Here is a 280214-nt window from a genome sequence, read left to right on the forward strand (position 1 = left end):
ACTTGTTGTAACATTGTCTTTCACATTATTCAAACAAATTGGGTTAACTTTGTGTTTTTTTTTTTTTTTTTAAATCATTAAAGTGTATTTTTTTCCAAAACAAATTGCGTTTGAAAGACCCCTACACAAATACAGTGTGACATAAAATAATGGAACGACCGCTATTTTATTCTCTAGGGTCTCTGCTAAAGAAAAAAAAATTATATATATATATATATATATATATATATATATATATATATATATATATATATATATACAGTATCTCACAAAAGTGAGTACACCCCTCCCATTTTTGTAAATATTTTCATGTGACAACACTGAAGAAATGACACTTGTCTACAATGTAAAGTAAGTGAGTGTACAGCTTGTATAAGACCCCTCTCACATTGAGGCACTTTACAGGCCGCTGGCGGGACGTCACAAAAGTCATGCAAGCCTCTTCTTTGAGGCGCTTTAGGAGCGGTGTATACACAGCGCCCCTGCCCAACAGACAGCGCCACCAGCGCTTTGCTGGCACTTTAACCCTTTTTTGGCCGCTAGCGGGGAGCTTTTAACCGAAAAGCGCTGCTAAAATGATTCTAAAGCGGCACTAAAACTACAGTGCGTTGTGAGTGTGAAAGGGCCCTCAAAATAACTCAACACACAGCCATTAATGTCTAAACCGCTGGCAACAAAAGTGAGTACACCCCTAAGTGAAAATGTCCAAATTGGGCCCAAAGTGTCAATATTTTGTGTGGCCACCATTATTTTCCATCGCTGCCTTAATCCTCTTGGGCATGGAGTCCACCAGAGCTTCACAAGTTGCCTTCACTAGTCCAACACATTTGGTGGAGGAGGGATTATGGTGTGGAGATGTATTTCAAGGGTTGGGCTTGGCCCGTTAGTTCCAGTAAAGGGAACTCTTAACCACTTAAGCCCCGGACCAATTTGCAGCCAAAGGACCAGGTCCCTTTTTTGCGATTCGGCACTGCATCGCTTTAACTGACAATTGCGTGGTCGTGCGACGTGGCTCCCAAACAAAATTGGCGTCCTCTGTGGTTTTTATTTTTTACGCTATAAACAAAAATAAAGCGACAATTTTGAAAAAAATGCAATATTTTTTACTTTTTGCTATAATAAATATCCCCCAAAAATATATAAAAAAATTTTTTTTCCTCAGTTTAGGCCAATACGTATTCTTCTACATATTTTTGGTGAAAAAAAATCACAATTAGCGATTATTGATTGGTTTGCACAAAAGTTATAGCGTTTACAAAATAGGGGATCGTTTTATAGCATTTTTATTAATATTTTTTTTTTACTAGTAATGGCGGCCATCAGCGATTTTTATTGTGACTGCGACATTATGGCGGACACATCGGACATTTTTGACAAATTTTTGGGACCACTGTCATTTATACAGCAATCAGTGCTATTTAAATGCACTGATTCCTGTGTAAATTACACTGGCAGTGAAGGAGTTAACCACTAGGGGGCAGTGTAGGGGTTATGTGTGACGTTATGTTTTTTTTTTTATTGTAGGGGGCGTGGCCTGGCATGTGATGTCACTGATCGTCTTTCCCTATAAAATGGAACAGAGACGATAGGTGACAGCCACACTAGGTAGCACGGGGAGAGGTTTGTTTACACAGACCTCTCCTCATTCTTCAGCTTTGTGACCCTTTTGCGGGACACCAGCAGCGATCGGGTCCGCTGGTCCCACCGCCACGGTCACGGAGCTAAGGACCAGGTCGGGAGCGCGCCGCCGCCCCACGGCTGGGCACTTAAAGAGCCACGTACAGGTACGTGATTGTGCCCAGCCATGCCATTCTGCCGACCTATATCGGTGTGAGGTGGTCCTTAAGTGGTTAAGGCATCAGCATACTAAGACATTTTGGAGAATTTAATGCTCCCAAATTTGTGGGAACGGTTTGGGGGTGGCCTCTTCCTGTTCCAACATGACTGCACACCAGTGCGCAAAGCAAGGTCCATAAAGACATGGATGAGCGAGTTTGAGGTGGAAGAACTTGACTGGCCTCCACAGAGTCCCGACCTCAACCCGATAGAACACCTTTGGGATGAATTTGAGCGGAGACTACAAGCCAGGCCTTCTCGTCCAACATTAGTGCCTGACCTTATCAATGCGCTTCTGGAAGCATGGTCAAACATTCCCATAGACACATCTCCTAAACCTTGTGGACGGCCTTCCCAGAAGAGTTGAAGCTGTTATAGCTGCAAAGGGAGGGCCAACTCAATATTGAACCCAACGGACTAAGACTGGGATGCCATTAATGTTCATGTGTGGGTAAAGGCAGACGCCCCAATACTTTTGATAATATAGTGTATTTTCACATATGGGAGGTTCTCAGGTGCAGCTGAGTTACATTGAGACAAAATGAAGGATGTCACCAGAGAATAACTGGTTAGACATGTGCAAAAGGAAAAAATGTGTTTAGTTTTGTTTCGTTTTAATTCGTTAATCACTTGCCGCCCGCCCTATAGCAAATAGACGGCGGCAAAGTGGTTGCATAATCCTGACTGGACGTCATATGACGTGATCAGGATTATGAGCCGCTGCGTGCCCCCGGGGCGCGCATCGCGGCGATCGTTGTTGCGGGGTGTCAGTCTGACACCCGGCAACTACGATCTCGGTAAAGAGTCTCCGACGGACACTCTTTACCATGTGATCAGCCGTGTCCAATCACGGCTGATCACAGTGTAAATAGAAAAAGCCGGTGATCGGCTTTTCCTCACTCACGTCTGTCAGACGCGAGTAGAGGAGAGCCGATCGGCTGCTCCTCTGACAGGGGGGGTCTGTGCTGATCGATTATCAGCACAGCCCCCCCGAGGATGCCCACACTGGACCACCAGGGACGCCACCAGACCACCAGGGATGCCAAGGACAAGGTATGCCACCCTAGACCACCAGGGATTCCAATTAGTGCCACAATGGATGCCAATCAGTGCCCACAATGGGCATCACTGATTGGCATGCATTATTGATTGGCACTGATTGGCATCCATTAGTACAATATATTATAATGCCGCCTATCAGTTCCCATCTGTGCCGCCTATCAGTGCCTACCCATGCCCACCTGTGCTGCCTACCCATGCCCACCTGTGCCGCCTACCCATGCCCACCTGTGACACCTACCCATGCCCACCTGTGCCGCCTACCCATGCCCACCTGTGCCGCCTACCCATGCCCACCTGTGCCGCCTACCCATGCCCACCTGTGCCACCTATCCATGCCCATCCATGCCAATCCGTGCCAATTTGTGCCACCTATCAGTGCCCATCCGTGTCGCCCATCAGTGCCACCCATCAGTGCCGCCTATCAGTGCCACATATCGGTGTCCATCAATGCCGCCTCATCAGTGCCACTTCATTGGTGCCACCTCATCGGTGCCCATCAGTGCCGCCTTATCATTGCCCATCAGTGTAACCCCATCAGTGCCCATCAGTGAAGGAGAAAACGTACTTATTTGCAAAGTTTTGAAACTGAAACAAAAAAAAAATTTTGCTTTGTTTTTATTTGTTTAGCAAAAAATAAAAACCGTAGAGGTGATCAAATACCACCAAAAGAAAGCTCTATTTGTGGGAAAAAAAAGAAAAAAAATTTCATTTGGGTACAGTGTAGCATGACCGTGCAATTATCATTCAAAGTGCGACAGCGCTGAAAGCTCAAAATTGGTCTGGGCAGGAAGGTGTTTAAGTGCCCCCCGGTATTGAAGTGGTTAAATCATTAATTTCGTTTAGTTACATTCGTTAACTTCCTTAAATTCGTTTTCGGATTTCGTTTAGTTTTCTTCCGAATTCGAAAAATCGGCCACATTTGAAAATATTTCAACCGCATTCGAAATGATTTCAACATGATTCGAAATTATTTCAATGGCGCTGCCTAACGTGCTTCGAATGGATTCGTAAATTCATTACTTTTTTTTTTGTTCGTTGATTTGTAATGTTACGTATTCTCTTACAATGGCGCTGCCTTACCTAACGTGCTTCGAATGGATTGGTAAATTCATAACTTTTTTTTGTTTGTTGATTTGTAATTTTACGTGTCTCTCACACAATGGCGGCGCTGTCTAATGTGCTTCGAATGGATTCGTACATTCGTAAACTTTTCTGTTTGTTGACGTTGAATCGTAAATTTACACGTCTGACAGTGGCGCTGCGGCACTGCGGTGCTTCGAATCGATTCGTACTTTTCTAATACATCGCGGTTATTCGTAACTATTCGAAATCTCAATTTTTTTACTTTCGTTTTTGACATGTGGCTATAGTCTCCACCCCTGTATGCCATTTTGAGAGGTTGTATAGTGGTGTGGTGAGGGAGGAGCAGAGAGCAGAGCAGAGAGCAGAGCAGAGAGTTTTCTTGTTAGATTTGTGTTTGTTTTTGTGTGGTTTGGTGCTTTTGGTGAAATTAGAATGTCTGGGAGTGAGAATGGACGTGTGAGACTTGTGAGTGAGAATGTTGGTGATGGTATGAGAGTTGTTGGTGTGAGTGAGAGTGGAGGGGAGCGGAAGAGTGGAGGAGGGGACTCAGGGGAGAGGAGGAGTGTAGCAGAGGAGAGGCATGGAGGGGAGAGGAGGAGTGTAGGGGAGGGGGGGGGGTGTGGAGGGGAGTGGAGGAGTGGAGGGGACTCAGGGGAGAGGAGGAGTGTAGCAGAGGAGAGGCATGGAGGGGAGAGGAGGAGTGTAGGGGAGGGGGGGGTGTGGAGGGGAGTGGAGGAGTGGAGGGGACTCAGGGGAGAGGAGGAGTGTAGCAGAGGAGAGGCATGGAGGGGAGAGGAGGAGTGTAGGGGAGGGGGGGGGGTGTGGAGGGGAGTGGAGGAGTGGAGGGGACTCAGGGGAGAGGAGGAGTGTAGCAGAGGAGAGGCATGGAGGGGAGAGGAGGAGTGTAGGGGAGGGGGGGGGTGTGGAGGGGAGTGGAGGAGTGGAGGGGACTCAGGGGAGAGGAGGAGTGTAGCGGAGGAGAGGCATGGAGGGGAGAGGAGGAGTGTAGGGGAGGGGGGGCGTGGAGGGGATTGGAGGAGTGGAGGGGACTCAGGGGAGAGGAGGAGTGTAGTGGAGGAGAGTCATGGAAGGGAGAGGAGGAGTGTAGGGGAGGGGGGGGGTGTGGAGGGGAGTGGAGGAGTGGAGGGGACTCAGGGGAGAAGAGGAGTTTAGCGGAGGAGAGGCATGGAGGGGAGAGGAGGAGTGTAGGGGAGGAGAGGCATGGAGGGGGGAGGAGGAGTGTAGGGGAGGGGGGGCGTGGAGGGGAGTGGAGGAGTGGAGGGGACTCAGGGGAGAGGAGGAGTGTAGCGGGGGAGAGGCATGGAGGGGAGAGGAGGAGTGTAGGGGAGGAGGGGCATGGAGGGGAGCGGAGGCGTGGAGGGGAGAGGAGTGGAGGTGAGAGGAGGATCAGTGGGGGGTTGAGTAGAGAAGAGGAGGCGTGGAGGGAAGAGGAGAGGAGAGGAGGTGTGGAGGGGAGAGTAGAGAAAAGGAAGCATAGAGGGGAGAGAAGGCAGGGAGGGGGAGAGGAGGATTGGAGGAGAGGAGAGGCGTGAAGGGGAGAGGAAGAGTGGAGGTGAACGGAGGCGTGGAGTGGAGCCAAGGCATAGAAGAGAGCATGCCCATGGAGGTAGAGTGGAGCGGGTGTATGTCCAAAAAAAGAGGCAAGTGTCCCCCCCTACATCAGAAGAGATTTCTGACGCCGACCTGCAGCATCACCAGCGAACCAAGAGACAGGGAAGATCAAGGGGGCCCGTATTTACTCTAGAGGAGAATTCTGCATTAGTTGCTGCAGTGAACAGAGACAAACTGAGACTCTTCAACCTAAATGTCTCAACGTCGGCGAAGAGAGCAGCCTGGGAACGAGTCCGGGACTCAGTGAATGCAGTCTCCAAGGTTCGCAGGGCCACCTCTGGTGTCAGGCACAGGTAATAATTCAAATATTATATCACTCTTAGAACACACCACATATATGTGAAAAAATACACAATATAGTCAATAAACTGATTTGAACGTAACACAAATATTTATTGAAAAAATAAAACAAATTCCCCCACCAACGGGGTTTTTAGGCAGCAATAAACAATGAGCGTAGCATAATATAAAAAGATTATTTTATTGTATGGTAAAAATATGAGCTTCACCTAGGTATTTAAAACAAAAAATAGAGCCAGGCTCTTATATACAAAAAATACAATGATATCAATGGGCATACACTAAGCAGACCTAACTATAAATATACTGTATAAAATTAGTAACAGCAAAAAATAGTTCTAACGCGTTTCAACCACTAGGGTCTTCTTCAGAGATAGTCTGTGAGAGACAAGATAAAACTTAAATAAATCTATCGAGTAATATTTATGTTAAAAATATTCTACGTTTATTAATATAGTTTACCCAATGTAGTATTGCCGAAAGGTTCACGTAAATTATAATGCTTAATGGTGGAGTTTACCCAGGTTCATGCTTCAGTGTCCCTCACATATTAAAGAAGGTACGTGGTCCATACGTCTCGCCACAGAATCCAGCAGAGGGGCTGGGATCGGAGGCCCAAAAGCGCGGCTCACGAGCGGTCACACGAAAGCCCTATGCCCCACAGAAATTGTAGGAAATAGGTGCAAATATAGGCAGCCTGCCCGTATGGTAAGCCACGCCTGTGACAAAAATCCCAACATAAACAAAATTAGACATATATGTTTCATATATAAGCCCACATATGTGGTATGAAAATATCATACACATGGTTTATATGTATATAAAGGGAATATCCCCAGATATCTTCATCTACATCAGGAAAAAAAAAAAAAAGGAGGGGACAAAACTCAAAAGCCACCACACACCGAAAACATAAAAAACCCAAAACAAACAAAACCACAACTCAAGTAAAAAGGAAAAGGCGTGAAATGACATGTAGTTGAAATGGTGTATATAATAGCATCCAAATAATGGGTGACTGGAGTGAATGGGTGAGTGAATGGTGTACATAGGAGGTAAGATATGAAGGTAAAAGGTGTAAGTGTATGTGTAGTCAAAGGAATTTGAAAGGTGATGGCTAAGATATGGGGGTAACGGTAAGATAAGTACATTGATATGCTGGTGACGAGTAAAGATGGAAGTACATAAGGTGGTAATAAGGGACTAGTGAAAAGTGACATAAAGGATGAAAAAAGGGGGGAAGGGAAGGAAAAAAAAATAATAGTGCCCCGGGATTGCATCACAGGTGATGGCCGCCCATCCATTGGCCGGTACTGCCTATTATTGCCTGGTCGCCTAAACAGGTCGACCACGTGTGGCCGCCCCGGCGTCCCGGAAGGTCGTAAAGCGACCCCGAAACGACGTCACTTCCGACGCAAATGCACGACGCGAATGCGTCACGTTCGTCCGCACGAAGGGTCAGGCGAACGTGAGGCACGTCCGGAAGTGTCCAGGGACACTTCAAATAAGTGGGAGATACAAATATGAAGTTAACGAATTTATAGTGGACGGACTTGATTACATTTTACATCACAACTTTTTCCTATTCAATGACTCCCACTACCTCCAGGTGCAGGGCGTGGCCATGGGCACTTGTTGTGCCCCGGCCTACGCCAACCTGTACCTGGGGGAGTGGGAGAAATCCCTCCTGGCTGACGGGGACCCCCTTGAATACACGCGCCACATCGCTATGTGGTGGCGGTATATCGATGATGTCCTCGTCATCTGGGAGGGATCAGAGGCTGCCCTATTGAAATTTATGTCCTGTATCAACACAAACACATATAATCTCAAGTTCACTGTGACATATGACACCCAGAGCATTACGTTCTTGGATGTCACAATAGGACGCACCCCAGATAATTCAATTTTCACCTCTCTATACCGTAAAAGCACTGCGGGCAATACGGTATTGCATGCAGATAGCTTTCACCCTATGGCCTGAAAACGCTCTATACCTTACGGCCAATACCTCCGCCTCCGTAGAAACTGTTCAAATGACAGTCTCTTTAAAGAAGAGGCACAGAAACTTCAGACCAGATTCCTTGCACGAGGGTATAGTCGCTCTTGCCTCCGCAGGGCCTACAACAAAGTTGCAGTGTTACCCCGTAGGGACCTCCTGTTTTCTAAAAAGGAACGCAGTGACCCCACTGTGGATCCACTGAGGATTATCATGCGTTTCCCCAAACAACATAATATCATTTTGGATATTATCCAAAAACATTGGTCGATCTTAAAAGACGATCCCAAGATCGGCTGTTTGGTGTCAACACGTCCTTCTATTTCTTTCAAAAGGGCCTCTTCGTTATATGATAAACTGGTGCAGAGCGAATATAGGAATGAGAACAAAAGGTCCAAACACTGCTCAGTTCTTGGCTCCTTCCCTTGCAATCACTGCTCGTGTTGCAAATACATTAGACGTGATAAGATCTTCCGTCTACCAAACGGTGTCAACTTTCGACCTACCCACTTCGTAAATTGCCAGACACGAGGCATGGTTTACTTTTTGGAATGCGAGTGTGGGGCGTATTATGTGGGCAAAACAAAACAAGAATTCCATCGCCGCATGTCTAAACATGTGTATAGTATGGAAATAGGTAACTATTACTTGCCGATTGGACGCCATGTCGTGCAAGTACACAACTATAGAATGCCTACATTTACATTTACTGCCCTAGACCGTATACACATACCCGCCCGGGGGGGCGACTGGAATAAGACCTTATTACAACGTGAACAGAGGTGGATACACAAATTGGATGCCACCTCTTTCCCAGGTCTTAACGAATCGGTCTCCTTTGCTCCCTTCCTAAAGGGGTTTTCCTCAGGAAGGACACAGTAGAGACCGGGTGTACCTGCCCCATTATTCTGTGAGCTCACTCTCCTCTATGTTCTTTTCTCTAACTCCCTAGTAAGTGTCTAGGAACATTCCCTGACCATGCCCCCCTTATAAATTGTTGATAGTCCTTAATTACTGTGATTACAACTAAACAGGGCACCATGGCACAGTACCCGCAATAGAACACCATATTTCTGTGTGATCGATTGTATAATTATGTTACTACTTTATATTTGCTTGTCTCTACATATTCATTGTAGTTATATACTTACTTTGTCTGTCCTTGAATAAAGACATGCGTTTGCATGTCGGGACATGCATGTCATATTTGTATATGCATTAATATGAAAAAGATTTAATTTTATTTTTTTCTTTGGTTAAACAAACAGCTTTCTTAGCTAGTGGTGTGCTGGGATCTGTCGCCTGTCCTCTCCCCCTCCCCCCCCCCTTTTTTTTTTTTTGGCTCCCCCCCTGTTTTTCACCCATACACCCCTACCCTATTTTTGTTCTGGGGGTTTGGGGAGGTATCGGACAGTAGCGGCATTTCTCCGCATTGATTTAACCTGGGTTCATGTTCATCCCCCAATATTATGGTCCCTCTGCATATTGCCTCCAATGCCCCCCCCCCCCATTTTTACGTGGAGGAGGTGGGGGGGTTGGTTGGCTTTTGGCGCAACTCCCCGACAAGGGTAGGAGGGACCTCTGTTTGTGCACACGCAGGGCTCTCTCCATAGATGTCCCCCTGTATGACTGGTGCGGGCTGGCTCCGCCCAGCTACGGGGGACACGTATCTCCTTGTCGGCGGCATCCCTGGACACTTCCGGACGTGCCTCACGTTCGCCTGACCCTTCGTGCGGACGAACGTGACGCATTCGCGTCGTGCATTTGCGTCGGAAGTGACGTCGTTTCGGGGTCGCTTTACGACCTTCCGGGACGCCGGGGCGGCCACACGTGGTCGACCTGTTTAGGCGACCAGGCAATAATAGGCAGTACCGGCCAATGGATGGGCGGCCATCACCTGTGATGCAATCCCGGGGCACTATATAACACAGCACACTTGGCAGTAAGTGTTAGCTCCAATTCACAAACAAGGACTCTGTTATCTTTGAATCCCTGGTTGGTAAGTTTGACTATTTCCTGGCTTGGCAAGCATGTCCCCATTGTACTTAAATAATTTTCTTAAACTAGCTTTCTTAACAGCAAGCTCGTTTTACTGCTCTACCTATTTTTAGATGGGGTGACTTTATGGATTAGGAGTTAATGACCGTGTCTGGTACTCTTCCCGGGATAGTTTTCCAGCAACAGTCCCTCCTTTCTCCATTTTGGGAATCTCCTGCCCAGCCCAGCAATCCAGGTAATAGCCATTACTCCTAGTATAAACATGGTTCACTACATCTGGACAGTTTAGTAGTTGTTTTTTTTTTTTTTTCCTTCCCTTCCCCCCTTTTTTCATCCTTTATGTCACTTTTCACTAGTCCCTTATTACCACCTTATGTACTTCCATCTTTACTCGTCACCAGCATATCAATGTACTTATCTTACCGTTACCCCCATATCTTAGCCATCACCTTTCAAATTCCTTTGACTACACATACACTTACACCTTTTACCTTCATATCTTACCTCCTATGTACACCATTCACTCACCCATTCACTCCAGTCACCCATTATTTGGATGCTATTATATACACCATTTCAACTACATGTCATTTCACGCCTTTTCCTTTTTACTTGAGTTGTGGTTTTGTTTGTTTTGGGTTTTTTATGTTTTCGGTGTGTGGTGGCTTTTGAGTTTTGTCCCCTCCTTTTTTTTTTTTTTTTTCCTGATGTAGATGAAGATATCTGGGGATATTCCCTTTATATACATATAAACCATGTGTATGATATTTTCATACCACATATGTGGGCTTATATATGAAACATATATGTCTAATTTTGTTTATGTTGGGATTTTTGTCACAGGCGTGGCTTACCATACGGGCAGGCTGCCTATATTTGCACCTATTTCCTACAATTTCTGTGGGGCATAGGGCTTTCGTGTGACCGCTCGTGAGCCGCGCTTTTGGGCCTCCGATCCCAGCCCCTCTGCTGGATTCTGTGGCGAGACGTATGGACCACGTACCTTCTTTAATATGTGAGGGACACTGAAGCATGAACCTGGGTAAACTCCACCATTAAGCATTATAATTTACGTGAACCTTTCGGCAATACTACATTGGGTAAACTATATTAATAAACGTAGAATATTTTTAACATAAATATTACTCGATAGATTTATTTAAGTTTTATCTTGTCTCTCACAGACTATCTCTGAAGAAGACCCTAGTGGTTGAAACGCGTTAGAACTATTTTTTGCTGTTACTAATTTTATACAGTATATTTATAGTTAGGTCTGCTTAGTGTATGCCCATTGATATCATTGTATTTTTTGTATATAAGAGCCTGGCTCTATTTTTTGTTTTAAATACCTAGGTGAAGCTCATATTTTTACCATACAATAAAATAATCTTTTTATATTATGCTACGCTCATTGTTTATTGCTGCCTAAAAACCCCGTTGGTGGGGGAATTTGTTTTATTTTTTCGATTTATAGGGGTGAGCAGCACCCTCCCCGCTCTTGCCAGCAGTGTGTTCTTCCCAATATCACAAATATTTATTTGGCACAGACACAGAAAAGTAACATGTAAAATAAAAATAATATTGTTGTAACGTGTATTAACTATACTATATCTTATGTTTTTTCATTTGCAGGTTTTATGATTGTCGGGCGTCAGTTAATAAAAAGATGGAGAAGCATCTTCTGGCCCAGTCTACTGGAGGAAAGGCTGTGGTCTTCAGACAGTGGGAGGCAGAGCTGAGAGATGGCCTGCTTGCAGACGAGGATGTCCCTGGAGTCAGCAGAAAGAGTCCAGCCGAGCATCAGAGAGCTGGTGAGTAAAATAAAATATATCATTATATATTGCTGTTATATGTTGTTTCCAGCTCACTATATATATTTTTTTTTTATGACTACGCATGTAAGACTTAGGGCCGGTTCACACAGGGGGCGATGCAAGGCGACACCGACTTGCCTCGCCGCGACCTGCCGCGACCTCAGCGGCGACTTGCAAATGACTTCTGTATAGAAGTCAATGCAAGTCGCCCCGAGGTCGCCCAAAAGTAGTACAGGAACCTTTTTTCTGAGTCGGAGCGACTCGAGTTGCTCCTCTCAGAACGGTTCCATTGTACAGAACGGGGGCGACTTGTCAGGTCGCGGCACGGCAAGTCGTGTCGCCCCCTGTGTGAACCGGCCCTTACGTTTTACTTTACATTCATGTTTTGCAGATCGAGCAACGTCATCTGTGGAAGGATCAGCTCCAAGTTCCTGCCCTCAATATTCTGGCAGTGGTGAGTACCTAACATAAACACAAAGCAAACATAATAATAAATAAACATAAAAACAAACATCTATTTAATATTTAAAGCAGACATCTCTAAATGGCAGACTGTGGGCTAAATGCATACCGAGACACTGTGCCATCCAGACCGCCACAGTCCAGCCATTTATGTGCCGTTCTGCACACTGAGCCAGAGACACAGCGGGAGACAAGGCAGCTCTGAATATTGGGCAAGAGCGGAGCTTTTGAAGATAACTTTCCAAGTTAACCAGCAGGTGATTGGTTGCTAGGCAGGCCTAGCAACCAATCCCCTGCTGGTTAACTTCAGCACCTCCCGCTCCTACCCACTATTCAGTGCTGCTGTGTCTCCCACTGTGTCTCCAACTCTGTGAGACCAAATAAGGTAGCAAGGGGCAAAGCTGTGGAGGCTGTATTCTGACAGGGGCAGAGCTGGGAGGTTAAGATGGGAAACTGGCAGAGATGCAGGGTGCTGTGTAATGTGAAGGGGCCCAGAGATGCAGGGTGCTGTGTAATGTGAAGGGGCCCAGAGATGCAGGGTGCTGTGTAATGTGAAGAGGCCCAGAGATCCAGGGTGCTGTGTAATGTGAAGGGGCCCAGAGATGCAGGGTGCTGTGTAATGTGAAGGGGCCCAGAGATGCAGGGTGCTGTGTAATGTGAAGGGGCCCAGAGATGCAGGGGGCTGTGATGTGAAGGAGGGCAATGGACAAAGCTGTGGGGAGGTGCTATGAAGGTGGCGGAGAAGATTAAGATACCATTGTGAATGTAGGTTCAGAACACTACTGTAAACTGTGATGTGAAGGGGGATTGTGATATGCCAGGGGACTGAGGAAACTGATGTAAGAATGGGATTGAGAAATAAAATTTAGCAATGATTTGTCCTCTTATCTGGGACTTGCAAGGATCCTTTTTTGTTATGAAGTCAGATTTATGACATCTGGCTTCTGCTGTGCTGCCGAAGCCGGGTGACAATCCTTTGCCGTCCATTCTCTGGCTGAGAGATTAGCTGATTGTTCTCAGCCAATAAATGGCACACTGTGCAAGGGAATAAAAAAAATAAATAAAGCTCAAATAAGTCCTGTAGCATACCACTTCACGCAAAATAATGTATCTGTACAGCGCTTTGAGGAAGTGGTTGTACCGGGGTGATAAGCAGCTGCAGCCGTCACCCCGGTACCTCCTTTTTAGATCTGGTGGTTGGCTTTGCTATGATAACAACCGATGCGGCTCCGAAGCTGCTCAGCTGTCATCATAAGGAGTGGGAGAGGATACGACAAGCCCCCCCCGCCTGCCGCTTTCCGCCACTTCGCCCCGGGTCTCCAGTCTGGAGCGACCAGCCGGCACGTCCGCCGGCATGCCAGAGTTGCAAACAAAGCCAGAATCGGCTTCAATCGAGTCTCCAATGTAGTAACTCAGAAGTTACGTACTTGTTTACATAGCTGCCAATGGCACCGATATGAAAAATCCACAGTATTCAAATATGCAGATTTTTGCTTTTTGAATACTTGTACATGCAAAGGAGGGATTTGGGGAATGGGATTTTTTTTTTAAAGTAAAACTGGAAAAACAAAACAAATAAGAACAAAATAAATTATTTGAAAGTGCCCATAATGGTGTTCAAATCACACATGTGAGGTATCACCGCGATCCCCACACTGAGAGAAATAATTATAGCAAAAGATCTCTTCTGTAACGCTAAACTGGTAATCGTAAAACAAAAATCCCATGCTCATCTATAGTGATTTTCTAAGTACCGTAGTTTCTTGCCATTCCAAGAGTGTTTGCAATTTTAAACCATAACATGTTCGATATATATTTACTTTGAGTAACATCGTCTATCACAATATTCCCAAAAAAATTGGGCTAAGTAAATTTACTGTAAATTTTTTTTTTTTTTAATTCTGTAAATTTTTCCCCAAAAATTGCTTTTGAAAGGCCGCTGTGCAAATACACATATATATACATATATATATATATATATATATATATATATATATATATATATAGATATAGATATATATAGATATATATAGATATATATAGCTATATAGATATATATGATGTTTGTGGTTCTCAGTAATTTTCTAGGAAAAAATAATGATTTTAAATTGTAAACAATAACTGACAGAAATAGGCTTGGTCCAGAAGTGGTTACCTTAACTCTTTTATTCTACCTTTAACAGAAAGCGCGAGCCATATCCCAGACCCTCCAGCGTCAGCTTCTGTCAGCAGCGGCACATTACTCCCCAACGTGAGTAGAATACGCAAGCTGCCAATATAAAGAAACAGGAGAGGAGGCACCATCATCATCCACACTTTACAAACAAGCATTATAAAACACATAAAAAGCTATTTAAAGCGGTAGTCCGCCGGGACTCCGCGTTTTTTTTTTTTTTTTTTAAAGCCAGCAGCTACAAATACTGCAGCTGCTGACTTTTAAAATAGTGACACTTACCTGTCCAGCGCGCCCGCGATGTCGGCACCCGAAGCCGATCTCTAGATCGTCTCTCGGGTGCTGCCGTCGCCATCTTGGGTATGGGAATCAGGAAGTGGAGCCTTTCGGTTTCATTTCCCAGTTCCCTACTGCGCATGCGCGAGTCGCGCTGCGCAATAATGACGGTCCCCGCTGCCTCTGGGATCTGTGTGTTTCCCAGCAGGCAGTGGGGCACTTGCGGAAAGGGGCGGGCACTTGCGGAAAGGGGCGTAATCTACGCCCCTTTCCGCAGAGAGCTATCCCGGAAGTGGGTGCAGATACCTGTACTGTACAGGTACCTGCACCCCCCTCCCCCCTGAAAGGTGCCAATTATGGCGCCGGAGGGGGGGAGGGTTCTGATGAGCGGAAGTTCCACTTTAGGGTGGACCTCCGCTTTAACAACCATCCATTTTTAAGTTCATACACACACACCTCAAACTAGGGGTCGACCGATTATTGGTGGCCACTTTTTTTAATAATCGTTATCGTTGACATACTTACCAATATAGTGCTTCAAAGTGTTGTACTGGGGTGATGCCTTGCAGCGGCAGACATCACCCGGTACCGTTTTTTAAAAACCGATATGGCTAAGCAGCCGCTTGTCTGTTATTACAAACAGCCGGAGGGGATGTCCTCCCCAGAAGTGCAGTCGCTGTAAATCTGAGGAGAAACTCTGAAATGAGGTGGAGCTCTGCTGATTTTATCATCCAATCGTGTACAAGCAAACATTCTGTTTTTTTATGTTCCTTGCATGTCCCCCTCAGATCTACAGTGCACTTGTAGTGGAAAGTGTATTTTCCTTTAGTAAATAGACCCCACTGTTTGTATTGTAACCTATAATTGTTTATTCTATTACCACAATATTTGGAAATGCATCTGATCTTAGTATCCGACCGCCACTACAATCGGCCACCAGTAACTAGGGTGGAACTTAAAAAAGAGTAGCAAAAAAAAAATATTTGCTATATAATGAAAAGAAAAAACAAACATATGTTTCTTTAAAGCATTTGTTAACCTACAAAAAACAAACCTGTTCCTCTTTCAGATAAAAGTGGTCACTGCGGCGGACTTGCCGCAAGTTCACTTTTATCAGGGGCATGAGAGGCTCACCACGCTCCAGTCGCCTCTGCCGCTTACCAGTAGCAGTGGAGACGATCAGGTCCACTTCTGCCCTCCTGTCTTAAAGGGGCTTTTTTTTGGGGGGGGTGGGGGGGAACATGACAATTCTTTTTATATACATTTATTATTGCATTTTAGTGTAATTAGGAGATCTGAGGTCTTTTTGACCCCAGATTTCACATTAAAGAGGACCTGTCATTCTTTTTTTCTATTACATGGGATGTTTACATTCCTTGTAATAGGAATATATGTGACACAAAATGTATTTGTTTTTTAAAGGACAGGGTCAAAAAAAAAAAAAAAAGTAAAATAATTATTTTTATTCTAATGTCTAGAAATCTATTTCTTTGAATGCTATCATCAACATTGGCTATCTCGTCTATTTCAGATCAACAAGACCAGTCAGAGGGGAGAGCGCAATGCAGCCTGCCTTGCTCACCTGTCCTTATTTGCGAGGACATTGAGCTCCAGAATGAGCCAGAGCTGACCCCCGTGATTCCCCAGACTCCTGTCTTCTCCCCATGGCCAGAGGAGGCCACGGGCCATGTTTCCCGCATCCTGCCACCATCTGATGCTGCCCCTGGTGTGCCTCTACAGGAGCAGCCACAGCTGTTGCCCCTCGTACCCAGATGGCACTGCCATCTACTGCTGTACCACCTGGACCAGCAACTGTCCCCGATGCAGTGCATCAGAGGCTCCTCAGAGGACTTCAGAGTCTGGCAAGTGACAATAGAAGGATGTCACGGGACATCAGGAGGTTAACCCGGAGCATTCAACTTGCAGCCAGGCAACAGACTGACCATATGGAGATTATGTTGGCCCAAGTAAACCAACAGCAGAACCAGGCAATGGAGCATTTGAGACTCTCTTTGATGGAAGCAATTTCCAGGCACAATGCTCCATTGCCTGGGAGCTCGTCTGCTAGTACTCAGAGCAGCAGAGAACCCTCTCCTTCGGAAATCTGAGGGCTAGTTCTTCCTCTGTTCCAGGACCCAAGGCAGCTCAGCTCACCTTTTTGTTAATAGTTGCATATATGTATACGTGTTAATATTTTTTATTTTTTTTCTACGTTTGTTTATTTTTGGGTTATTTTTTATTAAATAAATTATTTTTCTTCAAAAAAAGTGCGCTTGTAAGTCCGCTGTGCAAATACGGTGTGACAGACAGTATTTCAACGACCACCATTTTACTCTCTAGGGTGTTAGAATAAATTTAAAAAAAAAATGATATAGATATATATATATTTTGTTTAGGGGTTCTAAGTAAAGGGGTAAAGGGAAGGAGAAAGACTGGCAGGCAATCCCATTAGCATTGTTGGTTGCAATTCCAACGGCCACCACAAGAGGGCGCCAGATTCCAGAAGGAACCATAGGATCACAGAAGGCCTCAAAGCCGGGGGCTCAATTACCGGCCGCCTGCGGCATGGCGCGGCCCGACGTGATCGCGCCGGGGGGTCCACGGAGACAGGATACCCCCAGCTATGCTGCCCCAGGCGCCCGGGTTTTGTCGAGCACTGCACTACGCTGTCTATTGCCCGAAACAAAACAGAGGCTGCTTTGGTGGACTGAGTAGTGGTTGCACTATTGCTATGGCTACTGGACAGAGACGCAGAGTCATCTTCCTCCAGCTCTGCTTCTTCATCCTCTTCCTCACGTTGAAGCCTTGAGTTTTTTTGATGTTTCTCTCTGACCCTCTCTACCAATTTATCTCGCCAGAAGGTCAGGGAATTGGATCCCAGGGCAAGCTTGCCCTTCATCCAAGGATCACAAAGAGTGGCCAACATTACTTCAGGGCATGAGTCTGTGAGCTCTTTCAGCCGCCTACTTATTTCAACCTTACACCTCCTGAGCAGGGCCATTACTTCTGGTATATGTCCCCCAGGCAACACCTCCTTATATGAAAGAAAGGCATCTATGTTACTAACCAGATATGACATGAGTGGTACTACTTCCGATATGCTGGCACTTTCTTGGCTCATTTGTTCGGTGACAGCCTTGAAAGGCTTGAGTACTGCCACAAGCTGAGCAATCATTGCCCAATCCTCCCTAGCAAGCGGTCTGCTAATTCCAATGTAATGGTCGCTTGACATGGCATGAAGGGCCTTCTGCTGTTCTAGTACGCGTTCCAACATATCCAAAGTTGAATTCCATCTCGTGACAACATCAATTTTGAGGCGGTGCTCATTCAGCCCTTGTTTTTTTTGCTCCTTTCTGAGGATATGGCTATCTTTGACACTACGATGAAAGTGTGCCGCAATCTTGCGACACGAGTCAAGTAGTGCGGCCAGCTTTCCAGATGTGTTGTCCTCAGAAAGGGCATCTTTCACAACAAGATTTAGCAAATGGGCTGAGCAGCGCACACTCACATATTTCCCATCCCGTACAGCTTTGAGCATATTTGACCCCCCCATCTGTAACAATAAAGCCCATCTCTGCCCGAGTACCTGCCTGCTCTCCCAACCACTGTGCCACCATCCTCTTCAGAGATTGAAGAATGTTGTGGGAAGTGTGTTGCTCATTCATGACCTCAGCATGGAGAAGGAAGGAATGGTATCCTTGCTTGGCTAAGGTGGTTGAGCCTCTTGCCCCGGAACATAACATGTCTTGCGGCACCTTAGCTTGGCACCAATGTGCTGTCAGGGACAAAAAAGGCATGCTGGCCACTTGGAGCACTCCATAAATCTGTGGTGAAGTGCACCGACTGCCCAGGAGCCTTTGCCAGCTCCTCCTTCAACACTCCAACACATGAGCTGTAAAGGGATGGCACTATAGTACGGCTAAATGTTGTACGAGAAGGTACTTTGTAGCCGGGGGCCAGAGTTTCCAAAAGTTGTTTAAAGGGCTCCCCTTCAACCATATTAAAAGGAGCTCCTCCAACTGCTATGAGCTGTGCTATTAATCTTGTAACTTTACGCGACTGCTGGCGGGACATGACTTTTGCATGAAAGGCACCAACTTGTTCAAGGGCCGCCTGTGTGTATGTGGAATGGCGGGTATGTGACATTTGACTCGATGATGCTGTGGCAGAAGTGGCATGATAAATATGTGACTTCTAATAGCAACAGTCAAACCTGAATTTACACTAGTTGTGCATGGAGGAGAAGCCCCACCATGTTCCTCCCTTAGTAGCACAGCTTGGTGGTGAGAGCGCATGTGTTGATTCATGCCTGCATTTGTAAGATGTCCTATCTTTTGCCCACGGCTCACCTCCCGACAGCATAGTTTACATTTGGCTATGCGTCCATCACCATTTGCTGTAAAGTACTTCCATATCTGGGAACGGCGACTGGAAGAGCCACAGGATGCAGGTGCTGAAGATTGCTCTGCTGAGGTTTCAGCAGCCTGCTGTGCTGGAACAACTGGTTGCTTGGCTGTGGTCTGTGACTTGACCACATGGGGGCATAAAGATAGCGGGAATGGTGGCAATGTCTGGCTTTGGAGGCCTAGCCTGAATGGTGGCACCGGTGGCAGAACTTTTAGATACAAGGGCAGGAGACTCTAATATTGAAATTGGAGAAGATGGAGAGTTCATTAGAGGTGACATTTGTGGTGAAGGTGATGAATATAGAAGGGGTTATTTACTGGTGTCATCTGCAAATGGACGTCTACTACACTCACGTCCATAGTCAGGCTGCTGAATGTCTATTTCCCCTGATATTAAGGGCACATGCAGAGTTCCCTCATTATCAAATCTACCCTCAGCAAATGTTGTGTCGGTGGCAATAGAAGCAGTACTGTTGCTTGCTGTGTGGATTTAAAGCCCATAAACCCTGTGCCGTAATTGCACGGCCTTTGCTGTAGAACTTAGATGTTGTTACAGCAGTTATGTTTGAAGTAGTTGGAACACTGGTGGTTGTGTTAGTGGGTATGGGGTTGCTAAACAACCGGCGCTGCTTGTGCTGGTACCATGAGCACTTTTGCTGGATGTGTGAGCAGTCTGACTCTGAGAAGGCTCCATCATAAAAACACAGTCAGAGCCTGTCCTCCTCAATCAAACAACTATGACACGGCCTGCCCTGAAACAGTTACTTCACTGACTTCACAGTCACACAGCTATCTGATCACCTGACTACCTAGCCCCACCCTGATACCATTATGACTGCAATAAGTGTAAAAAAATTAATTAATCGTCCTAATATCTCAATCCCACTATCTCCCTCTAAAACATCAATAACAATAATAATTGTTGACAACTACTAGAGTAGATTTTAAGACAGTCTTTTCAAGGCAATTAGAAAAAGGCACACCTCTTCAAAGACAAACCACAAGAAGACACTCACACTCTCAGTCTCTCTATCTGTGCTGTGGTAAACCCTGCCAGTAGTATTCGTTTTATATAGATTCATTCATAGCCCCACCCACAATAAGAAATGAAAGTAGCTGATCGGACAATTCTGATTGGACATTGTTCTAATATTTTTCGTTTCAAATTCGATTCGATTCGATTCGATTCGATTCGAAGAAGCTCTGTCTATATATATATATATATATATATATATATATATATATATATATATATATATAAAATATTTTTTGACATTTGAATTTCGTATAGAATGAATTCGAATTTGAATAGAAAAGATTTCAATAGAATAAGAAAAGAATAGACTAGAAAAAAAAAATAGAACAGAATAGAAAATAGAACAGAATAGAATAAAATATAATATATTCTATTCTGTTCTATTGTTTTTCTAGTCTATTCTCTATTTCCATTCTAATCTTTTCTATTCAAATTCGAATTCATTCTATACGAAAATTCGAATGTCTGAAAGAAATATATATGTATTAGAAAACCACCATCTTCCGAAATTCCAATTTAGTATATAAATATAATGATTTCACCAAATCACCAAATTTTGGGTTTCTAGCACCAAGTGACCCCGAGATACATGGCCCTAAAGTTGGGTCACAAAATATTTTCAAATGCGGTTGAAATAATTTCGAATCATGTTGAAACCATTTCGAATGCGTTGAAATAATGTCGAATAATGTCGGAAAGAAATATATATGTATTAGAAAACCACCATCTTCCGAAATTCGAATTTAGTATATAAATATAATGATTTCACCAAATCACCAAATTTTGGGTTTCTAGCACCAAGTGACCCCCGAGATACATGGCCCTAAAGTTGGGTCACAAAATATTTTCGAATGCAGTTGAAATAATTTTGAATCATGTTGAAACCATTTCGAATGCGTTGAAATAATGTCGAATAATGTTGAAATCATTTCGAATGCGGTTGAAATAATGTTGAATCATGTTGAAATCATTTCGAATGTGGTTGAAATAATTTCGAATCATGTTCAAATCATTTCGAATCCGGTATTGAGTCGAATTTCGGCCGAATTCTGTTGAATTCGTTAGCACTGTAATTCGGTAATTCGGATGCATCCGAATGTCCGAATAATGAAAATTCGTCTGAATTTCGTTTCGTAACGAAACGAAATGCACATGTCTTTAACTGGTTCAAGAATAGGAATGTACCAACCAGACGTATGGAGAAAACATCATTGATCGCCTGGCCTTGGGTGGTTGGACTTTAAGGAACCCCCTAGCATATCAAGAACCTCATCTTGCATGTCAATACTGTCCATCATTTTAGAAAAATATAAAGAATAGAAGGTTTTTGGGTAGAGAATATACTGTAACCATATCAACATGGGGAGGATGTTTCCGTGGAGGCCCAAATTGAGATGGGGTAAAGGAGGGCTTAAGGGAAGAAGAGGAGGTTAGGGGGCTAATAGATAGGAGACAGAAAGGGGGTAACAGGCAAAGTGATAAAAGGACGATACAATAGACAAACAAGTTATTTGGGGGGCACACCCTAAAAAAATGCATAAAGATGGTGCTGCCAGTTGTAGGGTCTTATGACAGCACCATCTTTATGCCTTTTTTTTAGGGTGTGCCCCCCAAATATCTTGTTTGTCTATTAGAGCTTTCTTTTGGTGGTATTTGATCACCTCTGCGGTTTTTATTTTTTGCGCTATAAACAAAAAAAGAGCAACAATTTTGAAAAAAACGCATTATTTTTTTACTTTTTTCTAAACTGTTGCACCATTGTCTCCAGTGTGAAAGCCAGAGGGCTTTCACACCGGAGCAGTGCGCTGGCAGGACGTCAGGAAAAGTCCTGCCAGCAGCTTCTTTGGAGCGGTGAAGGAGCAATGTGTTTACCGCTCCTCCACCGCTGCTCCCCATTGAAATCAATGGGGCAGCACTGTATTACCGCTGGCAAAACGCCGCCATTGCGGCATATTGCGGGCGGTTTTAAACCTTTCTCGGCTGCTAGCGGGGGGTAAAAGCGCCCCGTTAGCGGCTGAAATGCGCTGCAAATCCGACGGTAAAACGCAGCTAAAAATAGCGGCATTTTACCACCAACACTATGAGTGCAGCAGTGTGAAAGGGGTCTAAATGACACTGGCAATGAAGGGGTTAATCAGGAGGTGGCAGTGTAGGGGTTAAGTGTGTCCTAGGGGCGTATTTCTAACTGTGGGGTGCGTGGCCGTGATTTACAGATCACTGATCTCTGCTCCAATCACAGGGAGCAGAGATCAGTGTCACTTGTTGCTAGGCAGAACGGGGAGATGCTGTTTATGTCGGCATCTCCCTGTTCTCCCTCCCCGTGAGACGATCGCAGGTATCCCCGTGGCAATCGAGTCCACGGGACCCGCGGTCGGACTCACGGGGGTCCCAATCGGCGCGCACAGGATGGCACGGTGGCAATTTTAAATGGACGTGCCAATTTGCCTGTCCCTGCCATTCTGCCGACGTACATCGACGCGTGCCGGTCGGGAAGCGGTTAAAAAAGTGTGATTTAACTGTACTTCTGTCTTGGCCTGATTTTATGGTTTCTGACACCTTGTCTGGTAGGAAGTATTTATTTATCTACAACTTTCCATTAGAAGAATGCCCGTTCTGTTTTGAATGTGCTACACAGCCTGTTCATTGTTTGTTTTGCCACATCATTTGTCACGAGGATTTATTATCAGTTATCTGATTGGACACATGTTAATTGTAGTTCATAAATACTTCTCTTTTTTGGTGTTTAGACACATTTATGTTATTGTTTGGACACAATTTTTTTGCTTTTTTGCCTTCACGGGACATTCAATCATTGCATTCATTTATATGTTAAAAGGTTTATACTTTGGTGTATAGCACATGTTTTGATTTCGCAATTTTGTATTATATGTTTGGTCCACCAGCCAAGTGTTTGGCGCTACACTTTTGTTTATTATATCAATCTAACCAATCAAGAGCCGAGAACCCCAGGCAGAGAGGGAGAGCAAGTCTCCTCCGAGTGAAATACTGGCCTCATATAAGTATAACGGGGGCGGGGGGCTGGGGGGGCTGGTCACTGGCAGAAGTTTTTTCACCTTAATGCATAGGATGCATTAAGGTGAAAAAAAACACAAGGGTTTACAACCCCTTTAACCACATCAATACTGGGCACTTTCGCCCCCTTCCTTCCCTTCCTTCTAGTGATATCAAGAATAATATTATTATTATTTATTTATTTGTGCAATTTACCACAACCCCATTATCCCATCGTTTTTAAGATCAAAAGATACAACTATATTGGTGTCCCTTGTCAATTTTACATTGTATTTTTTTAAATGTAACTGCCTACTCCCGTACTGTCATTTGAAGTTAAACACATAGCCAAGTATTATTCTACACAATTTTTTTATTGTGCATTAAAAAAAGAAAACAAATAGTATTAGACATTCTATCTGCCAATAGAACTTAACCAAGAAGTGCATTCTATGCATGCAAAAACATAGAAAATATACCAAATCAAATCATTATTATTCAACTAAAAACATAACGTCAAAGCAATAACTCCAAGGCCAATAATAAATAACACGTTATCTCCTCCGATATCGCAACATGGCTGGTTGACGAACGGCCGCTGAGAAACGAACTGAAAAGTGCAAAATGAAAAAAAACAACACTCACCAAACTTCGACTAACACGACATTAGCAGAAGGAGCCCAAAGGGTGGTGCAAAAGAGCTGAAAAACCAAGTAGTACCTCTAGTAAGTCACTACGTAATTGTTGGTCAACAATTGTGTGACCGTGTGCATGCAAGACAAGTTTGAGCCAACGCCCTTCGGACAAAACTCCACGGTTTTGTGGGACAACAATCGTGTGAACAACACATAAGTCCCTGTTGGGTCTGTGTTGATGGAGCTGCTTTTCTGAACCACCCAGAGCTCCATCCGCAGCAGTCAGCCGAAAGGTCCACAACCTTAGCGTTATCTCCTCCAATTCCGCAACATGTCTGGTTGACGAACGGCTGTTGAGAAACGAACTGAAAGCGCAAAATCAAAAGCGCGAATCAACACTCTCCAAACTTCTACTAACACAAAATTAGCAGAAGGAGCCCAAAGGGTGGCGCAAGAGAGCTGAAAAACCAAGTAGTACGTCTAGTACGTCACTACGTAATTGTTGGCCAACAATTGTGTGACCGTGTGCATGCAAGACAAGTTTGGGCCAACGCCCTTCGGACAAAACTCCACGATTTTGTGGGCCAACAATGGTGTGAACAAGGCATAAGTCCTTGTTGGGTCTGTGTTGGTGGAGCTGCTTTTCTGAACCACCCAGAGCTCCATCCGCAGCAGTCAACCAAAAGGTCCACAACCTTAGCGTTATCTCCTCCGATTCCCGAAACATGTCTGGTTGACGAATGGCTGTTGAGAAACGAACTGAAAGCGCAAAATGAAAAGCACGAATCAACACTCTCCAAACTTCTACTAACACAAAATTAGCAGAAGGAGCCCAAAGGGTGGCGCAAGAGAGCTGAAAAACCAAGTAGTACGTCTAGTACGTCACTATGTAATTGTTGGTCAACAATTGTGTGACCGTGTGCATGCAAGATAAGTTTAGGCCCACGCCCTTCGGACAAAACTCCACGGTTTTGTGGGCCAACAATCGTGTGAACAAGGCATAAGTCCCTGTTGGGTCTGTGTTGGTGGAGCTGCTTTTCTGAACCACCCAGAGCTCCATCCGCAGCAGTCAGCCGAAAGGTCCACAACCTTAGCGTTATCTCCTCCGATTCAGCAATATGTCTGGTTGACGAACGGCTGTTGGGAAACGAACTGAAAGCGCAAAATGAAAAGCCCAAAATCAAAAGCACAAATCATCACTCACCAAACTTCTACTAACACAAAATTAGCAGAAGGAGCCCAAAGGGTGGCGCAAAAGAGCTGAAAAAACAAGTAGTACGTCTAGTACGTCACTACGTAATTGTTGGTCAACAATTGTATGAACGTGTGCATACAAGACAAGTTTGGGCCAACGCCCTTCGGACAAAACTCTGCGGTTTTGTGGGCCAACAATCGTGTGAACAAGGCATAAGTCCCTGTTGGGTCTGTGTTGATGGAGCTGCTTTTCTGAACCACCCAGAGCTCCATCCGCAGCAGTCAGCCGAAAGGTCCACAACCTTAGTGTTATCTCCTCCGATTCCGCAACATGTCTGGTTGACGAACGGCCATTGAGAAACGAACTGAAAAGCGCGAAATGAAAAGCACAAAATCAAAAGCGCAAAATCAAAAGCACGAATCAACACTCTCCAAACTTCTACTAACACAAAATTAGCAGAAGGAGCCCAAAGGGTGGCGCAAGAGAGCTGAAAAACCAAGTAGTTCGTCTAGTACGTCACTACGTAATTGTTGGTCAACAATTGTGTGACCGTGTGCATGCAAGATAAGTTTAGGCCCACGCCCTTCAGCCAAAACTCCACGGTTTTGTGGGCCAACAATCGTGTGAACAAGGCATAAGTCCCTGTTGGGTCTGTGTTGGTGGAGCTGCTTTTCTGAACCACCCAGAGCTCCATCCGCAGCAGTCAGCCGAAAGGTCCACAACCTTAGCATTTTCTCTCCGATTCAGCAACATGTCTGGTTGACGAACGGCTGTTGGGAAACGAACTGAAAGCGCAAAATGAAAAGCCCAAAATCAAAAGCACAAATCATCACTCACCAAACTTCTACTAACACAAAATTAGCAGAAGGAGCCCAAAGGGTGGCGCAAAAGAGCTGAAAAAACAAGTAGTACGTCTAGTACGTCACTACGTAATTGTTGGTCAACAATTGTGTGACCGTATGCATGCAAGACAAGTTTGGGCCAACGCCCTTCGGACAAAATTCCACGGTTTTGTGGGCCAACAATCGTGTGAACAAGGCATAAGTCCCTGTTGGGTCTGTGTTGGTGGAGCTGCTTTTCTGAACCACCCAGAGCTCCATCCGCAGCAGTCAGCCGAAAGGTCCACAACCTTAGCGGTGCGCTCCTAACCCCAGCGGTGTGTATCCATCAACTGGCCTCGGGTGACCTGACACACGGGCTGTCAGTTCTACTGAAAAATGTTCTCTACACGGTGTCGGGACTATGGGGTCTTCCCACGTTGGGCTGTCTTCCCACGGGTTTGTGGTGAACCATCTTTGAGTTACTTCAATACAAGTTCTTTCATTGCACTGGAACTGTTTGTGTTATTGCCACTGCACCACCCTGCACCCCATGGTACAGGACACTTTTCCTTTATACCAGCTTATACCAAAAAATTAAATAAAATACAATTTTAAAATTTTGGGAAAAAAAAAGGTTTGGTGCTGTACAAAACGTTTGATAAAAAAAAAAGGAACAACTAAGGAGGAAAGCAAAACAGAAGAGAGTTTTGATTCCAAAACAAGTTGTTTGTATAACTAGTAATAGCCACAGAACTGGATACACTTCCCCTTTTTTGTGGTCATTTTTAAAATAAATCGAATGCGCACTTCTTCACGGGTTGAGAACAGAAGACCGGAGCAGTCCCAGAGCACGGAGAATGCAGAGCAACGGGAATCCCGTTCATCCTCAGCGTAATACAAGGAAAAGAAGAAGATCTGAAGGCGGAGTCGGGTAAGATTTAAATTTAAATTTTAAATTTAATTTTTTTTCTTATTTAAATTTTGATGGGGCTGAGACGGGAAATGCGTCTTTAGTGTGTTTTAGTAGTTTGGTGACATTAAGTCGAATTTTTTTAGCATGACTCACTCCCACTTGGAGGTGTATCTACAAACATTTCTTTTGAATGAATGAAATACTTGTATAGCGCACAATGCGAACTGAATCGCCTCTAGGCGCTGAACCACTTCAGCTCCAGGAGATTTGACCCCCTTCCTGACCAGGCCATTTCTTTGCTATTCAGCACTGCGCTACTTTAACTGGTAATTGCACGGTCATGCAACACTGCACCCAAATAACATTTATATCATTTTTTTTTTTCACACAAATAGAGCTTTCTTTTGGTGGAATTTGATCACCGTTGGGATTTTTATTTTATTGCGATATAAATATAAATAACCGACAATTAAAAAAAAAAAAAAACGTTTCTGCTATAAAACATACATACAAAAAAAATTGAAAAAAAAAATGTCTTCAGAAATTTTGTGCAAAATGTGTTCTGCTACATGTCTTTGGTAAAATAAAATAAAAAGCAAAGTCCAAAAAGGTGAATATTGATTGTTTTCTGTGAAAGTTATAGCATCGACAAACTCTGGTATACTGGATTTTTTTTTTTTGGTTTATACTACTACTGGCAGCGATCAGCGACTTATAATGGGACTGTGATAGTATGGTGGACAATCTGACACTAATTGACACTGAGGGGGGACCAGGCATGTACTGGCCATTGGGACTACCGGGAGTTTCCCGGTGGGCCGATGGCTCAGTGGGCCGCTTTGAGTGACAGCCTGTCAAAGTAATGGCTCCAACAGGATCACAGGAAGCCCCATGATACTCTCCTTTTCCCCCACCGTGTCCCCCTCTGTCCTCCACCCCCCACGCTGTCCCCCTCTGTCCTCCACCCTCACTGTGTCCTCGACCCCTCACTGTATCCTCCACCCACACTGTGTCCTCCACCCCCCACTGTGTCCCCCTATGTCCTCCACCCCCACTATGTCCTCCACCCCCCACGGTGTTCAACTGTGTCCTCCACTCCCTTCACAGTGTCCCCCTGTGTCCTCCACCACCCACGCTGTCCCTCTGTGTCCTCCACACCACTCTCCAACAGTATATATATATATATATATATATATATATATATATATATATATATATATATATATATATATAAATTAATATAATATAATATAATATATATATATATTATACTGTTTTGTGCGTGTTCGCAAAATTTAAGTGGCCCGGTCTGGATGAAGTCCAGGGCCAAATTTTTGTCCCAATCCAGCCCTGGAGGGCAATCCCGAACCAAAACTGTAAAAAAAAATTGCTTGGGGGTCCCCCCAAAATCCACACCAGGCCCTTCAGGTCTGGTATGGATATTAAGGGGAACCCTGCACCAAAATGTAAAAAAAAATGGCATAGGGGTCCCCCCAAATTCATGCGTCACATGGCGTCAGAAGAATGCCGGGTCACCCATTTACATCACTGAGTGGCCCCGCTCTCAGCTATATAACAACTGTCACCGAGAAGAAGCATCACTCAGCGGGAGCCTCACATGGAGGCGGAGCTGTTCCCTTTTTTTTTTCCGGTCAGTCGGGCGGCGTGAGATGGATCTACATCGTGGGACATTTTTATTGTTAAAATGTTTTAATTAAGGACTTATCCCAAAGTGTCGCTTGTCTTTTTTTTACTATTTTGACACTTTATTTTGTGAAATGGTAGGCATACAATGTATCTGTAAAAAGACCTAAAGGGCCTGGTATGGATTTTGGGACCCCATGCAATTTTTTTTTTTTGTTTCAGGGTTCCCCTTAATATTCATACCAGACCCAAAGGGCCTGGTAATGGACTGGGGGGATCCAATGCCGTTTTTTTCAATGATTTTTATCTATATTGCCAAGACCCAACAATACATCATAGCCGCGATTAGTTTTTAACCACTTCCCACCCGGCCAATGTACATATACGGCCGGGTGGGAGCTCTCTATTTCTGATTGGATGTTCGGGAATGTCCCTCAGAAGGAGGGGGATCGCGGCGCGATCCCGATGTGCTCGTGTCACCCGGACACGGCGCATCTCGGATCGGCAGGAGGGCTCTGTGATTGGCCCTCCTGATCACATTACAGCCATGTCCAATCACGGCCGTCATGTGATGTAAACAAACAGCCGGTTGCTAGGCAAACGGCTCTCCTCTCCTCACACGGAAGTCGTCACTGAGGAGAGGAGAGCGGATCGCTGCAGCCGGCTGATGATCAGTGAGTATGAGCTGTTTTTTACAGCTTTTTACTAACTGATCACCAGTCTAGTATAAACCTACAGTGTAAACACACATTTCACCACAATACACATGTCATCACACATGTCCCCAAAACACACATGTCCCCAAATAATAAAAAGACAGGTCCCCAAATAAAAAAACACATGTCCCCCACATATGTCCCACTAAAATCACATGTTCCAATGATTATCTGCACACATATGTACGTGATCACCTGCACACATATGTACATGATCATTTGCGCACGTATGTCCGTGATCACACAAACCAATTATTATACACTTAATGGAATTTTTTTTACCAAAAACATGTAGCAGAATACATTTTGGTTTAAATTTATGACAAAATTAGATTTTATTGGATTTCTTTTAAAATAGAAAAAATAAAATATTGTTTTTTTTCCAAATGTGATAAAAATGTCATTTGGGTACAGTGTAGCATGACCGCGCAATTGTCACTGAAAGTGCAAGAGCGATGAAAGCTGAAAATTGGGCTTTGAAGGAAAGTGTTTAAGTGCCCTGTATTGAAGTGGTTAATGACTTTTTTCCTTTAGAAATTTCATTTTGCTGTGGTATTGTTCTAAACACTGGAAACATGCGCCCCTTTACAGGCATATAATAGCCACCCCCCAGGTACGAAAATTTAAAGGAATATTTTATTTTTATTGTTTCACTTTAACCACCTGAATACAGGGCACTTACACCCCCTTCCTGACAGACCAATTTTCAGCTTTCAGCGCTCTCACAGTTTGAATGATAATTACTCAGTCATGCAACACTGTACCCATATGAAATGTGTGTCCTTTTTTCCACACAAATAGAGCTTTCTTTTAGTGGTATTTAATCACTAGTGTTTTTTTTTTTGTGCTATAAATAAAATAAAACGAAAATTTTGTGAAAAAAATGCATTTTTCTTTGTTTCTGTCATAAATTTTTGCTAATTAGTAATTTTTCTTCATAAATTTTGGCCATAATTTATAGTGCTACATATCTTTGGTAAAAATAACCCACATTAGTGTATATTATTTGGTCTTTGTGAAAGTTATAGAGTCTACAAACTATGGTGCCAATCACTGAAAATTGATCACATCTGATCAGGCCTTCAGTACATCAGGTGTATCTAATTTTTTGAGACATTAAGGCCGGGTTCACACCGCTGCGATGCGGGAACGCCGCGAATCCGCAGCGTTTTCCCACATCGCATTACTCCCGCCGGCAGTTCACACTGCCCTATGTGGACGGCTGGGAGTGTCAATGATATGTTAATGACACCCCCAGATCCGTCCGCATATCGCAGTGCGATCTGCCGACTCGCACAGGAATCGGATCGCATGGTGTGAACCCCCATGCGATCCGATTCTGTTGCGGACCAAAAAAAGGGTCCCGTGCGAGTTTGCTGCGGGAGCGATGCGAATTCAGCCATACTATCTGTATGGCTGAACTCGCATCGCTACGGAGATCGGATGTGATTTGCGGTGCGAATCACATCCGGATCTCCCCCCGCAGCAGTGTGAACCCAGCCTAACAAGTCAGGAAAGTACAAATACCCCCCAAATGACCCCTTTTTACAAAGTAGACATGCCAAGGTATTAAGTAAGTAGCATGGTGAGTTTTTTTAAGTTGTAATTTTTTTCCACAATTCTTTACAAAATGCAGATTTTTTTTTTTGTTATTTTTTTTTTTTTTTTACAAAATTGTCATATTATCAGGTTATTTCTCACAAACAGCATATGCATACAACAAATTACACCCCAAAATACATTCCGCTACTCTTCCCGAGTTTGGCGATACCACATGTGTGAGACTTTTACACAGCCTGGCCACATACAGAGCACCAACATTGAAGTAGTACCTTCAGACGTTCTACGAGCAAAAATGACGCATCTCATTTCTCAACCACCTATTACACTATTGAAGGCCCTGGAGTACCAGGACAATGGATGGATTTCCCATAAAATGACCCCATTTTGGAAAGCAAACACCCCAACGTATAATCTGTGAGGCATAATGAGTCTTTTGAATGGTTAATTTTTTCCAGAAGTTTTTGGAAAATGTGGAAAAAAATGAAAACACATTTTTTTTTACACAAAGTTGTCAATTTATAAGATATTTCTAACACGTAGTATGTATGTAGCAAAAATTACACCCCAAAACACATTCTGCTACTCCTCCCGAGTATGGCGATACCACATGTGTAGGACTTTTACACAGCCTGGTCACATAGAGAGGCCGAATATTGAAGTAGTACCTTCAGGCGTTCTAGGAGCATAAATGACACATCTCATTTCATTCCTACCCATTACATTTTTGACGGTCCTGGAGCACCAGGACAATGGAATTACCCACAAAATGACTCCATTTTGGAAAGAAAACACCCCAACGTATATTCTATGAGGCATGGGCTGCAAATAGGTACTCGGGTACTCTGATGGGCTGCAGATAGGTACTCTGGTACTGTCAGGAACCATGAAACAGACAGAGACAGAAGTACAATCAAATCACACTTGTTTATTAATAAAAATAAAAAGGTAAATAGGAAAAAGGGTAGTCAAGCAAGCCAGAGTCCAGTAGCCAGATCGGGTAGTCAGCCACTCCAAAGTTCATAAACCAGATCGGGTAATCAGCCAGTCCAGACGTCAGGGATCCAAGGTGAGCAACTGCAAGCAGGATGGAAGCCAGGAGGGATGTCAGCAAGCCAGTCTTGAAACAACAGCAGGAGATGGTTCCTAGTGATGTGACCAAACATGAAGGCAATGGAGAAATGAGCTGGAGACTTTAAATAGGCTGGCCAGACGAGCATCATCGGAAACAGCTGGTAACAGTGGAGAGAGAAGAGGGTTGGCAATTAGCCGACAGCTGAGCGGCCATATCAGAGGAGGAAGGGCTAAGCCAGCCCTAACAGTACCCCCCCATGACCCCTCTCCCTCGGAGGGCCACCGGGCTTGAGGGGAAACCGTCTATGGAACTCGCGGAGGAGAACAGGGGCATGTACGTCCGAGGATGAAACCCAGGAGCATTCCTCCGGACCGTACCCCTTCCATTGCACCAGGTACTGTATGCGCCCACGGAACCTACGGGAGTCAACAATGGATTGTACCTCATACTACTCATGGTTCTCAACCAGAATAGGGTGAGGACGTGGCACCAAGGTGGTAAATCAGTTATAGACCAACGGTTTCAATAAGGAGACATGAAACACATTTGAGATGCGCATACTAGGAGGAAGTTCAAACGCGTCAGATACTGGGTTAATCCTGCGAAGGATACGGAAAGGCCCAATAAACCGAGGTGCAAACTTCAGTGAGGGAACACAAAGTCGGAGGTTGCGAGGTGACAGCCAGACCCTGTCCCCAACCTGGTAGGAAGGTGCAGGCAGGCGTCTGCGGTCAGCATGTAGTCTGTACCTATCATTAACATGATGCAAAGCCTCCTGGACTTGTACCCAAGTGGAACGAAGACCACGGAGATGCTCCTCTAATGCAGGAATACTCTGCGGAACAAATGAGTCAGGCAACATGGAAGGTTGGAAACCATAATTCTCCATAAATGGAGACAATCGGGAGGCAGAATTCAAGGCACTGTTGTGAGCAAACTCCGCCCAAGGTAATAGGTCAGACCAGTTGTTATGATGGTCAGAAATATAGCAATGTAGGAATTGCTCCAAGGACTGATTGGCATGTTCTGTGGCCTCATTAGACTGCGGGTAATATGCAGAAGAGAACTGTGCACAAAAGGCTCGCCAGAACCGGGAGACAAACTGACTGCCCCTACCCGAGGGAGTTTGACTAAGTAAGAGTTAGCTAGGAGGCTTTTTTTCTGTTATACAATGATGGTGGATCCCCCTGCAAGGGAAGACTCCCTGTGAAGTTTGTTTCATTTAAATAAAATTGGGCTGCCACGGCCTTAAAAATACAGTCTGGACTGACCGGTGTTCCTGAAAACACATACACCACTTGAGCATGATCACCCTTGATCATTATAGTACATGCTGGGAGATGGGTGAGCTCCATGATGATACCAGAATTTCTGTTGGTACACACTGGGAGATGGGTGGGTTCCACGGTGGTACAAGCATTTCTGTTGGTACACGCTGGGAAATGGGTGGGTTCCATGGTAGTACCATAATTTCTGTTGATATGTGCTGGGAGATTTCTGGGCTCTGTGGTAGTACCAGAATTTCTGTTGGTATACACTGGGAGATGGGTGGGTTCCATGGTGGTACCATCATTTCTGTTGGTATGTGCTGGGAGATGGGTGGGTTCTGTGGTGATACCAGATTTTCTGTTGGTATGCATTGGGAGATGTATAGGCTCTGTGGTGATACCGAAATTTCTGTTTGTACACACTGGGAGATGGGTGGGTTCTGTAGTGGTACCAGAATTTCTGTTGGTACACACAGGGAGATGGGTGGGTTCCATGGGGGTGCCAGAATTTCTGTTGGTATGTGCTGGGAGACGAGTGGGCTCCCAGATGATACCACAATTTCTGTTGGTATGTGCTGGGAGATGGGTGGGCTCTGTGGTGGTAGCAGATTTTCTGTTGGTATGTGCTGGGAGATCGGTGGGTTCCATGGTGGTACCAGAATTTCTGTTGGTATGCACTGGTAGATGAGTGGGTTCCATGGTGGTACAAGAATTTCTGTTGGTACGCACTGGGAGATGGGTGGGCTGCATGGTGGTACCAGAATTTCTGTTGGTACAAGCTGGGAGATAGATGGGCTCCATGGTAGTACCAACATTTCTGTTGGTATGCACTGGGAGATGTGTGGGGTCTGTGGTGGTACCAGAATTTCTGTTGGTTCAAACTGGGAGATGGGTGGGTTTTGTGGTGGTAGCAGAATTTCTGTCTGTATGTGCTGGTAGATGGATGGGCTTTGTGGTGATACCAGAATTTCTGTTGGTACATGCTAATGGAGATGGATGTGTTCTGTGGTGATACCAGAATTTCTTGTAATGACAGGATGCCAGGTTGTGTGATGCAAAGGCAACAAGCTAGGAAGTAGTGGGGGTCTTTTTTTGTATACACCCGTACCCATGGACTGAAGCTCTCTTTTTAATAGAAAAATATAGCCTTGTGTTTCTGTATTTGGACCAACTGGCTGGCATATTATTCTGCTACTGGCCAATTTTTACTCCTATAATTGAGGGCCGACAATCTAATTTTTATACTCTTCATTTGCACCTCTTGTGTATCTTATAGTATTGGCTGCTTACCCTCTATTAACCACTTGACCACTGGGCACTTAAACCCCCTTCCTAACCAGACCATTTTTCAGCTTTCAGTGCTCTCACATTTTGAATGACAATTACTCAGTCATACAACACTGTCCACATATGAAATTTTTGTCCCTTTTTTCACACAACTAGAGCTTTCTTTTGGTGGTATTTAATCACCGCCGGGTTTTTTATTTTTTGTGCTATAAAAGAAAAAAGACCAAAAATTCTGTAAAAAAATTAATTTTTCTTTGTTTCTGTTATGAAATGTAGCAAATTAGTAATTTTTCTTCATAAATTTTGGGCAAAATGTATACTACTACATACCTTTGGTAAAAATAAGTACAAATCGGTGTATACTATTTGGTTTTTGTGAAAGTTATAGAGTCCACAAGCTATGGTGCCAATATCTTAAAATTGATCACACCTGAAGTACTGACGGCCTATCTCATTTCTTGAGACCCTAATATGGCAGAAAAGTTAAAATACCCCCCAAATGACCTCTTTTTGGAAAGAAGACATTCCAAGGTATTTAGAAAGATGCATGATGAGTTTTTTGAAGTATATTTCTTTTTCACAAAATTGTCATATTATCAGGTTATTTCTCACACACAGCATATGCTTACCCCAAAACACATTCTTCTATTACTCCCGAGTAGGGATGAGCCGAACACCCCCCTGTTCGGTTCGCACCAGAACCTGTGAACAGACCTAAACTTCGTGTGAACTTTAGAACCCTATTAAAGTCTATGGGACTCGAACGTTCACAATCTAAAGTGCTAATTTTAAAGGCTAATATGCAAGTTACTGTCCTAAAAAGTGTTTGGGGACCCGGGTCCTGCCCCAGGGGACATGGATCAATGCAAAAAAAGTTTTAAAAACGGCAGTTTTTTCAGGAGCAGTGATTTTAATAATGATTAAAGTGAAACAATAAAAGTGTAATATTCCTTTAAATGTCGTACCTGGGGGGTGTCTATAGTATGCCTGTGAAGGGTTTCCCATGCTTAGAAATGTCCCTGTACAAAGTGTCATTTGTGCAGGAAAAAAATTCTTTTAAAATCACTTGCGGCTATATTGTCGGCTCCTGTAATACAGAGAACACTCAATGAGTGTTCTCTGTATTAGCCGACAATTCATTCATTCATTGATTAAAAAAAAAAAAAGCGTGGGGGTTCCCCTAAATTCAATTACCAGGCCCTTCAGGTCTGGTATGGATATTAAGGGGAACCCCGTGTCAAATTAAAAAAAAAAAAATTGACGTGGGGGTCCCCCTAAATATCCATACCAGACCCTTTATCCGAGCACGCAACCTGGCAGGCCGCAGGAAAAGAGGGGGGACGAGAGAGCGCCCCCCTCCTGAACCGTACCAGGCCACATGCCCTCAACATTGGGAGGATGCTTTGGGGGTCTGTGACCCCTCAAAGCACCATGTCCCCATGTTGATGTGGAGAAGGGCCTCATCCTCACAACCCTGAGCGGTGGTTGTGGGGGTCTGCGGGCGGGGGGCTTATCAGAATCTGGAAGCCCCCTTTAACAAGGGTACCCCCAGATCCCGCCCCCCCCTGTTTGAAATGGTAAGGGGGTACAAAAGTACCCCTACCATTTCACAAAGAAAGTGTAAAAATGGTTAAATAAGACACACACTTTTGAAAAATTCCTTTATTAAAAATAAATTTTTTTTTAAAAAGATTCCAGCGGTGCTAATCCACTCTTGCTATCCAGCGACGGATCTCCGGGGTCCAGTGATGGATGATCATATCCAGCGACGGGGGATATCTCTGTCCAGCGCTGTCCATGCATCCGTCTTCTGTCTCCACTGCGGAGACACTGCGGGGATCCCAGCACTGACGTTTCTTATATTAGGAGGGCGGGGCCACCCGTCACCTGACCCCACCCCCTCTGACGCTGGTGAGGGGATCCAGGGATTCCTTAATGACGTATGGGTGACCCCTCCCCCTCTGATGTAACCAGACCTGAAGGGTCTGGTATGGATATTTAGGGGGGCCCCCACGTCAATTTTTTTTTTAATTTGACACGGGGGTTCCCCTTAATATCCATACCAGACCTAAAGGGCCTGGTAATTGAATTTAGGGGAACCCCCACGCTTTTTTTTTTTTTTTTTTTTAATCAATGAATGAATGAATTGTCGGCTAATACAGAGAACACTCATTGAGTGTTCTCTGTATTACGGGAGCCGACAATTTAGCCGCAAGTGATTTTAAAAGACTTTTTTTCCAACACAAATGACACTTTGTGCAGGGACAGTTCTAAGCACGAGAAACATGCGCCCCTTCACAGGCATACTATAGACACCCCCCAGGTACAACGTTTAAAGGAATATTACACTTTTATTGTTTCACTTTAATCATTATTAAAATCACTGCTCCTGAAAAAACTGCAGTTTTTAAAACTTTTTTTTGCATTGATCCATGTCCCCTGGGGCAGGACCCAGGTCCCCAAACACTTTTTAGGACAGTAACTTGCATATTAGCCTTTAAAATTAGCACTTTAGACTTCTCCCATAGACTTGTATAGGGTGTTCCGGCTTTTCGAATTTGCCGCGAACAGCCCAAATTTTTCACTGTTCGCTGAACAGGCGAACAGGCAATGTTCGAGTCGAACATGACTTCGACTCGAAGCTCATCCCTACTCCCGAGTATGGCGATACCACATGTGTGAGACTTTTACACAGCTTGGCCACATACAGAGGCCCAACATGCAGGGAGCACCTTCCAACGTTCTGGAGCACCCAGGCCAATTCTGACATTTATCTCCTACATGTAAAAATCATCATTTATTTGCTATAAAATTACATAGAACCCCAAAACATTATATATGTTTTTTTAGCAAAGACCCTAGAAAATACAATGGCGTGCATTACAACTTTTTATCTTGCATTGTATTTGCGCAGCAATTTTTAGAACGCGTTATTGGGAAAAAAAAACAGTTTTGTGCTTTAAAAAAACAAAACTGTAAAGTTAGCCCACATTTTTTGCTGGTTACATGTTTTGAGTTACAGAGAAGGTCTAGGGCCAAAATACCTCACATGTGTAGTTTGAATACTGTTTTCATAAGTGGGTGGGACTTATGTATGCGTTCGCTTCTGCATTTTATTCCTATTACAAGGAATGTAAACATCCCTTGTAATAGGAATATGGCATGACAGCTCCTCTTTACAGTGATATATGGGGGTCAATAAGACCCCACATCTCACCTCTAGACTGGAAAGACTGAAATAAAAAAAAAAAACGATCCTTGCTATGATCGTAGCAGTGAGTCGGTAGAAGCACCAGAGGGCGGCGGGAGGGGGGGATGTCCCCTCTCGCCTCCTGTAAGAATAATCAAGCAGTGGAACAGCCGCTATAATCATTCTTATGGTATAGGGAATCGCCGGCTGAAAAAGCTGATATCTGAATGATGCCTGTAGCTACACCCATCATTGAGATATCCCCGCACAAATTCAAGGACGTCATATGACGTGGGAAGTGGTTAAAATGCATTTTTTTTAACACAAAGTTGTCCATTTATACAATATTTATAACACATAGCATGTACATACCAAAAATGACTCCCCAAAATAGATTCTCCTACTCCTCCTGAGTACAGCGATAACACATGTGTGAGACTTCTACAGCCTGGCCACATACAGAGGCCCAGTATGGCTGAGTAAAGCCGAGTATGGCTGAGCATGGCTGAGGATGGGCGAGCATGGCTGAGGATGGGCGAGCATGGCTGAGTATGCCTGAGCATGGCTGGGTATGGCTAAGTATGGCTGTGTACGGCTGGGTATCGCGAGTATGACTGGGTATGGATGGGTATCACTGAGTATTGCAGAGTATGGCCGAGTATTGCAGAGTATGGCTGGGTATTGCAGACTATGGCTGGGTATGGCTGAGTATTGCAGAGTATGGCTGAGTATTGCAGAGTATGGCTGGGTATTGCAGAGTATGGCTGAGTATTGCAGAGTATGGCTGGGTATTGCAGACTATGGCTGGGTATGGCTGAGTATTGCAGAGTATGGCTGAGTATTGCAGAGTATGGCTGGGTATTGCAGAGTATGGCTGAGTATTGCAGAGTATGGCTGAGTATTGCAGAGTATGGCTGAGTATTGCAGAGTATGGCTGGGTATTGCAGAGTATGGCTGGGTATTGCAGAGTATGGCTGGGTATGGCTGAGTATTGCAGAGTATGGCTGGGTATTGCAGAGTATGGCTGGGTATTGCAGACTATGGCTGGGTATGGCTGGGTATGGCTGGGTATTGCAGACTATGGCTGGGTATGGCTGGGTATGGCTGAGTATTGCAGAGTATGGCTGAGTATTGCAGAGTATGGCTGGGTATTGCAGAGTATGGCTGGGTATTGCAGACTATGGCTGGGTATGGCTGGGTATGGCTGAGTATTGCAGAGTATGGCTGAGTATTGCAGACTATGGCTGGGTATGGCTGGGTATTTCAGAGTATGGCAGGGTATAGCACAGTATTGCAGAGTATGACAGAGTATGGCTGGGTATTGCAGACTATGGCTGGGTATGGCTGGGTATTGCAGAGTATGGCTGGGTATTGCAGACTATGGCTGGGTATGGCTGGGTATGGCTGAGTATTGCAGAGTATGGCTGAGTAATGCAGAGTATGGCTGGGTATTGCAGACTATGGCTGGGTATGGCTGGGTATTTCAGAGTATGGCAGGGCATGGCAGGGTATAGCACAGTATTGCAGAGTATGACAGAGTATGCAGGGTATTGCAGAGTATGGCAGGGTATGGCAGAGTATTGCATAGTATTGCAGAGTATTGCAGAGTATGGTAGGGTATGGCAGGGTATGGCAGAGTATCGCAGGGTATGGCAGAGTATGGCAGAGTATGGCAGGGTATGGCAGGGTATTGCAGAGTATGGTAGGGTATGGCAGGGTATGGCAGAGTATCGCAGGGTATGGCAGAGTATGGCAGAGTATGGCAGGGTATGGCAGGGTATTGCAGGGTATTGCAGAGTATTGCACAGTATTGCAGAGTATTGCAGAGCATTGCAGGGTATTCTCTCTCCGCTCACACTGGAAGGAGAGGGGAAAGAGAAACCGGATTTCACACCAACATCATTTGAGGGGGCGATCATGTGGTAAACGCCTGCTTCGTCACTTTACGCCCTCCCAGAGTTATGCAACCGTCCTGTAGCCGTCATTCAGCTATGGGCCGGTTGGCAAGCGGTTAAAGACAGATAAACAAACCAAGACTTATTTTTATCTGGCCACTTTATCTTGTTTTTTTTTCACCACCGGATATTTCCTTAAAACGTTCTTATCTTACACGTTTACTACCTCTTTTTATTTTAAGTGCTCACATTTTCTTTCTCTCTCTCTCTCACACTCTCTCTGTAGATATATACAGTTGTGCTCAAAAGTTTCCATGCCCTGGCAGAAATGGTGAAATTGTGTGATTCATGTTGAAAATATGCCTGATCATGTAAAAAGAAAATGTCTTCACCTTTTCCACATTTTACAGCCTTTTTTCCGATGAACCAAACACGACGCAAGGGCAGCTATTGGCTATTGTCTATTGAACTTCCTTTTCTCGTCCCATCGTACGCCATCACGTTCAAAAACTAACAGACTTTGGTCCATTCGTGTGTGGGCAAGTCCGTTCATTCAAAACTCCATTGGGAAGACCGTTGGACCTTTTCTAGCAGAAAGTCCGGTCTTGTGTACGCGGTAAAAGAGTTCAATCTTTGTTTTCCTAAGTCCATAGAATTTTGTTTCTCATGGTCTGAGAGTCCTTCGGGTGCCTTCAGGAGGGCTGTTGTATGCCTTTTACTGGGGAGTGGCTTCACAGGAGTGATTGGTGGTGTGCTGCAGAGATGGTTGTTTATCTGGAAGGTTCTCCTCTCTCCACAGAGAAATGCTGGAGCTCTGTCAGTGACCATCGTGTTCTTGGCCACCTCCATGACCAAGGCCCTTCTTCCTTTATCATTTAGTTTGGCCAGGAATCCTTCTCTAGGAAGAGTCCTGGTGGTTCCAAACTTCTTCCATTAACGGATGATGGAGGCCACTGTGCTTATTGGGACCTTCAATGCTGCAGAAATGTTTCTGTACCCTTCCCCAGATCTGTGCCTCCATACAAACCTGTCTTGAAGGTCTACGGACAGTTCCTTGGACTTCATGGCTTGGTTGGTGCTCTGACATGCCCTGTTAGCTGTGCGACCTTCGATGGACAGGTGTGTGCCTTTCCAAATCATGTCCAATCAACTGAATTTACCACAGGTGGATTCAAATCAAGTTGTAGAAATATCTCAAGGATGATCAGTGGAAACAGGATGTACCTAAACTCAATTTTGAATGTCATGGCAAAGGCTGTGATACTTCTGTACATGTGATTTTTTTGTTTTTTATTTTTAATAAATTTGCAAAGATTTCAATCAAACCTTTTTCACATTGTAATTATGGGGGATTGTTTGTAGAATTTTTAAAGAAATTAATGAGTTTAATCCATTTTGGAATAAGGCTGTAACATAACAAAATGTGGAAAAAGTGAAGCACTGTAAATACTTTCTGGATGCACTGTATTTAAAGGGGAAGTCCGCTCTAACACTAAAATCTCCACATTTATAGGCATCTACAATGTAAGACTAACCTATCTAGCCCTGTAAAGAAGAAATCACTATGCATACCTTTTTTTAAGCTGCTCCGGTCCGGTCTCCAACAGGGGAAGCTCTGAAGAGGAGACAGCCGACAACGTCTGGGAACGAATGGGGAGTGACGCCACCCATAGACTTACTATGGGGCTTCCAATGTCGGCTACCTTTTCTGCACCCGTCTCCACAGTGAAGCCACAGCTTACAACTTAGTGTGGGATCGGGTTGGCTCCAGAAAAGGCATGCATAGCGATTTCTTCTTTACAGGGTTAGCAAGGTTAGTCATAGATCGTGGATGCCCTTAGATGTAGAGATTTTAGTGTCAGAGCAGACGTCCCCTTTGAGGATAGTGATCATATGAAGCTGTTTATTAGGGATGAGCCAAACACCCCCCCCCCCCCCCCCCCGGTTCGGTTCGCACCAGAACTTTCGAACGGACCGAAAATTCGTACGAACTTTAGAACCCCATTGAAGTCTATGGGACTCGAACGTTCGAAATAAAAAGTTCTAATTTTAACGGCTAATATGCAAGATACTGTCCTAAAAAGGTTTTGGGGACCTGGCTCCTGCCCCAGGGGACATGGGTCAATGCCTAAAATGTTTTTAAAATTGGCCGTTTTGGCGGGAGCACTGATTTTAATGACGATTAAAGTGAAAGAAAAAAAAGTGAAATATTCCTTTAAATATCGTGCCTGGGGGGTGTCTATAGTATAGTAGTAGTAGTATAATAGTATAGTGCCATGTGTTTCCCGTGTTTAGAACAGTCCCTGCACAAAATGACATTTAACGGAAATAACGTAATTTAAAACTGCTTGCGGTTTTAATGTTATATCTGGTTCCGGTAATATGGATGAAAATCATTGAGAAAAATGGCATGGGTAGCCCCCCCCCCCCTGCCCATTACCAGCCCCTTTGGGTCTTGTACGGATATTAAGGGGAACCCCGTACCCAGGCCCCATATACTCAGAACAGCAGTATACAGGCGGTGCAAACAAGACAGGGACTGTGTAGGTTTGTTGTGCTAAGTAAAATCTGTTTGTAATTTTCAACTGGTACATTTTTAAAGTGTAGCTCCAGTCAAAAAAACTATTTTTAAGCTTTTTGGAAAACATAGGGAAGGGTTATCACCCCTGTATAATTTGTTTTGTCGTCCGTCTTTTATCATCTCACTTACTGTTGTCTCCTTCCATTTGCAAGTAGGAGACGTTTGTAAGTTAGATGTTTGAAAGTAGGGGCCTTCCCTATATGCTCTGCAGAAATGGCGGAAAAAGGTGTTGGTGCTGCCACAACATTGTAAGCCCTCAAAGTGACTCTTGGTGGGCGCTGGAGCACCCTGCTGTGAACGATTATATCAAGAATTGTAATTACATGCCATTGTTGAACAGTGGTAGAAAAATTGACCTTTGGTGGATGTGTTGCTGGTGCCACAACACTATAAGTCCTCACAGTTACTCTGGGTGGGCACAGGAAGGGGCCCTCCTGTGAAATATTATATCAAGAATTGTAATTACATGCCCCTGTTAAACAGGGGCTGAAAAATTGGGCCTTAGGCACTGGTGCTGGTGCCACGACACTGTAACCTCTCCCATATACTCTAGTTGTGGTGCAGGAATGAGCCCTGCTGCAAAGCATTGCATCAAAAATCGTAATTAAACGCCCCTGTTAAATAGGGCCAGAAAAATTGGGCCTTAGGCACTGGTGCTGGTGCCACGACACTGCAACCTCTCCCATATACTCTAGTTGTGGTGCAGGAATGAGCCCTGCTGCAAAGCATTGCGTCAAAAATTGTAATTAAACACCCCTGTTAAACAAAGGCAGAAAAATTGGGCCTTAGGCACTGGTGCTGGTGCCACGACACTGCAACCTCTCCCATATACTCTAGTTGTGGTGCAGGAATGAGCCCTGCTGCAAGCATTGCATCAAAAATTGTAATTATACGCCCCTGTTAAACAGGGGCTGAAAAATTGGGCTGGTGGCATCACCCAGAACCAAAAATGTTCTTCCAACATATCAGCGGAGGAGGAAGAGGATAGACAATCAACATAACAGGACAGTCACTCAGCTTCAGCATAGGCAGTCTTGAAGGGATGTGATATTTAAAAAAAAATTATTCGGTTACATCAGCTTCAGGTGCTTGGTAGCTGTGGGTGATCCAAGACTGATTCATCTTGATAAAGGTCAGTCGATCAACTGAGTCGGTGGACAGGCGCACTCTGTGATCGTTAACAAAGCCACCAGCAGCACTGAAGTTGCGTTCCAAAAGAACGCTGGATGCAGGACAGGCCAGTAGCTCAGTTGCATACTGTGCAAGCTCTGGCCAGTGATCCATCCTCAAGACCCAGTAAGCCAGAGGATTTTCGGTGGGAAAGGTGTCCAAGTCTGACCTTGCCCCTAGGTATTCCTGCACCATGTAAATCAGATGCTGGCGATGGTTGCTGCAACCGATCATACCTTGGGGCTGCACACTAAAAAATTGCCTGAACGCATTGGTCAGACGGCCACCTTCTCCACCGTTCCTTCTGACCAATGCCTCAGCAACACGTAGTCCATGACCAGGAGTTTGTATCCTCCCAGTCTCTGGGAATGCATTGCACAGACCTTTTGCAAGGCCTTCCAGAGATGTCTCATCCTCTGCTCCCTCTGCGACGGCAAGATAAGGTCGGCAACCTTACCCTTGTACCATGGATCAAGGAGAGTGGCCAGCCAGTAATGGTCCCTCTCCTTGATCCGAAGAATACGAGGATCCTTCCGCAGGCTTTGTAGGATCAGGGAGGCCATGCAGCGTAGGTTAGCTGAGGCGTTCGGTCCAGAGTCCTCTTGGTCACTAAGGACAACATGATCCGCAGCTACCTCCCCCCAGCCAAGTACAAGTCCACGGGTTTCTTGGGACTGTAAATCATCCCTACAAGACTGCTGCTGCTGCTGATGTTGAGTGCCAGCCTCCACCTCCATGCTGACACAATCATCCTCCTCCTCCTCCTCCTCATCCTCTTCCTGTGTGATGGATGGCACAGTAGGAACACTGTCTGGATAAAGGGGGCCTTGAGAGGCAAGGAAGTTCTCCTCTTCCTGCCTCTGTTCTGCCTCAAGTGCCCTGTTTATTATTCCACGCAGCGTATGCTCCAAGAGGTGGACAAGAGGTACAGTGTCACTGATGCATGCACTGTCACTGCTCACCATCCTTGTGGCCTCCTCAAACGGTGACAGGACAGTGCATGCATTCCTGATCATGCCCCACTGGCATGGTGAGAAAAAACCGAGCTCCCCTGACCCTGTCCTGGTGCCGTAGTCGCACAGGTACTCATTGATGGCCCTCTGCTGCGTGTGCAGCCGCTGCAGCATGGCCAACGTTGAGTTCCACCTGGTGTGCATGTCACATATAAGGCGGTTCTTGGGCAGGTTCAACTCCTTTTGGAGCTCAGCCAGCCGAGCACAGGCATTAATTGATTGGCGGAAATGCACACAGACTTTCCTGGCCTGCTTCAGGACATCCTGTAAGCCCGGGTACCTGCCCAAGAACCGCTGCACCACCAGGTTAAGGACGCGTTAAGGAGGGTTAGTTGTCCCTGTCAGAGGGCAGAGAGGAGGATGGTGCCATTGTTGCAAACCACCATTCCTGGCTTAAGCTGGCGTGGTGTCAACCATCTCTCGGCCTGCCCCCGCAGAGCTGACAAAACATCTGCCCCAGTGGGGCTCCTGTCCCCCAAACAAACCTGCACGAGCACGGCATGGCATCGTTTTGCCTGCATACTTGCTTAGCCCCTGGAACACCTACGGAGCACCGCTGGTTCTGAGGACAGAGCACTGGAAGAGGCCATGGAGGAAGAAGAAGCGGAGGGGGTGGAGGAGAGAGATGTGTCACAACCAATAGTAGCATTTTGGAGGCGTGGTGGCGGAACAACCTCCAACACTACTGCACCTTGTCCTGCATCCTTCCCAGCTGCCAGAAGAGTGACCCAATGGGCCGTGAAAGACAGGTAACGTCCCTGTCCATGCCTGCTGGACCATGAGTCAGTGGTAATATGCACCTTACAGCTGACCGCCCTGTCCAGCGAGGCAAAGACATTGCCTTCCACATGCCGGTAGAGAGCCGGAATTGCCTTCTGTGAGAAAAAGTGGCGTTTGGGGACCTGCCACTGAGGAACCGCACATTGTACAAACTCACGGAAGGGGGCCGAGTCTACCAACTGAAAAGGCAGCAGTTGAAGTGCTAGCAATTTAGCCAAGCTAGCATTCAACCGCTGGGCATGTGGATGGCTGGGAGTGAACTTCTTTCGGCGGTCCAGCAGCTGGGGAAGGGACATTTGCCTGCTATAATCAGACGTGGGTGTACTGTTAGCAGAGTGCCCGGAAGCACTTGGCTGTGACACACCTAATTCTACACCTTCATTCCTCTCAGAGCAGGTTTCAGAGAGGACTGAAGGTCTAGTGGGGTTGGAGATCCCAGCTGTTGAGGAGCAAGGAGAGGTCCACTTTGTTCTCTGGTGTGGGTCTTTGAGGTACGCTTGCCAACAAGCTGCATGGCAGGTCAACATATGTCTGGTCAAGCATGTGGTGCCCAAGCGGCTGATGTTTTGGCCACGCGAGATACGCTTGAGACATATGTTGCAAATAGCAGCGGTGCGATCTGATGCACTCGTCTCAAAAAAGGCCCACACCAAAGAACTTTTAGAATAACGCGCAGAGGCAGCGCCCTGCACAGGCGGAGCTCTGCGGTGTGATTCAGTCGGTGAGCTGCCCCTAAGCTGGCCCCCGGAGGGCATCCTGCCTCATTGGACATGTGCCTCCTCCTCCTCTCTCCTACCAGGCACCCATGTGGAGTCACTGCCCTTATCATCCCCTACCTCTTCATTGCTGGAGCAAACCTGTCAGTATGCTGCAGCTTGTGGAACATGACTGCCATATTGCTGTCCTTCTTGAGCATCCCCTCTCTCTGCGCTCACGCTACTGCCTTCCTCTAGCTGAGTATCATCATCAGAGCCTACAAAACACTGGGCATCCTCCTGGAGCATGTACCCAACACTGTGCTCAAAGAGTTCAGGAGACTCCTCAGGAGGACGTGGTGGGTCTAGGGAAGGAGTCACTGATGATGACATTGAGAGGAGGGAAGACGATGCGTTGGCAGCTGCTTTGCTAGTACCCTGAGCCTGGGTGAAAGAGGATGAGGAGGATGAAGAGGGCTTGGTCATCCACTCTACCAAGTCGTTGGCATGTTGCGGCTCAACATGTCCAACTGCCGAAAAGAAGGACAAGCGTGTCCCATGGCCACGTGCTGGTGGTGATGATGCACCGCCTCCATGACCAGCACTGTTGTCTCTAGACACAGAGCCTGCTTGCCCTCTTTTATCGGCTCGCGCCTGTCTGCCTCTCCTTGCTGGCCTTCCAGACATGGTAATGGCCTGAAGGGAGATGGGAAAACCAGCAAGTGGGTAGTGTATATTGTGCTGGAGGCACGCACAACACCCACTAACTCCTGCAGATGGCTGATGGCTCAATTAGAGAAGAGCTATGTAGGTGGATATAACGGTGTATACTGTGGTCAGGGCACGCAGACAGCACGCACAATCTCCTACAACTGACTGCAAGCTCTATTTAAAAAGAGCAAGATAGCTAGCTATATAGGTGGATATAGTGGTGTATACTGCGGTCAGAGCAAGCAGACAGCACGCACAATCTCCTACAACTGACTGCAAGCTCTATTTAAAAAGAGCAAGATAGCTAGCTATATAGGTTGATATAACGGTGTATACTGTGGTCAGGGCATGCAGACAGCACGCACAATCTCCTAACGCTGACTGCAAGCTCTATTTAAAAAGAGCAAGATAGTTAGCTATATAGGTGGATATAGCGGTGTATACTGCGGTCAGGGCACGCAGACAGCACGCACAATCTCCTACAACTGACTGCAAGCTCTATTTAAAAAGAGCAAGATAGTTAGCTATATAGGTGGATATAGCGGTGTATACTGCGGTCAGGGCACGCAGACAGCACGCACAATCTCCTACAACTGACTGCAAGCTCTATTTAAAAAGAGCAAGATAGTTAGCTATATAGGTGGATATTTTTTTAATGATTATCTGCTACCAATCATACAAATTTTCATTACAAATCAAATATCAGTTAACATTCACTTTACAAATTAACAAACAATAAACTATACAATCAAAGGGAAAACAACTTTACATGTCATCTTCCCCATCTACTTCTTCAGAGGAAAAATCTATAAGTAGGGCATCACTTCTACTACTAGGCCCTGGCAATGGCCTAGGTTCCAGCTCAGGTGGTGGAGCCCTCTTTTTCTTTTTCTTTCCCTGTTTCTTCCTGATTGTGACCCACGCCACCTCACCCTCCTCATCAGACACCTCTTTTGGGCGTTTCCGAGCCCCTTTTATTGAGATTTCCATCTCCTCTTCCCCAGACCTATCCTCACTGGCCGAGGAATCGGACAAAGAGGCAGCGACCAGACGCCTACCTGGCCGACATCTCCGAGGAAAAGGAGTAGGAACAGAAACTTGGGAATGGGAACCCTGAGCTTTCTCACCCGAAGGAGGAGGCCCAACTACCTCAGCTTGCCCAACATTTTGTTCAGACATTTGGACTTCAATAACAGGGGCCTGGGCAGCTTCAGCAGGCCGTACTCCTTTCTCTTTTTGAGGAACCCTACTTGCCCTTTGGGCTCGAGACTCCCCTTGCAACTCAGGAACACCCTCCTGACTCTCCCCCCTTGAATTCTGCCCAGTAGGGGGCGGAGCACTATCCCTCCCTGGCCTACCACCTGCTGCTGCTTCACCCCTGTAAGCCCTGGGGCACCTACTAAAGGGATGCCCCATCTGGCCACAAAGGTTGCAGCAGATTAAACCGCAGGTGTCACCTGAGTGCCCAAACTTGTTGCACTTGGTGCAGCGCATAACTGTGCAGTCTGCACTCAAATGAGTTGGACACCCACACCTAAAACATCGGCGGGGCTGGCCCGGGTAGAACACCAGGATTCTGTCCCTACCCAGGAACGCACTCCCTGGGACATGTGCAACTGTGTTGCCAGATCTTCTTAAGCGAATCCTGGTGTTCCATGCCCCATTCCATACCCCACGTTCGTCCAGGCATTTATTCAAAGGGCACAGCAACTGACCGTGTCTACCCAGTTGCTATGTCCTCCGGAGGCAGACTCTCATTTCTTACTAACACTGTAAGACTTTTAATATCTTCCTGTCTGCTCAATGGGATCAGGCGGAATCCCTTCCAAGGATCAGTCCCCCTGACTAGCCCAAAAGCAGTAATGAATCGCTCCATGGTCACTGCGTTAGTAAAGCTGACATCGAAGTCCGGGGAACCCGATGGGTGAATTACAGCAAATAATTCCCCCACCTTGAACCCTAACGCCAGGACCATGTCCACGACTTGCCCTCTCGTGGGGCACTGACCAGTACTCTCCCACCTTAGTTGAACTACGTTTCTACGCTTGCGCTCTGGACCACCTGTTCCCCTAGACCAAGAATTGGCCCCAGAGGTCTGATCAGCCGGAGGCACTCTAAAATTACTGGCCCCGAACTGATGGTACAGGTGGTCCAGAGGCACACTGGACCCAACCACATTGGCGTAGGAGCGTTTTTCGCCAAGAGCTGTCAGCAATCTTACCTCCGGCGTACCCCTTAATACGGGTCCCAGAGGGGGAGCTTCTGTTACCAATACTGGGGGAACGGCTTGGGAAGAGGTTTTTCCCTTCCCAGCACAATAACTCACATTCCCCCCACCATTTGCACCATTCTGATCCTCCAGGGAAACTTCCTCTTCGGAACTATCAAATAGAGCGTTCCAATCTTCCTGCCATTCTACCTCCATGTGGGCCCCACAGGAATCCACCAACACCTGGCCCTGTTCCTGCAGGGATCCCTCTAAGCCACGAATATATGCCATTGCGGGATTCTCCCCATCTAACTCACCCATTGGGCAGTCACCCCAGGCAGTAACTTGCCCTGGCTCTATATTATTTGACATTTCAATACAAATGTTTTCATTAGAATTACCCTGACCGGAAGGAGGGCCCGAAACCATAGTAGTCGGCTGGATGCATCCCTCGCGGCCTACTTCCGGTTCCGCCAGTGTCACTTCCGGTCGCTGGCTAACCCCGCCGGAAGCCAACCCGCGCACCGGAAGTGCGTCATCCCCCTCTATTACACTACCATTGGCCTCTCGACCAGAAGCACCGCCCCTCCTCCCGCGGGAAGACGGCGTTTTTTTGCTCACGGCCGCCATTGCCGAGTTAACAGACGCCATGCCGCCGGCTGATACTGTACCGCTCCCCACAGCGGCAGCCAAGCTGGCCAGACTCTTCCCATCCTCCACACACACCCCGGCTCCCTTACCCTGAGACCCGCTTGCGGCAGCGGCGGCCGACAACGCAACTGACGGCGTGCCCTGCTTGCAACTACCGGCTGGGATCATTGGGGACTGTATTGGTAAGTCCATTTTCTCTAGTCTAGCCAGCTGAACCACCGGAATCTTCTTCTCCTTGGTATCCTTCTTCTCTTTATTGTCTCTTTGTTGCCTCCTTCCTACATCATTGGGGTCTAACCTGCCTTCATGGGACACAGCCTCGGTCATAGGCTGGCAACCCTTAGGCTTACCTGACCCCTCTGTAAGATTACTGGAGTCAGCAGTTTTGTCTTTAGGGACATTTTTCACTTTTCCAGGTTTCTCTGCACCTTTACTCACTGGGACTGTCTCTTTGCAGGTCAATGGCTTTCCCTCACCCACAGTCTTTCTCATTGGTTTCTCACCATCCATCTTTCCTTCCACCACTCTTTCTGTCTATTCACGGGTGGCCACCTCAGAGGGACCCGCCATTTCCTCCTCTTGCGTTGTGTTCGGGGCTGGATGCTGTCTACGGCGTCTCCCTGCCTGGGTCCCCTCGTCACATGCAATTCTCATCGCTTTGTCCACATTAGATAGAAAGTCTTTCTCACCAGAAGCACTGTCAATCAGGTTGGATAACAGCTCACCAATCATGTTGCACTGCTTCTTCAATCCGTCTATCACCGTCTTATACTCCTGTCTCTTTACAACGCCCGATCTGTCTCTCCGGTTCCTTAGCTCCGCCAGGACCTTCATTTTCTCGCAGTACCTGTGGGAAGCCTTCACAATTAAGCTTTTAGCTTTCTTCCTTCTGTCTGCAGATTTCTCTGCATCCTCTCCTGGCTGTCTCAGAGACCAATCTGCAAGATCCAGTTGGTTCTCCAAGAACAACCTCTCCTCCTTGACGAACTCCAGGAGCTTAGGGGCTCCACGTCCTTCATTAGGCTAAGAAACAGGCCCCTGGCCTGGGCTGACTGACGCCATCAGCTCCCTCTCCTCCTCCACCACTCTGGAAGTCCTCAGAGATCAGAGCACGCAGACAGCACGCACAATCTCTTACCACTGACTGCAAGCTCTATTTAAAAAGAGTAAGATAGCTAGCTATATAGGTGGATATAGCGGTGTATACTGCGGTCAGGGCACGCAGACAGCACGCACAATCTACTACAACTGACTGTAAGCTCTATTTAAAAAGAGTAAGATAGCTAGCTATATAGGTGGATATAGCGGTGTATACTGCGGTCAGGGCATGCAGACAGCACGCACAATCTCCTACAACTGACTGCAAGCTCTATTAAAAAAGAGAAATATAGCTAGCTATATAGGTGGATATAATGGTGTATACTGCAGCCAGGGCACGCAGACAACAACCACTACAGAAGAGCAAGAACGCAAAATCAGCCGATAACGAACAATGTATACTGTGTTGAAGGTACACAGAACACCCACTAACTCCTACAGATGCCAATGCACTACACAAGGCCTCCGTGCTGGCGGCCTTATATAGTGTGGGGCGTGTATTACACAGCCTGAGCGATGATTGGCCACAGGCATCCTGCCTGTGGCCAATCATGGCTCTCCTCGCTGCCGGCGCTGTGATTGGCCAAGCATGCGGGGTCACAGTGCAAGCTTGGCCAATCATGAGCCAGCAATGCACTGCGATGTTGCAGTGCATTGTGGGCCGTGAGCCCCACACGAATTTGGCGCGAACGGACCATAACGTTCGGTATTCGCCGAACAGGCAAACAGCCGATGTTCGAGTCGAACGTACGTTCGACTCGAACACGAAGCTCATCCCTACTGTTTATTATGACATTCTTGTTTGGCTCATTTTTAAAACATAATGATAACAGAAATCACCCAAATGGCCTTGATGAAAAGTTTTCCTTGGGGTGCATTCTCAGCATACAAAAATAAAGTATAACAACTAAAATCATATTTTTTTAACAAAAAAGCTAATTAGAAATTATGGATGAAAACCCCCAGCCCAATGGGGTTGTTGCAACTGCCAATGTCCAGCATGTGGGTGGGGCTGCTGTGGTGGGGCATCCAAATCATAGATCTGGGTTCTTGATAAAAATTTCTCCCCTCCTCCCCTTGTTGAGGAGCTGGAGGACTAGTTCCTTGCACAAACTCCTTTGGTCCACATCCATCTCCCTCAATTTATTTGCTGCCAGCCAAATGCCTCAGCTGCATCTGGGGCCATAGTGATAGCAGTTGTTGCGTGGCTCAGGAAGGCAGCTGTGGCCTCGTCAAGGTTTTTGCTTTTCCTGGCCCTTTTAGAAGGAGGGCGTAGGGGAGGGATCTGGGACTCCGTGTGGCTGCTGGCCACAGGCTCCTCCTGACTGACACTTTCCTGTGTATGAAAATGTGACATAATTATTATTTTTGTAAAAATGTTGGTCATCAATCACACACAATTTTTTTTTTTTTTTTTTTATATTTTTTATTGAGTTTGCACAATTTACAAGTTATACAGTTACAGTGAAGTAAACGCGTATATTGCAAGTATCGTAAACCAAACTACATGTGTGGCTAAACTCACTGTCATGGTTATGCAATAGTTTGTCTACTTACCTGTTTCCATGTGTTCATCTAGAGACCAGCCGACCCTCACCTGACTGCTTTTGTAATCCATCCTCTGGCATGGCTCCACCCTAGCTCCTATCAGGGAGCTCTATATTAACCTGTGCACTGCAGGCCAACCCTGCTGATAAACCTTTGTGTGTTAGCTTCCTGTTACCTGCCGTGTGCTCTTCTGTTGTTCCGCTACCGACTTTGGCGTGTCCTTGACTATCCCTGTTTGCCTGTGATCCTGACCTTTTGGCGTGTCCCTAACTATTCCTGTCTGCTTGTGGCCCCAACCTTGGCTTTGTCCCTCACTATCCCTATCCTCCTGTTGCCTACTGTGGGTGTGAGCTGGGGGACCCTGGGGGTCGCGACCTGGAGCCAGTTGCAGCCAAGTCCATCCTCAACACTAGAGGCTCTGGTGAACACCTGCTGGTTCTTAGACTCCGCACCCCAGGGAATCTTAGGCTCTAACCCCAGTGGGATCTGTCTCCTGTCCGCAGCAGTCAGCCGTAGGGTCCACAACCTTGCGGTGCACTCCTGATCCCTACGGTGTGCATCTGTCACCTCGCCTCAAGGTGACCTGACACTTACAATCTGTAATCTCGATTATGAGTAACAACTTCCAAAAGGAACAACAGTTTGAGGGAATCTCGTTGGCGGAGGATGATTAATGAATAGGGTTGAGAGGGTAGGTAGGAGAAGGGAGGAGGGGAGGTAGGAGGGTAGGGAAAAAAAAAAGGAGAGAGCAGCAAGATCATCAGAGAGTTAAACATTCTAATCATCAATGTTTGCATTTTTCATTGTACCAGGTGGACCAAGGAATCCAAAGTTGTCTAGTTGAGGAGTGTTTGGTTGTCTTACTTGTGAGGGTAGTTTCATATACAAAGTGTGTTTGGACTAGGTTGATAACTTCCACTCTAAGTGGGATGGTGCTTGTTTTCCAGTTCCTTGTGAGCAGGAGTTTCGTGGCTAATAGGACATGTTTGACTACTTGTCTATGAGCTGGAAGTAGGTCATCAATAGTTAGGTTGAGAACGGCTAACTGTGGGGATAGAATTATAGGAAAATTTAGAATTTCCTGCAGCAGGGTTTGAATGTCGTTCCAGAGGTTTTGTATCAGGAGACAGGACCATAGGATGTGTAGTAGGGTGCCAGAGTGTCCACAATTTCTCCAGCAATCAGGCAAGGTAGGTTTGTGGAATTTGGCTATTCTATGGAGGGGCCAGATACCATCGCATGAGTGTTTTTTGTGTGAGTTCCCACAGTGCGGTGCATGTGGTAAATGTATATGGAGTTGAGTGCAGTAAGCCATTGTTGGTCTGAGAATTGGAGTTGTAAGTCCAATTCCAAATCTAGGAGGGGTTTGAATTTGTGAAACGCGTGTTTTTCCTGCAGTGTGGAATAAATGATGGCCACTCCCTTAGTAGTGGGGTTAGTGGAGAAAAAATATTCCCATAGTATCATGGGAAGGGTGCCTTCTATCGAGGGGTGGGCTAAGAGGCATGTTTGTATTCTTATGGTATGTCAAGAAGTCTTTGGGGGGGCTCCGTGTTTCGAACGGATTTGATGGAGGGACTTGTTATTTATCATGGTGAGAAGTTCATGAGTGGAGGATATCTTAGTTGCAATCCATTGTGGAATAGTTAGGTCCGGTGTAAGGTGCTTCAGAGCTTTGAGAGGGATGTGAATTTGTTTGGTCTGAAGTTGTGACCATGTAGTGTGATGTAGTGTTCTCCATGCTTTGATAGAGGCTTGTACAGGTGGGGAGTAGTGTCGTAAGAAGGTGGTAGAAGAAGTTGTGTTAAGCAGCCAGTCTCGGAGGTTCGGGCCTGGTGTTTCTGCATTCTCAATAGATCCCCAGAGTGTGGTGGGTGTGGGTAGCAACCAATCTTTCATCTGAGATAGAATCGTAGCTGAGTAGTAATCTCTTATGTCAGTGAACCCCACCCCTCCTCTAGATCTTTGTTTGATAACTTTAGCATGGTTACATCTAGATTTTTTTCCTTGCCATACATATTGGTTCAGGACAGACTGCAGGGACGTAAGGTATGAAGCTGAGAGTGGGATGGGCAGTACCCTAAAAATGTAGAGGAGCCTTGGTAAGATCATCATTTTAAAGGCCGCTAGGTGGCCGGCCCATGAGAATTCATGTTTAGCAAGCTTGGATGATTCAGTGAGTAGCAATTGTTTTGCTTCTATATAGTTAAGCGAGAAAAAACATTTAGTGGATTTGGATAACGTGATCCCTAAGTACGGGGTACCATTATCAACCCAAGGGTATGTGTACATGTTGCGTAAAATATTGCTCGTGATAGCATCCATGCCCAGGTTCAGTATGTATGACATGTGTTCATTGACCTTGTAGTATGAGATAATGCCTAAACCTTTGTAAAAGGAGTTGTATCGAAGCCAGTGAGGAATGGGGGTTCGTGACCATCAATATCACGTCATCCGCAAATAGATTTATCTTATGTTCTAAGTCACCAATTTTGAAACCAGAAATGGAATGAGCTTGACGCACATGTTCCGCCAAGGGTTCCATAGCTAAATTAACCACTTGCTTACTGGGCACTTAAACCCCCCTCCTGCCCAGACCAATTTTCAGCTTTCAGCGCTGATGCACTTTGAATGACAATTGCGCGGGCATACAACACTGTACCCAAATGAAATTTTTATAATTTTTTTCCCACAAATAGAGCTTTCTTTTGGTGGTATTTAATTACAGCTGGGAGTTTTATTTTTTGCTAAACAAACAAAAAAAGATGCAAAAAAAAAAAATCATGTTTAATAGTTTGTTATAAAATTTTGCAAACAGGTCATTTTTCTCCTTCATTGAAGTGTGCTGATGAGGCGGCACTGATAGGCTGCATTGGTGGGCACTGATAGGCTGCATTGGTGGGCACTGATAGGCTGCATTGGTGGGCACTGATAGGCTGCATTGGTGGGCACTGATAGGCATAGATAAGGCGGCACTAATAGGCACAGATAAGGTGGCACCGATGGGCACAGATAAGGCGGCACTGATGGGCAAAGATGGGCACGGATGGGTGACACAGATGGGTGGCACGGATGGGTGGCACTAAGGGGCACTGATAGGTACCACTGATAGATGGGACTGATGGGCACTGATAGGTGGCACTGATAGGTGGCTCTGATAGGTGGCACTGCTGGGCACTGATGGGTGGCACTGCTGGGCACTGATGGGCACTGGTAGATGACACTGATGGGCACGGATATGTGGCACTGGGGTGCAGCACCTTTTTTGAGGCAGATTGTGGGCACTGCTGAGTGGCACTGTGGGCACTGCTGGGTGGCACTGCTGGGTGGCACTGTGGGCACTGCTGGGTGGCACTGACTGGGGGCACTTATTTTTTAACCACTTGCCGCCCGCCCTATTACAAAAAGACGGCGGCAAAGTGGTTTGATAATCCTGACCGGACGTCATATGACGTCCTCAGGATTATGAGCTGCTGCGCGCCCTCGGGGGCGCGCATCGCGGCGATCGTTGTTGCGGGGTGTCAGTCTGACACCCGGCAACTACGATCTCGGTAAAGAGTCTCCGACGGAGACTCTTTACCACGTGATCAGCCGTGTCCAATCACGGCTGATCACAGTGTAAATGAGACGAGCCGGTGTCTGACGCGAGTAGAGGAGAGCTGATCGGCTGCTCCTCTGACAGGGGGGGTCTGTGCTGATCGATTATCAGCACAGCCCCCCCGAGGATGCCCACACTGGACCACCAGGGACGCCACCAGACCACCAGGGAAAAGGTAATCCTCCCTAGACCACCAGGGATGCCAATGGTCAGCACAATGGATGCCAATCAGTGCCCATAATGGATGCCAATCAGTGCCCACAATGGGCATCACTGATTGGCATGCATTATTGTTTGGCACTGATTGGCATCCGTTAGTACAGTATAACACCAATGCCTCCTATCAGTGCCCACCTGTGCCGCCTATCAGTGCCCACCTGTTATGAGTGCCCACCTGTGCCGCCTATGAGTACCCACCTGTGCCGCCTATCAGTGCCCACCTGTGCCGCCTATCAGTGCCCACCCATGCCCATCTGTGCCGCCTATCCATGCCCATCTGTGCCGCCTATCCATGCCCATCTGTGCCGCCTATCCATGCCCATCTCTGCTGCCCATCCATGCCAATCCGTGCCAGCTATCAGTGCCAATTTGTGCCACCTATCAGTGTCCATCCATGTCGCCCATCCATGTCGCCCATCCGTGCTGCCTATCAGTGCCGCCTATCAGTGTCCATCAATGCCATCCAAAGCGTGTGCTTTGGATGGTAACTGGAAGGCGAGTTGTTCCCCTTCTGGAGCTTGAAGCCGGAGAGTAGCAGGATAGGCCAAGGTGAAGCGTATGTTGCGTTTGAACAGTTTCGTGCAAATTGGCTGGAACTCCTTTCATTTACGCGAGACCTCCACCGAGCAGTCGGTAAACAACAGCAGCTTGTGCCCCTCCACCACCAGGGTGCGTGCTTTGCGGAAGCATTGGAGAATGTCCAGGCGGTCAATGTTTAGATATTTGGCACTTACCTGCCGCGGATGTTTGTGATCGGAGGATGGGGCCCCGATGCGATGAGCCCTTTCCACTGTGCAATGTCTATTAAGGCCGAGGACTGTCGGTATGGTCATGGTACACAGGGTTAACAGCGAGTCTGACTTGAAGGATTCCAGTAAACAGATAACTCGCAAGTTGTTCCTCCTCGAGCGATTCTCGAGATCCTGCATACGATCGTGTAGGTGTTGTTGATCCTGCACAAATTTTTCAATCGCTGCATTCATAGAATATTGATTGTGCTCCGGAGAGGAGATGCACTGTTCCACTCTGTTAATATATTTGGTTTGCTCCCCCAGCTGTTTTACGCAGCTGTATGCAGGAGCACCAGTGTGGGACACCATAACAACCTTGTTATGGTGTCCCACGCAGGTGCTCCAGTGGATACTGGGCGTGTCTCCATGTGTGAAACTTGCACAAAACAGATAAGTATTCCTGCTTTGTAAAGGGAAAAAATCATGTATTCAGCTTGGAACTCTGCCAAAACAGACAATTGAAAGACACTTCCAAACAATGTTTTCATATTACTATTTCTAGCCTAACATATCTGTCTGCTAAGTATACCTTTTTTGGATTCACATAGGGGAGAAAAGAAGAGGGACATCTGAGCTGTGTAACCAGCACCTCCTGAAGATACAGAAAGCCACACACCCTGAAGAAGATGTTGATGCTGATGTGCAGGAAGTACTGTGTGAAGTTCTAGAAACTGTGTTGACCACAGGTCAGTGTCTGAGACCACAGATGAATGCCTGCATATTTCTAATACATGGTGTTTTTTTTTTTTTTTAGGTGATGTGGATGTTGTGGAAGACCAAACTCACTTCAGCAGTGCAAGTTCACCAATACTTATAAATGAGCTCTTGGTTTGCAATAGGGAATTGGACAAATTGAAAGAAAACATGCATGATCTCCGAAAAACAGAGTTATCAACATCATCAATATTTTAGCTAAAATTTAAAAACCAAACATATATTTTTTTTTTGTTATGTTGTACGTGTGTTTGTACAGTTTTATATTGATTAACCTTTGCACATTTTTTTAATAGTTGCAACTGTTATATTTGAATGTATGATTTCCGTTTAGCAAAAGATTGACATATGAACCTGCAACTCCATGACTTGTCATGATCTTTTTTGTTGCCTACATCATGTTAAACAGGATCAAACCGATGCATTTCAGCAGCCTTTCACAGATGAGTAATTATGCTTTAGATAAAACACATCAGCTTGATTCCTATTTACATTTTTGGTGAGAAAAAGAGGAATCATCGAGTTGCCAGCTCCTATTTTAACTTTTCCCACTTCTCAGGGTGGCTTGCTCCCCCAGCTACAGCACCAAATTGGACATCGCACAATTTTGAATATTGTGGGGTAGCTTGTCCAAACGTATTGTCATGTACAAAAAGCTTGAAGGTGTGCTTTCACACATTGTACAAATATCCGTGTTTTGTATATCACTATTTCACCCAAAAACTTGAATACCTTCACCAGTTTTTTTAGTTACACGTTTATCTGTAATTTTTGTAAGTCACTTTTATAAGAAATGTGGCTGTTAGCCAAGTTACATCTAAAAAAGTAGGAACCAACTTTGTGTCTGTCCTTGCTTCTTTAGGAATGTTGTATTTTGTTTTCAGGAAAGTACAAATACGTACTTTTGTTCATTTAAGGATGCAAATCGGTTTGCAAAAATAAATGGAAGTTCTGGTTCATATTGATGCTACTTTGAAATCGCCCTACTTCACTTGAAGTTGCGTGATTTCTAAGTAGCAAGGTCAGCGCAATTTCAGGTGCTACTTGATAGACATTTGTGTGGCTTCATGCCCAGATGTCTATTGAAGTTGCACCTGAAACCACCAAATTAGTGCAGGAACTACTTTTGCAAATTGGTGCGGCACCGCAAATTCTGTGTCGCACCGATTGGAACAGTGCCATTGCCTCCAATAGGATGTGACTTGTCATGTGATTGTATCTCTCAAATCGCAAGACAAATTGCTCCAATGTGAACCTAGGCTTTAGTGTCCGAGGTCAGTGTTTCTCCACTCCACTTCTCTAAGTGCACCACCAGGTTCTGTTTTCTGTAGAAACACTGCCCTAAGTAATGTTAGTTGTAATCTTTATGTGTTTTGTCTGTTTTCTGTATTTTCCTCAGTAAAAAAAAACAAAAAAAAAACGACTGTGTGAATTACTAAAACCTTTAAAACTACATCATCATCTGTGTCAAAAGCAAAAAATATAGATAACATGACCTGGGGATGCATCGGGGGAAGGGGAGTTGGGAAACACTGCCCTAAGTAATGTTAGTTGTAATCTTTATGTGTTTTTAAGAATTGCAAAGCCAAAACTTGAAGATGCTCACAAATGGTGCCAAAATATTCTTATTTCTCTCATGATCCCATGCCTAAAATGTGTATCTTTCCCTACAACTAGTTTGCTAAAGCTGTATCAATGGACGCGTTTTGTGGGTGCAACTCCTTCCTCTTACCTACTTTAGTTATGAGGAAGGGGTTGCACCCCCAAAATGTGGGCAGTTATACCTTATGATGGGAGATAGCACATGTTCACACACTGTGTGTTTTAGGGCTTTAGAAACGAACCTGTTTGTACCTACACACATTTTAGGCAGGGGGTCCTAAATAAGGGACATTTAACAGTTATGCCCCTACATGTACATGGCTTCAATTTTTGGATTTTAGAGGGGTGAGATCAACCCATCTGAGGAAGGCAACATCAACACAGTCTTGGGATACTAATGTCTAACATGACCTTAACTTTAACAAACTCAAACGTTTTAAGTTCCTGAATGAATGAGTGACTTGTATAGCTCTACCTATGCGAACTGAATTGCCTCAGGGCGCTTTCTTGCCACCAGAATCCATCTGCAGATTTTTGCGTGCTCCTTTACCCCGTAAGGTCCTGACACGCTTACAATCACATACAACATTGACATACACATATTAAGGCCAATTTTTTTAGACAAGGTCTAATTAACCTAACAGCATGTCTTTGGAGTGTGGGAGGAAACCGGAGTACCCGGAGGAAACCCACACAGGCACAGGGAAAACATGTAAACTCCAGGCAGATTGTGTCGTGGTCAGGATTTGAACCAACGACCCTATTGCTGCTAGGTGAAAGTGCTAACCACTACAGCACTGTGCTGAGCTGGAGATTTATATCTTATGCTTTCAAACATGCCTGTTTAGCCCCAAAAAAGGCAAAATAATGGCAAACATACAGACAAACATACACCAAGATGTTGGTTTGTTCTAAAACACACATGTGAATGTGCTTTGAGTAAAATGTTTTTCACTAAAGAATGTGTGGCTTATTATTTCAATGCTCAATACCAGTGTATTTGTTAAAGCAAAGTTCCACCCAAAAGGAGAACTTCCGCTCATTTGTTTCCTCCCCCTCTCCGATGCCACAATTGGCACCTTTCTGGGGGAGGGGGGACAGGATGCCTGTCTTAAACAGGTATCCTGTTCCCACTTCCGGGAGTCCAGGCTGCGGTCATGTGACATCACCACGGGCTCCCTCCACCTCTCCCTGTGGCCGGGCCAGTAGGAGAGAGGAGTGGGGCCTCATTCATGTGTAGTAGGTTCCCGGCGTGAAGCCGTAAGGCTAAACTGCCGGGTACCCTTACCTGCAATGGAAACATCAGCTACGGTGTCGACATCATGGGACTCCAGGACAAGTAAGTGCCCTATTTTTAAAAGCCAGCAGCTGCAGTATGTATAGCTGCTGGCTTTTAATTTTTATTTTTTTGACAGAACACTGCTTTAAGTTGGTATAGTTACAGTGACATCTGCACCGTGATAGAGTGACCTGACACCAGCACCGTGATAGAGAGCACTGACATCAGCAGCGTGACATAAAGCACTGACACCAGCACCGTGATATACAGCACTGACACCAGCACCATGATATACAGCACTGACACCTGCACCGTAAGCAGCCCCAGGAGGAAGTCAGCATAGCACAAGGATGGTGGGAGCCCCTCTTAATGAGCATAGCACAGGGATGGTGGGAGCCCCTCATAATATGCACAGCAGAGGTACAGCCCCAGGAGGAAGTCAGCACAGCACAGGGATGGTGGGAGCCCCTCATAATAAGCAGCCCCAGGAGGATGTCAGCATAGCACAGGGATGGTGGGAGCCCCTCATAATAAGCAGCCCTAGGAGGAAGTCAGCACAGCACTGGGATGGTGGGAGCCCCTCATAATGAGCATAGCACAGGAATGGTGGGAGCCCCTCATAATATGCACAGCAGAGGTACAGCCCCAGGAGGAAGTCAGCACAGTACAGGGATGGTGGGAGCCCCTCATAATAAGCAGCCCCAGGAGGAAGTCAGCACAGCACAGGGATGGTGGGACTTATGCTTTTTATACGGGGGTCCCTATAAAAAAACTGGAGCATGAAGGCCCACATTTGCATTAAACTGGAAGCGATGTGGTGGCCTGGCTCCTGCTCATCATCCAGGATAATGTCGTCCTCTTCATTCTCCTCTCCCCATCCACGCACAACAACAGGGATCCCAGAAAGGTTTAAAGCATGCTCTTCTTGCTCCTCCTCATCCGCCCCGGCACCATCCTCCTATGACTCCTCTTCAGACTCCTGTTGTTCACTTGTCTCAGATAGAGTAGCCCCCCCTGGGAATTCATCCAGCATTGCGACTTCCTCATCTTCCCGCTCCTGCTCCTCCACAGCTTGATCAATGACATGATGCAATGCACGCTCCATAAAGAAGGCATAAGGTACCATGTCACTGATGGCGCCATGGCTGTGACTGACCAGTTTGGTGATCTCCTCAAATGATAAGACGTCTGACCAGCAGATTGTGTTGCCGATGAATGTCAGCAAGGCGAGCCATGGCCGTGTAAGATCTTCTGAAATGGCCCGAGATTTTCCTTTCCTGCCGCAAGATGTCCTGGACCCCAGGGTATTTGACAACGATTCGCTGCACGACCAAGTTTAAGACGTGTGCCATGCATGGCACGTACGTCATTTTGCCCTGTTTCAATGCGCTAAGCAGATTGGCACCGTTGTCACACACCACTTTACCAACTGTCAAATTGAGCGGTGCTAGCCACTGATCTGCCTGTGAATGCAAAGCTGAAAGGAGTGCTGGGCCAGTGTGGCTCTTGGCTTCCAGCCACAACAGACGCAGCACGGCATGGCAACGTCTCACCTGGCATGTCGAATAGGTTCTGGGGAGCTTGGGCAGTGCAGCGGAAGAGACGCTAGCAGCGGAAAAGGAGGAGTCAGCCGAGGAGGAGAGGGAGGAGGATGGAGTAGGAGGAGGAGGAGAAGAAGAGCCAGACCTGCATGCAATCCGTGGCGGTAAAACCAAATCTACATGGGTGCCATGGGTTACATGCTTGACGGCCGTCAGAAGGTTCATACAGTGGGCAGTAAAAGTGATATACCTTCCCTGCCCGTGTTTGCTAGACCACGTGTCTGTGGTCAGATGTATCTTGCCAGAGATACATTCACTTGCCGCTGAACATGGCCATAAAGCTCTGGGATGCCCTTCTCTGAGAAATACTTCCTTCCTGGGACCTTCCATTGTGGTGTTCCAATGGGCACAAATTTTCGAAAGGCCTCAGAGTCCACCAGTTTATATGGCAGTAGTTGGCGGGCTATGAGTTCTGACAAGCCAGCCGTCAACCGTTGGGCAAGAGGGTTATCTGGCGTCATCATTTTTTTACGCTCGAACATTAGGCCCACGGAAGCCTGCCTTTTTGCAGAAAAACGTGAGCTTGGCGTGATGGAAGGTGGAGTGGAGGACAATTGTGAGGAGAGAGGAGAAGTAGAAGACAAGGATGGATGGTGAGAGCCTGAGTGTGGCTTTGTGTGTTCCGTTGCTCCCACTGGGCTCGGTGATGGCTGCTCATGTGCCTTCTTAAGGCGGTCGTCCCTAGGTGAGTGTTGGGTTTACCGCGACTAATGCGTTTACTGCAAAGATTGCAGATTGCAACACTATTGTCAGCAGCGGACACGTTAAAAAAAGCCCACACTGCGGAGCCATGTGCCGGCGTCCTGGGAGCGCCAGATGTGACCGTACATGGTCGATGACTCGCTCCTGATACATTAGCAGTTTGCTTTGTCCCTCCAGTGCAATGTAAGTTATTCCTGCTTCTCCTCCCTATCTGCTGGTCCATATCTCCCTCTGAACTCCCTTCCTCTTCCTCTATTGTGGGCACCCATGTGACATCACTAGACATGTCATCCTTGACGTCACCTTCCCCACCGCTATAAGTAGAGATCTCAGAGTAGGCAGCAACACCGGGGACCAACCTCCTCCTTGGGCTGATCTGGGTACTGTCATCAGACTGCTGAGTGGCGGTTCTTGCTACCTCCTCTTCCTGATCCAATGCCAAGAGTGGCTGCGCATCAGAAATGTCTTGATATGGATCGGAAAATAATTCCTCTGACTCAAGCGGAAGGTATGTGGTGGTGATGGTGGTGGTGTTGGTGGTGGTGTTGGTGGTAGTGTCTTTGAGGGTGCACATAGCAGAGAGTGAAGAAGAGGGTGCAGATCGAGGGGATGAGGAGGGTGCAGAAGAGTAAGGCTGAGTGAGCCACTCAACCAAGTCTGGTGCGTCCTTTAAAGTAATTGAACGCACCTTCTGCAACTTAACACTATGGCTCAAGCCTGTTGCTCCTGCCCTACCCCTACCACCACTGCGGAAGGGCCTGCCTCTTCCTCTGCCTGTCATTTTTTAAATGACCCTGTGACAAAACTCTCAGTCCATATAATGATAAAGGACTGCTGCAGAATAGGGCAGCAGTAAGCAGTTTTGCACCTCAACCCTATATATTGTGGTCCTATACCAGTCCTTAAGGAATAGCAGACTGTACCTCACTCAACCCTATGTACTGTAGTAGGCTATACCTTACCAGTCCTTATAAGGACCTTTGTGAAACTAGTAGGTTGTGATTAGCAGACTGTACCTCAGTCCATATACTGATAAAGGACTGCTGCAGAATAGGGCAGCAGTCAGCAGTAGTGCACCTCAACCCTATATGTTGTGGACCTATACCAGTCCTTAAGGAATAGCAGACTGTACCTCACTCAACCCTATGTACTGTAGTACGCTATACCTTACCAGTCCTTAGAAGGACCTTTGTGGAACTAGTAGGTTGTGAATGATTAGCAGACTGTACCTCAGTCCCTATACTGATAAAGGACTGCTGCAGTATAGGGCAGCAGTCAGCAGTAGTGCACCTCAACCCCATATATTTTGGACCTATACCAGTCCTTAAGGAATAGCAGACTGCACCTCACTCAACCCTATGTACTGTAGTAGGCTATACCTTACCAGTCCTTATAAGGACCTTTGTGAAACTAGTAGGTTGTGATTAGCAGACTGTACCTCAGTCCATATACTGATAAAGGACTGCTGCAGAATAGGGCAGCAGTCAGCAGTAGTGCACCTCAACCCTATATGTTGTGGACCTATACCAGTCCTTAAGGAATAGCAGACTGTACCTCACTCAACCCTATGTACTGTAGTACGCTATACCTTACCAGTCCTTATAAGGACCTTTGTGGAACTAGTAGGTTGTGATTAGCAGACTGTACCTCAGTCCCTATACTGATAAAGGACTGCTGCAGAATAGGGCAGCAGTCAGCAGTAGTGCACCTCAACCCTATATATTGTGGACCTATACCAGTCCTTAAGGAATAGCAGACTGTACCTCACTCAACCCTATGTACTGTAGTACGCTATACCTTACCAGTCCTTAGAAGGACCTTTGTGGAACTAGTAGGTTGTGAATGATTAGCAGACTGTACCTCAGTCCCTATACTGATAAAGGACTGCTGCAGTATAGGGCAGCAGTCAGCAGTAGTGCACCTCAACCCCATATATTTTGGACCTATACCAGTCCTTAAGGAATAGCAGACTGCACCTCACTCAACCCTATGTACTGTAGTACACTATACCTTACCAGTCCTTAGAAGGACCTTTGTGGAACTAGTAGGTTGTGATTAGCAGACTGTACCTCAGTCCCTATACTGATAAAGGACTGCTGCAGAATAGGGCAGCAGTCAGCAGTAGTGCACCTCAACCCTATATATTGTGGACATATACCAGTCCTTAAGGAATAGCAGACTGTACCTCACTCAACCCTATGTACTGTAGTACGCTATACCTTACCAGTCCTTATAAGGACCTTTGTGGAACTAGTAGGTTGTGATTAGCAGACTGTACCTCAGTCCCTATACTGATAAAGGACTGCTGCAGAATAGGGCAGCGGTCAGCAGTAGTGCACCTCAACCCTATGTATTGTGGACCTATACCAGTCCTTAAGGAATAGCAGACTGTACCTCTCTCTACACTGACAAAAGACAGGCTGCTGATGACTTGAATAGCAGTGCCTCAAACCTATATCCTGAACTACACCTAACACCTATACCATACCAGTCCTTAAAAGAACTTTTGTGGACCTAATAGTTAGTGATTTGGGTCACTGCAGTCTCTCCCTGCTCCACACAGCAACCTCTCCCTATAGTGACAGTAGAAAGAATGTAAAATGGCCACCGGATCGGGTATATTTTTAAGTTAGGGGGAATGTCCAAGTGTCCATGTGCTGTAATGTCTCAATTGGCTGTCCTGTACCACATGATGGATGTGTCATCATAGGTCAAAGTTCTTTTACACAGTAAACACGGAAGTCCGCCGGGCGAACAGCGACAATAGTCCGCCGATCGGGCGGACCGCGAACAGCCGAAATTCCCCCCCGAAACGACCGCCGGGCGAACCGTTCGGCCATCCCTATTCTTTAACATTTGGTTCCCATTTACTTCAATGGGGTTCAGATTAAACACATGAACTTTAGTCATGTTCGGTGAGCCTATCACAAATTAAACTCAGGTATGTTGAGCTCATCAGTTATTATGCCGGATCTTATCATCCCTGCACCAAATTTCCAGGTCTGAGTACTTGCTGTTCCCATCCTGAGGGACTTCCACCATATCTGCACTGAGTTCCAAGGTCTGCACACTTGTTGTGTTTATTATGTATGGTCCTCACTATCCCTGCAACGAGTTCTCGGAGGATTGATGTATGAGGAGGAGAACCTGATTGGAGGTGTTCAATCACTCGGTTCTCAGTGCAGTGGCGCCAAGGTGACCAATGCAGAATCCACCTAAGTATAAATGGAGAAAAAAATTCTTTACTTCTCTTTTAAGTATGCTCTTTATGCCAAAACATGTAAGCATTTTATCTACTCCTGTGCAAGAAATAAAGATATTCATATGGGTGCTGGAGTTGTCGGCTACTACTTTTGCTTTATGCTCATTACCTCCATCTAGTGGCCATAATGTGGTATGTGGCCATAATCGCCCCAAGTGCATTAATGTAACCGCGCCGGATGCCACCGTGTCAGTAGCGACAGGACAGGTTGTGTTTTCTCCCCCGATGCTGTGTTGATGGAGAGTAAGCTGAGCTCCAGTGCCTGCTCTCTCTCTCTGCTACCTCTGCACAGAAGACAAAGAGAGAGACATGTGTGTCTGTAGTCCAGAGGGGTAGGGGTGCCTCGAAAACATATGGAGCTGCAGACTAATGGCCACTATTTTCTTGCCCCAAGGAGGAGGGGATACAGAACTTTTTGTGGGGATTTCAAGAGATACTAGGGGCAGAATCACCATTGAAGTATAATGGTACCCAAACACATGCGGCACATTGTGCTGTGATTGCCATGTGATTTGGAATTGCAGACAGAATCACTAATTCTGCCCACAATTCCCAATTGAAAATTGTGAATGGAGCCTAAGGTTGGAGGCAGCGAATAAGGACCAGTTACAAGGGGTTAAGAAGCTGAAATGCATGAACGTTTCATGTGTGTGTGTGTGGACCTGGAGCAGTGCATACCCAATGCTGTTACCGTGTGGCCCTACTTCCAGGAACAGATCATGAGGACCAAGCATTCCAGAACCTGCTGACTGCCAGGCCACTGGGACCAAATTAGTCTCCTGCCAGGACTGGTGAGCTTAACTACATATCTTAACCTCTCACCACTAGAGTTGGGCCGAACAACCCCTGATTCGGTTCACACCAGAACTTGCAAGTATCTAAAAAGAGCTGCTACCTCTATTAAAGTCTATGTGACCCGAACTTGAATAATCAAAAGTCCCCATTTTGAATGCTTATATGTAAGTTATTGCTCATAAAAAGGGTATGAGGGCCCGGGTACTGCCCTGGCATCAATGCAAACATTTATTTTTAAAAAATCGTTTTTAAAGGAGCAGTGACATGCCACTGTAGAAGACCGATTAGTCGAAACGCGTAGGGATTGGCGTTAACTCTCTTTCCTCATTGCCTTGTTTTTAATTATTTATCAGTGATGCCTTCATTTGTAATATCGGTTTTTAGAAATAAATCTCCATTTTGATCTATACCATGTGGAAGCCCTTTTTATTTTTTCCACATATCCGCATGTTAATGTGTGTGGTGTTCATCCTGGAACTTACCATCGAGTCCCAGTTGTGACGGATACCTTTTGAGGCCAACCTGGAGATCTTCCACATTCTCCTTGGACCCTGCTTCAGGAACCGGGACCACCATGAGCACCTGTCATTCGTGAGACATTGCCACTAGACTCTGTGTCGCTGACATTGGAGTCCATCTGTTCCAGTAAGATAATTCATATTTCCTGTGCGCAATAGATGATTGATGATCCGGATGGGTTTCCTGAAAAGGATAGAGTCTTTCTGTTCATCCATCTGAGAAGTGCCATCTTCTGGTGTTTGATGCCATGCTTTTTGCCATATATTGCCATTGTTGGGAGATTATTTTGCACATTGTTTGTCCACAATGCATTATAGATGGACTTTTGGAGCTGTTTATATTTTATTAGCATTGATACTATTTTCAAATATCACAATAGTGTTATATTGTGTTTTAGTGCTGCATTTTCTCTATTTATGATCATGCTTAAAGTGAAACAATAAAAAGAAAAAATCCTTAAAATATAGTGCCTGCTGGATCCCCTTAGTCTGCCTGTAAAGTAGCACATCTGTACCATGTATAGAACCTGCTGCAGTAAGACTGACATTTCTAAAGAAGAAAAAATGACATTTAAATTGCTGGCAATACAATACCATTTCTGGAAATACAAAAATGGTAAACAGAATAGCATGGGGGCCCCCCCAATTCACACCAGGCCCCTGCCAAAAAAAAAAAAAACAGGGCACAGGGTCTCCCCAGAATCCATACCAAACCCTTATCCAAGCATGCAAGAGCATGCAAGCGCCCCCCCCCCCCCCCCACTCAGCCCCAAAGCACATTGTCCTAATGTTGATGGGGACAAGGGCCTTTTTCCCGACAACCCTGGGCTGTGGTTGTGGGAGTTTGTGGGCGGGGGCGTAACTATAGGGGATGCAGCAGTTGCGACTGCAACCGGGCCCTGTGATGCAGGGGGCCCATGCAGCCTCCTCTACATATGGCCAGCACCAGCATAGGCAGCTAGTGGTACCAGTGCACCATGCACACGGTTGGCTGAGGGTGACTAGCAGAGCTTCATGCTCGACTATCGCACTGGCTGCTCTTCAGTTGTGCATTCCCCGCATGACCTGTTTTCTCAGCCGGCTCCTCAGAGTACCCCTCTCCTGCTCCATGCATTGCCGCTCAGTCCGAGTCTGTTTTCCCCAGCCAGAGTCCCCCCCCCCCTGAGTCCGGCCTGCACTACATACTTCTCCCGGATAAACAAACTTTAAGCACACAGATGCAGTTCAGCCCTATGAGAGCCAGCTGATCGCCCGTCCAGCACACTGGATGGAGCCCAGGCCAACATGGATGAGTGCGCGGCCTACAGCTTGGTCATGGTGAGTGAGAGGACCCCATCCCCCACACACCATTCCATACCCCCTCCATCTCCCCCTGGGGACAGGGACCCCTTCTCACGTGGGGACAGGGACCCCCACCCCCCCTGGGGACAGGGACCCCTTCTCACCTGGGGGCAGTAACTTCATCTGCCCTGGAGAAAAGGACCTCATCTCTTCTGGGGACGGGGACCCCATCCTGCCTAGGGACAGTCCCCCAATGGGGCACCTAAAAATAAAATGAAATAAAATTTAAAAAAACTACTGATACCAGTGGTGTAACTACAGGGCTCACAAAGGTCATACCTGTGACCACGCCCTGGAGTTCCACCGCCGGACTCGGAGGGAAGGGCCCTGGCTCGGGTTCAGGGGGGCCCTTCATGGTTTCTTGCATCGGAGCCCTGAAGGTTCTAGTTACGCCACTGGCAGGGGGCTTATCCATCTGCCTGCTCCGCTATCTGACAGCTCTTAAATAGGTAAGGGATGGGGCCAGCAGTGTCACCTGGTGGCACCGCCCCACTTGTGGCATCACCCACCGGTTATAATCAACACCACAGAGACAGCTTTATTGTAAGAGTGTGTGTATGTGTATGTGTATATAGTTGTAGAACTGTATACACTTCCCCTTTTTTGTGGTCACTTTTAAAATGAATTTGAGCTCCTCGTTACGCTTTTAGAACAGAAGACCAGAGCAGTCACAGAAGACGGAGAATGCCGTGCAAGGGGAAGCCTGTTCATCCTCAGCGTAAAACCAAGAAAAGTGAAGGTCTGGAGATGGCGTTGGGTAGGATTTAAATATTTAACTTTAACATACTTTATGAGATGGGAAATGTGTCAGTGTGTTTTGTAGTTAGTAACATTCAGGTGTATCGAAAATAATTTTTTTTATCCGTTTTATGGGGAATATGGGATGAAATTTAATATTGCCCAATGATAATTTTGCAGAAAATTTCCAGAATTTAACACGCAAGATTTAGGTGCACTCCCACCCGTAATACCCTTTGCCAGCAAACTCACAACAGCCAATAAAGGGGAAGGGGGTTAGGAAGATGACAGCCATCTCACCATGGGTCCAGGACCAGGACTTATTGGTCTTTCCTGGGTGTCCTGGACATCTATGGCAGGTGTCAGCAAAGGAGATGCTGAATATTCACTGATCATCCTTCTGAAGAATGAACCCAGATGCACTCATTACTGATCACTTCCAGGTTTGGAACTCTCAACCTCCGTCCCTCCTGATCACTTCAGGGTTCAGAACTATCAATCTCCGTCCCTCCTGATCACTTCAGGGTTCAGAACTGTCAATCTCCGTCCCTCCTGATCACTTCAGGGTGCAGAACTGTCAATCTCCGTCCCTCCTGATCACTTCAGGGTTCAGAACTGTCAATCTCCGTCCCTCCTGATCACTTCAGGGTTCAGAACTGTCAATCTCCAGCCATCCTGATCACGCTTGTTCAGCTTTATAGGAGGGCAAAAGTGATGATCAGTGAAAGGATGTTTCTCCTTTCCTGACACCTGCCATAGAGGTCCAGCGCACCTCATCCAGGAACTCATCCAGGTCTCAGCCTCCTCATACATGTACATGACACTTTATACCAGCTTATACCAACAAAAACAAAACAAAAAAAAAGGAGTTTTTTTGTTTCACAAGGTTTTTATTGAGAGAATATAAAAGCACAATACAATGTCTTATTGGTATAAAGGCGTAAAAAAAATTACATATAATAAATGAGTTTTACTACTGTTCAAAATACAGAAAAGTGTCAAAATGGTTATATATCTTGTTTGAATTTGGGTTTTAGGCATATATTATTCAATACACAGATTAACATTTACAGAATCGAAGAATTTTTGATATGATTGTCACATATTGAAGGTAAGTAAGGGAGGGAAAAAAAAGAGGCAGGGGAAAGAGTGGGGTATACAATAAGGGGAAGTACCGTCATCGAGTTTTTTTTCTCAGATATTTCTAAGAGGTTACTTCCTAGTATATGGGTACTGTGATTAGGTAAGGGTAGCTTTATAAGCCTGAGAGTTTTTGAATTCTATCCAATTGTACCAAATAGAAATAAAATTTGGCTTCTTTCTCATGAGAAATACTTAGGAGTTCTATTTTTTTATATTGTTAATTCTCCTGAACCATTCTTTTTTGGAAGGGACTGTTCGAACGCCAGTGACATGGTATACAATGTATTGCTGCGTTTATCATGAACATGGATAAAGATTTCAGATATTGTTTTTTGGGGATAGAATTATGGTGTAGTAGATATTGTGCTGGGGTGAAACTTATGTTTTCTGAGGTGATTGAAAGTATATTTTCGTGAACTATTTTACAGAACTATTGGGATTAAGGGGCAAGACCACCAAATGTGTATCATCGATCCCTCTTCATCTTTGCACCTCCAACATCTGTCCGAGATCTGGGGATAAAATTTATGTAGAAGAGTGGGGGTTCTATTCCACCTTGTGATCAGGGCTGGACTGGGACAGAAATGTGGCCCTGGACTTCATCCAGACCGGGCCAACTTACATTTTGAGTGTCCCATCAGCACCCACTTACATCAGAGTGTCCCATTACCAGCCCCCTTACATCAGAGTGTTCCATCACCAGCCCCCTTACATCAGATTGTCCCATTACCAGCCCCCTTACATCAGAGTATCCCATTACCAGCCCCCTTACATCAGAGTGTCCCATTACCAGCCCCCTTACATCAGAGTGTCCCATCACCAGCCCCCTTACGAGTGTCCTATTACCAGCCCCCTTACTTCAAAGTGTCCCATTACCAGCCCCCTTACATCAGAGTGTCCCATTACCAGCCCCCTTACATCAGAGTATCCCATTACCAGCCCCCTTACATCAGAGTGTCCCATTACCAGTCCCCTTACATCAGAGTGTCCCATCAGCACTCCCTTACATCAGAGTGTCCCATCAGCACTCCCTTACATCAGAGTGTCCCATCAGCACTCCCTTACATCAGAGTGTCCCATCAGCAGCCCCCTTACATCAGAGTGTCCCATCACCAGCCCCCTTACATCAGAGTGTCCCATCACCAGCCCCCTTACATCAGAGTGTCCCATCACCAGCCCCCTTACATCAGAGTGTCCCATCACCAGCCCCCTTACATCAGAGTGTCCCATCAGCACCCCCTTACATCAGAGTGTCCCATCACCAGCCCCCTTACATCAAAGTGTCCCATTACCAGCCCCCTTACATCAGAGTATCCCATTACCAGCCCCCTTACATCAGAGTGTCCCATCAGCACTCCCTTACATAAGAGTGTCCCATCAGCACTCCCTTACATCAGAGTGTCCCATCAGCAGCCCCCTTACATCAAAGTGTCCCATTACCAGCCCCCTTACATCAGAGTGTCCCATCACCAGCCCCCTTACATCAGAATGTCCCATCAGCAGCCCCCTTACATCAGAGTGGCCCTTCAGCAGCCCCCTTACATCAGAGTGGCCCACTGAGCCATCGGCCCACCGGGAAACTCCCGGAAGTCCCGACTGGGGGTTAGATGTGAGGTGGGAAATCAGAGGTAGGATTAGACCAACTAGTCTATCCTATTTTAAAGGTCTGGTATGGTCAAAGAGCAAGGAAGTTGCTCTTTGTGTGCAAACGAGGTCTAAGTAGGACCAGATGGAGTCTCAATAAATTGATCACTGTCTCCTTTTTGGATCTAAGGAGCAAAAAGGAACAGGTCTGATTTTTTACTCTTACTCCGCTCCTTTTAGTTTTGTGCTATTGAGCTCCACGGGGCAGCTAGCTAAGTGTAATGTTTTATTAGTTCAGGTTAAACATTAAAGTGTGGTTAAGATGAAAAAGCGTCAAAAGAAACTAGTTGGAGCAGCCAGTATCGTATGAGGTTTTTGAGTTAGGGACTGCTTCGGATTTATGTGTACAAGTTGTAGTGTATTTAACTTAGTATATGCTGTAATATGCCATGGTTCCAACAATATGAGGTTAAACAGATGTGGGCAGGGGTGGACTGACAACTCATGGGGCCCCCGGGCAATAGGAGATTATGGGGCCCCCAGTCAATCAGAGATTATGGGGCCACACAGTATACACAAAACACACACAGTACTGGAGAGGTGGGGCAGCTATAATCTCGGGATTTTTAGACCAAAAGGATAAGGGACATTTCAGAGACAGATGTAAAAGGAAAACACAATTTTTTACATACCTACTCTGGTTTTACTTAGACTGGCAACCCTGATGGGGCCCCCTAGTGGCATGGGTCCCTCGGGCAGTGCACAAGTGGCCCAAAGGTCAGTCCGCACCTGGGTGTGGGTTTAATAGAGAATCCTGTGCATATTTATGATTTGGCCACAAGATGGGCCCGTTGTATTGGAGAGTTGATATTTCTAGCCAATTAGTAGGATGTGTGAAATATCTTGTGGTAATAATTAAAGTTAAGTGAACCATAACTGATTAATAAAAGAACTGTTTGAACTAATACTCAATGCTAACAGAATAGCATGGGGGTCCCCCCCAATTCACACCAGGCCCCTGCCAAAAAAAAAACAGAGCACGGGGTTCCCCCAGATTCCATACCAAACCCTTATCCAAGCATGCAAAAGCTTGCACTCCCCCGCCCCACTCAGCCCCAAAGCACATTGTCCTAATGTTGATGGGGACAAGGGCCTTTTCCCCGAGAACCCTGGGCTGTGGTTATGGGAGTCTGTGGGCGGGGGGCTTATCCATCTGCCTGCTCCGCTATCTGACAGCTCTTAAATAATAAATATATAAGGGATGGGGCCAGCAGTGTCACCTGGTGGCACCGCCCCACTTGTGGCATCACCGACCAGTGATAATCAACACCACAGAGGCAGCTTTATTGTAAGAGTGTGTGTATATGTATATAGTTGTAGACACTGGGAGATGGGTGGGCTCCGTGGCGGTACCAGAATTTCTGTTGTTACGTGTAAGGAGATGGGTGGGCTCCATGGTGGTACCAGAATTTCTGTTGGTGCGTGTAGGGAGATGGGTGGGCTCCGTGGTGGTACCAGAATCTCTGTTGGTACACACTGGGAGATGGTGGGTTCTGTGGCAGAATTTCTTGTAATTGCAGAATGCCAGCTTGTGTGATGCAGAGTCAACAAGTTAGGAGGTAGTGGGGGTCTTAGAAATTCTGGAAGGCCTGGCAGGGATATTGGGAGTAAAGGAGGTCCAGGCTGGAAAGAAGTGAATCAGATCTTTCCCACCACTGGTCAATTTTTTTTTATACATCTGTATCTGTGGACTGAAGCTCTGTTGTACTTGCTGCCATATTGATCTGCTACTGGCTAATTTTTACATAATTGAGGGCTGACACTCAAATTTTTATACTCTTCATTTGCACCTCTTGTGTATCTTATAGTATTGGCTGTGCAGTGCTCTCATTATCTTACCCTCAAAGGACAGATAAACAAACCAAGACTTGTTTTTATCTGACCATTTGATCTTGTTTTTTTTTTCACCACAAATATATTTCCTTAAAACTTTGTCATCTTTTTTTACTACCTCATTTTTTATTTAATGTGCTTGCATTTTTCTCTTCCTCTTCGTTTCTCTCTCTGTGACTCTCTCTGTAGATATATAAAGGTTATAAAGGAATTGTGAAATGTTGGCATTGAGGTTGAAAATCTGACTGATCATGGCAAAAAACTGTCTTTTTCTTTAAAGAGGAAGTAAAGCCTCTGAAAAAAAATACACCCTGCAAGACAAAGGCATAATGAGCTAGTATGCATAGAAAACTAGCTCATTATGAATTACTTACCTGAGACGAAAGCCCCCGCAACGGCCCTCATTCGCCTCCTCCGGCACCACCATCTATCCTGGATTGACTTCCGGGTATTGTGGCTCTGGCGGTGTGACTGGCCGGAGCTGAAGATATCGGTGACTCTATTTCTGCAAATATCTCCTAAACCTTTTAGGTTTGGGAGATATTTCTTGCACCTACAGGTAAGCATTAATCTAGGCTTACCTGTAGGTTAAAGTGGTTGGAATGGGTTTACAACCACTTTAAGGATAGTGATGATATGAAGCCATTTATTATCACATAGTTGTTTGGCTCCTTTTTAAATCATAATGATAACAGAAATCCCCCAAATGGCCCTAATGGAGAGTTTGCATACCCTGGAATGTTTGGCCTTGGTATAGACACACAAGGTGATACACACAGGTTATGGCAATTCAAGTTTAATTTCCCAAATCTGTGGATTTTTAAATTACAATCTGTGTCTGTGTATAAATAGTCAATGGAGTTTATTTACTAAAACCAGAGAGTGCAAAATCTGGTGCAGCTGGGCATGGTAGCCAATCAGCTTCTAACTTCTAGCTTTTTAAATTAAGCTTTGACAATTAAACCTGGAAGCCAACTGTTTTCTGTGAAGAGCTGCACCAGATTTTGCACGCTCCAGTTTTAGTAAATGAACCTCACTGTGTTTGTTAGCTCTCACATGGGTACACTGAGCAGGCTAGGTACTGAGCCATGTAGAGGAGAAAAGAACTGTCAGGAGACCTGCATAACAAGGTAATGGAACTTTATAAAGATGAAAAAGGATATAAAAAGATATTGAAAGTCTTGCATATACCAATCAGTACTGTTCAATCACTTATTAAGAAGTGGAAAATGGGGGTGTGACCAGATGCTCTAGAGTGCGCACGTACGTGACCTAGCTTAGCCGCAGCTCCGGAAGAGATCCTGCAAGCTGGAGATGATGCAGTGGCATGAGGTTGGCTTACCCCTGACCTAACTGCTCCACCTAGGGGAACCTGGTCTTTATTGAGGGGTCAGGGGATCAGAGAGGAGAGCCGCTGGTGCACCTGCACTACACCCTGCCACCCTCTCCTGGATACCCATGTTGCGCAAATGGTCTGATGCTGAATAGTGGGAAAGTTCACACAGCCTGTCCCCTGCTCGTTGAGGGGAGAGACCTAAAACAAATGAGTGGATCCAGCATTTGTAATATACCTACCAGAGGAGACTAGGTTTCTTCTTTAGTGACACCCGGTGGACATTCAGTTCTCTGCATGTGGCAAAAGAAATCAAGGGGTTCCCCCTTGGACTATTTCAGTGCCATTTTTCAATCTCATTATTCTGTCTCCCCTTTTCCTCCCTCTTTCTTGGGTGTAAGTGCCATCCTGCCCCGAATTGGGAAGATAGTGCTGGGTTATTATAACACATTGCCATGACCTGGAAGGGGGGGGGAGACCCAGCGTGACAGGACAGGGCCCTCTCCATTGCCCTCAACAAAATGTGAAGGGGAACCAGGCAGCAGCCAAATTAGAGAGACTCGCCCATACCCCCGGATCACACACCCACAAAAGGAGGCCAACAGAACCTGCAAGCGCAATCTAAGGAGCGTGGTGGAGCCACAGCTGTGAGGAAAAGCTAAGGTCAAGGGCAAGCCATAGCAGCACCAGCATTGAAAGAGGTCCTGCAAGCAATTAACTCCTCCTGTAAGACTTCATTAAGCCGCGTACACACGGGCGGACTGTATGGCCTACTTAGTCCGTCGAAACACATTTCAGCGGACAGTCCGCTCGTGTGTGGGCTTCAGCGGACTTTTTCAGCGTGCAGTCTGGCGTACTAAGTATTTCGGAATTTTCGAAATTCTGTCCGTCATACTTTGGTTTCAGCGGACAATCCGGGCATTGCTGTGTATTGGACTTCTTATTTCTAGTCCCGTCGTACGTGCTGTACACGTCATCACGCAAGCTTTCGACGGACTGTTTGTGCATCCGTGTGTGGTCAAGTCCGTTCATTCGAAAGTAGGATGGACTGTCCGTCGGATTGTATGATGGACTAAGTAGGCCATACAGTCCGCCCGTGTGTACGCGGCTTTAGGTGAACTGTCTGGCCAGCTTAAAACTATCAGGGAAGCGCTATCCTTTGTCATGCATGACCTACAAAAAAATGCGAGAAAGGACCACCGCCCTTGAGGGCACAGTTAATTTTAATGGAGGACGATCTGAACCCACTCAAGCGAGAGATAAGAACTGTAAGGCCGCGTACACACGCGGGGACTGTTCGCCCAACTTTGTCCACTGAACAGTGTTTCGGCGGACAGTCCGCTCGTGTGTGGGCTTTCAGTGGACAGTTTCAGCGAACAGTCTGCTGAACAAGGTTTTTCGGAAATTTCGAAAAACTGTCCGCTGAAACCTTGTTTCAGCGGACAGTCCCCGCGTGTGTAGGCTTGTTCGCCGTACTAAGTTGCATGCATGCTCAGAAAGGATTTACATGCCGAAGTTTGCATTGCAGTGTATAGGACGTCGAATTTTTCGTCCCGTCGTACGTGCCGTTCACGTCATCGCGCACGGTTTCAGCGGACTGTTCGTTCGTCGTGTGTGGGCAAGTTCCTTCATGCTAAGTTTGAGCGGACTGTTCGCTGAAACTGTTTGACGGACAAAGTTGGGCGAACAGTCCCCGCGTGTGTATGCGGCCTTAGAGAACAAATGGCTCACTATGAGATAAAAATGGATGACATGGAATACAGAATGTGAAGGAAAAATGGAAGGATTGTGGGGCTCCCTGAAAAAAGTTCATGAAAAATGGTTGAAGGAACTAATTAGAAAGGATACTTTTTCACCCTTTTTTGCAATGGGGAGAGCTCATAGGGTGCCCTCCAGACATCCTGCACTAGGGGGCCACCCAAGATCTCGCCTGGTAAAAATGCTCTTCTACAAGGACAGAGTAACCATATGACAGAAGGCCAGAAAAAAGGGTAATATCCTCTATGAAGATGTTAGGGTATCTATATACCCAGTTTTTTCACCGGAACTGCAAAAGCGGAGGGCTACGTTTTATAAAATCAGACGTAAATGACAACAACTCAAAGTATCTTATGCCCTGTTATATCCAGCAAGACTGCTGGTGACCACCCTGGGGGAGACTCTATTTTTGTTGATACCCCAGGGGGGTGGCGGGGTTGTTGGCATCTCATAAGGGGAAATTATAGAAGAACCAGAAAATGTAATTCCAAAGATAGAAGTACAATAACTGCATGGGTTTAAGAACACAGCTGATCACTTATTTAGCACTTTAAGGAGTTGGGGCGGAGGGTTACATTTAGGTTAGAGAGAGTAATGTATATACTGTTCCCTTTCACAGAGGGATCTGGGGGATTTTTTTTTTATTACTTGCATGTGCTTTTTCAATATTTTTTGGGGAGGGAGGGAGGGGGAAAGGGTTATACACAAGAGCAATAATATTTGTAAATTTGAACATTATTATTATTATTATTATTATTATTATTATACAGGTTTTATATAGCGCCAACAGTTTGCTCAGTGCTTTACAACATGAGGGCAGACATTACAGTTACATTACAATTTGGTACAAGAGGAATCAGAGGGCCCTGCTCGTTAGAGCTTACAATCTAAAAAGGAAGGGGCAATTGATACAAAAGGTAATAGCTGTGGGGGATGAGCTGATGGAGGAAGTAAAACAGTGTTAGTTAGAAGCAGGATAGGCTTCTTTGAAGAGAAGGGTTTTCAGGGATTGTCTAAAGATGGATAGATTAGGGGACAGTTGGACAGATTGGGGTAGGGAGTTCCAAAGGATGGGAGAAGCTCTGGAGAAATCCTGGAGGCGAGCATGGGAGGAGGTGACAAGGGAGCTAGAGAGCAGGAGGTCTTGGGATGACCGAAGAGGGCGGCTTGGTTGGTATTTTTGGACTAGGTTAGTGATGTAACTAGGGCCAGAGTTATAGATGGCTTTGTAAATTATTGTTAGTACTTTGAATTTTATTAGTTGGGTGAGTGGAAGCCAGTGCAGGGATTGGCAGAGAGGGGTGAGGGACACTGAATGGTTGGTAAGGTGGATGAGTCTGGCAGCGGCATTCATTATGGACTGGAGGGGGGATAGTCTATGTAAAGGTAATCCAACCAGGAAGGAGTTGCAGTAGTCGAGGCGAGAGGTGACCAGGGAGTGAATTAGAAGCTTGGTGGTGTCATTAGTTAAAAAGGGGCATATTCTGGAAATGTTGCGGAGGCTAAGACGGCATGATTTCGACAGGGCTTGTATGTGGGCCTGAAAGGCAATTCGGAGTCTAAGGTTACCCCTAGCACCCTGGCATGTTGGGATGGACTGATAGATGTGCCATTGATCTTGACAGAGAAGTTAGGCGAAGGGGCACATGGGGGAGGAAATATTAAGAGCTTGGTTTTAGATAGATTAAGTTTGAGGAAGTGGTGTGACATCTAGGCTGATATGTCTGTTAGTAGATCAGTGATGCCTGAGGAGATTGATGGGGTGAGCTGAGGGGTAGAGAGATAGATTTGGGTGTCATCAGCATATAAATGGTAGTGAAATCGAGAATAGTAGAGGACCAAGGACAGAACCTTGGGGGACCCCAATGAAAAGGGGAGTTGGAGAAGAGGAAGTGGAGTTGTAAGTGACACTGAAGGTGCGATGAGATAGGTAAGATTCAAACCAACGGATAGTGCAGCCATGGAGACCAAGCAAATTGAGTTTTTTGAGGAGGAGGGGGTGGTCAACTGTAGTGATGGACGAACTTCCGACGGGACGTTTCGCGAACGCGAAACGCGAACGGACACAAACGTTCGCGAAAACGACCGTTCGCCGCGGGCTCCATTGACTTCAATGGGAGGCGAATTTCGCAAACCTTTAGGTCGAATTTGCGGCCACGGGGTAATTATTAGGGGGTAGCACGTAGTCCCACCACCTGGACAATAGCATAATACATGTATGAGGTGAATTTGGGATCGATAACTACAAGCATTTTTTTTTTATTTGGGAAATTGTTCTGACAATTCAGGACTATGGAGCTAATGAAGGCAATGGAGGAGAGGGAAGGTCAGGGACCAGGGTAGGCAAACAAGAGGGTGCAGGAGATACAGAGCACTGACAGCAGCACCGTAATACAGAGCACTGACATCAGCACCGTGACATACAGCGCTGACAGCAGCTCCGTGACATACAGCGCTGACAGCAGCTCCGTGACATACAGCGCTGACAGCAGCTCCGTGACATACAGCGCTGACAGCAGCTCCGTGACATACAGCGCTGACAGCAGCTCCGTGACATACAGCGCTGACAGCAGCACCGTGACATACAGCGCTGACAGCAGCTCCGTGACATACAGCGCTGACAGCAGCTCCGTGACATACAGCGCTGACAGCAGCTCCGTGACATACAGCACTGACAGCAGCTCCGTGACATACAGCGCTGACAGCAGCTCCGTGACATACAGCGCTGACAGCAGCACCGTGACATACAGCGCTGACAGCAGCTCCGTGACATACAGCGCTGACAGCAGCTCCGTGACATACAGCGCTGACAGCAGCTCCGTGACATACAGCGCTGACAGCAGCTCCGTGACATACAGCGCTGACAGCAGCTCCGTGACATACAGCGCTGACAGCAGCTCCGTGACATACAGCGCTGACAGCAGCTCCGTGACATACAGCGCTGACAGCAGCTCCGTGACATACAGCGCTGACAGCAGCTCCGTGACATACAGCGCTGACAGCAGCTCCGTGACATACAGCGCTGACAGCAGCACCGTAAGCAGCCCCAGGAGGAAGTCAGCACAGCACAGGGATGGTGTGATCCCCTCATAATAAGAACCCCCAGGAGGAAGTCAGCACAGCACAGGGATGGTGGGAGCCCCTCATAATAAGAACACCCAGGAGGAAGTCAGCACAGCACAGGGATGGTGGGAACCCCTCATAATAAGCAGCCCCAGTAGAAATATGACACCGCTCAACCTCTTCAAAGAGGAGGGTAGGGGCATATAGTACGGTGTGCTTTTTTGGGTCAGGGAAGTGAGCCAAATGAATTAAGAAGGTCTGTGTGCTTGATTCCAAAAATTGTTTATAGACATATACATGGTCTACTGATCACATGTGTTGAATTCCTCCGAGATCCATGCCTCATTCATTTTTAGAAATGTGAGGTAGTTAACACTGTGGTGAGCTAGGCGAGTACGCTTATCGGTCACAATCCCCCCTGCTGCGCTGAACGTCCTTTCGGACAGGACACTGGATGAGGGGCAAGCCAACAGTTCGATTGCAAATTGGGCAAGCTCTGGCCAGAGGTCAAGCCTGCCCACCCAGTAGTCTAGGGGTTCATCACTCCTCAGAGCGTCCACATCGGCCGTTAACCCAATGTAGTCGGACACCTGACGGTCTAGGCGTTCCCTGATGCTGGATCCGGATGACACCTGTCGATGGGTCGGCTGAAAGAATGACCTCATATCCGAAGTCACCAACACATCTTCAAACCGGCCTCTTCTTGCAGGCGCTGTTGGATTGGTACCCGCAAATCCTTCTCTGGGAGTGGGAATTGCTCCTCTGCCAGCGCACGCAAAAGCAGAATGCAGCATTTCTCGAAGCAAGGCCTGGAAGTGCTGCATTCTGACAGCCCTCTGCGACGGCGGTAACATTTCCGCCATTTTGTGTTTGTACCGGGGGTCTAAGTACGTTGCCACCCAGTACTGGTCCTTGACCCTCATGCTTTTTATACGGGGGTCCCTATTAAAACACTGGAGCATGAAGGCCCCCATTTGCACTAAAGTGGAAGCGGTGTGGTGGCCTGGCTCCTGCTCATCATCCAGGATAATGTCGTCCTCTTCATTCTCCTCTCCCCATCCTCGCACAACAGGGATCCCAGAAAGGTTTAAAGCATGCTCTTCTTGCTCCTGCTCATCCGCCCCGGCACCATCCTCCTCTGACTCCTCATCAGACTCCTGTTGTTGACTTGTCTCAGATAGAGTAGCCCCCCCTGGGAATTCATCCAGCATTGCGACTTCCTCATCTTCCCGCTCCTGCTCCTCCACAGCCTGATCAATGACACGACGCAATGCACGCTCCAGAAAGAAGGCATAAGGTACCATGTCACTGATGGCGCCATGGCTGCGACTGACCAGTTTGGTGATCTCCTCAAATGGCCGCAGAAGTCTGCATGTGTCGCGCATGAGCAGCCACTGGCGCGGTGAAAAAAAACCCAGCTCCCCAGAACCGTTTCTTTCGCAGAGTTCATACAGGTAGACGTTAACTGCACGTTTCTGCTGGAGCAGCCTATCAAGCATATAGAAGGTTGAGTTCCATCGCGTCGGGCAATCGCAAATAAGACGTCTGACCGGCAGATGGTGTCGCCGCTGAATGTCAGCAAGGCGAGCCATGGCCGTGTAAGATCTTCTGAAATGGGCCGAGATTTTCCTTGCCTGCCGCAAGATGTCCTGGACCCCAGGGTATTTGACAAGGAATCGCTGCACGACCAAGTTTAAGACGTGTGCCATGCACGGCACGTGCGTGATTTTGCCCTGTTTCAATGCGCTAAGCAGATTGGCACCGTTGTCACACACCACTTTACCAACTGTCAAATTGAGCGGTGTTAGCCACTCATCTGCCTGTGAACGCAAAGCTGAAAGGAGTGCCGGGCCAGTGTGGCTCTTTGCTTCCAGGCACAACAGACGCAGCACGGCATGGCAACGTCTCACCTGGCATGTGGAATAGGTTCTGGGGAGCTTGGGCGGTGCAGTGGAAGAGACGCTAGCAGCGGAAAAGGAGGAGGCAGCTGAGGAGGAGAGGGAGGAGGATGGAGTAGGAGGAGGAGAAGAAGAGTCAGGCCTGCATGCAATCCGTGGCGGTAAAACCAAATCTACACGGGTGCCACGGGTTACATGCTTGACGGCCGTCAGAAGGTTCACCCAGTGGGCAGTAAAACTGATATACCTTCCCTGCCCGTGTTTGCTAGACCACGTGTCTGTGGTCAGATGTATCTTGGCACCGACACTGTGTGCCAGAGATACATTCACTTGCCGCTGAACATGGCCATATAGCTCTGGGATGCCCTTCTCTGAGAAATACTTCCTTCCTGGGACCTTCCATTGTGGTGTTCCAATGGCCACAAATTTGCGAAAGGCCTCCGAGTCCACCAGTTTATATGGCAGTAGTTGGCGGGCTATGAGTTCTGACAAGCCAGCCGCCAACCGTTGGGCAAGAGGGTTATCCGGCGTCATCATTTTTTTACGCTCAAACATTAGGCCCACGGAAGCCTGCCTTTTTGCAGAAAAATGTGAGCTTGGCGTGATGGAAGGTGGAGTGGAGGACAATTGTGAGGAGAGAGGAGAAGGAGAAGTAGAAGACGAGGCTGGACGGTGAGAGCCTGCAGTGTGGCTTTGTGTGTTCCGTTGCTCCCACTGGGCTCGGTGATGGCTGCTCATGTGCCTTCTTAAGGCGGTCGTCCCTAGGTGAGTATTGGGCTTACCGCGACTAACGCGTTGACTGCAAAGATTGCAGATGGCAACGCTATTGTCAGCAGCGGACACGTTAAAAAAAGCCCACACTGCGGAGCCATGTGCCGGTGTCCTGGGAGCGCCAGATGTGACCGTACATGGTCGATGACTCGCTCCTGATACATTTGCAGTCTGCTTTGTCCCTGCTGTGCAATGTAAGTCATTGCTGCTTCTCCTCCCTATCTGCTGGTCCATATCTCCCTCTGAACTCCCCTCCTCTTCCTCTCTTGTGGGCACCCACGTGACATCACTAGACACGTCATCATCAACGTCACCTTCCCCACCGCTATAAGTAGAGTAGGCAGCAACACCGGGGACCAACCTCCTCCTTGGGCTGATCTGGGTACTGGCGTCAGACTGCTGAGTAGCGCTTGTTGCTACCTCCTCTTCCTGATCCAATACCAAGAGTGGCTGCGCATCAGAAATGTCCTCTTGATATGGATCGGAAAATAATTCCAGTGACTCAAGCGGAAGGTATGTGGTGGTGGTGGTGGTGGTCGTGTTGTTGGTGGTAGTGTCTTTGGGGGTGCACATAGCAGAGAGTGAAGAAGAGGGTGCAGATCGAGAGGATGAGGAGGGTGCAGAAGAGTAAGGCTGAGCGAGCCACTCAACCAAGTCTGGTGCATCCTTTAAAGTAATTGAACGCACCTTCTGCAACTTCCCACTTTGGCTCAAGCCTGTTGCTCCTGCCCTACCCCTACCACCCCTGCGGAAGGGCCTGCCTCTTCCTCTGCATGTCATTTTTTAAATGACCCTGTGACAAAACTCTTAGTCCCTATACCGCTGAAGGACTGCTGCAGTATAGGTGAGCGGTCAGCAGTGGTGCACGTCAACCCTATCTATTGTGGACCTATAGCGGTCCTTACAGAACAGCAGACTGTACCGCACTCAAGCCTATGTACCGTAGCACCCTATACCAAGTTACCAGTCCTTATAAGAACTTTTGTGGACCAAGCAGGTTGTGTATTAGTGTTTAGCAGACTGTACGTCAGTCCCTATACCGCTGAAGGACTGCTGCAGTATAGGGCAGCGGTCAGCAGTGGTGCACGTCAACCCTATCTATTGTGGACCGATAGCGGTCCTTACAGAACAGCAGACTGTACCGCACTCAAGCCTATGTACCGTAGCACCCTATACCAAGTTACCAGTCCTTATAAGAACTTTTGTGGACCAAGCAGGTTGTGTGTTAGTGTTTAGCAGACTGTGCGTCAGTCCCTATACCGCTGAAGGACTGCTGCAGTATAGGGCAGCGGTCAGCAGTAGTGCACGGCAACCCTATGTATTGTGGACCGATAGCGGTCCTTACAGAACAGCAGACTGTAACGCACTCAGGCCTATGTACCGTAGCACCCTATACCAAGTTACCAGTCCTTATAAGAACTTTTGTGGACCAAGCAGGTTGTGTGTTAGTGATTAGCAGACTGTACGTCAGTCCCTATACCAATGAAGGACTGCTGCAGTATAGGGCAGCGGTCAGCAGTAGTGCACGGCAACCCTATGTATTGTGGACCGATAGCGGTCCTTACAGAACAGCAGACTGTAACGCACTCAGGCCTATGTACCGTAGCACCCTATACCAAGTTACCAGTCCTTATAAAAACTTTTGTGGACCAAGCAGGTTGTGTGTTAGTGTTTAGCAGACTGTGCGTCAGTCCCTATACCGCTGAAGGACTGCTGCAGTATAGGGCAGCGGTCAGCAGTGGTGCACGTCAACCCTATCTATTGTGGACCGATAGCGGTCCTTACAGAACAGCAGACTGTACCGCACTCAAGCCTATGTACCGTAGCACCCTATACCAAGTTACCAGTCCTTATAAGAACTTTTGTGGACCAAGCAGGTTGTGTATTAGTGTTTAGCAGACTGTACGTCAGTCCCTATACCGCTGAAGGACTGCTGCAGTATAGGGCAGCGGTCAGCAGTGGTGCACGTCAACCCTATCTATTGTGGACCGATAGCGGTCCTTACAGAACAGCAGACTGTACCGCACTCAAGCCTATGTACCGTAGCACCCTATACCAAGTTACCAGTCCTTATAAGAACTTTTGTGGACCAAGCAGGTTGTGTATTAGTGTTTAGCAGACTGTACGTCAGTCCCTATACCGCTGAAGGACTGCTGCAGTATAGGGCAGCGGTCAGCAGTGGTGCACGTCAACCCTATCTATTGTGGACCGATAGCGGTCCTTACAGAACAGCAGACTGTACTGCACTCAGGCCTATGTACCGTAGCACCCTATACCAAGTTACCAGTCCTTATAAAAACTTTTGTGGACCAAGCAGGTTGTGTGTTAGTGTTTAGCAGACTGTGCGTCAGTCCCTATACCGCTGAAGGACTGCTGCAGTATAGGGCAGCGGTCAGCAGTAGTGCACGGCAACCCTATGTATTGTGGACCGATAGCGGTCCTTACAGAACAGCAGACTGTAACGCACTCAGGCCTATGTACCGTAGCACCCTATACCAAGTTACCAGTCCTTATAAGAACTTTTGTGGACCAAGCAGGTTGTGTGTTAGTGATTAGCAGACTGTACGTCAGTCCCTATACCAATGAAGGACTGCTGCAGTATAGGGCAGCGGTCAGCAGTAGTGCACGGCAACCCTATGTATTGTGGACCGATAGCGGTCCTTACAGAACAGCAGACTGTACCGCACCCAAGCCTATGTACCGTAGCACCCTAGACAGACCAAGTTACCAGTCCTGATAAAGAGCTTTGTGGAACAAGTGAGTTGTGAATGATTAGCAGACTGCAGCAGAAGGGCAGCAGTCAAGTATAATATTCTTTCTATATTTGGAAGAAAGAATATTATACGTGTACAAGCCTATTACCGTACCACTGATACCAGTCCTGAAAAGAACCTTTGTGGAACTAATAGTAACAGCAAGTCTTTAAAATTATCCTCACTGCCTGACACACTGCTTCCTGCCTGTCCCTATACAAATTGGCAAAAAAGAGTAGGCTGGAACGATTAGCTGGAACAGCTCTTTTGTGGACCTGATAGTAACAGCTAATGATGATGATGATGATGATGATGAAGAAAGACTAATCTGGCTGAGCTGTCCCTAAAATAGCAGCATACAGCGCTCTGTCCCTTTATCTAAACTGACAAAAGAAACTCAGGCTGCTGACCTAACACCTATACCAGTCCTGAAAAGAACTTTTGTGTACCAAATAGCTAGCGTTTTCTCTGTCCCTACTCCACACAGGATCCTTTCCCTACAGTGACAGAAGAAAGAATGTAAAATGGCCACCGGATCGGGTGTATTTATAGGTTAGGGGGAATGTCCAAGTGTCCATGAGCTGTCATGTCTCAATTGGTTGTCCTGTAACACATGATAAACGTGTCACGAAAGGTTAAAGTTCTTGTATACATTAAACACGTAAGTCCGCCGGGGCGAACGACGGAAAAAGGCGTTCGAACCCGCGGACGGCGAAAGTCGGAAATTCGCCGCGAAACGACCGCCGGGCGAACCGTTCGGCCATCACTAGTCAACTGTATCAAAGGCAGCAGAAAGGTCCAAGAGTAAGAGTATGGAATAATGACCGTTGGTTTTGGCTGTTAGTAAGTTGTTAGTGAGTTTTAGGAGGGCAGTTTCTGTGGAGTGCTGTGGGTGAAATCCAGACTGAAGAGGATCTGAAGAGGATCGAGAAGGTTATTTTCAATGAGGTGGTTGCTCAGTCGGTTGTAGACTTGAACATGCGGGAAGGTCACTTTGGAAGCCCCCAGAAAGGACCCAAAGGGGAGGTGAGTGAATTGGGAATGAGACACGGATGATGTGACTGGTATGAAAGGTGTATGAGGGGATGTATGAAGAATAAATGCACTTTATATAGGCAATATTTTGTCACAAAATTCTCACAGAGGAAGTGTAACATGAAGAATAGGTATTGGTCAATAAAGAAGGACCACACAAAGTATATGGAAATTACACAATTAGGTTTGGGTATATTGAATTATATGCATTTTTTGTACATTAAACTGTTAAATGGTTAGTTGTACGCAGGTGAAAAAGTTAAATATATGTTCTTGAAACATCCGGTGCTCAGGCAATACTGTAAAAAAAAAAAACTGCAGTTCTTTCAGTAGCAAAAACATATGGGGTGGGATTACTCTGCCTTTAGGAAACTCACCTTACCAGCATCTCTATACCACAGCTAGGTTGGGGAGATTTCTGAAACCCAGTAACATTCAGTTCATACCGCCTATTCTAGGGGGGTGAGCATTCTGATTAGATCTGGGGTATTGTTCACCTGTAGGCAGATTAAGATTGATGAACTTGGGCGCTATATCTTTTTATATTGTATAATAGAGAATAGAAACTACGTGCTGGCTAATTTATATATCCCTTCACCTTTTAATACTTTAATTTTGTATAAGTTAATGGAGTTTGTTCTGGACAAACTGGGTGTGCCAGTTATTATTATGGGTGATTTTAACATGGCCATGGACCAGAAGGCAGATAGGTTCCCCCACCAGACACAGATAGGTGCTATAATTGATGACCGATTGTCCCTATTTTTGGGAGAGGCCAGACTAATGGACATATGGAAGTTACGGTACTGGTGTTTTTCCAGAACACATTCCTCCCTCTCTATAATTGATTTGGTATTGGGGATGAGGAGGTACTACAGGTGATAAGAAATGTAAGTTACATGCCAAGAGGTCTTTCAGACAACTGCCTGGTGATATTGCCAGTAGAAATAAGGGAGAATTATCGTCCTGGGAAGTGGAAAATAAGTCCTTTTTGGAAGAAACTGAAGGGTGAGACAGATGAGGTGCTAACAGCCCTAAGCCCTTGTACACACGGTCGGAGAATCCGTTGGAATGTGTCCTATTGGACCGTGTTGTCAGATAATCCGACTGTGTGTGGTATGCATCAGACTGATTCCGTCAGAATATCCGTCGGACCCAATTTTCCAACTTGTTGGAAATATTTCCCGACCAACTGGGCCGATCGGACATACTCCGATCATGTGTAGCGAATTGTGATCGGACCAAGTGCCACGCATGCTCAGATCAAATTCCTACATCAAAGCTATTGGCTACTAGCCTGAATGTAGTCCCATCGCAACGAAATTACGTCATCACGTTCTGAAAGATCGGATTTTTCGACAACTTTGTCCGACCGTGTGTATGCAACAGTTTTGGACAAGATCCGACGGACAAAATCAGACGGATAAAATATGACGGATTTGGTTGTCGAAATCTCCGACCGTGTGTACAGGGGCTTAGAGAATTTGTTAATTTGAATAGAGCTTCTCATCTCTGAGTCTGCTGGGACTCTGTCCAAGTGGAAATGGTCCAATTGATGAGTTAAAAATCAGAGTTTAAAACAGGAGGTTATAAAAGGGGACGTAGTACCTGTGTAGTGTGAGTACCTGAGTTTTGTCTAAATAGTGTGTGGATCGTTAGTACTTGTGTATTGTGTACTGTGTATTGTGAGTGCACGTAGGTCTGCGAGTGCACATAGGTCTACGAGTACCTGTGTATTGTCTTGTTGAGTATTAGTGTATTGTCTTGTTGAGTGTTATGCAGCGTACACACAACCGGACTTTTAGACAGACTAGGTCCGATGGAACGAATCCGTTGGACAATTCGATCGTATGTGGGTTCCATCGGATCCTTGCTGCCCAAAAATCTGACGGACTTTAGAAATAGAACACGTTTCAAATTTTTCCGACGGACTCGAGTCCGGTCGAAAAATCAGTTTATGTGTATGCTAGTCCTACGGACAAAAACTGACGCTAGGGCAGCTATTGACTACTGGCTATGAACTTCCTTATGCTAGTCCAGTCATATGTCATCACCTTCAAATCCGTCCGTCGAAAAGTCTGCTCGTGTGTATGTGGCATTAGTGTCAGGAATCTAGTTCCTAGGTAATTTGGACAGGGTATAATCCCCAATCCTCATTAAATTTAATAGGTACGATGCCTGGCGGGCGCAGCGAGGTGACTCATTGTACATCTTGTGGCATGTATGCATTCCTTGATCATCCGATCGAGGGTGAATACTGCTGTGCAAAAGTGCAGGAAGTCCAGCTTCTGAATCTGGAGAAGCAACTGTCAGTAATGAGAAGTCCCTCCATACTAAAGGATAGCCAGGAATGTACATGGCAGGGGCCAGCGCAGAGGCTGGTGGAGACAAAGAGATGCAGGCACTAGGAAAGAGTAGATGGGTGACAGTCAGGAAGGGTAGAGGGGGAAGTGCCAAGGAGGCCTATCCAGGGCTGGTGCATCCCAATAAGTACGCTCCATTGAGTGACATTGGTGAAACCAGTCAGGGACCAGCACTGCTGGAGCTGAGGGACTCTCCTAGCTGCCGGGGGGAAGAACTCCTCCAGTGAGAGTGGGTGGGAAGCAAAAGGAAAAGAAAGACAGTTTCTAGTGCTATGGGACTCAATTCTTAGAAGGACAGAGAGGCCAATCTGTAACAAAGACCTGAAGCGCCAAACAGTATGTTGTCTACCGGGTGCTTGGGTTCGGCACATCACGGATCTGGTGGACAGATTACTGGAAGGGGCTGGGGAAGACCCAGCTGTCATGGTGCACGTTGGCACCAATGACAAAGTCAGGGGCAGATGGAGTGTTCTAAAGAATGATTTTAGGGACTTAGGAGCTAAATTGAGGAAAAGGACCTCCAATTCTCAGGAATACTACCGGTAACGCAGGTTTCCGTTACATCAGAGGGGGGCGGGGTCACCCATACGTCATTGGGAAACCCCTGGCTTCCCTCACTAGCGTCAGAGGGGCGGGGTCAGGTGACAGGTGGCCCCGCCCTCCTAATATAAGAAACATCAGCGATGGGATCCCCGCAGTGTCTCCTCAGTGGAGACAGAAGATGGATGGATGGACTGCACTGGACTTAAAATCACCCGTCGCTGGATCAGATGAGCCATCGCTAGACCCCGGAGAGATGATCATCCATCGCTGGATAGCAAGAGTGGATTAGCACCACTGGAATCTTTTTTTAATTTTTTCAAAAGTGTGTTTGTCTTATTTAACCATTTTTTACACTTTCTTTGTGAAATGGTAGTTGTACTTTTGTACCCCCTTACCATTTCAAACAGTGGGGGGCCAGGATCTGGGGGTCCCCTTGATAAAGGGGCTTCCAGATTCTGATAAGCCCCCCGCCTGCAGACCCCCACAACCACCGGCCAGGGTTGTGGGGATAAGGGCCCTTGTCCCCATCAACATGGGGACATGGTGCTTTGAGGGGTCACAGACCCCCAAAGCATCATCCCAATGTTGAGGGCATGTGGCCTGGTACAGTTCAGGAGGGGGGGGGGCGCTCTCTCGCCCCCCCCTTTTACTGCAGCCTGCCAGGTTCCGGGCTCGGATAAAGGGTCTGGTATGGATTTTTAGGGGGACCCCCACGTCAATTTTTTTTTTAATTTGACGCGGGGTTTCCCTTACTATCCAAACCAGACCTGAAGGGTCTGGTTATGGATATTTAGGGGGAACCCCACGTCAAATTTTTTCTTAAATTTGAGGCAGGGTTCCCCTTAATATCCATACCAGACCTGAAGGGCCTGGTAATTGAATTTAGGGGAACCCCATGCTTTTTTATTTATTTATTTTTTATCAATGAATGAATTGTTGGCTCCGTAATACAGAGAACACTCATTGAGTGTTCTCTGTATTACGGGAGCCGACAATTCAAAGTGATTTTAAAATACTTTTTTTCCTTGCGAAATGACACTTTGTGCAGGGACAGTTCTAAGCACGGGAAACATGCGCCCCTTCACAGGCATACTATAGACACCCCCGGGTACGAAATTTAAAGGAATATTACACTTTATTGTTTCACATTAATCATTATTAAAATCACTGCTCCTGAAAAAACGTCAGTTTTTAAAACTTTTTTTGCATTGATCCATGTCCCCTGGGGCAGGACCCGGGTCCCCAAACACTTTTTAGGACAGTAACTTGCATATTAGGCTTTAAATTTAGCACTTTAGATTTCTCCCATAGACTTGTACAGGATGTTCCGGATTTTCGAATTTGCCGCGAACAGCCCAAATTGTTTACTATTCGCTGAACAGGCGAACAGGCAATGTTCGAGTCGAACATGAGTTAGACTCGAACTCGAAGCTCATCTCTACTCATGACACATCATAGGAAGCACCTCCATGGATAACAGAGGACAGAATTAAAATTAGACTTGGGAAACTTAACATTAATAAATCTATATATATATATATATATATATATATATATATATATATATATATATATACACATATATATATATATATATATATATATATATATATATATATATATATATATATATATAGTGCCTTGCGAAAGTATTCGGTCCCCTTGAACTTTTCAACCTTTTGCCACATTTCAGGCTTCAAACATAAAGATATAAAATTTTAATTTTTTGTGAAGAATCACCAACAAGTGGGACACAATTGTGAAGTGGAACGAAATCTATTGGATTTTTTAAACTTTTTTTAGCAAATTAAAAACTGAAAAGTGGTGCGTGCAAAATTATTCGGTCCCTTTACTTTCAGTGAAGCAAACTCACTCCAGAAGTTCAGCGAGGATCTCTGAATGATCCAATGTTGTCCTAAATGACTGATGATGATAAATAGAATCCACCTGTGTGTAATCAAGTCTCTGTATAAATGCACCTGCTCTGTGATAGTCTCAGGGTTCTGTTGAAAGCGCAGAGAGCATCATGAAGACCAAGGAACACATCAGGCAGGTCCGTAATACTGTTGTGGAGAAGTTTAAAGCCGGATTTGGATACAAAAAGATTTCCCAAACTTTAAACATCCCAAGGAGCACTGTGCAAGCGATCATTTTGAAATGGAAGGAGTATCAGACCACTGCAAATCTACCAAGACCTGGCCGTCCCTCTAAACTTTCAGCTCAGACAAGGAGAAGACTGATCAGAGATGCAGCCAAGAGGCCCATGATCACTCTGGATGAACTGCAGAGAACTACAGCTGAGGTGGGAGAGTCTGTCCATAGGACAACAATCAGTCGTACACTGCACAAATCTGGCCTTTATGGAAGAGTGGCAAGAAGAAAGCCATTTCTCAAAGATATCCATAAAATGTCTTGTCTAAAGTTTGCCACAAGCCACCTGGGAGACACACCAAACATGTGGAAGAAGGTGCTCTGGTCAGATGAAACCAAAATCCAACTTTTTGCCCACAATGCAAAACGATATGTTTTGGGGTAAAAGCAACACAGCTCATCACCCTCAACACACCATCCCCACTGTGAAACATGGTGGTGGCAGCATCATGGTTTGGGCCTGCTTTTCTTCAGCAGGGACAGGGAAGATGGTTAAAATTGAGGGGAAGATGGATGCAGCCAAATACAGGACCATTCTGGATGAAAACCTGTTGGAGTCTGCAAAAGACCTGAAACTGGGACGGAGAGTTATCTTCCAACAAGACAATGATCCCAAACATACAGCAAAATCTACAAAGGAATGGTTCACAAATAAACGTATCCAGGTGTTAGAATGGCCAAGTCAAAGTCCAGACCTGAATCCAATCGAGAATCTGTGGAAAGAGCTGAAAACTGCTGTTCACAAATGCTCTCCATCCAACCTCACTGAGCTCGAGCTGTTTTGCAAGGAAGAATGGGCAAGAATTTCAGTCTCTCGATGTGCAAAACTGATAGAGACATACCCCAAGCGACTTGCAGCTGTAATCGCTGAAAAAGGTGGCTCTACAAAGTATTAACGCAAGGGGGCCGAATGATTTTGCACGCCCCACTTTTCATTTTTTTATTAGTTAAAAAAGTTTCAAAAATCCAATAGATTTCGTTCCACTTCACAATTGTGTCCCACTTGTTGGTGATTCTTCACAAAAAATAAACATTTTATATCTTTATGTTTGAAGCCTGAAATGTAGCCGTATACTTTCGCAAGGCACTGTATATATATATATATATTTTTTTTTTTTCTTTTTGTTAAAGAGGAAGAGCAAGAAAACATGTGCATTTACAAGGAAAAGAGATAGTAAGCCAGAAAGATCAAGAAAATACCAGATAATAAAAACAAGATGAGATAGATATGAAGAATTCTCAGAATTAGAAATATAGCCAACACTATTTGATAAGTAAGCAGTGCAAATCAAGAGTAGGGATGAGCTTGGTGATCGAGTCGAACGCATGTTCAACTTGAACACCGGCTGTTCGCCCGTTCGGCGAAGCCAGAACTCTGTGGGGCGTTCGTGCCAAATTTGTGTGGCGCTCCGGCCCACAATGCACTGCACCATCGCAGTGTATTGCTGGCTCATGATTGGCCAAGCACAGGGCCGGTGCTACCACTAGGCGGACTAGGCAACCGCCTAGGGCGCACTGCCGCCTAGGGCGCAGCGAGGACCGCTGGTTTCTCTACTTTGCGCTGGGAGCTTCTCAGTGCCTCGTTCTCCATAGTCCAGCATGCACAGGGCGCAAACAATGACAGCACACTAGCACGGCCGGCCGCGTCAGCTCCACTCACACACACAGAGCGGCATGTTTGTGGGCGCTCCACTCCCCCTCCTGTCTGCCTTCACTTCGGGCCATTTCTCATTGTTTACTGAATGGGAGGAGCGAGAGAAGTGTGGGAATCCCATCCAAATAACGGGGGAGGCCGTCCTGTACCGCCCCGGGGCAGGAACACTTAACAGGTGACAATACATTCACCGCCACCCTCCTGCCTCTACTCGACGCTGACATGAGCCCTGGGACAGAAAAGCACACTGGTAGCTATTGGCCACGCCCACCTCCACACGGAAAGCCCGCCCCTGCTATCGATTGGTCATGGATCCACAAGCATACGACTCCATGATTGGCTGCTCTGCGCTGTTTATTGCTGAGCTAGGATTCCATGCAAACGTGACTGCCTCTTGAAAAGCTGACATTAACAGCCAACACAGTGAGTGAAGTTCTTGTACATGTCACACTTGTCCCCCACCATCACCTGTCACACTGCCCTCCCCCCACCATCACCTGTCACACTGCCCTCCCCCCACCATCACCTGTCACACTGCCCTCCCCCCACCATCACCTGTCACACTGCCCTGCCCCCACCGTCACCTGTCACACTGCCCTCCCCCCACCATCACCTGTCACACTGCCCTCCCCCCACCATCGCCTGTCACACTGCCCTCCCCCCACCATCACCTGTCACACTGCCCTGCCCCCACTGTCACCTGTCACACTGCCCTCCCCCCACTGTCACCTGTCAGACTGCCCCCCCCCCCACTGTCACCTGTCAGACTGCCCCCCACCGTCACCTGTCACACTGGCCCCCCACCATCACCTGTCACACTGGTCCCCCTCACCACCTGTCACACTGCCCTCCCCCCACCGTCACCTGTCACACTGGCCCCCCACCATCACCTGTCACACTGGTCCCCCCCACCACCTGTCACACTGCCCTCCCCCCACCATCACCTGTCACACTGCCCCCCCCACCATCACCTGTCACACTGCCCCCCACCATTACCTAACACACTGCCCCCCACCGTCACCTGTCACACTGCCCCCCACCATCACCTGTCACACTGCCCCCCACCATCACCTGTCACACTGGCCCCCCACCATCACCTGTCACACTGGCCCCCCACCATCACCTGTCACACTGGCCCCCCACCATCACCTGTCACACTGCCCCCCACCTGTCACACTGGCCCCCCCACCATTACCTGTCACACTGGCCCCCCACCATCACCTGTCACACTGGTCCCCCCCACCACCTGTCACACTGCCCTCCCCCCACCATCACCTGTCACACTGCCCCCCCACCACCTGTCACACTGCCCTCCCCCCACCATCACCTGTCATACTGGGCCCCCACCATTACCTGTCACACTGCCCCCCCACCATTACCTGTCACATTGCCCCCCCCACCACCTGTCACACTGCCCCCCACCATTACCTGTCACACTGGCCCCCCCACCAACACCCGTCACACTGGCCCCCCCCACCACCACCCGTCACACTGGCCCCCCCACTGTCACCTGTCCCACTGGCCCCCCCACCGTCACCTGTCACACTGCCCCCCCCACCGTCACCTGTCACACTGGCCCCCCCCACTGTCACCTGTCACACTGGCCCCCCCCACCGTCACCTGTCACACTGGCCCCCCCACCGTCACCTGTCACACTGCCCCCCCCCCCACCGTCACCTGTCACACTGCCCCCCCCCACTGTCACCTGTCACACTGCCCCTTACCATCACCTGTCACACTGGCCCCCCCCCCCCACCATCACCTGTCACACTGCCCCCCACCATCACCTGTCACACTGCCCCCCACCATCACCTGTCACACTGCGCCCCCCACCACCACCTGTCACACTACCCTCCACCTGTCTCTTTGGATTGGGCTGTCTTTTTTATACGGTGATGTCTCTTTGCTGGATTTTGATTTCTCTTTGGATAGGGCTGTCTCTTTGCTGGATTTGACCGTCTTTGTTATATGGGGATGTATCTTTGCTGGATTTAGCTGTCTCTTTGCTTGATTGGGCTGTTATCTTCTTTTTTTTTTTTTTTTGCTGGATTGGGCTGAAAGAAATGTAGCAGTTTTATATTTAGATGTTTAAATATTTTCTACTGTTTTTTAAAATGGTAGTTTTTTTTTTTTTTTGAAGTGGGGGGGGGGGGGGGGGCAAGTAGCTGGTCTTGCCTAGGGTGCAAAATAGTCCAGCACCGGCCCTGGCCAAGCATGTACTGTGACCCAGCATGCTTGGCAAAATCACAGTGCCGGCAGTGAGGAGAGCCATGATTGGCCACAGGCAGGATGCCTGTGGCCAATCATAGCTCAGACTGTGTAGTACATGCCCCACACTAGGGATGCACCGAAATTTCGGCCGCCGAAACATATCGGCCGAAAATGGCCCTTTCGGCAAATTGCCGAAAGGAAAAAACGGCCGATAATTGAGCCGAAAATGGGGCGTGGCCTGGGCGGGGCATAGCTCCGCCCCCGCCCCTGGTGCTGCCCATCACGGGAGGTGTATAGCGCAGGTATGCCGCCTCCGCCGTCTGGATCAATAGAGCGCCTGGAACATCACAGCTTTAATTTTAATAGCTGTGTGTTCCCCCGTCGCGCACCGTTGCATACAGCCCCCCCCCCTCGTTCGGGGAACTGTGATAGACAGATCCCCCGTCCAGATTGGACGGGGGATCTGTCTATCACAGTTCCCCGGACAAGGGGGAGGGGCTATGTGCGACGGCGCGCAACGGGGGAACACACAGCTATTGAAATTAAAGCTGTGATGTTCCCGGCGCTCTATTGATCCAGACGGCGGAGGCGGCTCTCCTCTCTCTCTGCATCACTGGCTGCACGAGGGGACACAAGCACTGGCTGCACGAAGGGGGACACAAGCACTGGCTGCACGAGGGGGGACACAAACACTGGCTGCACGAGGGGGGACACAAACACTGGCTGCACGAGGGGGGACACAAACACTGGCTGCACGAGGGGGGACACAAACACTGGCTGCACGAGGGGGGACACAAACACTTATCTCTTTTTATCATGTCGCCAGTCTCTGGCCACCTCCTGTACCATGTCGCCAGTCTCTGGCCACCTCCTGTACCATGTCGCCAGTCTCTGGCCACCTCCTGTACCATGTCGCCAGTCTCTGGCCACCTCCTGTACCATGTCGCCAGTCTCTGGCCACCTCCTGTACCATGTCGCCAGTCTCTGGTCACCTCCTGTACCATGTCGCCAGTCTCTGGCCACCTCCTGTACCATGTCGCCAGTCTCTGGCCACCTCCTGTACCATGTCGCCAGTCTCTGGCCACCTCCCTTACCATGTCGCCAGTCTCTGGCCACCTCCTGTACCATGTCGCCAGTCTCTGGCCACCTCCTGTACCATGTCGCCAGTCTCTGGCCACCTCCCTTACCATGTCGCCAGTCTCTGGTCACCTCCTGTACCATGTCGCCAGTCTCTGGCCACCTCCTGTACCATGTCGCCAGTCTCTGGCCACCTCCTGTACCATGTCGCCAGTCTCTGGCCACCTCCCTTACCATGTCGCCAGTCTCTGGCCACCTCCTGTACCATGTCGCCAGTCTCTGGCCACCTCCTGTACCATGTCGCCAGTCTCTGGCCACCTCCTGTACCATGTCGCCAGTCTCTGGCCACCTCCTGTACCATGTCGCCAGTCTCTGGCCACCTCCTGTACCATGTCGCCAGTCTCTGGCCACCTCCTGAACCATGTCGCCAGTCTCTGGCCACCTCCTGTACCATGTCGCCAGTCTCTGGCCACCTCCTGTACCATGTCCCCAGTCTCTGAACCATGTCCCCAGTCTCTGACCACCTCCTGAACCATGTCCCCAGTCTCTGACCACCTCCTGTACCATGTCCCCAGTCTCTGACCACCTCCTGTACCATGTCCCCAGTCTCTGACCACCTCCTGTACCATGTCCCCAGTCTCTGACCACCTCCTGTATAAAAATATTTTTTAAAAACAGTCATTTTCGGTATCGGTGCTGTTTCGGTATCGGTTTCGGTTTTCGGCCTAGTGTATTTTTCATTTTCGGTATCGGTTTCGGCACCAAAAAACCCATTCGGTGCATCCCTACCCCACACTATATAAGGCCGCCAGCACGGCGGCCTTGTGTAGTGTGTTGGCGTCTGCAGGAGTTAGTGGGTGTTCTCTGTGTACCTTCAACGCAGTATACACTGTCCATTATCCACCTATTTAGCTATATTGCTCTTCTGTAATTGAGCTATCAGCCATCTGTTGAAGTTTCTCTGTGTTTTCTGTGTGCCCTGAGTGCAGTATACACCAGTATCCACCTATATAGCTAATTATATTACTCTTCTGTAATTGAGCTTTCAGCCATCTGCAGAAGTTTCTGGGTGTTGTCTGTGTGCCCTGAGTGCAGTATACACCAGTATCCACCTATATAGCTAATTATATTACTCTTCTGTAATTGAGCTTTCAGCCATCTGCAGAAGTTTCTGGGTGTTGTCTGTGTGCCCTGAGTGCAGTATACACCAGTATCCACCTATATAGCTAATTATATTACTCTTCTGTAATTCAGCTATCACCCATCTGCTTGAGTTTCTGGGTGTTGTCTGTGTGCCCTGAGTGCAGTATACACCATTATCCACCTATATAGCTATATTGCTCTTCTGTAATTGAGCTATCAGCCATCTGCAGGAGTTTCTGGGTGTTGTCTGTGTGCCCTGAGTGCAGTATACACCAGTATCCACCTATATAGCTAATTATATTGCTCTTCTGTAATTGAGCTATCACCCATCTGCTTGAGTTTCTGGGTGTTGTCTGTGTGCCCTGAGTGCAGTATACACCATTATCCACCTATATAGCTATATTGCTCTTCTGTAATTGAGCTATCAGCCATCTGCAGGAGTTTCTGGGTGTTGTCTGTGTGCCCTGAGTGCAGTATACACCATTATCCACCTATATAGCTAATTATATTGCTCTTCTGTAATTGAGCTTTCAGCCATCTGCAGGAGTTCCTGGGTGTTGTCTATGTGCCCTGAGTGCAGTATACACCATTATCCACCTATATAGTTATATTGCTCTTCTGTAATTGAGCTATCAGCCATCTGCAGGAGTTTCTGGGTGCTGTCTGTGTGCCCTGAGCACAGTATACACCTTTATCCACCTATTTTGCTCTTGTTGTATGCCTCCAGCACAGCACAGTATACACTGGTATCTACCCTTTAATTCCTGTTGTTCTATAATAAAGGCATCTGCAGGAGTTAATGGGTGTTGTGTGCCTCCAGCACATTATACACTACCCAGTTGCTGGTTTTCCCATCTCCCTTTAGGCCATTACCATGTCTGGAAGGCCAACAAGGAGAGGCAGACAGGCACGAGCTGATAAAAGAGGGCAAGCAGGCTCTGTGTCTAGACACAACAGTGCTGGTCGTGGACGCGGTGCATCGTCATCAGCACGTGGCCATGGGACACACTTGTCCTTATTTTCGGCAGCTGGACGTGTTAAGCCGCATCATACCGAAGACCTGTTAGAGTGGATGACCAAGTCCTCTTCATCCTCCTGAACTCTTTGAGCACAGTGTTGGGTACATGCTCCAGGAGGATGCCCAGTGTTTTGTAGGCTCTGATGATGATACTCAGCTAGAGGAAGGCAGTAGCGTGAATGCAGAGAGAGGGGATGCTCAAGAAGGACAGCAATCTGGCAGTCATGTTCCACAAGCTACAGCATGCTGCCAGGTTTGCTCCAGCGATGAATAGGGAGGGGGTGATGAGGGCACTGACTCCACGTGGCTGCCTGGTAGGAGAGAGGAGGAGGAGGCACATGTCCAATGAGGCAGGATGCCCTCCGGGGGCCAGCTTAGGGGCAGAACATCAAATGAATCACAACACAGAGCTCTGCCTGTGCAGGGCGCTGCCTCTGTGCATTATTCTAAAAGTTCTTTGGTGTGAGCCTTTTTTGAGATGAGTGCATCAGATCGCACCGCTGCTATTTGCAACATATGTCTCAAGCATATCTCGCGTGGCCAAAACATCAGCCGCTTGGGCACCACATGCTTGACCAGACATATGTTGACCTGCCATGCAGCTCGTTGGCAAGCGTACCTCAAAGACCCACACCAAAGAACAAAGCGGACCTCTCCTTGCCGGGAACAAGATATTACATTAAAACCGCAAGCAGTTTTAAATGATTTTTTTCCGTTAAATGTCATTTTGCGCAGGGACTGTTCTAAACATGGGAAACACGTGGCACTTCACAGGCATACTATAGACACCCCCCAAGCACGATATTTAAAGGAATATTTCACTTTTTTTTCACTTTAATCGTCATTAACCACTTACAGACCGGACCATTTTGCTGGTCAAAGACCAGACCACTTTTTGCGATTTGGCACTGCGTCGATTTAACTGAAAATTGCGTAGTCGTGCAACGTGGCTCCCAAACAAAATCAACGTCCATTTTTTTCCCACAAATAGAGCTTTCTTTTCGTGGTATTTGATCATCCCTGCGGTTTTTATTTTTTGCGCTATAAACAAAAATAGATCGACAATTTTGAAAAATACGCATTATTTTTTACTTTTTGTTATAATAAATATCCCCCAAAAATATATAAAAAAAATGTTTTCCCTCAGTTTAGGCCGATATGTATTCTTCTAAATATTTTTGGTAAAAAAATTGCAATAAGCGATTATTGATTGGTTTGCGCAAAAGTTATAGCGTTTACAAAATAGGGATAGTTTATGGCATTTTTATTAATATTTTTTTTTACTAGTAATGGCGGTGATCAGCGATTTATATTGTGACTGCGACATTATGGCGGATACATCGGACATTTTTGACACATTTTTGGGACCATTGTCATTTATACAGCAATCACTGCTATATAAATGCAGTGATTCCTGTGTAAATGACAGTGGCAGTGAAGGGGTTAACCAGTGGGGGGCAGTGTAGGGGTTAAGTGTTCCTAGGGGCGTGTTACTATATGTGGGGGGCTGGGCTTTCATTTAGTGAACACTGATCTCTGCTCCAATCACATGGAGCAGAGATCAGCGTCACTAGTTGCTAGGCAGAATGGGGAAATGCTGTTAACAACGGCATTTCTCCATTCAGCCACCCCGTGAGATGATCGCGGGTATGCCCGTGGCAATCGAATCCGCGGGACCCGCGACCGGACTCACGGGGGTCCCGACTGGCACGATGGCAGGGCAGCATTAAAGATTGGATGTACCTGTACGCCAATATGCCTGCCCATGCACTGGTCGGAAACCGGTTAAAATCAGTGCTCCCGAAAAAACGGCTGTTTTTCAAAACATTTTAGGCATTGACCCATGTCCCCTGGGGCAGGAGCCAGGTCCCCAAACCCTTTTTAGGACAACATCTTGCATATTAGCCATTAAAATTAGCACTTTTTATTTTGAACGTTCGAGTCCCATAGACTTCAATGGGGTTCTAAAGTTTGCACAAATTTGCGGTCAGTTCGAAAGTTCTGGTGCGAACCGAGGGGTGTTCGGCACATCCCTAATCAAGAGTATAAAAATGAAGTAACATATGAGCATTCCTAAAGAAAGAGTAGTACAAGTTATGTTTTTTATTCAGTGTAGAAATAGAGAAATAGCTCAGATAAAGGTGACTCCAGAGGACACCTTCGAGCAAGAAGGGAAATGGACTATTGCGGTACCAGTATATAATAAACCAAATTGGAATATATTAAAATACAAATTAATATTTATTAAAGAAATAGTAACAATGACATAGATTTAAAGAAAACAATTAAAAAAGTCCACATAGTAGAAACACAACATGTTAAATACATAAAGTTCAGGGTTTACAATATTATCAGATACCCCTCAAGTAAATCAGGGGCCGTTGGATAGAGGGCTTTAGACGTGTTCCTCCCCAATTTTTCTGCCCCTGTTTAACAGGGGCATTTAATTACAATTTTTGATGCAATGCTTTGCAGCGGGGCTCATTCCTGCACTACAACTAGAGTATATGGGAGAAGTTGCAGTGCCTAAGGCCCAATTTTTCAGCCCCTGTTTAACAGGGGCATGTAATTACAATTCTTGATATAATATTTCACAGCAGGGCCCATTCCTGTGCCTCCCGAGAGTAACTGTGAGGACTTATAGTGTTGTGGCACCAGCACCACCACCACAACCACCAAAGGCCCAATTTTTCTACCACTGTTCAACAATGGCATGTAATTACAATTCTTGATATAATTGTTCACAGCAGGGCGCTCCAGCGCCCACCAAGAGTCACTTTGAGGGCTTACAATGTTGTGGCAACACCTTGTTCCGCCATTTCTGCATAGCATATAGGGCAGGCCCCTACTTTCAAACATATAACTTACAAACGTCTCCTACTTGCAAACGGAAGGAGACAACAGGAAGTGAGATAAAAAAAGACGTATGGCAAAAAAAATTATACAGGGGTGATAACCCTTCCCTATGTTTTCCAAAATGCTTAAAAATAGATTTTTTGACTGGAGCTACACTTTAAAAATGTACCAGTTCAAAATTACAAACATTTTTCTCAATGATTTTTATCCATATTGCCGGTAACCAGATATTACATTAAAACCGCAAGCAGTTTTAAATGACTTTTTTTCCGTTAAATGTCATTTTGCGCTGGGACTGTTCTAAACACGGGAAACCCCTGTCACTTCACAGGCAGAGACGGCAGAAGTCGACTGAAAGTAAAATGTACAGACATCTAAAATCAGTTTCAGATCTTAACCACACTCAAGAAAGGAAAGAAGGAAGGAGAAAAGAAGGGAAATTTGAGATTAACCCAGATCCAGACATCACCGTCCAGTTAAAGTGGTTGTAAACCCTTACAAACCACTTTGACCTACAGGTAAGCCTAGATTAAGGCTTACCTGTAGGTCCAAGAAATATCTCCTAACTTATACGGTTTAGGAGATATTTGCCCGAAGACAGGCACCGCTGTGTACGGCGCATGCGCCGTAGATAGCAGCGCGCAGGCGCACTGAGCGCGGCATTTCCAATAATGGAGCTGCCGCGCGTGTCGGCTCCCGTGCGCATGTGCGGGAGTGTCGTCATCGCGGCTCCGCCGAATGACAGCGGCGGAGCTGCGAGACCCCACCGAGAAGATGGATGTGCTGGACTACAGGGGACAGCGGCGACTTCGCTGGCTCCTGTGTCAGGTAAGTGACACATAATGGGCTACTATGCGATGCATAGTAGTCCATTATGCTTTGCCTTTGCAGGGAATGAAAGAGGAAGTAAACCCATAAGGGTTTACTTCCTCTTTAAGAGCACCAGTGTGATATAGGACAGATGTAGTTGTGACTAGACCAATGGTCAGTGTAGGCATTCACATACCCCGCAGGTTTCAGAAAACAGCTCTCAGCCGGGATGAAACAAATCCTCAAGGGCCGGATATTTCAGGGTCTCAAAAAGATTCAAGATATCCACACTATATCTAAGATAGAATCCATGGGAATGAAATTAACCAATGGCCTAAAAGTAAAGATTTGTTAAAGGAAAAAAGTATATATAAAATGTTTCCAAGGCTGGTGGTATAAACACAGCCTATTCATTGCAAATAGAGCACCATTCAGGGCCAGAAAGAATCAATAGGATCAGATTATAAAGATATAAGCCAAAGAGTGGGTCATAATAAGAAGTAACCGTACCTGTTGTGGGGTGTGTAAAGACATAATCCCAGCTGTTGCCGCGCCATCATAGCGCCGAGTACGGCGCCATATAAACCCCCAACCCGGAAGTCAGGGAGCGTCATCATTGTGCCCACTGATCGCCGCGTCATGACGCACGTGCGCATGAGCAGGATAACAAACTGCGCGCCCAGAGAACCTCCGACGAGAGCCGACAACGTCAGCTCGCATCGGGGAGGGGAGGAGACCAGGTGGAGCGGCGTCTCCATTGCGGAAATGCCTATCCGCTTATCCTCAAGACAGGACGCAACAACACCAGGTCTGATTGCCGTTTTTGCACGCGCGCACCCTGTCAGGGCTGCGAGCGCACATTATCTGCACTAAGGCCCAATTATGGGTCAAAGCAGAAAAGGACCACAGGCTCATTACCCATAGATCATGGGACGAGACAGGGGTCCCAAGGTCATCACATGTCCGCCCCATGGGGGGAGCATAATCTCCTCAAGCCTTCTCTGCCGGGATACCTAACAGTGAGGGAGTCAAAAGATGTGCTATACAAAGTAATAATGATTTACAAACATATACAATAAATATGAAAGCACCTGGGGGCCAACAGTGGGTAGAATCTTTATGAATGTGATTTGAATGTGATTTGCACCACAGTCCATATTTTTCTGGTACTTATTTCCCACGAGATAGTTCAGTATTGTCACATTGAAGAGCGCTTTCTGAAAATATATGCTGTTTTAAGCAGGCTCAGTACCTCAGTAAACACAAAGTGTCACTGCTAAAACAAATCCTTATATGAATAAAAAGTAAAGGCTGGCAGGGATGCTGCTGCTGTCTGTAATGCCCCGTACACGCGATCGGACTATACGGCGGACCAGAGTCCACCAGACAATCCGCCGGTGTTTGGGCTCCAGTGGACTCCAGTGAAATATTGTGTGTTTGGCTTCCTGTGTGCTTCTTGCCATGCGCTCTATGTCTGATTCTGTTTACTGACCTTGTTTTGTTCTTGACTATCCTTGTCTGCTTCATAACCTTACCTTTGGCTTATCTTCTGACTATCCCTTTATTGTCCCAATCTGCTACTTCCTCTCTATCCTCCAGTAGCATACTGTGGGAGACCCCCCTGTGGGAGACCCTGGGGGCTGGGACCTGGAGCCTGTTGCAGCAAAGTCCATCCCCATCATCAGGGGTCCTGGTGAACACCTGCTGGCTCTTAGATTCCACGCCCTGGGGAATCTCATGCTCTAGATACAGTGTGATCCTTGTTGGTGCTCAAGAGGACCTACTTTCCTGTACCACCCAGCGCTCCATCTGCAGCAGTCAGCCGTAGGGTCCACTACCTTAGCGTTGCACTCCTGATCCCAACAGGGTGCATCTGTCACCTGGCTTCAGGTGACCTGACAGTAGGTTATAGTAGTAATAAGAAATATACAGCTAAATTTAAAAAACATATATATTTTTTTGTTTTGGAACAGTTTTCCTTTGATAATAAAAAAATAAATAAGGCAATGTCCATTACCGTTTACCACCAAATGAAAGCCCAATTTGTACTGAAATAAACATGGTATAATCTATCTGGATGCACAAAGTAGTTGTGATATGTATGGTTTTACAAACACATGTCAAAGTTGCAAAATTGCGCTTAGGCATTTAGATTTGTTTTACCCTTAGGCGCAAAAGGGGTTTATGAATTACTCAATGGTTTGCAAGTCTTATGCCGCGTACACGCGACCGGACTTTTCGATGGAATAGGTCAATCGTGTGTGGGCTCCATCGGACCTTTGCTGTCCAAAAATCTGACGGACTTTAGAAATAGAACATGTTTCAAATTTTTCCGACGGACTCGAATCCGGTCGAAAAATCAGTTTGTGTGTATGCTAGCCCGACGGACAAAAACCAACGCTAGGGCAGCTATTGGCTACTGGCGATGAACTTCCTTATTCTAGTCCGGTCATACATACATCACGTTAGAATCCGTAGGACTTTGGTGTGATTGTGTGTGGCCAAGTCCGTTCATTTAGAAAGTCAGACGGAACTCCACCGAAAGTCCGTTGGGAAGACCGTCGGACCTAGTCCGTCGAAAAGTCCAGTCGTGTGTATGCGGCATAAGGTTTTCATATCTCAGTGGTTTTTGGTGGAGTTTTACAAAAATACTGGTAGACCTCTTTTATCTTATTTTTTTATACTATGCATTGAAACACATTGCTTTAAGTCATTACAGTGTGAACCATACTGATTGCACACATTGTCATGAGTTGCTCTTTCACATCTATATTCACCCCCAGGGGAAGAGGACGAGCAAGATACGTACGTCAATTTGTCTGATCTTAATCTACAGAGACAGGAGAAAGGTGCAAAATCCAAAGGTAAGCTTTTAGAACAAAAGGGTACAACCTTCTGTACTACTTCATTTCTTACTCCATTGGAGGACACACACCACAACTTATAGGATATTTACCTTTTACTATCACCAGTATTTTGTAGTCTTGGCTCTATAAATCGTTCAACTATTGAGAAGTGCTGTATGTGTTTGGAGCACATAAGCCAATGAAAGACAGCTTCTTATTGGTCCAATTATTGGTGTATGAAGACCAATACCTAAATTTTTTCCTATTTTTACCGCTGGTGACATCCCATCCCAAAGTTACCCTCTACCTTAAGGAGAGGGATATTGTAGGACTTGCCAAAAGACCCAAAGAGTTCAGGAAGACCCCACAAGCCCTATATGATCCATCTTGTCATAAGGCAGGGGGATCTACAAAATTTGGTGAATGTACATCCATACTTAACTGTCACTGTATGATTCATGTAGGAGGATTTCCTTTTCGTTGGAGTATTTAAAAGACTTTGTTTATCACATTTTGGATCAATTTTGGATATTTTATGTTCACATATGTTATAAGGACTATGGAGCGAGAGTCATGCTTGGTGATATTTGAACCAGTGTAGTGTTAGGCACAGAGTTCATCGCCATCTGGTTTGGCAGCCAAGCCACTAACAGTGCTTTCTCAACTTAGTCCTTATACATTGTTGTGCTATTGTTAAGCCCTGATGAAGGGGGCAAATATGGGCATCGAAAATGAGGTGGCTTCCTCATTTGATCTTCTATCTGGCCTTACATTGGAATAAAATCATATCTGGGCTATTAGCTTGTAGTGAGGCCCCTCTATATCATATTCATTGTTTTACATAGCAAATCATGGAAATTGTGGTGTGTAGAAGCTTCCAGCCTAGTAACAAGATAACTTGTACAAGCACCACCGCACTACTATTGGATGGCAATGGCAATAAGACAACCGTAGGGTCCAGTTCTATCTATACACTGCCCCAGGTACAAAAACTTTCTGATCATGTTTAATAATTTTACAAGTAATACATTTATATTTCCTGCAATGAGAAACACCTTTTCTATTGTTTATAAAGAGGTTTATTTGTGTTTTTACTTTTTTATGATTATCTTACTATTCTGTTCCTAATACCAAGGGCCCTTATAAATATTGTCTAACTCTTGGTTTACTTGGTAAAGCAGACCCTAATTGTGGGTCTTGGAGTAAAATAATCCTTTTTAATGGCGTAATTAATGGATATGTTAAAGTCTTGGGTTTCCATATATCTTTGGCCACTGTTTTTTTGGTGGATTATTTAAAAAAAATACTGGTAGATCACTTCTGACTTATCTTTTCTATATTGTGCATGGAAAAACAATGTTTTAAGACCTTACAGTGATTGCACACAATGGCGGGAGTTGCTCTTTCACATCAAGTAGTCTCTGTGTAAGCGCTTAGAACTTGTGTTGTGCCCCCACACTGTTGATACAATTAGTTCAGAAGATATGCAGTGCACAATTGGGGTAAAAGAACCAGTTCACTGGAGTCCCAATACAGTAAAACACACATTTATTGATCAAACATTGGAGTCACATTTAAATTAGACAACGCTGGTCTCTGTTGCAAATTCCATATTGTATAAAAACACTCCTGACTGGGTGGTTCTGCAGTAGTAAATCATATACCATAGACAGCTGTTGCTCCAGGTCCCATCAAAAGATAGTAATGTGGAGGCTACTTGCCCGCTGATGAGGGTGGTATACCGAAGCCTTCGGCTATTGGAATCACCGCTGTGAGTGGGATCACTGGGAAGTATGCCTGGAATACCTAGGTCAGTCAGATCCATGGATATAGAATCCCACTTTCATCCGAGGACTGGGATTTTCCAATGCTGTAAAAAGGGGTTTCCTAACTTGCCTATTTATCTCTCATGGTAGCTCCTATTTTTCCCAACAAGGATGGCAAGACCTTTACCATCAAACAGTTCATAGCGTGCTCATCTGAATACATGTGTACATTCTATGCTGTCCATGCAATCTTATAGTTAGTATGGTTGAATAAAGACACCAGTCCATCCAGTTCAACCTGAGTGAGTGTCTACAATTGTCCCTATCCCTGTACATTGCACACTCTCATTGGTCCCTACCCTCAAGGAGCCACAATCCAAGGTCCCCATTCATATACTAGGGCCAATTTTGGACAGAAGCCAATTAACCTACCTGCATGTCTTTGGATTGTGGGAGGAAACCGGAGTACCCAGAGGAAACCCACGCAGGCACAGGGAGAACATGCAAACTCCAGGCAGGTAGTGTCCTGGTTGAGATTTGAACCAGCGACCCTTCTTACTGCTAAGTGAGAGTGCTAACCACTACACCACTGTGCCGCCCCATGTATCTTACAATACAGTATGCAAGAGGGAAACCTTTTGAATTTTTAAGCTTAATACGTTATCGCCCAATGGTCTTAATGAAGAATTGGAGAAACATAGTTTAATATGATGACCCAAGGTCCATCCCGTAATGTAACCCAAGGATGGCTTCTATTAATTTAACATTATCATTATTAGTCTTTGTATAGTCGGTGCATTATTATGAGTCTATATATGTATTTGAAAATATATTTAGCAATGCCATCAGAAAATATTTTTCTACTTGAATTGACAGTCTCTGTAGATAATATATTTCATAATTTTTTATACTTTTTTTTTTTTTTTTTACTTTTTTCCACACACATTTATTGATCAAGCATTGGAGTCACATTTAAAATTAGACCACACTGACCTCTGTTAGAAATTCCATATTGTATAAAAACACTCCTGACTGGGTGGTTCTGCAGTAGTAAATCATAAAACATAGACAGCTGTTGCCCCAGGTCCCATCACAAGATAGTAATATGGAGGCTACTTGCCCGCTGATGGGGGTGGTATATCGAAGCCTTCGGCTATTGAAATTACCACTGTGAGTGGGATCACTGGGAAGTATGCCTGGAATACCTAGGTCAGTCAGATCCATGGATATCCATTTCTGCTTTGATCAAAGGACTGGGATTTTCCAATGCTGTAAAAGGGGTTTCCTAACATACCTATTTATCTCTCATGGTAGTTCTTATTTTTCCCAAGAAGGATCGCAAGACCTTTACCATCAAACAGTTCATAGCGTGCTTATCTGAATATGTGGTGTACATTTTATGCTGTCTGCACAATCATACAGTACAGTATGCAAGAGGGGAAACCTTTTGAATTTTTAAGCTTAATACATTATCGCCCAATGGTCCTAATGAAGAATTGGAGAAACATAGTGTAATATGATGACCCAAGGTTCATCCCATAATGTAATCCAAGGCCGACTTCTATTAATTTACCATTATCAGTCTTTGTATAGTCGGTGTATTAATATGGGTCTATATATGTATTTAAAAATATATTTAGCAATGCCATCAGAAAATATTTTTCTATATGAATTGACAGTCTCTGTAGATAATATATTTCATAATTTTTTATACTTTTTTTTACTTATATCTTTATTTTTACTTGTATTATTTAATTTACATTTTATTTATGTTTGTGTGCATATATGCAATTTCACTGGCAATCACTAAAAAAGTTTTAATAATATTTTGTAATCCTTCATAGAAGAAGTTTAAATGGTTTTCATATAAGAATATGAATACGTAGAGTATCAATGTTGTGGATGTGTTCAATAAAGGTCGCAATAGGAAGAGGGTGGTGCCTATAAGCCTGAGGCTTTTTGTTAGAGTTATACACTGCTCCTCCTCTCCATTTCAGTTTTTTTGCCTTTTTAATCTGAGCCCATGTAGAGTGTCATTTGACTTTAGAAAAAGCACATACGTGCAAAACGCGTTGTCATGGTGACACTCTGGTGTGCGTTCCATCCCAAACCACCCATAGCAGCCTCTCTCCGGCTCTACCCAACCTCTGGCATGGCTCTGTGAAATATATTACATCTACAGACACTGTGAATTCATATAGAAAAATATTATCTGATGAAATTGCTAAATATATTTTCAATACATGTATAGACTCATATTAATACACCAACTATACAAAGAGTAATAATGATAATGTTAAATTAACAGAAGCCAGCCTTGGATTACATTATGGGACAGATGGACCTCGGGTTATTATATTACACTATGTTTCTCCAATTCTTCATTGAGACCATTCAAGATTAAAAATCCAAAAGGTTTCCCCCCTTGCATAACAGGGAATACCTTTCATTATCAGTTAGGGTACTATCTGAAATGCACTCAGTGGAAAAGTCCTATAGACCAGTGGTCGTCAACCCTGTCCTCAGGGCCCACTAACAGGTTTTATGTATTACCTTGGGGAGATGCAAACTAGAATACTGCAACCACTGAGCTGCAAAAGATATCACCTGTGATGTATTTCAGTTATCTTGCAAACCTGGCCTGTTAGTGGGCCCTGAGGACAGGGTCGATGGCCACTGCTATAGACATCTGTAACCTTTGTTGTGACACAAAAGAAAATGCTAAGGCACCCTGTGCTTATCACACCCCCCTTAATAAACCTCCAATGTTCTCAAACCTGTTTTTGCAGTGTATGTATAGTGTGACCTATGTACAAAAGATTGCAAAGACAGCCCTGAATGTACACCACATATTTAGATGAACACGTTATGAACTGCTTGCTGGTAAAGGCTTTGCCAAGCCTTGTTGGAAAAAATGGAACTACCCTGAGATAAATTGGCAGGTTAGGCAACCCCTTGTATGGCATTGGAAAATCCCAGTCCTCTGATCAAAGTAGTATTTGATATCCATGGATCTGACTGACTTAGATATTCCAGGCATACTTCCCAGCGCACCCCCCCTCCCCCCCCCCCCCCCGGCTATGAGTCCAATAGCTGAAGTCTTCGGTATTCCACTTTCATAAGTGGGCATGTAGCCTCCACATTGCTATCTTGTGATGGGACCTGGGGCAACAGCTGTCTATGATATATGATTTACTACTGCAGAACCAACCAATCAGGAGTGTTTTTATACAATATAGAATTTCCAACAGAGGCCAGTGTGTTCTAATTTTAGATGTGACTCCAGTGCTTCATCAATGAATTTGTGTTTACAGTATTGGGACTCCTATGAACTGAATATTTTACCCCAACTGTGCACTGCATATCTTCTGAACTAATTGTATCAACAGTGTGGGGGCATAGCACAAGTTCTAAGCACTTACACAGAGACTACTTGATGTTTTTATTCTTTCTACCCCCTCCAAGGGTTTTTCTCTAGCACAGGGGTAGGGAACCTCGGCACAGCTACAAATCCCATCATGCCTCGGCCTCTAGGAGTCATTACTGTGATTGTTAGGGTCTTGCAATGTCTCATGGGACTTGTAGTTTCAAAACAGCTGAAGACCCGAGGTTCCCTACCCCTGCTCTAGCAGCTATGGACTTTTTTGGTGAAGAAATTCCTTGGCCCTTGTTTTTCCATTTTGGCGCCTGATCCCTTTGTTGTGTCTTTCACATCTATGTTTGTCCTCAGGGAACTGTGATGAAGAAGGTGCATATAGCAATTTGTGTGATCTTGATGTATTGAGAAAGGAGAATGCCAAAGCCAATGGTGAGCTGTTACTATAACAAGGTACAACCTTCTGTCCTATTCAAGGTCCTACTCCATCGGAGGACACAAACCTCCATTTAGGACATTTACTTTTTACTAACCAAATATTTTGTAGTCTTGGTTCTATAAATCTTGCAACTATTAAGAAGTGCTGTATTTGTCTGAAGCACATAAGCCAATGAAAGAGAGCTTCTTATTGGTTCAAATATTGGTATATGAAGACCAATACCTAAATGTAATATTTATTTGATGAAGGTTATGGAGGAATATGTACAACTCAGCAGCACCTGACATGAATGTCACATTATCTCAGCACAATTGGCTAGAGATACAACATGGCATAGAGAATAGCCAACCACATTGTTTAGAATTGTGCTGGATAGTGATGGACGAACTTCCGACGGGACGTTTCGCGAACGCGAAATGCGAACGGACCCAAACGTTCGCGAAACAGAACGTTCGCCGCGGGCCCCATTGACTTCAATGGGAGGCGAACTTTGCAAACCTTCATGTCGAATTTGCGGCCACGTGGTAATTATTAGGGGGTAAAACGTAGTCCCACCATCTGGACAATGACATAATACATGTATGAGGTGAATTTGGGATCGATAACTACAAGCATTTTTATTTTATTTGGGAAATTGTTCTAACAATTCAGGACTATGGAGCTAATGAAGGCAATGGAGGAGAGGGAAGGTCAGGGACCAGGGTAGGCAAAGAAGAGGGTGCAGGAGATGATCACCAGCAGCGTGACATACCGGAATGACACATGCACCGTGATAGAGGCATCTGACAGCAGCACCGTAATACAGAGCACTGACAGCAGCACCGTGACATACAGCGCTGACAGCAGCACCGTGACATACAGCGCTGACAGCAGCACCGTGACATACAGCGCTGACAGCAGCACCGTGACATACAGCGCTGACAGCAGCACCGTGACATACAGCGCTGACAGCAGCACCGTGACATACAGCGCTGACAGCAGCACCGTGACATACAGCGCTGACAGCAGCACCGTGACATACAGCGCTGACAGCAGCACCGTAAGCAGCCCCAGGAGGAAGTCAGCACAGCACAGGGATGGTGTGATCCCCTCATAATAAGAACCCCCAGGAGGAAGTCAGCACAGCACAGGGATAGTGTGATCCCTTCATAATAAGAACCCCCAGGAGGAAGTCAGCACAGCACAGGGATATCATAAGCAGCCCCAGTAGAAATATGACACCGCTCAACCTCTTCAAAGAGGAGGGTAGGGGCATATAGTACGGTGTGCTTTTTTGGGTCAAGGAAGTGAGCCAAATGAATTAAGAAGGTCTGTGTGCTTGATTAAAAAAATAGTTTATAGACATATACATGGTCTACTGGTCACATGTGTTGAATTCCTCCGAGATCCATGCCTCATTCATTTTTAGAAATGTGAGGTAGTTAACACTGTGGTGAGCTAGGCGAGTACGCTTATCGGTCACAATCCCCCCTGCTGCGCTGAACGTCCTTTCGGACAGGACACTGGATGAGGGGCAAGCCAACAGTTCGATTGCAAATTGGGCAAGCTCTGGCCAGAGGTCAAGCCTGCCCACCCAGTAGTCTAGGGGTTCATCACTCCTCAGAGCGTCCACATCGGCCGTTAACCCAATGTAGTCGGACACCTGACGGTCTAGGCGTTCCCTGATGCTGGATCCGGATGACACCTGTCGATGGGTCGGCTGAAAGAATGACCTCATATCCGAAGTCACCAACACATCTTCAAACCGGCCTCTTCTTGCAGGCGCTGTTGGATTGGTACCCGCAAATCCTTCTCTGGGAGTGGGAATTGCTCCTCTGCCAGCGCACGCAAAAGCAGAATGCAGCATTTCTCGAAGCAAGGCCTGGAAGTGCTGCATTCTGACAGCCCTCTGCGACGGCGGTAACATTTCCGCCATTTTGTGTTTGTACCGGGGGTCTAAGTACGTTGCCACCCAGTACTGGTCCTTGACCCTCATGCTTTTTATACGGGGGTCCCTATTAAAACACTGGAGCATGAAGGCCCCCATTTGCACTAAAGTGGAAGCGGTGTGGTGGCCTGGCTCCTGCTCATCATCCAGGATAATGTCGTCCTCTTCATTCTCCTCTCCCCATCCACGCACAACAGGGATCCCAGAAAGGTTTAAAGCATGCTCTTCTTGCTCCTGCTCATCCGCCCCGGCACCATCCTCCTCTGACTCCTCATCAGACTCCTGTTGTTGACTTGTCTCAGATAGAGTAGCCCCCCCTGGGAATTCATCCAGCATTGCGACTTCCTCATCTTCCCGCTCCTGCTCCTCCACAGCCTGATCAATGACACGACGCAATGCACGCTCCAGAAAGAAGGCATAAGGTACCATGTCACTGATGGCGCCATGGCTGCGACTGACCAGTTTGGTGATCTCCTCAAATGGCCGCAGAAGTCTGCATGTGTCGCGCATGAGCAGCCACTGGCGCGGTGAAAAAAAACCCAGCTCCCCAGAACCGTTTCTTTCGCAGAGTTCATACAGGTAGACGTTAACTGCACGTTTCTGCTGGAGCAGCCTATCAAGCATATAGAAGGTTGAGTTCCATCGCGTCGGGCAATCGCAAATAAGACGTCTGACCGGCAGATGGTGTCGCCGCTGAATGTCAGCAAGGCGAGCCATGGCCGTGTAAGATCTTCTGAAATGGGCCGAGATTTTCCTTGCCTGCCGCAAGATGTCCTGGACCCCAGGGTATTTGACAAGGAATCGCTGCACGACCAAGTTTAAGACGTGTGCCATGCACGGCACGTGCGTGATTTTGCCCTGTTTCAATGCGCTAAGCAGATTGGCACCGTTGTCACACACCACTTTACCAACTGTCAAATTGAGCGGTGTTAGCCACTCATCTGCCTGTGAACGCAAAGCTGAAAGGAGTGCCGGGCCAGTGTGGCTCTTTGCTTCCAGGCACAACAGACGCAGCACGGCATGGCAACGTCTCACCTGGCATGTGGAATAGGTTCTGGGGAGCTTGGGCGGTGCAGTGGAAGAGACGCTAGCAGCGGAAAAGGAGGAGGCAGCTGAGGAGGAGAGGGAGGAGGATGGAGTAGGAGGAGGAGAAGAAGAGTCAGGCCTGCATGCAATCCGTGGCGGTAAAACCAAATCTACACGGGTGCCACGGGTTACATGCTTGACGGCCGTCAGAAGGTTCACCCAGTGGGCAGTAAAACTGATATACCTTCCCTGCCCGTGTTTGCTAGACCACGTGTCTGTGGTCAGATGTATCTTGGCACCGACACTGTGTGCCAGAGATACATTCACTTGCCGCTGAACATGGCCATATAGCTCTGGGATGCCCTTCTCTGAGAAATACTTCCTTCCTGGGACCTTCCATTGTGGTGTTCCAATGGCCACAAATTTGCGAAAGGCCTCCGAGTCCACCAGTTTATATGGCAGTAGTTGGCGGGCTATGAGTTCTGACAAGCCAGCCGCCAACCGTTGGGCAAGAGGGTTATCCGGCATCATCATTTTTTTACGCTCAAACATTAGGCCCACGGAAGCCTGCCTTTTTGCAGAAAAATGTGAGCTTGGCGTGATGGAAGGTGGAGTGGAGGACAATTGTGAGGAGAGAGGAGAAGGAGAAGTAGAAGACGAGGCTGGACGGTGAGAGCCTGCAGTGTGGCTTTGTGTGTTCCGTTGCTCCCACTGGGCTCGGTGATGGCTGCTCATGTGCCTTCTTAAGGCGGTCGTCCCTAGGTGAGTATTGGGCTTACCGCGACTAACGCGTTGACTGCAAAGATTGCAGATGGCAACGCTATTGTCAGCAGCGGACACGTTAAAAAAAGCCCACACTGCGGAGCCATGTGCCGGTGTCCTGGGAGCGCCAGATGTGACCGTACATGGTCGATGACTCGCTCCTGATACATTTGCAGTCTGCTTTGTCCCTGCTGTGCAATGTAAGTCATTGCTGCTTCTCCTCCCTATCTGCTGGTCCATATCTCCCTCTGAACTCCCCTCCTCTTCCTCTCTTGTGGGCACCCACGTGACATCACTAGACACGTCATCATCAACGTCACCTTCCCCACCGCTATAAGTAGAGATCTCGGAGTAGGCAGCAACACCGGGGACCAACCTCCTCCTTGGGCTGATCTGGGTACTGGCGTCAGACTGCTGAGTAGCGCTTGTTGCTACCTCCTCTTCCTGATCCAATACCAAGAGTGGCTGCGCATCAGAAATGTCCTCTTGATATGGATCGGAAAATAATTCCAGTGACTCAAGCGGAAGGTATGTGGTGGTGGTGGTGGTGGTGGTGTTGTTGGTGGTAGTGTCTTTGGGGGTGCACATAGCAGAGAGTGAAGAAGAGGGTGCAGATCGAGAGGATGAGGAGGGTGCAGAAGAGTAAGGCTGAGCGAGCCACTCAACCAAGTCTGGTGCATCCTTTAAAGTAATTGAACGCACCTTCTGCAACTTCCCACTTTGGCTCAAGCCTGTTGCTCCTGCCCTACCCCTACCACCCCTGCGGAAGGGCCTGCCTCTTCCTCTGCATGTCATTTTTTAAATGACCCTGTGACAAAACTCTTAGTCCCTATACCGCTGAAGGACTGCTGCAGTATAGGTGAGCGGTCAGCAGTGGTGCACGTCAACCCTATCTATTGTGGACCTATAGCGGTCCTTACAGAACAGCAGACTGTACCGCACTCAAGCCTATGTACCGTAGCACCCTATACCAAGTTACCAGTCCTTATAAGAACTTTTGTGGAACAAGCAGGTTGTGTGTTAGTGATTAGCAGACTGTACGTCAGTCCCTATACCGCTGAAGGACTGCTGCAGTATAGGGCAGCGGTCAGCAGTGGTGCACGTCAACCCTATCTATTGTGGACCGATAGCGGTCCTTACAGAACAGCAGACTGTACCGCACTCAAGCCTATGTACCGTAGCACCCTATACCAAGTTACCAGTCCTTATAAGAACTTTTGTGGAACAAGCAGGTTGTGTGTTAGTGATTAGCAGACTGTACGTCAGTCCCTATACCGCTGAAGGACTGCTGCAGTATAGGTGAGCGGTCAGCAGTGGTGCACGTCAACCCTATCTATTGTGGACCGATAGCGGTCCTTACAGAACAGCAGACTGTACCGCACTCAAGCCTATGTACCGTAGCACCCTATACCAAGTTACCAGTCCTTATAAGAACTTTTGTGGACCAAGCAGGTTGTGTATTAGTGTTTAGCAGACTGTACGTCAGTCCCTATACCGCTGAAGGACTGCTGCAGTATAGGGCAGCGGTCAGCAGTGGTGCACGTCAACCCTATCTATTGTGGACCGATAGCGGTCCTTACAGAACAGCAGACTGTACCGCACTCAAGCCTATGTACCGTAGCACCCTATACCAAGTTACCAGTCCTTATAAGAACTTTTGTGGAACAAGCAGGTTGTGTGTTAGTGATTAGCAGACTGTACGTCAGTCCCTATACCGCTGAAGGACTGCTGCAGTATAGGTGAGCGGTCAGCAGTGGTGCACGTCAACCCTATCTATTGTGGACCTATAGCGGTCCTTACAGAACAGCAGACTGTACCGCACTCAAGCCTATGTACCGTAGCACCCTATACCAAGTTACCAGTCCTTATAAGAACTTTTGTGGACCAAGCAGGTTGTGTATTAGTGTTTAGCAGACTGTACGTCAGTCCCTATACCGCTGAAGGACTGCTGCAGTATAGGGCAGCGGTCAGCAGTGGTGCACGTCAACCCTATCTATTGTGGACCGATAGCGGTCCTTACAGAACAGCAGACTGTACCGCACTCAAGCCTATGTACCGTAGCACCCTATACCAAGTTACCAGTCCTTATAAGAACTTTTGTGGAACAAGCAGGTTGTGTGTTAGTGATTAGCAGACTGTACGTCAGTCCCTATACCGCTGAAGGACTGCTGCAGTATAGGGCAGCGGTCAGCAGTGGTGCACGTCAACCCTATCTATTGTGGACCGATAGCGGTCCTTACAGAACAGCAGACTGTACCGCACTCAAGCCTATGTACCGTAGCACCCTATACCAAGTTACCAGTCCTTATAAGAACTTTTGTGGAACAAGCAGGTTGTGTGTTAGTGATTAGCAGACTGTACGTCAGTCCCTATACCGCTGAAGGACTGCTGCAGTATAGGTGAGCGGTCAGCAGTGGTGCACGTCAACCCTATCTATTGTGGACCTATAGCGGTCCTTACAGAACAGCAGACTGTACCGCACTCAAGCCTATGTACCGTAGCACCCTATACCAAGTTACCAGTCCTTATAAGAACTTTTGTGGACCAAGCAGGTTGTGTATTAGTGTTTAGCAGACTGTACGTCAGTCCCTATACCGCTGAAGGACTGCTGCAGTATAGGGCAGCGGTCAGCAGTGGTGCACGTCAACCCTATCTATTGTGGACCGATAGCGGTCCTTACAGAACAGCAGACTGTACCGCACTCAAGCCTATGTACCGTAGCACCCTATACCAAGTTACCAGTCCTTATAAGAACTTTTGTGGAACAAGCAGGTTGTGTGTTAGTGATTAGCAGACTGTACGTCAGTCCCTATACCGCTGAAGGACTGCTGCAGTATAGGGCAGCGGTCAGCAGTGGTGCACGTCAACCCTATCTATTGTGGACCGATAGCGGTCCTTACAGAACAGCAGACTGTACCGCACTCAAGCCTATGTACCGTAGCACCCTATACCAAGTTACCAGTCCTTATAAGAACTTTTGTGGAACAAGCAGGTTGTGTGTTAGTGATTAGCAGACTGTACGTCAGTCCCTATACCGCTGAAGGACTGCTGCAGTATAGGTGAGCGGTCAGCAGTGGTGCACGTCAACCCTATCTATTGTGGACCTATAGCGGTCCTTACAGAACAGCAGACTGTACCGCACTCAAGCCTATGTACCGTAGCACCCTATACCAAGTTACCAGTCCTTATAAGAACTTTTGTGGACCAAGCAGGTTGTGTATTAGTGTTTAGCAGACTGTACGTCAGTCCCTATACCGCTGAAGGACTGCTGCAGTATAGGGCAGCGGTCAGCAGTGGTGCACGTCAACCCTATCTATTGTGGACCGATAGCGGTCCTTACAGAACAGCAGACTGTACCGCACTCAAGCCTATGTACCGTAGCACCCTATACCAAGTTACCAGTCCTTATAAGAACTTTTGTGGAACAAGCAGGTTGTGTGTTAGTGATTAGCAGACTGTACGTCAGTCCCTATACCGCTGAAGGACTGCTGCAGTATAGGGCAGCGGTCAGCAGTGGTGCACGTCAACCCTATCTATTGTGGACCGATAGCGGTCCTTACAGAACAGCAGACTGTACCGCACTCAAGCCTATGTACCGTAGCACCCTATACCAAGTTACCAGTCCTTATAAGAACTTTTGTGGACCAAGCAGGTTGTGTATTAGTGTTTAGCAGACTGTACGTCAGTCCCTATACCGCTGAAGGACTGCTGCAGTATAGGGCAGCGGTCAGCAGTGGTGCACGTCAACCCTATCTATTGTGGACCTATAGCGGTCCTTACAGAACAGCAGACTGTACCGCACTCAAGCCTATGTACCGTAGCACCCTATACCAAGTTACCAGTCCTTATAAGAACTTTTGTGGACCAAGCAGGTTGTGTATTAGTGTTTAGCAGACTGTACGTCAGTCCCTATACCGCTGAAGGACTGCTGCAGTATAGGGCAGCGGTCAGCAGTGGTGCACGTCAACCCTATCTATTGTGGACCGATAGCGGTCCTTACAGAACAGCAGACTGTACCGCACTCAAGCCTATGTACCGTAGCACCCTATACCAAGTTACCAGTCCTTATAAGAACTTTTGTGGAACAAGCAGGTTGTGTGTTAGTGATTAGCAGACTGTACGTCAGTCCCTATACCGCTGAAGGACTGCTGCAGTATAGGGCAGCGGTCAGCAGTGGTGCACGTCAACCCTATCTATTGTGGACCGATAGCGGTCCTTACAGAACAGCAGACTGTACCGCACTCAAGCCTATGTACCGTAGCACCCTATACCAAGTTACCAGTCCTTATAAGAACTTTTGTGGAACAAGTGAGTTGTGAATGTTTAGCAGACTGCAGCAGAAGGGCAGCAGTCAAGTATAATATCCTTTCTATATTTGGAAGAAAGAATATTATACATGTACAAGCCTATTACTGTACCACTGATACCAGTCCTGAAAAGAACCTTTGTGGAACTAATAATAACAGCAAGTCTTTAAAATTACCCTCACTGCCTGACAACACTGCTTCCTTCCTGTCCCTATACAAATTGGCAAAAAAAGAGAACGATTAGTGGTTACTGGAACAGCTCTTTTGTGGACCTTGATAGTAACAGCTAATGATGATGATGATGATGATGATGATGAAAGACTAATCTGGCTGTCCCTGTAGCATACACCGTCCTTTCCCTTTCTCTAAACTAACAAAAGACACTCAGGCTGCTGCAAGAATCAGCAGCACAGCAAACCTATCAACACCTAACACCTATACCAGTCCTGAAAAGAACTTTTGTGTACCAAATAGCTAGTGGTTTATCTCTCCCTACTCCACACAGGAACCTGTCCCTATCGTAACAGAAGAAAGAATGTAAAATGGCCACCGGATCGGGTGTATTTATAGGTTAGGGGGAATGTACAAGTGTCCATGTGCTGTCATGTCTCAATTGGCTGTCCTGTATCACATGATAAACGTGTCACCAAAGGTTAAAGTTCTTGTATACATTAAACACGTAAGTCCGCCGCGGCGAACGACGGAAAAAGGCGTTCGAACGTGCGGACCGCGAATGTCGGAAATTCGCCGCGAAACGACCGCCGGGCGAACCGTTCGGCCATCACTAGTGCTGGAATGGCATTGTGTATGGATGGGGAGTTTCTATACACAGTTGATGGCTACAGGCTTGTTCACAATTGTCTGTCTATAATTATTTCAGCTGCCAAGAATACAAAAATCCGGCTTATGCTGATCCTCATGGCCTTTCTTATCTTCCTGTTCCTTGTTCAAGTTGTCTTCATAAGTATCTTGTTCACCTTCTGTGAGTATTACAGCTACAGTCTTAAACTTTACTAATAAAGACAATTGAGAATGGTTTACTATTAGAATTTTTCATTTGCAGCCCCTTTTGACCTCAGGTTGGCATAGCATGAGCTTACAATACATGGCCAACAGTCTCTGGGCTCCTGATCATCACACCTATATGAGCTTGTTGGACATCCCATCCCAAAATCATGACTGCTAAAAAGGAGTTGTCCCACTTTGCAAGAGATTCCACTCTTCTAGGAAGGCTTTCCACAAGATTTTGGAGGATGTCTGTGGGAATTTGTTGCCATTTATGAGGTCAGGTCCTGATGATGGATGGGAAGACCTGGCTCCCAGTTTCAACTCATCCCAAAGGTGTTCAGTAGGGTTGAGGTTAGACATGTGCAAAGGGAAAAAATTTGTTTAGTTTTGTTTCGTTTTAATTCGTTAATTCATTAATTTCATTTAGTTATATTCGTTAACTTCCTTAAATTCGTTTTCGGATTTCGTTTAGTTTTCTACCGAATTCGAAAAATCGGCCACATTCGAAAATATTTCAACCAAATTCAAAAATATTTCTACCGGATTTGAAATGAATTCAACATGATTCAAAATGATTTCAACCGCATTCGAAATGATTTCAACCGCATTCGAAATTATTTCAACATGATTCGATATTATTTCAATCGCATTCGAAATGATTTCAACGTGATTCGATATTATTTCAACCGCATTCGAAATTATTTCAACCGCATTCGAAATGATTTCAACATGATTTGTTATTATTTCAACCGCATTCAAAATGATTTCATCACGATTCGATATTATTTCAATCGCGTTCGAAATGATTTCAACATGATTTGATATTATTTCAACTGCATTCGAAATGATTTCATCATGATTCGAAATGATTTCAACATGATTCGACATTATTTCAACCGCATTCGAAATGATTTCAACCGCATTCGAAATGATTTCATCCGCATTCTAAAATATTTTGTGACCCGACTTTAGGGCCATGTATCTCGGGGTCACTTGGTGCTAGAAACTCCAAATTTGGATATGTTGTAGTGCTAGTACTATTGTGTTTGTATACCAAATTTGGGTTTCTAGCTATAAGTGACCCTGAGATATGTGGCCCCAAAATCGGGTCGCAAAATATCATTCTCTGCTGCAGAAAAGTACTTGACATATTGCCTATATCTATTGGACTATAAGATTTACTTTGAGCTGACCTTTTGTTTCATTAGATCTTTAAAGAACTACCGAATTCATTCAAATTCATTCGTTATATTTCTTTTGTATTCGTTGTTATTCGTTATTATTTTATTCGGATATTCGGATGCATCCGAATGTCCGAAAGATGCAAAATCCGGCCGAATTTCGATTCGTTACGAAGCGAATTGCACAAGCCTAGTTGAGGTCAGAGAACTGTAAATGACGCTCAAGTTCCTCTACACCCAACTGGTCAACTCATGTCTTTATGGAGCTGATTTTAAACACAGAGATGCAGTATTGCTGGAACCATAAAGGTCCTTCACCAAACTGTTACCACAGTCTATGTTCACTGTAGCTTTTTGAACCTTTCACTGGAAAAACTTGAATTCCATAATTTAGTATTGAACTAGATGGCGCATATGGATCAGTGCAAATTCTCTGACCACAAATGTAATTGGGAATTAGAAATGGTCTTAAATTGAAGAAATTTGAACATTGGAAATATATTTATTATTTATAAGTTTAATTTCACCTGAATCCAAATTTTAGAGGTGACAAGACATGTTTGCTTATGTACATTCTCTGTCATTGGATAACATTTCCTATATTTGTTTTATCCTGCCCAGATAAGAACATGGCCGAGGAGCAGTCACATCTGAAGGAAATTGGTAGGGGAAGAAGAAGCTTGTATTGCTGTCTGCCAACCAGGGCCAGGACAAGGGGTGGGCAGGAGGGATGGCTGTCCTAGGCACTGTGGTATCATGTGAGGTGTAGGGGCAGCACAAGGAGATTGAGATGAGGGGATTTGTGTTGGGAGGGGGAATTTGGGGGTCCGCAGAAGGTAAGAGTTGTTCTAGGAGGGAAAATTTGAGGAGGTGGGCATGGGCGTCCGCAGAACTTTTTTTAGGGGGGGGCACCATTTTAGGGTCACTCAAGCACAGCCCCTTTTCAACAATGTCATTATCACATTATCATGGTCAGAGTCTGCAGACAGAGTACAGTCCTTAGGATAAATAATGGATAATGGCTAACAGGCCCTCTTACCAGACCCAGTGAGACTACAGCAGTGATCCCTCCGGCTGGATGATAGCTCACTCTTGGTTCCCCCCGGGGCGACTCTGGTCAGTAGTTTAGTATGTCATTACCCTGGTAGTGGCTCAGCCTTTCTCTCCCTGGTGGCGCTGGGCAGTGTGGCTCTCTCTCTGGTGGCGCTGGGCAGTGTGGCTCTCTCTATGGCTTCCACCCAGCAGACTCCTCATTCTTTGTCCTGTAGCACTCTCTCCCTCAGTTATTTTTCCAGGCTGCAGTCTCTCAATCTCTCTCTTGATAGAGCTGTAGCCTCCTCCCTGTGGGAAATGGGGCCGCCAATCTTTAGGACTACATGTCTCATGATGCTCTCCTCTCCTAGTCTCCTTCGATTGGCCGTCAGTTATGGCCAATAGGGAAGGAGCGGGCAGCAAGCTGAGCGGGGAACCTGGTGAGAGTCGCCATGTCTTCTCCTGGACAGGAGAAAGGAGGGAAGAGTGGAGGAAACCTCTGACGGCCTGCAGCTCGCCTGTCAAAACTCCGCAGAGTTCTCGTCTGCACTGAGCAGGGAAAAGAGCCAAAGTCCTACAACACTGATGGGGGGGCTTGACAGCACCTTGATGGTGTCACACCTATGGCAGGTGGCACCCAGGTGAGGACTGCCTGCACCCCGATAGCGACTCAACTGTGCTGAATTTAAGTTTCGATCCCCGATTCCAGGGGGGGGGCACTTGACCCCCCTTGCCCCTACCTACGGACACCCATGGAGGTGGGCTGGGAGTGGTGATTTGGCGGGCAGTTGTGCTAGAAAATGTAATATGGTAGGAGGTAGGGAATTTGTGCTAGGAGTGCAAAAATAAATTTGGATTTTGTGCTAGGATGGATGATTGGGGAGGGGATTTTGTGCTGGAGGGGGGATTTGGAGTGGGGGGGTATTTGTGGTTGGAGGGGAAATTTGAGAGGTACAGGATTTGTGTGAGGAAAGGGGAATGGAAGGGGGATTTTCGGGGGGGGGGGGGGGGCATCAGGGTGTGTGGTTTGGTGGAGACATGTAGGCTGAGGCCGTGTTTTATTTTTTATCCACCTGGGCTGGTTGGGAGTAGCTGTAATCCTTTTCTCTTTATATTTACTAACCCCCTGGATTGGTATTGGGACATGCCTGCCCCCCATGTTCTGGGACACAGGGACATGCCCTTACCTCTACTTTGAGCATCACCAAAAAACAATCAAATGGGTCACACCAAGCAAGTCAAGATTTAAAATTTCGATCACCCATGAAATGGCGCCAAACTACGGAACCTAAAAATTCCTATGGGTGACAGATTAAAAGCCTAAAGGTTTAGAGTTAAACATGAGCTCTGGTGCTAGAATTATTGCTCACACTCCAAAGTTTGCAGCGATACTGCACATGTACAGAGTAATCACTGTTTACATGTGCGTGCGGGACCTACACTATATTACCAAAAGTATTGGGACACCTGCCTTTATACGCACATGAACTTTTATGGTATCCCAGTCTTAGTCTGTAGGGATCAATATTGGGTTGGCCCACCCTTTGCAGCTATAACAGCTTCAACTCTTCTGGGAAGGCTGTCCACAAGGTTTAGGAGTGTGTCTATGGTAATGTTTGACCATCCTTCCAGAAGTGCCTTCGTGAGGTCAGGCACTAATGTTGGACGTTGGTACCCTGTTTCCCCCGAAAATAAGACCTAGCGTGATTGTTGGTGATTGCTGCAATATAAGCCCTACCCCCCAAATATGCCCTATCCTGTTTCCCCAAAAAAAATCCCTACCCTGAAAATAAGACCTACAAGGACTTTAACCTCCCTGGCGGTATGATTCAGTCTGGTTTTAGGTGCTAAAAGCGGTACAATTATTTTGCATTTAGCATGGAAATTTGGCTTTTTACATTGTAGTCCTGTAATTCTTAGGAATAACTCTCTTAAATCTGTTCAAACCAGAGTCTAGCACACATCCTGGGTATGATAAAGTTTATAATATAATAAATAATAATAAAAATTATTCAATAATGTAATCAAATCCTAAAACACAGAAAAAGGGACACTTTTTGGTTGCTATGGACAATCTCCAAATTCCATGCAGAAAAAACAGTATTTATAATATAAAAGTGCATGCAGGGCATTGCACAGACCACTAGGGACAAAGGGGGTGTGTAATTTTTTTATACAGTACTGTGTGTGTTTTGTGTCTTTTTACTTTTTTGAATTTGCCGCCGTTCTCCGCTCCCGTGCGCCATAACGTCAATAGGGAACGGAGCTTGCCGACATTCGGCACTGTGAATCGAGTGGAGGACGGCTCGATCCCACAGCGTGGAGGACATCGCTGGATCCAGGGGACAAGGTAAGTAACTCTCCCTGTGTCCTCCCTGCATCCAACGATGAGATCCAGAGTCTGGCTCGGGGTTACCACTCCTGTTAGTAGAATCCCAACCCGAGCCAGACTCGGGATTACCGCTAGGGGGGTTAACTAGGGTTTATTTGAGGGGTAGGTCTTATATTCCAGCCATCACCGACAATCACGCTAGGTCTTATTCTCCGGGGAAACAGGGTACCTGTTATAGCTGCAAAGGGTGGGTATATTTACAATACTTTTGACAATAAACAGTGAGGGAAAAAGTATTTGAGTCACAGCTGATTTTATGTATGTTTTTCCCACTGACAAAGAAATGATCCGTCTATAATTTTAATGGTCGGTTCATTTTAACAGCGAGAGACAGAATAACAACAAAAATATCCTGAAAAACGCATTTCAAAAAAAGTTATAAATAGATTTTTATTTTAATGAGTGAAATAATTATTTGATCCCCCTATCATTTAGAAAGATTTCTGGCTCTCAGGTAACGAGATGAGATTAGGAGCACTGTCTTAAAGGGTGACAACGGTTGGTGCGATTATTTGCAAATTGAAGAAGAACAAAATAACTGTCAATCTCCCTCTGTCTGGGGCTCCATGCAAGATCTCACCTCGTGGAATTTCAATGATCATCAGAACGGTGAGGAATCAGTTCATAACTACACGGGAGAATCTTGTCAATGATCTTGGCAGCTGGGACCATAGTCACCAAGAAAACAATTGGTAACACACTACACCGCGAAGGACTGACATTCTGCAGCCCCCACAAGATCCCCCTGCTCAAGAAAGCACATGTACAGGCCCGTCTGAAGTTTGCTATCAAACATCTAAATGATTCAAAGGACAACAGGATGAAAGTGAGGCCCGGAACGCGGAAAAGACAGAAAAGAAAAAGTATTGCAGGGCCGGGCATGACAGTGTGTTTAAGGGAGACAATGCATGGGTTAATATGAAGAGATAAGAGGGGAGGGGACAGTGAGTAAAGTCCAAGGGGGAGTGGTACTTAATAAGGAGGAGGTGGGACTGGGCTGGGGAACAGAAAGTTGTGGAGAAAGAAAGGAGGAGGCAGTTTTTCCTACCAGCCCTCCCTATATGTTTTCTGTTTTAGTTGGTTTATGTGTTTTCTTTCTTTCAGGAGCATGGCAGATGGTCGTCATGGCAGCTGTGGATTGGCGGTGTTTTGTTGGTCTTTGACGGTGGCAGTAAACATATGTGATGGAAAGGGGTGGGGGGCTCATCGGTAGTATGTGCCCCTACGGTGTATTCCAGCGAAAGGTTAGCTGGAATACTGTAATGGTTGCACTGCGGGAAGGGGGTTGTCTCCGAGCTGATTATCCACTGGAGGCCTATCATGTGGAAAAAAGTCCCACAGTGTATTGGTGGAATATGTGTTGGAGTGCCATCAAAGACCAACAGACTGGAGTTAAACAAGATGTTACGGAGGTGATATTTTGGTATATATTTGATATTGGGGTTATTTATATGGTGTGAATAATAAATAGGCTGCTATTTATACTCCAAAATTAAGGTGTGGTCTCATCATTTTAGATGGGTAAGAAATGGGGATGTTGGAGTACAAGTGGTATAGCAGTAAGAGGCAGATTGGGTACCTTTGAACTACACTGGTCAAGTGTTGTGGTCAGATGAGGCCAAAATCGAGCTCTTTGGTATCAGCTCAACTCGCCATGTTTGGAGGAGGAGGAATGCTGCCTATGACCCCAAGAACACTATCCCCACCATCAAACATGGAGGTGGAAACATTATGCTTTGGAGGTGTTTTTATGCTAAGGGCACAGCATCAAAAGGACAATGGACGGGGCCATGTACCGTCAAATCTTGGGTGAGAACCTCCTTCCCTCAGCCAGGATATTGAAAATAAGTCGTGGATGGGTATTCCAGCATGACAATGACCCAAAACACACGGCCAAGGCAACAAAGGAGTGGCTCAGGAAGAAGCACTTTAAGGTCCTGGAGTGGCCTAGACAGTCTACAGACACTTATCCCATAGAAAATATGTGGAGGGAGCTGAAGGTTCGAGTTACCAAACATCAGCCTCAAAACCTTAATGACTCAGAGAGGATTTGCAAAGAGGAGTGGGACAAAATCCCTCCTGAGATATGTGCATACTTGATGGCCAACTACAAGAAATGTCTGACCTCTGTGGTTGCCAACAAGGGTTTTGCCACCAGGTACTAAGTCTTTGTTATTATTCTGTCTCTCACTGGTAAAATAAACCTACCATTAAAATTATAGACTGATCATTTCTTTGTTAGTAGGCAAACGTACAAAAACATCAGGTAATCAAATCCTTTTTTCCCTCACTGTAGTGTATATTGCATTAGGATTGGAGTTGAAATTGACTGAATGCAAATCTCAGAGGAAAGATGGGTTTGCTGGTGTGTGTTCTCTGTCATTGGATACCATTTCCTATTCTTGTTTTATCCTGTCCAGGAGAGAACATGGCCAAGGAGCAGTCACGTCTGAGAGAAACTAGTAGGTGAAGCTTGTATTATTATCTGGCAACTTCTATAAATGATAATCCAAATATTCTAAGTATAGATGCACACTAGTATGGGAATATTATTAGCTTTGTATAAGAATTATATTAATAACAGTACATACATCCAATGAACAAACAGGTATTATTAACAATGCAAAAGTCCTGGTGGAATTGTGCACATATACCTGGGTATCTATAGTTATTAATAGAGATATCTCCAGATTAAGGATGAGCTCGGTGTTTGAGTCGAGCAGTTACAGTGGGTGTTGTGTGCCTCCTGCACAGTATACACCAGAAGCTACCCCTTATTGCTGGTGTTGTTCTGTTTCTACACCACAGGCAGCTGCAGCAGTAATTACAGTCAGTGTACTGTGTCATCTGCTCAGTGTGCACCTAAAACTACCCCAATTGATGGTTTTCCTATCTCCCTGCAGGCCATTAGTATGTCTGGAAGGCCAACAAGGAGAGGCATACAGTCACGAGCCAATAAAAGAGGGCAAGCAGGCTCTGTGTCTAGAGACAACAGTGCTGGTCATGGACGCAGTGCATCGTCATCATCACATGGCCATGGGACACGATTTTCCTTATTTTCGGCAGCTGGACGTGTTGAGCAGCATCATGCCGAAGACTTGGTAGAGCGGATGACCAAGCCCTCTTCATCCTCCTTATCCTCTCTCACCCAGGCTCAGGGTACTAGCAAAGAATCTGCCAACGCATCGTCTTCCCTCCTCTCAATGTCATCATCAGTCACTCCTTCCCTAGACCCACCATGTCCTCCTGAGGAGTCCCCCAAACAGTTTGAGCACAGTGTTGGGTACATGCTCCAGGAGGATACCCAGCGTTTTGAAGGCTCTGGTGATGATACCCAGCTAGAGGAAAGCAGTAGTGTGAGCGCAGAGAGAGGGGATGCTCAAGAAGGGCCGCAATCTGGCAGTCATGTTCCACAAGCTGCAGCATACTGCCAGGTTTGCTCCAGTGATGAAGAGGGAGGGGATGATGAGGGCACTGACTCCACGTGGGTGCCTGATAGGAGAGAGGAGGAGGAGGCACATCTCCAACGAGGCAGGATGCCCTCCAGGGGCCAGCTTAAGGGCAGCTCACCGACTGAATCATACCGCAGAGCTTTGCCTGTGCAGGGCGCTGCCTCTGCGCGTTATTCCAAAAGTTCTTTGGTGTGGGCATTTTTTGAGACGAGTGCATCAGATCGCACCGCTGCTATTTGCAACATATGTCTCAAGCGTATCTCGAGTGGCCAAAACATCAACCACTTGGGCACCACATGCTTGACCAGACATATGTTGACCTCCCATGCAGCTTGTTGGCAAGAGTACCTTAAAAACCCACACCAAAGAACAAAGCGGATCTCTCCTTGCTCCTCATCATCTGGGATCTCCAACCCCACTATACCTTCAGTCCTCTCTGAAACCTGCACTGAGAGGAATGAAGGTGTAGAATTAGGTGTGTCACAGCCAAGTACTTGCAGGCATGCTGCTAGCAGTACACCAACGTCCAATTGTAGCAGGAAAATTTCCCTGCCCCAGCTGCTGGACCATCTAAAGAAGTTCACTCCCAGCCATCCACATGCCCAGCGGTTAAATGCTAGCTTGGCTAAATTGCTAGCACTTCAACTGCTGCATTTTCAGTTGGTAGACTCGGCCCCCTTCCGTGAGTTTGTGCAATGTGCGGTTCCTCAGTGGCAGGTTCCCAAATGCCACTTTATCTCACGGAAAGGCGATTCCGGCTCTCTACCGGCATGTGGAAGGCAATGTCCATGCCTCATTGGACAGGGTGGCCAGTGGTAAGGTGCATATTACCACTGACTCATGGTCCAGCAGGCATGGACAGGGACGTTACCTGTCTTTCACGGCACATTGAGTCACTCTTCTGGCATCTGGGAAGGATGCAGGACAAAGTGCAGTAGTGTTGGAGGTTGTTTCGCCATCACGCCTCCAAAATGCTACTACTGGTTGTGACATACCTCTCTCCTCCATCCCCTCCTCTTCTTCTTCCTCCATGGCCTCTTCCTGTGCTTTGTCTTCGGAACCAGCGGTGCTCCGTAGGCCTTCAAGGGGCTACGCAAGTACGCAGGCAAAAAGATGCCATGCTGCGCTTGCGCTGGTGTGTTTGGGGGACAAGAGTCACACTGTGGCAGATATTTTGTCAGCTCTGCGGGGGCAGGCAGAGAGGTGGTTGACACCATGCCAGCTTAAGCCAGGAACGAAAATGGCACCAACCTCCTCTCCGCCCTCCGACAGTGGGGGCATGATCAGGGATGCATGCACTGGCCTGTCATCATTTGAGGAGGCCAGGAGGATGGTGAGCAGTGACAGTGCATGCATCAGTGACACTGTACCTCTTGTCCACCTGTTGGAGCATTCGCTGCATGGAATAATGGACTGGGCACTTGAGGCAGAACAGAGGCAGGAAGAGGAGGACTTCCTTGTCTCCCAAGGCTCCCTTTATCCAGACAGTGTTACTGCTGTCACACCCATCACACAGGAAGAGGACGAGGAGGAGGTTTGCGTCAGCATGGAGGTGGAGCCTGGCACTCAGCATCAGCACTCTTTTAGGGATGATTTACAGTCTCAAGAAACCCACGGACTTGTACGTGGCTGGGAGGAGGTGGCTGCGGATCATGTCGTCCTTAGTGACCCAGAGGACTCCGGACCAAATGCCTCAGCTAACCTACGCTGCATGACCTCCCTGATCCTGCAAAGCCTGCGAAAGGATCTTCGTATTCTTCGGATCAAGGAGAGGGACCATTACTGGCTGGCAACTCTCCTTGATCCACAGTACAAAGTAAGGTTGTGGACCTTATCTTGCCGTCGCAAAGGGAGCAGAGGATGAGACATCTCCGGGAGGCCTTGCAGAAAGGTCTGTGCAATGCATTCCCAGAGACTGGGAGGTTACAAACTCCTGATCCTGGGCAACGTGTTGCTGAGACTGCAGTCAGTCACAGAAGGAGCGGTGGAAAAGGTGGCCGTCTGACCGATGCGTTCAGACAATTTTTTAGTCCGCAGCCCCAAGGTATGATCGGTTCCAGCAACCATCGCCATCGTCGGATTTACATGGTGCAGGAATACCTAGGGGCAAGGTCAGACTTGGACAACTTTCCCACCGAAAATCCTCTGGCTTACTGGGTCTTGAGAATGGATCACTGGCCAGAGCTTGCACAGTATGAAGTTGAGCTACTGTCCTGCATCCATCGTTCTTTCGGAATGCACATTCAGTGCTGCTGGAGGCTTTGTAATCGTTCACAGGGTGCGCCTATCCACCGACTCGGTTGATCTATCGACCTTCATAAAACTGAATCAGTCTTGGATCACCACCAGCTACCAAGCACCTGAAGCTGATGTAAACGAATAATTTTTTTGAAATGTCACATCCCTTCAAGACTGCCTATGCTGATACTGAGTGACTGTCATGTTATGTTGACTGACTATCCTCTTCCTCCTCAATGATCCTGTTGATAGCTTGGAAGAACATTTTTGGTTCTGGGTGCTGCCACCAGTGGCTAAGGCCCAATTGTTCAGCCCCTGTTTAACAGGGGCATGTAATTACAATTTTTGATGCAATACTTTGCATCAGGGCTCATTCCTGCACTTGAACTAGAGTATCTGGGAGAGTTTGCAGTGTCGTGGCACCAGCACCAGTGCCTAAGGCCCAATTTTTCAGGACCTGCTTAACAGGGGCATGTAATTAAAATTTTTGATGCAATACTTTGCAGCAGGGCTCATTCCTGCACTCCAACTAGAGTATTTGGGTGAGATTGCAGTGTTGTGGCACCAGCACCAGTGCCTAAGGCCCAATTTTTCAGCCCCTGTTTAACAGGGGCATGTAATTACAATTTTTGATGCAATGCTTTGCAGCAGTGCTCATTCCTGCACTCCAACTAGAGTTTGGCTCATCCCTACTCCAGATGAATGTTGCAGCAAAGTCCAGGATGATCATAATGCAGAGTTTGTCTTGGTGTCAGAGACCTGAAGAGAAGATCTGTGGTGATTAAGAGACCCCCCAGCCATTGTCCAACCACCTTGGAATGCAGCTTCTCACCAGCAGAGACTGTGGTGTGACACTGGAACTCAGAGTCAGCCTATCTACTCTGCATCTTAGTCTCTAGTAGCATCTAATCTGTCATGAAACCAGACCTCTAACTACCAGAAGTGGCCACCGGGTGCCTACCCTGGCTCTAGACTATGCTGGTTATTGAGCCCTGAGCTAAAACATTAGAACCCCCAGACCAGAGGGGGCAGAGTTACCTAAACTCTAAAATAACAGGAACTGCATATAACCTCTATTGCAATAAACAGGTTCATCCACTAACATACAGCAAGGTATGTAACCATTACACAATCTACAGACTGAACTATCTGGTATAGTGCACATATTTGACAGCAAATTAATAGATCTCCCTCCCCAGTGTTATGTGACTCGTTAGTGTTACAAGGTCTCAGGTGTGAATGAGGAGCAGTGTTAAATTTGGTGTCACTCTCTCATACTGGTCACCGGAAGTTCAACATGGCACCTCGTGGCAAAGTACTCTCTGGGGATCTGAAAAAAAATATTGTTTCTCTACATAAAGATGGTCTAGGCTATAAGAAGATCGCCAAGACCCTTAAACTGAGTTGCAGCACGCTGGCCAAGACCATACAGCGGTTTAACTGGACAGGTTCCACTCAGAACAGGCCTCGCCATGGTTGACCAAAGAAGTTGAGTGCACATACGCAGCGTCATATCAAGGGGTTGTCTTTGAGAAATAGACTTATGAGTGCTGCCAGCATTGCTGCAGAGGTTGAAAGGGTGGGGGGTCAGCCTGTCAGTGCTCCAACCATATGCCGTCAAATTGGTCTGCATGGCTGTCATCCCAGAAGGAAGCCTCTTCTAAAGATGATACACAAGTAAACCTTCAAAACAGTTTGCTGAAGACAAGCAAACTAAGGATATAGATTACTGTAACCATGTCCTGTGGTCTGATGAGACCAAGAGAAACTTATTTGGTTCAGATATTGTCAAGCATGTGTGGCGGCAACCAGGTGAGAAGTGCAAACACAAGTGTGTCTTGCCTACAGTCAAGCATGATGGTGAGCGTGTCATGGTCTGGGCTGCATGTTTGCTGCCGGAACTGGGGATCTACAGTTCATTGAGGGAACCATGAATGCCAACATGTACTGTGACATACTGAAGCAGAGCATGATCCCCTCCCTTTAGAGACTGGGCCGCAGGGCAGTTTTGCAACATGATAACGACCCCAAACACACCTCCAAGATGACCACTGCTTTGCTAAAGAAGCTGAGGGTAAAGGTTATGGACTGGCCAAGCATGTCGCCAAGCCTAAACCCTATTGAGCATCTGTGGGATATCCTCAAACTAAAGGTGGACGAGCGCAAAGACTCTAACATCAAACAGCTCCGTGATGTTGTCATGGAGGAGTGGAAGAGGACTCCAGTGGCAACCTGTGAAGCTCTAGTTAACTCCATGCCCAAGCGGGTTAAGGCAGTGCTGGAAAATAATGGTGGTCACACAAAATATTGACACTTTTGGCAGAATTTGGACATTTTCACCTAGGGGTGTACTCACTTTTGTTGCCCGCGTTTTAGACGTTAATGGCTGTGTGTTGAGTTATTTTGAGGGGACAGCAAATTTACACTGTTATACAAGCTGTACACTCACTACTTGTAGCAAAGTGTAATTTCTTCAGTGTTGTCACATAAAAAGATATAAGAAACTATTTTAAAAAATGTGAGGGGTGTACTCAGTTTTGTGAGATACTGTACTGTACTGCTATGTGCAACAATAGTAAACAATATTAAAATAAGAACGCTTGCCTAATATTCTCTACTTCTGGTCTGGTATCGCAACAGTTCTTCCATGGAGACACGTGGTCTCAACTCTTCTCCCTCTCTCTCCACTTACTCCTTTTGGGGTTTCCAAGCCAGCCTCCCAGAGACAGGAAGTGATGATGCATAGTGATTTTATACAGAGCACTGTGAAAGCTAGGTTATTCACAAATACAGACAGTAGAGGGCATCATATCCCTACAGACATTTTACTGAAAAAAAATAGATGGTAGATATGGGTCGGGGCAAATTTTCTGACCACAGATGTGATTTGGAATTTGAAATGGGTTGAAATTGAAGAAATTTGAACATAAGAAATTGTATTCTAGTTTTAAAATCCAGATTGAGAATGAAGTTGAATTTGATCTGAATTTCATTAAATCGTGCATTCTCTGTCATTAGATAACATGTCCTATTATTTTGTTTTATCCCCTCCAGAAAAGAACATCACAGAGGGGCAGTCACGTCTGAAGGAAACTGGTAGGTAAAGAAGGAGCTTGTATTGATGTCTGGTAACTGCTATCAATTATTTCAATCACCTGTTGTGTGCTGGAGGGGGGCAGGGCATTTTGTGTTGTTGGCATAGACCAGTGATGGCGAACCTTGGCACCCCAGATGTTTTGGAACTACATTTCCCATGATGCTCCACTAGTGGAGCATCATGGGAAATGTAGTTCCAAAACATCTGGAGTGCCAAGGTTCGCCATCACTGGCATAGACTATAGACATGTGCAGAGTAAAATATTTTGTTTTGGAATTTCGTTTTCGTCTGAAAACTTAATTTATTTAGTTACTCCCGAAATTCGTTTTTATTTATTTTGTTTTTCGTTCAAAAATTGCATTCGTCCGAAAATCCACATGAATTACGGTCGAATCTGTCTTGGAAGGCTTATGGTGTCTGTCGAATGTATAAAGAAGATTCGACGGAGCTAACTATATAGCATACTTTAGAACCCTATTAAAGTCTATGGGACTCCAACGTTCAAAATCTAAAGTGCTAATTTTAAAGGCTAATTTGCAAGTTACTGTCCTAAAAAGTGTTTGGGGACCCGGGTCCTGCCCCAGGGGACATGTATCAATGCAAAAAAAAGTTTTAAAAACGGCCGTTTTTTCGGGAGCAGTGATTTTAATAATGATTAAAGTGAAACAATAAAAGTGTAATATTCCTTTAAATTTCGTAGGGGGGGGGTTGTCTATAGTATGCCTGTGAAGGGGCGCATGTTTCCCGTGCTTAGAATTGTCCCTGCACAAAGTGTCATTTATGCAGGAAAAAAAGTCCTTTAAAATCACTCGCAGCTATAATGAATTGTCGGCTCCCGTAATACAGAGAACACTCATTGAAAGTCATTGATAAATAAATAAATAAATAAATAAATAAAAAAAAAAGCGTGGGGGTCCCCCAAATTCAATTACCAGGCCCTTCAGCTCTGGTATGGATATTAAGGAGAACCCTGCCTCAAATTTAAGAAAAAATTTGACGTGGGGTTCCCCCTAAATATCCATAACCAGACCCTTCAGGTCTGGTATGGATATTAAGGGGAACCCCGCATCAAATTAAAAAAAAATTGACGTGGGGTTCCCCCTAAAAATCCATACCAGACCCTTTATCCGAGCACGCAACCTGGCAGGCCGCAGGAAAAGAGGGGGGGACGAGAGAGCGGCCCCCCTCCCTCCTGAACCGTACCAGGCCACATGCCCTCAACATTGGGAGGATGCTTTGGGGGTCCGTGACCCCTCAAAGCACCTTGTCCCCATGTTGATGAGGACAAGGGCCTCATCCCCACAACCCTGGCCGGTGGTTGTGGAGGTCTGCGGGCGGGGGGCTTATCAGAATCTGGAAGCCCCCTTTAACAAGGGGACCCCCAGATCCCGGCCCCCCCCCCCCGTTTGAAATGGTAAGGGGGTACAAAAGTACCCCTACCATTTCACAAAGAAAGTGTAAAAAATGTTTAAATAAAACAAACACACTTTTTAAAAATTCCTTTATTAAAAATAAAAAAAAGATTCCAGCGGCGGTAATCCACTCTTGCTATCCAGCGACGGACGGTCATCTCTCCAGCGATGTCTAATGTCATCCAGCGCAGCGCAGCATCCTTCTTCTGTCTCCTCCACGGAGACATTGCAGGCATTCCGGCGGCTGACGTTTCTTATATACGGAGGGCGGGGCCACCCGTCACCTGACCCCGCCCCCCTCTGACGCAAGGGGAAACCCGGGGTTCCCCGTGACATATGGGTGACCCCGCCCCCCTCTGATGTAACGGAAACCTGCCTGTGTTACATCAGAGGGGTGCGGGTCACCCCTACGTCACAGGGAACCCCGGGTTTCCCCTTGCGTCAGTATATAAGAAACGTCAGCCACCGGAATCCTTGCAGTGTCTCCTCCATGGAGACAGAAGAAGGACGGAGGATTCGCTGCGCTGGATGACATGAGACATCGCTGGAGAGGTGATCGTCCGTCGCTGGATAGCAAGAGTGGATTACCGCCACTGGAATCTTTTTTTTATTTTTTTATTTTTAATAAAGGAATTTTTCAAAAGTGTGTTTGTTTTATTTAACCATTTTTTACACTTTCTTTGTGAAATGGTAGGGGTACTTTTGTACCCCCTTACCATTTCAAACAGGGGGGGGCCGGGATCTGGGGGTCCCCTTGTTAAAGGGGGCTTCCAGATTCTGATAAGCCCCCCGCCCGCAGACCTCCACAACCACCGGCCAGGGTTGTGGGGATGAGGCCCTTGTCCTCATCAACATGGGGACAAGGTGCTTTGAGGGGTCACGGACCCCCAAAGCATCCTCCCAATGTTGAGGGCATGTGGCCTGGTACGGTTCAGGAGGGAGGGGGGCCGCTCTCTCGTCCCCCCCTCTTTTCCTGCGGCCTGCCAGGTTGCGTGCTCGGATAAAGGGTCTGGTATGGATTTTTAGGGGGAACCCCACGTCAAATTTTTTTTAAATTTGATGCAGGGTTCCCCTTAATATCCATACCAGACCTGAAGGGTCTGGTTATGGATATTTAGGGGGAACCCCACGTCTAATTTTTTCTTAAATTTGAGGCAGGGTTCCCCTTAATATCCATACCAGACCTGAAGGGCCTGGTAATTGAATTTGGGGGACCCCCACGCTTTTTTTTTTTTTTATTTATTTATTTTTTTATCAATGACTTTCAATGAGTGTTCTCTGTATTACGGGAGCCGACAATTCATAATAGCTGCGAGTGATTTTAAAGGACTTTTTTTCCTGCATAAATGACACTTTGTGCAGAGACAATTCTAAGCACGGGAAACATGCGCCCCTTCACAGGCATACTATAGACAACCCCCCCCCTACGAAATTTAAAGGAATATTACACTTTTATTGTTTCACTTTAATCATTATTAAAATCACTGCTCCCGAAAAAACGGCCGTTTTTAAAACTTTTTTTTGCATTGATACATGTCCCCTGGGGCAGGACCCGGGTCCCCAAACACTTTTTAGGACAGTAACTTGCAGAATCTTTTCTCTCTGTCAAATCTTTTTTCTCTGTCGAATATTTTCTCTATATAATCTTGGACTAATAGAGGTAAGGTTAGGCACATTCGAACACAGGTTCTATAGACACAGATTGTTGTCAGAGTCATGTCGAATCTCCTATTCTATATCGAACTGTTGTAACAATGAAAACGAAAATAAAGCATTTATTTATGTCGGATCTTTCGTTTTGCGGATTTTGTGCTTTCGTTATCGTTTGTCAAAACGAAAATGAAAATAGCTGAAATTCGGACGAAAATGCATTCGGACGAAAACGAATGCACATGTCTAATAGACTATCAGAAGTGACTGCTGCAGATAGCAGAGGGAGGAGACAGTAGATAGGAACCCGACTCTGTGTCTTGGATTGAGGCAAGTATGCAAAAATGCTTTGTTCATTTTTCATTTCAGAGGTTTACAACCACTTTAAACAACAATATGATCTCTGATAGTCACATTCTTCTGGCATTTCTTGACTACATTCGCTTTATTTATGATAGAATGAATGTGCCCCAGTTGAAGGTAGACAACCATAAAATGTCTGTCAGGACCTGGATCACCTGCTTGTGGCACTGTGCTTCCCAGAACAGGCAGGATCTGGCTTCTCCTTGGGACCCGTTTGTCTAGGTGTCAGAGATCCATGAAATCAGACTAGACAGACATTTTACTGGAAAAAAAATGAATTCCTTCATTTAATAGATGGTAGATATGGGTCCGACCACAGATGTGATTTGGAATTTGAAATGAGTTGAAATTGAAGAAATTTGAACATAAGAAATTGTATTCTAGTTTTGAAATCCAGATTGAGAATTAAGTTGAATTTGGCCTGAATCTGAATTTCATTAACCACTTACAGACCGGACCATTTTGCTGGTCAAAGACCAGACCACTTTTTGCGATTCGGCACTGCGTCGCTTTAACTGACAATTGCGCGGTTGTGCGATGCGGCTCCCAAACATAATTGACGTCTTTTTTTTCCCACAAATAGAGCTTTCTTTTGGTGGTTTTTGATCACCCCTGCGGTTTTTATTTTTTGCGCTATAAACAAAAATAGAGCGACAATTTTGAAAAAAACGCATTATTTTTTACTTTTTGTCATAATAAATATCCCCCAAAAATATATAAAAAAAATTTTTTCCCTCAGTTTAGGCCGATTCGTATTCTTCTACATATTTTTGGTATAAAAAAATCGCAATAAGGGATTATTGATTGGTTTGCGCAAAAAAGTTATAGCGTCTACAAAATAGGGATAGTTTTATGGCATTTTTATTAATAATTTTTTATTATTATTTTTTTTACTAGTAATGGCGGCGATCAGCAATTTTTATTGTGACTGCGACATTGCGGTGGACACATCGGACATTTTTGGGACCATTGTCAGTTATACAGCAATCACTGCTATATAGATGCAGTGATTCCTGTGTAAATGACACTGGCAGTAAAGGGGTTAACCAGTGGGTGGCAGTGTAGGGGTTAAGTGTTCCTAGGGGTGTGTTACTAACTGTGTGGGGGCTGGGCTTTCATTTAGTGAACACTGATCTCTGCACCAATCACATGGAGCAGAGATCAGTGTCACTAGTTGCTAGGCAGAATGGGGAAATGCTGTTTACACAGCATTTCCTCCATTCAGCCGTCCCGTGAGACGATCGCGGGTATGCCCGCGGCGATCGAGTCCCCGGGACCTGCGACCGGTCTCACAGGGGTCCCGACCGGCACGTGAGCATGCCGCCGGCGGCGCGCTCGCGATGGCAGGGTGGCATTGAAGATTGGATGTACCTGTACGCCAATATGCCTGCCCGTGCCATTCTGCCGACGTACATCGGCGTGCGCCGGTTGGGAACTGGTTAAATCGGTGCATTCTCTGTCATTAGATAACATGTCCTATTATTGTGTTTTATCCCCTCCAGATAAGAACATCACTGAGGGGCAGTCATGTCTGAAGGAAACTGGTAGGTAAAGAAGGAGCTTGTATTGATGTCTGGTAACTGCTATCAATTATTTCAATCACCTGTTGTGTGCTGGAGGGGGGCAGGACATTTTGTGTTGTGGCATAGACCAGGGATATGCAATTAGCGGACCTCCAGCTGTGGCAGAACTACAAGTCCCATGAGGCATAGTAAAACTCTGACAGCCACAATCATGGCACCCAGAGGCAGAGGCGTGCTGGGACTTGTAGTTTTGCAACAGCTGGAGGTCCGCTAATTGCATATTCCTGGCATAGACTATCAGAAGTGACTGCTGCAGATAGCAGAGGGAGGAGACAGTAGATAGGAACCCGACTCTGTGTCTTGGATTGGAGCAAGTATGCCAGAATGCTTTGTTCATTTTCCATTTCAGAGGTTTACAACCACGTTAAACAACAATATGATCTCTGATTCTCAGTCACATTCTCCTGGCATTTCTTGACTACATTCACCTTATTTATGATAGATTGAATGTGCACCAGTTGAAGGTAGACAACCATCAAATGCCTCTCAGGACCTGGATCACCTGCTTGTGGCACTGTGCTTCCCAGAACCCGTTTTTGATACCCGTTTGTCTAGGTGCCAGAAACCATGAAATCAGACCTGACAGAAGTACAGTAAAATCACACTTGTTTAATAATAAAAATAAATAGAACAAACATAGTCAAAACATAGCCAGAGTTCAGGAACTGGAACGGATAGTCAGACAAGCCAATTGTCAGGGATCCGGAGATGAGCGTAGTAAAACAGCAAGCAGGATCTGGAGCCAGAAGGGAAGTCTTAACAGGAATGCAGGAGAGCGTCTCTGTGATGTTGACTAAGGCTAAGGCAGAGATCATCTGGGCTGGACGGCTTAAGTAAGGCAAGGACTGACGAGCAGGATATCATCAACAGCTGAGTACCTGTGGAGAGATAGGAGCTGGCAATTAGCCGACAGCTGAGCAGTCAGCTCAGAGAAGAAATGGTATGGGGGGCGGACTTCTCTGCGTGGGGGGCGGAGCTATGACGTAGGAGTCAGGCGTCCGTCCGAGCGCCCGCCCGAACCTCCCGAGGACCCTGCTCTACCTCCCGCCGCCACGTACCTCCCCATGACCCCATAGCCTGAGGCCGCGCGCTCCCGAGACACCGCTCTGATACGGGCTGATTCGGCCATTGCGGCTTCGAGGACCAGGAACCGGCCCTGCCAAACTTAGCTGCAGCCAGCGGAACCCACGCCAGCGGAAAGGCTGCCCTGGAACACAGCGGTGGAGCTTTTTAAGACGCTGATATACGGCGTGACGGGACCTGGGCTGCATACCCTGAACGGAGGCGAGGATCCCTGCTGGAATCCACCGGAGCACAAGAAGAGGCTGACACAAGGTGCTACACATACGGCAGAGCGGTAAGGCAAGCAGTTGGATGGGGATGCTGGGGGAGCTTCTGCTGGATTGGTGAGAGGTGAGAGGCATGGACATGGACGCTATGCTAGATAAGGGGAGATACCCCTAGGTAAATTGGAGCCTACCCTACCCTACTTCTTTTTTGCCCCTAAGGAAGAAACTTATTTGACAGAATTATATATGGAATGATTGCTAGAACTGGCTCTACATTTTTGCTGCTACCAGGGGAGAAAAAAGGAAAAAGATATTGTTAACTATAGGGAGTTTTCCCGGAAATCCCCTCCCCCCTGGCTACAAGGGACAGCTTCTTTTGCATACAATCACCCATTCAAAAACTGCATGAGGAAATTTGTTATATTATTAACAACAGTCGCTGGAGGAGTCTAAATGCTGTTGTAAGAGCCCTTGCTGTTGACAAGCTGATTTACACTCTCCTGAGTAGTGATGGACGAACTTCCGACGGGACGTTTCGCGAACGCGAAACGCGAACGGACACAAACGTTCGCGAAAACGACCGTTCGCCGCGGGCTCCATTGACTTCAATGGGAGGCGAATTTCGCAAACCTTTAGGTCGAATTTGCGGCCACGGGGTAATTATTAGGGGGTAGCACGTAGTCCCACCACCTGGACAATAGCATAATACATGTATGAGGTGAATTTGGGATCGATAACTACAAGCATTTTTTTTTTATTTGGGAAATTGTTCTGACAATTCAGGACTATGGAGCTAATGAAGGCAATGGAGGAGAGGGAAGGTCAGGGACCAGGGTAGGCAAACAAGAGGGTGCAGGAGATACAGAGCACTGACAGCAGCACCGTAATACAGAGCACTGACATCAGCACCGTGACATACAGCGCTGACAGCAGCTCCGTGACATACAGCGCTGACAGCAGCTCCGTGACATACAGCGCTGACAGCAGCTCCGTGACATACAGCGCTGACAGCAGCTCCGTGACATACAGCGCTGACAGCAGCTCCGTGACATACAGCGCTGACAGCAGCTCCGTGACATACAGCGCTGACAGCAGCACCGTAAGCAGCCCCAGGAGGAAGTCAGCACAGCACAGGGATGGTGTGATCCCCTCATAATAAGAACCCCCAGGAGGAAGTCAGCACAGCACAGGGATGGTGGGAGCCCCTCATAATAAGAACCCCCAGGAGGAAGTCAGCACAGCACAGGGATGGTGGGAGCCCCTCATAATAAGAACACCCAGGAGGAAGTCAGCACAGCACAGGGATGGTGGGAACCCCTCATAATAAGCAGCCCCAGTAGAAATATGACACCGCTCAACCTCTTCAAAGAGGAGGGTAGGGGCATATAGTACGGTGTGCTTTTTTGGGTCAGGGAAGTGAGCCAAATGAATTAAGAAGGTCTGTGTGCTTGATTCCAAAAATTGTTTATAGACATATACATGGTCTACTGATCACATGTGTTGAATTCCTCCGAGATCCATGCCTCATTCATTTTTAGAAATGTGAGGTAGTTAACACTGTCGTGAGCTAGGCGAGTACGCTTATCGGTCACAATCCCCCCTGCTGCGCTGAACGTCCTTTCGGACAGGACACTGGATGAGGGGCAAGCCAACAGTTCGATTGCAAATTGGGCAAGCTCTGGCCAGAGGTCAAGCCTGCCCACCCAGTAGTCTAGGGGTTCATCACTCCTCAGAGCGTCCACATCGGCCGTTAACCCAATGTAGTCGGACACCTGACGGTCTAGGCGTTCCCTGATGCTGGATCCGGATGACACCTGTCGATGGGTCGGCTGAAAGAATGACCTCATATCCGAAGTCACCAACACATCTTCAAACCGGCCTCTTCTTGCAGGCGCTGTTGGATTGGTACCCGCAAATCCTTCTCTGGGAGTGGGAATTGCTCCTCTGCCAGCGCACGCAAAAGCAGAATGCAGCATTTCTCGAAGCAAGGCCTGGAAGTGCTGCATTCTGACAGCCCTCTGCGACGGCGGTAACATTTCCGCCATTTTGTGTTTGTACCGGGGATCTAAGTACGTTGCCACCCAGTACTGGTCCTTGACCCTCATGCTTTTTATACGGGGGTCCCTATTAAAACACTGGAGCATGAAGGCCCCCATTTGCACTCAAGCGGAAGGTATGTGGTGGTGGTGGTGTTGTTGGTGGTAGTGTCTTTGGGGGTGCACATAGCAGAGAGTGAAGAAGAGGGTGCAGATCGAGAGGATGAGGAGGGTGCAGAAGAATAAGGCTGAGTGAGCCACTCAACCAAGTCTGGTGCGTCCTTTAAAGTAATTGAACGCACCTTCTGCAACTTCCCACTTTGGCTCAAGGCTGTTGCTCCTGCCCTACCCCTACCACCCCTGCGGAAGGGCCTGCCTCTTCCTCTGCCTGTCATTTTTTAAATCACCCTGTGACAAAACTCTTAGTCCCTATACCGCTGAAGGACTGCTGCAGTATAGGGCAGCGGTCAGCAGTAGTGCACGTCAACCCTATGTATTGTGGACCGATAGCGGTCCTTACAGAACAGCAGACTGTACTGCACTCAGGCCTATGTACCGTAGCACCCTATACCAAGTTACCAGTCCTTATAAAAACTTTTGTGGACCAAGCAGGTTGTGTGTTAGTGATTAGCAGACTGTACGTCAGTCCCTATACCAATGAAGGACTGCTGCAGTATAGGGCAGCGGTCAGCAGTAGTGCACGGCAACCCTATGTATTGTGGACCGATAGCGGTCCTTACAGAACAGCAGACTGTACTGCACTCAGGCCTATGTACCGTAGCACCCTATACCAAGTTACCAGTCCTTATAAGAACTTTTGTGGACCAAGCAGGTTGTGTGTTAGTGATTAGCAGACTGTACGTCAGTCCCTATACCAATGAAGGACTGCTGCAGTATAGGGCAGCGGTCAGCAGTAGTGCACGGCAACCCTATGTATTGTGGACCGATAGCGGTCCTTACAGAACAGCAGACTGTACTGCACTCAGGCCTATGTACCGTAGCACCCTATACCAAGTTACCAGTCCTTATAAGAACTTTTGTGGACCAAGCAGGTTGTGTGTTAGTGTTTAGCAGACTGTGCGTCAGTCCCTATACCGCTGAAGGACTGCTGCAGTATAGGGCAGCGGTCAGCAGTAGTGCACGTCAACCCTATGTATTGTGGACCGATAGCGGTCCTTACAGAACAGCAGACTGTAACGCACTCAGGCCTATGTACCGTAGCACCCTATACCAAGTTACCAGTCCTTATAAGAACTTTTGTGGACCAAGCAGGTTGTGTATTAGTGTTTAGCAGACTGTGCGTCAGTCCCTATACCGCTGAAGGACTGCTGCAGTATAGGGCAGCGGTCAGCAGTAGTGCACGGCAACCCTATCTATTGTGGACCGATAGCGGTCCTTACAGAACAGCAGACTGTACCGCACCCAAGCCTATGTACCGTAGCACCCTAGACAGACCAAGTTACCAGTCCTGATAAAGAGCTTTGTGGAACAAGTGAGTTGTGAATGATTAGCAGACTGCAGCAGAAGGGCAGCAGTCAAGTATAATATTCTTTCTATATTTGGAAGAAAGAATATTATACGTGTACAAGCCTATTACCGTACCACTGATACCAGTCCTGAAAAGAACCTTTGTGGAACTAATAGTAACAGCAAGTCTTTAAAATTATCCTCACTGCCTGACACACTGCTTCCTGCCTGTCCCTATACAAATTGGCAAAAAAGAGTAGGCTGGAACGATTAGCTGGAACAGCTCTTTTGTGGACCTGATAGTAACAGCTAATGATGATGATGATGATGATGATGAAGAAAGACTAATCTGGCTGAGCTGTCCCTAAAATAGCAGCATACAGCGCTCTGTCCCTTTATCTAAACTGACAAAAGAAACTCAGGCTGCTGACCTAACACCTATACCAGTCCTGAAAAGAACTTTTGTGTACCAAATAGCTAGCGTTTTCTCTGTCCCTACTCCACACAGGATCCTTTCCCTACAGTGACAGAAGAAAGAATGTAAAATGGCCACCGGATCGGGTGTATTTATAGGTTAGGGGGAATGTCCAAGTGTCCATGAGCTGTCATGTCTCAATTGGTTGTCCTGTAACACATGATAAACGTGTCACGAAAGGTTAAAGTTCTTGTATACATTAAACACGTAAGTCCGCCGGGGCGAACGACGGAAAAAGGCGTTCGAACCCGCGGACGGCGAAAGTCGGAAATTCGCCGCGAAACGACCGCCGGGCGAACCGTTCGGCCATCACTACTCCTGAGTTTTTTTTTTTTGGAGAGTATATGGGAAACATATTCTATGGACTAAAGAATGTATAACAAGGGTATACTCTATAGACATTGCTAGTTAATGGTAGTGGCCCAGTATAGAGAAGAGGAAGCAGCGGAACGGAAAGGAGAAGGAAGAGGGGAAAAAAGAAAAAAAAAAACTTTCCTCTTTTTTTTTTTCAAACGGCTTTTTTAAATAAATTTTTTTTAGCCGGTATCTGGAATTGAACAACACCTCAGACATCAGGATAGAGGTCTCATCGGTTATTGTATAATAACCCTCCCCCTCCCCCCTGTTTTCTTTTTTCTAGTGGACATTTGGGTTGACAAAACTTAATTGGTACTGACCACCACCAAACGTATGCAATAACATAATAACATTGTGATTGTTGTTTTTGGGGTAGGGGTTTTTTTTTGAAGGGGAGCTATATAAAGTGGCCGTAAAGATTTATGCCGATATTTTGAATAGGAGGAAGGGAATTAAGTTTTGATAGGTCTGCTAGGATGAGAGGGAAAACAAGCAAGACAAATAAACAAGTAACCCCCGCCGCAAGCCCGGTCGGAATTCAAAAATATATGGCCGCGAACACTAGTATAAGGGCAGAAGAAGAGGCTGTTAGCCCCAGGATGGAAAAACTGCTCCGCCCGGGCCCAAGCAGACTGAGGGGAGAAGATAGCAGAGGGACAAAAAACCCGGCCATTAAGTCAACTGAACTTAAAAAAAAAATAGCGCAAACTTACATAGTGGGGATAGCAATCAGAATGAAGCTCAAGGAAGGGAGGGCTTAGAACATCTAGAGGCAGGAGAAAGGGGTCTGGATAGACAAGGGGAACCCTCCCAGCCCCCACAGATTAGGGAGATGCTCTCAGAGATGTTCATGAGAATGGAGGCCTCTCTAAGGGCAGATATCGCAACTATAAGGGAGGACATAGGTGTGGTCTTGGGGAGAGTAGAGGAGGTGGAAAACAAAGTAGAGGCCCAGGAGCACAGAATAGATGGAATCTTAGAGCAGGTAACAGCCCTCCGTAGGGGAAATAGAACAATTAGATATAAACTAGAATACCAGGAGAATAGAAGCAGAAGGAAGAACATACGAATAAAAGGTCTCCCTGAGACAATTAGCGCATCTGCCCTCGGAGAGATAGCCCAACAGATCTTCAATCCCTTATTAGATAGAGAAGCTACAACCCCACTGAAGCTAGACAGAATACACAGGATGACATGACCCTTTGGAGTTAGATCAGAAACCCCACGAGATGTCATAGCGAGATTTCACCATGTAGCAGAAAGAATGCAGGTAATGAGAAAAGTTAGAACACAGCCAGGGGTGATCTACGGGGACGTGGAATTGCAGATTTATTCCGACTTAGCGGGGGAGACGCTTGGAAGAAGGAGACGTTTGAAACCGCTAACGGAACTATTGAGAGCAGCCGACATCCCATATCAATGGGGATTTCCGGCGTGCCTTATAGGGAAGAAAGACGGACGATCTGCGGTTCTACGTTTCCCGGAGGATCTTCAAGAATTCTGCGAACAGTTAGGGATACACCCTGCTCCACAGATAGAATGGGACACGGAAGAGGTTCTAGGGGGGGAGAGGAGCATGACTCAAAGGAGTAGGAGACAGGATAGGCTGAGCGATTGGAGACGAAAGAATCCAATTACCTGAAGCTGAGATAAATTTGGATGGGGGGCTAAGAGGAGGAGGGAGGAGGGGAGGAGGGGGGGGAGGTTGGGGGAGTCTCGGACGGACATGGGGGCGAACCCCAGGGATACTATGGGGGAGAGGAGACCACTGATATTGGCCTACCAGTCCCATAGGCTTAACAAGAAAAGGGGAGTCCTACCCAGTCTCATGAGACGTTTTGTTATAGGACAAGGGGAGGGAGGGGGGAGGGAGGGGGGAGGGAGGGGGGTCTTGGTTTTTTGGGTTTTTTTTATGGGCTCTCACTCGGTCCTTTTATAGGGGCAGCAGGTATGGTCACCAACGGGCTCACTAGACGCTCCAAAAAGAGAAGGAGAATGCCCATCGGAAGAGAGGTATGGGGATAGTTAACGTTATTACTTATAATGTAAGGGGCTTAAATACAAAAATGAAAAGACATAGAATAAACGATGAGTTGCAGCACATGGAAGCAAATATAGCATGTCTCCAGGAGACGCATTTAACATGCACTTCTGGGGTCAGACTGAATTCGATTGACTTCCCGGTATGGATTTATGGGGATTCCCCATCCTCGTACTCCAGAGGGGTTGCAATAGGTTTTAGTAAAACAACGAGGTTTAATTTAGAGGAGCGACTGGTGGACCCGGAGGGACGATACTTGTGTTTAAAAGGAATGTTGTTTAACCTTAAATGCACAATTGTAAATATTTATGCGCCAAACGAGAATGCGGATATATTCCTAAGGAAAATATTGAACAAAATAGAAGATTTTAAAGAGGGGAAATTAATTCTTGCTGGAGATTTTAACTGGAGTGTAAACCCTAAAATTGATACTTCAGTGGGAGGCCCCAGGACATCGGTATATAAGCAGAGAATGTTTTTAAGGGCGTTGGCTGCACTCCAGCTACAGGATACCTGGAGAGTACTTCATCCAAAGGATAGGGATTATACATGCTTCTCCTCGGTCCATGGTTCCTTCTCTCGAATAGACTATATCTTCTTGGAACACTCATTCCTGAAAGCACTTAAGAAGGCGGAAATAAAAATTAGAACTGTGTCAGATCATGCACCAGTTATGATTAAGTTGGAGATAGGGGAGGATCATGGACCGAGGTTGAATTGGAGATTGAATGAATCTCTGTTACAGGATAAGGACTCTGTAAGCAGGGTTGAGAGGGAGATGGAACAGTTTTTTAGATTAAATGATACACCGGGAATCTCCAGCCCTATATTATGGGAAACGCACAAAGTGGTAATAAGAGGGTTATTAATAGGGATTGGAGCGGGGAAAAAGAGAGAGAGAGAGAGGAGGAAAACCCTACTGTATGAAGAAATCCAGAGACTGGAGCTGAGTAGTAGACCAAGGGGACTACACGACACCCAGGATTTAGTAAAAAAAAAAAGAGAACTAGAAGACTACCTAGAGCAGGACAGGAAGGCCGCCTATCACATTCTGGGAACAGAGATGTATCAATGGGGAAATAAAGCCGGTAAATGGCTGGCCAAGAGGGTGAAGGATAAGAAAAGCAGAACCTTTATCCCAAAAGTAAGAAATGAGGCGGGGGACATACAAAATATGCCGGAGGATATAGTGAATACGTTCTATACATATTACAAAGCCCTATATAATATTCAACAGGAAAGTATAGAGAATAGAAGCCGGGAAGCAATAAAGGACTATTTGAAAGGTATAGATATTCCCAAGGCTAAACAAATAGAAATGGAAGCATTAGAAGCCCCAATATCAAAGCTGGAAGTCGAATGGGCGATTAAAAATACAGCTAAGGGAGGTTGCCCCGGGCCAGATGGTTTCCCGATCTCATATTACAAGGAATTTCAAAAACAGCTGGTCCCAAAACTATGCGAGTATTTTAATGCAGTGGGGAGGGATGGAAAATTTCGAGAAGAGACATTACTGGCGCATGTGGTCCTGATCTTGAAAGAGGCAAAGGATCCGCTTGCAGTGGAAAGTTACAGGCCAATTTCCTTGTTAAATTCAGATATTAAACTCTTTGCAAAAATTATTTCTGAACGATTAAGACCTCATGTCCCAGAGTGGATACAGCAGGATCAGGTTGGATTTATTCAAGGGAGAGAAGGGCGGGATAACGTATTAAAGACCATTATGCTAAGCCAGGAAACCATAAGACAGAAGACCCCCACGATACTCATGTCTATAGATGCTGAAAAGGCATTTGACAGGGTTAGTTGGGGGTTCTTATTCGAAGTGTTGGAACGATGTGGATTGGGGCAGAGGATGAGAGGGTGGATAGAAGCTTTGTATACTAAGCCTAAAGCTAAAATAAGAATAAACGGGGCCCTGTCCTGCCCCCTTGAACTGTGCAACGGGACAAGACAGGGCTGCCCGCTCTCCCCAATATTATTCATTCTGGCACTAGAACCCCTCCTGACGGCTATTAGGAAGAATCAAAACATCCAGGGAATACGGGTCGATGAGAGGGAGTATCGGGTTGCTGCTTTTGCAGACGATCTTCTGCTCTACATCACTAACCCGGAGACCTCTATACCGGCGACTATGGAAGAACTAAAAAAATACGGGAAAGTCTCCAATTTTAAGGTTAACGCAACTAAATCCGAAATTCTAAACTTAAATATACCAGTAGAAGAGCAGAGAATCCTACAAACTAAATATCCTTTTAGATGGTGTGGGAGGGAGCTGGCCTACTTAGGAATAAAGCTTACGCCAGGGATGGGTGACTTGTTTGAGGCAAATTACATCCCCCTATTAAACAAAATTAAACAGCATCTAGATAGGAACCATTACAAAGCTCTATCTTGGATAGGGAGAATAAACACAGTTAAAATGTTCATTTTACCAATGTTTACTTACATATGTCAAATGGTCCCCATATTACTATCACAGACATATCTAAATAAATTAAAAACGATGATTAAAAGATTCATATGGAAAAAAAAAGCGGCGAGGGTGGCCCTTAATACTTTGATAAGAAGTAAAGACAGAGGAGGATTAGCAATGCCCGATTTCAAAAAGTATTACGAGTCTATAGCAATCTCACGAATCACAGATTGGACACATAACAAAAAGGGGAAGGACTGGGTGGAATTAGAAATGAAGCTAAGCAGAAGGGAATTAGGGGAGATAATATGGATACCCGCAAAATATAGAGAATTAGGGATTAGCACAAATTTATTGACAAAAGGATCACTGCGAATATGGGACACAATAAACGAGAGACACAAGTGGGAGCACAATTCACCATTTATGCCATTACTAGACACAAAATTTTTTTTACCAGGTCAAGAGGAATATGTATATTATAGCAGATGGGCTAAGAAAGATAAAATTAAATTACAAGAGGTTATGGAAGGGAATAGGGTATGCACATATGAGGAAATAATAGGAAAGTGGGGTCACAAGCTTTTAGATAAGTGGAGATATTCACAACTATACTATTTTACTCAGTCTTTAATACAACCACTACGAGGACAGGAGCAACTTAGACCTCTGGAGAAGTTGATAGGGAACCCCCAATACTTGGTAAAAAGGATCTCAAAAATATATGAAATCTTAATAGAGGTAGAAGAGCAAAAATACCCCCCCTATATGGAGAAGTGGGAAAATGAACTGGGACCGCTGGATAATGACCACCACAGAAACAGGATTATTAGACGAACGTACTCGGTTGCCAAAGATCCTCAAACTAGAGAGATGTCATATAAACTTTTAACAAGGTGGTATATTACTCCACAGCAAGGAAATAAAATCTGCAGCGAGACCCCCTCAACATGCTGGAGAGGTTGCTCAGCGGTGGGTTCCTTCGCCCATATATGGTGGGAGTGCCCTAAGATACAGGTATTTTGGGAGAAAATTATAAAAGCTATCTTTGAAATAACAGGGGAGGGGATTAGAAGAGACCCATGGGTTTGCTTATTCCACGACTCGGAAAAAGGAGAGAGAGAATATGGGCATTCCCTGGTCCCTGGTCTACTGAACTCTGCTAAGGCACTGATCCCGCGAAGATGGAGGAAACCCGACCCTCCCTCGATGAAGGAGTGGGTAGAAAGGTTAGAAAGGACACGAAATACTGAAGAGACAATGTATAAATTGGATAACTTAGAAGGGAGATATCAATATAAATGGCGACTGTGGATACAATTCGGAAAAACTGAAGGCTATCTAAAGCTGCTTGACTGTTAGTAAAGAAGAAGGGAAAAGCAGAAAGAGGGAAAAAATAAGGAAGAGAGAGGAAAAATGGAAAAAGCCCGGGGTAGGGACCGAGTGAGAGGGGAGGGGAGGGAGGAATAAGGTGGACTATTCTTAAAGAAATGCTGCTGTATTTATCATTATGCTGAATAGTTTATGTTTGTATACTTTGAAAAATTTGAAAATAAAGAATAAATAAAAAAAAAAAAAAAAGAGAAGAAATGGTATTAGCTTAGCCCTGACACTAGGACATGTGTCATGAGTTATATGTACTGAGCCTTGAATGTTGCTGATCTAGCATTCAGCTTCCTTGACGCTAACAAATGTTCCTACGTCTACGGCCCCACCAAAACCTCTCTCGGTTTTGCAGATTCCAAGTGTCCATTGAGTCCTAGCATTTACATATATGCATACATCTAGTGAGATATCTCCTAGAGAAAAAAAAGCATCTACCCACCTCAGCTACAATCTGAAAAGGGCTCTAGTTGCCCCACATTATATGCCTTATATATATATATATATATATATATATATATATATATATATATATATAAAAATGTATTATTTTTTTTGGGCTTGATGAGTTTTCCCATGTACCACACCCTCATAGTTGCCTCATATGATTTGATGCCCCATGTGGAGATCCTAATTTACCTGTCTGCCTCATCTCGGTGTATACATGTAGCTCCAGAAGAAGCGCATCCAAATGGCAAAGCTAGTTGAGCATTTCTTGAATGTATCTTCTGAGTATTTAAGTAGAAGTAATCTATTCTGGTTTGATTTCACTAACCCCTTCTTATGTTACATAGTTACATAGTAGGTAAGGTTAAAAAAGACACAAGTCCATCAAGTCCAACCTATGTGTGTGATTATATGTCAGTATTGCATTATATATCCCTGTATGTAGTGGTCGTTCAGGTGCTTAGCTAATAGTTTTTTGAAACTATCGAAGCCTCCCGCTTAGACCACCGCCTGTGGAAGGGAATTCCACATCCTTGCCACTATTAAAGTAAAGAACCCTCTATGCAGTTTAAGGTTAAACCTCTTTTCTTCTAATTTTAATGAGTGGCCACGAGTCTTGTTAAACTCCCTTCCGCAAAAAAGTTTTATCCCTGTTGTGGGGTCACCAGTACGGTATTTGTAAATTGAAATCGTATCCCTCTTAAGCGTCTCTTCTCCAGAGAGAATAAGTTCAGTACTCACAACCTTTCCTTATAACTAATATCTTCCAGAACCTTTATTAGCTTTGTTGCCCTTCTCTGTACTGTCCATACTGCCCATACTATATGCTGTTCATAACTGGATAGCATACTCCTGGTGCAGCCGGACCAGAGTCTTGTAGAGCTGGAGAATTATCGTTTTATCTCTGGAGTTGATCCCTTTTTTAATGCCAATATTCTGTTTGCTTTGTTAGCAGCAGCTTGGCATTGCATGCCATTGCTGAGCCTATCATCTACTAGGACTCCCAGGTCCTTTTCCATCCTAGATTCCCCCAGAGGTTCTCCCCCCAGTGTATAGATTGCATTCATATTTTTGCCACCCAAATGCATTATTTTACATTTTTCTACATTAAACCTCATTTGCCATATAGTTGCCCACCCCATTCATTTGTTCAGATCTTCTTGTAAGGTTTCCACTTAGTTTCCACAAGGTTTACAACTTAGTATCGTCCGTAAATACAGAGATTGAACTGTTTACCCCATCCTCCAGGTTGTTTATTAAATATATATATATATAAATATAATCAAAAAATATATATACAGATTAGTCCCAGCACAGAACCCTGGGGGACCCCACTACCCACCCCTGACCATTCCGAGTACTCCCCATTTATCACCACCCTCTGAACTTGCCCTTGTAGCCAGTTTTCAATCCATGTACTCACCCTATGGTCCATGCCAACGGACCTTACTTTGTACAGTAAACATTTATGAGGAACTGTGTCAAATGCACACCACGTCTACGGGCTAGTGGTTTGAAGAAGCACTGAGGTCAGTGTGAAATGCACACCTCCCCTCCTGGGTTTCGGACACTGTCTTTGTTGGCTGTTATTTGCTATTTTTTGGAATAAAATAGTTGTAACGTTCCTGTGGTATGCAGCCGTTCTTTTCTTCTTATTGATCATCGGTGGTGGGCTGTGGCTTGCACCCAGCTCATTCGGACTGTAGTGACTGCTGGCCTGGAGCGGCATCTTCCTTGTTTGAATCTTCCTTTATCTAGATGGCAGCTCACCTCCTCATAGAAGGTTAAGAGATTTGGTTTGGCAAGAAGGATACGAATTTCCAAAAAATGAATATCCGTCCGAATTTCAATTTGAAACTAAACGGACTGCACTTGTCTAGTGGAGGAAGAGTCACATCTGAGGGAGACTGCTAGGTGAAGAAGGAGCTTGTATTGCTGCCCAGCAACTTTTATAAATCATACTCCAAAGATTCTGTGCTTAAACAAACTGAACATATCCCCCCTCCTACACAGCAACTGTTCACAAGTATCAGGGCAGATATTCAAATAAACAAAAAAGAAAAACAAACAGTCCCAACATACAACGATCAGTCAAAACTTTATAACCGCTCCCAACTAATTTTGAGTAGGTCCCCCTTTTGCCACCAAACGATCTATAGAGGCATGGACTCTTATAGACCTCTGAAGGTACGAGGTGGTATCTGCCACCAAGCCATCAGTAGCAGATCCTTTAAGTCCTGCAAGTTGAGAGGTAGGGTCTCCATGGATCGGACTTGTTTTTCCAGAACATCTTAGCCCCTGGTCGGAGATTTCGACAACCAAATCCATCGGATTTTGTCCGTCGGATTTTGTCCATCGGATCTTGTCCGAAACTGTTGCATACACACGGTCGGACTAAGTTGTCGAAAAGTCTGATCATTCAGAAAGTGATGACATAATTTCGTTACGATGGGACTACGTTCAGGCTAGTAGCCAATAGCTTTGATGAAGGAATTTGATCTGAGCATGCGTGGCACTTGGTCCGATCAAAATACTCTACACATGATCGGAGTATGTCCTATCGAACCAGTTGGTCGGAAAATATTTCCAACAAGTTGGAAAATTGGGTCCGACGGATATTCCAACAGAATTAGTCCGATGCATACCACACACAGTCGGATTATCCGACAACACGGTCCGATAGGACACATTCTGACGGATTCTCCGACCGTGTGTACAAGGGCTAACAGATGCTCAATTGGATTAAGATCAGGAGATTTTTGAGGCCACATCAAAACCTCAAACTCATTGGATGAACAAAAAATCAGATGGCTGCACTCCCAATAGAAGATCCAAATAAGCTTTATTCAAATGTCCATAAAAGCACTACATAGATGACTATACAGACAGAGGATGAAAAAGGCCGATGCATTTCGCACAATAAACTTGCTTTCTCAAAACCACAATGGCTAAACTGCTAGATACACTAATATACTAAATCACATGGTACCTCAGGTATGTTCAAAGCATGTTCTTTTAACTAATATCTAATATTCATTATTAACAAATATTAACAAATGAATGAATGGATTCAATCTTACAGAATAATTGAGTTCTATGTATGGAAAAAGTGAAATTATATAAGATTTTTATACTTGTGATATGATATACATTGTTATTAACTTCATAAACAGTTCTTTGTAGAGTCAACATGTGTTAGTAATTAAGAGTGAGCTGAGCTCTCACCCCCCCCCCCCCCCCCCATCACCGATGAGAAGGAAGGTTTTACATAGTTACATTGTTAGTCAGGTTGAAAAAAGACACAAGTCCATCATGTTCAACCACAAAAAATAATAATAATAATAATATCATACAATCCCATATACCCAATTCTATACCCACAGTTGATCCAGAGGAAGGCGAAAAACCCCAGCAGAGCATGATTCAATTTGCTAAAGCAGGGGAAAAAAATTCCTTCCTGATCCCCCAAGAGGCAATTGGATTTTCCCCGGATCAACATTATTTAAGATGTAAAGGTTCATGTTTTAGTTAAGATCATTATTTATTTATATTACAATATTTCTTTATTAGGATATTATTAAGAACAATGCATTTTAAATGAATATAATATACATATTGATTTATGTAGTATTAGATATAGAAGTTAAAGAAAACTTATGTTATATAAGTTAAATGGTTTAAAATAAAGCTCCTCTTGGCTCACTCTTCAGGAATGTCAACTCCCACCCTTGTGTGAGGTGGGAGGGAAACTGTTTTATTACAAGCCTGCGGTTTTCTATGGAACTATAAGACAAACAAAACCTTTTTAGGGGGCTATTTTCATGGGTCAGTTTTTAAGAGTAAACAGCTAGTAACAGAGGACAGAAAGGCAGATTTGGCTGCAGACACACACACCATGAGGCCAGCTACACATCTACACACAGACACACACCTGATTCAATCTTAATCTTAAGAATATTATGCATTATTAATGACATTCTATACTTTGATATTGTTCTTGTAATATTTTGATATTTTTATTATTAAATACCTTTTTGAGTTTTTTTTTACACAAGAACTGAACGGACTTTCTTGGAGCTTTCCTCATCAATATGAATTATTGAAATATCGTTATTACCATAAAAAAAGGGAATCTTTCACTATCTGGGAGAACCTTCCACGCCATATATTTCACCCCTGAGAGACATATATACATCATCCTAAACCACTGACCCAGACATAAGGCTGTTTAGATGAGACCCACGCCACGCTATTGATAGGAACCTGGCAGAGGTATCCACTGTAAGACCGGGGATCTACATTTGCTTTATATACATGCTGTTACCTTACAGCAGTAAGGTAAGGGGCCATCTTTTATTGAGGTGTTATCACACTGAAGAAAAGTCACTGTTTACATTGCTGTATTTGCACAGAAGAAAATTCACAGTTTAGATTACTACACTTGCCCGAAGGAAAAGTCACTGTTTACATTGATGCATTTGCACAGAATACCAGAGGGATTCCAACACTTGTTCAGTCACTGTTTTTTTTATTATCAATTAAAGACACTTTATTTTCTGGGACTAGTATTCAATATTTATATTTTTTTTAGCACTGCTCTTTTGGTATTTTCTTTTTTATTTTAATCTTTTGGATTTTATCATGTTTATATGAATTTAATTACTTAGTTCTCCACTGTCTCCAAGCACGTGGTATGTTACACTGCTTATTCTTCTTATCACTTGTATTTATTGAAGAACTCATCATCACTTTATTTTTGCACACTGTTTGTGTTATCACTTAGTGCGGCGGAGCCATCTATTGATTTTGTTTCATTTTATTCTGACAATTTCATTGCTTGCAGCAACTAGTGTCTCGCCCCCCATTTTTCTTTCCTTTGGTAGTGCGGGAATATCTCTTTATTTTCATGAACAGTTAGTAAACTCCACACTTAAAGTGGAAGTAAACCCTTCCATAAAACATTTTAATTTCTGGCACGTGCCGGAAATATGTAACACTCCCATTGGTTGTGCTCTCAACCAAACTGTCAAATCATCCAATGGCTGGTATCATAACTGATCCCATGTGCAGTATCATGGCAGTTGTAGATTAAACAGAGGCAAAGATGGCAGCTTCCGTTGGCTGAAAACGATAGGGGGGGGGTTTACTTACACTTTAAGATCACCTACAAAATCGAACCAAGTTTTATTACGAGTATGATGCCACGTACACACGACCGGACTTTTCAACATCAAAGGTCAGACGGAACTATTCCGGCAGACCATTCGATTGTGTGTGGGCTGCAGCGGACTTTTGATTTGCAAAAGTCTGACAGACTTTAGAAATGGAACATGTTTCAAATTTTTCCACCGGAACTCCGCCGGACCCAGTTCCTACCGAGAAATCCGCTCGTGTGTGTGCTAGTCTGATGGACAAAAACCAACGCGAGGGCAGCTATTGGCTGCTGGCTATGAACTTCCTTATTCTAGTCCGGTCATACGTCATCACGTTCGAATCCATCGGACTTTGGTGTGATTGTGTGTGGCCAAGTCTGTTCATTCGGAAAGTCTGTCAGAACTCTGTCAGAACTTCGTTGAAAGTCTGTCGGACCTAGTCCCTCGAAAAGTCCGGTCGTGTGTACGCGGCATTAGAGTTGAAGTCACTGGAAGATAAACAATTACCCAGAGAAGGGGCCCGACGTGAGACAGTTTTGAAACCTCTGGAAAAAATCTTAGCATATATTTCATCCTCATAGACTAGAGCATAGAAATATAACATTCCATGTTCCATTACAAATGTAATTGGAATTCAAATAACACAACAGAATGTAGTTTAGTTTTGTAATCTGGATTGGGATTGGAGATGAATTTGACCTGAATCCAAATCTCAGAGGTAAGATATGTGTGTTCTCTGTCATTGGATAACATTTCCTATTCTTGTTTTATCCTGTCCAGGTGAGAACATGGCCAAGGGGCATTCACGTCTGAGAGAAACAGGTAGGTGAAGAAGGAGCTTGTATTACTATCCAGCAATTTCTATAAATTATAATCCAAAAATTCTGTGTTTAAACAAACTAAATACATTTCCCATTTACACAGCAAGTGTTCAGAAGTATCAGTGCAGATATTCAAATAAACAAAAGAGAAAAACTGCCAACATATAACGATCAGTCAAAACTTTATGACCGCCCACCTAATGTTGAGTAGGTCCCGCTTTTGCCACCAAACAGCCCTGACCCATCTGGGCTTGGACTCCACTAGACCATCAGTAGCAGATCATTTAAGTCCTGTAGGTTGGGAGGTGGGGCCTCTGTAGATCGGACTTGTTTTTCCAGCACATCTTACAGATGCTCTATTGGATTGAGATCTGGAGAATTTGGAGGTCAAATTAACACCTCAAACTCGTTGTGTACCTCAACCCATTCTTGAACCATTTTTTCAGTGTGGTAGGGCTCATTATCCTGCTGAAAGAGGCCACTGCCTTTAGGGAATACAGTTTCCATGAAGGGGTGTACTTCAATATTTAGGTAGGTGGTGCATGTCAAATTAACATTCGCATGAATGGCAGGGTCCAAGGTTTCCCAGCAGAACTTTGCCCAAAGCATCACACTGCCTCCACCGGCTTGCCTTCTTCCCATACTAAATCCTGGTGCCATCTCTTCCCCAGGCAAGAGACACACACGCATCCGGCCATCCACATGATGTAAAAGAAAGTGTGATTCATCAGACCAGGCCACCTTCTTCCATTGCTCTGTGGTCCAGTTCTCATAGTCATGTGCCTTTGGCTGTGGACATGGATCAGCATGGGCACCCTGACCACTTTATGGCTACAAGGCCCCATACACAAACTGTAATGAACATTTTTTTCTACTTTCCACATAACTTCAGGGACAACATGCTGCCTGAAATATAACACTGACTTTCACATGGCAATGTAATCAGATAATCAATGTTATTCACTTCACCTGATGTGATATTAATGGTATGGCTAATCGGTGTATGCTTGCTTATGTGCGCTCTCATTGTCATTGGATAATATTTCCTATTGTTTTATCCTGACCAGATGAGAACATCATCCAGGAGCAGTCACGTCTAAAGGAAAGTGGTAGGTGAAGAATCCAACAACTTCTATAGTGCCACATGCTTGCTGGGCATTTGCCCATCTCTTCTGAAAGCCCTTCTCCTGGCAGGAGAAAAGCAGTGTAAAAAACTTGCCTAAAGTTGTGTCTTTCAAATGCGTTTCATTTGCATCGGGCATTCTGGCGTTCATTCAATTGGCCAGAATATGAATTCATTCTGGAGCTTTGTTTATATCATTTGTTATACATTTGCTGTATATTTCTTGCTATTGCCAGACATTACCACCAAAGAACAATCCAAAATAAATTCTCCTGCTCCTCACTACCATGACGATACCACATATGTGGCTGTTACAGTATTTGATGTTTGTACCCGTTGTGCGGCCTAGGAACAATAGTGCTCATTTTACTTCTTTTTTAAACACACTGATATTGATACCAATTGACCCTCTACCTTGATTTTTGACCCCGACCTTTGACTCTTTCCATGACTTTTGACCTTAAAGCCCTTGTACACACGGTCGGAGATTTCCGACAACCAAATCCGTCGGAGTAATTCTGACGGATTAATTCCGGAAGAGGTCCGGAAGTGATGTTGCATACACACGGTCGGACTAAATTGTCGGAAAATCCGATTGTACATAACATGATGACGTTATTTCGTTACGACGGGACTAAGTTCAGGCTAGTAGCCAATAGCTTTGGTCTAGGAATTTGATCTGAGCATGCGTGACACTTTGTCCGTCGGAGTAGGCTACACATGATCGGAGTATGTCCGATCGGAGCATTTTGTCGGAAAATTTTACCGGCAAGTTGGAAAAATTGGTCCGTCAGATATTCAGACGGAAACAGTCCGATGCAGACCACACATGGTCCGATAGGAAACATTCCGACGGAATCTCCGACCGTGTGTACAAGGGCAAAGCATTACTAAACCCACAACAGTAAAATCAGTCTGTATATGCAGAATTGCATGCTTGTTATACTCACTGTGGAACTTAAGGGGTTAATCCTCTGCATCCTCCCCCTCCTGCAGGGTCACTCTGGGCAAGTCCAGATAAGACAGAGTCAGAGTAGTCCTGCTGCACATGCTCAGTATGGTCTCTATTGCTGGAGAGAACATTTCCTGGTTGAGCTGAGCTTTTCAGGTCACAGGATATTGACATCACATATTTGGGCATGTATACAGATCCAAAATTACAGCCCAGTCCGTCCCTCCTCCTGCATGCCCAGTAACGAAAAAAGAACACAGTGGATGGGATGTCACATCTTGATTGATGGATGATCCGCCTCCCATAACTTTATGAAGGCTGTAGTGGAAATCTCCTCCTACCTGAACACTTAGCACTTGGATGGACCCTGCTGCTTATGTGACTGTGGTATACAGATCAGCCAAAAAGATATATGGTGTCAGTATTTTAAATATAGAAAGAATATTTATAAGCTATGGGCACTGCGGGGGGGGGGGGGGGGGGGGGGTGCAGATTAGCTATTTTCATATTACTGGGTTTAGTAACGCTTTAACCTTGACCCTGAGACTGACCTATATCAAACCCTGATCTAGCTATTTAATTTTACACACACTTCTTTGTTTACAGTTTTCTCCTCTAGCGCAAATAATAAAACACAATGTAACTTTCTCCATTTAAGAGGAAAAAAAAAAACACAGCGGTGGGCTGTACCATGATCGATCATTGTGATAGCCAATCAGAGGCTATCACAGTGACCGGGTGATTGGAAATCGGTCCTCTCATTCCCAATCGTTAATATGGGACCCGGGGCTCTAGGTGAGAACCCGGCCTCTGAGCTGGGAGTGCACTGTGTAGCACACTCCCAGCATAAATACAGATACTCATATATTTGTCACCACAGACAAAGACCCACTTCCACGAGTCCACATATATGCATAAAATCAGTGGAAAGGGCCTAAACAACAATATGACCGCTGATATTCAGTCACATCTTACTGCCATTTCTTTCCCACATTCACCATATCACATAATTACTTAAAATGCAAGACTTCTGGTCCTGCATTGTTCTTGATGAATTCAGAGAGGCAGCAAAGTATTTCACCATTACCCTCTAGACCACATGTGTCAAATACAAGGCCCACGGGCCAAATCCGGCCCACCAGGCCATTTCATATGGCCCTAGCCCATCGCTTGCAGCTGTGGCACCCCCTTTGTCTCTGCCCCACCTTGTCTCAGCAATTGGCAGCAGAGAGGAGGAAAAAAAACTCCTCCTCCAGACACTGCACTTTCTTCTTAAAAGCTCCACTCCAGCTTCTTCCCAGCAGCAGCACAATCTAAGGGGTGCACTGTGATGTAAGGGAGGGTGGGGCACTCTTGACTTCCGATGGTGGGGATGCTTTTGACATCTTATGTAAGGGGGGGTAGGGGTGCTATGGACATCTAGTCTTACAGATACAACTGGCCCCTTTCAGAGTAACCATAATACTGATGCAGCCCATGATGAAATTGAGTTAACACCCCTGCTGTAGACCAACATATGGCCCTCCCGCTGTTGCAGGACTACAAGTCTCTTCATGCCTCAGCCTTTGGGAGTCCTGCTTGTAACAGTCAGCCTTGCAATGCGTCATGGGAAATGTAGTTCCGCAAAACAGCTGGAGGGGCACAGGTTGGGCACCCATGCCCTAGCCTAAATGATCAGATTACAGTTGCTGTGGAAGGGGGCAGAAAATGAAAAGCAGAGTTTCAATGTTGATTGGAGATCATCTTTAAATGAACCATTATATTATTTCATTTATAATGAAATGCCTCCGATCCTAAAATAGCCAACGGGAGGGGTGTTTTAAAAAGAATAACTTGCTCCAAGCTCATCCTGGTCCCCAGAAGAAGGTGCCAGCAAGGGTGGGGACTTATGCACCACCTACCAATCCATCACAATTAGGTGGTTGCTCCCTCCCTGATGAACTGGCTTAAAGGATCTTTTTGACCCCCAATCAACTCACCATGCAGGTAGGATTGTAATAAGATCTTCATCCAGCTTCTTTCTTAGCCCTTGTACACACGGTCGGAGAATCCGTCGGAATGTGTCCTATCGGACCATGTTGTCGGATAATCCGACTGTGTGTGGTATGCATTGGACTGTTTCCGTCGGAATATCCGTCGGACCAAATTTTCCAACTTGCTGGAAATATTTTCCGACAAACTGGTCCGATCGGACATACTCCGATCATGTGTAGAGAACTCCGATCGGACCAAGTGGCACGCATGCTCAGATCAAATTCCTACATCAAAGCTATTGGCTACTAGCCTGAACGTAGTCCCATCGTAACGAAATTACGTCATCACGTTCTGAAAGATCGGATTTTTCGACAACTTTGTCCGACCGTGTGTATGCAACAGTTTCGTACAAGATCCGACGGACAAAATCCGACGGATTTGGTTGTCGGAATCTCCGACCGTGTGTACAAGGGCTAAGAAAGAAGCTGGCTGAAGATCTTAGTATCTGGATCACTTTTTCTGCAGGCCATTGGACCACCATGTCTTAAGACACATGAGGTTGGAGTATAAGATCACAGAGCGGAGTGAGGGACATGGACATTGTACACTACCAGATCTATGCTAAGGTCTTCAACAGGTGTATCTCTGGAAGACAGTGGAATTCGGCAGCATAGGACAGGTACGTTTTAGTAAACTTGCAGATTAATTAATGTCGGTTATCCTTCCTTTGCAGTGACGAGTGAACTGAAGAAGTCCAGGGATTTAAATAATGAAGTAGCAGGTAATTAAGGACCACGATAAAAACTGAGAAAACATAAAAACTACGCAACCTTCTAATATGTAAATCTCCCTGTCGTGAGGGGTGAGGACAACATTTCATCAAACTGAAGTTTGCTGTTAAAATTAGTGGATTCACATTTGACAAAGTAGCTGCGAAATTGCCCTTTAGGTTTTATATTTTCTGCAGGAAGTCAAAGCTCCATGTTGTAAATGCATTATTTATTCTCCACTGGATGTACATTGTTCATTACAGCATTGCCCCCCCCCCCCCCCCGTGGCTCTGCAAGGAACCTTTGTCAAGCCCACAATGGTTTCTTGCTTCCTTTCCACAATAAATTACTTATTAATGGAACCCAGGACCAGTGACGTCGCTAGGGGCTGGCTTTTGGGGCTATAGCCCCGAATCTGGGGCCCATAGCCCAGAATCTCTGCAGGGGTCCCAAAGGGGAGGGGAGGTTCTCTGGGGACCCTTATGTAAGTGGGGGGCTCTCTGGGGACCCTTATGCAAGGGGGAGGGTCTCTGGGGACCCTGATTTAAGGGGGAGGGTCTCTGAGGACCCTAATGTAAGGGGGAGGGTCTCTGGGGACCCTGATGAAAGGGGTAGGCTCTCTGGGGACCTTGATGCAAGGGAGAGGATCTCTGGGGACCCTGATGTAAGTGGGGGGCTCTCTGGAGATATATACACACGTGTATATTACTGTATATACATGTGTATGCCCACCCAAGCATATGACTTTTATTACGCTGCTATGGGCTCTAGCCCCAGATCTTTTGTAGACCTAGCAACGCCCCTGCACAGGACCATTAATTTTACAGAGAGAAGGTAAAATTAGAGTGTGAGATGATTGATCAATTTTTGCGTATTTTTTTTATTTTATTTAAATAAGTCCAAACAGCAAAAAAAAAAAAAAACTGTACTTACCTGACTCACAGTTTTCACCTGTGTCAGGGTGATTGTCAGATACTTCCAGCGAGATCCTGGGAATATTGGGGTTCCCAAACAGCAAGGGAACGCTTAAATATGATACAAAAAAAAACCCCTATACATCTCTTTTAAGTCTTTGAAATTGTAAGAAGAAAATGATTTCCTAAGCTTTGTCTTAGTAAAAAACTATCAATGACTGAGAGAATTTGGAAGAAACCAGTAAGGGTCTAGCTGAGATTTAAAGCGGGAGTCCGCCGGGACTCCGCGTTTTTTTTTTTTTTTTAAAGTCAGCAGCTAAAAATACTGCAGCTGCTGACTTTTAAAATAGTGACACTTACCTGTCCAGCGCGCCCGCGATGTCGGCACCCGAAGCCGATCTGTAGATCGGTTCTCGGGTGCTGCCGCCGCCATCTTGGGTATGGGAATCAGGAAATGGAGCCTTTTGGCTTCATTTCCCGGTTCCCTACTGCGCATGCGTGAGTCGCGCTGCGCAATGAGGACGGTCCCCGCTGCCTCTGGGATCTGTGTGTTTCCCAGCAGGCAGCGGGGCACTTGCAGAAGGGGGCGGGCACTTGCGGAAAGGGGCATAATCTACGCCCCTTTCCGCAGAGAGCTATCCCGGAAGTGGGTGCAGTTACCTGGATTATCCAGGTAACTGCACCCCCCTCCCCCCTGAAAGGTGCCAATTGTGGCGCCGGAGGGGGGGAGGATTCCGATGAGCGGAAGGTCCATTTTAGGGTGGACCTCCGCTTTAAATAACTTACACTAAACAGGAGGAGGGGGGAGCAGAGGGCAATACCAAATCACATAGGTTAAAAAAAGTTGTACTTGCCCTAAACCATCATTAGATATCAGTGTAGAGCAGAATAATAGTATAGTTTGACACAACAGAAAAAAAAGCATGCAAGTGGGACAGAACAGACAGCCTCAGCGATAGAGTGCTCTAGCAGCACGTCATTAAATATGCAGCCGTTATTTGTTTTCTTGACAATTGGCTTGGCTTTTAGACACCAACACAGCAACACTGTCTGAACCATATCATAAAGGCCTTTTTTTTTCGATTAGTTTCAGCAACAACACATTTTTAATCAAGTGAAATGTGGCTGGCTTTCATCAACAGATAAAAATTGTCCAGCAGTTCGCTGAGGCAGTCCCTGCCACTGGCCAATTTTTTTACACAGCTGTATCATCTGATTGCAAATTCTTTGTTAGAACACACTCTATCTGCCTGTTTTTTGTATCTCTGCATTTCCTCTGTTCTTCCAAATTAAAACTGTCCTGCCACTGGTAATTTTTTTGCACAGCTGCATCTAAAGCTGCAGAATAAAGCAATTTTACACAGTTCTACCATCTGAGGGCAAGCTCTTAATTCTTGTTTGTAAAATATCTACATATGCCCTGTATCTCTGCATTTCTTCAGTTCTCCCTGATTAAAACTGTTTGAATACATCTAAGTCTTGTGTATCTGCATTTAGTCAAGTTCTTGCTGATTAAAACCATTCTGCCCCTGGCTAATTTTTACACATTTGTATCAACTGAGGGAAAACTCTAATGCCCTGTACACACGACTGGACTTTCCGTCAGAAAAGGTCAGACGGAATCATTCTGTCGGACATTCCTCTCGTGCGTGAGCTTCATCTGACTTTTTTCTTTCTAAAATTCTGACGGACCTAGAAATAGAACATATTTCAAATCTTTCCGCGGGAACCAGTTCCTATCGAGAAAACCGCTCGTCTGTAAGCTGTTCCGACGGACCAAAAACGACGCAAGGGCAGCTATTGGCTACTGGCTATTGAACTTCCTTTTTCTAGTCCCGTCATACGTCATCGCATTCTAAATGATCAGACGTTGGTGTGATCGTGTGTAGGCAAGCCCGTTTCAGCAGAACTCCGTTGGAACTCCGTCAAATAGTCCTTCGGAGTTCAGTTCGACGAGAAGTCTGCTCGTGTGTATGCAGCATTATTTCTTATTTGAAAATAAGAAAAGGCTGAAGGCTGAATTTTTAATTTCTTGTTTGAAAACATCTGTGCCTTGTGTCGCTGTATTTACTCCTGTTCCTGCTTATTAAAACTGTCCTACCACTGGTCAAATTTTAGACAGCTGTATCATCTGAGGGCAAACTCTAATGCCACGTACACATGACCGGACTTTTTGAGGGACTAGGTCCGACAGTCTTTCCGACGGACTTTCGGCGGAGTTCCGACAGACTTTACGAATGAACAGACTTGGCCACACACAATCACACCAAAGTCTGATGGATTCGAACGTGATGACATACGACTGGACTAGAATAAGGAAGTTCATAGCCAGTAGCCAATAGCTACCCTAGCGTCGGTTTTTGTCCGTCGGACTAGCATACACGCGAACTGATTTTTCGGTCCGGCGGAGTTCCGGTGGAAAAATTTAAAACATGTTCTATTTCTAAAGTCCGCTGGATTTTTGCCAAGCAAAGGTCCGATGGAGCCCACACACGATCGAATTGTCCGACAGACTCGTTCTGTCGGACCTTTGCTGTCAAAAAGTTCGGTCGTGTGTACGCGGCATTAGTTTTTGTTTTGAAACACCTGACTGTGCCTTGTGTCTCTGCATTTATTCTTTTCTCTTTAATTAAACTGTCCTGCCGCTGGTCATTTTTTACACAGCTGCCTCTAAAGGGGGCTGCCTTTCTATTTCTTGTTTGAAAACATCTATACCTTGTGTTTCTGCATTTATTCATGTGCATGCGGAATAAAGCTGTCCTACCACTGGGCAAATTTTATACAGTTCTACCATCTGAGGCAAGTTCTTAATTCTTGTTTGTAAAATATCTATCTATGCCCTGTATCTCTGCCCTGCATTTCTCCAGTTCTCCCTAATTAAAACCATCCTGCCACTGGTAATTTTTTTTAAACAGCTGCATGTAAATGGGCTGTCTTTTTTAATTCTTGTTTAAAAAACACCTGTGCCTTGTGTCTGAGCATTTACTCCCATTCTTTCTGATTGAAGCTATCCTACTGCTGGACAATTTTTAAACATTTTTGTTATCTGAGGCAAACTCTTACGACGTGTACACACGACCGGACTTTTCGACAGCAAAGGTCCGACTAAACGAATCCGTTGGACAAATCGACTTCATCGGACCTTTGCTGTCAAAAAACCAGACGGACTTTAGAAATAGAACATGTTTCATATTTTTCAGACGGACTCCAGTCCGGTCGAAAAATCAGTTTGTCTGTATGCTAGTCCGACGGACAAGGGCAGCTATTGGCTACTAGCTACGAACTTCCTTATTCTAGTCCGGTTATATGTCATCACGTTCTAATCAGTCGGACTTTGGTGTAGGCAAGTCCGTTTCATCGTAACTCTGTTGGAACTCCGTTTAAAAGTCCTCCGCAGTTCAGTCCGTCGAAAGTCTGGTCGTGTGTACACGTTAGTTCTTGCTTGATTGTTTTAATTCTTGCTTGAAGGTATCTGTGCCTTGTATCTCTGCATTTACTCCTGTTTTTGCTGATTAAAACTGTCCTGCCACTTGACATTTTGTGCACAGATGTATCATCTGAGGGTAAAATAAATCTACATTTTTTTTCTGTTCCACTGAAAACTATTCTGCCGCTTGACATTTTTTACACAGCTGCATTTAAAGGGACTAACTTTTTAATTCTTGGCCAATTGCATCTGAGGGCTGACTTTTAAATGCTTGTTTCAAGACATCTGTGCCTTGCATCTCTGCATTTACTCATGTCCTTGCTGATTAAAAAATGGCTTACCACTGGCCAATTTTTACACAGCTGCATCAACTGAAGCCAAACTGTTAATTCTTGTTTGAAAAACCTGACCGGTGCCTTGTGTCTCTGCATTTCTTCTTTTCTCTTGCATTAAAACATGTCCTGCCACTGACCGTTTTTTTTCACAGCTGCATCTGAGGGCTAATTCTTGTTTAAAAATTGCTGTGCCTTGTGTCTCTGTATTTACTCATATACTTGCTAATTAAAACTGTCCTGCTACTGGGCAATTTTTTCAATGCTGTATCATCTTAAGGCTTCATTTTATTTGAATATATATGCGTGTGCATTTACTCCTGTTCTTGCTGATTAACCAGTTCCCGCCTGGCCAATAGCAGATTGACGGCCAGGTGGATGCTTTGCCGACGTGAGTGTCATATGATGTCATGTCAGGATGCACCAATCGTGCAGCCGCAGGGCCCATGCAATGGCGTGATCCATCACCGGCTATGTCCACGGGACACAGCCGATGACTGATCAGAGTACCAGCTCGCTGCCAGTACCATGTGGCCACCGTGACGAATCACAGCAGGTCACATGACAGTTGTACACAATAGATGGCTTTCTTTCAAGACATCCAATGTGTACAAATGTGTTGCTAACTGTGATTGGTCAATTTGATCACATGGTACCAGACAGGGCCAATCACAGCCCATCTGTACCATGTGATTAGCTTTGACCAATCACAGCTAATCACAACAAAACAGACTGCATGATTCAGTTTCATTCACTAAAATTCTTGCTTGTAATATACTGCTATAAGCAAACTTAAACCCTTAGCGCCCATCGTACGCACATATGCAGCCTTGGCTTTAAGGGGTTATATCGTGATGATGCATGCAGCTGCCGTACCATTTTTAGAGCGGGCAGTCTGCTCTTCAGAGATAACAACCGATGCGGCTAAAAGCCATTTGGCTGTTATCCCAGAGGAGCGGAAGTACAAACACACACGTGTGAATATCAGTAAAGCAGCAGATGGTGTCAGTAGAGCAGAGATTGGTGTCAGTAGTTTTTATTTGTATTATTTTTTTACCGTTTTATTTATTTATTTATTTATTTACAATTTTCTTAGGAGCCCCACTGGGGGGGGGGGGCTTTGGTGAAATATCTAATGTCTGTCTTAATTGTGAAAGAAAGGGACTGTGGGAGAGGAGGGAAGCCGGCAGCGCTGTGGGGGAAAGGGGGCCTGGGCAGATGTGCTTGAACCAATCCCCCCTGCAGTGTAAACCGAGAAGCTGGCAACGCTGCAGGGGGAGGCAGAAGAGGATTGGTGTCTGCAATAAGATAGTACAGCCGGCCCTCTTGCTCAGCAAATGCCTGGGCTCCCCTTTTTAACTGATGGGGCCCCGGGCCCGGTACAGGAGGGCTGGTTGTACTGCCTTATCAGCAGCCTTGTATATATGGCCACATCACATTGTTCTCCCTGCGTAAGCACTTCTCTTAAGGCAGAGCCAGTACGAGGGAGATCTTTCCCATCTCCCCGCCTGCACACAGAGCAATAATGTGCACAAGATAATTAGGGTGTGCCCAGGCACACCCTGCTAGCCCTGTGTGCATGTCCATGTCTATAGCCCTGAAGGAAAATCTCTTTCCCTCTCATTGTTCATGTGTATAGAGGGGAGCAGCTCTGCAGCCAAGGTAACCTGCCATTCTTTGTATTACAGGTTCTCTTTTCAACAAGATTCAGAGGAATTTTGGAGTTGTGGGGAAACTCCTAGAAGAGGTCAGGAAGATGAATAGTGAGTTTCTCATTTTGCACCCACCCTAAAAAATTTGCGGAGCTATTTGTTGCTTAAACCTGCATACAGTATATATTTGTTCCCTCTAAATGGAAGCAAAAAAAAACACAATTTTTTTTAAGCCATTTTCTTACCAGGTTGAATGTTATTTATTCATACAGAATAGAGTAAAATCGGGAAAACACCATAATATGAGTGTGAGATGGAGCTTACCATCATAGGTAATTATTTCCTCTGATCATCAGTTCCATTTAGTGGAGATAAGGTGGCATTTTCCTGATTCAGTCTATGAGGAACATTTGACCTGGAGAGAAAATGGCCTAATAACATTCAATATTGTCCCCATTTCCACAGAATGTGCATGCGGTTTCATAGGACAAATAACTATGCTGTTTTTTTTTTTATATAAATACAACCCCCTAATGGCGCGTACACACGCTCGGAAATTTCCAAGAACAAATGTTCGATGTGAGCTTGTTGTCGGAAATTCCGACCGTGTGTAGGCTCCATCGGACATTTGCTGTCAGAATTTCTGACAACAAATCTTTGAGAGCTGGATCTCAAATTTTCCGACAACAAAGTCCGTTCTCGTAAATTCTGAGCGTGTGTAGACACTTCTGACGCACAAAATTCCACGCACGCTCGGAATCAAGCAGAAGAGCCGCACTGGCTATTAAACGTAATTCTCCTCGGCTCGTCGCACGTGTTGTATGTCGCCACGTTCTTGCCGATTAGAATTTCCGACAACATTTGTGTGACCGTGTGTATGCAAGACAAGTTTGAGCCAACATCCATCGGAAATAAATCCATGATTTTGTTGTCGGAAAATCCTATTGTGTTGGCATAAGCGTGCGCCCCATTAAGACTTTCAACCATCAATGAACGGGGTCTGGTCTCCATTAACACATAACATAGTGAGGTGTCAGAGGATAAATACACTCATATATATATATATATATATATATATATATATATATATATATATATATATATATATATATATATATATGTGTATATATATATATATACACTCTGTCACTTTTGTGTGATACTGTATATATATATATATATATATATTACATACACTATACTACCAAAAGTATTGGGACGCCTGCCTTTACACACACATGAACTTTAATGGCATCCCAGTCTTAGTCCGTAGGGTTCAATATTGAGTTGGCCCGCCATTTGCAGCTATAACAGCTTCAACTCTTCTGGGAAGGCCGTCCACAAGGTTCAGGAGATGTGTCTATGGGAATATTTGACCATTCTTCCAGAAGTGCATTTGTGAGGTCAGGGCACTGATATTGGACTAGAAGGCCTGGCTCGCAGTCTCCACTCTAATTCATCCCAAAGGCATTCAATTGGGTTGAGGTCAGGACTCAGAAAGGAATTAGAGCGGAGACTGTGAGCCAGATCTTCTCTCCAACATCATTGCCTGACCTCACAAATGTGGTTCTGGAAGAATGGTCATACCTTCCCATAGACACACTCCTGAACCTCAGGACCCTGTGCAGGCCAGTCAAGTTCCTCTACCCCAAACTCGCTCCTCCATGTCTTTATGGACCTTGCTTTGTGCACTGGTGCGCAGTCATGTTGGAACAGGAAGGGGCCATCTCCAAACTCTTCTCACGAAGTTGGGAGCATGAAATTGTCCGAAATGTCCTCGTATGCTGATGCCTTAAGAGATCCCTTCACAGGAACTAAGGGGCCAAGCCCAACCCCTGAAAAACAACCCCACACACACACTCCTAAACCTTGTAGACGGCCTTCCCAGAAGAATTGAAGCTGTTATAGCTGCAAAGGGTGGGCCAACTCAGTATTGAACCCTACGGACTTATGCTCCATACACGCGGTCGGACTTTCCGACGGAAAATGTGTGATCGGAGCTCACTGTCGGAAATTCAGACGTATGTGGGCTCCATCTGACTTTTTCCATCGGAATTTCCGACACACAAAGTTTGAGAGCTGGATCTAAAACTTTCCGACAACAAAATCCGATCGCGTAAATTCATGTAGACAAGTTCCGACACACAAAGTGCCATGCATGCTCAGAATAAATTACGAGACGGAAATTATTGGCTACTGACTATTGAACTTCCTCTTTATAGTCCCGTTGTGCATGTTTAACGTCATTGTGTTCTTCACGATCGGAATTTCCGACAACTTTGTGTGTGTGACCATGTGTATGCAAGACAAGTTTGAGCCAACATCCGTCGGAAAAAATCCCATGGATGTCCGATCGTCTGTACGGGGCATAAGACTGGGATGCCCTTAAAGTTCATGTGCGTCTAAAGGCAGGTGTCCCAATACTTTTGGTAATATAGTGTGAATCCAGCCTTATACTGGTCACCGGAAGTTCAACATGGCACCTCCTGGCAAAGAACTCTCTGAGGGTCTGAAAAAAAGAATTGTTGCTCTACATAAAGATGGCCTAGGCCAGTGATGGCGAACCTTGGCACCCCAGATGTTTTGGAACTACATTTCCCATGATAATCAAACACTCTGCAGTGTAGTTGAGCATTTTGAGCAAATTATGATTTTTTTACATGTAGGAGTAAAGTGCGAGAATTGGCCCGGATAGGAAGTAATTAAGGAAACTCTTTCCTGTTCCAGCATGACGGTGCCCCTGTGTACAAAGCCAGCATCAAAAAGGCATGGTGTGACCATTTTGGTGCCGAGGAACTTGTATGTCCTGCACAAAGCCCTGAATTCCACCCTGCTGAACACCTTTGAATGCTGATTGTGATCCAGGCCTTCTCAAGCAACATCAGTACCTGATAGAGTTGCCATCTCATCCCTTTAAACTCGAACACATATGAATTACACGGGTTCTGAGGCTAATTTCATGCAGATAAGGCACCAAGTGAGTTTAATTATCACCTTAATCAGCCACAGAACGCGTGTAATTAATAAGAAAGCCCGGAGCAGAACACAAGCAGAATAAGCGCAGGGCGGCATGACAGGGGTTAACAGGGACACAGGACTGGAGAGGGCAGTACTGTGGTCTTTCTGGGAGGGGAGGAGCAGAAGTATAGTTTAGAGGGGGCGGCTCCTCCCCTCCTCAGTCTGCAGAGTGGAGCGAGCTTGTTAGGAGCCATGGCAGCGGTGGAGGAGCTTTTCGCCAGGCTGAAGGCCGAATCGGCGTCCAGGGGCCCTGGATGGCTGGAGGCACGGCTGGCGGCGGCGCTGGGCGAGTCTACCCCAGCGGCAGTGCGGCCCGGCCGGGAGACGGCGTGAGTGCGGCGCTCGCGGCCTCCGGACCGTTTTTTCGCCGGACCCCCCTCTCTCCCCCCTCCCTGGGACTGTTGGTACACGTGGTGGGGGTCACCAGCCCCCCTCTGGCCCGCCCACGAAGCGAACGGCGGCACCGTTAGCGGGGGGGCTCCAGGAAGAGGACCCATGGAGATGGCAAGGCGGTGGGGGAGCCTGACAGGGGAAATACTGGTGCTGGGAGGGTGGGGAGGCCCCGTGTTGAGCACAGGGCCCCAGCTCCTGGCATGGCGGTGGCGGGGGCGGGGCTTACCGGTGGACTGCATGGGAAGATGGCTGCTGGGCTGCAGGGACAGACAGCAGGTGGCCCCTCTGGGACTGGCAAGCGGCAGGGGACTCCTGTGGGGGGTCACCGGGCGCAGGCTGGTGGTGGAGTCGTGCTGGCGTCGGGCAGTGGCCTGGAACGGCACTGCGAGCAGCAACGAGAGGGTCCCGGAAAGGCGGTGAAGAAATCATCGTGCGGATCTGGTGCGTTACGGAGGAAACGGAAGGTCCGCGGATCCCCGGCATCCAGTGACACATCCGCTGGAGAGCAGTCGGCAAGCGAGGCGGAACTCCCGGAAAGTCGCTCAGAGGGGGAGCTGTTGCAGTCGGACGACGATGGGCAGCAGGAGCGTCTGGCGGTGGTGGACTCGGGACCTTTGGCTGGTGGGGCCCCATCCAGGCAACACGGTGAGTCCTTGCATTATTTGTCTGCTTTGAATGTTGATGTGGGGTTGGGGCGTGTCTGCAAGGGGCGGCCATTGGGGGCCGCACCGGCCACTCCGCCGGCGTTGGTATCCGACCGCGCGGTGGGGGACGCGGGTTTGCGGGGGTTCCTGGCGGGTCTGAAGGAGCTGGTCCAGCGTTTTGAGCCGTGTGGGTGCGGGGGTCTTCCCCCGGCAGCGGCTTGGGTGGGCCCGAGCACGGGGGTTGGTGGGGACGGGGGGGGGGGGTCGGGGGGTGCGGAGAGCATGGCGGTTGAGACAGCGGCCCCTGCCGCCTCGGTGGTGGTGCCTGCCGCCCCGGTGGCAGCGGTGGCTGATCAGGGGGTGGAGAAGGCGACCACTGAAACCGCAAAAAAGCATGACTTAGTTCGCTTAGCGGATGCGGCGGAATGTGAGGTTTACGTATGCTTCGAGGGGCCCCTGGGGGCCCATCTGAAGCCGGAAGTTAAGGAGAAGATATGGAAGGGCGAATACGTGGAGATTTTCGCTCTCCTGCCATTGGAGAAGTTTAATCTCGATAGGGTAAGGCCGGAGGACCACAAGAAGGAGGACGAGGAGAAGAGGAGATATAGGCTCATTCCGCGGACGTTTGCGAATTGGCTGCAGGCGTTCGCCATATTGGCGAGCGTGATAGGGGAGAAGAACCCGGAGCACTGTTCTGCCCTTTTCTGCTACCTGGACACCGTGGGAGAGGCCTATCGAGTCTATGGGGGAACGTCTTGGTTGCGTTACGACGAACAATTTCGTCAGCGGAGGGCTATTCGCCCGTCTTTTCATCAGCCTGTGGATGCGCCTTATGATCTCAGCGCGGTCGCCTAGCCAGTTTTTTCAGGGTGGGGCCGGTGGGTCCACTACCCCCGGACAATCGGCCACAAGGAAAAAAGGGGTGTGCTGGCAGTACAACGAGGGCTCCTGCAAGTTCGGAGGGTCATGCAAGTACAAGCATGAGTGCTCTGGCTGTGGTGGGGGGGGGCATCCCTTGTCCCGCTGTTTTAAGCAGGGAAAAGGCAGGCCCAGTGATGCTGTGGGAAAAGGGGACCACGCCGGTGAGGGTGGGAAGGATGCTGCCTTTCCTCGCTAGATATCAGGATCGGGAGGCTGCGCAGTTGCTGGCACAGGGGTTTGCGGAGGGGTTTCGGATTCCGGCGCAGTTGGGTGTAGCACCCCACCTTGGCCCGCAATCTGCGGTCGGCTTTGCAACACGCGGGAGTGGTGTCGGAAAAAAGTTGCGAAAGCAAGTGTCGTTGGGGAGCATCGGGGGCCCATTTTCAGTGGCACCTATTCTGAATTTGGTGGTCTCGCCTTTGGGTGTGGTGCCCAAGAAGGAGCCCAACAAGTTCAGGCTGATTCATCATCTGTCGTATCCAGATGGTGTATGGTGTGTGAGAGTGATCGGCTGTCCATTCTGGTGAGCCGGTCGAAAACGGATCAGCGGGGCAAGGGTAAGATGGTGCAAGTGTTTGCGCTTCCCGGTTCGCCCTTGTGCCCTATTGGGTTGGTGCGCAGTTTTTTGAGTGTGCGTCCGGTTGTGGGTGGGTCGTTTTTGGTGCATCAGGATGGACGGTCGCTTTCGAGGTTTCAGTTTACGACAATTTTTAAGCGATGCCTGGTTGCGTTGGGTTTGGGGGAGCAAAAATTCTCTTCACATTCCTTCCGTATAGGGGCGGCGACGGAAGCGGTTAAGTGGGGTTTGGATGAAGTGGCGGTAAAGCGCATTGGGCGATGGGAATCTCAGCGGTTCCTGTCTTACGTCCACCCGCATTTATTGGTTTAACTTCAGGAGGGGACTGTTGGGGGGTTGTGCTGGATGGTGTTGCTTATTGACGTTGGGGTGTATTGTCTTCTCTCTTTTTCTTACAGGCGGACGACAGGGGTTGGCGTGGATAGTTGGCCACTCGTATGTTTGTTGGGGGGCCAGACGGGGGGATGCTCGCCCGGACGGCCATCAACTCGGGTTTTCCAGGCAGGATGCAGTTATACGGTGGCTGGGTGTGCCGGGCATGCTATGGGACAGGGCAGTGGTGGAAGTGCATAGATTTGCACGCTTGGACGGGCCTCCAGATGTGCTGGTGTTGCACGTTGGGGGCAACGACTTGGGTGTTAAAACTATGCTGGATTTGGTTAAGGCCATTATGCTTGATTTTTGGCAGCTCCGCCTTGCCTTCCCATGCATGCTTATTGTGTGGTCGATCATGGTGGGTCGTACGTCCTGGAGGTTCGCAAGGTCTGTTGAAAAAATTAACAGGGCCAGAAATAATATCAATAAAGAGGTTAGTGGTTTTGTGGTCAGGAATGGGGGGTTGGCAGTGAAGCACTTAGAGTTGGAGGTGGACACTTGGCGCTACCTTAGGAGGGATGGGGTGCACCTGAATGATGTAGGGACGGATTTATGGTCCCTGGGTATTCAGGATGGGATTCAGAGAGCATTGAGGGTGTGGCAGGGCGCGCAAGGGTAAGGTTTTGCCCTTGCGTGTGGTGGCATGTTGTTGGTCTGTGCGGATGAAGGATTTACCCCAGTGATCGAAGAGTGCGGGACCTATCGGTGGTATAGTACCCGTCGGTGGTGTACAGCTAACAGTGGTTTTAGCTGAAGTTGGTATTAGGTGCACTGCGGTCAGTGTTTGGCCTCTGAGCTAGTTTGTCAGCTTGAGGTCTATTAGAGTTGGGGACCGCAGTGCCGGAAGTTTTATGATGGTGGTTTGGTGGGTTTATCTTAGCACAGACCAACGGGAGGAGTTTAAGGGAGGAAGTGCCTTAATACTTGAGTTTAGATTTGTTAATTTATGTTATTTATGTTATTTATGTTAATTATTTTTGAATAATTTTATAATAAAGATAATTGGCTGCTACGGCCATGTTTTACTCCAGATTGGTGTGGTCTCAGTTTCTGGGGTGTTTAAAAGGTAAGGGGCGTAGCAGTGGTAAAGATTGGAAAAGGGGAAGAAGTCACCTAGGTTATACACTAGTCATGTTTTCGGTTTTAAAGGGATGAGGTGGCAACCCTAGTACCCGACCTTACAAATGGGCACAAATCACCACAGACACCTTCAAATCTTTTTAAGCCTAATCAAAAGTAGTGAGGCCACCTCCATATGGCCATGGCCAAAAGGGATTTACAACAAGTGCATATACTGTAGGTGTAATGGTCGGGTGTCCAAAAACTTTCCACCACATAGAATATATGTGACTCAGTCATGTTAATAATTAACATTTGATTGCATTGCGTTTTCCTTTAATAAAAAGTTTATAGAATGGGAAAAGTCCCTCATAATCTGAGATTATTTTTGCCATCCCTCTCTCTCTCTTTTTCTCAGGCTCTGCTCAACCATTGTGTGATAAGTCCTGGAAGCATTATGGCCTCAGCTGTTACTACAAGTCCACAAAAGAGGTGCCAATGAATTCTGCCAAGGAAGACTGTGAGAAAAACAAGGCTCACCTGGTGATCATTAATGGGGAGGATGAGATGGTAAGAGTGGTGAGCACCACAATGGAGAAATAAAGAGGCTCGAGTATGACCTTCCCATGTGGCCTCCTCTTAGAAGCGACACAATTTCCTCTAATGGATTAACCAATTAATATGAAGCTAAATACATCCCAGATAACAATGATTTGCTTGATGCAGATATTTAGAATATTGTAGGAGGATAAATCCAAGAGACGGGGGGTCTTCAATACTTATTGATGCAGAGTAGTAGAGGGAAGGATCACAATCATTTGAAAAGCTTCCTGGGCTACCCTCCAATGGGCCCCCGGGAATGTCACTCAGAGCTTAAACCTGAAGACGAAGCACCAGGCCAAATTTGTGAAGGAGTCCAAAAAAGCTTTAATGACCCAGACAACCAACACGTTTCAGGGGGAAAAAACACTCTCCACCTTTAACAGGGCTGCAATCCAAGTACTAATATAAACGTATGAATATTGAAAGTTAAAAAAAAACTGGATCTTATGCATATATGTACCAAATTACACAAATTAATTTGGTATTTACTGTACATGCAAGACATTTTTTGGTTTTGTTCATAACGCGGTTGGTTTTAGGCTCTATGTATGGATATTGGTTCCACCTATTTTTGGTTTACAATTTTCATATTGTAAGCCCTTGTACACATGGTCGGACATTCTGACAACCAAATCCGTTGGATTTTGTTCGACGGATTTTGTCTGAAACTGTTGCATACACACGGTCGGACAAAGTTGTCGGAAAATCCAATTGTACATAACATGATGACGTTATTTCGTTATGACGGGACTACGTTTAGGCTAGTAGCCAAAAGCTTTGGTCTAGGAATTTGTTCTGAGCATGCGTGGCACTTTGTCAGTCGGAGTAGGCTACACATGATCGGAGTGTGTCCGATAGGAGCATGTTGTCGCAAAATTTTATAGTCAAGTTGGAAAACTTGGTTCTGTCGGATATTCCGACGGAAACAGTCCGATGGAGACCACACACAGTTGGATTATCCGATAACACGGTCCGATCGGACACATTCCATCGGAATCTCCGACCGTGTGTACAGGGGCTTATAGCTGTGTACTTGTATATGTCTTGTAGCCCAGATGAAGGTGGGTGAAGGAGGTGTTCCCTCAAAACATGTTAGGCCGCGTACACACGCGCGGACTGTTCGCCCAACTTTGTCCGTCAAACAGTTTCGGCAAACAGTCCGCTCAAAATTAGCATGGACGGACATGGCCACACACGACGAACGAACAGTTTGCTGAAACCGTGCGCGATGACGTGAACGGCACGTACGACGGGACGAAAAATACGACGTCCTATACATTGCATTATAACTTTCGGCGTGTTAAGCCTTTCTGAGCATGCGCGGAACTTAGTTTGTCGAACAAGCCTACACACGGGCGGACTGTTCGCTCAAACAAGGTTTCAGCGGACAGTTTTACGGAATTTCCGAAAAACCTTGTTCGTCAAACTGTCCGCTGAAACTGTCCGCTGAAAGCCCACACACGAGCGGACTGTCCGCCCAAACACTGTTCAGCGGACAAAGTTGGGCGAACAGTCCGCGCGTGTGTACGCGGCCTTAGTTGTCTTGTTTTGGACTCCTTTATGAATTTGGTCTGGCATGCTTTCTTTTGCTGCTCCCTTATTTGGAATATTTTGGCAGCTCGAAATTTTACGTCATTTTATCTCCTGCGGGCATTTGGTGACTTCCGTTGTATTCCTTTGCATGTCCTTTCATATTCCCCTCGCCCTTTCTCAGAGCCTATCGGAAAGGAGCTGTACCTGATGATGAAACATATATAAGGAGCAAAATATGACTTCATTGTGTTGAGATCGGAAGATTAAAAACAAAATGTCAGCTAATGATGGGACGGGGGTCTTATACATTTCTATACAATATTGAACAGGACCACATTTCTTTAATTGGGTAAATGAAAATCACAATGGCACAAAACATATCCAGAGTCCTAAATGTCTCCGTATTATCACATTGTCAGTTGTGTAGGAAATTTCACGCACATGAAACGTTATCCAATTTGTATACCGTATATACTCGAGTATAGGCCGACCCGAATATAAGCCGAGGCCCCCAATTTACCCCCAAAAAAACTGGCAAACTTATTGACTCGTGTATAAGCCGAGGGTGAGACATGCCTGTCCATCCCTGTGTGTGTGTCCGTCCATCCCTGTGTGTCCGTCCATCCCTGTGTGTCCGTCCATCCCTGTGTGTCCGTCCATCCCTGTGTGTCCGTCCATCCATCCCTGTGTGTGTGTGTGTCCATCCATCCATCCATCCCTGTGTGTGTGTGTCTCCATCCATCCATCCATCCATCCCTGTGTGTGTGTGTCTCCATCCATCCATCCCTGTGTGTGTGTGTCTCCATCCATCCATCCATCCATCCCTGTGTGTGTCTCCATCCATGTGTGTGTGTGTGTGTGTGTGTGTGTGTGTGTGTGTGTGTGTGTGTGTGTGTGTGTGTGTGTGTGTCCAGCCTACCTTTGTCCCGAGCCTCCGTCCCGTGCCTTGCCTCCTTGCCTCCGTCCCGTGCCGTGCCTTGCCTCCTTGCATCCGTCCCGTGTCGTGCCTTGCCTTGCCCCCGTCCCGTCCCGTCCCGTGCCGTGCCGTCCCGTGCCCTCTTCGTCGGCGGCCATTGTAAAGTTCAAAAGCTGCGCCGCCGCCTTCGCCTGTGATAGGCGGAACACTGAATTTCCCAGCAGCCTGTGTTCCGCCTATCACAGACGTCGTATCATCCTCGTCCGTAGTACGAGGATGATACGATGTCCGTGATAGGCGGAACACAGGCTGCTGGGAAATTCAGTGTTCCGCCTATCACAGGCGAAGGCGGAGCCGGAGGCGCGGCTTTTGAATAGAATGGCCGCTGTCTGTCTGCTCGACACGCTGATCGAGCGGGCAGACAGCGATGACTCGAGTATAAGCCGAGGGGGGCACTTTCAGCCTCAAAAAAGAGGCTGAAAATCTCGGCTTATACTCGAGTATATACGGTAATAATAGTGTGTGACTGTGGGTGGACATTAGAGTGTAAGCTCCTCTGGTACAGACACTGCTGTGACTTACTCAGTGTTCTCTGTACAGCACTGTGGTATATGTCAGAGCTATGTAAATGTATAATAATAACAGTGTGTAACTGGGTGGGGGGGGGGGACAAGGACAAGAAATGATTACACATTTAACCCATGCATGCGGTCCTTTTTTCAAAAATCTGATCTTATAAAATCTAGGGGTCGTGAAAGGACAGAAAGAAAAGCCGCACACCCAGAGACTGACTGACAGCAGCTACGGGGAGCTGACATTCCTCCATGCTTTTGTCCAGGCCCCTGGGTGCCACCTGTCCTTCTCAAGACCCTGAATCTTCCCAACTTCACCCAGAATGTTGTGAACCATCAACTCAACAGGATGGATTTTTTTCTAAGTGGAAACCACATGAAGTAATGGACTACCAGGCTAACTAGAAAAAGTGTCTCAAAATCAAAATCCTGATGTGCCTCAAAGGCCCCGTATGACCACTCCGCATAACTCAAGCGAGAAAGGAAAGGGACACCCAGAGCCCCGACCCACCCACTTTTAGACTTCTATTTGAAGGGGCACTGAAGCAAGAAATGGTCCACACCGTCACACTCCATTCTCGCACAACCACGGTTCTCCGCAGAGCGATGCTTCAAGTTGCCCTTCACGTAGAGTCAGCCATGGAACAAGAGCCAGGCCAAATCTGAAAACTTTAAAAGGATTTGCTCCCTCATAACAGGGCCTAGGTAATCCCTCAAGGCCAGTGGCTCACTAAAGGCAGATTCAACAACCCTCTTCTCCAAGGCCTTCCTAGGACTTCCTCCACCATTACTCTCCACTGCCGAAGCACTTTCAGACATGGAGCAACGTAAGCTGGGAGCTTACCATGTCGGACCCTCAGGCTTTTCACTGGCCCACCATTCTCCCAGTTTTGCAGTAAAGGCCTAAACCAGGACTAACAAAAAAAATAGCAACCCGCCCAGGCAGTTCCTCTGCCAGCATATTACCAAAGTTATGTTTCAAAAACATCAGAGAAAAGAACACCACTGGGATGACCATACCTAGGCTATCCAGGGCCATCTTAATAGCATCATGAGCCCCTGGGCAAAGTAATGCTAGGTAGGAGGCAGACAAGTGGAGCTTCCTCTTTTGGATGGAGCTCCGCATTAACTACATGAACAATCATTCTATACAGCAAAGAAACAGTGGGAAAATACTACATACATAAAGTAACAAAGCTGTCCTGTGCATACAATATATCTGCTAGATTGATGCCTCCCCAGCACTATGGCCCCTCTACACCCCAGATATACCCCCATAACTCTGACCCCTCTATACCCTAGATAGCCCACCAGCACTCTGACTCCTCTACACACCAGATATCCCCCCAAAACTCTGACCCCTCTACACCCTAGATATCCCCCCAGCACTCTGACCCCTCTATACCCCAGATATACCCCCAGCACTCTGACCCCTCTACACCCTAGATATCCCCCCAGCACTCTCGACTCCTCTACACCCCAGATATCCCCCCAAAACTCTGACCCCTCTATACCCTAGATATCCCCCCAACACTCTGACCCCTCTACACCCCAGATATCCCCCCAAAACTCTGACCCCTCTACACCCCGGATATCCCCCCAGCACTATGGCCCCTCTACACCCCCGATATCCCCCCCCGGCACTCTGACCCCTCTACATCTCAGATATCCCCCTAGCACTCTGACCCCTCTACACCCCAGATATCCCCCCAGCACTCTGACCCCTCTACACCCCAGATATCTCCCCCAGCACTCTGACCCCTCTACACCTCAGATATCCCCCCAGCACTCTGACCCCTCTAAATCCTAGATATCCCCCCAGCACTCTGACCCCTCTACACCCTAGATATCCCCCCAGCACTCTGACCCCTCTACACCCTAGATATCCCCCCAGCACTCTGACCCCTCTACACCCTAGATATTCCCCCTAGCACTGTAACCATATACCATAAGATACTCCTTGTATTGTGACCTCACTACATCCCTAATACCCCCTACAATGTTGCCTCTCTACATCCCTGATACCTCTGGCACCATAGCCACCCAAGCTACCCCAAGCATTGCTACCCCTATACACCCCGGATCTCCCAGCACTCTGACCCCTCTACACCCCAGATATCCCTCCAGCACTCTGACCCCTCTACACCCCAGATATTTCCCCACCACTCTGAGCTCTCTACACCCCAGATATCTCCCAGCACTCTGATCCCTCTACATCCCAGATATCTCCCAGCACTCTGATCCCTCTACATCCCAGATATCCCCCCAGCACTCTGAACCCTCTACACCCCAGATATCCTCCCAGCACTCTGACCCCTCTACACCCCAGATATCTGCCAGCACTCTGACCCCACTACAATGTTGCCTCTCTACATCCCTGATACCTCTAGCACCATAGCCACCAAAGCTACCCCAAGCATTGGTACCCCCTATACACCCCAGATCCCCCCTCAGCATTGTTTTCCCACATACACCCTTGATATCCCCCAGCACCATTATTTCATCCATGTAGTACCCCCTTTTCCAGTGGAGATACAGTGCATGTAAACTTTTGGCTCTGTGCCCACCTCCAGGACTGCACTCACCTATACCAATTAAGCAGGCAGAAGGAGGGGGCGGAGGAGGGAGCATCCCTCTGGGCATTGCAAGCCTTTCAGTGCAAACAGTGCTGGACAGCTGGGCTCACCATGATACCATCCACAATGCTACTTCCGCAGGTGGGCTCTCAGTGCTGCCGACTCAGCCACTCCCACTCCAGTTCCTACCCTGCAGCCTTCAAGTCCCGAGCATTCAAGCTGCATGGGGTGGGGTCAGAGCATCACCGGCACTCTGGCCCTTCCCCTCCCTGCTGGCTGTGAAATAATAGGTTTTGTTCTGCACAGCACGGTGCACCGATGACAGCCTGCCTCCCCTGTGTATCCATCACTCTCAGTGCCATCATGGGGCCCCCAATTTCGGGGCAGCGTGGGCTCAAGGACCAGCAGCTTTGGGGAAAGTGCAGGGGCCTCTCATTAAGACAGCCCTGATGCCACCCATCCATCTGGGAATGTAGGTTACAGATCTCTGAGGTTCAGTTTGTTCCCCCATAACAGCTGGAAGAAACAGCTGTAGATTTTAGCATAAAGAGACACTGGCAAAACACAGACAAAGCTGACATATAGAAATACCTTTATCAGGTCATTTTTAATCAGATCAATCCTTTCTATGTAAGAGTTTCCATTCCTTTCAGCTGACAACCTTGGCATCGGCATCTTGTAGCCTGCCTTCCCAATTTGCAAGGCTGTAATCGCCGGGACAAAATTTGATGCCTAAAACTTTCATTTCCTGACGGGACTCTGGGAAGATGTCCGGAAGCTTGAAGGCATTGCCTTCCCCTCCCATCCAGAAAACCTCATTCTTATCCTGATTGATCTTTGAGCCATAAGACTTAGCATACTGCTCCATCACCGAGATCACCTCCTCCGCCTCCTCTGTCCCAGAAATGAAAACAGACGCATCCTCAGCATATGCTACGACGCTCAAAAGGGGTTCACCAGCAATGCTCAAAGGCACTCCACACAACCACCTGCCTTCTAATCTCCTGATGAAGGGATCAATTGTGAATGTGTATAGCAGAGGACTCAAAGGACACCCCTGACACACACCAGAGCCAACCTCAAAAGGCCATCTGATCTAACCATTCACAAGTATGAATCTTTCAGCCCCTCTGTACAAGGACTTCAGACAATCGATAAAGCCCCCCTCCAGGCCATACTCGCCAAGAAGCAGCCATAGGTAACTCATGATTGACCTGATCAGAAGCTTTAGCCTGATCCAATGCCAGCAGGTTCTTTCTCCAGCCTGCAGCCCTGCACCGCTCCAGGGCCTCCCGGACAGCTAACACCATTGAAAAAGTGCTTCTAACCTGAACCGAACAGTGGTAGTAGTGAGAAAGTAGATTGCCCGCTACAGACGATAAATGGCCAAAACATTTTTTTGCTAGTATCTTTCTATCAACATTGAAAAGGCTAATGGGCTTAATTCTCAAAGAATCTTTACCCTTTGACAGAAGAATCACTGCAGATTGTCACATGGAGGGAGGCCGAACCCTCTCTTAGACAGCCATTAAAAACCGCCACCAAATATGGGGCCAGAGTAACCTTAAAGTGCTTATAAAACTCAGCTGTCAATCCATCTGGCCCCGGCGACTTCTTAATGAAAAGCTTATCAATAGCCTTGACTACCTCAACTGCAGTGATAACCTTTGTCAAACTCACCAAAGAACTGCCATTTCCAAATCCTGGAATAGAATCCAGAAAACTTGACATGCCTGTCTGATCGATGTCCCTCAAATATTGCATTTGATCCTATTGCAATCCTTAGCCAGATGCCCCAGGCCCTGTCACAGAGAGCACTTTATCTCTGGACACTAGGAGGCAAAATGACCCAGAGAACTGCACTGATTACAGAGCTTGGGCTGCCCAGGGTAAAACACGGCAATCCTATCCTTCCCAAAGAAAGCTGAGGAGGGCAGATTCTGGGCCACATTCCCACACACATGCAACCTCATCTGCACTGACCACCATCTATCCATATTCCCCTCTCATCCACAATCTTCTTCAATGGGGGTCAGAAGCTCGCCATATCTCCTCAGCCAGACAGACAGGTCAGTAGAAGGAATTGATTCATTCCTTACCAGGATGGTGACATTCTTCACAAGACGTTGGCGTAAGACAAGTTTTGGGACAAGTCCCTCCCACTCCAGCAGGCCCCTATACACATGTTCTTACTTTTCCCAAAACATATCAAGGAACTCGGACGAACAAAGGACAAATCATACTCATAGGAGCCTACCGGACTAATCACAGCAAAGATGTCATCTGCCTTGAAACCCATTGCCAAACTCTTGTCCACAACCAACCTCCTTATAGGAGATGCACCCCCCTCCCTCCCAACTGCAGCACTACATTCCTCTGCCTGAAATACAGGGGAGCAGATGGCAGACCTGCAGCAGACCTCCCCCTGAGCTGTCCCCCTGATGTGACCATCTTATCACAGCTTTAGCCCCAGCATAGGTTTTACTTGCAGGATTAGACACTCCAGACCTTAGAGCTGCATCCTGCCCATTGGTTGCAGGACCCTCGGAATCCCCGCTCTGCAAATCACTATCGGAGGTAAGAGCAGGTGTCACTCCATCCACCAACACATATAAATTCTCTTATCCAGCATTACAAGCAGCTTTATAATTCACATTCATTTGAGGCACTACTGCTCCCAGCAGACCCACTCACACCAGATGCTGCTGTCTTCATCTCCTCCACCCCGACATACTTAGGCAAAAGCCCTCCGCTCCTTGTCACTCTTCCCTGAGTTTCAGAAACACATTTCAGAGTGCAGCCATTTCCCTTCCCACCATTTTCTGCTGTACTTGCGGCAACCAGCGGGGATGGTTCAGAAAAGAATGTCAGGTCCCTTCCCCTTACCCCAGCAGAGTTCACAGTCAGATGGCTTACTGTCATCAGAGTTCAGAGTCCCAAATTCCATTGTAATAGAGTCCAGTACTACAGGCACAGCAGCCATCTTTCCTGTGGAGCCCTGTGCAGACACAGGAGGTTTTCCCTTCAAAACTTTTCTCTGCATGCTGGTGTCCATACTGTCTGTTTTTAACCATGCACGGCTTGGTAAAAGTCACTTTTCCCTTTACCAGGTACAGAGTCCTCGCTATAATCCTCATCAGCAGAATCCGGTGAACATTGAAAAGTTCTTCCACGCAAGGGAAACTACATTTCCTGAATAAAGTTCAGCAGCCCCCCCATCCATTTTCCACCTTCTGTGCTGTTCCTCCAGCTTGCTTGGGAGGGAGGGAAGCAGGGGCTGCCATTTCCTCTGGTGAGACCTGAGGTGGATGGGATAACAGGGGCAGCATCCAGGACCCCCTTCTTCACTCTTCACCCGGCAGCCTTCACCCGAGGGATGACTGGTGTCATCCCTCATTCTTTGGAATAGTTCCTCATTCTGGAACTTTTCCTTGAAAGCTCCACTCTTTTTCTTTAACCACTTGAGATCCGCACTATAGCCGAATGACGGCTACAGCGCGGACCTCCTTTGCCGGGACTACGTCTATTGACGTCGTCCCGTGCACGAGCGGCCTGCGCGCCCCCTGTGGTCGGCGAGTCTATGAGACTTGCCTGATCACTGATCCGAGCAAGGGGTCGATCCCGACCCCTTATCATGTGATCAGCTGTCAGCCAATGACAGCTGATCATGTGATGCAACGGAGCCGATCACCGGCGGCCGTGATCGGGACATCAGTCCCGATCACGGCCAGCCCTGCCAGTGCCCACCTGCCCCCTGCCAGTGCCACCTTAATAAAACATAAGTGCCCCCGTCAGTGCCACCCAGCAGTGCCCACAGTGCCACCCAGCAGTGCCACCCACAGTGCCCACAATCTGCCTCAACAACGGTGCTGCACCCCAGTGCCACATATCCGTGCCCATCAGTGTCATCTACCAGTGCCCATCAGTGCCCAGCAGTGCCGCCCATCAGTGCCCAGCAGTGCCACCTATCAGAGCCACCTATCAGTGCCCATCAGTCCCATCTATCAGTGGTACCTATCAGTGCCCCTTAGTGCCACCCATCCGTGCCACCCATCCGTGCCACCCATCCGTGCCACCCATCCGTGCCCATCTTTGCCCATCAGTGCCACCTTATCTGTGCCCATCAGTACTGCCTTATCTGTGCCTATCGGTGCCACCTTATCTGTGCCTATTAGTGCTGCCTTAACTATGCCTATCAGTGCCCACCAGTGCAGCCTATCAGTGCCCACCAATGCAGCCTATCAGTGCCCACCAGTGCAGCCTATCAGTGCCGCCTCATCAGCGCACTTCAATGAAGGAGAAAAATGACCTGTTTGCAAAATTTTATAACAAACTATTAAACATGATTTTTATTTTTTTTTGCATCTTTTTTTGTTTGTTTAGCAAAAAATAAAACTCCGAGCTGTAATTAAATACCACCAAAAGAAAGCTCTATTTGTAGGAAAAAAATGATAAAAATTTCATTTGGGTACAGTGTTGTATACCCGCGCAATTGTCATTCAAAGTGCATCAGCTCTGAAAGCTGAAAATTGGTCTGGGACTGAGGGGGGGGGGGGGGGGGGTTTAAGTGCCCAGTAAGCAAGTGGTTAATGATTTCACCGGGTTCTGCTGCTTCCTGGTAGCGTCCTCCAAAACAGTAAGCGATGGTTTTCGGCTCCTTCGCTTCTTGCTCCATGCTTTATCATGTGAAACTTTCTTTTTCCTGCACTCAGCTTTCAGGCTCATCAGCTTTTCCTCCTCCTTTGCAATATGAACCAAATGGTCAGTAACCCACTCTCTGAAAGTGGGGGTAGATTCTCCTTTTTTTTAGGGCCAGAGCCGAGGTCTTCAAGTGAAGATGAAGCTTGGGATCGCAGATCAGATCCCTCAGGGGGACCATCACCCTGATCATCCCCAGAATCTCCTATCCTCACTAGGTCCAGGTAACTCACCTGGCCACCTGGTTTTTGGAGAGGGAGAGCTGCAGCACACAAGACCTCTCTGGTGCAGAGACTGATGTGACTGGTTAAGTGTTTTCTGTACAGCACTGCGGTATATGTCAGAGCTATATAAATGTATAATAATAATAGTGTGTGACTGTGGGGGGAATTAGAGTGTAAGCTCCTCTGGTACAGAGACTGGTGTGACTGGCTTATTATTCTCTGTACAGCACTGAAGTATATGTCAGAGCTATATAAATGTATAATAATAATGTGTGACTGTGGGGGAGGGAGTGTAAACTTTTCTGGTGCAGATAAACTAGAAGAGCGTTGGAAAATGTTCACATTTTAACATGGTCGTTTGTCTGTCTCTTTAAAGAATTTCCTGCAAGGATTTGTAGATAATCAGTACTGGTGGATCGGTCTCAGAATGGTCAATGGAGCCTGGGAATGGATTGATGGGACTTCTTACGAGATGACTCCAAAGTAAGACTTGAATCCCCAAAATATTATATTCCTTCTTCCATACAGAAAAGTGTATCTAACTGAAAGATAAAATGTGCTTTATCCAAAAATTCTCCTGTGAACCAGCTACACCCCTGATGCTAAACCTGTGGCCCTTTAGTATTCTGCAGCTCAGCAACTAGTAGAATGAGTGGGAGTATTACTATATCCTTTGTCTTCAACCATACCTCTAGCTTGTTCAGAGTCTCCTGTACCATTTCCACAGTCTTCAGTTTCTGATCATCTTCTGTATAATGCCCACAGTTTGCGACCATCTTCTGTATCATGTCCACAGTCTCTGACCATCTCATGTAGTAGGTCCACAGTCTTTGGCCACCTTCTGTAGAAACTCCAAAGTCTTTGACCATCTCTTTTAGTAAATCCAAAGTCTCTGGTCATCTATTGTAGTAAGTCCACAGTCTTTGACCATCTTCTGTACCACGTCCATAGTCTTTAACCATCTTCTGTCCATGTCCACAGTCTGACCATCTCCTGTACCATTTTCATGGTCTCCTATCATCCCCAGTAAAATTCCCACAGTCTCTGACCATCCAATATAGCATTTACTCAGTCACTACACACTTCTAACCGACTCCTGTACCATGTCCCCAGTCTCTGACCTACTCCTGTATCATGTCCACAGTCTCTGACCATCTCCTGTACCATGTCCACAGTCTCTGACCATCTCCTGTACCATGTCCACAGTCTCTGACCATCTCCTGTACCATGTCCACGGTCTCTGACCATCTCCTGTACCATGTCCACAGTTTCTGACCATCTCCTGTACCATGTCTCTAATAATCCCCTGTAGAATGCCCATAGTCTCTGACTATCCACTGTAGCATTTTAAGTCTTTACCCATCTCCTGTAACATGTCCACAGTCTGACTGACTCCTGTACCATGTCCACAGTCTAAGTCCATCCCCTATACCAGTGATGGCAAACCTTGGCACCCCAGATGTTTTGGAACTACATTTCCCATGATGCTCATGCACTCGGCAGTGTAGTGGAGCATCATGGGAAATGTAGTTCCAAAACATCTGGGGTGCCAAGGTTCGCCATCACTGCCTTATACCATGTAAACAGTCTAAGATCTTCTCCTGTACCATGTCCACAGCAGTGGCAGCCCATCCACTCATGTGTCTGGCCCCTTTCATGATGCCGGGCGCCTGAATTACAGCGGCTGAGGTGTTTTTTTGAAGCACCTGATTAGAGCCAGAGGATCCAATAGGCTTAAAAATAGGGTGGGCTCGTGGCGCAGAGCACTGCACCAAGAGCCCACCCAGGTGTTACAACAGTGAATTATTATTTGCTGTTGCAACACTGGTCCACCTCCTGGCCAATCAGGAAGCATGCCTGATTCCCATCACCCGATTGGCTGAAATGACAGGCGATCATATTGGACGGGAAGGGAAGGAGATGCATGGTGGAAGCGAGGAGGAGGGAGGAGAAGTAGACACAGGAGCCACTACTTGATGCCCTGATGCCTGCCTCAGCCTGATGTCCACTGATTCCCCAATCCTCGGCGCTCCTTGATGTCTGCCACTGCCCAATCCCCACCAATGCCCGCCTCCTAGATGGGATAAGTGGACCGAACGGCAGACAGTGTGGGGGGCTGTTTGCTACAGATGCGCCACTTTGTAGCCAGACTAAGGGGATCACCCCGGCACTATATTTGAAGGAATTTTTCACTTTTATTGTTTTCACATAAAGTAGGGTTCCCACTTTCTCCAGTCTGAACATACAGTAGATACCAGATATTATAGCCGCATAGCCTACAAGACTAGCACACAAATAGCTTGTATGAGAACTGGAACTGTTTATTGAAAAAACACACACAGACTATATACCACACCAGGTGAGCCTGGTCACATTATCATATGCAAATGAAATTGTATACAGAAAAATAATTATCCTAAGACCCCTTTCACACTGAGGCGTTTTTCAGGCGCTTTAGGGCTAAAAATAGTGCCTGTAAAATGCCTCCCCTGCAGCCCCAGTCAGAAAGCCTAAGTGCTTTCACACTGGGGCGGTACGCTTGCAAGACGTTAGAGAAAGACCTACAAGCAGCATCTTTGGGGCAGTTTCGGTGCTTTTAACCCTTTCTTCGGCCGTTAGTGGGGGGTTAAAAGCGCCCTACTAGCAGCTGGAAAGCGCCACTAAAAGGATGCTAAAGCACAGTTAAAAATTGCAGCGCTTTACCGCTAACGCAACCAACACAAACGGTATACTACGGAAATGGAGTGCCATGAGAAATGTATAAATATAAAGAAAAGTACCTTCATCCTGTCATTTAAAAAAAAAGTATACTATTTCCTCACTAGCAACTAATAGCTGACAGTGATTGAATTAACTTGGGCTAATTAACTAGTCGCTTAAACCAGCCTAGGTGGAGGCACAGAATACTGGCAGACAATAGGTAAGTTAATTAGTACAATCAACAATACAATGCGTGATCTCTTCCCTTCTCAGACTAGTAGGCAACAGAAGACACAGGGCTTTCTAGATTTAATTAATTTCCTTTCTTTTCACAAACATCTGTCTACTGAGTTTCAGGTTGGCAGAGACCATCATGGCTTCCTTGATTGTTAAATGTAATAATGTCCTTTTGAATTATATAACAGAACATCTTCCTAAATGCTTGTAGCTCCATCAAATGCCAGCGCCCATAGTCGGTAGGCAAGAGGCTATCCTTCAGTCCCCTCCAAAAGCCTTTGCCCTGGGTGAGTCTGTTACATCCACAGTCTCTGACCATCTCCTGTACCATGTCCACAGTCTCTGACCATCTCCTGTACCATGTCCACAGTCTCTGACCATCTCCTGTACCATGTCCACAGTCTCTGACCATCTCCTGTACCATGTCCACAGTCTCTGACCATCTCCTGTACCATGTCCACAGTCTCTGACCATCTCCTGTACCATGTGTACAGTCTCTGATCATCTCCTGTACCATGTCCACAGTCTCTGATCATTTCCTGTATCATGTTCACAGTTTCTAATTATCCTCTGTAGAATGTCCTCAGTCTCTACCTATCTCCTGTACCATGTCCACAGTCTAAAACTTTCTCCTGTACCATGTTCACAGTCTGACTATCCCCTGTACCATGTCTACAGTCTCAAACCGTCTCCTGTACAGTGTCCACAGTTTCTGATCATCCTCTGTAGAATGTCCACAGTTTCTACCTATCTCCTGTACCATGACCACAGTCTTAGCTCTTGTACACACGGTCAGAGATTCCGACAACCAAATCCGTTGGATTTTGTCCGATGGATTTTGTCCGAAACTGTTGCATACACACGGTCGGACAAAGTTGTCAGAAAATCCGACGTGATGACGTTATTTCGTTACGACGGGACTACGTTCACGCTAGTAGCCAATAGCTTTGGTGTAGGAATTTGATCTGAGCATGCGTGGCACTTTGTCCGATCGGAATTCTCTACACATTATCGGAGTATGTCCTATCGGAGCATTTTGTCGGAAAATTTTACCAACAAGTTGGAAAACTTGGTCCGTCGGATACTCCGACGGAAACAGTCCAATGTAGACCACACACAGTCGGAATATCCGACAAAACAGTCCGATCGGACACATTCCGTCGGAATCTCCGACCGTGTGTACAAAGGCTAAGACCATTCCCTGTACGATGTTCACAGTCTGACCATCCCCTGTACTGTCCACAGTCATTGGCCATCTGCTGTATCATGTCCACAGTTTCTGATCATCCTCTGTAGAATGTCCACAGTCTCTATCTATCTGCTGTACCATGTCCACAGTCTAAAACTTTCTCCTGCACTACAGTCTAAGACCATCCCCTGTACCATATCCACTAGACATGTGCATGACGAAAAAATGTGTTTTGTTTTCATTTGTTAATCTAGTTATTTTGTTTAGTTAAATTTGGTTGATTCATTCAATTCATATTTGGAATTTTAAAATTTCTTTGAATTTACAGATTTTTTTTTTTTCAATTCAAAACGTTCAAATTGATACATTTTCGAAATCGGTCGAAAAGAAAATGTTATATTGTTTTTGATTTGAATGCAGCAAAGTGAACAAACGAGAGAAAAATCTTCATCAAATGATTACAATGACTCTTTAAATCACTGTTTGGCTTAACAAAAACATCATCATTTCAAAATGGTAGTCTAATAACACATAAAGTCTTTGATTTCCGCAATATGTGTAGTTAGAATTCGACTGGAGTTCAATGTGAAATTAGATTTGAATTTCTGAAATTTGAACGAATTTCATTACGTTATTCAGAGCATTCGGTAAAATTTGTTTATATTGTAATTCTGGTATTTGGCTATATCTGAATCTCCAAATAACAAAACATTTGTCCGAATATAAATTCGGAACAAAACGAAATGCACGTGTCTAATGTCCACAGTCTAAGACCACCCCCTGTACCATGTCCACAGTCTAAGACCATCCCCTGTACCATGTCCGCAGTCTAAGACCATCCCTTGTACCATATCCACAGTCTAAGACCATCCCCTGTACCATGTCCACAGTCTAAGACCATCCCCTGTACCATGTCCACAGTCTAAGACCATCCCCTGTACCATGTCCACAGTCTAAGACCATCCCCTGTACCATGTCCACAGTCTAAGACCATCCCCTGTACCATGTCCGCAGTCTAAGACCATCCCTTGTACCATATCCACAGTCTAAGACCATCCCCTGTACCATGTCCACAGTCTAAGACCATCCCCTGTACCATGTCCACAGTCTAAGACCATCCCCTGTACCATGTCCACAGTCTAAGACCATCCCCTGTACCATGTCCACAGTCTAAGACCATCCCCTGTACCATGTCCACAGTCTAAGACCATCCCCTGTACCTTGTCTACAGTCTAAGACCATCCCCAGTACCTTGTCTACAGTCTAAGACCATCCCCTGTACCTTGTCTACAGTCTAAGACCATCCCCAGTACCTTGTCTACAGTCTAAGACCATCCCCTGTACCATGTCCACAGTCTAAGACCATCCCCTGTACCATGTCCACAGTCTAAGACCATCCCCTGTACCATGTCCACAGTCTAAGCCCTTGTACACACGGTCGGAGAATCCGTCGGAATGTGTCCTATCGGACCGTGTTGTCAGATAATCCGACTGTGTGTGGTATGCATCGGACTGATTCCGTCGGATTATCCGTCGGACCCAATTTTCCAACATGTTGGAAATATTTTCCGGCCAACTGGTTCGATCGGACATACTCCGATCATGTGTAGAGAATTTTGATCGGACCAAGTGCCACGCATGCTCAGATCAAATTCCTACATCAAAACCATTGGCTACTAGTCCCATCGTAACGAAATTACGTCATCACGTTCTGAATGATCGCATTTTTCGACAACTTAGTCCGACCGTGTGTATGCAACAGTTTCGGACAAGATCCGACAGGCAAAATCCGATGGATTTGGTTGGCAGAATGTCCGACCGTGTGTACAGGGGCTAATACCATCCCCTGTACCTTTTCCACAGTCTAAGACCATCCCCTGTACCATGTCCACAGTCTAAAACCATCCCTTGTACCATGTCCACAGTCTAAGACCATCCCCTGTACCATGTCCACAGTCTAAGACCATCCCCTGTACCATGTCCACAGTCTCTGATCATCCACTATAGCATTTCCACAGTCTCTGATCCTTTCTTGCAGCATGCTCATAGTCTTGGACAGTCCACTCTAGCATAACATATACTCAACATTTTGGTTAGGAGTTGCAAACATTTAGAAATATAAAATTTCTCTTTTAATGCATAGATGGGAGCAGCCGAATAAAATACAGTTTACTCCATTATACAGAAACAATTTAAACCAATATCAGTCCTTTCTCAAAAAGTAGCCAGCCCTGAGAAAGCACCTATGCTGGTCCTACTCTTCTACTGACATATTCACATCGAAAGTGCTATTTCTTTATTTGGATTTCATAGTCTCACAGTGAAGGTAACTAATGGTGATTGATTATTTATTTATTTTTTTAATGTCAAAAACTCATTTTCAGAGGTTTTTATACAGATTGTTAATGTCAGTGGTTCTTTCACTTTGAGCATTATTTTTATTTCGGCTCAAATATCTTCTAAGACTCAGGTGCTGCTACCCTGTTCAGTATCAGCTTCACCCCCGGTCACTAATTGCTCTTGTTTCCTGCAGGTTCTGGGGGAAGAGACAGCCCAATAATTCATCCATAGTGGATTTTCCAGGAGGACAAGAGTGCGTTCAGTTTAGCAACAAATACGGTTGGGATGACAGACAGTGTGCCATAAAGTACAAGTACATCTGTGAGAAGGAGATACTCTGAACCGTGCCACTGAACCTCAAAAATACCTCCAATCTCCATCAGCTCATCTCTTCTCTTGCTTCGTAATGCATGAATATAGAATATACTAAAACCAAGAGAAATATGTAGACTTCCATTCTTTCAAGCCTAATGCGGGCTCCTGTCCTTCCGCTCTGTTCTCACATAAAAATTCAGTGCGCATAGTATCAACTGGTGGAAAAAACATAGAAACAGAGACTGTTATAACTTCAGACTGTCAGGTGCGTGGGGGGAACCGTTCCACAATCCGTGTATCTCGACATGTTTCACGGCGCTCAGTTGCTTCATCAGGAGATATGAAGGAAAAAAATGAATACAAAAGATATCACAGAAATATACAAGAAATGCAATAAATAATCACCTTTCCCCATAAATAGGATCGGGAAATTTACCCCGGGTTGAGAGGCGGTCAGGCCCAGCTAGGGACATCAACTAAAGGGCCGTGCCTTCCCACCAAAGGTCATGGGAGAGACAGACCATAAAAAACTACAAACCAAAAATAGATAAAGTATAGTCACTAATAAATCTACATAAACCTACACTACATTAAAGTTGTTGTAAACCCTTACAACACACTTTGACCTACAGGCAAGCCTAGATTAAGGCTTACCTGTAGGTCCAAGAAATATCTCCTAAACCTACACGGTTTAGGAGATATTTGCCGAAAGACAGGCACTGCGCGCAGGCGCACTGAACGCGGCTCCCGTCAACGGCGATATGCCGCGCGTGGTGGCTCCCGTGCGCATGCGCGGGAGTGACGTCATCGCAGCTTCGCCGAATGACAGCGGTGGATCGGCGAGACCCACCGAGAAGATGGATGCTCCGGACTACAGGGGACAGCGGTGACATTGTTGGCTCCTGTGTCAGGTAAGTGACACATAATGGACTACTATGCGATGCATACTAGTCCATTATGCTTTACCTTTGCAGGGAATGAAAGAGGAAGTAAACTCATCAGGGTTTACTTCCCCTTTAATCGAGGTATGAGAGTGGTTAGCAACAAAAAAGCGCCCGCCAAAGAGAAGAATCTCCAAGGTTTATAGGTCGACCCTTAGTGGCAGGGACATTGTACAGCCAGAGATAATTAAACTCATATTCCCAAATACAGATGAGATCAACCAGGTCAGTAGTTTTCTGTATGTGAATGATAGAAACATATTCAAGCCCACAAGATGGAGATCTGCTAAAAATAAATAAATAAATAAATAAATAATGGACAGCAATAAGGAGTAGTCCTGGTTGTAACTGCTGGAGGTAGTTGGCGAACCCATACCTGGCAGGACACATTGACTGGTAGGTGACTGGTGGAGATTTTGCTTTGTAACACGTTATGGGCAGCCCTGATACTATATACTTAACATTTCTTTAAATCAGATCCTTTTTATTAGTTTATATAAAAAAAAAAAAAAAAAAAAACATTGACACGATACAGACAAAACCACAAAAATAGAAATCACACCAAACCAAAACCCCAGAAAATAAACTTAATTTTTCAGTGGACTTGGTGTCTTGCTGCTCTCGGAGGGGCTTTGAGTATAATAGTTAGCTTGTATAGCTATAGATACTGATATGCTTTATTAACAAAAGTATTGGGACACCTGCCTTTACACGCACATGAACTTTAATGGCATCCCCAGTCTTAGTCCGTAGGGTTCAATATTGTGTTGGCCCACGGGGAAGCCATTGGGAAGTCCCCGTGAGTCAAAGGGGGGGGCAGGGCCACCCGGGTAAGTAAACAGGTGGTCCCGCCCCATCTGACGCCACGGGGAAGCCATTGGGAAGTCCCTGTGTGTCAAAGGAGGGCGGGGTCACCCAGGTACATCACCGTTTGGCCCTGCCCTCAGTTATAAAAGAACTGTCATCACGCTGAAGCGTCATAAGGCGTGCCTCCCGCCTTATGAATGGACTTCGTGGGACATTTTTATTTTTTTTATTTTTTAATAAAGGACTTGTCCCAAGATGTGTCTTGTGTTTTTTTAACATTTTGAGACTTTTTTTGTGAAATGTAGGGGTACAATGTACCCGTTTCCATTTCAAATGGGGGGGCGGGATCTGGTGGTCCCCTTGTTAAAGGGGGCTTCCAGATTCTGATAAGCCCCCCGCCCACAGACCCTCACAACCACTGCTGGAGCCCACACATGATCGAATTGTCTGACTGATTCCAGTCCGTCTGACCAAGTCCGTCGAAAAGTCCGGTCACCTGAATGCGCATTAGTCCGTAGGGTTCAATATTGAGTTGGCCCACCCTTTACAGCTATAACAGCTTCAACTCTTCTGGGACGGCTGTCCGCAAGATTTAGGAGTAGGACTATGGGAATGTTTGACCATTATTCCAGAAGCGCATTTGTGAGCTTAGGCACTGATTTCTTCATAATTGCCTTGTTGCACTTTTATCTTCTACCGCTAGGTGGCCGGGTACCTGGTGGTAGTAGATATGAGAAGGACAACACAAGGTCAGATTATGGGTATTTGGGGTATCTCAGACAATGGACAGGGGTTTTCTTGGATCCCTTGACCTGCTGACCTATATATTCGGGTGTAGTCAGGTGATCTATGTTCTGTGCTACCTGGAGGACTGTCTGGGTGGATGTGTGTTGTACTTCCCGGGCTGCTAGACCAGAGATTGGGCCTATCCTAGGAACATCTGGCTGCTAGGCTGTCTGAGGGCCTATACAGAAGCAAGAGAGCAGCGTAGGGTTGGGATTGCAGCTTGCAGTCCAACCAAAAGTGACGGTTCTGCCGGCCAGAGGTAGAGAGGAAGCTGTCGCCCCTTATTACCCCCTTATAACAACCTTATTACCAGGGACCACAGTAAGAAACTGAAGCAAGTACTGGAGCAGCATTTTCACCAACCGGGGGTTGTGAAGAATAGGGAAACTTCAGTTGGTATAAAGCCAGGGACCCAACCAGCGGAGATGACGCTTGCTGAGAAGCCTGTTTGTCAAGCCACAGACCGAGCAGGCCAGTGGGGGGAAGCTTGAGAGGTATCTTGAGTGCCAAGCTAGGGACCCAGCAGAGAAGCGGGAGTGATGCTTGAGGAAGATACCACCGTGAAGATTGGAGGAGCTCAATGGATTCAGTGGCAGTGAATCATTGGGTCTAGTGAGATACTGGGAGCTCGTGGGTTAAGGAGCTGCGGGGAGAGATTGTAGTGGAGGTGGGGGGGGAACTGTTGCGCTTTGTGTTGGGAACTGTTAGAGACTATTGCCATGGGAGGCGGCATCCCTGCATGTGCGGATGTGGCATCTTGCTGGATGCCTGTTGAGGTCTCGAAGTCTGCCAATTGAATTTGTAACTACCAAAGGGTGTCCTGGCCCTGACCTCTTCTCCCCCAAAAGTTTGTTAAGAGAAATAAAAATCTATTTTGCATTCAAGAAGTGTCTGGTGCCCAATAACTAGTGTGGCAGCACGCAGGTAAAATCACCTGGTTGTATTCAGGATGGGAAATGAAATATGTGTGTCCTAGATTCAGGCTTTATGCAGACTTTTACAATTAGAGGGGAAGAGTTAATGAACCCAGCTGTAGTAAGTGGGCTCATTAAGACCTCTACAAAAAACCCCAGCATGCATAGGGAGATGCTCCATCCTGGAACCAGTTTTGTGTGTATAGACTGGGGAGTCTGAGATCTGTTCTGTGCGGTGAGTTAACGCCTGTGTGGCAAACCCCTACAATAGAGACAGGGACTGGGGCAGCACAAGGCTGCACCCAGTTGTTAGACAGGGAGTCTACGTGTGTAGTTAGAGGTCAAGCTGACCAGGATTTATTTTCTTGTTTTATTTTGTTTGGCTGTTATATGTATCACTGCATGTAGCCTAAATAAACCGGATCTTTTGTTTTTTGCACCTACACCGCTGTCTGCTGTGCCTGACTTTGTGTTGTGAACCCATCCAGGGGGTCACACACACCCGCTACCGAGCGAACCCCCTCACAGTTGGTGGAGAATGCAGGCAGTTTTTTTTTTTTTTTGTTAAGGCCAGCATGGAGGAGATACTGAGACAGCTGGCTCTAGCAAATGCAAACCAGCAGCAAATAAATGCAGGTTTACAAAAGAGCCTTGCAGCTCAACAACAAGCCCAGCAGCAGGCAAATGCAAATTAGCAGCAGACAAATGCAACTTTGCAGCAGAGTTTGGAAGCCCAGCAGCAGGCAAATGCAAATCAGCAGCAGACAAATGCAACTTTGCAGCAGAGTTTGGAAGCTCAGCAACAAGCCCAGCAGCAGACAAATGCAACTTTGCAGCAGAGTTTGGAAGCTCAGCAACAAGCCCAGCAGCGATCTGAAGCCCGCTTCATAGACCTGTTGCAGAAGCAAGAGCAGAATTTTCAACAGAAAATAGAGACATTAATACAGCAACGTCCGCAGACCAATGAAGCAAGTGGTTACAATAATACCGCATCCTTTGGTGTGAGCCGTTTACTGACAAAAATTACTGGAGAGGATGATCCGGAGGTGTTTTTGACCACATTTGAAAGGACTGCTGAAAGGGAAAAGTGGCCTAAGGAGCAATGGGCTGGACTGGTGGCCCCTCTGGGGAATCGCAGAAAGCTTATTATGACCTAGAGCCTGACCAAGCAAAAGACTATGTGGTGCTAAAAGCAGAAATATTGGCACGGCTGGGTGTCACCCTGGCAGTCCGGGCTCAGCGTGTGCATAACTGGACTTTTCAGGTTGGAAAACCCCCCAGGTCTCAAATGTAGGACCTCATTCACCTGAGCAGGAAGTGGCTGCAGCCAGAGACTTTGACCGCACCAAACATTGTGGAACGTGTTGTTATGGATCGTTTCCTGAGAGCTCTTCCTACTGCCATCCAAAAATGGGCAAGCCATGGAGACCCAGAAAATGCAGATAAACTTGTGGATCTGGTTGAGAGGTACTTGGCTACAGAGAACTTGACCACCTCTTCCAGGGACTCACGGACTTTCCCCCCTAAGACCAGATCATCCCCAGTGGCGGGTAAGATGACTCCAAGGGGTGAGGGTGGAGAGGGTGGGAGTTCTACCTAAGGTCTGGCGGGAGCAGCCCAGGAAGCCCATGCTGCAAGAGGCAGCGGAAAAAATTATTTGCTACCGCTGCCGGCAAGAGGGACATATTGCAGCCAATTGCCCAGTTGTGGATGAGCCTATGCAATGTGACTTTATAAGGGAGAGACGTCAGTCGCTGTTTGCGACAGTTGCATGCACTGCCATTCGGGGACCTGAGAAACATTTATGTAAAATGTGTATTAATGGTAGACATGTTGATGTGTTGCTAGATTCAGGTAGCCTGGTAACATTGATAAAAGCTGAATTAGTTACTACAGATGTCTCTGGGAAGAACAGGGTGGCTGTTATTTGTGTGCATGGGGACACCCGAGAGTATCCTGTAACTTCAGTGTTTTTTGAGACCCCCAAAGGTAACCTCTCTCATCAGGTGGGGTTAGTGTCTCAGTTACCACATGATGCTATTGTGGGAAGGGATTTTCCAAAATTCTGGGAACTCTGGGATTGTCCTGAGGCCCCCATTGGTGCCCCTATAAACCAGGAAGATGACCAGAATTCCTCTGGGAGTGGTGAGGACTCTCCTGAATTTCCCTTGTCGGTATTGGCGGGGGAAACTCGAGAAACTGGGGAGGAGCCAACATCCTCAGATGAAAACATGCCGTCTGTGGAGTTTTCGGATCTTGAGGTTCACAGGGAAAATTTTGCCACAGAACAGTTAAAAGACCCCACCCTAATAAAGGCACGGGAAAATGTGGTGAAAATAGATGGCGAGTTAGTGAACCCAGATAAGACTTGCCCTTATCCTTACTTCACTATGGAAAGGGACCTGCTATATCGAGTGGCTCAAAGGGCAGAAGAAACCATTGAGCAACTTGTAGTGCCCAAACCTTACAGGAAGTTGGTGTTAGAATTGGCTCATGGACACATTCTGGGAGGTCATCTGGGGACAGAGAAAACCAGAGAGAGGGTACTGCAGAGATTCTATTGGCCTGGGGTCATGAAGGAAATAGAAAATTATTGTTCCTCCTGCCCTGTGTGTCAGAAGTCGGCACCTATGCCACATTTCCGTAACCCACTGGTACCTCTTCCTATCATTGAGGTCCCCTTTGAGAGGATCGCAATGGATTTGGTAGGTCCGATAATGAAGTCTGCTAGGGGGCATCAGTACATTTTGGTTATATTGGACTATGCTACCCGTTATCCGGAAGCAATTCCTCTCCGAAATACCTCGGCCAAAACCATAGCCAAAGAGCTATCCCTTGTTTTTAGCCGCGTGGGTATTTGTAAGGAACTGCTTACGGACCAAGGTACACCCTTTATGTCCCGGGTTATGAAAGAATTATGCAAGTTGTACAAAGTGAAGCAATTGCGTACATCTGTGTATCACCCCCAAACAGATGGGTTGGTTGAAAGATTCAACAAAACCCTAAAACAAATGTTAAAGAAGGTGGTGGATAGAGATGGAAAGAATTGGGATTGTCTAATACCCTATCTGATGTTTGCCATTAGGGAGGTACCCCAATCCTCTACGGGTTTCTCACCCTTCGAGTTGCTCTATGGGAGACACCCAAGAGGGCTGCTGGATATCGCCAAGGAAACTTGGGAAAATGAGAGTTCTCCTCACAGGAGTGTGATTGAGCATGTCGCCCTGATGCAAGATAGAATTGCACAGGTAATGCCAATTGTAAAGGAACATTTAACCCAAGCGCAGTTAGCACAGCAGAGAGTGTACAACCGTGGGGCCAAGACACGTACTTTTTTCCCGGGGGATAGGGTCTTGGTGCTAGTCCCTACGGTTGAAAGCAAATTTCTGGCCAAATGGCAAGGTCCATATGAAGTAATTGAAAAAATTAGTGAGGTGAACTACAGGGTTAGACAGCCAGGAAGGCGAAAGCCGGAGCAGATCTATCACGTCAATCTGCTGAAAGCCTGGAGGGATAGGGAATCCCTAGTCGCAGAGACTTTGTCACAAGTACAGCCTGATTGCTTAGTTCCTGAGGTTGGAATAGCAGACACCTTATCGAAACCCCAACAACAGGAGGTTAAAGAGTTTGTACTTCGTAACAAAGAGATTTTCTCTGAGCTTCCGGGACAAACATCTGGCGTAGAGCATGACATTATCACCCCGCCAGGAGAAAGGGTAAAACTAAAACCTTATAGAATACCAGAGGCCCGACGGGAGGCAATACGTGGGGAGGTTCAAAGGATGCTGGAATTGGGTGTGATAGAGGAGTCCCAGAGTGACTGGTCCAGTCCTATTGTACTAGTGCCCAAACCTGATGGGAGCTGGCGGTTTTGTAACGATTTTAGACAATTAAATAAAGTTACAAAATTTGACACCTACCCCATGCCACGTATAGATGAGTTGGTTGACCGGCTGGGAACAGCCCGATATATGACAACTCTTGATCTCACCAAAGGGTATTGGCAAATTCCCCTGGCCGAGTCGGCCAAGGAGAAAACTGCGTTTGTAACCCCAGATGGGGCATTCCAATATAAGAGAATGCCGTTTGGGTTACAGAATGCACCGGCAACATTCCAGCGGAAAATGGATAAGATTCTGAGGCCCCATCATAAATATGCTGCAGCTTACCTGGATGATGTGATTATCCATAGCACAGACTGGGTCTCACATTTGCCAAAAGTACAAGCAGTCCTAGACTCTATCCGGGAAGCTGGGTTTACGGCCAATCCAAAGAAGTGTACCATTGGACAGGAGGAGGCCAAATATCTTGGGTACACTATTGGGAGGGGGGTGATAAAACCCCAAGTCAATAAAGTCGAGGCCATACAGAGTTGGCCACGTCCCAACAGCAAGAAACAGGTACGAGCCTTTCTGGGAATCGCTGGCTATTATCGACGATTCATTCCCCATTTTGCTTCTCAGGCTGTGCCCCTCACCAACCTGACAAAAGGGAAAGAGTCGGTTATGGTTAAATGGTCCCCAGAGGCTGAGGAAGCATTTCAGTCCTTAAAAACAGCCTTATGTAGCCAGCCAGTGTTGTACTCACCAGACTTCTCTAAGGACTTTGTTGTACAAACTGATGCATCAGACGTTGGGTTAGGAGCAGTGTTATCCCAGGTCTGGAACGGGGAAGAGCACCCAGTCATTTACCTCAACAGGAAGTTAAAGTCCCATGAGATAAATTACGCCACGATTGAGAAGTAATGTTTAGCAGTGAAGTGGGCTCTAGATTCCCTTCGGTACTATCTGCTAGGTAGGCACTTTGACCTGGTGACTGATCACGCTCCTTTAAAGTGGATGGCTCAAAACAAGGAGACCAATAGAAGGGTAAATAGGTGGTTCCTGGCCCTACAGGAATTTAACTTTACAGTTAAGCATCGCCCTGGTGTTAAAATGGGGAATGTGGATGCTTTGTCTCGGATACATGCGTGTCTGGCTGCTTGTGTTACAACCCCAAGGTTGAAACAAGAGGGGGGGGGTATGTGGCAGCACGCAGGTAAAATCACCTGGTTGTATTCAGGATGGGAAATATGTGTGTCCTAGATTCAGGCTTTATGCAGACTTTTACAATTAGAGGGGAAGAGTTAATGAGCCCAGCTGTAGTAAGTGGGCTCATTAAGACCTCTACAAAAAACCCCAGCATGCATAGGGAGATGCTCCATCCTGGAACCAGTTTTGTGTGTATAGACTGGGGAGTCTGAGATCTGTTCTGTGCGGTGAGTTAACGCCTGTGTGGCAAACCCCTACAATAGAGACAGGGACTGGGGCAGCACAAGGCTGCACCCAGTTGTTAGACAGGGAGTCTACGTGTGTAGTTAGAGGTCAAGCTGACCAGGATTTATTTTCTTGTTTTATTTTGTTTGGCTGTTATATGTATCACTGCATGTAGCCTAAATAAACCGGATCTTTTGTTTTTTGCACCTACACCGCTGTCTGCTGTGCCTGACTTTGTGTTGTGAACCCATCCAGGGGGTCACACACACCCGCTACCGAGCGAACCCCCTCACACTAGACATGGGCGCCGTCAATAAATTTGTTTTGTTCCGTTCCATTACGGTTCGTATTAGAATTAATTTGAATTGTCGTTAGGTTCGTTAACTTGTACGAACGTTCTTTACGATGAATTTAAAGGCAAAAATATATACCTCAATATGACAGTCGATGCTGATGGAAGTTTGTTTTTTATCCGAAATATGAAATTCCATTGAAGAATTTCCTATCCGAAATACGAATTTTCGTTAGATGCGTTCACTTTTCGGTCCAAATTTCGTTACTGGAATGGTGGAAACCCCTCATAATGAGCACAGCAGAGGTACAGCCCCAGGAGGAAGTCAGCATAGCACAGTGATGGTGGGAGCCCCTCATAATAAGCATAATGACTGAGTCGTCGATGCAACGACAACTGATCCGAAATTCGTAAACAAAAGATTGTATTGCGTACAAAATTTGGACGCATGGCAATTCGTATTTTGGATCCTCCCGAACGTACGAATTTAGGGAAATTCGTACGAATTTGACATTCGTACGAAACTAATCGCACATGTCTACCAATAACTTTGACCACCTTGCACCCACTCTGCATTACAGCCACCATATACAGAAGGATGTTGGCTGTTTCTGGCCCTGGAGGTTCTCATTGGACTGAGGGAAGCCTGGGACCTTGCTACACATAGACACGCTCATAAGCCTTGTGGACGGCCTTTCCAGAAGAGTTGAAGCTGTTATAGCTGAAAAGGGTGGGCCAACGCAATATTGAACCCTACGGACTAAGACTGGGATGCCAATAATGTTCATGTGCATGTAAAGGCAGGCATCCCAATACTTTTGGTAATAAAGTGTATATTAGCAGTGATTATTGGATGTCTCACTACTATACAGTACCATTGGTGGATTATCATTTTGGACAATATTGACCCAACCTCTTAATATTACGGGAACATCTATTATAATGGAGCTTGACCAGTGCATCGGAGCTCCTTATTGCTGCCCATTACTATTTTTTAAAAGATCTCCATCTCCATTGTGGCCTTGAATATGTTTCCAACATTCACATACAAAAACGACTGACCTGGTTAACCTCATTTGTGTTCACGAATTTGGTGAGTTCATTTTGTTACTAACCTCTCTCATACCTAAATGAATGTTATGTAGATATAGAGTAGAGTATATGACTATACTCTACTGTATATATTTTTGGTTTGCAGTTTTTAGTCTTTTATGGTCTCCCATGACCACCGGTGGGAGGGAACATCACTTTGGTTGATAGCTACCTCTCGTTTGCATTCCTTGTATATTTCTTTGATATATTTTGTATTACAGTGTTGTTTTTTTGTACATTTCTAGGCATTATAATGCCCCGTACACAGGATCAGACTTTCCAACAATAAAACTGTGGATTTTTGTTCGAAAGGTGTTAGCTCCAACTTGTCTTGCATACACGCGGTCACACAAAGTTGATCGGAAATTCCGAACGTCAAGAACGTGGTGACGTACAACACGTAGGACGAGCCGAGAAAAATGAAGTTTAATAGCCAGTGCTGCTCTTCTGCTTGATTCTGAGCATGCATGGAACTTTGTGCGTCGGAATTGTGTTCACATGATCGGAATTTACGTGAACGGATTTTGTTGTCGGAAAATTTGAGATCCAGTGTCGGAAATTCAGATGGAAAAAGTCCACAGTCTAAGACCATCCCCTGTACCATGTCCACAGTCTAAGGCCATCCCCTGTACCATGTCCACAGTCTAAGACCATCCCCTGTACCATGTCCACAGTCTAAGACCATCCCCTGTACCATGTCCACAGTCTAAGACCATCCCCTGTACCATGTCCACAGTCTAAGACCATCCCTTGTACCATGTCCACAGTCTAAGACCATCCCTTGTACCATGTCCACAGTCTAAGACCATCCCCTGTACCATGTCCACAGTCTAAGACCATCCCTTGTACCATGTCCACAGTCTAAGACCATCCCCTGTACCATGTCCACAGTCTAAGACCATCCCCTGTATCATGTCCACAGTCTAAGACCATTCCTTGTACCATGTCCACAGTCTAAGACCATCCCCTGTACCATATCCACAGTCTAAGACCATCCCTTGTACCATGTCCACAGTCTAAGACCATCCCCTGTACCATGTACACAGTCTAAGACCATCCCCTGTACCATGTCCATAGTCTAAGACCATCCCCTGTACCATGTCCATAGTCTAAGACCATCCCCTGTACCATGTCCACAGTCTAAGACCATCCCCTGTACCATGTCCACAGTCTAAGACCATCTCCTGTACCATGTCCACAGTCTAAGACCATCCCCTGTACCATGTCCACAGTCTAAGACCATTCCTTGTACCATGTCCATAGTCTAAGACCATCCCCTGTACCACGTCCACAGTCTAAGACCATCCCTTGTACCATGTCCACAGTCTAAGACCATCCCTTGTACCATGTCCACAGTCTAAGACCATCCCCTGTACCATGTCCACAGTCTAAGACCATCCCCTGTACCATGTCCACAGTCTAAGACCATCCCTTGTACCATGTCCACAGTCTAAGACCATCCCTTGTACCATGTCCACAGTCTAAGACCATCCCTTGTACCATGTCCACAGTCTAAGACCATCCCCTGTACCATGTCCACAGTCTAAGACCATGCCTTGTACCATGTCCACAGTCTAAGACCATCCCCTGTACCATATCCACAGTCTAAGACCATCCCCTCTATCATGTCCACAGTCTAAGACCATCCCTTGTACCATGTCCACAGTCTAAGACCATCCTCTGTACCATGTCCACAGTCTAAGACCATCCCCTGTACCATGTCCACAGTCTAAGACCATCCCTTGTACCATGTCCACAGTCTAAGACCATCCCCTCTATCATGTCCACAGTCTAAGACCATCCCTTGTACCATGTCCACAGTCTAAGACCATCCCTTGTACCATGTCCACAGTCTAAGACCATCCCTTGTACCATGTCCACAGTCTAAGACCATCCCCTGTACCATGTTCACAGTCTAAGACCATCCCTTGTACCAAATGTTGGCCAACAATTATGAACATAGTGATGTACATGATATCTCCACTACGAGCACTAGTTTTACAAGACCGATCGCTTCCGGCTGGTCCTTGATTCATGCGTGGACTTTTACGCGGACGGACTTGTGTACACACGATCGGAAAGTCCGACAACAAACATTTGTTGGAGGAAAATCTAAGAACCTGCTAGCCAACATTTGTTGGCAGAAAGTCCGCCAACAAATGTCCAGTGGAACATACACACGGTTGGACTTGCCGCCAACAAGCTCGCATCCAACATTTCCCGTTGGAAAGTCCAATTGTGCGTACCCGGCATGACCCTTCATATCTCCCGGTGAAGCGGCTGAGCGCCGTGAAACATGTAGAGATACATCGGGGGTGGGACTGTTCCCCACTAAACCTGACAGTCTGATGTTATAGCAGTCTCTATTTTGATATTTTGTATAGCAGTTGATACTATACGTACTGAATTTCTATGTGGGAGCAGAGTCCAAAGGGGGGGGGGAGCTCATACTAGGCTTGCAGGCTATTTGTTTTTATTGATGCATTTGCAATAAAATACATTTTATTTTAAATATTGTCAGTTTGGTTGTATTATGAAGTTTCTGGGGGTACCAAGAAAGTTCACTTCCTCATTTATTTTTTATGCATATTTTTGCTGCATGAGCAAAAATGAACCAAAATTGGCCAGTTAGAGCATGTTTTCCATCCATGACAGCCAGGGGGCACTAGAGCAATGTCTTTGTTCACACGTATCATTTGTAGGTGAATTTAATGTTATTTCAGTTGATGAATTTCTGCATTCCCAACAAAAATTCTCAGTTTATATGCTTAGCAAGTAAAGAAGGTCATTTGTATACTCTGTACAGGAAACGTGACGCTCTAATGGATCTACTGTAGCTGTGCCAACCATTCTCTTCTGTAGCAATGGTAATTAGACCGGGGCAGAATGAAAAAATGCGTTTTGTTTTGTTTCGGAGTCATTATTTACATAAATTTGTTCAATTCGTTTTACGGAATTTATTTTGTTTATTCGAATTTGAATGGATTTGAATTTTCAGAATTCGGTCGAGTTGAACTCAATTCAACCGAAATAATAAAAATTTGAATCGATCCGAATTTGAATTGAATTGCCTTTGAATCGAATTCTTTTCGAACGTGAAATTTATTCTATTCAAAATTTGAATTTTGTAAGATGGTTAGATTTTTTCGATTTCATTCTATTTGTATTGTTGTTGTTTTTTCTTTTTGGTATTCTTTTATTTCCTATTCTATTTCTTTCTTTTCTACTCTATTCAAATTCAAATTTATTGTATTCGAAATTCACCTTTAGGAAAATGGTTATATTGTTATATTCTTTCTATTCTCTTCTTTTCTATTGTTTATTATATTATTTTTCATTCTTTTCTATTCTATTATTTTAGTTTCCATTCTATTCTATTCAAAATTCAAATTTCGGAAGATGGTTATATTCTTTCTGTTCTATTCTATTTTATTCTATTCTATTGTCTTTTCAATTATATTAGATTTTTTTCTATTCTACTCAAATTTTAATTTATTCTATTTGAATTTTGGGAAATGGTTATTCTCTTTCTATTCCATTCTATAGTTTTTTTTTTATTCTATTCTATTCAATTCTGTTCTTTTCTATTGTATTCAAACTTATTCTGTTTGAAATTTGAATTTAGGAAGATGGCTATATTCTTTCTACAGTGGTGTGAAAAAGTGTTTGCCCCCTTCCTCATTTCCTGTTCCTTTGCATGTTTGTCACACTTAAGTGTTTCGGAACATCAAACCAATTTAAACAATAGTCAAGGACAACACAAGTAAACACAAAATGCAATTTGTAAATGAAGGTGTTTATTATTAAAGGTGAAAAAAATCCAAACCATCATGGACCTGTGTGAAAAAGTGATTGCCCCCCTTGTTAAAACATACTATAACTGTGGTTGTCCACACCTGAGTTCAATTTCTCTAGCCACACCCAGGCCTGATTATTGCCACACCTGTTCACAATCAAGGCATCACTTAAATAGGAGCTGCTTGACACAGTAAGGTCCACCAGAAGATCCTTAAAAGCTACACATCATGCCGAGACCCAAAGAAATTCAGGAACAATTGAGAAAGAAAGTAATTGAGATCTATCAGTCTGGAAAGGGTTATAAAGCCATTTCCAAAGCTTTGAGAATCCAGCGAACCACAGTGAGAGCCATTATCCACAAATGGCGAAGACATGGAACAGTGGTGAACCTTCCCAGGAGTGGCCGGCCGCCCAAAATTACCCCAAGAGCGCAGCGACGACTCATCCAAGAGGTCACAAAAGACCCCACAACAACGTCCAAGGAACTGCAGGCCTCACTTGCCTCAGTTAAGGTCAGCGTTCATGCCTCCACCATCAGGAAAAGACTGGGCAAAAATGGCCTGCATGGCAGAGTTCCAAGGAGAAAACCACTGCTGAGCAAAAAGAACATCAAAGTTCATCTCAATTTCTCCACAACACATCTTGATGATCCCCAAGACTTTTGGGACAACATTCTGTGGACCGATGAGACAAAAGTGGAACTCTTTGGAAGGCGTGTGTCCAAGTATATCTGGCGTAGAAGGAACACTGCATTTCAGAAAAAGAACATTATACCAACAGTAAAATATGGTGGTGGTTAGGGATGAGCCGAACACCCCCCGGTTCGGTTCGCACCAGAACTTTCGAACTGACCCCACGTTCGTTACGAACGTTAGAACCCCATTGAAGTCTATGGGACTCGAACGTTCGAAATGGAAAGTGCTAATTTTAATGGCTAATATGCAACATATTGTCCTAAAAAGGGTTTGGGGACCTGACTCCTGCCTCAGGGGACATGGGTCAATGCAAAAAAAAAGTTTTAAAAACGGCCGTTTTGGCGGGAGCACTGATTTTAATGACGATTAAAGTGAAAAAAAAAGTGAAATATTCCTTTAAATATGGTGCCTGGGGGGTGTCTGTAGTATGCCTGTGAAGTGCCACGTGTTTCCCGTGTTTAGAACAGTCCCTGCACAAAATGACATTAAACGGAAATAACACCATTTAAAACTGCTTGCGGTTTTAATGTTATATCTGGTTCCTGCAATATGGTTGAAAATCATTGAGAAAAATGGCATGGGTAGCCCTCCCTGCCCATTACCAGCCTATTTGGGTCTTGTACGCATATTAAGGGGAACCCCGTACCCATATTAAAAAAAGGAAATGCGTGTGGCCCCCAGGCCCTATATACTCAGAACAGCAGTATACAGGCGGTGCAAACAAGACAGGGACTGTGTAGGTTTGTTGTGTTAAGTTGAATCTGTTTGTAATTTTCAACTGGTACATTTTTAAAGTGTAGCTCCAGTCAAAAAAACTATTTTTAAGCTTTTTGGAAAACATAGGGAAGGGTTATCACCCCTGTATAATTTGTTTTGTCGTCCATCTTTTTTCATCTCACTTGCTGCTGTCTCCTTCCGTTTGCAAGTAGGAGATGTTTGTAAGTTGGATGTTTGAAAGTAGGGGCCTGCCCTATATGCTCTGCAGAAATGGCGGAACAAGGTGTTGGTTTTGCCACAACATTGTAAGCCCTCAAAGTGACTCTTGGTGGGCACTGGAGCGCCCTGCTGTGAACGATTATATCAAGAATTGTAATTACATGCCATTGTTGAACAGTGGTAGAAAAATTGACCTTTGGTGGTTGTGGTGCTGGTGCCACAACACTATAAGTCCTCACCGTTACTCTGGGTGGGCACAGGAAGGGGCCCTCCTGTGAAATATTATATCAAGAATTGTAATTACATGTCCCTGTTAAACAGGGGCAGAAAAATTTGGCCTTAGGCACTGCTGCTGGTGCCACCACACTGCAACCTTTTCCATATACTCTAGTTTTTTTGCTGGAATTAGCCCTGCTGCAAAGCATTGCATCAAAAATTGTACTTAAACGCCCCTGTTAAACAGGGGCAGACAAATTGGGCCTTAGGCACTGGTGCTGGTGCCACCACACTGCAACCTCTGCCATATACTCTAGTTTTATTGCAGGAATTAGCCCTGCTGCAAAGCATTGCATCAAAAATTGTACTTAAACGCCCCTGTTAAACAGGGGCAGAAAAATTGGGCCTTAGGCACTGGTGCTGGTGCCACCACACTGCAACCTCTGCCATATACTCTAGTTTTATTGCAGGAAATAGCCCTGCTGCAAAGCATTGCATCAAAAATTTTAATTAAACGCCCCTGTTAAACAGGGGCAGAAAAATTGGGCTGCTGGCATCGCCCAGAATCAAAAATGTTCTTCCAACATATCAACGGAGGAGGAAGAGGATAGACAATCAACATAACAGGACAGTCACTCAGCATCAGCATAGGCAGTCTTGAAGGGATGTGGTATTTCAAAAAAAATTATTCGGTTACATCAGCTTCAGGTGCTTGGTAGCTGTGGGTGATCCAAGACTGATTCATCTTGATGAAGGTCAGTCGATCAACTGATTCGGTGGACAGGCGCACCCTGTGATCGGTAACAAAGCCACCAGCAGCACTGAAGGTGCGTTCCGAAAGAACGCTGGATGCAGGACAGGCCAGTAGCTCAATTGCATACTGTGCAAGCTCTGGCCAGTGATCCATCCTCAAGACCCAGTAAGCCAGAGGATTTTCGGTGGGAAAGGTGTCCAAGTCTGACCTTGCCCCTAGGTATTCCTGCACCATGTAAATCCGACGCTGGCGATGGGTGCTGGAACCGATCATACCTTGGGGCTGCGGACTAAAAAATTGTCTGAAAGCATCAGTCAGACGGCCACCTTCTCCACCGCTCCTTCTGACCGATGCCTCAGCAACACGTTGTCCAGGACCAGGAGTTTGTAACCTCCCAGTCTCTGGGAACGCGTTGCACAGAGCTTTCTGCAAGGCCTGAGGCATTCGGTCCGGAGTCCTCTGGGTCACTAAGGACAACATGATCCGCAGCTACCTCCTCCCAGCCACGTACAAGTCCACGTGTTTCTTGGGACTGTAAATCATCCCTACAAGACTGCTGCTGCTGCATGCTGACACAATCATCCTCCTCCTCCTCTTCCTCCTCCTCATCCTCTTCCTGTGTGATGGGTGGCACAGCAGGAACACTGTCTGAATAAAGGGGGCCTTGAGAGGCAAGGAAGTCCTCCTCTTCCTGCCTCTGTTCTGCCTCAAGTGCCCTGTCCATTATTCCACGCAGCGTATGCTCCAAGAGGTGGACAAGAGGTACAGTGTCACTGATGCATGCACTGTCACTGCTCACCATCCTTGTGGCCTCCTCAAACGGTGACAGGACAGTGCATGCATCCCTGATCATGCCCCACTGGCGTGGTGAGAAAAAACCAAGCTCCCCTGACCCTGTCCTGGTGCCGTAGTCGCACAGGTACTCATTGATGGCCCTCTGCTGCGTGTGCAGCCGCTGCAGCATGGCCAATGTTGAGTTCCATCTGGTGGGCATGTCACATATAAGGCGGTTCTTGGGCAGGTTCAACTCCTTTTGGAGCTCAGCCAGCCGAGCACAGGCATTAAATGATCGGCGGAAATGCACACAGACTTTCCTGGCCTGCTTCAGGACATCCTGTAAGCTGGGGTACCTGTCCAAGAACCGCTGCACCACCAGGTTAAGGACGTGAGCTACACAGGGCACATGGGTCAGTTGTCCCTGTCGGAGGGCGGAGAGGAGGTTGGTGCCATTGTCGCAAACCACCATTCCTGGCTTAAGCTGGCGTGGCGTCAACCACCTCTCGGCCTGCCCCTGCAGAGCTGACAAAACATCCGCCCCAGTGTGGCTCCTGTCCCCCAAACAAACCAGCGCAAGCACGGCATGGCATCGTTTTGCCTGCGTACTTGCGTAGCCCCTGGAACGCCTACGGAGCACCGCTGGTTCTGAGGACAGAGCACTGGAAGAGGCCATGGAGGAAGAAGAAGAGGAGGGGGTGGAGGAGAGAGGTGTGTCACAACCAATAGTAGCATTTTGGAGGCGTGGTGGCGGAACAACCTCCAACACTACTGCACCTTGTCCTGCATCCTTCCCAGCTGCCAGAAGAGTGACCCAATGGGCCGTGAAAGACAGGTAACGTCCCTGTCCATGCCTGCTGGACCATGAGTCAGCGGTAATATGCACCTTACCGCTGACCGCCCTGTCCAGCGAGGCAAGGACATTGCCTTCCACATGCCGGTAGAGAGCCGGAATCGCCTTCCGTGAGAAAAAGTGGCGTTTGGGGACCTGCCACTGAGGAACCGCACATTGTACAAACTCACGGAAGGGGGCCGGGTCTACCAACTGAAAAGGCAGCAGTTGAAGTGCTAGCAATTTAGCCAAGCTAGCATTCAACTGCTGGGCATGTGGATGGCTGGGAGTGAACTTCTTCCGCCGGTCCAGCAGCTGGGGCAGGGACATTTGCCTGCTATAATCGGACGTGGGTGTACCGCTAGCAGAGTTCCCGGAAGCACTTGGCTGTGACACACCTAATTCTACACCTTCATTCCTCTCAGAGCAGGTTTCAGAGAGGACTGAATGTCTAGTGGGGTTGGAGATGCCAGCTGATGAGGAGCAAGGAGAGGTCCGCTTTGTTCTTTGGTGTGGGTCTTTGAGGTACGCTTGCCAACGAGCTGCATGGCAGGTCAACATATGTCTGGTCAAGCATGTGGTGCCCAAGCGGCTGATGTTTTGGCCACGTGAGATACGCTTGAGACATATGTTGCAAATAGCAGCGGTGCGATCTGATGCACTCGTCTCAAAAAAGGCCCACACCAAAGAACTTTTAGAATAACGCGCAGAGGCAGCGCTCTGCACAGGCGGAGCTCTGCGGTGTGATTCAGTCGGTGTGCTGCCCCTAAGCTGGCCCCCGGAGGGCATCCTGCCTCGTTGGACATGTGCCTCCTCCTCATCCTCCTCCTCCTCTCTCCTTCCAGGCACCCACGTGGAGTCAGTGCCCTCATCATCCCCTCCCTCTTCATCGCTGTAGCAAACCTGGCAGTATGCTGCAGCTTGTGGAACATGACTGCCAGATTGCTGTCCTTCTTGAGCATCCCCTCTCTCTGCGCTCACGCTACTGCCTTCCTTTAGCTGAGGGTCATCATCAGAGCCCACAAAACACTGGGCATCCTCCTGGAGCATGTACCCAACACTGTGCTCAAAGAGTTCAGGAGACTCCTCAGGAGGACGTGGTGGGTCTAGGGAAGGAGTCACTGATGATGACATTGAGAGGAGGGAAGACGATGCGTTGGCAGCTGCTTTGCTAGTACCCTGAGACTGGGTGAGAGAGGATGAGGAGGATGAAGAGGGCTTGGTCATCCACTCTACCAAGTCGTTGGCATGTTGCGGTTCAACATGTCCAGCTGCCGAAAAGAAGGACAAGCGTGTCCCATGGCCACGTGCTGATGACAATGCACCGCGTCCACGACCAGCACTGTTGTCTCTAGACACAGAGCCTGCTTGCCCTCTTTTATCGGCTCGCGCCTGTCTGCCTCTCCTTGCTGGCCTTCCAGACATGGTAATGGCCTGAAGGGAGTTGGGTAAAAAAGCAGTTCGGTAGTGTATATTGTGCTAGAGGCACACAACACCCACTAACTCCTGCAGATGCCTTTATTATAGAACACCAGAGATAAAGGGGTATATACAGATGTATACTGTGCTGTGCTGGAGGCACACACAACTTCCAATAACTCCTGCAGATGGCAAGTGGGCTCAAATAGAGAACAGCTATGTAGGTGGATATAGCGGTATGTACTGGGTACAGAGCACGCAGACAGCACGCACTAACACTACTGACTGCAAGCTCTATTATAAAAGATAGATCACTAGCTATATAGGTGAGGTGAATATAGCGGTGTATACTGCGGTCAGGGCACGCAGACAATAACCAGAGAACACCAATAACTCCTGCAGATGGCAAGTGGTCTCAAATAGAGAACAGCTATGTAGGTGGATATAGCGGTGTGTACTGGGTACAGAGCACGCAGACAGCACGCACAAGCTCCTAACACTACTGACTGCAAGCTCTATTATAAAAGATAGATCACTAGCTATATAGGTGAGGTGAATATAGCGGTGTATACTGCGGTCAGGGCACGCAGACAATAACCACTACACAACAGCAAGATCGAAAATCGGCCGAAAACGATCGGTGTGTACTGTGTTGAAGGTACACAGAACACCCACTGCTTCAGACGCCAACACACTACACGAGGCCGCCGCGCTGGCGGCCTTATATAGTGTGGGGCGTGCACTACACAGCCTGAACTATGATTGGCCACAGGCATCCTGCCTGTGGCCAATCATGGCTCTCCTCGCTGCTGGCGCTGCGATTGGCCAAGCATGCGGGGTCACAGTGCATGCTTGGCCAATCATGAGCCAGCAATGCACTGCGCCATCGCTGTGCATTGTGGGCCGTGAGCGCCACACGAATTTGACGCGAACGGACCAAAATGTTCGGACTTCGCCGAACGGACGAACAGCCAATGTTCGAGTCGAACGTACGTTCGACTCGAACATGAAGCTCATCCCTACCTGTATGCTGTGCCTGCTAGCAGGGGCGGGCTGGGCCAGGGGGCAGGGTGGCAATTTCCCCCTAGGCTGCCCTAACAATATACGCATAATGGCCAGCGGCCACCACTCACGATTTTTTTTTCTTTTCGGGTCAGGGCAGGGGCTGCAAGCTGAGGCGGAGGGAGGGGCGCGGAAACTCAAGAGGCACTCACTTATGTAGTGGAGGCCGCTCTGTTCCCGCACCTCCCGTCGGTCGCGCTCACACTAATCCACTGACAGTGGAGGGATAGACAACCTATCAGCTCGTGTGGGGGATTTCCTCCCCCTCCTCCTCTCCTCCGAACACTGCAGCATGTGTGAGCGGCCGCCCACTCTGTTCCCTCCCCTGCTTCCTCATTGGTAGAGGGAGGGAGCCCATCAGCCAAGCCTCCAGCAGCTCCAAAGCATCGTGGGACATGTAGTCCCTAATGCCGACAGCCCAATAGCAATTCCTGGGCGCAAAAAAATCCCTAGCCTGCCCACAGGACGAGGACAAACGAGAGGCTGCGGGGGAGCAGACTGTCACCCCATGAGGCTGATCCTGAGGACAGAGCAGAGATAATGTAATTTTTTTGGTGAATGTGTTTTTTTTATTTTTTATTAAAAGGTTTTACACTATGAAGATTTCTCACTTCTTTCCCATTGTTTCAAGCTGGGAGCTGATATTATTAACCCCTTCATGACTAAACCTTTTTTGAAACTTGTTTACAAGTAACAAATCTTTTGTTAGAAAATTACTTAGAACCCCCAAACATATTAAATATATATATATATATATATTTTTTTTAGCAGAGACCCTAGAGAATAAAATGGCAATTGTTGCAATATTTTATGTCCCACTGTATTTATGTAGCTGTTTTTCAAATACAATTTTTTTGGAAGAAATACACTTTCATTAATTTACCACTTCAATACCGGGCATTTTCATCCCTTCCTGCCCAGGTCAATTTTCATTGTGCGGTCATGCAACATTGTACCCAAATACATTTTTTCCCACAAATAGAGCTTTCTTTTGGTGGTATTTGATCACCTTTGCGTTTTTTATTATTTGCGCTTTAAACAAAAAAAAGAGTGCCAACTTTAACCACTTCAGCCCCGGACCATTTTGCTAGCCAAAGACCAGACCACTTTTTGCGATTCGGCACTGCGTCACTTTAACTGACAATTGCGTGGGTGTGCGACGTGGCTCCCAAACAAAATTGATGTCTTTTTTTTAACCACAAATAGAGATTTCTTTTGGTGGTATTTGATCACCCCTGTGGTTTTTATTTTTTGCGCTATAAACAAAAATAGAGGGACAATTTTGAAAAAAAAACACATTTTTTTTACTTTTTGTTATAATAAATATCCCCCAAAAATATATAAAAAAAAACTTTTTTTCTCTCAGGCCGATACGTATTCTTCTACATATTTTTGGTAAAAAAAAAATTGCAATAAGCAATTATTGATTGGTTTGCACAAAAGTTATAGCGTTTACAAAATAGGGGATTGTTTTATGGCATTTTTATTAATAATATTTTTTTTCTACTAGTAATGGCGGCAATCAGCAATTTTTATTGTGGCTGAGACATTATGGCGGACACACTGGACATTTTTGACACATTTTTGGGACCATTGTCATTTATACAGCAATCAGTGCTATACAAATGCAGTGATTCCTGTGTAAATGACACTGGCAGTGAAAGGGTTAACCAGTGGGTGGCAGTGTAGGGGTTAAGTGTTCCTAGGGGTATGTTACTAACTGTGGGGGGGTTGGGCTTTCATTTAGTGAACACTGATCTCTGCTCCAATCACATGGAGCAGAGATCAGCGTGACTTGTTGCTAGGCAGAACGGGGAGATGCTGTTTACAACGGCATCTCTCCATTCAGCCGCCCCGTGAGACGATCGCGCATATGCCCATGGCAATCGAGTCCGCGGGACCCGCGACCAGACTCACGGGGGTCCCGCTTGCGATGGCAGGAGGGCATTAAAGATTGGATGTACCTATACGCCAATATGCCTGCCCGTGCCATTCTGCCGGCGTACATCGGCATGCGCTGGTCGGGAACTGGTTAAAAAAAAAAAACACAATATTTTTTACTTTTTTCTATAATATACCAACATTAAAAAAAAAAAAAAAAGAAGTTTACTCAGTTTAGGCCGATGTGTAATTTTCTACATATTTTTGGTAAAAAAAATTGCGATAAGCAGTAATAGGTTATAGCGTCTACAAAATAGGTTATTGATTTATGGAATTTTTATTCTTTTTTTCTTTTTACTAGTAATGCTGTGATTTTTATTGTGACTATGACATTGCGGTGGACAGATCAGACACTTGACACTATTTTGGGACCAGTGACTTTTATATAGCGATCAGTGCTATAAAAATGCACTGATTGCTGTATAAATATCACTGGCAGGGAAGGGGTTAACACTAGGGGGCAATCAAGGGGTTAAATGTGTTACCTAGGGAATGATTCTAACTGTGGGGGAGATGGGACTGACTAGGGAGGAGACCGATCCTATATACTAGGAACACATGATCTGTGTATTTACACACACGGATCCACATTCCTGCTCTGTCATGAGCGACTGCGGGTGCCCGGCAGACATTGCAGCAACTGGGTACGTGCATAGGCTCCTTGGTGGCGTGTACCTCAGTGTACCGCCAGGAAGCCAAGGATGTCCTATGATAAAGAGCACACTGGTGACATCTATCATAGAACCTGGTCCAGGAGCCAGGACTTCGTATGACAGAAGCCGCACTGGGTAAGCGGGAGATCTCCGCTCTGTGTTATCCAGCGGCTTTTCTCTCTCTAATCCCCATGCACTGAACAAACTGCATTGATGGGCTATGGTGAGGCAGCAATGATGGGCACTGACAAGGCTGAGCTGATGGGCACTGGTGAGGCTGCATTGATGGGCACTGATGAGGCTGCATTGATGGGCACTAGTGATGGTGAACTGATTGAGCTGATTTGTGGATTAATGGGCCACTTGACTAGACTTGCCCCCCAGGGCTAAGGCTGCCAGCCCTCCCCTGCCTGCTAGCCTCACAGGGTAGCCAATAAGGTCTATGTTAACCCCTTGCTGCAGGTATTGCAAAGCCCGCAGCAGCGAAGGGAAACTGCAACCAAAATACAATTACATTTAAATTATTAAGAAGCTTTTCTATGCCGGCAGGGAAAGTAAAAGACCTGTTTTTCAATGTATTTCATACCTGTCTGAGTAGTCTGTGTTGTATGGCGCTCCAGGAATCAACTAAAGGAATCCTGGCAGATGTCCCCTATTTATAGCACTTACTTGATCACTTAATTGTGTACAGGGGTGGTTCTCCTCCCCATGGGTGCGCTTATCTCAGCCCACATACTGCTCCTCTCAGACCCCTGAGCCATTACAGCGGCTCTCCTGTCACTTCCTCTGCGTTCCGGAAAGGCAATCAATGCCCCAAGAACTGCCGTTGTCTCCGACGCAACTAGCGTGACGTCAGCATGACACGCACACGCATGCGCTATACAAATCACCCCGTTGAAGCGAGGGGATTGCTCACGCATGCGCGTTGCGCGCAACCCAGCGTCCAGCAGCGATCGCGGAACGCCGCCGGTGTCTTGTAAAATAGTGTCCTCCATCAGATAGTGTCCCCTGCGTACTGCGCATGCGCAGTACACAGGAACACAGATTCCGAAAATTGCCGAGGATGAACGGCGCCTGCGCCGTGAGTCCAGGTTCTATCCCCACTATCCAAGTGGACATAGAGGTAGAATAAAAAAGAGCCGAGCGGAGCGAGGCCGAGCCCGAAGCGTGGCGAGCGAAGCTCGCCTGCGAGGGGCCCTCTAAAATTCACAACCCTATGTCCGCTTGGATGGTGGGGCTACCACTTCCACTCACGGTGCAGGCGCCGTTCAGCTTCGGAGTTTTTCCGAAGCTTCGTCTGCTCCGTACTGCGCATGCGCAGTACGGAGCGGACACCATTAGATGGCCGGACTCTATTAGGCAGAACACCGGCACGGGGATAGTTTCTCCAGTCAGAGTTGGTATGACTAAGGGGATTAGAGGACGGGAAACAATAAGCAATGTACTCTCTCCTGTCCCCGTGCCGGGAAGTCAGTGATACCACCAATGGAACTCCACCCTAATAGTTGCTGCAGCACCCACGATGCCCTGGGAGAGTGAAAAGAAATTATATGAAGTAACAATATACAAATTATATTTACAAAATAATCATATTATTTAATACCTAAATGATGGTGCACAACATTAACACAATAATTGATATCATTATATCACTGTTGTTGTTACAATGTTTCTTCCATGATACCTTTGTAGTGATATTTAGTGATGGCCCTGGAAGGGGAAAGAAAGAGAAGAGAAATGGAAGAAAAGAAAAAAGAAAAATATATCTATCTTTGTTTCTCATTGTTGCCAAAAAACCCCAAGGGGAATCCATTTTTCATTTTCTGTAGAATCATATGGGGTGTGCAGCCAGCTCGCAATCTAAATTCTTTATGCACTCTCTTTTTTACATATAGTGTATCCAAACGCAATAAAAACAAAAAACGATATGTTGTTGCTTACTGATCCATAGATGTGGTAGGTGCATTTATTTTCACCTTTTAAGCTAAGAATATTTTCAGTAAGTACTGAAAATATCTTTGATCCTAAAGAAATGTAGCATCCTTGGCACTTTCAATGAGCTGAACTTAATAATGTTATATTCCTTCTGTAAACTATAAATCTGCCACCCCCATATTGGAGATGAACAAAGGCTCTCTGATCAGACCCTGTGTTGGGTACTTGAATGGGAGGAGCACCCAGTGTCCAGAATATTGTGACCCTTAAATGCAGAATACAATGGTTTATTGGAAGTATAAAAAATTTACAGATCAAGCTAACACGTTCCCGGGGAACTGCCTCCCCCTTCTTCAGGGGTGATGGTATGCTCAGGGAGATGGGTGGGATCCATAGTGGTACCAGAATTTCCATTGGGCGTATGATGAGAGATGGGTGGGCTCCATTGTGGTACCAGATTTTCTGTTGGTACATGCTGGGAGATGGGTGGGCTCCAATGTGGTACCAGAACTTCTGTTTGTATGCACTGGGAGATGGGTGTGTTCCATGGTGGTACCAGAAAATGAATGAATGAATAATTTGTATAGCGCACAACGTGAACTGAATCGCCTCAAGGCGCTGTGATGAGCTTTGTTGTCAAGCTTCTTAGAAGAGGAAGGTCTTGAGTTTTTTCCTGAAGACCTGGTGGTTTTCTTCCAAGCAGACGTTGGTTGGTAGAGCGCTCCATAGCCGCGGACCTTGGACAGCAAATCTACGTTCCCCCTTTGATTTGTACCAGGATTTGGGAACGAGGAGGAGGTTTTGGTTAGTTGATCGAAGACTGCGGTTGGGTGTGTAGTGTTTTATTTTCTCAAGTAGGTATTGAGGAGCATCTCCATGCATGCATTTGTGGGTGAGGCAGAGGGTCTTGAATGTTTTCCGATTCTTTACGGTTAGCCAATGTAGGCTCCTCAGGGAAGGGGAGTTGGATTCCCAGGGTTTTTTTCCTGTTATCAGCCTTGCCACCGTGTTTTGGATAAGTTGTAAGCGCGCAAGTTGATATTGTGGTAGTCCTATGTAAACGGAGTTTGCATAGTCAAGTCGTGAATTAATGATTGTTTCAACTACCACTGCCTTGTCCTTCTTTGGGATGAAAGGGATGAGTCTGCGTAGCAGGCAGAGCACTGACTACTGCTCCTACATGCGCATTCATTGACATTTGCGAGTGAAAAGTGACCCCAAGACTCTTGGCCTTGGTCTTTGGGGAGATGGTCTGCCCAAAGATGGTGGGTGGTGTCCAGGGGATCTTGGTTCGGGAATTATGGTTTGCGTGTAGGATAAGAAGCTCTGTTTTTGATTAATTGAGTTTGAGGGAGTTTGTGGTCATCCAGTCTTCTATCAAAGTGAGGCAATTTTCTAGTTGCTGATGATGGTCTTTTTGTCCGGTGATACCAAAGTAAAGTTGCGTGTCCTCAGCGTATGAGTGGAAGCAGAGGTCTGGTAATCTGATGATTTTGAGAAATGGGCGGATGTATATGTTGAAGAGCACTGGCGACAAGGACGATCCTTGAGGGACTCCGCAAGAGACTGCCCGGGTTTCAGAGGTGAATTCTCCTTATTTCACTGTCTGAGAAAGATTTCTTGGAAGGATGCGAACCACTGAAGATCTGAGTCTGTGACTCCTGCTACTTCTGTGAGGCGGATGAGTAGAGTATTGTGGCCCACTGTATCAAACGCTGCACTGAGGTCCAACAGTACCAGGAGACATGATTCTCCGTCATCTGCTGCTTCGAGGGCGTCGTCCCATATCTTGAGGAGTGCTGTTTCTGCTCCATGGCTCGGGTGGAAGCCTGATTGCAGCGGGTCCAGGAGTTTATGCGTATCCAGAGGGTGTTGTATCTGTTGTACTACCGCTTTCTCCATGATCTTGGAGATGGTGTTAAGGCTTGTTATCAGCCTGCGGTTATTAGCGTCCTGAGGGTCAAGGTTAGGTTTCTTTAGAAGGTGTTTGACGGTTTCTTGTTTGAGGGCACCTGGAACAATCCCTTCTTTAATCGACTGATTTATGAGGTGAGTTATAGTGGGAGCCACGATGTCGGAACATTCTTTCAGGAGTTTTGTGGGGATGATGTCAATTGGTGATGTACTGTCTCAAAGGTTTTTGATGATGTTTTTAGTGGTGTCCGCGGTAATTGGGGTCAGAGAAAACTTCGGTGGTTGTGGGATGTTGGTTTAGATATATTCTTTTTGCTTTAGTTGACTGAGGTTGGCTGTTATTTTCTGATGAATTGTTTTCTGATGGTTTCGATTTTGTTTCTGAAAAAATCTGATAACTCATTGCAGAAATATTGGGTTTCCTTTGCTAGGGGCTCTAAGCATACCGCTCTTTCAGCTCTTCTGCATTCTTGCTTTAGCAGAGAGAGGGAGCCATTAAACCATCCCGAGTTTTTTCTCCTGATGAGTGTCCTGCATTTTGGAGCTACTGAGTCTGCTGATTGTAGTAATACCTTAGGGAGCTGAGTGTTTGCTCCGATGAATGGCATAAATTCAGGATTCGGAGTGTAGTTTCTTCTGCGATGTGGTCCAATGCATTGTTGTTGCAGGTTTCCATTTTTGGTGGGTAGTATTGGTGGAGATTTTGAATTTGATGGTGTGGTGGTCCGTCCACGGTAATGGTATGTTGTCGAGTATGTCGATGTCCATATTTTGTTTGAAGATGAGGTCCAGGGTGTGTCCTGAACCATGTGTGGGAGTCTTTATCAGTTGCTGGAGACCCAGTTCTTCCAGTTAGTTGATGCAGTCGGTCGTGATAGGGTCTTGGATATTGTTTGCCCAGAGGTTAAAGTCCCAAAGTGCCAGGAAGTTTTTGGATTTCAGGGTGTGTATTGAAATGAATTCCGTGAGGGGTGTAAGAAGATTAGTCTTTGGTCCAGGCGGTCTATAGCATAATAGAATGTGAGTGGTGTCATGGGGTGTTGATTGAAGATGTAGTGTCAGTGTCTCCATTAAAGGCACTGGGTTCTGCAAGGCTGGTTTGGTGAGCACCAGGTGAGATTTAAAGATCGCTGCTAGGCCTCCTCCTTTTTTTCCTTTCAGATGCTCAGTTAGGATCCTGTAGTTCAATCAGGAGTTAGCCAGCTTTCCGTGATGAAGATGCAATCTACGTTGTTTTGGGTGATGAAGTTGTGTACTTCCAGTCTGTGTTTGGCTGCAGACCCCGTGTTAATCAAGGCGCATGCTAATTGTTGTGGTTGAGTAGATATCTTCCTGTGTTTGATGGTTGATTGTAGGCTGGTCTTTAGTAGTTGTTCTTTTAGTAGGATTTTTTTAAATGGAGGGTGGCAATGTTGATGTGGTATTCCTTAGTCTGTGGACAACTTCTGCTGTGTATTTGAATTGGCACATGGCACGAGGATGAAGTCGATGGTACTAGGAGGACTGAGATGATGATCCTGATCCAGGTTTTATCCTGTTGTCAGTCTAATTATCAACCTTGCTGCCATGTTAAGACTATTTGTAAGCACGCACACAGCTGAATGGTTGATGATGTAAATAGTTCCGGTGGGGGTGATGAGGGAGGGAGAGCCTGCTGACCTACTGCCCTCCCGTTGATCCAGAGGAAGGCAAAAAAACCCTAGCTGTGCCAGCCAATTGCACCAGTAGGGGAAAAAATTCCTGCCTGACCTTCGGAGGCGGTCGGACCATGGACCCTGGATCAACCGCTGGGGGAGGGGGGGTAAGAGTGGGAGGGGGGTCCCACGAGCTTACCTGATTGTGGTGGTCCTGGCTTGCTGTGCGGTGGTCCTGTTGTGGTGGTCCTGGCTTGCTGTGTCACCTGGTACCTCTGCGTAGCTGTCCGGTTGCTAAAGGCATCTGTGTTTTTGGCCTGCTGAAAGGAGGGAGGTAGGGTAAGCTGGGAAGTGGGCTAATGTAGGCTGGGGCTCAGCCACAGCCACGGTCTTCCTTGTCTAGCTAGCTAGAGCATTGGAGGTGGCCAATGGTGGCTGTGGGTGTTTCCCACCCTAGTGACTGGTCAGGAATGGGACCAGGTCCCGTTAGAACCTGCTGGGGGGTCCGGGGGCTGACTCCAGGTCCTGGTGAAGTTTTAAGGCAGTATCTGGAGGGACTGGGTGGACCAAGATGGCCGGCGGTCTAGACCGGAGCCACGGGCTATCCTCATCTCGGCTTCCCAGTCCTTATGTAGTGTCGTTTGCGGATGAGGGGGAGGTCCGGTCGGCGTGGGTGCCCGGGCCTGCGCAGGCGAAATGGATGAGCGGAGGCGAGATGAAGGGGTGAGCTGATGGCTGGTGATGACAGGTGATCAGGGCTAGGCCGGAGTCGTGGTGTTTCCTGAGCTCCTGCCCGGAGCGGCTGGCGGGCAGGCGGCAGTGGTGGATGGTGTGATGTGGAGGTGGCTGGGTAGAGTGATCGTATGGGGGGCCGGGGGGATCGTGTTCCTAAACCCCCATGCCCGGGGGGCATTCTAATTGCTGGTTCAGGCTGCTGGAGGTCCGGGGAGAGCTGTGGGCTAGAGAGGCCGGAGCTTGTGACGGAGCTTTCTGACAGCACGTTTGCTCTGTCCGCACGTGTTAAGCTAACTGATTGTGTCTGCACCTATTTTCCAATTTATGTTGGTGCATTCTGGGAAATGGGTGGGCTCCATTGTGGTACCAGAATTTCTGTTGGTACATGCTGGGAGATGGGTGGGCTCCATTGTGGTACCAGCATTTCTGTATTTATGCACTGGAAAATGGGTGGGTTCCATGGTGGTACCAGAATTTATGTTGGTATGCAATGGGAAATGGGTGGGCACTGTGATGGTACCATAATTTCTGTTGGTACACACTGGGAGATGGGTGGGTTCCATGGTAGTACCATAATTTTTGTTGATATGTGCTGGGAGATCAGTGGGCTCCATGATGATGCCAGAATTTCTGTTGGCACACACTGGGAGATGGGTGGGTTCCATGATGGTGGTACCGGAATTTCTGTTGGTACACACTGGGAGATGGGTGGGTTCTGTGGTGGTACCAGCATTTCTGTTGATATGTGCTGGGAGATAGGTGGGCTCTGTGGTGATACCAGATTTTCAATTTGTATGCATTAGGAGATGTACGGGCTATGTGGTGATACTGGAATTTCTGTTTCTACACACTGGGAGATGGGTGAGTTCCATGGTGGTACCAGAATTTCTGTTGGTATGCACTAGGAGATGGATGGGTTTCATGGTGGTAGCAGAATTTCTGTCGGTACACACTGGGAGATGTGTGGGGTCTGTGGTGGTACCAGAATTTCTGTTGGTTCACACTGGGAGATGGGTGGGTTTCATGGTGGTAGCAGAATTTCTGTCTGTATGTGCTGGTAAATGGATGGGCTTCGTGGTGATGCCAGAATTTCTGTTGGTACATGCTAACGGAGAGGGATGGGTTCTGTGGTGATACCAGAATTTCTTGTAATGACAGAATGCCAGCCTGTGTGATGCAAAGGCAACAAGGCAACAAGCTAGGAGGTAGTGGGGGTCATTTTTTTTATACCTGTACCCATGGACTGAAGCTCTAATTTTAATAGAAAATTATAGCCTTGTGTTTCTGTATTTGGACCAACTGGCTGGCATATTATTCTGCTACTGCCCAATGTTTACTCCCATAATTGAGGGCTGACACTCAAATTTTTATACTCTTCATTTGCACCTCTTGTGTATCTTATAGTATTGGCTATGTGGTGCTCTCATTATCTTAGCCTCTATTAACCATTTGACCACTTGACCACTGGGCACTTAAACCCCCTTCCTAACCAGACCAATTTTTAGCTTTCGGTGCTCTCACATTTTGAATGACAATTACTCAGTCACTGTACCCATATGAAATTTGTGTCCCTTTTTTTCACACAAATAGAGCTTTCTTTTGGTGGTATTTAATCACCGTTTGGGTTTTAAATTTTTTGCGCTATAAAAGAAAAAAGACTGAAAATTCTGTAAAAAAAATAATTTTTCTTTGTTTCTTTTATAAAATTTAGCAAATTAGTAATTTTTCTTCATAAATTTTGGGTGAAATTTATACTACTACATATCTTTAGTAAAAATAAGTACAAATCGGTGTATACTATTTGGTCTTTGTGAAAGTTATAGAGTCCACAAGCTATGGTGCCAATAGCTGAAAATTGATCACACCTGAAGTACTGATGGCTCATTTCTTGAGACCCTAACATGCCAGAAAAGTACAAATACCCCCCAAATGACCCCTTTTCGGAAAGAAGACATTCCAAGGTATTTAGAAAGATGCATGATGAGTTTTTTTAAGTAGATTTCTTTTTCACAAAATTGTCATATTATTAGGTTATTTCTCACACACAGCATATGCATACCACAAATTATACCCCAAAACACATTCTTCTATTACTCCTGAGTACGGCAATACCACATGTGTGAGACCTTTACACAGCTTGGCCACATACAGAGGCCCAACATGCAGGGAGCACCTTCAGGCGTTCTGGAGCACTCAGGACAATTCTGACATTTCTATCCTACATGTAAAAATCATCATTTATTTGCTAGAAAATTACATAGAACACCAAAACATTATATATTTTTTTTAGCAAAGACCCTAGAGAATACAATGGCCGGCATTGCAACTTTTTATCTCGCACTGTATTTGTGCAGCAATTTTTAGAATGTGCTTTATTGGAAAAAAAAACAATTTTGTGCTTTAAAAAAACAAAACAGGGAGAGTGTGCATACGCGGCGCCCTGTGATGGCCGCCTGAACACAGGGCTCTGCAACGTCCCAGCCTTTCCGCTCACTTAGCGGCTGAACACCGCCGAAAAACATAGCGCCTTTTACAGCGGAGGTACCCACCGACACAGGGGCACTAGCGGATGCCAAAAGGGAAAGCGAGGAGAGGGCTGAGCACCCGTCTCGCAAGCCTCCCCGGAGCGGCCAACATATCTAAGATGGCGGCGGAGCGGCCGCCTCCCGAGGCCCTCACTGGAACAACAGGCTCTTCTCCCTGGTGGGACAGTCTCCACGAAGAGGTATGTGGAGGGGGTCTCCCCCAACAGCTCCAGGGAGGTCCTCAGTCCCCTGCCTCCACAATATCGCTTATTCAGCATACACTGGAGGACATTCATGGCCTATCTCCTGAAGGGGATCACAGATCACAGCATGCAGGTGCCTTCATAAATGCAGCACAGCTCATCCCTCAGCCACCCCAGTCCCCTCAGTCACAGGACATGTCTTCTATGTTTTCCAAATTTGCAGAGCTGCTTGATAGGGGGCTAGCGCAGACGGCGTCTAGAATTACCTCTCATATAAAATCTGATCTCCATATGCTGGGCTCCCACATTGAAAGTATTGAACTTAAAATGGATGCCACGATCGATCGAGTGAACCAGAATTCCGATCGTTTCCAGGAACTACACGATCAACTTGAGGGGGCTTACGCCAAAATCGACGATTTGGAAAATAGATCCCGCAGACTCAATTTCCGCATCAGGGGGCTTCCTGAATCGGTAACAGATGTACATGACGCTGTCCATTCACTCATAAAGACCCTCATCCCTGACATCAGATCACACCGAATGGAACTGGATCGCGCTCACAGAGCCCTGGGCCCCCCCCGCCAAGATGGTCTCCCACGCGATATAGTGGTTAAACCGCACTACTATAGCGTCAAGGAAGAGGTGATGAAGAGAGCTCGGTTATCACCCCAACTACAAATTATGGGTCACCAAATACAACTATACGCCGACATTTCTCCCTTCACTATCCAAAAAAGGCGATCCCTAAAACCTTTGCTGACGATCCTGACTCAGAAGAACATTAAGTACTGGTGGTTATTCCCATTTGGCTTGAAATTTGATTTTAATGGTAAACCTTTCCGCTTTACCTCACTCCATGAAGGAGAACTGCTGCTCCGCAAGCTAGGCCTCATCCCTTCGGATCCACCGTCCCCCATGCAGGCTACTTCTTCTGGGATGGCCAAACGTCCACCACCATCCAGCCCTCTCACTTCACTCTGGATCTCCCCCAAACATAAGAAAGCTAAAGATGGTCTTCCTCCATGATAATGACACAGTCCTATTTTTGGCACAAAAATTTATTTCTTCTGAGGGACTCCTTTTTTTTCTTTTTTTTTTTGTGGAGTCTGAACCTTTTTAGGTTCTTTGGTTTCAGGACCTTCTGTTAATCGTTCTCTCTCATTTTTCCCCCTTTACAACACCTGTGTTGTGTGCAAGTCATATATCACAGCCATTAGTTATGGTTTGCTACAGGTGTTCAGTTTTATCTGTTAATTTTAAACTGATTGCTATTAGGTTGGTGCTGTGGGGGCTGGGACGTTCCTCCTGAGCACTCTTTCCTTTCTGGGTGGGACAGTCCCTGAGGGGCCTGTCTCATCTAGTCTGGACGTCTCCTCCGTTGTGAGGATAGAAATGTTGACTTCCTTCGGTGGGTGGATCCGTTATTATCCCCCACCTGGGAAACATATGTCTTATATGTATTTCTCTCTTGTCTGTTTCATTTTCTTCTTTTTCCTCCTTTCTCTCCCTGATATAGCTTACGAAGCGGTCTCTCTTTCCCTTGCGGCTCGTATGGAAGCATGGATGTCCTTCCCGGTGTCTCGCAGTCTGCAGCTGGTAACAAGCGAGAGGGTAGGTCATAATGGTATCCCTACCTTCTGTGCCTTTCTGCTCCATGGCTAACATACCCCACCACAAACCATTACTGCGACTAGCCTCCCATAATGTGCAAGGTCTTAATTCCCCAATCAAACGTAAAAAGATTTTCCAGCATTGTCACACCCTAAAAATTGAAAACCTCTTTCTTCAAGAAACACATTTCCCGAAATCTTATCAACCCTCTTTCATTCACGCAAAATTCCCCAAATTTTACTTAGCTAATTCTGACAACAAAACCAAGGGGGTAGGTCTTTTCTTTTCAGGAAGGGTTCAATTCTCTTTGGTTTCCGAATTTAAAGCCCCAGGGGGTAGATTTATTCTTCTTAAAATTATTATCGATGAACAAATTTACTCTCTTATCTCATACTATGCTCCCAACAAGGGGCAAGCACAGTTTTTCCAATCCATGCTTAGTACCTTGTCTCCACTAACGGAAGGAATAGTCATTTACGGCGGTGATTCTAATTTAGCTTTTGACTCTGGGGTGGACAAATCACGCCCCCGATAGGGTTCGTCCGACTAAGCAGAGCCTTAAGGTAGCCAGACAATTATATCACTATGGTTTGATCGATGCCTGGAGGGAACTTAATCCCAGGGTTCGGGATTATACTCACTACTCTAGTCCTCACCAAACCTTTGCAAGAATTGATCATTTCTTTATCCTCCAACAACATATCCCACTAGTGTGTCGGTCATCCATTAGGGACTCTGCTTACTCGGACCATTCCATGGTCCTTCTCTCCATTCAGGGAGGTTCGATCCCTTGATCCGAGTTTCATTGGCGTTTAAATGCCTCCATTCTCAGCAACCCTGTACATGTTACGGAAATAGAACAACATATCCAAGATTACTTCCGCCTCAATGATGTGGAAGACATTTCCCCCTCAACGCTATGGGCAGCTCATAAGGCCACCATAAGGGGAGTCCTCATCCAAATATCTACCAGGTTACGCAAGGCTCGTAAGGCAGAAATACACAAACTTGAAAGGGAATTTTCTTCCCTAAGCAAAAGTCATAAAGCTAACCCCACACAACTCTCTACAGATAGATTGGATGTAGACCGTAATGCATTAAACCTTGCACTTACTGCGGTAGCAGAAAAAGAACTCAGATGGGAGGGAGGACGCCATTACCAACATAATAATAGTCTTGGCACCCGACTTGCTAGACGTCTTACCCCTAAAACCAAACTATTTTCACTCCCCAAAATCAGAATGAATGATGGTTCACTAACCCAGAATCCCCCTAAAATTTTGGATGCATTTCATGATTTATATCTCTCCCTCTATGGCAATACAGATAGTGGCTCGCATTCCGACGCCATTCATTCATTCTTACAGTCAATTCAAATCCCCACACTGAAGGATCACCACAGGGACGATTTGGAAGCTCCAATTTCTGCAGAAGAAATAGAAGGGGTCATTAAGGACCTTAAGTCGAATTCGGCACCGGGGCCCGACGAATTCTCGGTGCCTTACTATAAACATTTCTCGCAAACTCTCGCCCCATACCTAGCACGCTTCTTTAATCACCTCAGATCTGGCTCTCCCCTGGATAAAGCCCTAAATTCAGCTTTTGTCACGGTTATCCCCAAACCTGGGAAGGACCCCAGTAGCGTGTCTAATTATAGACCCATATCTTTGATCAACAAGGATCTTAAAATCTTAACTAAGCTCTTGGCTAATCGTCTCTCTAAATTCATTAGCCTATACGTACATGCTGACCAAGTGGGTTTTATCCCGGGGAGACTAGGCCCGGATCAAATAAGGAGGGCCGTGGACATAATCTCACTGTTGCAGTCCAAGTGGGACGGGGGTCCCCCTCAACAGGGGTGTCTCCTCTCACTTGATCTAATGAAGGCGTTTGACTCAGTTTCCTGGTCATTCCTGTTCCCCACACTTGAAAAGTGGGGATTTGGACAATCTTTCATGAACATCATTCACGCACTTTACTCGACTCCAGAGGCTCGAATAAAGATGCAGGGATATTTCTCGAACCCCTTCTCAATCCTTAGGGGCACAAGGCAGGGGTGCCCCTTATCTCCATTGATTTTCGCCATGGTCATTGAAACACTAGCTATATCAATTAGAGCGAACCCTGACATTAAGGGTATAAGATGTGGATCGAAAATACACAAGTGTGCTCTATTTGCTGATGATGTTTTGCTTTTCATTTCCTCTCCGACCACCTCGCTCCCAGTAATATGCAAACTCCTTAATGATTTTGGCGATATCTCTGGGTTAAGGGTCAATTATGCCAAGTCCTTAGTGCTTAATATCAACCTTACACCTATACTAGTTTCACAACTTAAACATAACTTCCGCTTTGATTGGTCGGAATCGAATCTCTCTTACTTAGGGATACACCTTTCAGCTTCAATTGACAAATTGTACTCAGCTAATTTCCCCCAGACATTCCGAAAGCTAGAGGAAGATCTGGCCTTCTGGGATACCCTTAAGTTATCCTGGCTGGGCAGAGTAAATTCGGTTAAAATGACACTTCTTCCAAGAATATTGTATCTCTTTGGGTCATTACCTATCCCTGTCCCTAAGGACCGCATTCGTAGTTTTCAGTCCAGAATCCTGAAATTTATTTGGGGATCCAAGGGTCACAGAATCTCTAAAGACACGCTTTTCCGCAATAAAAATCAAGGGGGGTCTAGGAGTCCCAAACATCCTTTCGTATTATCAGGCGGCGCAACTCTCCCAACTGTCTACTATTTACTTTAAAACATCCCAGCCAGATTGGGTCCACATGGAGAGACAGGCGGTCCCTAACCATACTTTGAATTGCCTCCTATGGAGCGCACCTAAGTCCAGACCAGCCGTTATGGCACCTACTCTTTCCCACTCCATCGCTCTTTGGGACTCTTTGAAAAATAATCGATTTATTACACACTGGAAACCACTCTCCCACATATTCAGGAATCCCCTCTTCCTTCCGGGGCAGGATATTATGGCCTTCCGTTGGTGGCTAGATAAAGGATTGTATAGGATTGGCCACTTTATTTCACCCTCTGGTCCTTTCTCTTTGGAACACTATATTAAAAAGCATCACCTGCCCGATACTGAAAAATTCCGATTTAATCAAATTTACCATTTTCTAAAGTCTTTGTGGCTTTCTACTGACCCCCCTCTTTCTATCACTGAATACGAACTTTGGTGTGGTCAAGCCATGGAGCAGAAGGGAGGGATATCGGTGATCTATCGCGCTCTTGCCAGGGCGGAAGGTAAAACACTTTTTATGCGAGAATGGGAAACAGATCTACAACAACAATGGTCCTTAGAGGATTGGCATACGGCGTCTCTTACGGCCTTCAAAGGCTTTCTGAATGCGACTCTCATAGAAGCTAATTTAAAGATTCTTATGAGATGGTATATGGTTCCTCTGAGACTAGCTAAAATTTATCCGAATGCCTCTCCCCTTTGTTTCCGTAATTGTGGCCATATAGGCTCTATGTTACATATCTGGTGGGATTGTCCGAAAATTAGGAATATATGGAACAAGGTTTTCCACATTATACGGAAGATCACAACCTTCCCCATTCATAAAACACCTCAAATAGCTTTACTCAATTTCCCCTTGCAGGGGGTCCCGAAATTAACTCAACAACTCATTAGATTTATTCTGGTCGGAACTAAACTCACTATTGCCAGGGCCTGGAAAAAAACGACGGTTTCCCTGAGAGTGGTTAAAAGGAAAATTTCTTGGATCATGGTACAGGAAAAAACAGTAAGCATCTTCCTTAATACGGTAGACAAACATACAGCGATATGGGATCCTTGGATCAATTATACCTCTAAGTGTCTACCTTGACCAGGGACTCCAGGTTGCTGTAGGGTGAGAGAGACCCGCTTCCTTCTTAGCTATCTTTTCTCTGTCTCCTTTTCTTTTCCTTTCTTCTTTTCTTTTCTTTCTCTCTTCTTTCTTTTGGTTATATTTTACCTCTGATTTAGTGCTTCTTATCAGGCCTAGTATAGGTACAACGTGAGGTTTAAACCCTCAATAAGATCATAAACCTCTAGCCTCAGATCTGTATGTTGATTTTTCATAATCTTAACTGGTTCACATGGATTAGTTATTTTTAGTCCAAGATTATTCATTGTCCTCCATTTCGGGGCATTTATTTTCCGATACTTATTCTAGAGGATGATGTTTCATAGATTCCAGATCCTGGGTTAGGTGGGGTCTCAGGGGTCCCGGCACAGCAAGTTCCCATTTGGGGTGCTAGGCCCAGGAGGCTCGACCTCACAGTTCATATATGGGTTCTCTGGAACCAAAGGTTATATAACTATTGAGATGTTGTTTCGTTAGAATTTCTTAATTTAAGTTTTACCTGGTTCTCACCAGATAGCTTATGCAGATAAGCCTCGCTCAATAACTCTCAGGGTTTATTTTCTGTCTATTCGGTACTCTATTGACTTTTATAATACAATTGTGCACTGTATAAACAATCATTTGTTTATGTGTTTAAGCTTTCAATAAAAATCTATTGAAATCAAAAAACAAAACAGTAAAGTTAGCCCAATTTTTTTTACTGGTTACATGTTTTGGGTTACAGAGGAGGTCTAGGGCCAAAATTATTGCTCTCGCTCTAACGTTCGCTGCGATACCTCACATGTGTAGTTTGAATACTGTTTTCATAAGTGGGCGGGACTTAAGTATGCGTTCGCTTCTGCATTTTATTCCTATTACAAGGAATGTAAATATCCCTTGTAATAGGAATATGGCATGACAGGTCCTCTTTACAGTGAGATATGGGGTCAATAAGACCCCACGTCTCACCTCTAGGTTGGAAAGACTGAAAAAAACAAAAAACGATCCTGGCTATGATCATATCGGTGAGTCGGTAGAAGCACCGGAGGGCAGCGGGGGGGGGGGGCGTCCACTCTTGCCTCCTGTAAGAACGATCAAGCAGTGGAACAGCCGCTATGATCATTCTTATGGTGTAGGGAATCGCCGGCTGAAAAAGCTGATATCTGAATGATGCCTGTAGCTGCACCCATCATTGAGATATCCCCGCACAAAGTCAAGGACGTCATATGATGGCCGGCAGGTGGGAAGTGGTTAAAATGCATTTTTTTTTTAACACAAAGTTGTCCATTTATACAATATTTATAACACATAGCATGTACATACCAAAAATGACACCCCAAAATAGATTTTCCTACTCCTCCTGACTATGGAGATACCACATGTGTGAGACTTCTACAGCCTGGCCACATACAGAGGCCGTGTACAGCCGAGTATGGCTGAGCATGGCAGAGCATGGCCGAGCATGGCCGAGCATGGCCGAGTATGGCTGAGCATGGCTGGGTATGGCTAAGTATGGCTGTGTACGGCTGGGTATCTCAAGTATGACTGGGCATGGCTGGGTATGGATGGGTATCACTGAGTATTGCAGAGTATGGCTGGGTATTGCAGGGTATGGCTGGGTATGGCAGGGTATGGCAGAGTATTGCAGAGTATGACAGAGTATGACAGAGTATGCAGGGTATTGCATAGTATTGCATAGTATTGCAGAGTATTGCAGAGTATTGCAGAGTATTGCAGAGTATGGCAGGGTATGGCAGGGTATGGCAGGGTATGGCAGAGTATGGCAGGGTATGGCAAAGTATGGCAGGGTATGGCAGGGTATTGCAGGGCATTGCAGAGTATTGTACGGTATTGCAGAGCATTGCAGAGCATTGCAGGGTATTGCAGGGTATTGCAGAATATTGCAGAGTATTGCAGAATATTGCAGAGTATCGCAGGGTATTGCAGAGTATCGCAGGGTATTGCAGAGTATCGCAGGGTATTGCAGAGTATAGCAGGGTATTGTAGGGTATCACAGGGTATTGCAGGGTATTGCAGGGTATTCCAGGGCATTGCAGAGTATTGCAGAGTATTGCAGGGTATTACAGCTGAGCATTGGGAGATGGATGGATGTGGCTCTGTGTCACAGACCAGCGCTGTGGGCACTACACATGTAGCCCACAGTGCTGCTGCCACCAATCTCTCCCCTTTCCGCTCACACTGGACAGAGAGGGGAAAGAGGAACCGGATTTCACGCCAACATCATTTGAGGGGGCGATCATGTGGTAAACGGCCGCTTCATCACTTTACCCCCTCCCAGAGTTATGCAAACGCCCTGTAGCCGTCATTCAGCTATGGGCCGGTTGGCAAGCGGTTAAAGACAGATAAACAAACCAAGACTTGTTTTTATCTGGCCACTTTATCTTGTTTTTTTTCACCACCGGAAATTTCCTTAAAACGTTCTTATCTTACACGTTTACTACCTCTTTTCATTTTAAGTGCTCACATTTTCTTGCTCTTTCTCTCTCTCTCTCTCTCACACTCTCTCTGTAGATATATACAGTTGTGCTCAAAAGTTTCCATGCCCTGGCAGAAATGGTGGAATTGTGTGATTCATATTGAAAATATGCCTGATCATGTAAAAAGAAAACGTCTTCACCTTTTCCACATTTTGTTATCTTACAGTCTTATTCCCAAATGGATTAAATTCATTATTTTCCTCAAAATGCTACAAACAATACCCCATAATGACAACATGAAAAAAAGTTTGTTTGAAATCTTTGCAAATTTAATTAAAAATAAAAAACAAAAAAATCCCATGTACATAAGTATTCGCAGCCTTTGCTCAATACTTTGGCGAAGCACCTTTGGCACCAATTGCAGCTTCAAGTCTTTTTGAGTATGATGCTACAAGCTTGGCGCACCTATTTTTGGGCAGTTTCTCCCATTTTTTTCTTTGCAGGACCTCTCCAGCTCCATCAGGTTGGACGGAGAGCATCAGTGCACAGCCATTTTCAGATCTCTCCAGAGATGTTCATTGGGGTTAAAGTCTGGGCTCTGGCTGGGCCACTCAAGGACTTTCACAGAGTTGTTCTGTAGCCACACATTTGTTATCTTGGCTGTGTGTTTAGGATTATTGTCCTGTTGATAGATAATCCTTTGCCCCAGTCCAGAGCGCTCTGGAGCAGGTTTTGACCAACGATGTACATTTCTGTATTCATCTTTGCCTTAATCCCGACTAGTCTCTCAGTTCTCCCATCCCCACGTCATGATGCTGCCACCACAATGCTTCACTGTAGGAATGGTATTGGCTAGGTGATGAGCAGTGCCTTGTTTCCTCCAGACATGATGCTTGCCATTAAGGCACACGACCGGACTTTCCATCAGAAAAGGTCAAATGGAAACATTCCGATCGTGCGTGGGATGATCCGATCGTTTTTCACAAAAAAAAATCAGACGGACGTAGAAATAGAATATATTTTCGATGGAATCAATTCCTATCGGGAAAACCGTTCGTCTGTATGCTGGTCCGATGGACCAAACACGACGCAAGGGCAGCTATTGGCTATTGCCTATTGAACTTCCTTTTCTCGTCTCGTCGTAAACCATCACGTTCAAAAACGAACAGACTTTGGTCCATTCGTGTGTGGTCAAGTCCGTTCATTCAGAACTCCGTCGGGAAGACCGTCGGACCTTTTCTGGCGTAAAGTGCAGTCGTGTGTACGCGGCAAAAGAGTTTAATCTTTGTTTCCTAAGATCAGAGAATTTTGTTTCTCATGGTCTGAGAGTCCTTCGGGTGCCTTCAGGAGGGCTGTCGTGTGCCTTTTACTGGGGAGTGGCTTCACAGGAGTGATTGGTGGAGTGCTGCAGAGATGGTTGTTTATCTGGAAGGTTCTCCTCTCTCCACAGAGAAATGCTGGAGCTCTGTCAGAGTGACCATCATGTTCTTGGCCACCTCCCTGACCAAGGCCCTTCTTCCCTTATCATTCAGTTTGGCCAGGAATCCTGCTCTAGGAAGAGTCCTGGGGGTTCCAAGCTTCTTCCATTAACGGATGATGGAGGCCACTGTGGTTATTGGGACCTTCAATGCTGCAGAAATGTTTCTGTACCCTTCCCCAGATCTGTGCCTCCATACAAACCTGTCTTGAAGGTCTACGGACAGTTCTTTGGACTTCATGGCTTGGTTTGTGCTCTGACATGCCCTGTTAGCTGTGCGACCTTCGATAGACAGGTGTGTGCCTTTCCAAATCATGTCCAATCAATTTACCACAGGTGGATTCAAATCAAGTTGTAGAAACATCTCAAGGATGATCAGTGGAAAAAGGATGTACCTGAGCTCAATTTTGAATGTCATCGCAAAGGCTGTGATACTTCTGTACATGTGATTTTTTTTGTTTTTTATTTTTAATAAAGTTGCAAAGATTTCAAACAAACGTTTTTCACATTGTAATTATGGGGAATTGTTTGTAGAATTTTCAAAGAAAATAATGAGTTTAATCCATTTTGTAATAAGGCTGTAACATAACAAAAAGTGAAGCACTGTAAATACTTTCCGGATGCACTGTATTTAAAGGGGAAGTCCGCTGTAACACTAAAATCTCCACATTTACAGGCATCTACAATGAAAGACTAACCTATCTAGCCCTGTAAAGAAGAAATCACTATACATACCTTTTTTTAAGCTGCTCCGGTCTGGTCTCCAACAGGGCAAGCTCTGCAGAGGAGACAGCCAACAACGTCTGGGAACAAATGGGGAATGACGTCACCCATAGACTTACTATGGGGGGGGGGCGTGGTCTCGGCATGGAAGAGTGAGGATGCAAGCCATCTGAGCTCCCCGGTCCGTGACCCCTCAGCAGCCTGCTAGCACAGCCATACCACACATTTCAGCGCCCCCAGCAGTCACGGACGGTGGCAAGACACAGCCCTCCGGGCGGACGACATTGCAGGAGGGATGGACAGGTATTTAATCCCGCTCCAGCCCCAGGCCTCCATGCCGGATCCAGCCAAGATGGCGGCCCGCTGCATCGGGCGCCTCCGGACCAGCCGCGCCTGAGAGAGGAGGGAGGGGAACAGAGCAGGGCCACGATGTGCCCCCATTCTCGCCGCTTAGCGACCTCTTTCCCTGCCTCCCCCGCACGCTATCCCTAGCCTCCTTGGGCAGTCCGGAGCACAGTGGGCTGCCGCTCTGGTTCCAGCAGGGCTCAGAAGCATCCCAGGGTCCCTCTCAGAGCAGGCTGCTTTCCCCTGAACTGCCTGGCCAAACTGCACATACCTCTGAGACACAGAGGGAGGTCCAGCTGTCCCATCCTATTGCACCTTCTGTGGACCGATCCCTGTGGGCCCTCTTACAAAATCTGCCTACCAAGGATGATCTGAGCCACATGGTGACCAGATTTGAAACAGCACTGAGCAGTGAGATAGCGGGGGTTAAGCAGGAAGTGTCAGCTACAACCACAAAGGTACTTTCACTGGAGATGGAGGTGACAGCCCTGAGTAAAGATATCTCGGGTATGCGGGACACCCAGGACACCCTCACAGACAGGGTCACCCAGCTGCAACTACTCTTAGATGACCTCGAAAATCGCAACCGCCGACGCAATATTAGAATCAGGGATCTGCCTGAGGCGACAGGACAGGCAGATCTTAAGGCTACGGTCACAGCCATCTTTAATAACTGCTTAGACCGCCCTGCAGAAACCCCGATTACCATCGACAGGGTCCACAGAACACTGGGCCCAAGAGGACCCGCAGACGGTAGACCGCGTGACGTCCTTTGCTGTTTGCACAGCTACTCGGTGAAGGAAGACATTCTGCAATCAGCATGGCACAAAGGTAGTCTGGACTTTGACGGAGCCCAAATCACATTGCTACCTGATGTTTCTCGGAGGACCCTTCAAATGCGACGCTGCATGCTGCCCCTCCTGGAGAAGCTCAATGAACAGCGGATCCCCTACAAGTGGGGGCACCCATTCCATCTTATCGTCCGCAAAGGAGGTCGGTCCCACGCCCTGCGCCACCCTTTCGGAAGTCCCGACTTCCTGGAAAGATTGGGGCTGCCACCGGTTTCTATTCCTGATTGGCTGGCATTTGTTCTTCCTCAAAACACTGTCGCCGCAGCGAACAACCCACCAGCTAGACCCCAGAGATCACGGCGGAATCGCCAGTCCCAGCGACGGAGATGGCAAGCACCTCAGGACCATGAACACTGACTAAGTAAAGCTACGCCTTACATCTTGCAACCTGGTGACAATTGTTTATCGTTAGACACTGTTTGAGAGGGCCACCCGGTCTCACGCCGAACTCGGGGACCATTGCCGGCTGGGTTTGACAGTTCTGTTCAGTTACTTCTCCGGTTGGGGTATAGGACTGGACTGGAGGGTTCTGAAATTTCCCTGAAAATCAGAAACTGCCTCCATGCCCTGCGGGGCACATGCACGACACCAAGGACCCTGCTGGCACTGTTGTTGTATGTTGCGCTGCCCCCCCCCCCCCCCGGGACTCTTCCCTGCCACTGAGAGACTTGGGACCCATGGTCCACCCTACCTCCCCGTGGCCTCTGGCGGGGACTTGCCGCCATTCGGTGACTCCCTGGGACTTATACTCCCTGGGTATTTATCCCAGGTAAGGGAAGATCTCTGGTATAGGGGTGTGTTAAGGAATCTAATGTAAATAATGATAATCAGAAAATGTATATACATGTTCCTTACTTATTATGTAGTATACAGATTGACTCTCCATTCGGAGTTAAGATGGCGTCCACTCCCTACATCTCACGCGTTAGAAGAATGCATTTGAGATAAGAGAACCAGCTTCAACCAAACTTCAAGCATCAAGTTTCTTCATTTCTCTTGTATTGTAACCAATAAGATGTACCTATTAGACTGACATAGCAATGACGTACCTTTCTGTATAAAATATTAACCCCGCCCACGAATAAAGCAGAACTTAGAAGTAGCCTGAGCTGAACGTATCTCAGAGAGTGTTTACTTCTAATGTGCATGCACATTTATACTTTTTTAATTAGAAATAGCAGCAGATAACCTCGAACTAGTTTGTAGTTCTTATCCATTTCAGGTGCAGCCTGACAGGTAAACGGCTCCCAACGGGGCCCCAATGGAGAACTCAGGGAACTTTGGATTTGTCAGGGAGGGGACATGCCGACTAGAGAGGCTCCTGCTGTATGGGCTATGTTTTTTCTCCCCTACAAGGGGAGGGGTGAGAGGGAGGAGGAGAGAGAGAAGAGAGAGGAAGGGCTATAGGGATTTGATATATTTATATTTTTTTTCTTTCTTTCCTCTCTTCCCCCTTTTCGTCTACAAGGCATGGCCCCCTCCTGGGCCTGGGCCGTGGCCGGAGAGGGTCTCCTATGGTGATGGCTGATACGCTTGCTCCCCCCTGCTCGGCTCCTCCTTTAGCGGTGGAGCCAGCAGGGGGAGGGAACACGGCGGGAGGGGGTTGCTTGGGTGGTCCAAATGTTTATGCATTCTGGGTTGAAAGGACTGTTTTGGTTACATGTATTTGTTGCTGAATGTTCTCCATGGTATACAGCGCCATGGTCTTTTATGTTTCTATTGCTGTTGAGATACTGACTAACTATTTGCAGGCCCTACGGGGGCTTCACTAGATTGCAGGCTGTTGAGGTGGTACTGCACCAATGGGATCCAATCTCTGAAGTGCCCTACCTCCTCCCCCAATAGGCCCCAACTGCCTTGATTGGCAGTTACTCTCCATTTAGAGACTTAGTACTCCCCCGACCTCCCTACATCCCCCGTCTCCGCTATCCCCTTTTTCTCTCTTGGACTACTCTTAGTCCTTCCTATCCTTGCTTCTTTGCTCACCTCCTTTCCACCCCCCGGTTCCCCCCCTCCCCTTCCCCCCCTCTTTCCTTTTTCTATTGTTATTTTATTTTTTTTTATTTTTTTTTCTCTCTCTCTTTTCTTCTCTTTGACTCTGGTGGGGACCGCTGGCCCGGGACCGCAGCTGCCATGGTCTTGAAATTGGTTTCCTGGAACGTTAAGGGACTGAATATTCCTGAAAAAAGGTCTAGCTGACTGGCGGAGTTATGGCGGATGAGGTCTCAGGTGGTTTTCCTGCAGGAGACCCACTTCCGGTCAGACCAGATCCCAAAACTCTACAGCAAACACTTCACCCTGGCATACCATAGTACTTCATCTACATCTAAGTCGAAGGGCACGTGTATCCTCCTTGCTAAAACCGTTCCATGGCGGCTAATAGACCTCCAGGCAGATAGTGAAGGGAGGTACCTCTTTGTTAAAGGTACACTCCACTCGAAAACGTTTTCCCTCGCGAACCTATACATGCCGAATGTAGATCAGCTCCCGGCCCTGGACGCTTGCCTGGATGCCCTGGCCTCTTTCACAGAAGGTACCTTGATTGTGGGTGGGGACTTTAACCTCACCATTGATCCCCACAAGGATTCGTCGATGGGGGCCTCCGCCCTGTCTGCGAGAACACGCACTCAAATTAGAGGGCTGCTTCACTCCCACCGCTTGATAGACATTTGGTGCACCCTCCATCCACACAAGAGGGATTACACGTTCTTCTCCGCAGTCCATGGGTCGTACCCAAGAATAGACATGTTTCTGGTCGCCCACGGTACCTCTTGTCTCTGATGCTCGGATAGGTCATATAGCCTTGTCGGATCATGCCCTGATTTCCATGGTGCTGAATCTGCTACCTGAGCCGCGGGGGTCGACCTATTGTAGGCTTAATGAGTCCCTCCTGAAGGAATCGGAGATACACGCAGATATAACCTGGGAAATAGATCTCTTCTTTGACAATAATAACAACTCGGTCCCTAATCCCCACACAGTATGGGCTGCCCACAAATGCTACGTAAGGGGTATTTTTATTAAACACGCACATAGACTCAAAGCAGCTAGGTCAAAGGCCCTCTCGGAGTTTATCTCCAAGTTACATGTGTGCGAGCAACGACACAAGTCCCACCCCAACAGCGCCCTAGAGGCAGAGGTAGGGGAACTTAGAGAAAAAATTAGGGAATACTCCCTCTTTCAAGCTAAAACCAAACTCTTGTGGACTCGTAGAGCGTATTACGAATTCGGAGACAAGTGTAGTAGGTCTCTAGCAAACGCTTTACGGGCACAACATAATGCGTCTTATATTTCAGCCATCTCTTCCGCTACAGGATCCAAAATCCATGACTCAAAGGGTATCGCAGAGAACTTCCATTCCTTCTATGAGGACCTGTACAATCTGCACCCTCAGCCATCGGGAGACCGCCCCCAAGCCCACTCTGAAGCCATTGAATCTTACCTTGCGTCAGCGAGCCTACCCTCCCTTACGGAGGAAGAAGTGGAGACACTTTCACAACCGATCTCCCTTGAGGAATTCTCGGCTGCCTTGGAAGGCTCACCCAAGGGCAAGGCGCCTGGCCCGGATGGGTTTACCGTCCCTTACTATAAAACATTCCAATCCCTGCTAGCCAAGCCGTTTATCGCTGCCTTCAATGCCATACTGGAAGGCCAGAATGTCCCGCCGGACCTTCTTCAGGCCAGTATTTCGGTCATACCCAAACCGGAGAAGGACCCGCTGCTCTGCTCGAGTTACAGGCCCATCTCATTACTGAATTGCGACCTCAAGCTGTTTACAAAAATACTGGTGGAGAGGCTTGCATCTGTTCTTCAGTGACTGGTACCCCTAGATCAAGTGGGTTTCATCCGCAGTAGAGAAGCCAGAGACAGCACAACGAGGACTATTGACGTAATAGCCAGCGCCAAGCGCCTTAAAGTCCTGATTATGTTTTTATCTGTGGATGCCGAAAAGGTATTTGACCACCCTGAGACACCTAGGTCTACCGCCTCCTATGATTTCCTGGATAGCGGCCCTCTACTAGTCCCCTTCAGCGGTAGTTAGAGTTAACGAAGCAACCTCAGCGCGCTTTAACAATCAGTAATGGTACAAGGCAGAGCCCCTCCTTCAACACATTAAACTTAACGCCGATATCAAGGGGCTAGAAACGTTGTCATACCACCACAAGGTTGCTGCCTTTGCAGACAACCTGTTTTATATTTCCAAACCTCACACCTCTCTTTTGGTACTCTTATCGGAAATAAGACGCTACGGAAAGCTTTCAGATTTCAAGATAAATTTACAGAAATCGGAGGCACTTAACGTCTTCTTATCCTCCAACACCCAGGCCCATACAAGCAAAAATTTCCCCTTCCGCTGGGCGACCCAAGCCATCCAATATTTGGGCACTAAGATCCCCCCGGACCCAAACCTTATTTTTCGGCTGAGTTTTCAACCCCTTTTAAAGACGTTCACCGTGGACCTGGAAAGGTGGTCAAATTTGGCAACCTCCTGGTTTGGTAGGTGTAATGTACTCAAAATGAACGTAATGCCAAGGTTATTATACCTTTTGCAAGCCCTACCTATAAAGATCCCCCAATCTTTTTTTAGAGGGCTGCAATGCATGTTTATTAAGTACGTGTGGCGGCATGGACCGCCGAGACTTAGCCGAACATTGCTCCAACGATCGATGCACAGGGGGGGTAGGGCTCCCGGACCCTGCATTATACTATACGGCGGTTCACATGAGTAGGACGGTAGACTGGTGCAGACACGTGGCGGATAAACTCTGGGTCCGTCTGGAGCGTGAATCGATCTTGTTCCCTATTGAGGGATTGCCTTGGAGTGGGACTAGCCTGACCGAGATGGCTCGGGTACATCCCCTTATTGAGCCCACGCTACGGGAACTGCATAGGTATTTCAAACTCTTAGGATTTCCCTCACCCTTGACCAGGGCAGGACTTACCATTGGGCTTGACTGGGCTCAAGCCCATGGGCCCCGCCGAGATACATAGCTCCGCTCACAGTCACACCCAGTCTCGACCTATGATGGACATGACACAGGGACTGGGCCCCACTGTGAGCCGAGCCGAGTACACTACTCTCTGCTCCTCTTGGGACTGCGAGAGGACCCGAGAGCCGCCAAGATACACAGGACTGTATCTCTGCGGCGCCATTTTTAAACTTCAAGACTGCAATGACAAGGCTGCAAATGACACTGGGGCAAGGCTGTAAATGACAAGGCTACACTGACAAGGCTGCAAATGGCACTGCCAGGCTGCATTGATGGGTATTTAAATATACGTTTTTTTCCTTAAAATTCCCTCCTAAACTTGGGGTGCGTGTTATACGTCGGCGCAAGTTGTATGCCGATAAATACGATAATGTATAGAAGGTAGGGCCCGAAAGTGACTCAAGCCCAGGGGCCCCCACCACCCTAAGTCCTGCCCTGGCCATTCAAGAGATCTATAGCTTGCTTAATGACACTTTACTCTCTACGCACTTCTAATCTCTTTATGCTCCCTTACAAGGTGCTTTTCGTCTGACCAGGTTTTATACATTCTATCATTTTCCACTTATTTATTGATTTCAATCGCTTCCTTTGTACATATTTTTTTTTATACAAAAAGGCCTTTTATAAAAAAAAAATTTTTAACTTTTTTCTTAACTGGCTACCTGATCAAGTTGTATCTCAATAATATTGCTTCTAAGTATCTCCTTATCAACTACATATTATTTATGTATATATTTATTTAACCTATCTTTATACTATTATAATACTATATATCCTTGACCCCTTTTTTTTCTTCAATTTATTCTCTCATAGGCTGTCCTAAGTCGCCCTCCACCCCACGCTCTGATACTCTTGTTCTTAAAGTAAGTAAAATTGCCCTTTGTCCCCTGCTGTTGTTATACAATATATCTTTTATTTCTTTTCCATCAGTAATATATTTGCTTCTTTTTTTACCATATATTTCCCCTTTTTCTGCTTATTTAGCTTGGTCTTTGTCCTCTGTGACTGCACAGGGACTTCTCCCTAGGGGAACTGTGTCTGTTCCGGCACTAGGCAGTGGCTAATTTTAGGTGGATTCTTTTGTGGGGTAAGCAAGCTTTTCTGTAATGCCCAGCATATGTCGTGATTTACTCTTATATGTATTGTAATAGTTATTTTTATTGATCTCCGTTTACTAAAAAAAAATCCTTTTTTTTTTTTTTTTTTTGTATATGTAGTTTCTTGTGACATTACTGTCCCAGTTTGCACATCCCCTGAAGAAGCACTACAGCGAAACATGTCGGGGTAATGTGCAACCTTCTCTTTTCCACTTAATCTGCTTGTTATGACCACCATCTATTTGAATTACTGCCTATTGTATTTTATGGTTATTGCCTATATGTTTTTTAACCTTGAACCTAATGAATTTTTTTTTTTTATAATATGGTTACAATCTTCTCTCATCATCGCACCATTAAAATTCCTTTCCCCTTCCCAATTGATACTTTAAGAACCTCTACAAAGATATTCCAGAGCAGGCTCTAACTGTAGAACAAAAATACATTGTCAAAAGACTAAATGATATGGAGGAAAAAAATTAGGCTTCCAGAACCCCATAGATGTACTGGTTACACCACAAGAAATTAGGGAGAAAATACAAAACCTGCAAACCAAAATATCCAGTGGGGTGGATGGAATCCTACCAGAGATGATTAAACACGGCTCCCCAGATTTACACACTGCACTAAGCAAAGTGTTCAATCTGGTCCTGAGTGCTGGTTTCTACCCTACAGTATGGAACCAAGGCCTCATAACTCACATCCATAAGACCCCTTTCACACCACACCGCCGATAGTGTGGGCGGTAAAACGCTAAGCGGCGTTTTACCGCAGGATTTGCGGCACATTTCGGCCGCTAGCGGGGCATTTTTACCCCCCGCTAGCGGCCGAGAAAGGGTTAAAACTGCCAGCAATACGCCGCAATAGCGGCATTTTGCCGGCGGTATTACAGCGCTGCCCCATTGATTTCAATGGGGAGCAGCGGTGAAGGAGCGGTGTGTTTACCAAAGAAGCTGCTGGCATGACTTTTCCCTGACGTCCTGCCAGTGCACCACTGTAGTGTGAAAGCCCTTGGGGCTTTCACACTACAGACAATGGTGCAGCTTCTTTAGGACAGATTGCAGGCGCTATTTCTAACGCTATAGCGCCTGCAAAACGCCCTGGTGTGAAAGGGAGCTAAGAGTGGAGACCAGTATGATCCAGCCAAATACAGGGGGATATGTGTCAGTAGCACACTAGGGAAACTATTCAACAGTATTATCAACAGACGTTGTCTCAGCTTCCTGACACAACACAATGTCCTCAGCAGAAGTCAGGCGGTATTCATGCCAAACCCATACTTACCAACTGTCCTGAATTTTCCGGGACATTCCCGGGTTTTAGACTCTTTTCCCAATTGTATTGTTATCTGGGAAATTTCCAAAGAAATAATTATTTTCCCTATTTTTTGGTGTCACCTGCCGCCGCCGCCGCTAAAGGTCCACCAGCCGCCATTTTTAAGAAGACCAGGAACACGGCTGGATGGCTACAACAGAAACAAAGCTCCTGTGTCACCACCCACCCCCCCCCCCCATCCGTCCTTCTGCTGGTCTGTTATGGAAAGGGGTGGGGTGGGCGGTGGTTCTATTGTAACCACATGGCCGGCGTACACACTATGTGAGGGGGGGTGCCGCTGGGGACACCTGATGTAAGGGAGGCACTGCTGGGGACACCTGATGTAAGGGGGCACTGCTAGGGACATCTGGTGTAAGGAGGGGCACCACTAGGGACATCTGATGTAAGGAGGAGCACTGCTGGGGACATCTGATGTAAGGAGGGGCTCAGCTGGGGACATCTTATGTAAGGAGGGGCACTGCTGGGGACACCTGATGTAAGGGGGGGTCATCTGATGAAATGGGGGGCTCCGCTGGGGACACCTGATGTAAGGGAGGGCTCCTGAATATCTGAATTGAGTTCCAAGGTCTGCACGCTTGTGTTTATTATGTATGGTCCCCACTATCAGTGCAATGAGTTCTCGGAGGATTGATGTATGAGGTTCTCAGTGCAGAGGCCCCAAGGCGACAGATATAGCATCGGACCAATCTAGCATCCACCTAAGTATAAATGGGGAAAAAAATCCTTTACTTCTCTTTTAAGTATGCGCTTTATGCCAAAACATGTAAGCATTTTATCTACTCCTGTACAAGAAATAAAGATATTCATATGGGTGCTGGAGTTGTTGGTTACTACTTTTTCTTTATGCTCATTACCTCCATCTAGTGGCCATAATGTGGTATGTGGCCACAATCACCCCAAGCGCATTAATGTAACCGCGCCGGATGCCACCGTGTCAGTAGTGACAGGACAGGTTGTGTTTTCTCCCCCGATGCTGTGTTGATGGAGAGTAAGCTGAGATCCAGTGCCTGTTCTCTCTCTCTCTGCTACCTCTGCACAGGAGACAAAGAGAGAGACATGTGTGTCTGTAGTCCAGAGGGGTGGAGGTGCTTCGAAAACTCATGGAGCTGCAGACTAATGGTCACTATTTTCTTGCCCCAAGGAGGAGGGGATACAGAACTTTTTGTGGGGATTTCAAGAGATACTAGGGGCAGAATCACTATTGAAGGATAATCGCACCCAAACACGTGCGGCACATTGTGCTGTGATTGCCATGTGATTTGGAATCGCAGACAGAATCACTGTAATTCTGCCCACAATTCCCAATTGAAAATTGTGAATGGAGCCTAAGGTTGGAGCCAGCGAATAAGCACCAGCTACAAGGGGTTAAGAAGCTGAAATGCATGAACGTTTCATGTGTGTGTGTGTGGACCTGGAGCAGTGCATACCCAATGCTGTTACCGTGTGGCCCTACTTCCAGGAACAGATCATGAGGACCAAGCATTCCAGAACCTGCTGACTGCCAGGCCACTGGGACCAAATTAGTCGCCTGGGACTGGTGAGCTTAACTACATATCTTAACCTCTCACCACTAGAGTTGGGCCGAACAACCCCTGATTCGGTTCACACTAGAACTCCCAAATATGTAAAAAGAGCTGCTACCTCTATTAAAGTCTATGGGACCCGAACTTGAATAATCAAAAGTCCCCATTTTGAATGCTTATATGTAAGTTATTGCTCATAAAAAGGGTATGAGGGCCGGGGTACTGCCCTGGCATCAATGCAAACATTTATTTTTAAAAAATCATTTTTACAGGAGCAGTGACATGCCACTGTAGAAGATCGATGAGTCGAAACGCGTAGGGATTGGCGTTCACTCTCTTTCCTCATTGCCTTGTTTTTATTTATTTATCAGTGATCACTTCATTTGTAATATCGGTTTTTAGAAATAAATCTCCATTTTGATCTATACCATGTGGAAGCCCTTTTTCTTTTTTTCCACATATCCGGATGTGAATGTGTGTGGTGTTCATCCTGGAACTTACCATCGAGTCCCAGTTGTGATGGATACCTTTTGAGGCCGACCTGGAGATTTTCCACGTTCTCCTTGGACCCTGCTTCGGGAACCGGGGACCACCATGAGCACCTGTCATTCGTGACACATTGCCGCTAGACTCTGTGTCGCTGACATTGGAGTCCATCTGTTCCAGTAAGATAATTCATATTTCCTGTGCGCAATAGATGGTTGGTGATCCGGATGGGTTTCCTGAAAAGGATAGAGTCTTTCTGTTCATCCATCTGAGAAGTGCCATCTGGTGTTTGATGCTGTTTCGGTAAGAGAATTCATATTTCCTGTGTACAATAGATGATTGATGATCCGGATGTTTTTTTTTTTAAAAGGATAGATTCTTTCTGTTCATCCATCTGAAAAGTGCCATCTTCTGGTGTTTGATGCCATGCTTTTTGCCATATATTGCCATTGTTGGGACATTATTTTTCACATTGTTTGTCCACATTTCATTATAAATGGACTTTTGGAGCTGTTTATATTTTATTAGCATTGACACTATTTTCACATATCACAATAGTGTTATATCGTGTTTTAGTGCTGCATTTTCTCTATTTATGATCATGCTTAAAGTGAAACAATAAAAAGAAAAATTCCTTAAAATATAGTGCCTGCTGGATCCCCTTAGTCTGCCTGTAAAGTGGCACATCTGTACCATGTATAGAACCTGCTGCAGTAAAAATGACATTTATAAAGAAAAAAAAATGTAATTGCTGGCAATACAAAAATGGTAAACAGAATGGCATGGGGGTCCCCCCCAATTCACACCAGGCCCTTTGGGTCTGGTATGGATGTTAAGTGGAACTCCATGCCAAAAAAAAAAACAGCACGCAGTCCCCCCAGGATCCATACCAGACCCTTATCCGAGCATGCAAGAGAATGCAAGCGTCCCCCCTCTGTCCCACTCAGCCCCAAAGCACCTTGTCTTAATGTTGATGGGGACAATGGCCTTTTACCGACAACCCTGGGCTATGGTTATTGGAGTCTGTGGGCGGGGGGCTTATCCATCTGCCTGATCCTCTATCTGACAGTTCTTAAATAGGTAAGGGATGGGGTCACCTGGCAGTGTCACCTGGTGGCACCGCCCCACTTTTGGCATCACCGACCGGTGATAATCAACACCACAGAGACAGCTTTATTGTAAGAGTGTGTGTATGTGTATTTAGTCGTAGAACTGTATACACTTCCCCTTTTTTGTGGTCACTTTTAAAATGAATTTGAGCTCCTCGTCACTCGTTTAGAACTGAAGACCAGAGCAGTCACAGAAGACAAAGAATGCCGAGCAAGGGGAATCCTGTTCATCCTCAGCGTAAAACCAGGAAAAGTGAAGGTCTGGAGATGGAGTTGGGTAGGATTTAAATATTTAACTTTAACATACTATGTGAGATGGGAAATGTGTCAGTGTGTTTAGTAGTTAGTAACATTCAGGTGTATCCAGGGCTGGTGCAAGGATTTTTGACACCCTAGGCGAAACCTCATTTTGCCGCCCCCCCCCCCCCATTGGCTCCACCCGTGACACCACCTCCTTTTCCCTGTCCATGTATACGGTGGGCTAAGGTACTATAGGGACAGGCTAGGGTACTATGCGGACCAGCTAGGGTACGATACAGAAAGGCTAGGGTAGTATACGGACAATGTTAGGGTACTATACGGACAGGCTAACTATGCAACTGCCTATCTGTACAAGCAGACAGATACACTAGTGACAATGATTTATGGGCTCCTAGTAAAAATAATAATAAATGCACTTTTTTTTTTTTAACTGCAAAAATATTTGCATTTATTATTTTTTTACAAAGCTGAACTTGAACCTCCACACCACAAATAACCCCCCAGATCTGTTCCCCTCTGTACCCCCTCCCCCACACACGTATTAGTTCTCCTCTGTACCCCCCCAAGTCTGTTCCCCTCTGTACCCCCCCCACACACACACACACTAGTTTTCCTCTGTACCCCCCAAATCTGTTCTCCTCTGTACCCCCCCACATGCACACATTAGTTCTCCGCTCTACCCCTCAAATCTGTTCCCCTCTGCCCCCACCACACACACATTAGTTCCCCTCTGTACCCCCCTCCCCCCAAATCTGTTCCTCCCCGTACCCTCCCCCCCACACACACATGTTCTCCTCTGTACCCCTCAAATCTGTTCCACTCTGCCCCCCCACACACACATTAGTTCTCCTTTAGTTCTCCTCTGTACCCCAACCCAAATCTGTTCCCATCTGCCCTCCCCCCACACACATACTAGTTCTCCTCTGTACCCCCCCACACACATTAGTTCCCCTCTATACCCTCCAAATCTGTTCCCCTCTGTAACCCCCCCCCCCCCACATACACATTAGTTCTCTTCCGTCCCCCCCCCACACACTCATCAGTTAACCTCTGTTGCCCTCCTCAAGTCAGTTCCCCTCTGTACTGCCCCCCCCCCCCCCCACACACACACACACACATTAGTTTTCCTCGGTACCCCCCAAATCTGTTCCCCTCACTCTGTACACAATACAATGCAACAGCCATGGCGGCCTCACCTCGAGGAGAGCGGCGCTGCTGCCTGTCCTCCCATCACACATGCCTGACAGTCCAGGAAGTTGGAGCGGACCTAACATGCAGGGCTTCCATCTCATCTGTCCTAGGCCGCTTCCATGTATCATGCAGCACTTCTGTCTGGCTGCTCTGTGTCCTGGCTCTCTCCCCTCCTCTTTTCACCGCTGCTGCTAGGGCAGCATTGCAGGCTGGGGATAGAGTGGTCCTGGAGAGCTCTAAAGAGAGCAGGCTGGCAGAACGGGGGATTGAGAGGTGGAATTGCCCGTGCACAGAGTCCAGGGATGTCTCCACAGGTGCACTTTACCGCCCTGTAGCCTATGCTGTCTTATGGATGGGGACACCGGCCCTGCAGGTATTTTACAAATTAAAATTCCCAGTGAGTGGCTGGCGATCTGGATTTTGCCGCCCCTCCTACCCTGGCGCCCTAGGCAGCCGCCTGACTTGCCTATTGCTAGCGCCGGCCCTGGGTGTATCTAAAATAATTTTTTTATTAGTTTTATGGGGAATATGGGATGAGATTTAATATTGCCCAATGATAATTTTACAGAAAATTTCCAGAATTTAAAGTGGTTGTATACTCAGTTTTTTAACTTTTACCTGCAGGAAAGCCTATAATAAGGCTTACCTGTAGGTAAAAAAAATATCTCCTAAACCTGTACGGTTTAGGAGATATTCCCCTCGGTATGCACCGCTGACTGCAGCGGCGCATGCGCACAAGGGGATTCTCGGCCTGAAAATCCGGCAGTGGCCGGCCGGCCGGAATGAAATCTCCCGCGCGCATGCGTGGGAGTGACGATATCGCGGCTCCGGCCACTCACAGTGCCGGAGCCGCGATACCCGGAAGAAACGCAGAGGGAGCATGTCAGCTCCCTCGGCGTGGATCGGGCCAGATGTCGGGGCCTCGTTCTAAGGTAAGTATTTCATAATGAGCTAGTATGCGGTGCATGGTCACTCCTGGGGAGGGGCACCCAGTGTCCAGAATAATGTAATCCTTGATTGTAGAAGACAATTGTTTATTTAAATTTAAAAACTTTACAGATCAAGCCAATGCTTTCCCGAGGGAACTGCCTTCCTTTTCTTAAGGGCTGTTGATACCCACTATGCACAGGAAGATGGGTGGTCTTTGTGATGGTACCAGGATTTTTATTGGTACACTCTGGGAGATGGGTGGGCTCAGTGGTGGTACCAGAATTTCTGTTGGTACATGTTGGGCAATGGGTGGGCCCTGTGGTGGTACCAGAATTTCTGTTGGTACATGCTGGGAGATGGGTGGGCTCCATGGTGGTACCAGAATTTCTGTTGGTATGTGCTGGGAGATGGGTGGGCTCCATGGTGGTACCAGAATTTATGTTGATATGCAATGGGAGATGGATGGGCTCTGTGGTGGTACCAGAATTTCTGTTGGTACTCGTAGGGAGAAGAGTGGGCTCCGTGGCTGTACCGGACTTTCTGTCCATAATGGTACCAGAATTTCTGTTGGTACACGCTGGGAGATGGGTGGGCTCCGTGGTGGTACCAGAATTTCTGTCTGTGGTGGTCCCATAATTTATGTTGGTACATACTGGGAGATGGATGAGCTCTGTGGTGGTACCAGAATTTACATAGTTACATAGTTAGTAAGGTTGAATAAAGACACCAGTCCATCCAGTTCAACCTGAGTGAGTGTCTACAATTGTCCCTATCCCTGTACCTTGCACACTCACATCGGTCCCTACCCTCAAGGCAGCCCACAATCCAAGGTCCCCATTCATATACTAGGGCCAATTTTGGACAGAATTTCTGTTGGTATATGCTGGGAGATGGGTGGGCTCCATGGTGGTACCAGAATTTCTGTATGTGGTGGTCCCATAATTTATGTTGGCACATACTGGGAAATGGATGAGCTCCGTGGTGGTACCAGAATTTAAATAGTTAGTAAGGTTGAATAAAGACACCAGTCCATCCAGTTCAACCTGAGTGAGTGTCTACAATTGTCCCTATCCCTGTACATTGCACACTCACATCAGTCCCTACCCTCAAGGCAGTTAGTGTGCAAACTCAAGGCAGTTAGTGTCGTGGCTGGGATTTGAACCAGGGACCCTTTTTATTGCTAGGTGAGAGTGATAACCACTACACCACTGTCCCGCCCAATATTTCTGTTGGTATCTGCTGGGATATGGATGGGCTCCGTGGTGGTACCAAAATTTCTGTTGGTACACACTGGGAGATGAGTGGGCTCCGTGGCAGTACCAGAATTTCTGTCTGTGGTGGTACCAGAATTTATGTTGGTATGCAATGGCAGATGGGTGGGCTCCATGGTGGTACCAGAATTTCTGTTGGTACGTGTAGAGAGATGGATGGGCTCCATGGCGGTACCAGAATCTCTGTTGGTACACACTGGGAGATGGGTGGGTTCCGTGGCAGAATTTCTTGTAATTGCAGAATGCCGGCTTGTGTTATGCAGAGTCAACAAGTTAGGAGTAGGGATGAGCCGAACACCCCCCGGTTCGGTTCGCACCAGAACTTTCGAACGGACCCCACGTTCGTTACGAACGTTAGAACCCCATTGAAGTCTTTGGGACTCGAACGTTCGAAATGGAAAGTGCTAATTTTAATGGGTAATATGCAAGATATTGTCCTAAAAAGGGTTTGGGGACCTGACTCCTGCCTCAGGGGACATGGGTCAATGCAAAAAAAAGTTTTAAAAACGGCCGTTTTGGCGGGAGCACTGATTTTAATGACGATTAAAGTGAAAAAAAAAGTGAAATATTCCTTTAAATATGGTGCCTGGGGGGTGTCTGTAGTATGCCTGTGAAGTGCCACGTGTTTCCCGTGTTTAGAACAGTCCCTGCACAAAATGACATTTAACGGAAATAACACCATTTAAAACTGCTTGCGGTTTTAATGTTATATCTGGTTCCTGCAATATGGCTGAAAATCATTGAGAAAAATGGCATGGGTAGCCCTCCCTGCCTATTACCAGCCTATTTGGGTCGTGTACGCATATTAAGGGGAACCCTGTACCCATATTAAAAAAAGGAAATGCGCGTGGCCCCCAGGCCCTTTATACTCAGAACAGCAGTATACAGGCGGTGCAAACAATACAGGGACTGTGTAGGTTTGTTGTGGTAAGTTGAATCTGTTTGTAATTTTCAACTGGTACATTTTGAAAGTGTAGCTCCAGTCAAAAAAACTATTTTTAAGCTTTTTGGAAAACATAGGGAAGGGTTATCACCCCTGTATAATTTGTTTTGTCGTCCATCTTTTTTCATCTCACTTGCTGCTGTCTCCTTCCGTTTGCAAGTAGGAGATGTTTGTAAGTTGGATGTTTGAAAGTAGGGGCCTGCCCTATATGCTCTGCAGAAATGGCGGAACAAGGTGTTGGTTTTGCCACAACATTGTAAGCCCTCAAAGTGACTCTTGGTGGGCGCTGGAGCGCCCTGCTGTGAACGATTATATCAAGAATTGTAATTACATGCCATTGTTGAACAGTGGTAGAAAAATTGACCTTTGGTGGTTGTGGTGCTGGTGCCACAACACTATAAGTCCTCACCGTTACTCTGGGTGGGCACAGGAAGGGGCCCTCCTGTGAAATATTATATCAAGAATTGTAATTACATGTCCCTGTTAAACAGGGGCAGAAAAATTGGGCCTTAGGCACTGGTGCCATCACACTGCAACCTCTGTCATATACTCTAGTTTTATTGCAGGAATTAGCCCTGCTGCAAAGCATTGCATCAAAAATTGTACTTAAACGCCCCTGTTAAACAGGGGCAGAAAAATTGGGCCTTAGGCACTGGTGCTGGTGCCATCACACTGCAACCTCTGCCATATACTCTAGTTTTATTGCAGGAATTAGCCCTGCTGCAAAGCATTGCATCAAAAATTGTACTTAAACGCCCCTGTTAAACAGGGGCAGAAAAATTGGGCTGCTGGCATCACCCAGAACCAAAAATGTTCTTCCAACATATCAGCGGAGGAGGAAGATGATAGACAATCAACATAACAGGACAGTCACTCAGCATCAGCATAGGCAGTCTTGAAGGGATGTGGTATTTCAAAAAAAATTATTCGGTTACATCAGCTTCAGGTGCTTGGTAGCTGTGGGTGATCCAAGACTGATTCATCTTGATGAAGGTCAGTCGATCAACTGATTCGGTGGACAGGCGCACCCTGTGATCGGTAACAAAGCCACCAGCAGCACTGAAGGTGCGTTCCGCAAGAACGCTGGATGCAGGACAGGCCAGTAGCTCAATTGCATACTGTGCAAGCTCTGGCCAGTGATCCATCCTCAAGACCCAGTAAGCCAGAGGATTTTCAGTGGGAAAGGTGTCCAAGTCTGACCTTGCCCCTAGGTATTCCTGCACCATGTAAATCAGACGCTGGCGATAGTTGCTGGAACCAATCATACCTTGGGGCTGCGGACTAAAAAATTGTCTGAAAGCATCAGTCAGACGGCCACCTTCTCCACCGCTCCTTCTGACCGATGCCTCAGCAACACGTTGTCCAGGACCAGGAGTTTGTAACCTCCCAGTCTCTGGGAACGCGTTGCACAGAGCTTTCTGCAAGGCCTCCCGGAGATGTCTCATCCTCTGCTCCCTCTGCGATGGCAAGATAAGGTCGGCAACCTTACCCTTGTAACGTGGATCAAGGAGAGTGGCCAGCCAGTAATGGTCCCACTCCTTGATCCGAAGAATACGAGGATCCTTCCGCAGGCTTTGCAGGATCAGGGAGGCCATGCAGCGTAGGTTAGCTGAGGCATTCGGTCCGGAGTCCTCTGGGTCACTAAGGACAACATGATCCGCAGCTACCTCCTCCCAGCCACGTACAAGTCCACGTGTTTCTTGGGACTGTAAATCATCCCTATAAGACTGCTGCTGCTGATGCTGATGCTGAGTGCCAGCCTCCACCTCCATGCTGACACAATCATCCTCCTCCTCCTCTTCCTCCTCCTCACCCTCTTCCTGTGTGATGGGTGGCACAGCAGGAACACTGTCTGGATAAAGGGGGCCTTGAGAGGCAAGGAAGTCCTCCTCTTCCTGCCTCTGTTCTGCCTCAAGTGCCCTGTCCATTATTCCACGCAGTGTATGCTCCAAGAGGTGGACAAGAGGTACAGTGTAACTGATGCATGCACTGTCACTGCTCACCATCCTTGTGGCCTCCTCAAACGGTGACAGGACAGTGCATGCATCCCTGATCATGCCCCACTGGCGTGGAGAAAAAAAAACAAGCTCCCCTGACCCTGTCTTGGTGCCGTAGTCACACAGGTACTCATTGATGGCCCTCTGCTGCGTGTGCAGCCGCTGCAGCATGGCCAATGTTGAGTTCCATCTGGTGGGCATGTCACATATAAGGCGGTTCTTGGGCAGGTTCAACTCCTTTTGGAGCTCAGCCAGCCGAGCACAGGCATTAAATGATCGGCGGAAATGCACACAGACTTTCCTGGCCTGCTTCAGGACATCCTGTAAGCCGGGGTACCTGCCCAAGAACCGCTGCACCACCAGGTTAAGGACGTGAGCTACACAGGGCACATGGGTCAGTTGTCCCTGTCGGAGGGCGGAGAGGAGGTTGGTGCCATTGTCGCAAACCACCATTCCTGGCTTAAGCTGGCGTGGCGTCAACCACCTCTCGGCCTGCCCCTGCAGAGCTGACAAAACATCCGCCCCAGTGTGGCTCCTGTCCCCCAAACAAACCAGCGCAAGCACGGCATGGCATCGTTTTGCCTGCGTACTTGCGTAGCCCCTGGAACGCCTACGGAGCACCGCTGGTTCTGAGGACAGAGCACTGGAAGAGGCCATGGAGGAAGAAGAAGAGGAGGGGGTGGAGGAGAGAGGTGTGTCACAACCAATAGTAGCATTTTGGAGTCGTGGTGGCGGAACAACCTCCAACACTACTGCACCTTGTCCTGCATCCTTCCCAGCAGCCAGAAGAGTGACCCAATGGGCCGTGAAAGACAGGTAACATCCCTGTCCATGCCTGCTGGACCATGAGTCAGCGGTAATATGCACCTTACCGCTGACCGCCCTGTCCAGCGAGGCAAGGACATTGCCTTCCACATGCCGGTAGAGAGCCGGAATCGCCTTCCGTGAGAAAAAGTGGCGTTTGGGGACCTGCCACTGAGGAACCGCACATTGTACAAACTCACGGAAGGGGGCCGAGTCTACCAACTGAAAAGGCAGCAGTTGAAGTGCTAGCAATTTAGCCAAGCTAGCATTCAACCGCTGGGCATGTGGATGGCTGGGAGTAAACTTCTTCCGCCGGTCCAGCAGCTGGGGCAGGGACATTTGCCTGCTATAATCGGACGTGGATGTACCACTAGCAGAGTTCCCGGAAGCACTTGGCTGTGACACACCTAATTCTACACCTTCATTCCTCTCAGAGCAGGTTTCAGAGAGGACTGAAGGTCTAGTGGGGTTGGAGATGCCAGCTGATGAGGAGCAAGGAGAGGTCTGCTTTGTTCTTTGGTGTGGGTCTTTGAGGTACGCTTGCCAACGAGCTGCATGGCAGGTCAACATATGTCTGGTCAAGCATGTGGTGCCCAAGCGGCTGATGTTTTGGCCACGTGAGATACGCTTGAGACATATGTTGCAAATAGCAGCGGTGCGATCTGATGCACTCGTCTCAAAAAAGGCCCACACCAAAGAACTTTTAGAATAACGCGCAGAGGAAGCGCTCTGCGCAGGCGGAGCTCTGCGGTGTGATTCAGTTGGTGTGCTGCCCCTAAGCTGGCCCCCGGAGGGCATCCTGCCTCATTGGACATGTGCCTCCTTCTCCTCCTCCTCCTCCTCCCTCCTTCCAGGCACCCACGTGGAGTCAGTGCCCTCATCATCCCCTCCCTCTTCATCGCTGTAGCAAACCTGGCAGTATGCTGCAGCTTGTGGAACATGACTGCCAGATTGCTGTGCTTCTTGAGCATCCTCTCTCTCTGCGCTCATGCTACTGCCTTCCTCTAGCTGAGTGTCATCATCAGAGCCCACCAAACACTGGGCATCCTCCTGGAGCATGTACCCAACACTGTGCTCAAAGTGTTCAGGAGACTCCTCAGGAGGACGTGGTGGGTCTAGGGAAGGAGTCACTGATGATGACATTGAGAGGAGGGAAGACGATGCGTTGGCAGCTGCTTTGCTACTACCCTGAGACTGGGTGAGAGAGGATGAGGAGGATGAAGAGGGCTTGGTCATCCACTCTACCAAGTCGTTGGCATGTTGCGGTTCAACATGTCCAGCTGCCGAAAAGAAGGACAAGCATGTCCCATGGCCACGTGCTGATGACAATGCACCGCGTCCACGACCAGCACTGTTGTCTCTAGACACAGAGCCTGCTTGCCCTCTTTTATCGTCTCGCGCCTGTCTGCCTCTCCTTGCTGGCCTTCCAGACATGGTAATGGCCTGAAGGGAGTTGGGTAAAACAGTAGTTGGGTAGTTTATATTGTGCTGGAGGCACACAACACCCACTAACTCCTGCAGATGCCTTTTTTATAGAACACCAGAGATAAAGGGGTATATACAGATGTATACTGTGCTGTGCTGGAAGCACATACAACTTCCAATAACTCCTGCAGATGGCAATTGGGCTCAAATAGAGAACAGCTATGTAGGTGGATATAGTGGTATGTACTGGGTACAGAGCACGCAGACAGCACGCACTATCTCCTAACACTACTGACTGCAAGCTCTATTATTAAAGCTAGATCACTAGCTATATAGGTGAGGTGAATATAGTGGTGTATACTGTGGTCAGGGCACAGACAATAACCACTAAACAAGAGCAAGATAGGAAATCAGCCAAAAACAATTGGTGTGTAACTGTGTTGAAGGTACACAGAACACCCACTGCTTCAGATGCCAACACACTACACGAGGCCGCCTCAAAGGCGGCCTTATATAGTGTGGGGCGTGCACTACACAGCCTGAGCTATGATTGGCCACAGGCATCCTGCCTGTGGCCAATCATGGCTCTCCTCGCTGCTGGCGCTGCGATTGGCCAAGCATGCGGGGTCACAGTGCATGCTTGGCCAATCACGAGCCAGCAATGCACTGCGCCATCGCAGTGCATTGTGGGCCGTGCGCGCCACACGAATTTTGACGCGAACGGACCAAGAGTTCGGATTTCGCCGAACGGACGAACAGCCAATGTTCGAGTCGAACGTACGTTCGACTCGAACACGAAGCTCATCCCTAGTTAGGAGGTAGTGGGGGTCATAGAAATTCTGGAAGACCTGGCAGGGATATTGTGAGTAAAGGAGGTCCAGGCTGGAAAGAGGAATCAGATCTTTCCCACCACTGGTCATTTTTTTTTTTTATACACCTGTATCTGTGGACTGAAGCTCTGGTGTACTTGCTGGCTATTGTTCTGCTACTAGCTAATTTTTACATTTTTGAGGGCTGACATTCTAATTTTTAGATCCTTCATTTGCACCTCTTGTGTATCTTATAGTATTGGCTGTGCGGTACTCTCATTATCTTACCCTCTATTAAGGACAGACAAACAAACCAAGACTTGTTTTTATCTGGCCATTTGATCTTGTTTTTATTTCACCACCGGATATTTCCTTAAAACTTATTCATCTTTTTTTACTACCTCATTTTTTATTTAATGTGCTCACATTTTCTTGCTCTTCCTCTCAGTTTTTCTCTCTCTCTGCGACTCTCTCTGTAGATATATAAAGGTTGTTTATCAAAAGTTTCCATGCCCTGGGAGGAATTGTGAAGTGTTGGATTGATATTGAAAATCTGACTGATCATGCCAAAAAACTGTCTTTTTCTTTAAAGAGGAAGTAAAGCCTCTGAAAAAAAAAAAATACACCCAGCAAGACAAAGGCATAATGAGCTAGTATGCATAGCATACTAGCTCATTATAAATTACTTACCTGAGATTGAAGCCCCTGCATCGGCCTTCGTTCGCCTCCTCCAACGCCGCCGTCTATCACGGAGGGACTTCCGGGTATCGCGGCTCTGACGATGTGACTGGCTAGAGCCGCGATGACGTCACTCCCTCGCATGCGCACTGGTGCCGACACTAACGGCATGCTCAGTGCGCCTGCGCCCGATGTCTACGGCGCATGCACCGTAGATATCGGTGACTCTATTTCTGCAAATATCTCCTAAACCTTTTAGGTTTGGGAGATATTTCTTGCACCTATAGGTAAGCCTTAATCTAGGCTTACCTGTAGGTTAAAGTGGTTGTAATGGGTTTACAACCACTTTAAGGATAGTGATGATATGAAGTCATTTATTATCACTTAGTTGTTTGGCTCCTTTTTAAATCATAATGATAACAGAAATCCCCCAAATGTCCCTAATGGAGAGTTTGCATCCCCTGGAATGTTTGGCCTTGTTATAGACACACAGGTTATGGCAATTAAAGTTTAATTTCCCAAATCTGTGGATTTTTAAATTTCAATCTGTGTCTGTGTATAAATAGTCAATGGGGTTTATTTACTAAATTCAGGGAGTTCAAAATCTGGTGCAGCTGTGCATGGTAGCCAATCATCTTCTAACTTATAGCTTTTTTAAATGAAGCTTTGACAGATAAACCTGGAAACCAACTGTTTTCTGTAAAGAGCTGCACCAGATTTTGCACTCTCCAGTTTTAGTAAATGAACCTCACTGTGTTTGTTAGGTCTCACATGGATACACTGAGCAGACTAGGTACTGAGCCATGGAGAGGAGAAAAGAACAGTCAAAAGACTTGCATAACAAGGTAATGGAACTTTATAAAGATGAAAAAGGATATAAAAAGATATTCAAAGTCTTGAATATACCAATCAGTACTGTTCAATCACTTATTAAGAAGTGGAAAATGGGGGCGTGACCAGATGCTCTAGAGTGCGGACATGCGTGACCTAGCTCGGCCACAGCTCCAGAAGAGATCCTGCAAGCTGGAGCTGATGCAGTGGCGTGGGGAAGGCTTACCCCTGACCTAACTGTTCCACCGCTCCATCTAGGGGGACCCGGTCTTCATTGAGAGGTCGGGGGATCGGAGAGGAGAGCCACTGGTGCACCTGCAGTACCCCCTGCTACCCTCTCCTGGATACCTCCGTGCTGAGCAGACGGTCTGACGCTGAATATGGGGAGAGTTCACAGAACCTGTCCCCAGGTTGTTGAGGGGAGAGACCTCAAAGTTGAAACAAGTGAGTAGATCCAGCATTTGTAATATACCTACCAGAGGAGACTAGGCTTCTTATTTAGTGACACCCAGTGGACATTCAGTTCTCTGCATTTGGGGAAAGAAATCAAGGGGGTCCCCCTTGGACTATTTCAGTGCCATTTTTGATCTCATTATTCTGTCTCACCTTTTCCTCCCTCTTTCTTGGGTGTAAGTGCCATCCTGCCCCGAATTGGGGGGGGGGTAGTGCTGGGTTATTATAACACATTGCCATGACGTGAAAGAGGGGGGAAGATCCAGTGTGAAAGGACAGTGCCCTCTCCAGTACCCACAACAAAATGTGAAGGGGAACCAGGCAGCAGCCAAATTAGAGAGACTCACCCATACCCTGGGTCAGACACTCACAAAAGGAGGCCGAAAAGAACCTGCAAGCGCAATCTAAGGACCATGGTGGGGCCGCAGCTGTGAGGAAAAGCCAAGGTCAAGGGCAAGCCATAGTATCACCAGCATTGAAAGAGGTCCTGCAAGCAAATAACTCCTGTAAGACTTCTTCAGGTGAACTGTCTGGCCAGCTTAAAACTATCAAATAGCAAAGAGCTATCCTTTGTCAGGCATGACCTACAAAAAAGTGCGAGAATGGACCACCGCCCTCGAGGGGACAGTCAATTTTAGTGGAGGACGATCTGAACAACCTCAAGTGGGAGATAAGAACTGTAAGAGAACAAATGGCTAACTATGAGATCAAAATGGATGACATGGAATACAGAATGCAAAGGAAAAATGTAAGGATTGTGGGGCTCCCTGAAAAAAGTTCTTGAAAAATGGTTCAAGAAACTATTTGGAAAGGATACTTTTTCACCCTTTTTTGCAATGGAGAGAGCTCATAGAGTGCCCGTTTGACTGATGCTTTCAGACAATTTTTTAGTCCGCAGCCCCAAGGTATGATCAGTTCCAGCAACCATCGCCAGCGTCAGATTCACATGGTGCAGGAATTCCTAGGGGCAAGGTCAGACTTGGACACCTTTCCCACCAAAAATCCTCTGGCTTACTGGGTCTTGAGGATGGATCACTGGCCAGAGCTTGCACAGTATGCAATTGAGCTACTGGCCTGTCCTGCATCCAGCGTTCTTTCGGAACGCACCTTCAGTGCTGCTGGTGGCTTTGTTACCAATAACAGGGTGCGCCTGTCCACCGAATCAGTTGATCGACTGACCTTCATCAAGATGAATCAGTCTTGGATCACCCACAGCTACCAAGCTCCTGAAGCTGATGTAACCAAATAATTTTTTTTTAAATATCACATCCCTTCAAGACTGCCTATGCTGATGCTGAGTGACTGTCCTGTTATGTTGATTGTCTATCCTCTTCCTCCTGATATGTTGGAAGAACATTTCTGGTTCTGGGTGATGCCATCAGCCCAATTTTTCTGCCCCTGTTTAACAGGGGCATTTAATTACAATTTTTGATGCAATGCTTTGCAGCAGGGCTAATTCCTGCAATAAAACTAGAGTATATGGGGGAGGTTGCAGTGTGGTGGCACCAGCACCAGTGCCTAAGGCCCAATTTTTCTGCCCCTGTTTAACAGGGGCGTTTAAGTACAATTTTTGATGCAATGCTTTGCAGCAGGGCTAATTCCTGCAATAAAACTAGAGTATATGGCAGAGGTTGCAGTGTGATGGCACCAGTGCCTAAGGCCCAATTTTTCTGCCCCTGTTTAACAGGGGCGTTTAAGTACAATTTTTGATGCAATGCTTTGCAGCAGGGCTAATTCCTGCAATAAAACTAGAGTATATGGCAGAGGTTGCAGTGTGATGGCACCAGTGCCTAAGGCCCAATTTTTCTGCCCCTGTTTAACAGGGGCGTTTAAGTACAATTTTTGATGCAATGCTTTGCAGCAGGGCTAATTCCTGCAATAAAACTAGAGTATATGGCAGAGGTTGCAGTGTGGTGGCACCAGCACCAGTGCCTAAAGCCCAATTTGTCTGCCCCTGTTTAACAGGGCGTTTAATTACAATTTTTGATGCAATGCTTTGCAGCAGGGCTAATTCCTGCAATAAAACTAGAGTATATGGGAGAGGTTGCAGTGTCGTTGCACCAGCACCAGTGCCTGAGGCCCAGTTTTTCTGCCCCCGTTTAACAGGGACATGTAATTACAATTCTTGATATAATATTTCACAGGAGGGCCCGTTCCTGTGCCCACCCAGAGTAACTGTGAGGACTTATAGTGTTGTGGCACCAGCACCACAAGCACCAAAGGTCAATTTTTCTACCACTGTTCAACAATGGCATGTAATTACAATTCTTGATATAATCGTTCACAGCAGGGCGCTCCAACGCCTAGCAAAAGTCACTTTGAGGGCTTACAATGTTGTGGCAAAACCAACACCTTGTTCCGCCATTTCTGCAGAGCATATAGGGCAGGCCCCTTCACCTTTTAATGCTTTACATTTGTATAAGTTAATGGAGTCTGTTCTGGAAAAACTGGGCTTGCCGGTTATTATCATGGGTTATTTTAACACAGTCATGGATCGGAAGGCAGATAGGCTCCCCCACGGGACACAGATGGGTGCTATAGTTGATGACCGATTGTCCCTATTTTTGGGAGAGGCCAGACTAATGGACATACGGAGGGTACGGAATCTGGAAGCCCGGCAGTACTCGTGTTTTTCCAGAACACATTCCACCCTTGATTTAGTATTGGGGAATGAGGAGGCACATACAGGTGATTAGTGATGGCCGAACGGTTCGCCCGGTGGTTGTTTCGCGGCTAATTTTCGGCTGTTCGCGGTCCGCCCGATCGGCGGACTATTGCCGCCATTCGCCCGGCGGACTTCCGTGTTTTTACTGTGTAAAAGAACTTTGACCTGATGACACATCCATCATGGGGTACAGGACAGCCAATTGAGACATTACAGCACATGGACACTTGGACATTCCCCCTAACCTATAAATACACCCGATCCGGCGGCCATTTTACATTCTTTCTTCTGTCACTATAGGGAGAGGTTGCTGTGTGGAGCAGGGAGAGATTGCAGTGACCCAAATCGCTAGCTATTTGGTACACAAAAGTTCTTTTCAGGACTGGTATAGGTTTTAGGTGTATATAGGTTTGCTGTGCTACTGATTGTTGCAGCAGCCTGAGTGTCTTTTGTCAGTTTAGAGAAAGGGACAGGACGGTGTGTCTGCTGTAGGGACAGCCAGATTAGTCATCATCATTAGCTGTTACTATCAGGTCCACAAAAGTGCTATTCCAGTTATTGTTCTAGTAGCCTCTGTTTTGTCAGTTTATATAGGGACAGGCAGGAAGCAGTGTGTGAGGCAGTGAGGGTCAGTTTAATCAGTAGCTGTTACTATTAGTTCCACAAAGGTTCTTTTCAGGACTAGTATGGTAATAGGCTTGTACACATATAATATTCTTTCTTCCAAATATAGAAAGAATATTATACTTGACTGCTGCCCTTCTGCTGCAGTCTGCTAATCACTCACACACAACCTAATTGTTCCACAAAGTTCCTTATAAGGACTGGTAATAAACTGGTGTAGGGTGCTATAGTACATAGGGTTGAGTGAGGTACAGTCTGCCATTCTATAAGGACTGGTATCAGTCCACAATACATAGGGTTGAGGTGCACTACTGCTGACCGCTGCCCTATACTGCAACAGTCCTTCATTGGTATAGGGACTGACGTACAGTCTGCTAATCACTCACACACAACCTACTTGGTCCACAAAAGTCCTTATAAGGACTGGTAACTTGGTCTGTCTAGGATGCTACAGTACATAGGGTTGAGTGAGGTACAGTCTGCCATTCTATAAGGACTGGTATAGGTCCACAGTACATAGGGTTGAGGTGCACTACTGCTGACCGCTGCCCTATACTGCAGCAGTCCTTCATCGGTATAGGGACTGAGAGTTTTGTCACAGGGTCATTTAAAAAATGACAGGAAGAGGCATGCCCTTCTGCAGGGGTGGTAAGGGTAGGGCAGGAGCAACAGGCTTGAGCCAAAGTGGGAAGTTGCAGAAGGTGCGTTCAATTACTTTAAAGGACGCACCAGACTTGGTTGAGTGGCTCGCTCAGCCTTACTCTTCTGCACCCTCCTCATCCTCTCGATCTGCACCCTCTTCTTCACTCTCTGCTATGTGCACCCCCAAAGACACTACCACCAACAACACCACCACCACCACCACCACCACCACCACATACCTTCCGCTTGAGTCACAGGAATTATTTTCCGATCCATATCAAGAAGACATTTCTGATGCGCAGCCACTCTTGGTATTGAATCAGGAAGAGGAGGTAGCAACAACCGCTACTCAGCAGTCTGACGACAGTACCCAGATCAGCCCAAGGAGGAGGTTGGTCCCCAGTGTTTCTGCCTACTCCGAGATCTCTACTTATAGCGGTGGGGAAGGTGACGTTGATGATGACGTGTCTAGTGATGTCACGTGGGTGCCCACAAGAGAGGAAGAGGAGGGGAGTTCAGAGGGAGATATGGACCAGCAGATAGGGAGGAGAAGCAGGAATAACTTACATTGCACAGGAGGGACAAAGCAGACTGCAAATGTATCCGGAGCGAGTCATCGACCATGTACGGTCACATCTGGCGCTCCCAGGACACCGGCACATGGCTCCGCAGTGTGGGCTTTTTTTAACGTGACCGCTGCTGACAATAGCGTTGCCATCTGCAATCTTTGCAGTCAACGCATTCGTCGTGGTAAGCCCAACACTCACCTAGGGACGACCGCCTTAAGAAGGCACATGAGCAGCCATCACTGAGTCCAGTGGGAGCAACGGGACACACAAAGCCACACTCCAGGCTCTCACCGTCCAGCCTCGTCTTCTACTTCTCCTTCTCCTCTCTCCTCACAATTGTCCTCCACTCCACCTTCCATCACGCCAAGCTCACGTTTTTCTGCAAAAAGGCAGGCTTCCGTGGGCCTAATGTTCGAGCGTAAAAAAATGATGACGCCGGATAACCCTCTTGCCCAACGGTTGACGGCTGGCTTGTCAGAGTTCATAGCCCGCCAACTACAGCCATATAAACTGGTGGACTCGGAGGCCTTTCGCAAATTTGTGGCCATTGGAACACCACAATGGAAGGTCCCAGGAAGGAAGTATTTCTCAGAGAAGGGCATCCCAGAGCTATATGGCCATGTTCAGCGGCAAGTGAATGTATCTCTGGCACACAGTGTCAGTGCCAAGATACATCTGACCACAGACACGTGGTCTAGCAAACACGGGCAGGGAAGGTATATCACTTTTACTGCCCACTGGGTGAACCTTCTGACGGCCGTCAAGCATGTAACCCGTGGCACCCATGTAGATTTGGTTTTACCGCCACGGATTGCATGCAGGGCTGACTCTTCTTCTCCTCCTCCTACTCCATCCTCCTCCCTCTCCTCCTCAGCTGACTCCTCCTTTTCCACTGCTAGCGTCTCTTCCGCTGCGCCGCCCAAGCTCCCCAGAACCTATTCGACATGCCAGGTGAGACGTTGCCATGCCGTGCTGCGTCTGTTGTGCCTGAAAGCCAAGAGCCACACTGGCCCGGCACTCCTTTCATTTTTGCATTCACAGGCAGATCAGTGGCTAATACCGCTCAATTTGACAGTTGGTAAAGTGGTGTGTGACAACGGTGCCAATCTGCTTAGCGCATTGAAACAGGGCAAAATCACGCACGTGCCATGCATGGCACACGTCTTAAACTTGGTCGTGCAGCGATTCGTTGTCAAATACCCTGGGGTCCAGGACATCTTGCGGCAGGCAAGGAAAATCTCGGCCCATTTCAGAAGATCTTACACGGCCATGGCTCGCCTTGCTGACGTTCAGCGGCAACACAATCTGCCGGTCAGACGTCTTATTTGCGATTGCCCGACGCGATGGAACTCAACCTTCTATATGCTTGATAGGCTGCTCCAGCAGAAACGTGCAGTTAACGTCTACCTGTATGAACTTTGCGGCAGAACCGGTTCTAGGGAGCTGGGGTTTTTTTCACCGTGCCAGTGGCTGCTCATGCGCGACGCATGTAGACTTCTGCGGCCATTTGAGGAGATCACCAAACTGGTCAGTCGCAGCCATGGCGCTATCAGTGACATGGTACCTTATGCCTTCTTTATGGAGCGTGCATTGCGTTGTGTCATTGATCAAGCTGTGGAGGAGCAGGAGCGGGAAGATGAGGAAGTCGCAATGCTGGATGAATTCCCAGGGGGGGCTACTCTATCTGAGACAAGTCAACAACAGGAGTCTGAAGAGGAGTCAGAGGAGGATGGTGCCGGGGCGGATGAGGAGGAGCAAGAAGAGCATGCTTTAAACCTTTCTGGGATCCCTGTTGTGCGTGGATTGGGAGAGGAGAATGAAGAGGACAACATTATCCTGGATGATGAGCAGGAGCCAGGCCACCACACCGCTTCCAGTTTAGTGCAAATGGGGGCCTTCATGCTCCAGTGTTTTAATAGGGACCCCCGTATAAAAAGCATAAGGGTCAAGGACCAGTACTGGGTGGCAACGTACTTAGACCCCCGGTACAAACACAAAATGGCGGAAATGTTACCGCCGCCACAGAGGGCTGTCAGAATGCAGCACTTCCAGGCCTTGCTTCGAGAAATGCTGCATTCTGCTTTTGCGTGCGCTGGCAGATGAGCAATTCCCACTCCCAGAGAAGGAGTTGCGGGTACCAATCCAACAGCTCCTCCAAGAAGAGGCTGGTTTGAAGATGTGTTGGTGACTTCGGATATGAGGTCATTCTTTCAGCCGACCCATCGACAGGTGTCATCCGGATCCAGCATCAGGGAACGCCTAGACCGTCAGTTGTCCGACTACATCGGGTTAACGGCCGATGTGGACGCTCTGAGGTGTGATGAACCCCTGGACTACTGGGTGGACAGGCTTGACCTCTGGCCAGAGCTTGCCCAATTTGCAATGGAACTGTTGGCTTGCCCCTCATCCAGTGTCCTGTCCGAAAGGACGTTCAGCGCAACAGGGGGGATCGTGACCGATAAGCGTACTCGCCTAGCTCACGACAGTGTTAACTACCTCACATTTCTAAAAATGAATGAGGCATGGATCTCGGAGGAATTCAACACATGTGACCAGTAGACCATGTATATGTCTATAAACAATTTTTTTAATCGAGCACACAGACTTTCTTTCTTCATTTGGCTCACTTCCTTGTCCAAAAAAAGCACACAGTACTATATGCCCGTACCCTCCTCTTTGAAGAGGTTGAGCGGTGTCATATTTCTACTGGGGCTGCTTATTATGAGGGGCTCCCACCATCCCTGTGCTGTGCTGACATCCTCCTGGGGCTGTAACTCTGCTGTGTAAATTATGAGGGGCTCCCACCATCCCTGTGCTGTGCTGACTTCCTCCTGGGGCTGTACCTCTGCTGTGCATATTTTGAGGTGCTCCCACCATCCCTGTGCTATGCTCATTATGAGGGGCTCCCACCATCCCTGAGCTGTGCTGACTTCCTCCTGGGGCTGCTAATTATGAGGGGCTCCCACCATCCCTGTGCTATGCTGACATCCTCCTGGAGCTGCTTATTATGAGGGGCTCCCATCATCCCTGTGCTATGCTCATTATGAGGGGCTCCCACCATCCCTGTGCTGTGCTGACTTACTCCTGGGGCTGCTAATTATGAGGGGCTCCCACCATCCCTGTGCTATGCTGACATCCTCCTGGGGCTGCTAATTATGAGGGGCTCCCACCATCCCTGTGCTATGCTGACATCCTCCTGGGGCTGCTTATTATGAGGGGCTCCCACCATCCCTGTGCTATGCTCATTATGAGGGGCTCCCACCATCCCTGTGCTGTGTTGACTTACTCCTGGGGCTGCTTATTATGAGGGGCTCCCACCATCCCTGTGCTATGCTGACATTCTCCTGGGGCTGCTTATTATGAGGGGCTCCCACCATCCCTGTGCTATGCTCATTATGAGGGGCTCCCACCATCCCTGTACTATGCTGACTTCCTCCTGGGGCTGCTTACGGTGCAGGTGTCAGTGCTGTATATCACGGTGCTGATGTCAGTGCTCTCTGTCACGGTGCTGCTGTCAGTGCTGTATATCACGGTGCTGGTGTGAGTGCTTTATGTCACGCTACTGATGTCAGTGCTCTCTATCACGGTGCTGCTGTCAGTGCTGTATATCACTGTGCTGGTGTGAGTGCTTTATGTCACGCTGCTGATGTCAGTGCTCTCTGTCACAGTGCTGCTGTCAGTGCTGTATATCACAGTGCTGGTGTGAGTGCTTTATGTCACGCTGCTGATGTCAGTGCTCTCTATCACGGTGCTGTTGTCAGATCACTCTATCACGGTGCAGGTGTCATTGCTGTATGTCATGCTGCTGATGTCAGTGCTCTCTGTCACGATGCTGCTGTCAGTGCTGTATATCACGGTGCTGGTGTGAGTGCTTTATGTCACGCTGCTGATGTCAGTGCTCTCTATCACAGTGCTGCTGTCAGTGCTGTATATCACGGTGCTGGTGTGAGTGCTTTATGTCACGCTGCTGATGTCAGTGCTCTCTATCACGGTGCTGCTGTCAGTGCTGTATATCACGGTGCTGGTGTGAGTGCTTTATGTCACGCTGCTGATGTCAGTGCTCTCTATCACGGTGCTGCTGTCAGTACTGTATATCACGGTGCTGGTGTGAGTGCTTTATGTCATGCTGCTGATGTCAGTGCTCTCTATCATGGTGCTGCTGTCAGTGCTGTATATCACAGTGCTGGTGTGAGTGCTTTATGTCACGCTGCTGATGTCAGTGCTCTCTATCACGGTGCTGTTGTCAGATCACTCTATCACGGTGCAGGTGTCATTGCTGTATGTCACGCTGCTGATGTCAGTGCTCTCTATCACGGTGCTGCTGTCAGATGACTCTATCACGGTGCAGGTGTCATTGCTGCATGTCACACTGCTGGTGATCATCTCCTGCACTCTCTTCTTTGCCTACCCTGGTCCCTGACCTTCCCTCTCCTCCATTGCCTTCATGCGCTCCACAGTCCTGAATTGTCACAACAATTTCCCATATAAAAAAAGAATGCTTGTAGTTGTCGATCCCAGATTCACCTCATACATGTGTTATGTCATTGGCCATGTGGTGGGACTATGTTTGCACAGCTATTAATTTTTTTTTGGCTGCAAATTTGACCTGTAGGTTTGCGAAGTTCGCCTCCCATTGAACTCAATGGGGCCAACCGCGAGCGGTCCGGTTTGCGAACTATCGGCCGCGTTCGCAGTTCGCGTTCACGAAACATCCCTTCGGAAGTTCGTCCATCACTACAGGTGATAAAAAAAATTTAAGTTACATGCCAAGAGGTCTTTCGGACCACTCCCTGGTGATATTGTCAGTAGAAGTAAGGGGGAATTATAGTCCCGGGAAGTGGAAAATAAGTCCTTTTTGGAAAGAACTGATGGGTGAGCCAGATGAAGTGCTAACAGCCTAAGTGAATTTGTTAATTTGAATAGATCTGCTTAACTTTGAGCTGGAACTTCTGCTGGAACTCTGTCCAAGTGGAAATGGTCTAAGTGGTGAGTTAAAAAACAGAGTTTAAAACAGGTTATAACAGGGGTCATAGTACCTGTGTAGTGTGAGTACCTGAGTGTTGTCTGAATAGTGTGTGGATCGTTAGTACTTGTGTATTGTGTATTGTGAGTGCACGTGGGTCTGCGATATTGTCTTGTTGAGTACCTGTGTATTGTCTTGTTGAGTATTAGTCTCAAGAAGCTAGTTGCTAGGTAATTTGGACAGGGTATAATCCCCAATCCTCATTAAATTGAATAGGTATGATGCCCGATGGGCGTGGAGAGGTGACTCGTTGTACATCTTGTGGCATGTATGCGTTCCTTGATCATCCGATCGAGGGTGAAAACTGCTGTGCAAAATGTAAGCACATTGTTTCCCTGGAAGCCCAGGTTCTGAATCTGAGGAAGCAACTGTCAGCACTGAGAAGTCCCTCTATACTAAAGGAGAGCCAGGAACGTACACGGCAGGTGCCAGCAGGGGCCAGCACAGAGGCTGGTGGAGACAAAGAGGTGCAGGCACTAGGAAAGAATAGATGGCTGACAGTCAGGAAGGGTAGAGGGGGAAGTGTCAGGGAGTCCGATCCAGGGCTGGAGCATCCCAATAAGTGCTCTCCATTGAGTGACATTGGGGAAACCAGTCAGGGACCAGCACTGCTGGAGCTGAGGGACTCTCCTAGCTGCCGGGGGAAGAACTCCTCCAGTGAGTGTGGGTGGGAAGTGAAAGGAAAAGAGATTCTGCTTGTAGGGGACTCAATTCTTAGAAGGACAGAGACGTCAATCTGTAACAAAGACCTGAAGTGCCGAACAGTATCTTGTCTACCGGGCGCTCGAGTTCGGCACATCACAGATCTGGTGGACAGATTATGGGGAGTGGCTGAGGAAGACCCAGCTGTCATGGTGCACGTTGGTACCAATGACAAAGTCAGAGGCAGATGGAGAGTGCTAAAGAACGATTTTAGGGACTTAGGAGCTAAATTGAGGAAAAGGACCTCCAAGGTAGTATCCTCAGGTATACTACCAGTACATTGAGCCCCACCAGAAAGGCAGAGGGAGATTAGGAAAGTAAACAAGTGGCTGAAGAGCTGGTGTAGTAAGGAGGGGTTTGGGTTCCTGGAGGACTGGGCCGACTTCTCAGTCGATAACCGGTACTATAGAAGGGACGGACTGCACCTAAATGAGGAGGGTGCAGATCAGCTGGGAATGAAGATGGCCAAAAACTAGGCGATGGGGGGGAGGGTCCAGAGGTAGAGATAGTCAGTGCGGAACATATTCCAGAGGGTAGTATTGGGGGAATTAGTGGCAGGTTGACCAAAGCACATAAACAAAGCACATAAACCCAAGGTAAGTATAGTTGCAATCTCAGAACACCCAATAAGAAGATAATATGGAACCGGTCTAAACTACGTGGCATGTTCACTAATGCCAGGAGCCTGGCGGACAAGATGGGTGAACTAGAGATACTGTTGTACGAGGAGAATTTGGATTTTGTGGGAATCTCAGAGACCTGGTTCGACAGCTCTCATGATTGGCTGGCAAACATTCAAGGGTATACCCTGTATCGCAAGGATAGAGAGGGTAAAAAAGGGGGAGGGGTATGCTTATATATCAAGAATAATGTACAAGTGAATGTGAGTGATGACATCACTAAGGCAGCTAAGGAGGAGGTGGAATCCTTATACATCACTAAGGCAGCTAGGGAGGAGGTAGAATCCTTACGGGTAGAGCTCCAAAGGGATAATATAAACACATTTTATTAGCCAGTTATACAAAGATTATATTCTGAAATCTTTTCAGGAACTGAGGGAATAATACGCCATATCGAAAAAATCTTTTTTTTAGGTACCTACAGGTTAGGCATGCTCTGGGGTAGGGATGAGCTCGGTGTTCGACTCGACCACATTTTTGACTCAAACAACGGCCATTCGTCTGTTCGGCGAATTCAGAACTTTGTGGACCATTCGTACCAAATCCGTGTGGCACGAATGGCCCACAATGCACTATGCCATAGCAGTGCATTGCTGGCTCATGAGCCCCACATGCTTGGCCAATCACAGCGCCGGCAGCGAGGCAGGCCATAATTGGCCAATTATAGCTCAGGGGGTATAGTACACGGCCCACACTATATAAGGCTGCCAGCGCGGCGGTCTTGTGTAGTGTGTTCTGGCGTGCAGGGAAAGAGCTAGATAGGCAGGAACAGTGTGTTCTTTTCTCAGGCATCTTAAAGTTAAAGTGGTGTCGTGGGGTGTTGTGTGCCTCCAGCACAGTATACACCTGTATCTACCCTTTATTGCTGGAGTTCTATAATAAAGGCATCTGCAGGAGCTAGTGGGTATTGTGTGCCTCCAGCACAATATACACCTGTATCTACCCTTTATTGCTAGTGTTCTCTAATGCAGGCATCTGCAGGAGTTAGTGGGTGTTGTGTGCCTCCAACACAGCACAGTATACACCTGTATCTAACCTTTACTGCTAGTGTTCTCTAATACAGGCATCTGCAGTAGTTAGTGGGTGTTGTGTGCCTCCAGCACAGTATACACCTGAAGATACCCCTTATTGCTGGTGTTGTCTGTTGCATATCTTACATATTAGCCTTTAAAATTAGCACTTTTGATTTTGAGCATTCGAGTCCCATAGACTTTAATAGGGTTCTAAAGTTCGTACGAATTTTCGGTCCGTTCGAAGGTTCTGGTGGAAACCGAACCGTGGGGGTGTTTGGCTCATCCCTACACTGGGGAAACAGTTTAGAGAAAGGGCACTTGAATGGGGCAAGATTCCATTGCTTCAGAAGATAATCAATGCAACAACCTTAAAAAGCCTTATCTCAAGCTTATACCCACATACCGTATTTACCGGCGTATAAGGCGGCTGGGCATATAAGACGACCCCCTACTTTTCGATTTAAAAAGTGTTTTTTTTGCTGTACTCACTGTATAAGACGATCCCCTCCTGCGGGAATACTGTATGTTCAGAAACAAAGTTGGCGCCGGGTAACATGCTGTCTCACTGTATACATATAGTATACTGCCCTGAGCCAATCACGGCAAGCTATGCATTCTATTATTGCATACAATGCCTGCTCGGATTGGCAGAGGCTGTTACATCATCAGCCCGCGCCTCTGACTCTCACAGCCAATCCGAGCAGGCTACTGTATGTAGCCTGCTCGGATTGGCAGAGGTTGTTACTCCAATCCGACCAGGCGCTGTATTCATTAATAGAATGCATTGCTCGGCGGGATTGGCTCAGCGGTGTATATTGTATGTATACAGTATTACCGCACACTCTGCGAGTATCCGGAGGGCTTAACATCCAGTGGACGGCTGGCATATGATAACCACCAAGTAGGAGGAGGTGGGAACAAGATGTAGGAACTATAACATAAGAGTAATGGAGTAGAATCCTTGAACTTGGCCCCTTGGTCTCTCTTTTCCCCTCTCAAAGGATGTCACATCTGTTTACAGAGCTTATTACACCCCCCCAAAAGCTTTTTTTGTTTGGCCGTAGATTGGACACAAGTTGTCCGTGGTGTGAGGAAACAGAAGGTGACTTAATCCATATGTTTTGGAGGTGTCTAAAGTTAATCCGATATTGGAATGAGGTATCTGGACTTATAAGTCAGGTATTCGGAAGACTTCCAAATCTGGATGTAAGGCTTTGTGTGCTGGTGTTCATAGAGGGGAGGGAAACCCTGGATACACCCAGACTGCAAATCTTAGGTGCCTATTTCAGGCAAGGAAATTGATAGCACAAAGGTAGCAACCGGTATTACCTTCATCAAGTACAGAGTGGGAACGTGTTATGAATGAGGCAATATGGAAGGAAAAGCCGGTATATGTCAGATAGGGATGAGCCGAACACCCCCCGGTTCGGTTTGCACCAGAACTTTCGAACGGACCCCAAATTCGAACGAACTTTAGAACCCCATTGAAGTCCATGGGACTCGAACGTTCGAAATTAAAAGTGCTAATTTTAACGGCTAATATGCAAGATACTGTCCTAAAAAGGGTTTGGGGACCTGACTCCTGCCCCAGGGGACATGGGTCAATGCATAAAATGATTTTAAAAATGGCCGTTTTGGCGGGAGCACTGATTTTAACGATGAATAAAGTGAAAAAAAAAGTGAAATATTCCTTTAAATATGGTGCCTGGGGGGTGTCTGTAGTATGCCTGTGAAGTGCCACGTGTTTCCCGTGTTTAGAACAGTCCCTGCACAAAATGACATTAAACGGAAATAACACCATTTAAAACTGCTTGCGGTTTTAATGTTATATCTGGTTCCTGCAATATGGTTGAAAATCATTGAGAAAAATGGCATGGGTAGCCCTCCCTGCCCATTACCAGCCTATTTGGGTCTTGTACGCATATTAAGGGGAACCCTGTACCCATATTAAAAAATTGGATTTTTATATACAGCTTACCTGTAAAATCCTTTTCTTGAGAGTACATCACGGGACACAGGAGCTTCATTACATAGTGGGTTATATAGGCACCTCTGGTGATTGGACACTGGTTGACCCTAATTAAAGAGAATTCCTCCCCTATATAACCCCTCCTATTTGGGAGGCACCTCAGTTTTGTAGCAAAGCAATAAGAAACCACGTAAAACCCAAGAGGGGCGGGAGCCCTGTGTCCCGTGATGTACTCTCAAGAAAAGGATTTTACAGGTAAGCTGTATATAAAAATCCCATTTTCTTGATCATACATCACGGGACACAGGAGCTTCATTACATAGTGGGATGTCCCATAGCAATGCTCAGGTTGAGGGGAGGGAGACACAGATCATAAATATAGACCACCAGGGACCTGAGGACCTAAACTGCAGCCTGCAGTACACTGCGCCCGAAGGCGATATCCTCTTGCCCTCTGACATCCACCTGATAGAATCTGGTGAATGTGTGGACTGATGACCAAGTCGCAGCCTTACAGATCTGAGCCAGGGAGGCCTGGTGATGCACTGCCCAAGAAGCACTGACAGCCCTAGTAGAGTGCGCTTTCACCTGAAAAGGAGGCATTTTCCCCTTTAAGCTATAGGCCTGAGAAATAACCTGTCTGATCCACCTTGAGAGGGTGGACTTTGACGCTGCCTGACCCCTTCTAGGGCCTTCTGGCAGAATAAATAAACAGTCAGTTTTTCTTATCTGAGCAGTTGCTTGAAGATAAAGACTGATTGCTCTAACCACATCTAAAGTGTGTAAGGACTCTTCCTCTATGGACTGAGGATTTGGAAAAAAGGATGGTAGGATTATATCCTGATTCAGATGGAAACCTGAAACCACCTTAGGTAGAAAGGACCCGTTGGGACGCATAACCACCCGGTCCTTATGGATAATTAAATACGGCTCTTTACAGGAAAGAGCTGCCAATTCTGATACCCTTCTAGCCGTGGATATGGCTACTAGGAAGACCAGCTTTTTAGTCAAGAGAGCTAAAGAAGCCAGATGCAGAGGTTCAAATGGTTGGGCCTCTAAGGCCGAGAGAACCAAATTCAGATCCCATGGGCATACCGGAGGTTTGACTGGCGGTTTTATCCGCATAGCCCCCTGGATAAAAGCCCGTACTAGGGAGTGTGATGCAAGAGGTTTTTGAAAAAACAGCGATAGAGCCGAAATCTGCACCTTGATGGTGCTTATGGCCAAATTCATTTCCAGGCCTGATTGGAGAAAGGCCAAGATTCTGCTAATGACATACCTTCTAGGATGCCATCTCCTGGGTTCACACCAGGAAACATATGTCCTCCAGATCTTGTAATAGATACGCCCGGAGGCCGGCTTTCTGGCATTGACCAGAGTGGAAAGGACTGGCCCCGAAAGGCCACGGTCTCTCAGAATGTGGGTCTCAGCAGCCAGACCGTCAAATTCAGACTGTGTAAAGCAGGATGGTAGATTGGACCCTGTGAGAGCAGATCTGGCCGGAGAGGGAGGGTCCATGGCCTGCCCACTGCCAACTTCATGATTTCCGCAAACCATGGTCGCCTGGGCCAAGCTGAGGCCACTAAAAGGACCGACTTCGACTCCCTCTTGACCCTTCCCAGGAACCGCAATAGCAGCGGGCTCGGGGGGAAGGCATAGATCAGATTGTACTGATCCCAGGGAACCGTCAGAGCATCTGACCCCTGAGAAAGTGCATCTCTTGTCCTTGACACAAAGTTGTCCAGTTTCCTGTTGAATCTGGACGCAAACAGATCCACGTCTGGAGTGCCCCACTTGTAACATATGTTCCGAAACACATCGGGGTGCAGAGCCCATTCTCCTGGGCACAACTGCTGGCGGCTGAGAAAATCCGCCTGCCAATTCTCCACTCCTGGGATGAAGACTGCAGAGAGGCACGGAACATGCTCCTCTGCCCAGACAAGTATGCGATTCACCTCCTTTTGGGCCACCAGACTTCTGGTACCGCCCTGGTGATTGATATAAGCCACTGCGGTGGCATTGTCGGACTGAATCCGAACTGGGAAACCTCGCAGTCTGTAAGACCACTCTATGAGTGCCATATAAACTGCCCGAATCTCCAAGATATTTATGGGCAGCAGACTTTCGGTCGCAGACCATTTTCCCTGCAAGCATGTTCCCTCCAATACGGCTCCCCAGCCTGTCAGGCTGGCATCCGTTGTGACAATCTTCCATGAGAGGGGAAGAAAAGTTTTGCCTTTCAGCAAATTCCTGGTCTGTAACCACCAGACAAGACTTTTGCGTGCCCGGGGGGATAAACGCATAGGAAGATCCAGGGATTGGGGCTTCCTGTTCCAAATCGCAAGGATGCATCTTTGCAGAGGCCTTGAGTGGAACTGGGCGAATGGGACGGCCTCGAATGAGGCGACCATTTTTCCCAATAGTCTCATACATAAGCGAATGGAGGAAGATCTTCTGCCCAGAATCAGGCGCACCAGATCTCCAATGGCCAAGGCCTTTGGCCCTGGAAGGAACACCCTGCCCTGAGTGGTGTCGATAATCAGACCCAGGTAATCCAACCTGGTGGTCGGTTGCAAGGACGACTTTTCTAGGTTTATAATCCAACCTAGGCGCTCTAGATGTTCTAGCGTTCTGGTGACGCTGCGACTTAGGCACGCTGCAGTTCTCTCTACGAGAAGAAAGTCGTCTAGGTAAGCCTTGACGGCTATGCCCTGAACTCTTAAGATTGCTAAGAGAGGGTCCAGAATCTTCGTGAAGACTCGGGGGGCCGTAGCTAGGCCGAACGGCAGGGCCACAAATTGAAAATGGCGGTGCTCTACCGCAAACCTTAGAAACTTCTGATGTGCGGGAAATATTGGCACATGGAGATATGCATCTTTGATATCTATTGATGCCATGAATTCTCCTCCTTGCAGGGAGGAGACCACAGTGCGTATTGACTGCATCCGGAAGGTCTGGATGTGTAAAAACCGGTTTAAGTCTCTCAGATCCAAGATAGGTCTGACACTTCCGTTTGGCTTCGGAACGGTGAAGAGATTCGAATAAAAACCTGAACCCTGATCTTTCGGGCTCACTTCTACTATCACACCCTGGGATAGTAACTGATCTAAGGCCAGGAATAGCGGTTTCTGCTTTATCGGATCCTTGGGGATCCTTGACCTTAGAAAACGAGAAGGTGGAATCTTCTGAAACTCTAGCCTGTAGCCCAGAGATACTGAAGAGATCACCCATTTGTCCTGAATCTCCTCCCGCCAGGCACCTGCAAACTGCAGGAGCCTTCCCCCCACTCGGCCGAGCGGGGGCGCCCCTTCACAAGGAGGTCTTGGGGGTCTGCTTGGCAGGCTTTCGCCCCCAAGTCTTTTTCTGTCCCTGGGCTCGGCCCTGAGGCTTTCTAGCAGAGGAGGGCTGGGAAGGCCGTCGCCACTGTTTAGAGCTTGATGCTTCGGGAGAAAGAGTACGCCTGAATGAAGGACGTTTACTCTTTTTGACTGGAAGGAGTGTAGACTTACCTCCCGAAATATTTTGGACGAATTTATCTAATTCTTCCCCAAACAAACGCTCCCCTTTAAACGGGAACCCAGTCAAATGCTTTTTGCATGACATCTCAGCAGCCCAATTCTTTAGCCATAGAGCCCTACGCATGTGTACCAACATGAGGGACAAACGTGATGCTTGTTGGACAGAATCCAGAATCGCATCAATTATGAAACACAAGATGTGAGGCATCTCTGCATATTTCTCTACTTCCTCACTGGGAAGGAGTCCAAACATTTGTTTAACCTGTTCCTTAAGGAACTGACACAACCCCACGGCTGCGACTGTAGGCTGCACCACAGCACCAGCCATGGAAAAGGAGGCTTTTAACAAGGTTTCCAGCCTTTTGTCAACTGGATCCTTAAATACCTGCGCATTATCCAATGGACAAGTTAGGTTTTTATTCACACAAGAAACAGCCGCATCGACAGATGGGACCCCCCATTTCTTGATGAAACTTTCCTCCATAGGATACTGCATAGAAAACCTCTTAGGAGGAGTAAACAGTTTATCGGGATGTCCCCAGTCCTCATACATCAATTCACTCATTAAAGGATGAATTGGGAAGGAACAAGCAGTCTGTGGGGCTTTCCTGACTCCCAGGGAAGAGACAGAGGATGTAGCGACTTCAGCAGCCGGCATTCTGAACGTGGTACGCACCAATTCAGTATAATACTGCACCTGCTTTCTGAGTGCCTGGGAGGAGGGGGCTAACTCCTCTTCCTCTGACTCATCCGACTGCTCATGATCCCGATCCAAAGATAGGGATCCCTCCTCATTTTCAGAACAACTGTCTGAGAGAGGGATTTCAGCAGAGGGAGGGGATCTACCCCTTTTCCTGCTATCTTTTAGGGAAGCAGAAATAAAATTCATGATCCTCCCTTCAAAACCCTCCAATGTAGCCCTAAGGGAGTCCTCAGTGACATAGACCGGGGCTGCGACATTAGGAGAGGCTGCAAAGCCTGAAAGGGGCACTGACTCGTCTTGAGAGGCAGGCTCCAGTCTTGCAGAGGGGGATGGTAATTTCGCATGCACTTTTGGAACCCCTGGACCTAGGCGGTGACTTGCCAGTGCTTTTATTACCTGCCCCTGAAACCCTCTTAGGAGGAGACATAGTACTAAGCTACAAAGCAGAGGTACTAGTACAAATGCAATCACTGTTGCGCTTAAAGTCTCACAATAAATCAATATATGCTTAAACTGCACAACCTGATGCTGAGTAGGTGTCTTAAGGTTTGCCTGGATCCAATCCCCACGGATGCTTACAGCCCACAGCTCCTGTGTCTCCAGTTACAGTCCCCTGACGCTCTGGGCTTTTTAAAACTGCCGCTTGGCGCCTGCACTACAGCGCTGTGCACACTAACGTGCACGGCTCGCAACCACACCCCCCCTCCTCCATTAGGCCGGGAGCGCGCCCGGCGCGCGTGCACGCGCCCGCGCGCGTGCACGAGGACCGCGGAATCCGGGGGGGGGGGGGAAGGAGAACCCAAAGGGAGCAACGTGGGACCCCTGGACCTGCATGGGACCCCTTTTTACCTTGACTGTGGCAGGAACTGTAAGGGAGACGTGAGTAGCTGGAGAACCAGGCTTTCACTGAGCGTGTTGTATTGAAAGGCATGTAAGTATGCATCAGGCTGCTCTTACTCCCTCTAGTGGTGGAAACCAGGTAAGACATACAACTACTCACAATGAAGAAATCCATTCATATATTTAAAATATATAGGATGACTTCCCTTACCTGTTCCCCGCCGCAGGAATTGCTGATCTCAGACCAATTCCAGCCTTCACCCATCACGGCGGGTATTGTTAGCCAACCTTCAGGCGTATCTGGGGTTCTTACGAAAAGATCCTCCTACCTGGGCCAAGTAAAAAGCTCTGCCAGAAACTTACGGGCGCCCTGAGTCAACAGTACCCCAAGTCTGGTTGTCCCAGAGCCCAGTCTTCCAATGGAGAGGACTTACAGGCAAAACCTCGTGTCTTCGGCAGACGAGGCCCGGGTACCATACCATCATGGGAGTCAAATATCGGCCCGAGGTATGGATCCGGTTTGTTGTAGCCCTTCGGCCCTCACCGGGACCCGCATAGAGCTAAGTTTTACGTGACCATCGACCAGACACTGGCGAAAAAACTGAGGTGCCTCCCAAATGGGAGGGGTTATATAGGGGAGGAATTCTCTTTAATTAGGGTCAACCAGTGTCCAATCACCAGAGGTGCCTATATAACCCACTATGTAATGAAGCTCCTGTGCCCCGTGATGTATGATCAAGAAAAAGGAAATGCGTGTGGCCCCCAGGCCCTATATACTCAGAACAGCAGTATACAGGTGGCGGTGCAAACAAGACAGGGACTGTGTAGGTTTGTTGTGTTAAGTTGAATCTGTTTGTAATTTTCAACTGGTACATTTTTAAAGTGTAGCTCCAGTCAAAAAAACTAATTTTAAGCTTTTTGGAAAACATAGGGAAGGGTTATCACCCCTGTATAATTTGTTTTGTCGTCCATCTTTTTTCATCTCACTTGCTGTTGTCTCCTTCCGTTTGCAAGTAGGAGATGTTTGTAAGTTGGATGTTTGAAAGTAGGGGCCTGCCCTATATGCTCTGCAGAAATGGCGGAACAAGGTGTTGGTTTTGCCACAACATTGTAAGCCCTCAAAGTGACTCTTGGTGGGCGCTGGAGCATCCTGCTGTGAACGATTATATCAAGAATTGTAATTACATGCCATTGTTGAACAGTGGTAGAAAAATTGACCTTTGGTGGTTGTGGTGCTGGTGCCACAACACTATAAGTCCTCACAGTTACTCTGGGTGGGCACAGGAAGGGGCCCTCCTGTGAAATATTATATCAAGAATTGTAATTACATGTCCCTGTTAAACAGGGGCAGAAAAATTGGGCCTTAAGCACTGGTGCTGGTGCCACCACACTGCAACCTCTCCCATATACTCTAGTTTTATTGCAGAAATTAGCCCTGCTGCAAAGCATTGCATCAAAAATTGTACTTAAATGCCCCTGTTAAACAGGGGCAGAAAAATTGGGCCTTAGGCACTGGTGCTGGTGCCACCACACTGCAACCTCTGCCATATACTCTAGTTTTATTGCAGGAATTAGCCCTGCTGCAAAGCATTGCATCAAAAATTGTACTTAAACGCCCCTGTTAAACAGGGGCAGAAAAATTGGGACTTAGGCACTGGTGCTGGTGCCACCACACTGCAACCTCTGCCATATACTCTAGTTTTATTGCAGGAATTAGCCCTGCTGCAAACCATTGCATCAAAAATTGTACTTAAACGCCCCTGTTAAACAGGGGCAGAAAAATTGGGCCTTAGGCACTGGTGCTGGTGCCACCACACTGCAACCTCTCCCATATACTCTAGTTTTATTGCAGGAATTAGCCCTGCTGCAAAGCATTGCATCAAAAATTGTACTTAAACGCCCCTGTTAAACAGGGGCAGAAAAATTGGGCCTTAAGCACTGGTGCTGGTGCCACCACACTGCAACCTCTCCCATATACTCTAGTTTTATTGCAGAAATTAGCCCTGCTGCAAAGCATTGCATCAAAAATTGTACTTAAATGCCCCTGTTAAACAGGGGCAGAAAAATTGGGCCTTAGGCACTGGTGCTGGTGCCACCACACTGCAACCTCTGCCATATACTCTAGTTTTATTGCAGGAATTAGCCCTGCTGCAAAGCATTGCATCAAAAATTGTACTTAAACGCCCCTGTTAAACAGGGGCAGAAAAATTGGGCCTTAGGCACTGGTGCTGGTGCCACCACACTGCAACCTCTGCCATATACTCTAGTTTTATTGCAGGAATTAGCCCTGCTGCAAAGCATTGCATCAAAAATTGTACTTAAACGCCCCTGTTAAACAGGGGCAGAAAAATTGGGCCTTAGGCACTGGTGCTGGTGCCACCACACTGCAACCTCTCCCATATACTCTAGTTTTATTGCAGGAATTAGCCCTGCTGCAAAGCATTGCATCAAAAATTGTACTTAAACGCCCCTGTTAAACAGGGGCAGAAAAATTGGGCCTTAGGCACTGGTGCTGGTGCCACCACACTGCAACCTCTGCCATATACTCTAGTTTTATTGCAGGAATTAGCCCTGCTGCAAAGCATTGCATCAAAAATTGTAATTAAATGCCCCTGTTAAACAGGGGCAGAAAAATTGGGTCTTAGGCACTGGTGCTGGTGCCACCACACTGCAACCTCTGCCATATACACTAGTTTTATTGCAGGAATTAGCCCTGCTGCAAAGCATTGCATCAAAAATTGTACTTAAACGCCCCTGTTAAACAGGGGCAGAAAAATTGGGCCTTAGGCACTGGTGCTGGTGCCACCACACTGCAACCTCTCCCATATACTCTAGTTTTATTGCAGGAATTAGCCCTGCTGCAAAGCATTGCATCAAAAATTGTAATTAAACGCCCCTGTTAAACAGGGGCAGAAAAATTGGGCCTTAGGCATCACCCAGAACCAGAAATGTTCTTCCAACATATCAGCGGAGGAGGAAGAGGATAGACAATCAACATAACCGGACAGTCACTCAGCATCAGCATAGGCAGTCTTGAAGGGATGTGATATTTAAAAAGAAAATTATTCTGTTACATCAGCTTCAGGTGCTTGGTAGCTGTGGGTGATCCAAGACTGATTCATCTTGATGAAGGTCAGTCGATCAACTGATTCGGTGGACAGGCGCACCCTGTGATCGGTAACAAAGCCACCAGCAGCACTAAAGGTGCGTTCCGAAAGAACGCTGGATGCAGGACAGGCCAGTAGCTCAATTGCATACTGTGCAAGCTCTGGCCAGTGATCCATCCTCAAGACCCAGTAAGCCAGAGGATTTTCGGTGGGAAAGGTGTCCAAGTCTGACCTTGCCCCTAGGTATTCCTGCACCATGTAAATCAGACGCTGGCGATGGGTGCTGGAACCGATAATACCTTGGGGCTGCGGACTAAAAAATTGTCTGAAAGCATCAGTCAGACGGCCACCTTCTCCACCGCTCCTTCTGACCGATGTCTCAGCAACACGTTGTCCAGGACCAGGAGTTTGTAACCTCCCAGTCTCTGGGAACGCGTTGCACAGACCTTTCTGCAAGGCCTCCCGGAGATGTCTCATTCTCTGCTCCCCCTGCGATGGCAAGATAAGGTCGGCAACCTTACCTTTGTACCGTGGATCAAGGAGAGTGGCCAGCCAGTAATGGTCCCTCTCCTTGATCCGAAGAATATGAGGATCCTTCCGCAGGCTTTGCAGGATCAGGGAGGCCATGCAGCGTAGGTTAGCTGAGGCATTCGGTCCGGAGTCCTCTGGGTCACTAAGGACAACATAATCCGCAGCTACCTCCTCCCAGCCACGTACAAGTCCACGTGTTTCTTGGGACTGTAAATCATCCCTACAAGACTGCTGCTGCTGATGCTGCTGCTGATGCTGAGTGCCAGCCTCCACCTCCATGCTGACACAATCATCCTCTTCCTGTGTGATGGGTGGCACAGCAGGAACACTGTCTGGATAAAGGGGGCCTTGAG

General features: G+C 46.6%; 1 protein-coding gene across 1 annotated transcript; it reads left to right on the plus strand.

Annotated features, from left to right (window-relative positions):
- Nucleotides 1-68835: 68835 nt before the first annotated feature.
- LOC143961937 (uncharacterized) lies at nt 68836-193007 on the plus strand. Its single transcript, XM_077471270.1, has 14 exons — nt 68836-68923; nt 104745-104825; nt 119291-119392; nt 121221-121262; nt 126444-126485; nt 132768-132809; nt 137738-137779; nt 155663-155704; nt 156771-156812; nt 160486-160533; nt 166884-166958; nt 174253-174404; nt 185333-185439; nt 191616-193007. Exons 1-14 carry the CDS (start codon nt 68851-68853, stop codon nt 191761-191763), a joined length of 1038 nt encoding a protein of 345 aa, XP_077327396.1. The 5' UTR covers nt 68836-68850; the 3' UTR covers nt 191764-193007.
- Nucleotides 193008-280214: the final 87207 nt, after the last annotated feature.

Source organism: Lithobates pipiens, unplaced genomic scaffold (assembly GCF_037356315.1).
Source record: "Lithobates pipiens isolate NorthernLeopardFrog02 unplaced genomic scaffold, aLitPip1_a1.2 Scaffold_8, whole genome shotgun sequence".
Taxonomy (NCBI): Eukaryota; Metazoa; Chordata; class Amphibia; order Anura; family Ranidae; genus Lithobates; species Lithobates pipiens.

Bases quoted from the DNA above. Each gene is read 5' to 3' on its own strand.
- LOC143961937 (XM_077471270.1), top strand. From the start codon at position 68,851: ATGCCGTGCAAGGGGAAGCCTGTTCATCCTCAGCGTAAAACCAAGAAA. The intron at 132,810-137,737 runs GTAGGTAAAGAA...TATCCCCTCCAG, and splicing joins GTCACGTCTGAAGGAAACTG to ATAAGAACATCACTGAGGGG. The intron at 155,705-156,770 runs GTAGGTGAAGAA...TATCCTGACCAG, and splicing joins TTCACGTCTGAGAGAAACAG to ATGAGAACATCATCCAGGAG.